Genomic DNA, 230,132 nt, shown 5'->3' with positions numbered 1-230,132 from the left:
CTTCCACATTGGGAGCGGAGATCATCCATAGATCATTTTTCCTCCATTGTTTTTGCTCTCTCGGTGGAATGGCGCTCCATGCCGCTGCTTCTGCTGCTGTGGCGATCCTACAATCTGCATCCCTTCCCTGCTCTCTCCCCCGCGAACAAACGGGAATGGTTTCTTCCGAGCCAGCCCGTCACTGTCACCGCGGCGGAGAAGGCAGCCGAAACGCGAGCGCGGAGCGGGGGGTGGAGTGGAGAAGGAAGGCTTCATCCACTGCCTGCCATTGCAGTGCGGCGGCTGCTGCTGCTCTGGAGACCCTTTCCTCCTCTGTGAGACCTCCACAAGCACGCCGCGGACACCATTGCAGTTCCGAAGGTGAATGTTTTTGTTTGTTTTTATGGGTTTCACGGTACCTTTCGGGGCGAACTGGAGCTATTCCCCTTCCTCCCACCTTCCTTCCCTCCGGGTACAACAAGCGGGCGATAACGGTCCATAGCAAGCCGAGGTAACTTAGCCACCTCGCGGCTAACTAACTGCATCCGCGCGCTAGCGACCGTTATCCCTCAGTGAAATCACCAGCAGCAGCAGCAACAACAACAACAACCCTCCCTCGGCTGTTTTTAGCTTCGAGCTTCCACGAGGGGGTCATGTTAAGACATAACCTCCCCTCATCCCTGCTGTCATCGCCCTGACTGGCTGTTAAAATAAAAGCGCGTCCAGGTACCGTTAGCGACAGGGAGCTAGCCTAGCCTTCTAGAACAAAATGTCGGCCAGTTAGGGGCTTGATTTATCCCAAGGAGGGTTGTATAAAAGAGGGGGCAAGAAAATTTATTGGGAGTCGGTGAGAGTGGGAACATGGAGTCAGTCAGCTGCTGGAAACGGGGCTTGTTTCGTGTTTCAGTGTTGAACGGAAGGTGATGCGGTTGCTCACCTTGTTCCGTTATTCAAAACCAATGTGGTTGTTTTGGTTAAGCTGACTATCTTTAATGTGGCATGACTTTCTGGGACATTTCATATCTAATGTCACGTCAGCTTCATGCGGGGTACTGTCACTGTTTGGCTTACCAAGGACAGCTCATTTCCTATATGATGGAAACATTAGCCAGCTGTTATCACCTGTGGAATGCTAACATTCCTAATCTTATTGATATGATATTTTGTCACTTTGTTACAGTTAGTCATAGTTATAATATATCATTAGTCATAACTGGTAATTGTGGCTAGAACTGCTGTCTGCAAACCCCTCAAATGAAAATATTATCATTTAAACATTTAATTTATTGTTTTGCCACACTTATTGTTATTTTATAGTTATCAAAGCTATTTAAATTATGTTAAAATTTATTGTGTGCACACTAACATTTAGTCTAATAGTTCTAGCAGATAATTTATAATGGTACAGGAGGACAAGTGTATAGCTGAGCCATAAATTATCCATGTGCCTGCTATATTTAGATGGAAAATATTTTTTATTCAACCAAGAATTTTGGTTTGTGAAATCAGGCCAGGATGTCTCAGAAGATAATGAAACCAAGTAAAAGGACTATCATTTTTGAGGAAAATTAGTTTTTATTTAGAAAGTCAAGTTGAAATGTATACATACTCCACTCAGTAATCAGCAGAATAAGAAGGATGTGATTTTGATTCACACTTCCTCTCTTCCGACTATTTTGGTGTCCTTGGTCAAGACTTCATTTGGATTTAAAATTATTTCCATTCAACCAGAAGTTTGACGGGAAATGAGACAAGCAGCTCTCAAGAGATGAAACCATTTTAAGACTGCATCAGTTTTGATCAGTTTTTGATTTAGGTTTTAATAAAGAATGGCACAAATGAAACCATATATGCACTTCCAAATGAACATCTTTACTGGCATTGGAGAAACCAAACTTTTTTTGTATTTGCTGACCAACTTTCTGAATGTTTGTACTCTTATTTTCAGGATTTATTTATGGTAATAAACTCCAGGCCTTTGAAGTTTGAAGGCCTCTTCACCATCACCTTACTCTTTAGCTCCCTTCACAGTTTAAAGCCAGAGCTCTGTCTGGGCCATCCAAATAATTATTGCCTCCTGTTTAAAGAAATATTGTTGAAGTTCATGCAACATTTTAAATTTAAAACTGCCAGGAGGTTTGAACAACTTTGAGCTCAACTGTAGCTTGATTTAGAAATTCTCCTATTTAGCTGTATATAGAAAGAGAAATTATAGATATTATAACTTTAGACTTAACAACAAAGTGAATTGGTGCACAACCAATAAATAGCAACAGTTTAGATGGTTTCTTAAATTATAGCTCCAATGCCATTGGAATTTTAATTTGTGCATTATTGCAATGCCAAAGAGCTGTTTGCATGCAGAATTTGGTTAAATAATATATTTTTAGTCTTGTATATTACCTGACTGCATGCCTGTAATTAATTTGACCAATTGAAATGTCAACTTAATGTCAACAACTGATGGAAATTTTACAGAGACTGTAGAAATTTTGGATAATCAAAGGGACAGTTTGATGAAACGGCACAAAATCCAATAAAGAAGACATGAGCACAACTTTCTTCTTCACATAATATAAACAAAAGTGGAGTAGTGTCAGATTTTTGCGGTGGTAGAATGGATGATTTCTCTTTTGTCTTTGGTAAAAGCCATTTTTCCTGCTAACTCTAGTTTGTTTTGGTTCTATCCACCCAGAATTCCCAGTGCTATAGTCCGCTTCCTGCTTTTGAAGCAAGAATAAGCCTAGTTTGTTCATTTCAGCTTTATTCCCCCCTTTGACGATACATATTTTAAATAAAATAAATGTTATTTTTTAGTATGACCGATAAAATATAGTTTTACGGTTGGATTTTAGAGCATGTTCATTTTACCACAGGGGTTCATCTGTGTCCACTTGTCCTATCATTACTTTTGCCCTTCAATGCTAATTATGAAGGCTCTCTCATGCCAACCAATATTCCAGCTACTCTTCTGTGTTGTGGTTGTTCAAATGGCTTCTGGATGCTTTACAGACATCACTGCAAAAACACAAAATTTTACCAAGTAATTTTGGTCTAGTTTCTAGACCAGGGGTGCCCAAAGTTGATCCTCGAGGGCTGGCATCTTGCATGTTTTAGTTTTCTCCCTGGTGGTAGTAACAACCTTTTCAGCATGTCGATGTTCTGTTTTGGATCCAGGTTCGTTAAACCAGAGCAAATATCTCAGTACCCTTGAAATAAGACAACTTAAAAGTAACTTCTGCAAGATATACAAGCTTGTTTTAAGTCAATGTCTTTATTTGGTTGAAAACATTCTATTTCCACTGGCAGATTATTTACAAGACCATTTTCCCATGTTATAGGTGAAATAATCTACCAATGAAACCAGCACTTTTTCATCAATATTAGGGAATTTATTTAAACAAGTTCCAATATCTTGCTAAAAAGTTACTTATGAGTTAGTTTTGTCTTATTTCAAATGTACTAAGATATTTACAGTAGAAACACAAAAAGTACTTGGTAAGATTTAGTATTTTTACAGTGGTTCTAATGGTTTACAGCAGTCCTCTGTTAGATTTGATACACAAAAAGTCAGTATATTGCACTGAATCTTGCAGGCAGTGTGATTGGTTGAAGTTTGATGATTCACCATTATCTCCTTCTCAGCATTAGCCCCCCTTCAGGGCCATGACTAAAATGTGTCATCACTAGCATCATGTTTGTAATGCTGCATGAAGCAGCAGCTGGGGATGGTTAATAGATGTGTCAAATGAAGTGAGTGGGGCACACTGCAGATGATATTTGTGGCTGTAATTAGATGTTCTAATTTCTGATTAAGATCCCTCCACCCTCAGCGCTTCAGAAATCATTCTGCTCGCAACGCTGGTTTAGGGATTAATTCAGGTAAACGTGTCACCTGAGAGGAAGAAAATGTATGGCTGCTGAAGGGCACTCAGACATGTTGGCCTGTAAATCATGTTGCCCCAAGCAGCCGTCATCCGAGTCATCGTGGTTTTTGAAGGGCAAAAGGATCTGATATTTTGCCTAGTTCAGATAAATTTGACTGACTGTAGCTTTGGAGTTGTGTGTATTTATAGAAGCTGTCTTGAATGAGTGGCTTATCCATTTGCTTGTGACAGCAGATGTCCTAATGAGATGGAAACACTGCGTTAGTGGAGTGTTGATGCATGGGGTCTAAACTTTGCTCTTTTTGTTACTTGTTTATGACGCTTGCAGCACAGCTCAACATCATAAGAATCTGTTAAGTAATAATACACGACTGATGTGCTTTTCACTTGTTGCTTGTGAACAGATTGAGTTTAGTTTTGTGAAGATCTACAAAGCTGCATTGTGTCATCATTGTCTTAGAGCAGGGGTGTCCAAAGTCGGTCCTCGAGGGCCGGCATCCTGCACGTTTTCATTCTCTCCCTGGTGGTAGTAACAATCTTTTCAGCTTGACAGTGTCCCTCTTAGGCCTTCTAACGAGCCGTCATTTGATCCAGGTGTGTTAAACCAGGGAGAGAACTAAAACATGCAGGATGCCGGCCCTCCAGGACCGACTTTGGGCACCCCTGTCTTAGAGAGAGTAGATGTAATGAATAAATTTAACATTAAACATAATGCAAGTTGAATAAACATTTTCAGCCTCCTTTTTAGCATTTGCATTTGGTAGCAGGGTAAACTGACAAAGATAATGCAGTATTTTAATTCCAGAGAGAAAGCCATATAGTTTAAATTAGTAGGTATGGGAAACAATTGTTGGTATTGATATTGGTTATCGAGTTTTAGTGTATCTTAAATTTTGTGGCGGCAGACTGTTTTATGTTGTGTATTCTATGTAGTTTATATTTCTAATTGGATACTGCTAACTAGCTGCTAAATACCTTTAGCTTTTTGCATCTATTCTGGGTTAGTGAAAATTTGCCAGTTTGTCTCCCGTATGATGCTACATTCATTCTGTGCAAAAAATCTTGGCACTAACTTTTACAAAATATGCAGTCTCCTTTTGTACATTTTGATTGTTACACAGGCCTTAAATCCAATTCATAATGGTTTTAAATTTCAGTTGGTGAAACCTGCAGAACCAATGCAAGATAAAGGCAAAAGTTTCTGTAATTAAAATGAGTAGAAAATTGTAAAAAGTGGAATAAATGGTTTGTGTGAATGGTTTGGATTTATGCCTTTTATGTGCAGAAAGTACTGGGAATCGTCCAGTAGTTGGCTAATACTACACATTTCAGTTTTCAGTGCTATTTATTGTGTGTACTTCTGTCATTAATAAATAAGTGTGCACAATTTTACTTCTGTTCATTTACTAAATTGATGCCTCATTGGCTCAATTGGGAAAACAAACCTCATATTGCAAGTAGTTTTGTCTGCTAAGCTTTTGTTGTTGTAGTTTTAAAATGGCTGCTCTCTGGGAGAAAATATTGTTAATATTTGCAATTGACAATGGTTTTGATGAAAATAAGGATTGGTATACTGTTTTTCTTTACCTTTTCTACATAATTTGCATTTTAGAAAAAGTGATTCATCTGTACTTTGGCTGCCTTTAAAGGATTACCAAGCGAAGACTTTCCCTCTATGTTTTCTGCACAGTAGATATGTGTGTGTACAAATTGCCATTCTGGCTACGGCTCCTGCAAATACAGAGGATTTGCATTTATAAATCAAGTCCATCATAAATCTTTGTGTGCATGGGGTGTGAAATTATCGGGGTTCGGGCTTTCATCAGTCACATTTCAACATGAACCACCTTTTTATAATGGAACAGAAACATCCTTTATCATTTCTGTTGTTCTTTGGCTCAGTTGTCCTCATTTCCATCACTGTGATGAAGAGGAGGAGGCGGGAAGCAGGTCGGTGCCTCAGCTTATCTCCACATTCCTGCTCTCTTGTGTGGGGCACTGATAACTTCCTCTGCGCTGCTGATTGAGTTCAGGAGCTGATTTCCTGCTTCATGCGCTCAGTTCTCACCGAGGCTCTGCTGCTCAGGATCCCCGACTCCAGAGTCTGGAAATAGACATTGGTCACTCTGAGCGCTGAAGATTAGACCTGGAATTTAATTTCTGAAAAACACAACTTGCACAGAGTTTTGTGGGCTTTATTTGCCATAGTTTGCAGTAAAATGCACTTTGGGTTTGGCTCCAAATAGCTGACAGACTGAGTAAGCAGTCGTATAATGGATATAAACCAGGGAGCTGCAGCCTCTTTAGAAGTTCGAGAGCTGAATATAAACTCCAGCGTTTAGGAACACCTGCTCTTTGTAGCTGCTCCAGGAATACTTCATCCAAAAGTTGTCTTTAAACGAAATCACAGATTCATTTCACAAAAGATAACTAGTTTTATGTGGTATGTTATGAAATTTGAAATAGTCAGTTATTTCTGTGAGCTTCCAAGTTGGACTTTGCCAAATATTATTATTTATTTATTTATTTATTTATTTATTTTTTGTAATAATTTGTAGTCGGTGTAAAAATATTCCAACTGTATATGATTGTTTTTTAATTCCTGTGCAATGGATCCCAATGTTTAACACACAGTAAATACAAGATGTTGTGTTTTCATTAATAGAATAAATGTTTATGTTTTAAAGAGCCTGTTTAGCAATTAATAATCCAGCTCAGATTTCAAACTTTCTGATTCTTTTGGATCTTTGAAATAGAGATTTGGATTGTTGAAATAATCATCAACTAATTTAGTATTAGATTAAGTATTGAGACATTAAAAAAGACAATTTGCTAAAAGTACAACAAAGTCAGAGCAGAAATTAAGCCAAAACTGTAAAAAATATCTAAACATTTTGCATTTAATATATATGCAAAAGGTTTATATATATATATATATATATATATATATATATATATATATATATATATAAACCCTATTTTTCTGTACATTTGTTCTACCCAGAACTCTTCTAGTGGCACAGTTTTAGCTTCACCTGGTTCAAACTCTTAAAAAGTGTTATAAAAATAACCTTTTGCAGTGTGATTGCTAATTGGTTAATTGAAAAAATAGTCAATAAATCAGACTTTCACTGCATTGATGTAAAGTCAAACAGAAAGGACTGAGTTTTTCACATGTTAAAACATGCAGATGTTTCCTTTGCTACAAAAGATCAAGCTATGTTGCTGCATCTTAGGCAATAAAATGTTTATTTTCTTACTTAGAGGTGAATTATTTGCATATTTCAATGCATTTCTAATAATTTATATAAAAAACTTAGGTGGTTAAATGAAATATTTACAGAATGTGCCAATTTTTTTAAACAAAAATAATCGATTAGTAAAATAACACTTAGTTGCAGCCCTGCATGCTTGCCCTCTCTCTCACTCAGAAACCATTTCATAACTACACAGTAACCCAGCTCTCTTCCTTGGTAGTATGGCTGTGGGGTATGCAAATGATGCCGTTTCAGCAGTCTTTAGGAAGAGTCTCATAAATGTCAGTATTTTATAAGGAGCGATCCGTCAATGACGGGCAGCACTTGAGGTTTAAGTGCACGAGGTTTAGCCGAGTGTGTTTCAGAATAAGCCACCCTGAGTTTTATGTGACTAACCTTCAGTTCATGTCACCCACTGCGATAAAGTGCACAATAACTGTTGCCTGTTTGAACTCTATACCATAATACCAGTATGGTGAAATCGCTCTAGATTCATCTACTTTTTCAGCAATGCCTCTGCACTGCTGAACTCTTTTATTATAACGCTCTTATCTCCTGTTTTTCAAAAGAAGCACTAGAGTTCAAGAATGATTGCATGTGAATTCTTCTGTCTGTTCAATCATGCAGGATGCTCTTACAAAGAAAACATGCAAGCATTAGTATTGTAAACCAACTCCTGTTTAAATGCAAAGGAAAACAGATAATCCAGAAGTGTTGTGCCACAACGCCCTCTAAACGCCGAATGTAAGTAAATGTCAAACGGCTGAAGCCTTGTAAGTTGTCCTTGTGACGCCAAATCCTGCTGAGCCGGACCGTAAAGAAGCTCCATCTTTCTGCGCTGCAGCTTTCTGGTGGACAAATTCAAAATGCTTTGTGCAATCCTGAAAGTCTTCTCTTACCGCTGCAACGTTGAGTGACATGTTTATAAAAATCAGCTGATGAAAAAACAGATTTTTAAAAACTCAGCCAGTGTCAGAGGTCATGCACACCAGAGCAACAAGGTTGGGCAAAGACCTGTATCGTGTGCACTGCATGTTAGTGTAACTTTTAAACAAGATCCGTTATATTTGACTTGATTTAGATCTTTGGTTACACTTTACAATAAGATGGCTCCTTAGTCTGTAGATATGTTATGAAATCAACCAAACACCTTTATATGTGGGCCTGTCGCAATAAGAAATAAATCAGTTAATTAGATGATAAATTAAAACAGGCTCATTAATTTCTATTTGCATGATTTATTGTTTTTCTCTTTCTGCCTAAAACCTGAAGACACCAAACTCAACTAGCCCTTTTTTGAAGTACAGTTTTGTGTACAGAGACTTTATAATTCATTTTATTTGTTATTTCTGTTGTTTTGTTTATTTATTTTGGACATTTAAAATGTCTTCCAGTTCCGGTGTTAAAAATGTCATTTGAGGAGTTTTGGTGTGTTTTTTTTATATATCTTAAATGGATATATTTTGTACAGTTTTATCTTAATTATTGCTCCAAATATGTTCTTTACTTTAGAAAATGGCCATTTTGAGTTTACATACTCCAGTTAGTAATTAATAAATTAGTTGGCGATTACTTCAATATTTTCAACATTCAATAAATCACGATTAGCCCCATTAATTGTTTCAGTCCAACAAAATAAACGAAGTAAATGAACATTAGGTGTAAAAATGCCCTTAGGGAACATTAAGAACAAACGGCATCAAAACAGCATTAGGTTATAAAACAAAACCTTAAATGCCTCACAGCGTTCTGCTCAATCCATCATCATCAGCAGGAACAAGGAAGCCTGTCAGAGTAATGGAAAGATGGATGGAGCTAAACCTAAGGATGAAACTGGAAGAAAACTTGCTGCAAAAGCCTTGAGACTGGTTTGATACCAGCAGGACAAAATAACGTAAATACAGCCAGAGCTACAAGAAAAGCTTCACATGAACGCTTTCGTGTTGAAAGGATTCAGCCACAGTTCAGAGTCTGGTAAGATGTTGAAGCTCTCCATCCCAAATATCTGACTAAACTATTAGTCATTCGACAAAAATTTTAATCAGCGGCCATAGAAAGTCCAGAAACGTTTAAATGATTTTTGTTTTTCCAGATGGAAATTTTTTTATGTTCAGCACAAAGTATAATTTTTTTAATGTTCAACAAGTTTTACTGAAAATCAGACCTGGATTCATCCAAATCTGCATTTCATTAATTTTATAAAACTAATAAAACCTCAATACAGCAAAAGTTGACAAATAAATAGTGAACCAAATCCTGTTCTTGTTTCTAAGAATAGACAAGAACAATTTTATTTTAAAAAAATTATTTTGTGGCCATAGTGCACTTCACACATGACCGTTTGGGCCCAGGAGACAAAAAGTTGCCAATCGCACTTTTTAGATTTCTACTTCTATAAAAACATATTTTCCTTCCTATGAGTTTATCACACAAGATCCCAACTAAATGTGTTGAAGTTTAGTGTTTAGGTGACAAACTGTGAAAGCTTTGAAAGAAAGTATAATTAACTTTTCTCACTTTGACTTTCCACATTGCTCTACAGTTTAATTGTGCTTTCCTTTTGCAAACTAAATCAGTTTTTTTTATATAACTTTAGTTGTACATCACAGATTAATGTTATGTTTCTCTTTTAACTCATTAAAACTGTTGTCTTCATCAATAACTCTGACATATCTGTCAGATTTAGCTCCAGTTTCATCCATCCAACTAGTTGATTTGTCATCTGAATCAGTTGCTGCAGTACTTTTTCAAGAGGTTGCTCTTTCTAACTAAATCTTGATGACTTGCAGTATTTTATTTTTTGTACCAACTTTTATTTCTTTTGAAAGTAAAATGACCTGTGGTAAAACACAATCTGCCAGTGATGCTAAAATAAGTTTAAAAACGTTTGACGACTCCTCCTTAGCGTTGTTCTGGTCCGTTTGCTGTGTTGTGGGGAGGGTTTCTTTATAGAACCATTTGTCCACCTTATTTACAATGAGTCAGGCATTTAAGGTCAGATTAAGTGATGGTTTCACTTTTATTTTGCTTCAGTCGGAAAGTGATTTATTTATGAATAGGGTCTGATTACTGACCATAAAGCTGTGCATTTTTTGCAAAGTGTCCTTTACAATATTTCCTTAATTCATGCATGTGTTGCAGCACAAATGAGGAAGAGGAGGAGGAGGAGGATAGTGATAACTACACATTTTGAGCCACATGGTGGATCGGTTCGGCCCGGCAGCGTGAGGGTTAAGTCCGATACAGCAGTTTACACTGCGGATGGATTTTCGCTAGTACAGAGGAGTCCCAGGCTGTAGCGGAACTGCAGATCCCTCACAGATTGTTGCCAAGCTGGAGGGGATTTTTGATCCCTTGAGCGTGGAAGAGCAGAGTTTGAGGGAGCAAAGCGTTTGCGGGAGAGATGCTGGGTAAGAACGCAGACCCGTGCGGGACGCAGGAACTGCCAGGGAGTCGCTGTTGGGCGTGTTTCATAACCTCTCACCTGTGCTCGTAAATCCATCCAGTGGCTTTTTTTTTATTTTTGTTTTTGAGCTAAGGAAAGGGAGAAGGAAGGTGGGGGTCAGTCCCTCCCAGCACTGATTGGTGCGGTCATGCGCTGATGTGCGTCTGCTGGAATCTCCTGCTGGATTTACAAAAGGAGTAGCTAGATGCTGAGGACACTTTTGTCTGTTGTTTGTAATGACCCGAACGTAAGTACCCCCTCGCCTTCCGCATGCAACGCCTTAGTATGAAGTCGAAGATGACGACTCGCCTACGTCATTGTAGCTTCCACTGTTTTTAGTGATTCACAGTGTACTTTCACGTCAGCCTGATTTCCTTGTCTTGACCTTGGTACAGACATTGCTGCGTCCTCGTGTAGAACCGCAGTACAGTGTCTTTCCATGATGTTGCATGTGCAGATTGTCACTTTTCTCTCAGGGGACCCCCCCACCGCCCCACTGTGACTAGAGGGAAGGTATGAGCCCTCATTAGCATTTGGCTACGTTCTCAGACAGAACCAGCAGAGTTTCAGCAGTTGTCAGCACTTTGCAGCACATCGATTTCACTTTCTGAAGTGATCAATCATCTTATTTTCTTTTATTGCCTCACTGCCAGCAGCCGTGCTGGAACGTAGTCCTGTTGTCATCCGTCTCTGGTCGCAGTGGAAGTTGAACAGGGTTGAGGGGAAAAGTTGTTTTGACTGAGCAATTTGTTTATTACCTCTGTAGCCATTTGCATCATGCCCGTTGCTGGTTTGCTGGTTAGCACATACATCTTGATCGTCATATGAATATTTTTCTGTAATATTAACCATGTTTTAGTATGAACATCATCTGCACTGGGACTCTAGATATTTTCTGAGCAGCTCTTGCCTCCGTTTGTCTCGTCAGAGAAATTCAACAAATGGGGCCCAGCGATACAGTGAATGTTTTTTCCTTTGCCATATTGCATCATTTGTTTCAGTCAGGCCGTTGCTATTCCATACAACGAGATCTTATTAAATGTTCTGCAGTGTTCATGCTGCAAGTTTGCCTTAAATCACTCTGTTGCTGCATCACAATGGCAGAATTAATGAGAGCTATTTTTAGCCGGTCCGTTCCCAGAGCGCTGTGAATTGAATAAGACTCAGCCGTACCTCTAAACCATACTACAGCAAAAAAGAAAAAGAATGTAATCTTTGTCAGAGCATTCAGCAGCCCACCAAATTGCCTCCCACCCCTCGGTAGATGAAATGTTATTTAGTTTTTTCCCTAAGTGAGTTGAGGGAGACTGCGCTCTGTAATTTTAATGAGACTTTTAACCGAATGCAGGATTAAAAAGCATCTTTTTTATCTGCTGTGCTGGACTGGTGCTGTGATGACAAAGCAGGGATCTTCGTGGTTGTGTGCATTAACATTCACCTGTATCAGACAAAGTCTTACAGTTGATTTGACAGTGTGAGAAGTTATGCTTTTCAGGAGAATATAATTAACCATCGTCTTGGTTTTGAGGTGCTCTTAAAGTTTCTGTCATCATAGCAGCTCCAGTAATTGGAGGGATTTTCTTATGTCTGCACTTTAACAGAGTTTATACGCTGTAAACAGACACAGGTTCAAGCCAATGTTGATTTCTCTTGAAGAAATGTAATTAGCATTCAGGATGCATGTTTATTGCTTTCCTCCCATGAGAGGTCATTAAATATGCATTTGTCTATGCATATTTATGCTAAGGACATGCTGCTGTGTGAAAACAGTTGTTTTAAAGTTTCATTATCATTTAAAGAGACACAAATATAACATTTAAGCCAGTTTTAACACATTATTCTGGTGATTAGCCCAACTAGAGTGGCTAGATTGGTTAAATCAAAGCTTTGAGCTGCTTTTGTTTATGTTTGACCTTCTTATCTCCTCACAGTGTGTCTCTATGCAGCCTGAACGTTATGCAGATCTGTGTTTCCTTTAATTTATGCACCTCTCTGATTCTGGAAGTGACTAACTTTGACTCAGTAACCCTCACTACTTCTACACCAAACAGTGTCTAAAATCAAGCCCTTAAAAATAAATCCATAATGTCAGGTTTTAAATTTTTTTTGTCAGGACTGTTTTATCTCATATTCTATGTAGTTTAGTTTTTTTTATATATAATATACCCTTCCTAGGCATCTAGCTTTTTTATATCATTGGTATGAGTAAATCTACGGCCAATTGGCAGTATGACCTTCGTTTTTGCCACTGGATGCTACGGTCATTCTGTTTGAAAAAGATGATCTATAGAAGGAGAATTAATTTTTTTTATATATTTCTTGAATTAGATTCATAATGGTCTTAAAAAGTCTTAAATTTGAGTTGGTGAAGCATGCAGAAACCATGCATGGGGTTCACTGTACTTTGGTAGAGGTGCAAAATAAATTTCTCTTGCACTACCTTTGACATAAATGCATATTGGGTAGCTGTTTTCAACTACCTGATGTATGTCAGTAATACATTTGCCAATGCTGTTGGTAAGAGCACAAGAGACACTAATTCATATGTTTGCAGCTGCTTCTCTTGCTCCAGCAAAACCGAGTTTATTCTTGGCTGCGTACAACATGACGAAGAGTTGTTTTTTTTCTTCTGGTTTTTGATGGTTTGTTTTGTCAGACGGTTCTTGGAAGATTTGAAGCCAACATCCTTTCATGTAGACAACAAAGTGTCTGCTACAAGATATGCTGATGCTGTTTGGTATGTTTGATTTATAACCCAATAAAATGGCAATGAAAGTAGGGGGAACTACCATCATGCATTGTTCAGGGCAACAGTTGGTTGCCATGGAGATTAAAATGGTAGACCAGGGATGCCCAAAGTCGGTCCTGGAGGGCCGGCATCCTGCATGTTTTAGTTCTCTCCCTCAACGTTTTCAGCTTGCCAATGTTCTTTTTAGACCTTCTAACAAGCCATCATTGGAACCAGGTGCGTTAAACCAGGGAGAGAACTAAAACATGCAGGATGCCGGCTCTCCAGGACCGACTTTGGGTTCCACTGTGGTAGACAGACATTATCTATGATGTTTTAGAAAACACTTTGTTTCCTAAGACATCTAAAAGACCGGAACCACTGTGGTAGCAGACATTATCTGTGATGTTTTAGAAAACTCCCAGCTTGTGGGTCAAGACATGTGATTCTGCTTCCCTCCCAAATGTTCTTTGGTTTCCTGCATAGAAAAGGAAGGAGTTACTTTATCAAAAAAATCCCAGATGTAATAAAATACAATTTAATGTCACTGTATGCTTATGTAATTACAATAAATTACATGTTGGTTTAATGTTTTTCTTGACTTCAATAAGTATGTAAACAAAACCATGTTATTGCATGTTGCTTGTTTTCTTTGTATCTATTCTGTTATTTTATTAAGCATCTATGCTAATTGTTTTGCCATAGGAAAAGGCTTTTTCAGCCATGATCACTATCACAATTTACTTTTTAAATTTTTGGTTTTTGTCATTTGACCCAACACAGTCCCTCTTGACCAGTTCGTTCCTCCATCCTGGAGCATGTTGTCCATCTGTGTTGTAATGCTGGCAGCTGAGAGTTCGGTGGTTGTAATCCCCCGAAGCATGACCCAACCAACATGGTGGCTGCCAGTTCTGGCTCTGGCATGTGGCATGAAGCATTTTCTTGGCTCGGGTTGTTTGTATCTAAAGGGTGCACACTGCCATTTTCACCAAAATTCACTTGCGATAGTGGACAATCTCTTCCTGATAGTTACTTGGATGGGAATCCAAGCAATGCTGCTTAAATGTTAGGTATAAAATAAAAGTGAAAAGTATTGTTTTGTCTGTATATGTGGCTGGGTTGTTTCAAGACCTCCCACGTTTGAAAGGAGCCTTCAGACATGTCCTGAAAATGTCAAGCTACTCGAGCAATGCCACATTGGTCCCCTGTGTTACCAGAGCAACAAGCTGAGCAATTACATCCCTGAACTGAAAGATGTGTGCAGGAGAAAGGTAAACACAACACAAGGGAATCTGCACAGCAGGAACAAATATGTTGCTTTTTATTATTCTTTACCTCTTGATTCGAATATAATTGGTCAGACATGGTTCACATTCTATTATAAAGTAAATAAATCACTGCATGGAGTTAAAAAAATTTTTTTGCTTTTGTTGAGTTCAGTAACAGTAAACATGAGTCAGCTTTAGATTGATTCCGCTCTAAATACAGGGTTTCCTCTGCATGTAATTGTGTCGCATGGCAAAATAAAAGCTGTCATTTTTTTAAAATTGTTTTTTAATATATGTTCTACGTTCCCCCAGAAAACTTGCTAAGCCCAGTGGTTGGGTGCTAATGCGGTGATTCATCCAGCGGCCCGCCGTGTTTTTGAGTTAAAAACTGTTTAAAGTTGACAGGAAACTTGAAAATATCACTTGATAATTATGTGTTATTGGAAGATTAATACCTGAACACCAACTTTAAAGTCTTAAAAATGCAAACATTAAAAAAAAATGTAAATAAGCGATGCTTAGCCTGGTGGGGGCACAAGTAAAGCCTGGTGGCCCGCCAGGCTTATAGTACACTGGGGGAAATCCTGATGTTAAAAATATGTAAATAGACACATTGCAATTATTAAAGCAGTTAAAAAGTTAAACAAACTCAATAATTTCCATTTACGTGATTTATCGTTTTTCTATTAGAAAAATTGGATGTTAAAAATCTTCAGTGTGTTGTTTTTGTCTCAACTATCCTTTTTTTAGGATAGTTTTGTTTAGAAAAACTTCATAATTCATTTTATTTGTTTTTTTAATGTATTTTGGATATTTAAAATGTCTTCCAGTTCCCGTGTTAAATGTTCATTAGGATTTAAAGTTTACTGACCTTTGAGAATGTGTTCTTACATTATTATGTCATTACCTTTATACTACTTGAAAATGGTCTCAAAATGGGAATATTACCATTTATTGCAACATCAATTTATCATCCAGTAAAACTGACTGAAATTGGCTTAAATGTAAAGCATATACATATATGTGTGCAAACATATACTAATCAAAATCAGAGTTTGAAATTAATTTAAATATCATAAAATGTTAACATTTACTTTATTTTTATAAACCAACGCCACCAGCTCCTGCCTGTCTGGCTACTGTGTGCTGCGCTGCTTTCAGGAGTGAAGTAAGACTTGTCCGAAGTAGAGGGAGGGAAAAAGCTGAAGAAATGGTACCTAGAGAAGTTTAGGTTAAAAGCATTTTAAGTTCAAGTCTGTGAAAGTGAATGTTGTAAAAGAATGTTGCATTTGAACACTAATGTAGTTAATAAATATAGTTTCACCTTTATGTGTCTCCCCTGTCATGCCACCACCACGGTTTTAAAAGAAATCCTAGAGGAAACCCTGAAATATGATCAGTGCATGATCTCTTTAGCTTTTGCACAATGCCAAAAAGATCCAGGTGTAAATCCCAGTGGTTTAAACCTTCCCCAAAAATCCTTGTTGGTATTCAGGAATTGTTCTTCCATGTTTCCTATTTGCTCTCCATTCTGTTTAAAAGATCAAAAGGAGTCGTCTCGTTCAAACTTTTGTTCCTCCCTCTCCCTTCGCTTTGTGTTTGTAACACCATCAGCTGCTATCCGGGTTTGCGGTTGATGCTGCCAAGCTGGCAACGTCTGGGGCCACTTTTGGCAATTTACTAAGCTGCCTGTGTTCCCAGACGCCAGCTGATGTTTGGCATTTGGCCGACAGGTCGTAACAGACGCAGAGATGATGTGTTTGTTGGTCAAACAAAAAAAAACAGCTCAGAATCACAGACCTAAACTTTCCTATTCCTACATGCACACTGCAAAAACACAAAATCTTACCAAGTATTTTTGGACTAGTTTCTACTGTAAATGTCTTAGTTTTGCCTTATTTCAAATGTACCAACTTATAAATAACCTTTCACCAAGATATAGGAGCTTGTTTTAAGTCAATGATTCCTTAATATTGATGAAAAAGTACCAGAGATTTGCACCTTTCTAGAAAGTAAACCAGAAATAAGTCAGATTTTGTGTTTTTGCAGTGTAGTCATTTCTAATTACCCTTGTAGTTATCATAGGGTTTGTTTTTAAAACATGGATAGAAACATTAAATAGGTCATTTTTCTGGTTTTATCTCCTCTGACGGGTCGATCAGCAGGACAGATTCTGTTTGTGTTTCTCTGTATGAACTCAAAGAAAAGCATAGTGCATAAAAAGAATAATCTTTTAATTTCTTTTATTCTGGACTCAAAAAGAAGCTGCTCATTGTATTGAATTGCTGCTGTCAATGTGTGCTGCATCTCAATGCCGAAAGACTGCTTTAGATGCAAAATCTGGTGGGCTGTTATATTTCATGCACAAAGCATTCGCGTTACTTGCCAATAAAATATATTTTGGGCGTCTACTGACCTTTATGTGCTTCATAAATCCTCGCAAATTGATCCCTGTGCTTGAGCTTCCTCACATTTTGTTGCACAAAGTGAAATCTTGGGTTTTTCTGTGTGGAGAATTGTTCTAAAAGTCGTAATCTAACACATGAAACTTACAGGGTTTATCAGATTAGATGTAGTGGTGCGAGCAGAAATCTGCCTTAAAGGGATAGGCCTAATAATGTTTTATATGCAGCTGTTTAATGCTTCACAGAAATGCTGTGGATGTGAAATTACATCAAAGTGTCTTTTTAGTTTTTGTGGCTTTTATTTTCAAGGCTGCTTCAGTGAATCTATATTATCTGGAAGTTTCATTTTGGTTTTTATTATAAATATTTCTTGCTATTGTGATGCATTCTAAACGCTGTACGGAAGTGAACAGCAGTTTGTTTTTTTAATAAAAACCAAACTGAGTTGCTGTTTGTCAAATTTTACATTTTAAATTAATTGTCTGTTAGATGCCAAGAAAAAGGGGGAAGTGACTCCAGCTTTTACTTTATTAAGAGGAATGCTTTGTCTCTAAGGTTTTTGTTTTTCCCAGGTCCTAAAATTATGTTTCTGCACCCAGAATTTAATGTTAAAGTTTAAGAGTGCAGTTTTAAAAGAAGAAAATACAGCTTGTGTTTGAAACGTTGCATCTGAGCCTGAAGTAGAGATAAATGTGCATGTTTGGACATGTGCTTTAGTACTGAACCAGGATGTTATTATGGTTTAATTTCAATATTTGCATGAAGATATGTTTTTTTTATTTCTGGTTAAAAACAGTTTAGTGTTCAGACTTTTTAAAAGCAGTTTACATCGGGGGTTGACCTTTTTTGTGAGCTCCATGCTTTTTGAAATTCCTTTTTGTGTTTATTTCAGGTCAGCTCTGGCTTTAATGATTGGTCAAATAGTGTCTATTTGTTTTAAAAGCTCTTAAATGTATTTTTGATGTAAGGAAAGTATTGAATTCCTATATTTTTAATCCAAACCAAAGTGATAAAAGACGCTTTTTTCCCCCCCTTGCTTCTGTGATCATGTTGACAATTAGGCTAAAACCGTTTGGCAGCTTTTAGCTCGTTGGACGTGAACTGCATCTGAACCTTTGGAACTGAAAACTTTTCTTCTGTCTTTCAGAGTGCAGCGATGGAGGAGACAGTCATTTGGGAACAGCACACAGTTACACTACACAGGGTAAGGCATTCGCTCTTTTCTCCTTCTTCCTGTTTCCTGGGTCAGAATCAGTAAGGATATTTTACAGATACTATTTAAGTAAAATATGACGTTGTAGAAATGCAGATTTATTTCTGTAACTCAATTCTCTAAGCAAGAATTGAGTTTTCTGGGGTCCTATTTGCGAAATGCCAGAAAACTTATATTTTGTAGTTTTCTTTGTATATTTAAGCATTTAATTTTTATTTTTTATATTTCCCTCCAATTCATGTAAAGCACTTTGAACTGCTTTGGTGCTGAAAATGTGCCATGTAAATAACATTACCTTACCTTAAAACTTGCATTTTAAGTGCATTAAAAGTGTAATTATTTCCTGAATGACACTTCATAACATTTAGGAAAACTCCTTCAAATAAAGCGTTTTGTGTGATTTCATCAGCGGTTGCTAATGATTCTGACTCTAACTGGATCTCATTTACATTTTAAGTGATAGGTGACACATTTGATTCCATTAAAATCACAAAAACGTCACAGTAGTTAACTCTAAAATCTAAAAACCGTGTGCGTGTTTCTGTATATTTCTTCCTTGCAGGCACCAGGGTTTGGCTTTGGGATAGCCATATCAGGAGGTCGGGATAACCCTCATTTTCAGAGTGGCGAGACCTCCATCGTCATCTCAGATGTGCTGAAAGGCGGCCCGGCAGAAGGCCTGCTGCAGTAAGATTTTGTTCTTGGATGCTGGATCAAATCTCTAATTTTAGCTCTGAGTTACTCTCCATAAATAATTAGTACATTTGAAACGCTCCAGAAAGACTCCAGTGTGCCTGTTCCTTTTTTTCTCATTTTTTCGCCTGCAGGGAAAATGACAGAGTGGTTATGGTCAATGCCGTCTCCATGGACAATGTGGAGCATGCGTACGCTGTCCAGCAGCTTCGCAAAAGTGGGAAAATTGCCAAAATTGTGAGTGTTTGTTGGCAAGCGTTGTGTTTGATAGCTAACGAATATAAAAGCAAAACTTCAGGGGAATTAACGATTGATTTCATCTGAAGTGACTGAATCTGATTTCATTTAGACAATCAGACGAAAAAGAAAGGTGCACGTTCCCATGGGCCGGCTGGGGGAGAGGGAAACCATGTCCGAACACGACGAAGAGGAGGACAGCTACGACGAAGAGATATACGAGACGCGGAGCGGGCGCAGCGGTGCTTACAGCGGCGTGGGCGGGGCCATGGGCAGGCGCAGCGGTCGGAGCAGCGGGCGGCGGGACCGCGAGCGCAGCGGCTCACGAGAGAGGAGCCTGTCGCCGCGCTCGGACCGCCGCTCGCACAACCTTCCCCCTCGCCCCGCCAAGGTCACGCTCGTCAAATCCCGCAAAAATGAAGGTGAGGCTCGCAAAGTCGGGGATAGAAACGAATAACGGGACGTCGTCGTTTTATTCGTTCCCCTGTTCCCTGTTTTGGTAGCTGAATAAATCTTCCAAATCAGCTCTGGTCAACTGCCAGAGTAAATAAAAGTTGCCAGCCTCAGCAAAATCCTAGCAAACTCAAGTAAATAAGTAAAAGAGCAATTAATCTTCTTTAATCAGTCTGTTAATCCCAGCGGGAGCAGCAGCTGTCGGCGTAGAGAGGTCGGTGGGGCTGCTGTCACGTGAACTCTCTGTGCTAACATCGTCTTTGTTGCTGTCGTTCACTCTGTAAGCAGAATATGGCCTGCGCCTGGCCAGCCACATCTTTGTCAAGGACATCTCCCCCGAGAGCCTGGCGGCCAGGGATGGCAATATCCAGGAGGGGGACGTTGTACTGAAGGTAAGCAGAATCTGACACATGATTACAACTTCATATTGTGTTTAGGTAAAACAAATCAGGTTGTTTTTTTATCTGAAGCTTAATGCAAACCCTTTTAACTGTCTTCATTTAGGTCTGTTTGCCCTTTAGAGACCATATACTTTACCTCATATTGAGTACTTTTATCATTTATTGTATGTAAATTTCACATATATGCTCCACATGATGTAAAAACTGCTAGCAGACGATGACTAGCATTGGTTTTAGCTGTCAAGTTGTCAACATAACGCCCTAAATCTTAAATGCACGCTTGACATATAAAAGAAAAAGGGATGCAATCCTAAGTTGGCAGTCGGTTGCTATAGAAATTAGTGTAACATGGCTGACACAGAGGGCGAGAACAAAGACAAATACGAGTGGTTTTGAGTTGTTCTTTAATGGTTTTTCTGTATTTTTCCAATAGCTGTGGCACACTGCAATAAATTAATAATACATACATCTCGAGGTTTTATTTTGTCAACGGTGTCGTTCTTCCAATTGTCTTTTTGCTCTCCAGCGTTGAGCGCATGTGCAAAACCTCTGGATGGAACCAGTAACATACATGTCTACACAAATAATATTACATTAAATCCTCTGACCGGTTTTCAACAAAGTTACATTAGCAGGTTGTCAAACATCTCTTAAAAAGTCTTACATTTTGTATGTACAATTAAGGCCTTAAAATTTCTTACTTTAAAAAAAAAATATTTAATTTGACCATAAATAATTAATATTTATGGTTTTAAAATTTGTCGTGTCAGGAATATTTGTTCTTGAATGGGAAGGGAGTTTTTTCTGCCTGGCAGAAGTTTGAGTCACACGCAGACATCGTCTTTGCTGTCTGACTGAAGGTGATCGATGCTATCGCTAACTAGCTGCTAGCATAGCCTTACTGGCTCGCTAGCTTTTCTGCCTCTATCATGGGTAAGTACTAATTTATCACCAGTTTGGAAAATGCTGGTTTTCACTCACTGTGTCTTGCCAACCCATATGAGGCCGTGTGAAAGAAAAAAAAACTTTTAAACTTGGCAAAAAAAACTAATAACTTCTTACAAAAAGATGTATATAAAACACACAAAACCCCATGATTTGATGGGGGTGTACTTTCTTTTCACCATGACTATCTTAATGAAAGCTGACATCTCTTTCTTTGGATTGTCTCAGATTAACGGGACAGTGACAGAGAACCTCTCCCTGATAGACGCTAAGAAACTGATTGAAAGGTCAAAGGGCAAACTAAAAATGGTTGTTCAGAGAGACGACAGGGCGACCCTTCTCAACATCCCCGACCTGGACGACAGCATTCCTTCAGCTAACGCCTCCGACAGAGATGGTGAGTGAGGGACTAAGGGTTGTTTTCATGTGAAACGATGGCAGATTAAGTCGTACCTGCTGGCTTCACTCTGCGCCCAGTGACCTCCTGACCTCTGTCTGACCAGACATTTCAGACATCCATTCTCTGGCATCCGACCATTCCAATCGATCGCATGACAGACATCGTAGCAGCCGCTCCCGCTCGCCGGACCGGCGGTCCGAACCCTCAGACCACTCCAGACATTCGCCTCAACAAATCAGCAATGGCAGGTAAAAATTTATTCTACCAGATTTTACTGCTGAGGGTATTTTCATGTATCTGCTATGGTGTTCCTATAAATTTGACTTGGATTTAATATTTAAGTAAAATGAAAAAAAAAATCTAATAAGGTCTTTTGATATTTTTGTTGATATTCTGACAATATCAGGTTCTCAGCGTTTTTCTGCAAAAACACGAAGTCTTACCAAATACCTTCAGTCTATTTTCCAGTGTAAATTTATTAGTACTCTTGAAATTTGACAAAACTAGCTTATAAGTAACTTTTCAGGACGATGTAGCAGCTTGTTTTAAGTCAATAATTCCTTAATATTGCTTAAACAATTACTAGTTCCACTGTTAGATTATTTCACTTATAACAAGACATTTTTCTCATGTTGTAAGTGAAATAATCTAACCGAGAAACTAGTGATTTTTTCATCAAAATTAAGGAATTATTGAGTTAAAACAAGCTGCTATATCGTCCTGAAAAGTTACTTGAAAGTTAATTTGGTACAATAGAGCATGAAAGCAATGCTAAGAAAATTTTTAAAATAATAATATTACAAAAAGAAACTTGTACGAGAATAAATAATCACTTAAAGCTGGCATGTCTTGCAGAAATTTAACATTTAAGTTAGTTTGGTACAACAGAGTATTAAAGCAATGCTAAGAAAATTTAAAAAATAAAATAAAATACGAGAATAAAGTCATGATATTATGAAAATAAAGTTGTAGGAGAATAAATAATGTCTTAAAGCTCCTGTATCTTGCCCAACTGTTATCTGTAAGTTAGTATTTGTCTTATTTCAACTGTATTAAGATATTTGCACTGGAAATACCTGGTAAGATTTTGTGTTTTTGCAGTGAATTTTCAGTAAAAATTGGTATCTAAATATAAAAAAAACCACATGAAATGTTTTAAAACTAGCAGTGAGGACCAAGAAAGCTTTGTTAAAGACACACTGGAGGACAAAATTCCCTCTGACACCTTAGATAAGCTGCTCTAAAAATAGAGCACTAAAAGAGTGGACAGGCAGAGCAATGACCTTCATGAATAAGATGCTGCTGCTGCTGCCGCCTCCTACTCTGGCTGTTCTTCTTTCACCGGTTCTCCGCTCGCACGTTTCCGCTCACGAGAGAATTTCACAGCCTGCAGAGCTTTGCACTCCACAATTCATTATTCAGCGTCTTCCCCCTTTCCCAGAGATTAATAGTTTAAAAAGAAATTATTTTTATCATCCGCAGTCACAGAAGTCGCGATGATGAACGGATGTCGAAGTCTGCCTCAACGCCAGCGAAGCTTGTGGAGGACATTCCTCTTCCTAAACCGAAGGATTCGTCCGCCGCAAGAGAGGAGAAGCAGCTCCCTCCCCTCCCAGGTCAGAGCTGGGCCTGTCGCAATAATCAATTAAGCAATTAATTATTCGCATGATAAATTCAAACAAACGCAATCATTTCCATTTGCATGACTTGTCGTTTTTTTTCTTTTTTCTCTCTGTTTTCTACCAAAACCTGGATGATAAAAGTCTCAGTTTGGTGTTTTGGCATCAACTAGTGCTTCTTTTAAACGACAGTTTTGTTTAGAGAGGCTTTATGTTGTTTTGTTTATTTATTTTGGATATTTTAAATGTCTTCCAGTTCCAGAGTTAAATGTTCATTAAAACGTCATTGATCTCTGACGATGTGTTCTTGCATTATTATTATGACATTATTACCATTATGTTACTTCAAAACAACAATATTATCATTTATCGTGATAACTTCTGGGACAATTTATCGCCCAGCAAAATTTGCTTAATAGTAGCCCAGAAAAACCAAATGATGTGTGAAAATGATAAAATGCAAGTCGGTCCTATTTTTCTCCCACATCCATTTTTCCTCAGTGTATTTTATCTCTGGATTATTTTTCCCCCTTTTTTAAAAAGCCCAGCCACCATAAAAAGTTAGATCCAGACGCCTGCTGAGTCTGGCTGGGTCTGCCTGAAGCCAGGTGAAAATAAACCATATGAGTTGATCGAGTCTGACGTTGCTCTGCAGCCTGCGGCGCTCTGCTGTCTTTCGCTTTGACCTCCCAGCTAAGGACGCTGTGTGCTTTGTGTGTTTGTGTATGCACAAACGCCTGACTGATACTTTGAACAGTTGGGCCTCTGTTTTTATTTTTTTATTCCATCAGTGTATTTATTCCCAGCGGTACATATACATTTTATTTATTTTGTGGATTGGTGTGCTGTCAGTGTTGTGTGGAGTAATACAGTGAATTTGTGGTTTACTTTTGTTGATATTCAGAGCCAAAGCCTGTGTATGCTCAGCCTGGACAGCCAGATGTAGACCTGCCTGTCAGTCCCTCTGATGCTCCTGTGCCAAGCGCTGCCCATGATGACAGCATTCTACGGTAAGATGAAAAATAAATTACATTGAAATATTCAGATTTCTTGGAATAAACCATTAAAAATGAACAGGGGGTGGGTTTACATCCACGCAGCATGAATTATTTTTACTCTGGCACTCTCTGTTTGTAGGTTGTAATGATTCAATTTATTTCTTATGGTAAATTAAATAAATACTGAACTGTAAGGTAATTTTATTTATGTAGCACATTTTCAGCTACAAGGCAGTTCAAAGTGCTTGTAGAAATGGCTCAAGAAAAAAGAAACACTCCAGAGCTTGTATTGCTTTGGGTCCACAAAAGGCTATCCACTCTTTTTTTCTGTCTGTATTCGGTTTTTGTTTGCATAAACAGAAATTAAGCACATAAAAAACTAGAACTGCAAGCAGTTGTGACGGATCCCCCCCCATGTCTATATTTGCATATAATTACTTGAAATTGTTCCAAATAATGAACCAGACTAGTGCAACTCCACAAGTCCTCTTCTTAACTGATCTAAAACTATTCTGATAAGTCAATTATCCAATAAGAAGAGTTTAGTTATGGGGCATTTAAATGAACATTAGTGGGTTGCATCATGTATAAATTTTAGCCTGTATGTGTAATTTTGATTCTACGTATGTAAAAAAAACAATCACCACAAATTTAAACTCATACTTTTAATTTTACAAATCATTAAATCCTTAATAGTTTAACTTAATCATTAGAAGCTGTAAATAAGTTTTAATATAGTCCCTGGATATTTTGTCTTCCTGGTAGCTGTAATGTAAAGATGTGCATTTATCAGCGTTTTCACCTCTTGGTTGTTAACAGCAGAATAACAGTGACCATTCCTGCTTCTTACAACGTGATTTAAGAATCTCTTCAGGCTCCTGTCTGTCACCTTAGAGTCATTACTTTAGCATTTATGCAGTAGTGGAAATCAGTTTCAGCTGCTGCGTTTCTCCTCAGGCCAAGCATGAAGCTGGTGAAGTTCAAGAAGGGGGAGAGTGTGGGTCTGCGTCTGGCTGGGGGGAACGACGTGGGCATCTTCGTGGCCGGAGTGCTGGAGGACAGCCCCGCTGCTAAGGAGGGCCTGGAGGAGGGCGACCAAATTCTCAGGGTGAAGCCTCTCATTTCCAACCCCTCTGTGAATTAAAACAAACTGAAACTGGTAAATTGGTTAAGTTCATGTTGGTTTGGGGGGAAACGAACGGCGGGAGGCCACAACATTTTTAGTGTTTTCCTTTTTAAGTATAATTGTCAAACCTACGTTTTTATTTTTGCCTGTTCAGATATAAACTAAACTCACAATATTTTAATGAAATAAGTAAGATTTCTGTAAATTACTGTAGATTTAAAACTTAAAGAAGGTCTTGCCAGATTTAAAAACACTGACAAACCATTTCCTACTTACTTATTATGCTCTATCACTCACTCTGTATTTTAGTGAAAATCACAGGATGTCTGTTGTCCCTTTTACTATTAAAATAAATTACATTTCAAGCAAAAACCTGGATGAATACTTTGTGTTGTAAGATGTTAAACTGCCTGTAAACTTTTTGAAAATTGCCCCCTAGCTTTGTTTTTACATGTGTTGTTGCATCAACTTCCTGGCAAATCAAATTTAAGCCGATTTTAAATCGTGATCAAGGGACGCACAAAATTGTTTCGAGGGCCGCAAATTGACCCCGGGCCGCACTTTGGCCCCCCTGCCTTGGCGGTTGGTTTTTTGTATAAACAGCCATGTTTTTAAAGGAAAACGTCCTGAAATGTTGCCTGTTCTAATTTACACTCTGGCTGTTCAGAAATTCCTCCATCATCAAGCTAGTCTCCTAGCAGGCGCCCCGTTGGGAACAAACACTAAAACAGATTCATCTTGCTGTGTCCGTCCCATTACCCCCGCACTCGTACATCTTACTGTTTGCACCTTTTCTTCTTCTCCCCAACTGTGTCCAGTAACGCCTAAACAGACTGGACTACAATAAAACTACTGTAGTTATCCAGGTGATTCTGAATACAGTGAGAACTACATGCATCTTCTGATTTAAGAGATTCTTTTCTGCACTAATTGAACCTATAAATTTGCAATTAATTGTCGATTGACGGTTTATTAGATTAAAACTAGTTCCAATAAATTAACTATAAGAAGGGACAGAGCAGACTGGGCTTATAGAGGAAGCAAAGGTCCTTCAAGGTTTGCAGCAAGTCTGTTGTTGAGAGCATCATCTGTTGGGGCAGCAGCATCAGAACCAGGGACCTAAAAAGGCTCAACAGCCTGAGAAAGAAGGCTGGTTCTGTTCTGGCTCTGGTTCTGTTCTAGGAATGACTGAATGAGCTGGTTATGCAAAGAAGGATTCTTCATAAAATCAAGAAAGTTATGGACAACCTTGACCATCCTCTTTATGAGGCTGACTTGAGAAAACAGAGTTATCTTCAGTCAGAGGTGTCTTCAGATTCGTTCTAACACAGACTGCTACAGCAGGTCTTTCCTGCAATAGCCATCGCCATCTACAATAACTCTTTGAAAAATCTGAATTAATAACAGTTACAACAACATTTAATTTCTTTTTGGGATTAGTAAAGTATTTTTGAATTTGAAGACGTAATGTCAGTGTTGAGGTTTGGCCTCCATCCAGAAGAGGGCGCTGCTGGTCATCCTTAAGCAGATCCAGTTGATACAGAAACAAAGATGGCGAGGCCTTACCAGAACAGGAAAGAGAAATGGTGCAAACAGAGTCCAGTGTTGGATTCAAAATACACTTTATCCACTTCTGTTTGGAAATATAAATGCTCGACAAACTCCTTAAGTTTCACCTTTATTAATGCCGTTCATTCAGCCGAGCTGCATGGCGTCAATTTCTACAGATTTCCCTCAAAGGAGAGGATGCGATGACAGAAAAGTCTTGGGGGATAACGCCAAAAATTTAAACCTGATTGGAAAAAAACATGACGTCAATAATAGAGGTTGGTTTTGAGGGCTGTTGTGAGTTAATGCACTTCGTGGAGCCAAGTTTCAACATTTCCTCCAGATCAACTGCAGACAGAAACTCTGCATGAACATCTCTGTTCATGGGAATTAAGTATTTCACATATTTTCATTTTCTTTTTTTCTATTCAGCAAGTTGAGTTTTCTGTTTTGTCATATTTTATCAATGTTCTAGTTTATTAATGTGCAAAAACTACAATTTTCAGTATTTAATACAGCTGATGCAAAATAGTGGACAATTCAATGTTTATTTCTTGTTTTGTTTTTTTTGTTTGTTTTTTTGGATTCAACAAATTATAAAAAATTTGCCCTTTATGATATAAAACGCAGTCGGCCCTCTTGATAGAAGAGAAAACTGTTTTTAAGAAAATGGCCGCTCATGAAGTTTGATAGGATCGATCAACTTCAGACTAACTCATTATTCGATAACTTGCATCCCTACTAAAAATAAAACTTATGGGACGATGTTTTCTTAACTTCCAGGTAAATAATGTTGATTTTGCAAACATAATCCGAGAGGAGGCGGTGCTATTCCTTCTGGATCTTCCTAAGGGAGAAGAGGTCACAATCCTGGCTCAGAAGAAAAAAGACGGTAAGCGGAGAAGAAAAATCTAAACAAATTAGAAATTATCTTGATCTGATTGGTGTGGTGTGAAAGGCTCGCTGCTCTGCGTTCACAGTTTATCGGCGGATTGTGGAGTCGGATGTCGGGGATTCTTTCTACATTCGGACGCATTTCGAGTACGAGAAGGAATCTCCGTATGGGCTAAGCTTTAACAAGGGCGAGGTTTTCCGAGTGGTGGACACGCTCTACAACGGGAAGCTGGGCTCTTGGTTAGCTATTCGCATTGGCAAGAACCATCAGGAGGTGGAGAGGGGCATCATCCCCAATAAGAACAGGTGAAAGCACTGCGCTGCCTGGTGCTTGGGTTGTTCCTGGAGCCTGTTTTACATCTTTGTCTTTCTGCCAACAGAGCGGAGCAGCTCTCCAGCGTTCAGTACACGCTTCCCAAAACGGCAGGAGGCGACCGGGCCGATTTCTGGAGGTTCAGAGGTCTCCGCAGCTCAAAGAGGAACCTGAGGAAAAGCAGGGAGGACCTTTCCTCCCAGCCGGTCCAAACAAAGTTTCCTGCTTACGAGAGAGTCGTACTGAGAGAAGGTGAGATGTAGGGGCTGGAACGATTAATCGTGATTAATCGATTATTGAAAGAACCGTGAGTGAGATATCTGAGGTTTATTAGTGTGTTTGGAAAAGCCCTGAGTTTAATTGTCCGTCCATCTTTTTGTTCATCTGTCTTTGTCTATTGATACTCTTTCATCCATCTATTTTCAGTTTTTCTATTTGAACTTTAAAAATGGGCTAAAAAGTTCTGAAAAGTCGTAAATAGCATGAAAAAGTACAGACGTTCGTAGAAACCTCGTCTCAGGTTTGTTTTAAGAATCTGACTTTTTGTTGTTGTTGTTTGGGCTTTTTGTGCAGCTGGTTTCCTCAGACCGGTGGTGATTTTTGGACCCATTGCTGACGTGGCTCGAGAAAAGCTGTCCAGAGAGGAGCCGGATCTCTTTGAACTTGCAAGTATGTTTAATATTATCGTCCAACATCTTATTGTGATGTTTATCATCATGTGTTCAGTGTTTTTTCATGGATTTCTTCACATTTTCCCTTTCAGAGAGCGAACCCAGAGATGCAGGAACAGACCAACGCAGTTCGGGAATCATTCGTCTTCACACCATTAAGCAGATCATAGACAGAGTGAGTGTGATTGTTTTTAAACTTTGCCATCGAACATACTGCCTTACTAAACCAGTTTTTATTTCAACTCCATGAAGGACAAACATGCTGTGCTGGACATCACCCCAAATGCTGTGGACAGGCTAAATTATGCCCAGTGGTACCCAATCGTAGTCTTCCTGAATCCCGATAACAAACAGGGTGTGAAGAACATGAGGACGAGACTTTGTCCAGAGTCCAGGAAGAGCGCCAGGAAGCTTTATGAGCGAGCCATTAAACTGAGGAAGAATAATCACCACCTGTTCACCAGTAAGTTGGCGCAGTTTGTTGGAAAACAGTGACTTTAAAACCCTAATTGCCTCTTTGATGCAAGAATACTACTTCTTCCTTGTGAAGTGATTTTTATCCAAACTATTTCCATCTAGCAACCATCAATTTGAACAACATGAATGACGGCTGGTACGGCGCGCTGAAGGAAACCATCCAGCAGCAGCAGAATCAGCTGGTGTGGGTGTCGGAGGGCAAGGTGAGACAAAGTCCCGCAGTGCTTCTGTCCTTCATGCTGCTGATCGCTGACGGACTTTCTGCTCCACTCAGGCGGACGGCACCACAGAGGACGACTTGGATATCCACGACGACCGTCTGTCCTACCTGTCGGCGCCAGGTAGCGAATACTCCATGTACAGCACAGACAGCCGCCACACTTCTGACTACGAGGACACGGATACGGAGGGCGGAGCGTACACCGACCAGGAGTTAGACGAGACCTTAAACGATGAAGTGGGCCTGCCCACCGAGCCTGCCATCACTCGCTCCTCGGAGCCCGTCAGGGAGGACCCGCCTGTGATACAGGACACCCCCGGCTACCCTGGATACCAGCACCCTGTGCAGCCTGACCCCGCCAGCAGAATAGACCCCGCTGGATTCAAAATGGCCGCTCCGCAGCAGGTAGGGTTGTTGAGCAGTACTGGCTGAATAAATAGTAAACGTATCACAACAGGGCAGAGCGTTAGCTTCTTCTTTTTTGTTTTATATTCTGTGTTGTTTCTGGTTTCTTCTGATATTTAGTAGAGATGCACCGATCGGAACCTTGTGTTTGATTTCTGTTCTCAGGGTTTTTGTCTGTGGACAGTTTGAGAAAGACCGATGTGGACCTCTTGTAGCACGACGTCACATGAGCAAGAGCTATGCTGGAGGGCAAAAAACTGCTCGCTAACAATGGCTAGCTTTGGTTTTAGCTGTTAAGCTGTCAATATGACGCACAATATCTTAAATGTATGTGCGATGCATAAAAGAAATTTATTGCTACTAATTGTCAACCCAACAACAGCTAGATAACAAGGTTCAGAAAAAAAGGGAAAGGGAAGTAGTTCAGTTATGCTAGCTTGACTTTGGTAATAGTAACCTGTAGATGTGATGTTTAATTTGGTGTGTTTTGGTTCAGGCGACCTAAACACCAACGCTGACAGATCATCAATAGTGCAGGTGATTAAATTAGCTAACCAGCCACTGCAATGTTAGCTTAGCTAATAGCAGTGGTAGCTAATCTGCCACTGCAGTGGCAGTGTTAGCTTAGCTAATGGCATTGGTAGCTAATCTGCCACTGCAGTGGCAGTGTTAGCTTAGCTAATGGCATTGGTAGCTAATCTGCCACTGCAGTGTTGGCTTGGCTAGTGGCAGTGTTAGCTTAGCTAATGGCATTGGTAGCTAATCTGCCACTGCAGTGGCAGTGTTAGCTTAGCTAATGGCATTGGTAGTTAATCTGCCACAGCGTTCACTTTTTAATAATCGCACAATAAACATCAAGCCTGAAAACATAAAACCATAACAGACTGAATGTTCTTTGTGTGGGAAATGTTTGAGTGTTTTTTGGTGTTGAAACCTGAAACATGCAGTGGCATTGTCGTCGGTTGCTATGGCAACAGGCCTCTGTGTAGCACAGCCAACACAGAGAGCGAGGAAAAAGTGGTTTTGAGTTGATCTTTAGCGAGTTTTCTGCATTATTTTCCCTTTGTTGTGTCTCACTGCTCTAAATTAGTAATTCCTGCATCTTCAGTTTTCATTTAATTAACGGATTTGTTCTACGGCACCTAAAAGAATCGTCTTTTTGCCCTGCAGCGTTGTGCGAAATGTCCGTATATAAACACTAACATGCAGGGGGTTCATACTAAGCTGCATGAATCCCCTGCATGTATTCAGTATAATCAGACAGTATACTGGTGCATCTCTAGGATTTTATTTTTTTAGCAGTAAACATGTTTTAAATGAGTGTAAGGAACCAGATGGTAGTGTTGGGGTGAGATGTTGTCTGTGTGCCCTTGGCGGCGCTGTGTTATAAATGTCTCTTAACGATACTTCACAGCAAGGTGAGGCTGCTCTGCCCCCGCTGCCTGCGCCGGTGGCAGCCTCCCCAGCTGCTGAGCAGCCTGTACAACTAGAGGAGCCGCCTGCTGCAGCCGCAGCTCCTCAGGCGGACTCTCTTAGCAGCCCCAGCCCTGCCCCTGAGCTAATTCAGCCCCCACCACCACCACCTCCACCACCACATGAACCCCCTGGTCCAGAACCAAAGGTATCCGCTGTTTCACCAGCCACTCGGACCGGGCCCGGCTCCCCAGCCTGCTCTTTTTAACTTGCCTGTCTTCTCACACATGCTTTCCACTCGCTATCTGCATGTCATGTCCACACTGTGTGACTCACTGAGCCCACTGTGAGCCTCTGGTTCCCAGAGGAAATGTGCGACTCGCTTGTCCACATGCACCACAGTGGGCTGGGAGACCAGAAGGACTGGTTACATCTGAGTCTCTGATCAGGGTGAAGACATCCACAACCAGCCCTAACTGTTGCCTCTTACTTCCTTTGCATGGCTCCTGATGTTTTGTTTTTGTTTATTTTTTGGGTTCCTTTCAGCTTTGACTCTCTACTGTAGACAAACAGTAGCAGCACTGACGGTGGCATTGTAGTGGGTAGATGTGTTGTCTGTTGTAGTGCTAGTAGTTTGACATTGCATAAGTTGCAAACTGAATGTTTGTTGCATGATGAAAGCTAACCTGCAGACAGTACTCTGACGTATTAATACCTCAAACTTTGCTGTAAACTTGACACATTTTCCCTGTTGAGCGGATTCTTCCAACATGTCGGCCTCCTTCCTTCACTGTCTGCAGGCTACTCTGCATCGTATGTTTGAAATGAAGCCTTTCAGAAATGTGTAAATTGTTAAGAGGTTCTCTGTAAAACACGCTCAATTGGTAAAATTCAGTTTCATTTTTCCTGAAGGGCATCTTGTCAAACAGGCATTCAGAACCGTTTTTCAAGAAAGAACAAAAAAAGCTTGTAATTTGATCAGTTGGTTCAGGATTTATTTATTTCTAACGATTCGATCAGCATTGTGAATGTTGAGCTTCTTGAGGTTTCAGTTTGTGGTACCTTGCAAAAATATTCACACACCTTCAACTTTTCCACATTTTATGTTACAGCCACAAACTTCGAGGCATTTTATTGATGTTTTGTGTTATAGAGAAACATGAAATAGTGCGATATAATTAAGCTGAAGGAAAATGATACATGGGTTTATGTTTGGGCCTTTTTATTCCTGAGGCTTTGAATGCCGTGTTTCACCTAAAACACGGGTTTTCATTCATTCTCAGATATCTGTTTGTGCCAGAATGTATGTAAAACTTCTTTAAAAAGCTGTTAAAATTGTTTAATAAATAGGTGTGTGTGCATAAGTACTTCTTCAATTTAAATAAAATATAGTGTAATTTGTTTTTCAGCCAAAACCGCTGATTTTTGTGGAGCTAATTTAGAAATATTTGTACGAATTTTTTAAATATTCACACTTATCTATGGCAGTAAATGTGACTTTTACTTGCCGTCGATCATGGTTTAAATCAATTAAGGCTAAATATGAAACACTGCCACCTGCAGGTGGGAGTTAGCAGTAACTTAAACTCAATGTTTTTGACCATTTTTGTGGAAATGTTCAGTGCATTAGCTCAAAAAAAAAAAATGTTGAAGTTTGCTGGTTTTTGTGGGAATTTCCGCGATTGCAAAAAATTGGAGGGGCAGATGAATGTAGTTTGGGAATAAATTTATAAAAACTGCTTTGATTTAAGCCTATATCTGTTTTCTTGAAGATTCTGTTCATGTGTCTCTCTAAAGTCGGATTTGACCCCTGGGCCTAAAGTTTGACACATGACACTTTTTAGATTTATATTTGTGAGCGATTCTGAAAACCATATATTCTTTTCCAACAGTTGAGTTTTGACTACAAATGGGTGCAAAACCTTGTTGATAATGTCTAAAAAACCTAATTTTGCCATTGCAGTGTTTAAATTAAATAAGAAACGCGATAAAATCAAACATGAATAAGTCTGTTCGTGTGATGAGTCAATAAAAAACAAGCCACACTGTGATCCTCCTACCACTTCCTGTTGCGTTCTTCATCTTTTCTGCCAGTAGTAACATCCGGTTGTTGATCACATGACTTGTGTGATGCGGGTTTTGTGAAATTCACAAACTATGATACGGCTGAACAACTTTTTACCAAATAAAGAAAAGTTCTTTGTTTTTTTTTCTTCTTTTTTTTGATTGGTGTGTTTCCGTTCCAATTTGTGCAATTTTACGGTCAATAGAAGCCCATCTGTTTCCACAGTTCGGTATCTTTGTCTTAATAACACATGATTGAAATAAAATACACTTGAGATTGTGGCTGCAACAGGACAAAATCTGAAGAAGTTCAAGAGTGTGAATATTTTCGCGTGGCACATTTATTAGGAATTTCTTCTGGTGTTTTAGGAGAAATAACTTTTCCTTAACTGGGTATCTTCACTAATGATATCTTACAAATAAATTTAATTATTGCCATTTCTTTACAGATGTACAAGAAAGATCTATACAACATGGAGGACCCGGTGCGGATCAACCACGGTCTGAAGCAGTCTCTGAGCTACAGTCACCAGCCGTCGTTTCAGGACAAACAGCCATACCGCGAATACGACCACCCGCCTTATGGATACGACGGAGGCGGCTACGCAGAACCAAAGCCTCACAACTCTGACTCTCACCTGCACTACGACAACCGTGTGCCTCATTACAGTGAACAGTGGCCCCCATACGACCAGCAGACCTCGTCCTCACAGCCCGCCGGGTACCAGCCGGGCCACCAGCAACCAATGGGATACAGTCCTCGCTCCCCCTACGAGGACGGGCCGGGGAGGGAGTACAGCCCGCCTCAGCCACGCTACGACGAGGCCCCGGCGGTGGGCTACGACAGCAGAGCACGGCACAGTAAACCCGCGCCCATTCGGTACGACGAGCCCCCTCCCCCACCTCCTGCTAGCTACGAAGCCCGATCTCCGTATGAGGCAGAAACCCGCAGCTTTCCCATCAACTCCCCTCGCTCGCCGGAGCCTCCAAAGCACTACTACGGTGACTCTGGTCTGAGGCCCGTCTACATGTCTGGGCTTCCAAACCGAGGTTACAAGCCGGGGATACACGAGCCGATCATGAACTCTGAGCCCGCCGCCGTCCCCCCTCCAAAACCAGACGCCCTGCCTTCACCAGGAGAGCCAGCAGTCACACCGACCTCCAAACCTCTTCCTCCTCCCCCACGGGAAGACCTGGATGAAGATCCAGCCATGAAACCGCAATCAGTGCTCAACAGAGTCAAGATGTTTGAGAATAAACGCTCAGTTTCTATGGACAGAGCTAAAGAGGGAGAGTCTTCAGTGTTCAGGGTACGTTCCTCATAAAGGCCGAAATGATTAATCGCAAATAATGACACTTTAGTGGGTGATTTTTAACTGGTTGAGGCAGCGAAATGATTCTAATTTTGCTCAGTTTCTATGGAAAGAGCTAAAGAAGGAGAGTCTTCAGTGGTCTGGGTACTTTCCTCATAAAGGCCGAAATGATTAATCGCAAAAAATGACACTTTAGTGGGTGATTTTTAACTGGTTGAGGCACCGAAAAGATTCTATAAAATAACCCTAATTTTACTCAGTTTCTATGGAAAGAGCTAAAGAAAGAGAGTCTTCAGTGGTCTGGGTACTTTCCTCATAAAGGCCGAAATGATTAATCGCAAATAATGACACTTTAGTGGGTGATTTTTAACTGGTTGAGGCAGCGAAATGATTCTAATTTTGCTCAGTTTCTATGGAAAGAGCTAAAGAAGGAGAGTCTTCAGTGGTCTGGGTACTTTCCTCATAAAGGCCGAAATGATTAATCGCAAATAATGACACTTTAGTGGGTGATTTTTAACTGGTTGAGGCAGCGAAATGATTCTAATTTTGCTCAGTTTCTATGGAAAGAGCTAAAGAAGGAGAGTCTTCAGTGCTCAGGGTACGTTCCTCATAAACGCTGAAACAATTAATCGGATTAATCGTGATTAATCGACTACTGTCTGAATAATTAATTACTAAAATAATCGTTATTTGCAGTCCTACACACACTAGTTTGTGATTCTGCTTAAGATGTTATCTATAATCCTGTAAAATCATGTTTTAATTTATTAATTTTGGGGCTGAAACAATTAATCGATTGTTGAAATAATCGGCAACTAATTTTGTAATTGAGTAATCGATTAATAGGGAATGCAGACCAAAAAAAGGCAATTTTCTGAAAGAACAACATAATCAGAGCAATAAATAGCCAAAACTATACAAAATAAATATACATTTTCATTTAAGATATAAACATCTTTGTCTGTAAATGTTTTAACCAAAACTGCTGAAGTGATTTCACCTTGTTCAGATTCACTGAATGCTTGAAAATTAAATTCATTTCTTATTTAAAAAAGAATGAAAATATTTATTTGCATCTTTTAATGTATTTATAATGTATAAACAGACAAAGATGTCTTTATATAAATTATAAAGACATTTTATTGATGTAGTGATAATTTTTCATCAGAATAATAGATTACTAAAAATAATCGCTAGTTGCAGCCCTACATGACACTTTAATGGGCCACTTTTAACTGATGTGGCAACAAAATGATCCTTAATCTATTTAAATCTTTGAATACAACCTTCAAAAAACAATATTTAATTTATCACTATTAGAGCTGAAATGATTAATCGTGATTAATCAATTATTGAAATAAATGTGAAATGAAAAATCTTCAGATTAATTGATTAATCATCACTAAGATAGTCATTAGTTGCTGCCCTAATTAATTATATTTTTAGTATTTTTTTTGTTTTGTTGGTTCCTAAAATAATTGTTCTTCTCAAACAAGCAAAGTGTAATAACTAATAAAACTTTAAAAATGTTTAATGAAATTGAGCATGTCGGTTTTATAACGCATGTTTTTGTATGCATCTGTGTAAGTTCACATGGAGGAAAACTTGCTCAACAGAGGGAGAAATCACTGAATCAGGATTTGTTTTTTGTTCTCCAGCCTGCAGATGTTCCCAAACCTGTGATCGCTCCCACCCCGGTCCTGAAAGCCAACTCCCTGAGCAACCTGGAGCAGGAGAAGTCCACCTACAGGTGAGCCGACTGGTACCTCAGGACAAAAAGAAAAAGATTTGAGGAGATATGTTGCTGCTTGTGCGCCACCTACTGGTCAAAAGTTTTACCTATTATGAGACTCCAGAATGTCGCAATGTTTGTTTTTTAATACTTGCAGCCTAAAATTACTGATTTTGCGGCAGACTTTTCAAAACGTTTAATTTTTTAAGCTTATTTTTGCCATCTAACAACAAAAGTTGGACTCTAAGAAAAATAACCAATATTTTCACGTATCTTCTTAAAATGGCATCTAATCCAAATCCAATGATATCCTAATGAGTTGTCAAAGTTAAAAAGAAGAATTAAATGTCTGTCATTCAAGTTAACATGAATTATATTTTATGTAGGATTTGTCTTTACTGTCAGCATAAAGAAATCCTGCAGAACATCTCAAAATCGTTTTTGGAAAAAAAAAAAGAAAAAGGCAAATGTTTTTTGGCGTCACACATTCTTTCATCTTGCAAGTTTGGAAAAGTTAAATTAGGAATGAGAGAGGGTGATTGGTTATAAGAGAAGGAAATTCAACTAATGTTAAGGTGATTGGTCAGATTTGTGGAAAAGTTGCGATTACTGGTGAAAATGGCGCCAGTAAAATTTGATAACTGAGTGAATTTGCATTAATTTTTTCAATCACAACGTTGCAACTTCCTGGAGGGATTGAGATAGTTTGTGTCTGAGGTTCTCAGAATCTCTGTTATTTACTCATTTACAACTAAATAGGCCTGTCACAATAAATCAATTAATCACATGATGTATAAAAACATTTGCATGATTTTTCTGTCTTTATACCAAAAACTGGATGATAAAAGTCTTGAGTTTCAGTTTCACCTTTTTTAAAGGACAGCTTTGTTTACAGAAACTTCTTTAATTTTATTTGTTGTTTAAATGTCTTGTTTAATGTTTAATGTTGTTAAATGTTCATTAGAATTTAAAGTTCATTATGCCATTATATTACATGACAATCGTCTCAAAGCAACAATATTATCGTGTATCGCGATAACTGCTGGGACAATGTATCGTCCAGCAGTATTTATCATCGTTTCCGGCCTTCAGCTGAGGCCTCCTGGTTTACCAAGTGAACTGAAGCGACACTCAGAGTTCATCTGTAAAGCTTTATATTCTTTCTTTTACACGTTTTGTCTTCAGGGCTCCGGAGCCACAAAAGCCTCATTCGAAGCCTCTGGATGATGTGGTCCGCTCCAACCACTACGACCCAGATGACGACGAGGAGTACTACAGGAAGCAGCTGTCCTACTTCGACCGGCGCAGCTTCGACAGCAAGGCAATGGGCCAACCCAGTCCGGGTATCAACCGGTTTCACGACCCGTCCAAACCCACCCAGCTGTCCTACCCTTACAACAGGTCAGCAGTGCAGCTGGTTCCCAGTGCTCTGAACTGGGTTCAAATCCTGGAAAACCCTTGAATTTTAATTAATTTAACTAAGTGCTTGGTTTCTGTAGGAAGTCCTTCATGTTCAGTTTGGTGATAAAGTTCAATCTGAGCCTTCAACCTGACAGGTTTCAACCAGTTCAAACCAGTTCAAACCTGGTTTCAACTGGTTCTACAGTTGAAACCAGAGATTTTTGTCCACCTAATAAAAAGGAAAAAATGTTTTCCCTCAGTGTCTGAAGTTAAATCAGAAGAAACTTTTCTTATTTCAGGTCAGTTACAATTACTAAAATTATTTATTTTTGTTAAATACCAGAAAATGTAAAGAGAACATTTTTTAAGAATATTTTTTTGTAACTTTGTTTCTTGTCTTTAAGCATTTAATTTGAGCAGGGAGGTAATTTACCTTTGATTGTTTCAGTGTTATCAATATTTATTATTCCTAATGACTCAGTGACTGCTTGATCATCTTATTACTTACACTTTAAACAACTGAACAGAAATTAGCAAATTGTTTTGTTAACTTAGTTTTGTTCTCAGACCAGTCAGAAACAAAACATAATTTTCTTTCATTTGCAAAATGCAGAAAACCATCAGATCATATCAATTGTAGTAATAAACTATACCATAAAATAATTAATTGAAAATGTCTTTTTTTGGTCATTTCTATTGATTTTTTTGTTATCTCCAGTCTATGGAGCTGGAATAGTTTGAAAACTTTCCTTGAATTTTACTGCAGGAAACGCTGATATGAGCCCTGCAGTCGCATTGATTGTTGTTTTATTTACTGTGTTATGTTTTAAAGAGTTGAGTCTGTGGAGAAGGTGAGCCCAGTGGAGAAACGATACGAAGCTTTGGCCCAGATCAGTCCCTCCGCTCAGTACGGACCCCCAGCTCCAGCCATCCCACCCAACACCTTGTCCAAACTCAGCCCTGCTGATGGTAAGTTGTAGAAATAATCCCTAAAAAAACCCAAATAATCACATCTCCCAGATTGTGTCTTTGCACTTTAAATCATAATTATTATGCCTCTAAAATATGTTTCTTTACATTTAAAAATCGTTAAAATGATTTCCTGCCTGAATACTTCAAACAAGGAAAATCTTTGTGTCTGATCCTCATTGAAGTGATTTAAATTTTGACCAAACCCAGTGGAAAATTGACACAACCATTCTTGAATTCTGAATCGTTAAAACGTTCCTTTAAATATGGACTAAAAACCCACCTGGTTACCTTTGAACCATTATAAATGAAACATTGACCAACATATTTTATGTGGAAAAATGTTTACTGGTTTTCTCAATCGTTGACTGTTCTTTGACTTTGTATTTTTGTGTTTTTATGACTTTGAAATGCCTTGTTGCTGAAATGTGCTGCACAAATAAATAAAATTTATTTTAAATGTATATGTATATATATATATATATATATATATATATATATATATATATATATATATATATATATGTGTATAACTTTAGCTGAATGCTGCTTTAAACATGTTAGTTCAGCAAATTATGCTTTTTGAGGCTGCATACTCCAGACTTCTAAATTATTTGACGATTATTTCAATAATGGATCAATCGGATTATTCGTTTTAGTCCTAGTTTTAAACTGAAGGTATGTAAGAAGGAAGGAAGGTATGTAAAGATTTTATCTCTTTTCTTCCTTTCCAGCCAACTCCATCCCTGAGCCACTGAGCTCCCCGAATCCTAAACCCGACCTGGCAGCTCTCAGGCCGACTAGCAGGGACGAATCCACGCCAGGCGGCTACCTGCCACCCAGAGGCCTCCCCGACAAAGTCCCCGTCAACGGCACCGACGCGCCGCCGCCGAAAACCCTGGGCGCTCCGCCTTCGACCAGCTACAACCGCTACGTCCCCAAGCCTTACACCAGCGCGGCCCGGCCCTTCGAGCGCAAGTTCGACAGCCCAAAGTTCAACCACAACCTGCTGCCGAACGACACGCAGGTGAAAACGGACCTCCTCAGCAAGCCGGGGGTGGTGAGCAACGCCTCAGTGAAACCTCAGCTGTCGCCGCAGCCCCTCGACCACGACAGCGGCCTGGACACTTTCACACGCACCATGGACAACAGGCCCAAATACCAGCACAATAACATCAACGCCATTCCCAAGGCCGTCCCTGTAAGGTGAGGCATCAGAGCGCAGTGAGCGGCAGAAAGAGACGCCGCACTCAGCGCGTCTCCATTTTTCACTTCTGATACCGACATGAGGATTAGCATCAACCGATACAATACGATACAAAAGAACGGTGCTGAATTAACTCAAAACATTTCATTTTTAAAACACAGACATAAACTAGAACATTTGCATTTCCTGTGAAAATGCAGTGAATATTTTTAGTGAAATTATAAAAATCCCTCCCAGACCGTATTAGAAATCGGTGCAGTGCATACAAAGCTAAATTCAAAGGTCACAACAGTTTACAAGCTAAAACTAGCTAAAGATTGCATATAGGTTATGTTGACATAACCCGGGCAGAGTGAAAAAATCCATGTAAAAGCTAAAACTAGGTAAAAACCTGAAGCTAGCTAAAATTTAAATCATAGCATCAAGGCTAACACCAGAATGGTGGCTACAACAAACAAGCTACATGCAGAACGTAAAAAACAACTTTAGAGCTCGACTTGTGGATCTATTGGTTTGCACTTTGTCATTTTCAGTTTTTATGATGTAAAGCACCTTGAACCGCCTTGCTGCTGAAATGTGATACACAAATAAACCTTGATGGATTGATGTTGTCCGTTTAGTAACGGAAACTCAGCTGCTTTTCCCTGGAGGTTTGCTCTGCCTCCCTCTCTGACTGATGATCCCTTACGAACTTGTCCGCCTCAGCCCCAGCGCCTTGGACGACGATGATGAGGACGAAGGGCACACAGTGGTCGCCACCGCCCGCGGCATCTTCAACAGCAACGGAGGGGTCCTGAGCTCCATCGAGACGGGCGTCAGCATCATCATCCCCCAGGGCGCCATCCCCGAGAGCGTGGAGCAGGAGATTTACTTCAAGGTGTGCCGGGACAACAGCATCCTGCCGCCCCTCGACAAGGAGAAAGGTCAGCGCTCGGATCCTCCCTGCCCCGATTATGTCAGAGAATGACTTACAGCCTCCAAGAAAATCCTTGGAAGACAAAGTGCTCCCGATAGTAATTAGAGGACCCTTTTTAAATGTCAAGTTTAGTTCTGCTACTTTGGCTAGATTTTAAATGGAAAAAAAACATAAAAGGTTGTTTAGGCCTGAGCTTCTGCTGCTATATTAAGGGACCGACTATGTGAAATTGGCATTTTGAACATTTTTGTATCTCCATTTGGGTTTCTGCTGCTTCTAAAAACAACCCAAGCTTGAATTATTTCGGTAATAAGTTGATGTGTTTTGGTGTCTAGAAAATTAGCCACTTCAAAAATCTCCTGATTGTTGAATCAGATTCAACAGGCAGGACGCCGATACCTGGCAACCCCGGCAGAGTTCCAACCCCGTTACCTAGCAACCCCGGCAGGGTTCCAGCCACGTTACCTAGCAACCCCGGCAGGGTTCCAGCCACGTTACCCCCTTACTTTTTAGGAATTATGTTCTTAAAGTAGCTAATTATATCTTGGTGAAAAGTTAAATGTAAGTTAGTTTTGTGTTTGTGTACTAAGATATTTGCATTAGACCAAAAGTACTTGGTATGATTTTGCAGTATTTACAATGGCTGCTGGAAAAGTTTTGATGTTGACTCACCATCCAGAAACCACTTGTTGGATTCTTGTTGGTTATGCAGGAGGCTCCACTTCTGCTTTTCAGAGATGCATAGTTGTATAATTGCTTTTTTGTTTGCAGCCATTTTTGCGTGCGAGTGTAAACGTTGCGTTGGGAGGCGTGGCCATCCGCAGCTTATTTGGATTTAAGCTGCGGATTTAAGCTGTGACAGGAGGCCCTGAAACATCTCAATCTGATTATCTAAGGATGATTTTGTGCAAACAATGTAAAAATCATGTTTTATATCGTCTATAGACCTTTCCTGTTCAAGGAAGCACGACAGAAGCATCCTGTTAATCGGGTCGTTTTCAAGATTGTTGGAAGGAGTAAATCAGGATGAAAATCTTTCCCTGTGAAGTACCATAAGATGATTGTTTGGACTGCAATTTTTTTAAATTTTTTTAGCTATTGGCCTGATCCATAGATGATTTAAAACTTCCTTAGTGTCGTGTTCATTTATCAAGCCGTCCAGTCAGTTGACCTTTAGTTTTGCCCCCAGACTCTTCGGTATGCTTCACTAGTTAAAGGCTAATCTGTTTCCACTGCTAAATTCCTCTCTGCTTAGTTGATGGAATTTAAATCCTGTCGTGTTTCTGTGCAGGAGAAACGCTGCTAAGTCCGCTGGTGATGTGTGGCCCTCACGGACTCAAGTTCCTGAAGCCGGTGGAGCTGCGCTTACCTCACTGTGCGTCTATGACCCCTGATGGTTGGTCTTTTGCTCTAAAATCCTCCGACTCCTCGTCGGGTATGCTGTCCTCTCTCTCTCTGTCCTTTTGGGGTCTGTGGGCTGGCTTTGATCAAACATGGAGATCCAGAAATGATAATCTGGACTCTTTAGCTTTCCTTATGCCCCTTATTTAATTTTTATAAATCTAATCTGTGTAGAAAATTCAGAAAAATTAATCTGTGAATAATAGGACTGGGCGATAAATCGATTTGAACAATTAAAATTCTTCGGTTTTTGAAGATTACATTTTTGGAAAATCTGTATTTTTGTCACAACTGGGCTTCCATAGTTCAGAGTGACATCAGAGCCGCCATCTTGATTGACTAGCTTGTTTTTTGACTTTGAATTCAGGTCGACGCTGCAACGAAATATTAAGTCCAGGCTTATTTAATTATACAGTCGTAGTAATCAGATTTAAAAAATCCTACGACAATGAAGTCAAAATAATGTGAGAATAAACTCATATTACCAGAATAAAGTTGAAATATTAGGAGAATTAAGGAGTAATTTTACAAAAAGCCCAACAAAAAAATAGCAAAAAAATTAAAATGAGGGATCTTGAACATCTTGAGAAGTTATACTTTATCGGTTTTACAGATAAAGTTATTTCATGTTTTAACATCAGCTTCGAATTATTATCAGTAGCAAATATTTAAATAATGATGCAAACAAATCTAAGTCTGTCTAAGAACCGCATAAACTGAGCTGGTCTTGATAACCCAGTAGAAAACTTTTCTCCTAATTTTAAGATGTTCTGGTAAAATTGTGTCTATATTCTGAATATATTGTCATTATTAAATAAAAATTCCCATAGCCTGGACCTAATGCAGCATCGTTTAACTCAGAGAACGGACCATAAAAAATATATTTTATGTTTGTAATTTATTTTTTTATTAAAAGCAAGTGACAGAAAAACAATTAAAATTGGATGTGGTCTGAAAAAATCTGAATTCATTTTTAAGCCGTATTGCCCAGCCCTGATGAAAACAGAAATTAATAATCTGCTGTGGGTGAATCAGCGCTTCCACGTATTCTGATCTCCTTTCTTTTTGTTTGTTTATGTCAAATATATACTTGTACATTTTTACACGCTTTATCAAATAAACATTAAAAAAGTGTTCATTAAGAAACTTAATTAAATGTAAAACAAATGTATTTATCCCAAAAGGAAATTAAAGCCGTTGTGGGTGGTGATGCTGTGGGCATAAAAGATCTCCAGTAGCAGTCAGTTTTGCAACAAACCTGAAGAAGCCTCTGACTGAAGGCTGTCATGAGATGCGAGCAGCTCGGTTTCTGGGCAGCAGAGACGATAAATTTCAAAGCAGCATGTCGAGAATGAATGAGACCACCACTGCTAATCTGCCTCGTTTGCTTTTGCCACTTCCTTCATTTCTGTCTGGCCGTTTCATTAGAGAGCGCTACGATTGATGGTTTGTACTTTTAACTCCTCTGGGATCATTTGAGCTGTTGAGATGTTAATCAGCCGCACCGTGTTGTAAAGACAATCCCCCGTTTCCGTGGTTACGGAGTCAGATGTTGTGTCAGTAGTTGGTATGAAGAAAAACAAACAAATCACAACTCAATGCTGATGCCTCTCTTCAGTACGATCGCCAAACCTTTCTTCAGTCTAATATCTTAACTGCTTGGTGGCAAAAGCAACATGTTTTTATTTGCACATTAATTGTGCACGACTTTTAAGGAAAACTTGATTATGTCACATTTAGAGAAGTTCCTCTTGACCACATAACCCACCAGCATAACTCTACTTACGTTTGAAAACTGACCTTGAAAATCCTTGAAAAGTGCTTGAATTTCACAGTGGGAAACATTTACAAACTCCTGATTTTTGGAAACTTTTTTTTGTGTTGAAAGTTTTTGGAAACTGTCTTGGCACCAGATTTGGTCCCAGATTACAATTCTCCCCCGGCCATGTTTCATAAACGTGTTGATCAGCGTCATTCGGTCCAAACTCGTGTTTTTCATCGTTCTGCTGCGGCTCTGGAGCCGAGAACATCAGCATCGGCCCGACCCGATTACAGAGGTTTCCTTTGTGACGCCTCTGACAAAAACGCTGCTTATTCTCAGATCTTTGTTCAGTCTGAGGAAATTAACAGTCGCCTCGGATTTCTCTCCGTCTGCGGCTGAGTGTTCAAAACATCTTTACATTTTTTAGTCTGCTGAAGAAATCAGATTTTAATAAACCTGTTATCTGTAAAAAGACAATCACCCACTTTAGGGCTGAAATGATTAATCGCGATTAATCGATTATTCAATTTCTGAAAGAATAACATTTAGAGCAGAAATTAACCCAAAACTGAATAAAATTATAAACATTTTGCATTTAACTTTGTAAGCATATTCTACCCAAACTCAAATGGCAGTTTTAGCTTCACCCAGTTCAAAATCTGTAAAAAAATAAATAAAATTTAAGAACCTTTTGCTTTACAGTTATTAATCAGATCAGCCCTGCACTGATTTGATACGCGTTTTTTTGTTGGTGTTTTTTACTGCACGTGTTCAAGCAGCTAAAGGAATCCTATTTTATTGCATTTTAGACATTAAAATGTTTATTTTTATCATTTGTTTATCCACATATTTTAATGTATTTCCAATATTGTGGTTCAGTAAAAATAAATCTGGAAGTTTTATCGATTACTAAAATAATCATTAGTTGCAGTCCTCAAAATTTCTGATTTTTTTCGAGCTAATTTTTTACTTTCGAAGCTCAGAAATTTGCATGTTTTTTCCAAAAATTTCCTGAGAGAATCTCAAAGCTTCTAATTTTTTCTAGTAACTTTTTGACTTTTGAAACCCAAAAAATGTCCTGTTTTTTTTTCTCTCTAAACTTTCTGAGATTACCCTAAAAATTTCATATTTTCTTCTAGCAAATTTTCAACTTTTCAAAATCAGAAACTTCCAAGTTTTTTTTTTTCTAGAAAATGTTTGAGATTAATCAAAAAATTTCTGTTTTATCTGGAAAAATCTTGACTTTTGAAACTCAGAAAATGTCCAAGTTTTTATTAGATTAATCTAAAAATTTTAGTTCTTGGTAGAAAATTTTCAACTTTAGAAATTCAGAAAAATTTTAAGTTTTTTTTTTTCTTTTTTTTCTGAAAATCTCTTAGATTAACCTCAAAGTTTCAGGTTTTTTGACTTTCCAAACTCAGAAATTTCCAATTTTTTCCTTTAATCTAAAAATTTCTGAGTTTTTCTAAACAATTTCTGAGATTTAATTTCAAAATTTCTGGGATCTTTTGGTGGTGATTTCCTACCTTTTTTTCTACACACAATCCTTGTAATATGCCGTTGTACAGTTTTGACCTAAATGTCATTTAAAGGCAAAATGATTCAAAATGCAATCAAGGATTTGTTTCGTTTTGCATCATTTATCACATATTGTTATTTTAATGATATTTCATTACATCTTAAGCCAGATTTTATTTGATTATTACCCAAAGCAGCTTTACAAACTTTAAGGTTATCAGCATGAGTTTGTTTAATTTCTGCACCTCTGACTCCGGCTGTGTTTTTCCCTGCAGGTGATCCTAAAACCTGGCAGAACAAATCTCTCCCTGGAGATCCGAACTACCTGGTGGGTGCAAACTGTGTGTCTGTGCTCATTGACCACTTCTGAAGACGGCGACAGCTGGCCTGTTAACGAATGTGCTGAACGGTCGGGTATGAACTCCTTCCTCTCACGTTGTTTACTGTGCCCCAAAACTTTAAAAAGCAGAGAAACGCTCACACAAAGCGAGTCGGAGGAGGCCGGACTTTTGTTCATTTTCCTCTTTTTTTTTGTTTCTTTTTTTTTTTTTTGGTGCTTTCAAAGCTTGCAAAAAGAAAAAGTTATTTAATCTAAGGAACTGAAGTTGGAATGCATGACCATTGCTACAGGACTGGATAATCTCATTTTGACATTTTTAGCTCAAAGGTTGCAGTGATGCGACAAAGAAGAAGAAAAAAGATTTTGTGTGCTGTAAAGACGAGAAAGAGAAAAATCACACAAACAGCTAAATTTATATGAGCAAAACTTTTGTTTTTGCGAAGGATCTCCGAGGACTTCACGAAGGAAGACGTAGAAAAATAATGAATGAAAGTATTAAGCGTTAGCATCAGATTCCCCGTTTGTTTGGAAACGGAGCGCTCTCTGATTTAATCTGCTGTTTTATTTTTCTTTCTTTTGTTTTTGTTTTTTTTGTAGGGGGAAAAAAGAAGAAAAAGTTTTACCGTAGATAAATATACTGACTTGATTTTCCAGAAACTCCTGCTGTCTAGAGATCTATGCATGTGCTACGACTCAGGTCCAGAAGCCTGCTAACGACTAAGTTCAACACATGAAATCCCATCGTTACACTGCAAGCAGTGATGCCTTATCTGCATATTAACTTTTCAGTGAAAACCTTCAAAAACATCGGATCCTTGAGTTGTAACGATTATCCGCGCGGAGGGAAAAACAAAAAAAACCAACGTGTTTCTGCATTTCTCTTGGATTTAGCACACAGAATAATTGGGGCTGACGATTTAAAAAAAAAAAGTATGCTTTCTTTTACTGCTATGCATATGAAATCTGAGGAAATACACAAAGCTAGAAGATGTTTAAAAGACGTGGCTGTACATACTGCTAGCATATGGCCTTGGTTCTCTGTAAATGACCTTTTGTACATCTTTGTTATTTTGTATAAAAGAGAAAATGGTTTGTTTAAAAAAAAAAAAGAGGAAGAAGTGGTTACATTGGTTATGTTTATATTCTGGTTATACCCCTGAGCCTTGGAACTGACATACGCAGTAATAAGTCCAACTTTTCTACCAACATATACACACAGACAGATACACTACTTAAGGCATTTTTAACTGTCAGAAAACTTTTTATTCTTATTTACAAACTAGAGAAGTGCTTGGTTTAACTGATTTTAAAAAGATGTACTTGAGGGGGGCTGCTTTGAAGAGTGGTCCCTTCCTTTATTTGTGATACTGGATGCGGTATTGTGTGCCCTGAAATGTATTTTTGTACTAATAGACGATTTATTATGGCACATCAGTACTATTTTTCTTTTGATATAACACAGCTTCAAACCAACTCTAGTTTTATTTTCCCGTGTGGCCAACATTCTTTTTATTTATTTTGATTTTTATTTCTGTTCAGTTTTGGTTCTTTTTTCTTTGCAACACATTTCTAAGTATACCACTGTATTACTAAATAAATTCATTTATAAAGTAAAGAGTTGTTTTATTCTAATGTTTTTATGCACATCTCCAGGTTGTAGTTTATTTCAGTAATTACATTTAATAAGTGAAACTTTCTTATCAAAATTGTATTAAAATAAGGAATATTACAATTACAGCTCATTTTCCTTCCACTCAACTTTTTGCTCACATTCTATAAACTTTCCCTTACTGTATCTGGGTCACATTTCTGTCTTAAAAATTCTGTTTTTAGCTCTTCTATGAAATATTCAGATTTGTTCTTTTAAGCTCATCAGCTTTAATGAGTCCATAAAAAAAGTTTCACTTTTTGAATTTAATATTTATCTAACTTACTGAGATGACGTGTGAACGCCTGCAACATTTCCAAGTTGGAAGCATTTCTTTGTTTTAAATGACATGAATAGATCAAGAAACGATTTTTCATACTGAAAAACTTCATTTTAAACTCAAGACAGATTAATTCAACCTGTAAGGTTTGCTGTAAAGTTTATTTGGTATTTAAAGGGCCAGTATTATGTAAATGTAAAATTAACCTATTTTTTAGTTTTACTGTTATTCCCTCATCAACAACATACCTGGCGAGTTGCTGTGATTCTGTCGTGCATGTTTCCATGTTGAATCGCCATGGCAACCATTCAGCTCCTTCAGACTAGCCAGCAGCAATTAGCAAACAACCCTCAAAAAAACCCTCAAAGCATCATGCAGCCACCACCGTGCTTCAAATGAAGGAAGGATTAAGAAACAGAAGAAAGGAAAGATGAATAAATGGAAGGAATGAAAGAAGGATGAATAAATGTAGGGAAGGAAGGATAAATGGAAAGAAGGATGAATTAATGAATTGTTAATTCTGATCATTTTGGTCTCATTTAACTTCAGTGAGAATAAAAGGTGTATGTAAACTTCTGGATTCATCTGTATGAAAAGTTGCTGATTAAAAAAAAAACAAGCAGGAATATTTTATATCATTTATTTAAAAACTGATTTGAAGTCAGGATGATGAATTTAGAAAACCTCTAAAGCTGCAAACGCGTTAATAGAAAAGTCTCTTCAAACCAGAAGTGGTGCATCAGTTTCTCCCTGAGATTAGTCGATCGTTACACTCCACGCATGAGAAAACGTTACGTCTTCAATTAAAACACAAAGTTCACTTCAGAGTTCAGTTTCTGTTAGAGCTTCATTTTCCCTGCAGCGATGGCGCCGTGGATCTCCTCCGTCAGAGGGACGTACGTCTTCTGGTCCGGGTCCAGGAAGTAAAGCGGGTCGCTGATGAGCGCGGGGTTGAATCCGTCCTCCACCAGCTTCACCTTCTTCATCTTGAATGTCCCCGTCATCTCCAGGGACGGCTGCCAAAACAGGACAAACTTAGCCAAACTCCGAAAGAGCAACAACTTCATCGAACGGCTGGATCTAGAAGAAGCTAAGGGGTTCCATTCATGCCAAAAATAAGTAGAAATAACTTCTATTTATTTAGACCAACAACATAGATGTTGCTATCCATCTTTCATTGATGTCTATGGTCTTGATGTTTTATGGGTATATCTATGTTTCATATGTGTCAACACAAATGGAGCCCCATAAGAAGCAACTTCTTTGCAACCTCAATGTTTTATGGTAACTTCATTTTAGTGTGAAGAGACAAAATCAAATCAGGATCTAGGAAGAAAACGTGTTAACATCCACTGAAGTTGAGCTGCCAAACTAAAGAAAAAGTTGCTTTATAAATTCAGCCGAAGTCAAATAATTTTTTTTTTATCTCAAAATGTTCCCATAATTACAAAAGAGGATTAGAGGAACTATAAAAAAAAATAAGAATTCTGACTTTAATCTCAGAATTATGACTGATATTGTAATTCTGGCATTTTTTCTTAGAATTTCACATTTAACCTCAGAATTTTTTTTCTTGGAATTTTGACTTTAATCTCTCAATTTTTTCTTAAAACCCTGAAAAAATTCAAAATTCTAAGAAAAGTCATAATTCTGAAATTAGTCAGAATTCTAAGAAAAACAATTGAGAGATTAAATTCAAATTTGACTTTTTTTTTCTTAGAATTTTTTATTTAATCTCAGTATTTTAAGAAAAATGTCAAAATTCTGAGATTAAATTAAAAATTCTAAGAAAAAATTCAAAAATTCTGAGATCAGTCAAAATTCAAGAAAAAGTCAGAAATTTTGATTTAATCTAAAGATTTTTACTTTTTTCTTAGAATTCTGACTAATCTCAGTATTGTGTGACTTTTTTCTAGAATTTTTAATTTAATCTCAGAATTTTAATAAAAATTCTGAGCTTAAATTAAGAATTCTAAGGAAAAATGCTAGAATTCCGATATCAAAGTCATAATTCTGAGAAAAAAGTCAGTTCTTATTTTTTTCTAATTGATGTAATCCTCTTTCGTAATTATGAGATTAAATTCAAAATTCTAAGAAAAAGTCACAATCCTGCTTAAGTTCCACATTTACTTTTTTTCTTAGAATTTTGAATTCTCGGAATTTTGATCTCAGAAGAGTTGAAAAACCTAAATTATGAGATTAAAGTCCTAAAGGTACAACAAAGTCATACTATTACAAGAATAAAGTGGAAATAATCCAATAAAGTAATATGACTATTCTCATAATTTTACTTTTTTTCCATTGGCCCCTAATATTCCATCATATTATTTATTGTCATAAATTTATTTTAAAAAATTGACAGTATGATTGGAAGTGTTACATTTGCCATTTTCTCCACCGTTTGTTCCACAAGGACATCAATAAATATCAGTAAATTCAAATATACCATTAGATGCAGTTGCCATGCGGCTGAGTGATGCGAGTAAAGCGGCTGACCCGCTTCAGGTTTTTCATTTTTACCTGAATCCGTAGGAATCTGGGTCTTGCGTAGGCCGGCAGGTAGGAGACGACTTGCTTGTAGACGTCTGCGGAGTCGAAGGTTTCTCCTTCTTTCAAAGTGACGGCCGCCATGCCGATCCGACCCTCGTGACCTGATGGTTAGGAACAAGCAGGGGAGAGGAAACCATTTCAAGCCAGTAGTGACCCGTTAATCTTCCTCGGTGTATGGCCTACACAAAGCATGTTCGTTACATTTTTGTTCACAGTCATTCTTAGATAGGGCCTCTAGTTACTTTAAATCTAAATAAACTGGTGCTGGACACGCCTCCCAACTCAAGCTTGTGTGAAAATGACTGCAAACTGATGTGCAACTATACAACTGTACATCTTTGAAAAGCAGAACTGGAGCCTCCTGCACAACCAAAGAATTCAACAAGTGGTTTGTGAAACAACATTCCAGCAGCCATTGTGCAGCACATATAGTGGTAAAACCAGCTGGAGCTCAGCTTTGGTTGCTAGGTAACGGGCTGGGGTTGCTAGGTAACGGCGCAGTATGACTCAAGAAAACATCAACTTATTGCCAAAAAACGGCTGGGCTGTTTTTTGAAATACTTTCACTGCAAAAAAAACAAAATCTTACCAATGATTTTGTTCTGGTTTCTTCTGAGAATATATTAATATGCTTGAAATGAGACAAAACTAACTTCAAAGTAACTTTTCAGCAAGATATAGCTGAATATTGATTTAAAAAAATGTACTAGTTACACTGGAAAATTATTTTATTAAAATGACATTTTTCACGTGTTATATGTGAAATAATCTGCCAGTAAAACTACGGTAGTACTTTTTCAAGTCTAAGATATTTTCACTACAAACTAGACCAAAATCACTTGGTAAGAAGTGTTTTTACAGTGTATGTCGTTTTTAGAAGCGGTAGAGACACAAATGGAAGTACAAAAATGTTCAACATGCAAACTTTTCATAATAAGTCCCGTTTGGCGTAGTAAAGTATTTTTATACCTTCCACTTTAACGCCATAAACATTTGCTTCTAAGATGCAGGCAGCCAAAGTGAGGATGTCTGCCACCTCTGACGTGGCGACATTTTCACCTTTCCACCTGGAACAGAAACAATAAAAAGATGATGGCAGCGTCTCCGTTCGTCTCGGATAGATAACCTGTGAGCCTCCACTCACCTGAACGTGTCGCCCACTCGGTCCTGAAAATAAATAAACTTTTCGTGGTCGAACCGAAGCAGGTCGCCGGTGTTGAAGTACAGATCGCCTTTTTTCATGACGTCATAAAGTCTCTTCTTCTCTGTCTGCTGCTTGTTGCCGGCGTAGCCGACAAACGGAGACCGCCGAGTTATTTCTCCAACCAAAAGCCCAGTTTCACCTGAGCAAAATAAAAGACGGTAATAACAAATAAATGATGCTCATTTTAACAGCTTTAACAAGTAAAACTGAAAAGTCTGGCTATGGCTGGGCAATCAATCGATTATATTGATTAATCTAATTTTTGTTTTCTTTTGAAATAATACAGAATAAAATCGTAATATTAGGAGAATGAAGTAATTTTAGTGGAACTCCAACGCAATTAAAAAAATTAATTATTACAGTTTTTTTCCCTCAATTTTTTTGTTGTTGTAATTTTTAGATGTTCCTCTGGTAAAACTGCATCTTTATTCTGCTAATATCATGACTATATTCATCTAATAAAAACCAAAATTGTTGTAGTCACATTGCCCAGCCTTTAATCTGGATTAAGACCAACAAGGGGTGAAAAAAATTAGAATAAAGTTGGAAATAGTTTTTAAGTTATAATTCTGAGATTAAAATCAGAATCATTTTGAAAACACACTACAAACCATCTTTATAGTGAAACACTTTTGTGTAACTGTTTTTTCCCCCATCCATATCGCTTTCGGTTCCCCCTCTTCCCTGCAATGGCAGTGCGCCAGCGCACCCCACACTTTGGGAACCACTGGATTAAATATTTAAAACTAGGTTTTGAGGTTAAATCTTCTGCTAAAATGTTGCTCATTTGTCCTCACATTACAACCAGAAACTGTATTCCCTTGGGATTGTAAGTGACAGTGAAAGAACTTTTTAAAAACATCCTAAGTAAAATCCAGTTTATCAAACAAACATCATGAAGACGAAGAAACACAACAGAAAGGTTGGAAATCAAACACTGTTCAGATAAAAATAAAAGTAAAAACATAAAATCTATCAGTTTAGTTAAACTTTATTCATTACTCTCTTAGAACAGATGTGTTAAAAAAAACAACACAAAAATGTGTTATTACCTTTAATGCACATTTTATGTTCATTTTAACACACAATGTGTTACAATTTACACATTATAACACACTGTATGTGTTGAATATTTCAACACATTTTTGTGTTAATCTGTGTTTGTCAGGCAGAATTTACTCTGCTGACATCAGATTGTATAATTCCTTTCAATGACAGTTTCCAGTATTTATTTTTTTCAAAAATGGTTTTCAAAAAAAATTTTTTTAGTATTTATTAACAATTTTTACTTAATCTAAAAAACGCAATTATTATTACTATATTGTGGCAGGATTTAATGGCTTTTATAAATGATGCACTACAAAAATATTTGTGTACTGCATCTATATACTTATATTTCTATATCTCATAATATAGAAATATAAGTAGGTTTGTATATTTACTCATCTTCACAACTAATATGCATGATAAATTTAGATTTTTTTATATAATTTTGTTTGCTAAAAATAAATCTGGCAATTTTTTAACATTTACAATAAATAATTAGAAATTGCTATGAAAGTTTAGCTGATAACCTCACACTGGCTGATAAGCAAGTGGCAACATCAAGGCACCATAACTGGATGGGATTCAGCCACCAAATGAAGTTTTCTGATTGGACGAAGGTTTTCTCACCTTATGGATCCAGTTGACAAGCGAGACAAAGATGGAAGCCACATATGGAATAACCACTTTGGTATGTATATATCTTGTGTTCGTTTTAATAAATTGGTATCATGTTAGCTTTATGGGAATTTTATTGAATCACAAGTTGGACAAAGTATTATGGGTTTTTTTTTGTTCCTATGACAGGGTAGTACTCTGAAATCTTATGCTGGGTTTCATGTCAAAGCTAGCTAGCATATTATTATGGCAGAGAGAGATAGTGGGTTGCCTTTAAATTGAAAATGATTCTTATTTGTGTAGTTAAAGCAAAAATGGCCTTATTCAGTCGTTTAAATGTTATTTACACTTTATGTCCCATTACACGTTGGTGCATTTTTTCGTTCCAAGTTAAAGGTTGCTGTCTCTTTAAGAAATTCTAAAAGTAACGGTTGGAGCGGTTAACGGCTGTTAGTAGCCTGTGGTTTTCTGTGATCCGGTGGATCCGAGGGGGGAAAAAGCAGGAGTAATCATTTTATTCGCATCCAGGACAGTGGTAACCACTTTCCCTGTCGTTTCTTCGGGGTTGTGACCATGTCAAGCTAATTTCGGTAATATTTAATAGTAATTTTCTGACCTCATTTAAAAATTGAGACCGACCGTTAGCAGACTTTTTAACATGTTAGCTTCAAGCTAACGTTGGTGTGCAGTGATACTGTGGAGTCTTGCGGTGCTGCAAAAAATTACCAAAAGTAACCGCAAGACTTGTATTTTTATACCGTTTTCATTCCGTCCTAATATCAGTATATTCAAGAAATATTCAAAATTATGACAGAAATTTAGTTTGCTCGGTTTTGTGGAATAAAAATAGTCTTATAGAAGGCTAGGAAATTTGACTGCTTTATTATTTAATCCCCTTTTGCTGAACCCTCCAAGTGAATGTTTAAAACTCTGAAATGCACATGTAATGGGAAATCGAATCTACAAATGTAGTCCTGTTTTTAAAATTTTCATTTTATGACTTCAAGCTTCTTTTGATACTTTGCAAGTTTTTTCTTTACAAATCTTTAAGCTGAGGCAGTAAAATATGATCTTATTTAATTGTATGAATTGCTAAGATGGAATGCTGTTCTTTTTTCTCCCAGTTAAAGTCAGAGTATAGTATCGTTCAGTTGAGATTGATGACTGACCTTGTTTCTTTTGTTCTTCCTTTGTTTTCTTTTTTTGTCACATAAGACAAATCCAATTTTTTTTTGTTTTGATTCAGAGTTGAGAAAAAGGGGCAGATACTATAAGATTATTTTCTTCTTTCTGCTACCTTTCATTTCATTTTTTTCAAATACATATGTAGTATGTTTGTAAGTGTGTATATTTGTGAAATGTATACACATGGATATGTAGGTATGTATGTATGTATGGAGGTATATATATATATATTTTTAATTTTGTATATTAAAAACTGTTAGGATGTTTTTTTTTTCCTTTTTTCTTTGTATTGAATGAAATGAATAAATTAAAAACAAAAAAACAAAAAAAAACATCTGGTTTGTTCATTTTGATGTAAAATCACAAAGAAATGGAGAATGTTTTATGATTAGTCTGAACCTCGGTCATTTTTGTTTCTTCGCATTTCAACTGTCCTAAGATATTTGGACTAGAATACGACGTATTAGGGGAAGAAGGAAATAAGGCTGAATAAATGGAAAGAAGGATGAATGAATGAATTTTGTTAATTCTGATCATTTTGGTCTCATTTAACTTCAGTGAGAATAAAAGGTGTATGTAAACTTCTGGATTCATCTGTATGAAAAGTTGCTGATTAAAAAACCAAGCGGGAATATTTTATATCATCATTTATTTAAAAACTGATTTGAAGTCAGGATGATGAATTTAAAAAACCTCTAAAGCTGCAAACGCGTTAATAGAAAAGTCTCTTCAAACCAGAAGTGGTGCGTCAGTTTCTCCCTGAGATTAGTCGATCGTTACACTCCACGCATGAGAAAACGTTACGTCTTCAATTAAAACACAAAGTTGACTTCAGAGTTCAGTTTCTGTTAGAGCTTCATTTTCCCTGCAGCGATGGCGCCGTGGATCTCCTCCGTCAGAGGGACGTACGTCTTCTGGTCCGGGTCCAGGAAGTAAAGCGGGTCGCTGATGAGCGCGGGGTTGAATCCGTCCTCCACCAGCTTCACCTTCTTCATCTTGAATGTCCCCGTCATCTCCAGGGACGGCTGCCAAAACAGGACAAACTTAGCCAAACTCCGAAAGAGCAACAACTTCATCGAACGGCTGGATCTAGAAGAAGCTGAAGGGTTCCATTCATGCCAAAAATAAGTAGAAGTAACTTCATTTTAGTGTGAAGAGACAGAATCAAATCAGGATCTAGGGAGGAAAAAGTGTTAACGTCCACTGAAGTTGAGCTGCCAAACTAAAGAAGAAGTCACTTATTTGTAAATAAACCAGTATAAATTCAGCCGAGGTCAAATAATTATTTTTTGATCTCAAAATGTTCCCGTAATTACGAAAGAGGATTAGAGGAACTAGAAAAACATAAGAACTCTGACTTTATTCTCAGATTTATGACTTTAATATCAGAATTCTAGCATTTTTTTTCTTAGAATTTTTATTTTCTTTCTTAGAATTTTCAATCTGATTTTTTTCCTTAAAATTCTGAGTTTAAGTTAAAAATTCTAAGAAAAAGTCATAATTCTGAGATCAGTCAGAATTCTAAAAAGTAAAAATCTTTAGATTAAATTCAAACTTCTGACTTTTTTTCTTAGAATTTTCAATTTAATCTCAGAATTTTGACATTTTTCTTAAAATTCTGAGATTAAATTAAAAATTCTAAGAAAAAAGTCACAATTGTGAGACTAGTCAAAGTTCTAAGAAAAAAGTCAAATTCCTGCTTGAATTCAAAATTGACTTCGTTTCTGAATTTTTAAAAATGTATTCTCAGAATTTTGAACTCAAAAATAAAAAAATAAACTTATGAGAAGTCATAAAAGTACAACAAAGTCATAATATTACAAGAAAAAAGTGGAAATAATGCAATAAAGTAATATGACTATTCTCATAATTTTACTTTTTTTCCCACTGCCCCTAATATTCCATCATATTATTTATTTTAAAAAATTGACAGTATGATTGGAAGTGTTACATTTGCCATTTTCTCCACTATTTGTTCCACAAGGATATCAATAAATATCAGTAAATTCAAATATACCATTAGATGCAGTTGCCATGCGGCTGAGTGATACGAGTAAAGCGGCTGACCCGCTTCAGGTTTTTCATTTTTACCTGAACCCGTAGGAACCTGGGTCTTGCGTAGGCCGGCAGGTAGGAGACGACTTGCTTGTAGACGTCTGCAGAGTCGAAGGTTTCTCCTTCTTTCAAAGTGACGGCCGCCATGCCGATCCGACCCTCGTGACCTGATGGTTAGGAACAAGCAGGGGAGAGGAAATCATCTTTAACACATTCACGTGAAATGGTGGCAAACTGATGGTGCAACTAGCACATCTTTGAAAAGCAGAAGTGGAACCTCCTGCACAACCAAACAAGAATCCAGCAAGTGGTTTCTGGGTAGTGAATCAACAACAAAACTTTTCCAGCAGCCGTTGTACAGTGCATATAGCTTTGGTTGCTAGGTAATGGGCTGGGGTTGCTAAGTAATGGCGCAGTATGACTCAAGAACCAGGAGGTTTCAGAAAACATCAACTTCTTGCCGAACAATCGCTGGGCTGTTTTTTGAAACACTTTCACTGCAAAAGACCCAAAAGCTTACCAATGATTTTGTTCTGGTTTCTTCTGAGAATATATTAATATGCTTGAAATGAGACAAAACTAACTTCAAAGTAACTTTTCAGCAAGATATAGCTGAATATTGATTTAAAAAAATGTACTAGTTACACTGGAAAATTATTTTATTAAAATGACATTTTTCACGTGTTATATGTGAAATAATCTGCCAGTAAAACTACGGTAGTACTTTTTCAAGTCTAAGATATTTTCACTACAAACTAGACAAAAATCACTTGGTAAGAAGTGTTTTTACAGTGTATGTCGTTTTTAGAAGCGGTAGAGACAGAAATGGAAGTACAAAAATGTTCAACATGCAAACTTTTCATAATAAGTCCCGTTTGGCGTAGTAAAGTATTTTTATACCTTCCACTTTAACGCCATAAACATTTGCTTCTAAGATGCAGGCAGCCAAAGTGAGGATGTCTGCCACCTCTGACGTGGCGACATTTTCACCTTTCCACCTGGAACAGAAACAATAAAAAGATGATGGCAGCGTCTCCGTTCGTCTCGGATGGATAACCTGTGAGCCTCCACTCACCTGAACGTGTCGCCCACTCGGTCCTGAAAATAAATAAACTTTTCGTGGTCGAACCGAAGCAGGTCGCCGGTGTTGAAGTACAGATCGCCTTTTTTCATGACGTCATAAAGTCTCTTCTTCTCTGTCTGCTGCTTGTTGCCGGCGTAGCCGACAAACGGAGACCGCCGAGTTATTTCTCCAACCAAAAGCCCAGTTTCACCTGAGCAAAATAAAAGACGGTAATAACAAATAAATGGTGCTCATTTTAACAGCTTTAACAAGTAAAACTGAAAAGTCTGGCTATGGCTGGGCAATCAATCGATTATATTGATTAATCTAATTTTTGTTTTCTTTTGAAATAATACAGAATAAAATTGTAATATTAGGAGAATGAAGAAGTAATTTTAGTGGAACTCCAACAGAATTAAAAAAATTAATTATTACGGTTTTTTTCCCTCTATTTTTTTTTGTTGTAATTTTTAGATGTTCCTCTGGTAAAATTGCATCTTTATTCTGCTAATATCATGACTATATCCATCTAATAAAAACCAAAATTGTTGTAGCCTAAACCTAATTCTCAACTCAAGAAATATTTTCTGTCATTTTTAATTTCTTTTTCAGAAAAGAAAGCAAGAAAAAAAATTACTAAAATTCTCAATCAGCTGAAATAAATTGGAGATTTTATTTTTAAGTCACATTGCCCAGCCTTTAATCTGGATTAAGACCAACAAGGGGTGAAAAAAATTAGATTAAAGTTGGAAATAGTTTTTAAGTTATAATTCTGAGATTAAAATCTGAATTATTTTGAAAACACACTACAAACCATCTTTATAGTGAAACACTTTTGTGTAACTGTTTTTTCCCCCATCCATATCGCTTTCGGTTCCCCCTTCCCCCTGCAATGGCAGGCGCACCCCACACTTTGGGAACCACTGGATTAAATATTTAAAACTAGGTTTAGAGATTAAATCTTCTGCTAAAATGTTGCTCATTTGTCCTCATATTACAACCAGAAACTGTGTTAATCTGTGTTTGTCAGGCACAATTTACTCTGCTGACATCAGATTGTATAATTCCTTTCAATGACAGTTTCCAGTATTTATTTTTTTCAAAAATGGTTTTTAAAATTTTTTTTTTTTAGTATTTATTAACAATTTTTACTTAATCTAAAAAACGCAATTATTACTATATTGTGGCAGGATTTAATGGCTTTTATAAATGATGCACTACAAAAATATTTGTGTACTGCATCTATATACTTATATTTCTATATCTCATAATATAGAAATACAAGTAGGTTTGTATATTTACTCATCTTCACAACTAATATGCATGATAAATTTTGATTTTTTTTATATAATTTTGTTTGCTAAAAACAAAATCTGGCAATTCTTTAACATTTACAATAAATAATTAGAAATTGCTATGAAAGTTTAGTGCTGTAAGCAAGTGGCAACATCAAGGCACCATAACTGGATGGGATTCAGCCACCAAATGAAGTTTTCTGATTGGACGAAGGTTTTCTCGCCTTATGGAGATGGAAACCACATATGGAATAACCACTTTGGTATGTATATATCTTGTGTTCGTTTTAATAAATTGATATCATGTTAGCTTTATGGGAAATTTACTGAATCACAAGTTGGACAAAATATTATGGGATTTTTTTTGTTCCTGTGACAGGGTAGTACTCTGAAATCTTATGCTGGGTTTCATGTCAAAGCTAGCTAGCACATTATTATGGCAGAGAGAGATAGTGGGTTGCCTTTAAATTGAAAATGATTCTTATTTGTGTAGTTAAAGCAAAAATGGCCTTATTCAGTCGTTTAAATGTTATTTACACTTTATATCCCATTACACGTTGGTGCATTTTTTCGTTCCAAGTTAAAGGTTGCTGTCTCTTTAAGAAATTCTAAAAGTAACGGTTGGAGCGGTTAACGGCTGTTAGTAGCCTGTGGTTTTCTGTGATCCGGTGGATCCGAGGGGGGAAAAAGCAGGAGTAATCATTTTATTCGCATCCAGAACAGTGGTAACCACTTTCCCTGTCGTTTCTTCGGGGTTGTGACCATGTCAAGCTAAATTTGGTAATATTTAATAGTAATTTTCTGACCTCATTTAAAAATTGAGACCGACCGTTAGCGGACTTTTTAACATGTTAGCTTCAAGCTAACGTTGGTGTGCAGTGATACTGTGGAGTCTTGCGGTGCTGCAAAAAAATACCAAAAGTAACCGCAAGACTTGTATTTTTATACTATTTTCATTCCGTCCTAATATCAGTATATTCAAGAAATATTCAAAATTATGACAGAAATTTAGTTTGCTCGGTTTTGTGGAATAAAAATAGTCTTATAGAAGGCTAGGAAATTTGACTGCTTTATTGTTATTCTTATTTAATCCCCTTTTGTTGAACCCTCCAAGTGAATGTTTAAAACTCTGAAATGCACATGTAATGGGAAATCGAATCTACAAATGTAGTCCTGTTTTTAAAAAAATAATTTTATGACTTCAAGCTTCTTTTGATACTTTGCAAGTTTTTTCTTTACAAATCTTTAAGCTGAGGCAGTAAAATGTGATCTTATTTCATTGTATGGATTGCTAAGATGGAATGCTGTTCTTTTTTCTCCCAGTTATCCTCATAATGCAGACAGACTGAATGAATATTAATGGTTTCTGGACATGTCGAATCTGGTAGGTTTGCTTCTTTCCCCCCTGTAGCATTATGACTGACACTACGATGATCTACTTCTAGTTTTCTAAAAAATCTTTTGCTTTCCTTTGTTATAGCTGGACTGAGTTTGGAAGCCTAAGAGGTGAACAGGTTGACTTATTTCTTCGTACAAGGGAAGCTGACATCATACCAAAACTCAAAGACATGGACAAAGGTATTTATGTGGAACCAGAGATTTGTGAACTTTGTAAATAAAATCTTAAAAAATATCTAATTTAATTCAGGTCCTAATATTAAATCAGGAGAAAAGTTTACATAGCCACTTTTTGTTGATATTTACCAAAGAATTGCAGTGAAATCTTTAAGAGTTAGTGGTTGTAATGTGAAGTATAGTGGAAAGCTTTAGGTCAGCGTATGGAAATCCAGCTGCTCACCACTCACCGGTTTCTGCTTTGATGCACAGACCCTCCGCGTTTCTGACCGGCTCCTCCTTCTCGATGTCAAACTTGATCAAAGTGTAAAGAAAGAAAATCTGGGAGGAAAGAGCAAACGTCTCATCAACGTCTTGAGAGTGAAACAGAAACTCTTCATATCCTCTGATCATCTCTGATCTTTGTTTAATGCGTGAAGCCGATGCTGATGGGAGCAGCTTCACGTTTGATGACGGATCAAAACACAGAACATTAAAGCATTAAAGTGAAATTCAGGAAACCTTGACGACTGTAGCGCTCCAATTGGACATCCCAGTTTCTTCAAATCAAATTAAATTAGCATCAAATGTTTGATCAAGCAGGAATAAAACCTGTGACATGTAAAATTTGGTTCTTTAGTAAAATATTTCAAGGTAAAATAGAAAAAGCTGCATTCATACTGTTTTCTTACACCTTTAACATCTTCTCATTTCCTGAACCAGAAACCTCCATGGCTTTAAGGTGAATAAAAAACTAAATGGTTTTGAAAATGTTTTAACATGACAAAATGTCATTAAATATAAAGATTATGAATAATTTCCTAATTATTCACAATTCCAATTCATAAAATTATGAATTTTATGAATTGGAAAATAAGATAAATTAGAACAAATCTTTTCAAAATTCACTTAAAAAAATGCACCTCATTTTAACACATTTTTCAATTATCCATTTTCTATACTTGAAATGACTTTAGAGGGAGCGCCTCTTACCTGGTGCAGAAAGTTAATGCGTCCCACCGCTCCGATCTTGGACGTGTAATTGATAAAGCCGATGTTTCCCTCAGTGGCAGCGTACAACTCTCTGACCTTAATGTCGCCGAATCGATTCAGGAACTCGCTCCACACGTCGCTTCGGACTCCGTTCCCGATGGCGATTCGAACTTTGTGGTTCTTCTCGTTTTCTTTCTGCAAAAAAAAAAAAAACTGATTGAAACTGCAGACGTACAGAAAACGATGTGGAAGGAAAACCGCACGTGGATTTCTCACCTTTGGCATGTTGCAGAGGTAACGCATCGTCTCGCCAATGTACTGGATAGCCGTCACGTTGTACTTCCTGCAGTCGTCCCAGAACTGAGAGGCTGAAAACTTCCTCCTCAGAACGAGAGTGAGACCTGGAAATAACAGCGAATCACATGACTCATCTGAATGCATTTTATGTGACGCATTGGGGCGCCACGCTGGAACGGGCGCCAAACGAGCGCCTCTGTTTAAAAAATTAACAGCAGGTTAATTAATTTTGCACGCAATAGTGAAAATAATGGAGATATTCATTTTTGAAAGTCATATTTTCACCATGTCATTTCTGCAATAATAATATCAGAGTTCTGTGAAATCCAGTTTTATTTTGATATTCCACTTCCGCTTATTGGCAAGCCAGTTTGCACATAGTGACTAGACAAATGTTTAACTAGCAACCTAAATATATAGTTAGAAAGCTAGCTTGGTTGTTAAATAACTTGTTAAATATTTGACAAGCAAAATATGAGCTGAAAACTTTAGTTTGAAAACTAAATATTTACCTTTTAGTCTATTTCTCAAACTAAATGTTTAGTTTGAGAAATAAGTAGCTCAGACCTAAACAATTTAGCCTGTTAAAATATTTAACAAGCAAGCTAAATATTTAGCTCGTCATTAATAAGGAAGAGAAATATCTAAATTAAAACTGGATTTTGCAGAATCAGTTCAAATATATATACACACGTATATATAGCTACATATTTAGCTGGTAAATTAAATATTTAGTTTGGAGCTCTGACATTTATAAATGTAGGAATAACATGATGAAAATATAACTTTAAAAAATTAGCACCTACATTATTTTCTTTGTGTCAGGCTGAATAAACCAAATTATTGCTGTTTTTTTTTTTTTTTTTACAAACAGCACCCAATAGCCAATAATTATTCTGCCAATGTTGGAATAATTATTCCTACTCTATATTTCCTGTATTTGGCAGCCGTTTGTGTATTGAAAATCTCCAGCTGATGCCTAAAATATGTCAGAAAGCAGTTAGCTGACCCTTCGCTCACCTCTCTCGATGCCTCCGGTCATCCCGATGAGGAAGCCGGCGCTGTGGTACAGAGGCAGGTTGATGTAGAAAATGTCGTCTGCTGTGGTTCCACCCGATGCCTGGACGAAGGACGCGGCCCACACCCTCTCATGGGTGATAACAGCTGCTTTAGGCAAACCTTTACCAGCCAGAGGAAAACATCAAAATATCCCCTCAGACCATGAAGCTACAGCTTGATGCTTACAGATGCAGAATAACGCCGGGGTTCAATTTCTCTGATCAGGTTTAATTATCTGTAAAGTCAGTGTTTTATTCCATGCTCACTGCTTTCACGTTTCCAGGTATGCAGCTGCTTTCATTCACGCACCGACGCAATACCTGCTCATTGAAACAAGCAGGTGAAGCGAGCGGCCGGCTGGTGAACATAACGGAGAATTTAGCAGCTAAAGAGCGAAAGGTTTCCATCTGAACAGAAAGTGATGTAGTCAGGGGAGAAAAAGAGGCCCAGCAGTTCCTCACGGACTGGTATGATGGCGTTGACAAGGAAGAGTAAGTTTCCGCCAAAAGTCCAAAATTTGCTTGAAGAAAATTTGAAATTTTTAGATTAATCTAAAGAATTCTCTAGAAAAAAAACAGGAAAATATCTGAGTTCTAATGTTTTTTTATTTACTCAGAAATTTGTGATCAATCTCAAAAATTTTCTAGAAAAAAAAAAAAAAAAGGAAATTTCTGAGCTCTAAAAATCCAAAATTTGCTTGAAGAAACTCGGAAAAATTTTAGATTAATCCCAGAAATATTATCGGAAAAAAAAGAAGAAATTTCTGAGTTTGAAAAGTTGAAAATTTACTTGGAAATTTTTTTTAAAAATTTGAGATTAATTGCAAACATTTTCTGGAAAAAACATGGAAATTTCTAAAAGTCAAAAATGTTCACAAATTTTGACTTTTGAAAATTTCTGAGTTTTATAGAACATTTTGGAGATTAATCTCAAATTTTTAGAGGTTTTTTTTGTAGCAAATTTTCAACTTTTCAAATTCAATGTGTCCCTGTTTCTTCTAGAAAATATCTGAGATTAATCTCAAAGTTTCACATTTTTATGGCGGAAATGTACTGTCTTTTGGATTATATTTCTATCTGCGCTGGCCCACCTTCAACTGCTCGGTTTAAATTGTATAAATTTGCGGGTAACCATAGCAACCAGCGAGCATTTAACAGCCAACCGAATTCTTTCTGTTGTCAAGTTGCGCGCGCATCCCCTGTGTTTACAAACAGAGAATGTAATATGGCGGCGGGCGTACCGGTGGTGCCGGACGTGTAGATGTAGAGCGCAGTGCTGCGGATGTGGATGTTGGCCCGCAGCTCCGGAGGCAGCGGCCGGTCGGAGGCTTCGGCGATCTTGTCAGACAAAGCGGTGATGCCTTCAACGCTGCAGCGATCCGACAGGAGGAACACCTGGATGCCCTGATCCCTGAGCGCCGGCAGAATTTCCTCCACCGCATCCAGCAGCTCTGCAGACACAGACCGGATTCAGACTGACCCACCGAGCCAGAGGGCAGAGCTGGAGCCGAGTTACCAGAACCCACTGAGGGATAGGAGCGCTACGTCAACAGATTTTTAACCAAAATAAAAGTAAAAAGAAGAAATTACTCAATAGCAAAATGAATAATTTGGTAAAAACGCTACTGATCAAAATATTAATTGGAAACAGAACAAAATATAAAATTATGTGGAAATTTGGGGAATTTTGAAAGACCAAAATGAAAACATTCATATAAATGATATTAATTTCAAAATCAGGTAAAATAAAAAATTTTCCAAATCAGATTCTTTCAATATAAAACGTATAAATAAAACTGCAGGTGTGTGTTTGTGTGTGGTGATTTTTTTTGGTTAAAACAAACTTGTTCTTCATTCAGTGAATTTACTTACAGTGGGTAGATTTTTGGGATTAATCTTCACAATTGAGATTAAAAGTTGAAAATTTTCAACCTTTGAAACGCAGAAATTTCCTTGTTTCTTCACACACAAAAATGGGATTAATGTCTAAATTCCTGAGTTTTCTCAAACAAATCTTTGTCTTTTGGAGTATGGAAATGTCCATGAGTTTCACAGTATATTTCTGAGACTAAAAAAAATTTATCTTTTTTTTTTTTTTGCAAGCAAATGTTTTACTTTTGGAACTGAGAAATGCATGTATTTTCCAAAAGGTTACTCAAGTAGCTGAGTAGATGTAAGTAGTTATTCCCAACTCTGAGGTTCTGGAAGTTCAGCTGAAATGGGTGAATTTCCGATGAAGAACATGAAACTGAGTCGGCCATGACAGCTCACAGGAGAACAGATAAAAATACTCAGAATCAAAAACCACAAAGCTGGTAAGATTTGTTTTGGCTTGCGAGGGAGCGTTTCATCTTTGCAACAGAAATGATGTGGTTAACAAACCTGTTCTCTTTAATATTTTGAGAAACTTTCTTATCTCCAATGCAGACGCATTTAATCACATCCCCTAAATGTAAATTTTAATGCAGTTGTTGATTGAAAAACTACATTTTAAAACTACATTTTTTTTTTTTTTACCAGAAAACCTTTTAGTGGTACAAATCTGAATAAAGGCCATATTAGAGAATTGCGGCAGCATGTTGGAGTAGTTCTATGTTATGATTTGTTTATTTTATTTGAAGACATTTTTCATAATTTTGTCAGGGGTTTTTGTAGTTTTTTGGTTTGGATTTTTGCTCCTACTTTTTACTTTCAGAGAGTTGCTTTGATTTGTAACCATGGAAACAAGCAGCTGATTAGCTCAAAACCTCAAATAAAACCTGAACTATGACCCCAAATCTGAGTGGAGCTGAAAAGGAGGCTTCATGGATTGATCTCTTCCGACATGTGATCTGTCTGCTTCCTGACCATAAATAGATATTTTCATGAGGTGGATTAGCAGTGCTTACTAACAACTGATGCTTTCATCAGGACATTTAGCTGTGGAAAATTATATTTGCTGTTATCCTGTCATGACAGTGATCAGATTATTATACAACCATCTTCAGTCAGATTTGTTGCAAGTCTGACTGCTACTGGAGATCCTTCCTCCCCACAGCATCACAATCTGCAATGACTCTTTGAAGATACTTTTATGAGTAACAAGAGTTCATTTCCTTTTTGCATAAAGTATTTTTTAAATTGAATTGGTTCATAGCAGAAGCTAACATCTGTAAGCTAACATGTGTTGACAGCTTGCTAACAGACAATTACGCTAACATGTGGTTAACATTTGGAACAGCTAACAATGATTAAGAACGTGCTAACTGCTAACATCTGTAAGTTAATGTTGCATGACTTTACTTGAACAGTTTCTCTCTTTCTGGCTGCTGACGGGATTTTTTTCTAGAATTAAACTGGAGGTAATTTTCATAGAGTACCAGGTGAGGCCAGCAGATATGAAGCAAATATCTTTGGGACTTTAAATCTCATCTTTACTGAAAGCATTAAACAACCCCTTAATTTATACAGGTTGTCTCAAACTTCACTGCAAAATATTTCTGGAAATGAAATCTCGTAATTCCAGTCGGCCCGGATCCACTTCACCATCTGCCTGGGGGAGTTTCATTTAGAAACACTAACTTTTTCTTTCACGTCAAACCAGCAGATCAAGATTTTTTTTTTAATTATTATTTTTTCCCTCCTTGGGACATTTGTTGTGAATTAGTGCTATCTATATAAAACTTAATTGAACTGAACCCATATGAAATGAAAATAAAAATGCAGCAGCTTTTCCAAAAGGAAAAGTTTTGACTAGCAGAAAATTATTAAATTCTCCAATTATACATGCTGAAGAATATTTCCAACTTATATGGTTTCTTCTAAACTTAAAGGCACATGCTGCATCCAGAAAACCCAAACTATCAGATGACAGTTTTTGATTCTGCGAGTTTCTAGTTTTCATTGCTTTAAATGAGCAATAAAATTTAAGGAAATATTGGCCAAATCCAGACCTTGCTCTGATCGATTGATATTTAATTGTACTGTTGCCAAATTTATCTGAAATCCGTTTTCTGACTTATACCAGTAAATATCAGATGTGTGATGTTATTAAAAACATGCACATAAAAAAATAAAACAAGACTAACTTTTTCTCGTAAATAAACAAATGACTGATATGCCTTTTGTGATGTCAGCAATGACACTTGCAGGTGGAAGCTCTTTGGGGGACAGAAGATCTTATTTAAACTAAATTATTTATAACATAAAACATAAAAACTGGCACTAATACATTCTAAATGTGATATATATGTATATATATATATATAGATATAGGGAATGAAAGTTTGGCTTGCAGCTTTAATGTTTTAAACCCAAATCACGCTCATATTTAACCAAGATGCTAAATAAACGCTTGTTTTCAAAAGGCACAATGTGTTCCGTGCTACAATAATGCGCCTCAAGTAAATGCGTTAAATGAAACTACTAGAGTTGTTGCGCAACTTGAAAACTTGAACTACCAGTGTCTAATTTTAGGACTTTGGTCGTTGAGTAAATGAGATAGTAATTTATGGGTGCCGCTCTGTTTTAGGGTTTTATCGTCTAACCTGGAGCGGTAATGAGAACTTTGGCCCCGCAGCAGGAGAAGCAGTGCAGCAGAGACTTGGACCTGATGTTGAAGTTCAGCAGAGCCGCCGGGCAGCCCAGCTTGGCCAAACCGAGCCAGGTCCACACGAAGCTGGGCTCATTAGGCAGAAACAGGGCCACGGCGTCGCCCTCCTTCAGCCGGGCTTCAGCCTGCACAGCCCGGGCCACCTTGTTGCTCTGCAGGTCCATCTCTCCGTAGCTGAATGCGCGCCCCTCGAAGTGGATGAAGATCTTGTTGGGTTGCCTCTTCACCGCGTCCAAGAAGCAGTCCAGGATGCTGTAGAAAGGTTTGGACTTTCTGTACTTGATGAGCCTGATGCCCAGCTTGAGGCTCCGCAGCATGTAGGCGCAGTCATCGCTGAAGTACGGGCAGAAAGTCCGGATGTATGCGAAGGCCAGGATGGCCAGGCCGGCCGCAGCGGTGAGCCACACGGACATGATGGAGGAGCCGCAGGACGGGCTGGCAGAGCGGCTGGGAAATGTTCAAACTGTGGAAAACTGAAATCCGACGAAGTTTATGTGTTTGATTGAGGGCGGCGCTCAGCTGGGTTCTGTCCCACTGATCCCTCCTTCAGGCCGGGGGAGGATCCAGTTGCCAGATCGGCTGGATTTCCTCTCTACTTGTTGCAAAACTGAACTACCAGAGGCGGGCAGAAATTGTCCACAAGTAGGAGAACTTCTTTAAGATTAGTCTGAATCCGGGCCATTTCTGGTTCTTATTACACTAGAACAGTGGTTCTAAACCTTTTTTGAGGTACCGAACCCACCAGTTTCATATGCGCATTCACTGAACCCTTCTGTAGTGATAAATAAAATATGATTTTTTCCCCCCAAATTCAATACATTAGTTGGGTCACCCCATGATCACTAAGTCTTCTTAAAAGGTAGAGTCTCTGAGAGCAGTTCTTCAAAATATAGTCAGTGTTTTCAGCAAACTTGAGCTGACTGTCCAGGAACGACCCAAGGTATTTAAAATTTGCCACGGTTTCAACAGGTTGGCAATCGAGAGAAAGTCTTGTTTATGTTTAAATGACATAAACAAGACTTTAAGGTCTTGTTTATGTCATTTAATTAGCTCTACATTCTTAAGAGAATGAAAAATTAATAATAAATAATGAAGACTTTGCGGTATTCTGATTTAGTGATGTAATTATATTAGTTGTGTTATCACCCCCACGGCACTAGAGGCAGCAGGAACCCCGAAAAGATGCGACAGAGGAGCAGATTTAGAAGTACACCGAAAGCTGCAGAATTCGGTAAAAATGGTGAGTTTTGCTGAAGTAATTAAAGACACAAGTTCAAATCCATGCTGAGAGTGGAGCTACTTCAACCAGTGCTCCTCCGCAGCTCTGATTGGCTCAGCAATGTCACGTGATCCTCTGCAGCAAGTGACAAAGCGGGGCGTCATCACGACTACACAAGTGTGTCTTTACCTCCGCGGCAGAGGCTCCGCCGAACCCATGAGAGCGACTCATCGAACCCCTGGGGTTCGGTCGAACCCAGGTTAAGAACTACTGCACTAGAATATGAGGGCCACTGTAGACACAAAAAGAGAAAAACAAATCTCTGCCAAAAATCCGCATCTCAAATTTTCTAGAAAAATCCGGGAAATACCCGAGTTTCAAATTTGCTTGAAAAAAAAAAAGTTTAATCTCAGAAATGTTCTAGAAAGATCTTGGAAATTTCTGAATTTTTGAACCTGCTTGCTTTCAGGTGAACTAAAAATCTTGAAAGAAAACAGAACCTCCCCTTCTTTATTTTAATTTAATTTTTCACTACACATTTGCTATGTATGTAAGAAAATAAATAAGTTATTTAGTGAATATATAGTTAATATTTTAACTAATTGTAAAGTTAGGTAGTGGTTCTTTCATGTTTTTTCAGATGGTGAAGCTGCTGCGCCTAAAAATGTTAAATTAATTCAATTAAACATGCAGTGCTACATTTTAGAGTGCACTGATCGCTGCAACAAGTGCAAGTGTGAGGCTGGGAAACTCAAAGTTGCGCCACTAAAACAACATTTAGAGCTAAAAACTCCCCAATAATCTACCAAAACGACGCAAAAACCTCTGGACTGCGCACCACGCCCACCCTGCGCAGCGTGGTGGGCGTGAGCTCGGTCCGCACAGCAGCTGATTTACAGGGAGGGTCAAAATGTTCCGAAAGCTTCTTTTGTTCTCCGAACCAGAACCAGTCCTGCTGAAAACACAATCACAGCCTGTTTAGATTTACAGAAATTTATCCTGCATCCAGCAAAGCCGGAAGAAAAAAACAACCAAACATTTTCTGAATGGCTGGTTCTGAATGCACGTCACGATGGTTTCTATTTTCATTTATTACGACTTTATATGACAGAACAACAAAACAGAGCATGTATATGAAATGGAAGAAAAAACAAACATGTTTAAAAAACTGAAAAGTTTAGTTAACTAGAAGTGGAATTTCAAAATATTTTACCCAAATAAAAGTAAAAAGACTCAAAAGAGCAAAAATAGTATTTTGTAATAATTCTACGTTACTGATGACGTCATTAGATGGAGAAACATAATTTTCTGTGCAAATGCTGATATAAAGACTAAATTAAAGAAAAATCATAAAAATAAATTACATAATTAATAAGTTCAAGCATTTAAAAAAACTTTTCCTTTTCAAGTTTTAGGAACCGTGAAAAACTTGACACAAATCAGTCCAAATCTCTAAGGAAATCTCTAACAAAATATTTTTGTTTTAGTGTGTAAAGTCTAAAACAAAGTAATGATTTAAAGTGTATGAGTGTTATAATAAAGATAAAAATAAAAAAATACGTAAGCAAAACTTCCCTAAGAAGCAAAAATAACAAGTGTAGAAAATCTGCTTAAGGCGGATAAAAGAAAACTTTTCTTTTCTTACATCGACTTGGACTACAATGTCCAGAATGCAATGCGGCAGAAAAAACTCCATTTGTACATTTAAACGTTTTCAAATCTGAAAAACTGCAACGACTGAAAGATTCCTCTTCACTTTTAATATTTAATGGAAAACATGAAATAAAAAGCAAGAAAACTATGAAGTGTGTGGATGTTGTTCTTTTAAATATAAATTAAAAAATTTTCCTCTCCAGTAGTAACGAAAGATCAAACATGTTTGGTGTTGAGAATCTGATTCATGCTGAACCTAAAACTTTTTCTGCTTCATCTTCACTGTAAGACATTTTAAATTAAAACTTTTTTTTCACAATATTACAGCACATAAAATCAGCCGAATCACCAGAAAATGGACTCAAATAAAGAAAACCTGCTCAGTTTTCCATTCTTTTAAATGTTCTGTCTCTTTAAGAGTCTGAAAAAGTCCGGTGTGCTCCAACAGATCAGCTGGTAAAAGAAATTAATCAACAGAGGTTACAATCAGTCAGAGTCCATGCGCGACGGGGCTGACAACAGCAGGGTTCACTGAAGTGAAAGTTAAAGAGATAAAATCACGTCTACAGTTTGTTTTAACTGGAAATGGGGTTTTTTTACGTCGCTAATTAATCCTCTGATAAATTGTTTAAGTCAAAACTTTGACTTGACCAGTCGGAGGTGGACTTTCCGGTGACATATTGTCCTGATGCTACCGTTAAAGCAGCAGTATTTATTTCTTTATTTAAAACAGGTTTTTAAAAACAAAGAAAACAAGCAACCAGTGGGACATGAGATGTGAATACGAAATACTATGTGAAACAAAATAATTAGCTTTCTGTTTGAAAAGGAAGAGGTGAAAACATTTATGTAACTATTACTTACAAATATAAATGATTTTTTTTTACATATTAGTTGAAACTGTTAGTATGTGGTGACAGTTTGGTATGAGACAGATAATCTATGAACAAATACAGCTCAGTCAGAAACAACCAATCAGAACCAGGAGGCGGGTCTTAGCGCTGTCAATCACCTCATCCTTTTTCTCTGCTGAGCTACAGTTCAACACAATGCAGACAGCCATGAATGCTAATGCTAGTTAGCATGCCCACCAAAGACAGCAGATAAACATTAAATAGTTTTACTACATGTACAGGAGCTTGATTGACAGCGCTAAGGCCTTCCTCCTGGCTCTCACTGGTTGATTTCGACACAGAACGGTGCGTAGCAATAGGAGGATGTAGAGGAGCTCAACCTTTTACCTCTCATATTATCACACTATCACGATATAGTAAGTTTAAAATATATATTAAGATTTTTGGGGGGAAATGTTATAGTTGATTTAAGCTCAGGTTTAGTAATACATAGTCCTCATGTAACATCACATCCAGGAACTTTGTAGCTGACAGCCATCTTGGTAGGTATCCCTATCTAACTGTCGTGAGAGTTGCTATGACAATAAACAAACCACATTCTCCGTCTCGAACAGGTCGATCCTGACAGCAGTGATTTTGTTGATTTATCCTTTTTGCTGGTCAAGAGTGTCAACATACTTTGTTTTTGTTGATCTCGAAGCCATCGGGCCAAAATTGATCCTAAAACGTGATCAATCTGTGCCACAAAAAAGAAAAAAACGGAAGATTTTGTAACGGGGGCGATGCATTTTCACAGAACTGTGTGTACTAAACCACAGCCTTTTTCTTTACCATTTAGATAAGGATGAAGATAAGTGGCTTCAGTGGGTCTAAACTCCAGAACAAACCCGTTTCTCATTTCCCTTTTCCAGCAGAGTCGACAGCCGACGCGCTCGTGATCTGGTTCAGCCAGAAATATGTGCCAAAGTTTATGACCGGGACGCTGTCTTTAGCTGACCCGCGTTGAGTCAATACCACTGGAAAACTGAGGCAAGCTCCAATGAGGACAGAGGTCAAAGGATCAGGCCCTGACGATTCTGTCTGGTTCATGTCCAGCAGGTGAGAGGTACAGTTTGTTTCCCAATGTTAGAAAGATTTACAGCATTTATGAAAACTACAAAAAAACAACTGGAAATCGAAATAACCAGCAAAACATCTGCAATTCTCTTCCCCAAGTTACACATCTTTTCCCCCCTCATACACAGTAAAAAATGCTGGGTTATTTTCATAACCCAATTTCTGGGTTGAAGCTGTTGGGTCATAGGTTGGGTTAGTTTGACCAAATATTGGGTCAAAATTCATAACTCATGAGTTGGGTCAGAAATTTATCGGAAGTCTACATCTTGCACACTTCTGTTGGGCCAGGAGTTGGGTGGGTAGATTTACCCAAACGGTTGGGTTAAAGATGAAACTTGGAAGAAGCCACGCCCCTCTTCACAAGCCTCCATTTTCAACATGACTGTGAACGTTGCATATCGGACTTCTCCTCTACTTTGAAATAAGACATGGTAAGTAAAAAGAAGATAAAGTTTCAACGTTAATAGAATTTTATACATAAATTGAATTTATTTCAAACATGTTTGATATTTATTTTTATGGTTATTTGAAATGTTTATTATGGCAGGTTGCTCTGACAAAGAGCTTCGGTGTTGCTACAACACGGATGTTGGGGAAAAATAGATGAAGGGGAAGGGCACAATTTGTCAAGTAAATTAAATTCAGTTTTTAATATAACCTCAATCATATTTGTTCGTAACTTAACATAGTCAAATTTTTAAAAATCGATTTAGTTTTAAAAGAAAAGGTAGTTGACGGTTTGTCCCCTGATTTTTGCAATATGCGCGCGCATCCTCAGCGGGCTGAGGCTACGTGTTCGAACACCAGCAGTAATGGCGGAGGAGAGCGAGCAGAGCTTTAATAATGTGGGTATATTATGCTTTTTGAAAATAAAATAACTTTTGCAAAGTTATTAGGCGATAAATTAGTTGTGTAAACCTGAATTATGCGCTCGGTTTATTAACATATAGTTTAATTACAAACATGCTCGGACGTGTTCGGACTTATCGCTCCCCTCCAGCCGCCGGCTCGTCTCGCCCGCTCCGTCAGTTGACCGGGCGGAGCGGCTCGTTAAGCCGAAAGAGAACGACCGTCTCCCGGCACATTGCTTTCAAACTCCCGCTGGTTTTCGGCAACGAATTAAAAGCAAAACTAATACAATATCTAATGTTAATGTTTGCTCATTTTATTATTATTGTTACTATTAATTACAAATACATTTATTTAAAGTTGGTGCTGAAAGTTATTCAGCACTAAGTTTGTGTTAAGTTTTACTTCTAAATTAAATTATATGTGTCATTTTATTTTATTAAGTGCTATATTTATTTTTAGGAACATAAAATTACTCTGAACATTTGAAATTGCTGGCTAATTACAAGTTATTTGCAGCTATAAGATTTCAGTCATTCTTAAAGTTTGATTTGTGATTTTGTCTTTTCTGATAGATTTTGTAATTTTACATCCAGGATCTTCAGGAGAATTAAGCGAAACCCAAACTCCTCGTTCTCAACGAAGACCTTCTGCATGACCAAGAACATGAGTCTGCTCCCTCAAGGTATTGAAGCTCAGAAGAAATGTTCTCTAAAATGTTTTCATGCTTTCTAGTTACTGCAACATTTTAACACTAACTTATGTTTGATACAGAAGGTGATGTAGTCCTGCAGCTGCTGCCAGTACCCCTTCCTGCTCCACCTTACTAATTTGGGAGAAGTTTCAGATCCATCAACCTGGAAATTCAGATGTTTTCATTGATATCCAGCCTGTAAGTCAACCTTCATCTCTGAATAATGCTCAGATCGTTTAAATAAGTGCATCACATTCAATAGTGAGGTTTTGTGTTAAACTAGAATCAGTCAGAAATTAGTTTTTGAGAATGTATCCCTTTACCTTTAAATTCACTAAAGGCCTGTTTTTGTGCTTCTCTCTCTTGTTCTCAACGAAGATCTTTTGTATGGCCAAGAAGAGAAAGGAGCGGCCATCTTCTCAACAACATGAATTTTCTCCCTTAAGGTATTGAAGCTGAAGATATGTTTATAAACTGTTAACATTTAACATTTTAACACAAGCTTATGTTTGCCATGCAGACAAGATGATGTAGCCCTGCAGCTGCTCCCAGTTCTCCTCCCTGTTCCACCTTACACATTTGGGAGAAGAGTTTCAGATCCATCAACCTGGAAGTTCAGAAGGTTTCATTGATATCCAGCCTGTAAGTCAACATTCATCTCTGAATTATGCTCAAATTGTTTGCTGTTTATATAAGTTCATCACTAATGGCCTGTTATTTTCTGTCTTCTCTCTGCATCAGGTTGGGACAAACCTGGTGGTGCATCTACAAAATGTGACAACATGGAACCCATATGTCCTCATGCAGGGAGACAGGCAAAATGCTAAAGTGTCGTTAAAAATGCTCCTTGTTTAATGGCTGAAAGGTTTACTTGTAGTTTGCTTTAAAACAGACTTTTTTTCATTAAATGTTTTCTAATGTGGAGTAACAGATACTTCTGGAGTTGTAGCCAAATGAATTGAAGTGATTTAACTACTTATGTTTTGTAACTTTTGTAAATGAAATCTGCTGGCTCTATATATGTATCATGTGGAAATAAAAGAAGCTTTAAATTCATATGTCTTTTAATCCTTTTTTTATATAGTGAAATTTAAAATAATTTTTTTTAACCCAACTATAGTGGTATAATAACCCTTGTGTTGGGTTATGAATTTCAACCCAATTTTGGGTCAATTTAACCAATTTAAACAAGTCAATTTAACCCAACGTTTGGTTAGTTGCCATGACCCAATGTGCTGGGTCAAACCCTCAACCCAACCCAGTTGGGTTAAAACAACCCAGCGTTGGGTCGGTCCATATTTGACCCAGCGCTGGGTTACGTATTGGGTTATTTTTAACCCAGCAGTTTTTACTGTGTACGTTTGACTGTTATAGCAGAATTTTAACATCGATTTTATCAATCTTATCATAATCTTTACTATAATCCCAGCACTTTGATATTCATTTTATTAATCTCTTTTCTCAGTTTTGAGTTTAATAGAGGAATTTTCATTTATTTTTTAAAATCAGAATCCAGACTTTAATGCCACAATTTTTACATTAATCATACAATTCTGTCTTTAATCTAAATAATTTTACATTAATCTCAAAATTCTTACTTTAATCCCAGAATTTATAGATTTATTCTTTGAATTCTGACTTTTTTTTAATCATAATTTTGACTTTAATCCCAGATTTGTTTCATTAGGCTCACTGTTCTGTATTAAATCCCATCATTTTTACATTAATCTTTAAATTGTCTTTCTTCTCAGAATTCTGGTTTTAATGCCAGAATTTTTAAGTTAATGTCCAATTTCAATCTTTTGTCTCATAATTCTGACATTTCTCCAAATTTTGACATTAATCTCAGAATTTTGACATTAATCTTGGAATTTCGTCTCAAAATTTGTAAATTCAGACTTTTTAGAAAAAAAATCTGAGTTTGATCTCAGAATTTTGAATTTTCTTAGTTTCAAAATTGACTTTTCAATTCCTCAGAATTCAGAGATTAAAAGCAGATGTTTTTTCTTCTGTTGCCCTAACCCTGTAGGAGTCCTTATATTCTGGATTCTGAACTATATGAATATTTATTTAAAACCGTTTTATCAGGAGCTACAAAAGGAAGAAAGAAAACCCAGATCAGTAACCGAGGATCCCGGTGCGGCTCGGCTCGTTGTTGGTAATTCATTTAATCTTCCTGTTTGTTATCGGAGCAGAAACGTTTCACGCTGACCTATTTGTCAGCGAGTCTCCAAGTTATTCTTTTCACGCAAAACCAAGTAAAACAAATTTAGGTCCTATAGAAAGAAACATTTTCAGTCTGAAATAAGTCAAGATTTATTAAAATGACAAATATAAATACAGAAACAATTATAATGCATGCAGAGCTCATCTTGTAAATCTAAAACATTTTACAAATATGAACATAAAAACACGTTTCAAACAAAGAAGCAGAGATTGAATATCTGGGTTTTTATACTGTTTACGCCCTTTAGTGAGAGCTAGCTGCCATTTTGTGTCTTTCAGACATTTCTCTGTGGATGGAGTTAAAAATATATTCAAAAATACTGTTTTTAAAAATAAAAATTCAACTTTTATCCATTTAAAAAACAAGATTTTATTTGAAATGACCCAACTGTAGCATTAAAAATAAGGAGTGTAATACGTTTCCTGAGCTTTTCTGTGTTTTAATCTGGTTTTTGGTGAGCAACAGTGTGATTATTTCATTAAAGGTAAACAAAAAAGGCACATGCTAAAGCTAAGGTGACATTTTAAATTAACATGCACTGCTACAAACTGCACTGTGGAACCGTAGTTCTGCTGCAGATGCTTCTTATTGTGACCAAAAACGGAGGATCAATGCAGAAATCGCAGCAGCTTAGCGAATGCAAAGCTAAAATCAGTGGCAAATGAGATTAGCTTTGCACAGTCATGCGAAACAGAATGAAACATGGAGGCTGACTGGCCTCCAGCAACTCCACCGGTCAATAATTAACTAGTTTTATCTGCTTCATCCAGCACAAAACTTCCCTTACTTTTGGCTCAGTGCAGATCCTCACGTGTGATAAAGTAAACCGAGTCATAAATGTGCAGTGGAGGCTCTTTCTGCCTATTTCATCTATGAAATGGGTAAAATAAGGATTATTTTTTTTATGCACAGCGCTGGTCAAAGCTTTAAATAAACTCATTATGAACATGAATGTTGTACAGATTTGGCTTTGTTGTGAATCATTATTTTTCAGGGTTTGACTCCAATGTAAAGATACAACCTCACTAATATATAGACCTTCTTTATTATTCTGCTGACTTTATGAAAACAGAACCAGAAGTTTTCAGTTTTAAAAGCTTCATGTCAAATTCTCCAAACTTATTTATTGCTATTGAAGTTGAAGTTATATAAAAACCTTCACCAGAACATCTGGTTTGTTCATTTTGATGTAAAACCACAAAGAAAGAGGGAATGTTTTATAATTAGTCTGAACATTGGTCATTTCTGGTTCTTCATATTTCAAATGTCCTAAGATATTTGGACTAGAATACGGCATATTAGGGTGACTGCAAACAGAAAAAACAGGAAGAGTACATGTCCACCAGAAATCCTCTAACCTCAGAAGGTTTCTACAAAAATCTTGGAAATTCCTGAGTTTCAAAAGTCAAAGTTTGCCAGTAAAATCTCAGGAATTTTGAAATTAATCTCAATATTTCCAGAACAGTTGAAATTTCTGAGTTTAAAATTTGCTAGAAAAAAAACTAATTTTTTTTAGATTGAAATCAGAAATTTTCTAAACTAAATCTCAGAAATTTGAAAAGTCTAGAAAAAAAAACAGATTTTTAGATTGATCTCAATATTTCTAGAAAAATCTTGGAAATGTCCAAGTCTGAAAAGTTGAATATTTGCTAGAAAAAAAAAACTTTTCAAACTATAGAGAATTTCTCAGATTAATCTCAAAATTTCAAAATAAAATAAATAATAAAATAAAAATAAATTCCGGTAAATTTTCAACTTTTGGAGCTCAGAAATGTCCTTGTTCTTTCTAGAAAATTTCTGATTGAGTTTTCTTTCCATCTCCAGTAGCCCTAATACGTCGTAGAAACTAGACGGTGATGACAGGATTTTGTGTTTTTGCGGTGTAATGAAGAATGTTGCCACTGTTTTAAATGTAAACATAACACTGAAACAAAGGCACATTTTATTGGGCTACATGTCTTTACCTTCTCCCTCCTCTGTTATTTCTGCAGGTAGAAGGGGCTGTCGAAGCCGCTGTCCTGCAGACGCTGCCTCAGCTCAGAGAACGGCGGCCTGGAGAAAACGTCGCCGTCTGAGCCGGGGATCGGCTCTCTGGCCAGACTCTTCTTTGCTTTCTTGTTGTTTTCAGTCTGAAGTGATTGCTTGGGGATTTCCTTGTACACCGTCAGGTCCGAATCGTCCGGAGTGGCGACCCCTAGTGCTCTGATGTCAGCATCCGAAGCTGAATTAGCAGAAAAAAGCCTGAGCGGGTCGCCTTCGCGCCGCGGTCTGGCTGCGTTTGGGCCGCTGTCCGAGTCGGTCAGGCTCCAGTCGGTCTGCTTCTCCTCTCTGACTGGAGCCTCCTGGACGAGGAACGGCCGGCTCTGCCGCGCCAACTCTGCCTTGCTGGAGTCGCCTCTTTGCAGAAACCACTCGGCGCTTTTCCCCCTCGCAGACAAAACGGCGAAACCCACGTGGGATTGGGAGGGTTTGTGAGGGAAAGAGTTTGAATCGAAGGTTTGTGGCTTCGTCACGGAGCCGTCCTCGGAGTGAAAGGTTTGAGTTAAAGGTTTGGTCCTAAATGCTGCGGTTGATTTGGGGCCTGAATCAGCAGAAACCTTTTCCCTTTGGGGTTGCTGCTCTGGTCTCGCATCAGGAAGTTCATTTAGCGTCGTCAGGTTGCTACGGAAACCTGAACTTCTAGTTGGAACGCCAACAATGGTGCCGGAAGATTCCCCCGTCGAACAACCTGCCGATGCAAAACAGACTGAGATGATACAAAATCATTCTCAGATAATGAGATTTTAGTTCTGAGCTCCTGTGAGAATGAAATCTTTTAGGGCCTCTGTCACTTTAAATCCAAATAGGCTGCTTCTGGCTACGCCCCCCAAGGCAACGTTTACATTCGCCTGTGAAAATGGCTGCAAAAAGATGCACAATTAAACAACTGTACATCTTTGAAAAGCAGAAGCAGAGCCTCCCGCACAACCAATAAGAATGCAGCAAGAGGTTTCTGGATGGTAAGTCAACAACAAAACACTTGTCTCTTCCTGCAGCAATTATACAGCGGTAAAACCAGCTGACAAAATGTGCTGGAGCTCCGCTGGGGTTGCTAAGTGACAGGTGGAGTGCCGCTCGAGTTGCTAGGCAACGGCGCAGTCCCCATGGAATTTGACTCAACAATCAGGAGGTTTTTGAAACGGCCAAAAAACATAAATGTATTGCCAAAAACTCAGTTTTTTTTTTTTTTTTTTACTCTTTGGAAGTTTTCAGAAGCAGTTGAGACCCAAGTAGAAATCTAAAAACTGGTAAAATGTAAATTTTGTTTCCTCATCTAGGACTTACTTGGTGGAGAGTAATTCTTTCCAGAGTTACTTTTTACCGGGGTCTCCAGCACTTTAGCCATGGCTGCCAGCTTGCTTGCAGCACTCATTATTTTCTTCTCAGCACTGCAGAAGACAGGAAGATCAATACAATTAGCCGGAGGAGCAATACTGCAGCAAGCGAACAAGTTCGGGACAATTAAAGCCTCTTGCCCCGTGGCTTTCCCCCCGTCCTCCAGTAACTCCTGCAGACAGGTCAGATAATAGCGGCGCATCTTCCTGGCCGTGTCCTGCCTCTCTCTCTGCACCTCGCTGCGGATCATCTCTGCCGCGCGCTCTCGACTCTCCTGCAGGTAGCGCAGCATGTCCCCTGGCAGAAACACACAGTCGGATTTGTTTGTTGCTGCTGCTGCTGCGAACTCAGGGGAAGTTTCTGTGCGTCCAACTCAACACCGACCTCTGATCTTTTCCACGGTGACGAGGTATTGCTGCTTCATCTCTTCCAGGCCCTGCTGAAGGTTTTGTTGGTGATCCGAACTTCTGAGAAGAAAAAATTAACTTAAAAAAGAAAAAGTTTCCCACAGTTATACTGATCTGACCCAATTAAAAAGCCTGGAGACTTTCAGATGTTTAAAGTTGTGTGGAATTACTTTTACTATTTTAATTTTATTATTATTTAGGCCTTTTATATTTCTTGCTGCATTTTGTAGTGATTTTTTGAGACAAACTAACACACATAGGATGTAACAATAAAAAATATAAAAATGTTTCTACTAGGATCATCCTGCAGATTCTCTGTCCTCGCTACAGGAAATCATCCCCACAGTATGATGCTGCCATGTTTCAAGAAGGTTTGAAGGTGTCCAATGTAAATGTCATAATATTTTATGTTATTGTGATAAGAATACAACTGATGATGAAAAATTATTTATTGCTTTTTTTAAGGTAACTGCATAGCACCACAAGCATAAATGTTCTTGAAAAACATCTATATTGGAAAAAAAGCTTCTTCAGGACACAAAATATTTGATTTTTATTATTAAACTGCACATAGAGACTTTAATTATATTTTAAAATGTACTGATATTTATTTAGTAATTTTTTTAAACATTCACTGAAATTTATCATGACGATAAATCAAAAATCTTAACATAAGAAATTTTTCACGATAAATGATCCGATACGCCTCGTTAGTTCTGACCAGAGATCTTTGTCCACATCTATTAGTTTGTTATTACGTCTCTTCCAGAAAGGAAGTCTGAGTTGTGTGGATCTACGTTGCTCCTTTTGGCTACGGCTCTGATTGACGTTATTTTAGGAGGCGGCCATGTTTCACTGTTTATACGGCTTTAAAATTCAGCTTTAAATGTCTGCATAATTCAATCCCACTCCTGGTCTTTGTGATTCTGTTAGTTCAAAACTCAAAATACTTCAAATAAACAAATATATTCACACTTAACAGTTGATCTGAACACTTGAAGAAGGCTCGACAAATACTGCTTAGGCTTTCTAGTAAGAGTTTTCCAGTCTGTTTTGATAAAACGAACTCAAATTAACATATTCTTCGGTATTTACAGGGAAAACATAAATTTTTACTAGATAAAATAATTTATAATGAATATTCTGGATGGATGGATGTGAACAACAAACCCTGAAGATTCATTAGCTCTCTTCACTTCCTCCAGCTGCTGCAGATGTTCCTCTTTCAGCTTCTGAATGCTGCTTTCATGCTCATCTATATTTTAGGGAAAAATAAATACACAACAGAGGTGCAGAGTCAGTGTGAGTTCAGGATTTTATGACAGAAGTTTAAATCACTTAAATGCACCTCGAAGCTGCTGCACTGCTGTTTTGTGCTCACGGATGCGATGCTGAAGTTGACGACAGGCTTTCTCTAAATGCCTGTGGAGCTCCTGATTCTTCTTCTGCAGCTTTCCCAAACTCTCAGTGCATCCCTTCCTGCAGCCAGGCTGCTCCTTCCTCCGAGCAAGAGAGCCTGGAGACAACAGGCAGTCATGATAGAAATTAAAAAGTGTAAAATAACGCAATATTTTACATCCAAGTGCAATGCACACCTTGAATTTCGTTGATTTGTCTTGTGTGTTTCTCGTGCGTCTCTTTTAGGATGCAGCTCAGCTTTTCTTCACTCATCTGTAAAAGTAAAATACAGACATTATTAAAAGTAAATAAATTCAGTTTGTTGCAACTACAGACACTTCGGAGCAATAATCAAAGATAAGCTGGCTTTTCATAAGATCTGAAAAAAGGGCAGCAGAGACTCAGGGACTTTCTAAGGAAGTTAAATATTTTTAGTGTAGATAGAAGCCTCTTTTATTGGTCTTTATCAAAGTTGTTTTAAACTTTTTCTGTTTGCCTGGTCTGGAAATGTAAGAGTTCAGAATAAAAACAGCCCATAAATAAAATTAATTTTTCAAATAAAAAAATAAACATTTTATTTCCTAAAATGGAAAAACAGCATTCTTTTCATGTGCACGTGATCATTTGTAGCAAAGGTTGCTTGTGGAGCTAAAAACAAACACTATTCTGTTTTTTTTTTTACTTCTTGTAATTGGACGGTAAAAAGTGCTTAATAAGAGGTTTTTCTTTTCTTTAAAAAATTTGAACCAGGTGAAGGTAAACTATGCCACCTGAGGAGGTTTGATGAGGACATATTTACAAACAAAGGTTTTTCATCCTTAATGCAGAATGTTTATAGTTTTGTACAGTTTTGAGTGAATTTCTGCTCTGGGTTGTTTTTTCAGGAATTGTTTTTAGTCTCTGTTAATTAATCAATTACTAAATTAGTTGACAATTATTGTCATCAACGATTAATCACGATTAATCGTTTCATCCCTAGTGCTTTTGTGTACAACAAAGGAACTGAACAAACATCAGACAAATTGTAACAAATGAACAAAAACCTACTTTCTTCCACTCCTTCTTGGCCTCTGTTAGTGCTCTGTTCATCATGTCTCTGCACGATGTTTCAATGATGTTTGTGATGGTACTTTCTGACGGGGATCCACCGGTTCTCCTGCCATCCTCAGCCTCCTGATGCTCCGTCTCAGCAGGCCTGAGAAGCCGTGCAGAGGCCTGGGCCAGTGCCGTCTGAAGCTCTGACACAAACTTCTCCTTCTCCTGCCGCCTTTCAGCCAGCTCCTTCTCTTCACACTGGCTCCTCCACTCCTCTTCTCGTGTCCTCAGAGTCTGCTGAAGTTTGGCCTCCAGCTGCAGCAGCAGCTCCTTCCTCTGGAGGTCAGCGTCTTCTCTGGCTTCCTGCACAGCCTGCTCCAGGTTTTTGCGCTGGTCCTGCAGCTTGGTTTGGTAGGTTTGCTCGTTGCGGGCCTGGATGATGGAGATCTCCTGCTGTTTGTCTCTGAACCATGCGGCTCGGGCTGCAGCCAGCTCCGCTTTCAGCAGGGCGGCTTGCTCTCTGCTAGCTTGCTCCAGCTGGCTCTTGAGAGCTGCCAGCTCCTCCTGAAGGTGCCCCGCGTTTTGCTGCTCCACTTGGTTTTTCCGCCACTCTTCCTCTGCTTCCTGCAAGGCCTGGGATACCTGAAAATTTATTAAAAAATTAAATATTAAAAATATGGAAAGAGGAGGATAAACTGCACTGACAGTAATTATAAAAATAACTAGGGCTGAAGCGATTAATTTGATTAATCGTGATTAACTTAGCAATCGATTAACCGTTAACTGGAGTATACAAACTCAAAAAAGGACATTTGCTGACATATAGAACCAGGTGGTTTTCTTTGCATAACTCGCTTATATTTACCAAGGCTGAAACACTTAATTGGATTAATCGATTACTGAAAGAATTGTCAACCAACTTAGTAATCGATTAATCATTAACTAACTGGAGTGTACAGACTCAAAAAACAAAGGCCATTTGCCGGAAGAAAAACTCAGTCTGAGCAGTAATTAAGAAAAACATTTTGCAATAAAAATAGAAAAAAAACAACAACTTTATAAATATGTTCTACCCAAGAACTCCTAAGATAGCAAAGATTTAGCTTCCCCTAGTTCAAATTCAGTGAAAAAATTTCATTCTTAATTTTGTTAAAACAAATTAAGAATGAGCGATTCTTAATTAGCAGTTAATTAATCAACCTGATATTGATTAATATCAGGTTTAGCAAAAGATCAACCTGATATTGTATTGATGTTAAACAGAAAAGCCTGAGCAAAGTATTTGTTTTTGCTACAACTGATCAAGCATTCACTAAAATGTTTATCTTGTAATTTAAAAAAAGGAATTAAATTGTTTATTTGCATATTTTAATGTATTTTTAATATTGTATAAAACAAGCTCAAGTGATCTGATGACAAATCCAAAATCTGCCAAATTTTTTAAAATCAGATTAATTGATTAATCATCATAATAACTTATTAGTTGCAGCCCTAAAATTAACAAGTTTCTCCTACTTTTTCCTTTGTTATTTCTTCCTGCAGCTCTTCCCATTTGTCCTTTTCTCTTTGCAGTAAAGTTTGGTATTCTGGTAACGAAGACAGATCCTCGATCCAGCGGCTGTAGGCTCGGGTTACAGCCCCTTCAACCTGAAACACAAATCTGTGCTTAGTCTACCACTAAGCTTTACCATTTAAATAACAAACAAGGTTAACAGTTTACAGGATTAATGTTGATAACAACCTACAAATGAATCCCAGCTTGTGTGAGGTAAAGCTTATTCGCTGTGTACTAGCTTAAAAAACTCACCTGCTTGGCCATGTCGTTCAGGTGTTTCTCTTCCAACTCTCTCTGGATTAGTTTCCTGGCTTCCGCCACAGCTTTGCGTTGCACTTTGTCAGCTTCCAGTTGCAGCTGCTGCTTCTGGGCAGCGAGCCTGGAGTCCAGCTCCTCAGCAGAAATTGCCCGACCGCTGGCTTCGAGCTCGTCTGTTTGGCAGCTCACCTCAGCAGCGTTTCTCTCTTTCTTAGCCTCCTCCAGCTGCTGAAGCCACGTCTTCTCTCTCTGCACCCCAACAGAACGAAACATACTGAATTCAGTCAGAATATGTAGGTGAGCTTCTTATATTTAATAGGGCTGCAACTAACGATTATTTTTGCAATCAATTACTTTTGACGATTAATCAATTAATCGGGTAGCAAAACTGGCAGATTTTTCATGGGAAGACTTAAAAAATATTAGAAATATATTAAAATATGCAAATAAATAATTCAATTACTTTATTAGACAAGAAAATAAACATTTTATTGCCTAAAATCCAATGACATAACATTCCTTTAGTTTAGGCTTAGTTATTTGTAGCTAATGATGCACCTACAGCTAAAAAATACCAGGTTTCCCCCAGTGCTTAGCCACCAAGCTAAGCATTGCTTATTTATTTAAGTCTTAATCTTCAATCTTTCAATAACACATAATTATGAATTTATGTACTCCAGATAGCGAAAGTCGATTACTAAATTAGTTGACAATTATTTCAATAAACGATTAATCATGATTAATCGTTTCAGACCTTTTGAAGTTCCTTCTTCCATTTGGCTTCAGTGGAAGCAACATGGCAGCTCACTTCCTGCTGGATTTCAGCCTCTTTCTCTTTGGTCCAGTCTCCTTTAAGCTTCAGCATGGCGGCCTGATGCTGAGCCTCCAGTTCACCCCTCAGCTTCTCCAGCGCTTCACTACTCTCTTCTTCCTGTTTCTTCTGCAGAGTTTCCTCCAGGAAACACTTCTCTTTGCACACAGAGATGTAACATTCCTGCACGGCCAACATCTTATCGCTGACCTCTGACAGCTGGTTTCTGTGGAGGAAGTTAAAACAGGTGCGTTAAGCGACGTGTAAAGGAGAACAGATTTCGGTTTTAGGGACAGAGACTTACTGCAGCTGCTGAATCTGCTCCTGGTGCTGTGCAGTCAGCTGCTCCACCTCCGCGTTGTGTTCTAGCAGGAGTTCTGTTCTGACCCGGTTCACTACATCATCTCTGTACTGCTGATTTATCCGCTCAGTCCTAAAAAAACATGCAAATGATTTATAAATATCAGGACTGAAACTAATAATTGTTTCAGTAATCGATTATTCTTACGATTAATTGATTAATCAGATAGAAATAATGATTCAATTATTATTTTAAATAATAAATATATTTTATTACCTGAAATGCAACAGCATAACATTCCTTTAGTGCATGCTTGATCATTTTTTGGATTAACTGATCAATAACTGGAGTAGTAGTTTTGGGTAGAATATATTTACAAACAAATGTTTCTTTTTCATCTTAAATGCAAAATGTTCATAGTTTGCAGTTTTAGCTTAATTCCTGCTCTGACTCTGTTCTTTCAGCAAATTGCCTTAGTAAATGATTAATCGATTACTAAATTAGTTTATGATTATTTTAATAATTGATTAATCACGATTAATCGTTTCAGCAGATGAATAAATAAACCCATCTTGCCATGGGTCTTACCTCTGAGCAGCTTCTTGCTTTTCTTGGTCCAGTTCTTGGATCATCTCTCTCATTTTGGTGCACAGCTCAGAGTTGGCAGATTTCAGCTTTTCCTCGTTCTGTTTCAGCTCTTTATTCTTCTTTTCGAGCATCTACAAGTTGACAAGAAAACAGACTTAACATTTTGTCTTAAATAAACCAAAGAAGGTAAAGAAAATGGACAAAACTCAACCTCCACTTGTTCCAGCAGGTGTGCCTCTTCCTGCGATCTCAGCTCTTTCTGAGAGCCTTCAGTCGTGTCCAGGTGTTTCCTCTGGCTGGTCTCTCTGGCCTGAGGAGGAAAAATCATTTATTTCAGAACAAGAATAACTTCAGTTAGTGTGCTGGAGTCTTGTTGCAGTGTAAAACTGTTCATTTAAAATGTTTTAAGTTTTTCATGAGATAAACCAGGAATCAGGAACCGTTTCAATCCCAAAAGGCCTTTTTGCTACAAATTAACTTTTGTCTAGTCGCAAATAATAATTACAATTAACTCATTGATTTCCATTTGCCTGATTGATCATTTTTCTCTTTTCTCTCTTTCTATCAAAAACTTGATTTCAAAAGTTTGCAGTCTGGTCTCTTTAGATTTGCTCTGATCTCATCCAGCCATTTTATGAAGACCAATTTTGTTCAAATGTACAGACTCAGAGAGACTAGATACAAACATTGTAAAAAAAACCAAATAATAGGATAAAACAACTGCTTCCATTCCACTTCACTGTTATGCACGACTCTGTTGGTCTATCATGTAAAATCTCTTTGAAATACACTGACTGAGGTCAATACAGGATCACAAGCTGGTAAATGTAAGTTAATCTTTAAAAGCGTCCACCAGGGGGAGCCCTTACTGCAGAGCAGAGCTTGGCCTCCTCCAGCTGGGCCTCCAGCTCCCCGACTCGCCCCTGAGCGAGCCGCAGCTCCTCCTGCAGCTGGTTGATCTTCTGCCTCTTCCCCTTTAAACACCCCAGGCAGCGCTGCATTTCCACACGCAGCAGCCTCAACACTTCCTCCTTGGGCAGCTTGGAGTCGGACAGGTGATTCATGGTGGTGCTGAAGAGTCAAAGGGAGAACTGTAAGTTTCATGAGTACCAGCGGAAGAGATCTGATGTTACGTCTGCAGGTTCGTTCACTTTTCAACAGTAAAATTTAAGAATTCTTCAAGGTAAGTTTTCAAACTGTTCCAGCACCACACTTAGAGATAAAAACAACATAATTTAACTAAAAAATAGACCGTTTGAATTCACTGTGACATCATTTTTTACTCTTATTAATAAAGTCTTGTGATAGTATTCACCATTCGACAAGGTAAATTAAAATATAACAAAGTTTAATGTTTTTTAAATGTTTCTTAAACACATGTGACAAAACACTAATTTAATAAAAACAGTTCCCCGATTTTAATAACTGTTTTATGTATAAAATATAAGCCAACCTAATGCTGGCCGATATTGATAATTATTTATTAAGTTTTTGTTTTAAATGAATTACTGAATTACTGCCAAACTGGTGGTGTGACTTTTCCTGTTTTGTCCACAGTTTTCACTCCACACTGTTGTTTATTATTTTTAAGCAGTTTTGAGGACCAGTGAAGGAACCTTAAACTGCTGCTGTGGCAGTTACTAGGTAACCAAAGAATGACCGAGTTGCTAGGTAACCAAAGAATGAGAGAGTCAGTTGATTCCACCAAAATGGGCAGCTAAAGGATTTCCTCTGCCTACATTTCCCACAATGCTGTGTGGTTCTCTATATATTGAATATTCTGTCTACTGATATTGATCGCGTATCCATTGTGATATATATTGTTATTAATTTATCTTCCAGCCCTAAGCCAAGCCTTTACTTCAATTACACAGATCAATAAATATTCAATACATTGAAACAAACAAAGCTAAATGACCTTCATGCTCAAATTAAATACACAAAAAGTTGCTATATATATATATATATATATATATATATATATATATATATATATATATATATATATATATATATATATATATTTATATATATATATATATATATATATATTATATATATATATATATATATATATATATATATATATATATATATATATATATATATTAGGGCTGTTGTAAACGAATATTTTAGTAATCGAGTAATCTATCGATTATTCTTACGATTAATCGAGTAATCGGATAAAAAAAATTATAAAATGAAATATTGGTAAATCTGGCATAATACCGGTGTTACTATCAGATATCAATATCAGTCCAATTTTTCATATTTGAGCATCCCTAACAGTTGCTTTTTTGTAGTTTAGAAAACTAACCTGTAACAATAATAGCTCACTTTCTAAGTTAACCAGAAGAAAAGTTATAGAAAAATCTGAAATTATACTGAATTTAATAACAAAGAGGCAGGCTCACAAATATGCTTATAAAAAATGTCTACAATCCAGCTTTTAGTTTATGTATTCATCTTCAGTGAGTTTAATAGATTAATTAAACTCACCTTGCCACCTAACCTGTCACGCTTTGGGTTTGAAAATACGGGAAATGCCGCCTGGAGTGGGAGGAGAGGGCGAATGAACGAACATGGGGTGGAGGGGAGGAAATAGACCAGCGGACTGACGAACCGTTATACCGGGGGACGAACACGGGGGGAAGCAATACGGGATATTTACTACACCTTCACTGGTCACACTCAGAAACTCATCTACCAGCCATGTACGATGCGCTCCGCCACCCGTTTCTTCAGACCGGGATATGAAATTTATTGTGCGGTTCGTCGGTAAAGCTACATTTACACGGTAAGCATCAGCTACTCAGCCGCCCGCCCTGTTCAGTCTATCCGCTCACCTCAGCGCTCTTCCCGCCGTTCGTTTCAACCAGCAGCCCCGGAGGAGAAATGCTGCCGTACTCCAGGCATTCCCCAGTCATGTTAAGGATGCTTATTGGTTCCCCAAAAACGATAAAAAGTCGGGCATTATCATCAATCAATAAAATCCCCACGGGCCAATCTTGAAGATTGGACTTTATGCCGCTGAGACTTAGCTTTTGTCAACAACTCAGAGGCGGAAGTGAGAGCTCCGCGCAATGCAAATGAAGCCCCGGCCGGAACACGGTGCGCTAACTAATAAAACATAAATTAACGAAGCTTCGAGGCAGGTAAATTTTCCTCGAGGAATTTTAGTAATCGAGGTACTCGAATCATTCGAGGAATCGTTTCAGCCCTAATATATATATATATATATATATATATATATATATATATATATATATATATATATATATATATATATATATATATATATATAACAAATTTTTTGATAGGTTTTCTGGCATTTAGTAAATACAAATCATTTTGGAATTCTAACTAATCTAAAACAAGTGAAGTTTAGTTTCATTTAACTTCAGATAGTCATAAAAAATCTCTTTTTTTGTTAAAAAAAAAAATACCAGGTTTCAACTGTAAATTATGTTTTCCTAATTTTGCTTTTCATCTAATGTTTATTACAAAACTGCAGTTTGAATATCAAGCACTTTACTTGAAATTCAAGTAATTCTAACGGGTTTCAGGAAACCCTGTGTTAACCTCTGAGGCAGCGTAAAATCCCAGTGATCGCAGCCTACCTGTGAACTGTTCCGTTCTTCCTTTCGGGTTTCTTTAATCCCAGATCCATGCAGGATTCAGACAGCTGGTTCTCCCAGTCGTTACTGAGGTCAAACGCTATAACGCCGTGTTTCAGGGCAGACTCATACAGCGTAATCTGCTCCTTCAGTTCAGCCATGTCCTCCTTTCAGGTGAACAAAAACAGGTTTAGGTTGACAGGTTTGCACAGCCCTGTCTCTGGAGAACATTTAACAGTAATTTAGTAGTAAGAAAATAAAGTAAATGGAAAGCAAACCTGTAAAACTTTGTTTATGTTTTCGCTCAGTGTCTTGGCTGACTGAGCTTGTTGTAGTTTGATCTGCATTTGACTCATTTCCTGAACAGAATCTGAAGAAAAACAAGCAAAATTACTGAACAACTAAAACAAAAGAGTAACTAACCACATCAGGTTCAGCAAATGCCTGATATTTAATACATACAGCACTGTGACAAAGTATTTACTCATTTTTAATGGTTCAGGGAACAACATTGATGTTTCCAGTAACTAGCAATAAGTCAAGTTGGTGTGTATAAATTTCTTTTTTTGCAGAATTAACTTCACTTGGCTGCAACTAATGATTATTTCTGACGACTAATCAATTAGTTCCATTAAAAATTTACACATTCTACAGATTTTCCATTTAATCATCTGGTTCTTTCAGCAAATTACCTTTTTTGGAGTCTTTATAATCTAGTTAACGATTACACTGCAAAAACACAAAATCTTACCAAGAATTGTTGGTCTAGTCTCAGTAAACTTGAAATAAGACAAACTAAGTTAAAAGTAACGTTTCAACAAGATAAAGGAGTTTGTTTTAAGTAAATATGTCCTTAATATTGATCAAAGTGTTGTTTTATTGGCAGATTATTTAGTTTATAACATTTTTCCCATGTTTACAGGTTAATTTATCTGCCTATAGAACTAGTCTGAATCCTCGAAGTTAGTCTCATTTCCAGTGTAGTTATATTTTGCGTTTTTGCAGTGTATTTCAACTTTGATTCTGAATTTCTCTGGATCAGAGCGTGATGTGTTGGTCTAAGAGGTCTTCTAGCCTACTTCATGCTGTCAGACGGGTTTTGTTGAAGTCAGGCAGTAATTGGGCCTGGATGTGGCGACTGACACTGAACTCAGTTTTCATAAGAAATAAAAATAAAAAATCACAGCAAAATCACAATTTAACAAGGAAAGTGGGGCAATGACTTTTTCTTAATGAGTAAAATCATAATTTGATAACCTCATTTTGTATTTACACGTTATCTATGTCTGATATCAAAAGGTATTTGACGATCCAAGACATTTTCTGCAAAATGTCTCAGAAGAAAACGAAGGAAATCTGTGAGGGTGTAAATACTTTTCCCAGCACATATCTGGACTCGTTACTGACTCGTCTGCAGCAGCTTGGCACATTGTTGCTGACTCTCTTCGAGGCGCTGGCTCAGAGAATTGACGATTCTGGCTCTCTCCAGCTGCTCTTCTTCTCTCTGGCGCTCCAGCTGCTGAACTTGCTGCTGCAACTTCTGACTAACATCAACCTAGAAGCAGGAAAGCAAACAAGAGCAACACAAAAACCACACTTATGATGTTTCTGCACAAACCGTTGATGAATAAATTGTTCCAAATAAAATTACTGACCTGGTCGTTCAAAGCCTGGGAGGTGGAGTCGAGTTTCTGCTGCACAGCCAGCAGCGCCGCGTCGTGCTGCTCCTTCATGACAGCGAGGTCTCTGTCGTGCTGCTGCCGCGCTCTGGACAGCGTGTCAGAGCGGCAAAGCTCCAGCATCTGCTGCTTCATGCTGTCCACTGCAGCGTCAGCAACCTTCAGCTTCTTCATGTTCTGCAACACGAAACGCTTCGGCTTTAAGCACAACACCTGATTTATTCTCCAAATGATTTCAATGACAGAATATTTAAAGCAAAGGAAGGAAGAACATCAGCTTAAATTACTTAATGTGCATTATTTCTGCATATCGAAGGTATTGTTTTCAACTGCAGTTTACAAATGCTACATAAAGCAATTTTAAATGACAACATTATCAGTTTTATGACAGCATATTAGGGCCACTGCAGGCAGAAAAAAGGAGTTAATTTCTGCAACAACAAAAAAAGCTCAGAAATTTTCTTGAAATCTCATTGGGGTTTTTTTTTTTTTTTTTTAGATTTTTTCAGAAAATCTCAAAAATTAATCTCAGAAAGTTCTGAGATTAACTTCAGACATTTTTAAATTTTGAATTTTTTCAAGCAGATTTTCAATTTTGAACCTCAGAATTTTTTTAAAGAAAATTTCTGAAATTTCAGAGTTTTTTTGGCAAAAATGTACTCCTTTTTTCTATCTACAATGATCCTAATACATTGTTGTACAGTTTAATGATTGTTGATGGAAGATTAGCAAATAAACTAAGCAATAAGCAGTCGGGATGAAGAGGTGAAGCAGCGTCGTTGAAACGTTTACCTCCTGGTCTTTCTCTTTCAGGATCTGGACCTGCTGCTCCAGAGCCTTCAGTTTGTTTTGCATCTGAGTTTCTCCTTTCTTCGCTTCTTCAATCAATCGACTCGACTCCCTGAAACTTACCGCCAGGCCATCTTTTTCATCTGTTAAAAATAACAGCAGGCTCTCATGTATGTGGTTATTTTCATAGTGTGCAGACAAACGGAGTGAAACTAACCTTTGACGATTGCAAACTGATGCTCGATGTATCTCATATTTCGGCGTGAATCCTCCAGTTTCCGCTCCAGGTCTTCGATTTGCCTCTGCTGAGCTTTGTTTAACACCTGCAGCTGCGCGACCTGCTCCTTGTCTGCAGTTTCTGAAACGCCACAGACATTTGAATCCCCAAATTATTCACAGTTTTAATAAAAGCAGTATTTTTAAAATACTCCGGATTGTAAGGCATCTGTCGTTTTTTTTTAAATAAAATTAAAGGGTCTTAAGGTCGCCTTATAGTCCAGAAAATACGGTAGGCTATTAGTTTGTAAGGCTTTTCAATCCTCAGCATTTCACCAACATTAAAACTTCAAAAAGAAAAAAACAAGACAATAAAACCAGCAGTTCTTTAATGCAGCATCAAAACACAAATCACTGAAACTTACGTTGGGTCGAATCAAGAAATTCCCTCTGCAGCTGTTCAAATTGATCTTTTTGCTGAGCACTATGAGGGTTTAACAGTTTTGGCTGGTGGGCTGGATGCTGAGGGTTAAAATTGACCTTGAACTGATTGTTGCCATGGTCACTTGGTCCAGCGGTTAACTTCTGAGGATCAACACAAAGAAAAACTGTTTATTAACGCACATGGAACTAAAAACAAAAACTTCAGGATTTCTCCAGACAAAGGTGGATAACTCACTTGGAAATGGTTTCTGGTGTTGTTGTCGCCTTGGCACTGCGGACTCCTGTAGCCTCCGTCGCCGTTATAATCCAGATTGCTTCTGGTGCCGTCAAGGAACAACCGTGGGTCACACTCTGCAGAATAATCCCCGGTCTCTGCATATTCATCCGAGTCCATGTTTGTTCGATTTTCCTGAGCAAAGTGACGACCCTGGTCCCAGCCGGGAGGCAGACTGTGAGGCAGGTGTCCGTTAGCATGTCCGTCCTCGTACGCATACCCATCAGGCGAGCCGTGATTGTAGTCGACTTCATAGGCCTTCAGAGAAACAGTAACAGTGTTACTGATCTGTTTTTCTTTTATTTACTTTGAATATTGGACAGAAATGATCTAATTAGGGCTGCAACCAACAATTATTTTAGTCATGGATTAATCAGATAGCAAAACTGGCAGATTTTTAATTTGTTCACTTATGTATTTTTCATACAGTATTACAAATACAAGAAAAGAAGCAAATAAATAATTTAGTTCCTTTTTTTATACAACAAAATGAACATTTATTGCCTAAAATGCAATAACAGATTTGCTTCAGCGAACGTTTGATCATTTGTAGCACAGGATGAATCTGCAGCTAAAACAAATACTTCTAACATCAACATGTGAAAAGCTCAGCTCTTTCTTGACTTGACATGATTGACATAATTTGGTAGCAAAAGGTACTTAATAGCAGATTTTTATTTATAGAATTTGAATCAGGTGAAGCTAAAACTGCGACCTGAGGAGATTTGGGTAGAACACATCTATAAATATCTCCATATTAAATGCAAAATGTTTGTTAACAAGTAATCAATTACTGATTTGACGATTATTTGAATAATTGATTCATCGCGATTAATCGTTTCGGTCGTAGATTTAATACAAACACAAAGTAAGACAACCTGTGTGTGAGAGGTTGGATGCGAATGATCAGACCAATCCTGGTTCCACTTCGTCTGAGGGCTGAGAGAAAACAAAATCACTTTCAACCACTTCTTAAAGTCTCCAGACTGGACTGATGGGTGAACAGAAACACGCGCTACCTGCTGCCGGTGTTTTTATTGCTGTAGGTAGAGCACTCCAGCTCAGGGGAGGAGGAGTCTCTGCTGTCTTCCAGCATGTCATCTGGTAAGTCGGTGAGCAGCTTGTGCAGCTGCAGAGACACGACACATGGAGATTAGTCAGCAAGGTTGCTCAGCAACAAAGTTATAAACTAACAGTGTAAAGAAATAACACAGAGAGCCGATCAATGACGACGTGAGAAGCAGCAAGGCGAGGCGGCACTTTGTTTGTTTTCTCATAAGTGACAGAAGGTATTTTCTGATCTTCCTAAATGTTTTATGAAGATTCTGAAACTAAACTAAAAAAATTTATTTGTTTTGAAATGATAGTCGTTCAACTAACTAACCAGAAGTTTTCAAATGTGTACATTTTTACTTGAATCAGTAATAAAATGCCTTGTTTATACATTTTTGCACCTTTAAAAAAAGCTGAGAAAGTTTTGTGTTAGTAAACAGGCTTTCAGAAACGAGCAGAACCTGCTGGACTTACTTCCCACAAAGATTCCTGAATATTCCTCAGATCCTCGACTGTGTCCACGACCGACGGACCCATATCACCACAATTACACATCTATAAAAAATCCTCCGCTTCCATCTATACCACCAACATATCCCAATACATCTGCGGAGATGACCTCCTGTGTGAAACATTCAAAGTGCGCCCGGCATGTCATCGGCTTCCTGTGACATCACTGCGTTTCGCTCCCAAAGACCTCCATTGTTCAGAAAAAAAACATATAGCAGGGTTAACTGGAGCAGAAACATTCCAGTTACTGGCAGCAAACGAGTTCCCCTTGACCAGTTGTGTGTAATAAGTAGGTTACTACGAATTGATAAAATAAAATGAACTCGGAGGGAAGAAGTTAGTTTTAAATCTAATCAGCAAGCAGCTCAGCAACATTTCTTCCCTCCTAACTCGAGCTCAAATGGGGTCAAGAGTGGAAACGAATCGACTCAGAGGAAGGAGAAAGTAGGGAGGCTGCAGGGCAGAGCGAGTTTCAGCGGGACACACCTGGAAGGAGGCCTCTCCACCGAGCCAATAATAGCTCAGACACATGGACTAACAGATTGTGGGTGTGAACAGCTAAGTGGAGGTGGGCCTGTCAGAGGGTGGCTGTGATTTGTGACATTCAAACAATGAACACTTTACTGCGTCTACAAACAGCAGAGAACAACCTGGTAGATTTATCATTTACAATCACAATCCAACAGCAGTGGACAGCTCTCCCTGTTAGGCCGGTAGCAATAAATCAATTAATTAATCGCATGATAAATAAAGATGAGCTCAATCATTTCTATTTGCATGATTTATCATTTTTCTCTCTTACCAAAAACTGGAGGACAAAAGCCTGTGGTCTGGTGTTTTGGCCTAAACTTTCCCTCAAACTTTTTTGAAGGAACATTTTGACTACATAGGTAATTCATTTTTTAATCTGATGTTGTTTCTATGATTTATTTTGTATATTTAAAATGTTTTCCAGTTCCAGTGTTAAATATTACTTATATTAGATTTTATTACTTGAAAATGGTCTCAAAACAGCAGTATTATTGTTTATTGCAATAACTTCTGGGACAATTTATTGTCCAGCAAAATTTCTTATCATGACAGGCCAACTTTCACTTTCTCTAATTGTTCTTTGCACAATTTTATCTAATTTTTTATCTCAATACACTTCAGTTTTATGTACCAGGACAGCCTTCTCACACTGCCAAAATCAAAGGTGTTGATGATACCAGTGTGTTTGACTGGATGACAGCAGACCCAATGATGCAGATTAACTGAAAACCATCATAAAAGCAACCCAGACTTCCTTAACACCTCAGCAGAGCCACATGGTGACTGGACCGGCTGCACAGATGCAGTAATTCATGTAAAAGAAGCTTCAACAACATGTGGAGTACATTTACTGTAAAGCACATAGAAATACTTTATAGTAGGCTGACCTTTGTGTTTGAAAAACATTGAAGTATATTTACAGTGGACAGACAGACAGATGGCTCCAAAAGCTTCGTACATTAGTTTGACGCCATTTTTTTTATGATCCCATAGATTTCCAGGCTATTTTACTTTCACCCACCTTTTCACCTCTAGTAATGTTTTTTTTTTTCTATGCGACTGAGAGTAGCCAATCCAAAACATTAATTTTGTTATTCTTCAACTCCTTTCTATCTTGGCTGTATGCTTTTGATCAATGCCAATTTGTAAGACCGATTTGTTGCCAAGCTTGAGTTACTGACTGATATCTTGAATACCGCTTCAGCATCGTCTTTTCCATACAACACCATCTGTTTTAGAAAGTCTACCAGTCTCTCTTGCCCAAAGCAACGATGTTGCCAACTCCGTACTTCAAGCAGGAACGGTGCTATAAACCTTTATAGTTTCCACCCAATTTCTCCGGATGTAATGGTAGCCATTATGACCAAATAAAAAGTGATCCGACTCAGTTGCAGAATCCAATATTTTTATTTCTAATAACAGCAGTATTTTTCTGTTATAGTAGTATATTATTATTATTATTATTATTATTATTGCTATTATTGTTAATCTTGTTTTTAACATGTTAAAAACTTTTTTGATATGAACTTTTATACTGATGCTGCTAACTGACCTAAACCTGGAAATGTATAGTCATTTAATGTCATTAAGACGGAATTAAAAAAAAAAAAACAATTAGATGCAGTTATCGTATGTATTTAAATTTGTAGATCCAAATAAATAGCCATGGTAGAAAGAGCCGAATATTAAGCTGAGGAAAATAGGTCCTTTAACACTGTGACATGCTATGTTTTGCACCTCTTGTTCTCTGGCGTAGTCCTCCTGGTCGTATTCATCTTCCTCATGTTGAGTCTGAAGGGCAGCGCTGTCAAAATCAATGGACATGTTGCACTGCCTGCTTGGAAAGAAGAGTAAACAGTCTGGTCAGCTCGGTACGCTGCAGCAGTGTAGTCAGGCGTTAACTTAAAAGATAAGTAAAATGTATGTTAAATTGAATTTTTGTTGTCACAAGCAGATATGTATATTAATAACTTACCAAGTGGAAGGGGTAAAAAACTTGGAAGTTCCTTTTAGTAGCTCATCCAAGATGTTGTAGAGTGCTGAGTGTTGAGCATGCTGCTGTTTACATTATAAAGCAGCGATTTAAAAAAAACTTAGTTGCTTTTTTACATTAACAAAAGCATAAAACCTTTTCACATAGAACGGTATCTGTAGACGGCGATTATTTTTGCTAGTGCAGAGTTTAACAAAACTTTCCGAGCAGTTCTCCGGGGAGTAAACTCTAAAATCAGAAGCTAACAGAAGTTAGCCAGCTAACTAGCTTGTTGAACATACGCGTGACGTCGACTCCCCCTCTTTGAAAACTCGCGCGCATTAGCAGCGCCAAACCCTCGCGGATGTAAACAGGAAAAAAGAAAAATGCTGCCCAAAAACTTTATGCAGTTTCATGAGGAAGCATAAATACTGTTATTTCACTGGTTTAGTCATTAAAATTCCGTCCACTTAGTCGAACAGACACGCCAGAAATGTTTTTGTTCTCTTTCTAATTCCGGGAATAGTCTAGGTTAGCAACGTCTCCATAGTAACAGCTTTACTGGAATTATGGGTAGGGTAGTTCTTGGTATGTTGTACTGATAGTTGGCTCCATACACGCTCCGAGAGCGAATAGTTTTATTTTATCATTCCATGTTTTTTTAGATAACAGATATTTTCTTTTCTTATGATCAGTAGTAAGTAACAAACTCAAATAAATCATAAAACTAAAAATATTTGGCCTAAAATAATCTTGAATTATAGTCTTTATTGGGCTCGCCAAAGTTATAACCTGTATACTAGGAATACTTACTCATTATTCTTTCAGAAATTACTTCAGACTGGAGGTTATTAATAAAATAATGCTGAAATGTCCAGTTTGAAGTCGCTTCGCTTTCTACGGTGGCCAGTGTAGGTCATTTCTCTTTCCATTTCCGCGTCTTGGCTCTGCAGCTGTTCCTGAGTCAGCTCCCTAATCACACAGCAGCTAAATGGAATGAGTAAATGTGGCTTCAGCATATCGGAGGTCAGCGGTTTCATATCCGGGATTTCTGTGGGACAGTCAGCTGACAGCAGTCAGGCTGCTGTGTGAGTGAGAACTTCGACAAGAAACTGATTATAAACCAAGTAATCTCTGATCAAGTAAACATGGCATCTAATCCACCCAAACTGAAGATTGAGATAACTTCCAATGAAAGGTGAGAAGCAATGAATGGGACCGATTGTCCGGTGTTGAAATGAGCAATGCATGCTTACCAATTTTTTTTTATTTTCTTCATGCACAGGCTGAAAAACTTGAAGGATCATTTTGAAGCAAAGTTTGGAGAATCTCCTCTCTTCTATGCATGTGCACCTGGAAGGGTAAATCTAATAGGTAATTTAATAACTTAAAAGGTCATTTAAGACTTTGACCACCTTAAAGTTTTACTACATGTCAATTTTGTTCCCTTTTTTATATTCAGATTGTTCTGTGTCACTAAATGAGGTTGTCTAAACCCATTAAACCACATTTAACATGTTAAACTGCTGAGGTTTTTCTATACATTATGAAAGTACTAATACGGTACTCCCAGTATTTTTTTATTTGTTGTACATTTAATTTGTTCATTTGATTTTTATTTAACATAACATGTAATGGTACATAACTATGAAGTGGAAAGTCAAATATATGAGTGAATTTTATTTTACTTTTTACGAAATAAAAATATAAATGTATGACATGTAATAAATACTTTCTAGAACAATTTTTCAATGAAACATTGGATTTATAATTAAATTGAATGAGACAAAGTTGGACTCTGTTTACTAAGTCGATTAAATTGGTTACAATTGTCGAAGCAGTTTTAGTCTGACACAAAAGTAAAAAGTTAAAACCTTAAAGACATTTAACCTAAATACTTTGGATAACTAATCAGAGATTTTAGATAGGGGTATTTCTAGTATTATAGAACTCGAGTAGCTAAAATATGGAACCAGAAGTTCCAAAACAATTGAATTATTTCAGATTAATTGTAAGTTATTGTTTTTCACCAGGCGAACACATTGACTACTGTGGATACTCAGTCCTGCCGATGGCCATCGAGCAGAACATCCTGGCCGCCGTGTCTGTGAACAACTCCGGAACGATCCAGCTGGCAAACACAAATCCTCAGTACCAGTAAGACGGCAACAATTTTATTTTATATTTTTGCAACTTTAATTAAGGGTTTTCAAAAATATCGGTGTTGCTTTATGTTTTTTAAAGGCTTTTTGTTTATTTGCAGGGATTTTAAAGTGTCCTGCTCAGAGGACATCGTCATAGACAGAGAAAATCCACAGTGGTATTATTATTTTCTCTGTGGAGTCAAAGGTATCCAGGTAAAACTGTGGCTATAATAAATACGATTTAAAGCAAAAACAGTTGAATAAAAAAGGCATACATCTTCTTTTTTCAATGGCTGACGTTAAACTTCTCTTGTTTTAGGTCAGTTAGAATTAGCAAAATTATTTCTATTTGCTAAATGACAAAATAATGAGAGAAATAATTTGTAAGATTCATCACTAAAACCAGAATTTTATATACAGAATGCTTGTTATTTCTTTTATGCAATGATCAATGATGCTTTCATGGCTTTGAAAACTTCTGGTTAAATGGAGGCGCACTTCTAGATCTATTTTTACCCTATTTTATATAATTTATATTTGCTAAATAGAAATAAGTTTGATTATTCTAACTGACCTGAAACAAAGAAAGTTTGATCGGCTTTAACTTCAGACAGTGAGAAGAAAATTTATTCTGTAAACTTTCTTTTTTAACTGTATTGTGTAGTTATTAAATGTAATGTTCTTTCACTATCCTACAGTATTTTATCTTGATCTGATTTTATTTTCTCCAGGAGAAGTTTGGGATCAGTCGTCTAGCTGGAATGTCTTGTGTTGTTGATGGAACCATTCCTCCCAGTTCTGGTCTGTCCAGTTCAAGTGCCTTAGTTTGCTGTTCTGGCCTCTTAACGATGGAGGCGAACCAGAAATCTCTTTCTAAGGTAAAAACAAAACAAAACAAAAAAATACTTGCTTTAGTTTGAAAATGTTCTCAAAACAACAATATTATCATTTATCGTCGCATTAACTGGGATAATTTATCATTTTCCAGTGCTTTGTGTTGTTCCTGCCAACAAATTCCCAATAAAATATATTAAATTTGTAGTTTAATGCAAAAAAAATAAATAAAAAATCAGAAATCAAAATTTCAAAAGCTATGAATGCTGGGGCAAAGAAGTTCTTAAGTGGGGGGCAAAAACCCAAGAAAATTATCCATCAAATTAAGACAATCCCTTTGTGCGCTTGCCTTTCCATTCCTCAATGTAAGGAAGTATTTTGTGGAGCGTTTATGAGTGTTTATTGCTTCTTTACTCTGTTTTAGTCCTCTGTAATCTCCCCTAAAGGTGGATCTGGCTGAGATATGCACCAAAAGTGAGCGCTACATCGGGACAGAGGGAGGAGGCATGGACCAGTCCATTTCATTCCTGGCAGAGAAAGGAACTGTATGAAGCTGTTTTTTTCCCCACCACTGCGATGTTTCTACATTCAGATGGTTAATGTTTATTGAAATGACAGAATTTCAACCACTTATCAGGCGAAGCTGATAGAGTTCCAGCCTCTGAGGGCCACCGATGTCCAGCTCCCAGACGGGGCCGTGTTCGTGATCTCCAACTGCTGTGTTGAGATGAACAAAGCTGCTTCTTCTCACTACAACATCCGGGTGGTGGAATGTCGGATTGCAACAAAGGTGCATCTGAAGCTGAAACAAGCTGAAAAAAGCATTGCGACTTATTCTTTCATCCTGAATTTGTAATCTTACAGTATTTTAGGCATTTCCCTGCTTCAGCACACATGGTTTCAGTTGATGTCTGGTCAACAGGCTGAATACTCTGAATGGGGTGTGTGGAAGCAGGGAAAAATCTAAAATATGCATTTTAGATTGGGAAACACTGATCTAATATAGTAACAACCTACCAGGGATGCAAGTTATCGATTACTGAGTTAATCTGAAGTTGATTGCTCTCATCTATCGATTAGCTACTTTAAAAGTGGCTACTCTTGTATCAACTGGACCGACTAACTTTCCATAACATGAAGAACTACATTTTTCAAAAAGAAGCACATTATTATATGTTAACTTTCTGTGTTAGCTTTGCTAAATGCTAACACAAAAGTGTTTTTCTCACATTATTGCACTTAGAAAGCCCTCAAAATAAACCGCGCTTATATTCCTTACGTCATTTGCCATTATTTTTGCAATTTTTCTGAGCTATCGGTTCATAGCAAATCATTAACTATTGGTCGAAAAGCTGACGCTGTTCCGTCATGCAGCTCGACTGAATGACCGCTATTCTTAAGTTGACAACTAAAGAAGCTTGGCAGGTGTTTATATTTCAAAACAGAACTGCTTAAAGCGCAGTTAGCGTTCAACAGCAGACTGTTTTCGACCGTTTCCCTTTCCAGTTACGGCATGGTCGCCGCCATCTTTAATTCTGTAGCAAGGGATCCGCTTAAGGATGACCAGCGGCGCCCTCTGCTGGATGGCGGCTAAACTGCAACGCTGAAAGAATGTCTAGCGGACATTATTAGTTAATCGAATGAAAAAAAAAAAATCTAATAAATAATTAATAGTTATTTGATTGCTTGCTTACATCCCTAGTTTACACAACTTCATGGTATGTTAAATGTTTGGCGCAGATGTTGGCGAAGGCTCGAGGTCTGGATCCAAGCAGGTTGATGAAGCTTTCTCAGGTTCAGACGGAGCTGAAGGCCTCCCTGGAGGAGATGCTGGCCCTGGTGGACGAGGTGCTGCATCCCGAGCCGTACAGTTGTGAGGAGATATGTAAAGTTCTGGGCATCTCCACCGAGCAGATGTGCACAGAGCTGCTGAGCGCTAACACTCAGCATGGTGGGTAACTGAACACATCTGCACAATCTGGAGTAAAGTCACCCGATTTAGTCAAACATCTTTGGTATAATTGAAGCAACCAGTATCCAGTAATGTTGCTCACAAATCAGCCATTTAGGGCTGCAGTTAGTGATTATTTTAGTAATCAATTATTTTGTCAATTAATCAAAATGTCTGATTCTGAAGATTTTTCATTGAGAAAATGTGATTAAAATCGGAAATTGAATTCATTATGATATTGCCCACCCCTATTTTCAATATTAAACAACAATTAAGTTGGGTCACACTTAAAATGACGCAATATCACAGTTTGTTCTGTATATTAAAAAAATTGGAAAATTATATTTAACCCCACAAAACTGTGGATTTTTCTAAATCAGACCATTAAAATGATTAATTTTAAGTTGTTTTTTTTTTCTATTTGTTTCTCAGTAACAAACTTCAAGCTTCACCAGCGAGCCAAGCATGTGTACGGTGAAGCTGAACGCGTGATGAGGTTTAAAAGCATTTGCGACGCTGGAGCTGCAGGATCCATAGCGCTGCTGGGAGAGCTGATGAACCAGAGCCATGCGAGCTGCAGAGACCAGTACGAGTGCAGCTGCCCAGAACTGGACCGGCTGGTGGACATCTGTCTGTGAGTACAGCAAGACAAACCAACACAAAAAGAGATTTTTAAATAAATAAACTGGAATAAAATAAAAATTCATGAATTTGGTAGCTGAAAAATATTTGATTCTATTATAATGTCTATAGATGATTCTAGTAAATGAAGTTCAATTTTTAGGGGTTGTTTTGGATCATAAAACGAAAACTCTGAATCTATTGGACTTCTAAATAAATATATAGAATAATCATATGCTTTTGATTTTTCATATCTGATTTATTGCATAGAGATTTGGGGCAACACATATGGATTATTAAAAAAGATTCTGTCTTAAATTTCAAAAGTTTGACATTAATTTTCTGACATCAAAAGTCAGAATTCTCTGGTTAAAATCAGAATTTTGAGGGAAAAATGCCAGAATTCCCTTCTTTTAGTTTTCTGTCCCTATTGTAGGACACAGCATTAAAAAACTTTGTCCTTAGTGTCATTTAGGAGTTTGAAGACTTCCTAAAAATAATCTGTAAACTAAGCAACAAATAAACTCCTTCAGCTGAACTCATGTACCTCTAGTGCCACCTTGTGGTCAAACTTTGAAACTGTGTGTAATCAATATCAGTTTTTCTTTTTGACTTCATGAACAAAAAAGGCAAACTTTATTGTAATTTACTGAGTTACTGTATACCTAGTTCCTTTTACAAAAATCGTAAGTGTGCATTTTTATTTTTACTGCCCTGTGTTTTACAGCTAGCATGATCAATTTGCCATCACTCACACACACACACACACACACACACACACACACAGGTCCAGCTATTGATTTCAGCTTTTACCACTGCAAGCGACTGACTCAGTAAAACCTCTTTCAGTTCAATAAAACAGTATCTCTCTCACATTGATTTTTCATAAAGATTAATGGCGCTGAAAGCTTCGCCGTAGTACCAACTCTTCGTTGTTTCTTCTGGTTGCAGGAAGTCGGGAGCCGTCGGCTCCAGGTTGACCGGAGCGGGCTGGGGAGGCTGTGCCGTTTCCATGGTTACCAGCGAGAAGGCGGCGTCTTTCCTCCGAGCCGTCAGAGATGCTTACTACACGCCGGACCCGCGCAGAGCGGCCATGGAGAAACAAAGTCTGTTTGTGACGAAGCCGGCGGGCGGAGCTGCAGTCCTACTGGAGGAGTGAATTATACAACCGATGTTTACTTGTTTATTTTGCAAACAAATCAACTACAACAAATGCAAACTGTAATTTTTATTTTACATTCAGGAGGTGGAAATTAGGATGCTAATTTTTTTTTTTTTGCTTTTCTACAGATAAGGGCCAAATATACACTTTTGTGATATTTTCTAAAAATTAATCTGGGAGATGATGTCAGATGATTTTGTACCCAAAAATAAAATCAAGCTGTAAAATAAACTCTGTATTTGTAGTGTATAAAATACTGATGCACTTTATTAAGGGATAAGTAATGTATAAACAACTTTAATTAAAAGGCAAAAGAATAAAAACACACAGTTCAATTCGCTAAACCTAAAATAAAATGAATGGAAACTGTAATTTAAAAAAAAACAACTGGAAATTATGGTGCTAATTTCTTTTTTCTTTTCTACAAATGGTTACATATGGGCAAAATATCCATCTGTAAGTGTGATATGTATTTTTTTTAATTATTTTTTAAATTAATCTGGGAGATGATGTCAAATGATTTTCCACCCAAAAATAAAACCAAACTCAGAAAATGTTTTGCATTTGTAGTGTATACATTTCTGCTGCACTTTAAGAATAAATAAAGTAGAAAAAAGTTTAATCAAAAGGAAAATCATAACCTGGCAATATTATTTTTTTAAGACAAGTTTCAATTTGTGAAAACCTCTATATGGGTTTTGCCTTCTGGGCTGTTTAATTCACTAAACTAATCAAAACTATTTTTTAATATTGAGGGGCTGGGAATTATGGTGTTAATTTCTTTTTTACTCTTCCACATATGGTAAAACAGGAACAAAGAACTAAAAGAACAAATAAGGAACAAACCAAGGATGGATTTTAAAAAATGAAGAAAGAAGGTAGGACACAAGGAAGCAACAATACGTCATACTATTTTTCTCTATTATTTATTTTTTTTAATTCTTGTCCAGATCTGGAAAATACTAAACTCAAATTCCAGATTGTGCAGGGACCCAGAAATTCCCCCAGACTTTCTGGTTTCACCAAACCCTTGACACGATTCACAGTACTAAAAAATGAGGTATGCTTTGTAACCATTTGAGCTTCAATTTACCCAAATAATAAAAAAAACTCAGTTTGTGCTTGGTTTGTCAGATCCATGCAAATATAAAGTATGTCACTGCAGTATTCAAACCTTTTGGATTTTTTTTTTTTACATTTTCTTACATTACAACAACAAACTTAAATGTATTTCATGTGAACGAGAAACATAAGAAAATATTGTGGCCACTTTTAATTTGATCCAGAAATTACATAATTAGTTAACAGAGTTAACTAATGTGTAATTAATAGAGGTATATGTTGTAAGAGCAAGGACTCCAAAACTTAAAAGATAAAAAGAGCCATTGTATCGTTTATCATTTATCGTGATAATTTTTTTCATGATGAGAATTCTGATTTATTGTCATCACCATAAATTCCAGGTAATGTTTAAAATCTCTCAAAACTGTCAGGATTGTTATTTTCACTGTTTTCTCCACTGTTTGTTCAATTATAATACCAGTAAATATCAATACATTTAAATATATAATTAAATGCAGTTACTGTGTGTAGTTTAGAGATACAAATCACACTCCTTTATGTGATTCATGTCCTCCATCCATCCGTCCATCCATCCATCTTCTTTACACCCTTGTCCCTCAGTGGGGTCAGGAGGTGCTGGTGCCTCTCCAGCTAACGTTCCGGGTGAGAGGCGGTCATCCTGGACAGGTCGCCAGTCTGTCGCAGGGCAACACAGAAACACACAACCATGCAAACACACACTCACACCTAGGGGCAATTTGGAGAGGCCAATGTTTTTGGACTGTGGGAGGAAACCGGAGTACCCGGAGAAAACCCACACATGCACAGGGAGAACATGCAAACTCCATGCAGAAAGACCCGGGCTGGGAATCGAACCCAGAACCTTCTTGCTGCAAGGCAACAGCTCTTGATTGATGTCCTAAAGAAGCATATTAAAAAACTGATATTGTTTTTTAAGAGCATTATTTGCATTTGTGGCGCTATAATTTCTCTGCCATGGTCAGGTCATTGTGCTACAGTTAGATAAGAAATAACTAAGAAAGAGTTTTTATGATCACTTTTATCATTATTGGAATAGTACCACATAATATTGTGATGTAACTTTAAGTCCATATTGCCCAGCCCAGCCAGAGTGACGGTTGGTGGTTACCATGGCAACCGGTAACTGACAGTTTGGCACCCTTTTTTTTTTCTGTTGACGTTCTGTAACTGCGGTATTTATTAGGTTCAGCTCTGCTTTTTTCTCTGCAAGTATTCAATTTTAACACATATTTTAGACTAATTTAGTCACATACAGGGTTTAATGTACAATTTTGCCATATTTTGTATGTTTTTTGACTGTCATTACCATAAGTAATGTGCATTTTGACTGTGTTTAATTCTATTACTGTTATCTGCTGTCAGCTCCTCACTGAGAACCATTAGTTTGTTAAGGGTAATTTATTTTATTTTATCTATAGGCTCAGAAGCTGCTGGACTGAGATTAACCACCAACTTTATTTTCTCTTTTGTTAGAGTAAATACGGTGAACCTGAGTGTGTTTGTTGTGAAGTCAACCTGCTGGACCTGAGGCAAAGAAAGAAGGATTACGTATGTAAGCAATAACCGGCGCTGTTGAGTGTATATCTCACACTTAGTTGCTAAATGTGGTCCACTATGACGCTCCTGCTCTTCATGTACGGAACACCAAGAAGGCCAAAAAATGTCATAACTTTTTCACTCCAAACAGCTATAATCAAAACCTAAACCGTATAGAAATGAACCCTACTGCCAGACAAATCGCTTTCATCCAATCAACAAGTCAAAATACTCCAGAAATTACAAAACAAACTTACAGGATTTTGGAAAAACACAAGCGTACATAATACACTTGAATTTTGTAGTCTAACAGTATGTAGTTAAGCACACAAAAATGCATCCTTTATGAATTTCATGTAACATTTCTACAGTTTTTGATCTACTATGTGATCCCTTTCTACTCAACTCAACTTCAGGAAAACCTTTAGAAAAACAATGTAATATCTTAAATGAAAGCATGCTCGTATGTTAGAACTGTCTATTGGATTGATGCTCTCAGTCCACTTCAATTATTTTGCAAGGAACAACAGTCAAAAATTTCAATCTCAAGGCTGGTAGTAATATGCTCCAAAAGACTTGGACCTGTGATTGCAACAAAAGGTTATAATCTATGGTGTTGACTGTATAGAAATACATGCCAAACTGTTCCAGACTTTTATTTGTAAAACGTTTTAATAATGACGCATATAAATTTCCTTCCACCTTGGCTTTTGGCCAACAATATAAAATCCTACTAAAATTAAAGTTTGTACTTGTAACATAACAAAAATATGAGAAGTTGAAATGGGTGCTAATACTCTGGTTAGGCACTTGAATCCTTTCGTGTTACTTCAGCCTGTCTGCTTTATGGCTCTCTGCTGGTTCTGCTGAGACTTCGTTCTTCCTCTTCAGTATATTTTCTATCCAGCTGGAGCTCTGTGCTATTCTTTCCAGGGAGTGAGTGGAGGATAGTGTGCTCACTCTCATGTTTTTGCCTGAGGTGATCAGCTCTCCATAGCCTTGCTGGTGGGAGAAGGCGTAGGCAGAGCGGCGGGAACTGGTCCGGCGGACTCGCCTCAGGTTCTGTTCCTGAGGCCTTTGTTTCTTTCTGGACTGCTGCAAATGACGAACCTGTGAAGACAAACCAGCGATCTCTTAATTCCCCTAAGATGGTCAGATTTTACAGCATATTCTATACTGACTGTGTAGAAACCCTCACTGTTCCTGCACCTTGTCTGTTAGAGTTGGGAAGAGGTCGACTCTCAGGAAGCTCACGACTAAGCCAGGCAAAATGCACACCACAGTGGTGAGCAGGATGACCAACCACACGCTCTTCTCCGAGAGACAGTTACGAGCCGTGCCTGTGGAAAAACAGCAATATGAAATTCCTTCTGCTTCGTTTCCACCAGTCTTTTGTTTTTAATCGTATTGAGCCAAACTCACCAATAAATGGGAAATTACTCGGAAAGATGCCAAACAGGCCGTCACTTTGCATTGCAAACAGAATGGCAAAATACACGATCAGGCTGCCCCACATGAACAGATGATTGACTGCGGTCCAGTAGTGTGTATCCAGTCCAATCTAATAACAAAGACATCACACATTTAAGAGGTTAGGATAGATCTATGAGCGATACAAAACATTTTTTCTTAAATAGTGAGATTTTAGCCTGCTCAGTTGGCCTATTTTGAGCTGCTTTAGGGCCTCTTGTCACTTTAAATCCAAATAAGTTGCTTCTGGCCAACTCAACAGTTACACTCACACATGAAAATGGCTGCCAACAGATTCAGTTCAATATAATTTGAAAATACTTTATTGATCCCAAAGGGAAAATTCTTCAAAGAAGTTATGGTAGATGGTAAGTCCAACTTTTCCAGCAGCAGGACTGCCAAACAGGATGGACCGGAGCTCTGTTTGGGACGCTGCTAGGTGACGGGCGGAACTCCACTGGGGTTGCTAGATAACGGGCTGGGGTTGCTAGGTCCTGATATGTGAAGTTACATTTGGAAGGCTTTTGAAACGGCTTATTTTTCAGACACCAAAAAACATTAAATTATTGCTCAAAAACAGCTGGGTGTTTTTTCTAATTGGGCCATTTGTAGAAGGAGTAGAAATCCAAATGGAAATATAAAAATGTGCAAAATCCCCTTTAATGTACAGTGATGGTTATTATTATAACACTAACAGAGACTCACCTGAACACTCACAACAATGACTAATGTCGTTGCTATGGTGACAGCAAACGCCTGCTGGTCGGAGAAGTCGGAGCCGTCGTCCTTCAGCATGACGGAGAACGCTCCGTAGGGAATAAAGAAAAGCAGGAAGGATGTCACCATGCCTTGCAGCGTGCAGAGGAAGAACTGCCGTTTGTTGAAGAGCAGGTTCTGTTGGCCCGGTTTGTAAAGGCTCGGGTAGCGAAGGCTGTTCTGGTCGTTGACGTCCTGGCAGAAATAAGTTGGTAATTAGATAAGTTAAGCAGTTCCTGATTACTACAGTCTAATACCTACAGGGTTAGCAAGACAAATGGTTAGTTGGAGATAACACATAGTGAGTAAATTAGTATTAGTTGTAGCATATGGGTTCAGATTAGTTACATTTATTGTGGTGAGGTTATATATTTTAAATATCAAGGAGGTTTGTTATTTAAAACAGTAAAACAGGGCAGCATAACCCAATATTCACCTGGATGGCCTGACAGTGTCTTGAAAAGACAAAAGTTTTAGAAGAATTAGGAAGTTGACAAACTGTGGACATAATTTTTTTTAATTCAAAAAGGCGCAGCTTAAGCCAGGGGTGTCCAAACTTTTTGGCATGAAGGCCAAAAATGTCAAACTGCAAGTACTCTAGGAACCAGAACATTTCAATACCTTTCCTTTTCATTAAAAATGCAGAAAAAAAATCTCCTTTTTATTTTTACCAGCGAAATTAACAATGTTTTAATTAAATTAGCAGTTTGTATTTTCTAAACAAACTAAACAAAAGGAGTTCTACAAGTTTGCCAAATAAAAAAAGAAAACATTTCTCAAGTTGATTATATTTTCAGCAACAAGAACCGTTGTCCAACAGTGACCCCCGGCCCACATTTGGACATCCCTGCCTTAAGATATACAGCACCTTCAACTTGTATGGAAACCACTGTAAAATGTATTTATCTTCCATTACAGTAGGATACTATCATATGGAAGTTTATGTTTATTATTTATTCCATGTTTTCTAAAAATACCTGATCAAAAAGTCCCATTGCCAGAACTGGTAGCGATGTATAAACAATATTGAAGAGGGTTATGAACCACTGGTCATACACAGTCTGAGGGAAAAAGGAGATTAAATAAATTTTTTTAAATAAAACTGGTCATATATTTTGATGTAAACGGCAGTTTTCTCACCTGTGCTGAGAAACCACAGAAGAAGCCGTACCAGAAGTGGACCAGTGTGAAGGCAAAGTTCTTGTAGAAGAAGTAGGCCAGGAAGTTACACATTCGGAAGTAGGACCAGCGCCCGTGCACCAGCAGCAGCCTCTGCAGGTACCGAAACTGAGCGAAGGAGTAATCTGAGGCCAGAACAGCTTGCATCCCCTCCTGTCCGCTGATGCCCACGCCGATGTGGGCGGCTGACGCAGCACAAGGAAAAGCATAATGTGGGTCATAACGTGGAATATCACACATATTAAAGGCAATATTTAGGATTAAAAAGCTCACTCCTACAACTGGGGACACACAATGTAGGACTGCTTTTAATAAAACCGTTGGAACACATAATGAGATTATAACATGTTCAAGTCATAAAATGTTTGCACATTTTCACTAATTATTAATAAAAGCAAAGACGTTGTTTTATTAATTGTCTGTTGGTTTGTAGTTTGATTGGTTTGCCTGGTTTTAGTGAAATATGAATAATGAATTATCAGACACTGCAAAAACATAAAATCTTACCAAGTAATTTTGGTCTAATTTTAGTACAAATATCATAGTGCACTTGAAATAAGACAAAATTACTGTAACTTAATAGTAACTTTTTTTAGCAAGATTTAGGAGCTTGTTTTAAATCAACAACTCCTTAATACTGATGAAAAAATACTAGTTCCACTGGCAGATTATTTCACTTAAAATATGGGAAAATGTTTTTTAAGAATTCTGACTTTTGATCTCCAAAGCTTAAAATCAAAACAGTCAAAATTCAGAGATTAAAGTAAAAAAAACCTGAGATTAAAGTCAGATTCTTAATAATCCTCTCCTGTATTTTTCAGAAAACAAAGCGAGAAGGTCAAAACAAAAGTTTTAATTTTGGACCATCGGCACCGGCCTTTACTCACTTTTGATCATGCTGACGTCGTTGGCGCCGTCCCCCACGGCCAGCGTGACGGCCATCTTGTGCCTCTTCACCAGCTCCACCACCTGAGCTTTCTGCATCGGCGTGACCCGACAGCAGATGACCGTTTTACACAAACAGGCCAGATCCAGCAGCGTGTGCTCCAGCTGGGGCTCCAGCGCGTGAGCCTGCGGGCCGAACACATACATCACCTGATTAACACACCGTCCCACGGCGGCGCTGAAGAAACGGCCCTGCTGAGGCAGCAGTGGTAAAAAGTTTCCCATCCGGCTGCAGGCGGTGAGGAAATGGATGTTAATGAAAACCCGTAACGAAGCCGATGGCCGTCAGCAGGCCAGCAGCTTTCTGCTAATTAGACTTTATTTAGTCGGCAGCAGGAGAAGAGAGATGCAACATTCAGCAGAAAGACAACCAGAGTAAGTAAGAGTAGCACCACTTGAACAAGTTTTTACTCGAGTAAAAAGAATTTGGTAAAAAGTCAACTCAAGTCCTCAGTAACTGATAAAATTATCAATCATTTAATATTTAAAATGACATCATCAGACAGACCAAAGTATAAAGTTAAGTGGAAATTTTATTTTAAGGATGAAAATGACAATAATTCATATAAGTAACAAAAAAATAACAAAATCAGGCAAAAGAAAATTTATAAAACTTTAACAAAAACGGCAGGTGTGTGTCTGTGTTTGGTGAATGTTGGGTTAAAACATGTTTGTTTTTCATTCAGTGGGTAGAAAATACAGAAATGTTACTCTAGTAAGAGTAGAGATACTTCGTAATAAAATTACTTGAGCAGAAGTAAAAATACTCCAAAAAGTAAATTTCTTCAAAAAAGTTATTCAAGTAAATGTAATTGAGTAAATGTAACTAGTTACTACCCATCTAAGGTGTTTATGGTTAATGGTGTAACACCTGCTGTGCCCAAAACAAAATGAAAAAAAAAAAAAAAAGCCAAACTGATTACGTCTCACCAGACTGTGACCACTGATGACCAAGGCATACTCGGAAATAATCGTTTCTTCAAACACTGAATCTTCTGCCAACATGTCGTCTTTCTCGACGTCTCCTGTGCTGCTCATCCGGCTCAGGCCGAGGATGTTGTCCTTAGCGTTCCTAAGGAGAGAGGACAGACCTACTATGCTTGCTTCAACATGGTAGGCCTATAAAAAACAGGTTTATTACATTACAAAATCACTCTAACACAATGACATTTTAGTTTTGAGCTCCTTTTAAAATGAGCTCTTTTTAGGGCCTCTTGTCTCTTCAAGTCTAAATAAGCTGCTGCTGCCCAGCCGCCCGACTCAACGTTTACACTTGCCCGTGAAAATGGCTGCAAACAGATGCGCAATTATACAACTGTCTATCTTTGAAAAGCATTAATAGCACCTCCTGCACAGCCAACAAGAGAGTGCAACAAGTGGTTTCTGGATGGTAAGTCAACAAGAAAACACTTGACTTTTCCAGTAGCCATTGTACAGAGGTAGAAACAGCTGGGCAAACGTGTTGGAGTTCCACTTGGGTTGCTGGGACTGCTAGGTAACAATGCAGTTCCTGCAGATTTGTGATGTTAGATTCTGGATGCTTTTGAACCGGCTCGTTCTCCAGACATCAGAAAACATTAACTTATTGCTAGAAAAAAGGAAAAAACGTACAATAATTTAATAAGTAACAAAAAATAACAAAATCAGGCCAAAGAAAATTTTTCCAAATCAGTTTCTTTCAGTAAAAAACTTATAAAACTTTAACAGGAACTCTGCAGTTGTATATCTGTGTCTGGTGAATTTTTGGCTAAAACATGTTTGTTTTTCCTTCACTGGGTAGAAAATCCTGAATTTTTTTTCCAAGAGTAGTGACATTTCACAATCTCTTTTATTACTCAAGTAATTTTATTATAACAATAGTAATCTTATTTCAGCCCGTTAGTGCGACAGGCTGAAAACCGTTGCGTTAACGCGGTGCGTTTACCTGAGCTGCTGCTGCACCTCCAGCTGCGTGAGCCCAGAGATGACAAACACCTCATTCATGTCGTCCCGCAGCATGTTGCAGGAGTAACCGATGCTCATCGCCGTCTCTAGAACAACACAGTTCACAGATCTGAAACTCCCCACAGCATGTTAGCAGTTACTCATCATCCAGATTTCTTCACTTGTTAGCTACCTAGCTTGTCCCCTGTTAGGACCCAGATCTTGATGTCGGCTAGATTCAGACAGGCGATTGTCTCCGGAACTCCTTCTTGAAGTTTGTCCTCTATCGCTGTGGCTCCAAGAAGCTTGAACCAAGTCAGAAGTCAGTCTGCAGCTGTTAGGTAAGATTCAGCGCTTCAACAGTGCAAACAAAAAGGACGCCAGTTTTACCTTCATGCCTTGCTCGACTTCCTCGTAGAGAGCAGCCAGCTGCTCTTCACGATTCTCAATCACAGTGCTCACGTAGTGAAGCTTCTTCTGCCACATCTGATAATATTCTTCACTGAGGTCTTTGTAGGCAAGAGCTAGAGTTCGAAGCCCTTCTCCTGCAAATTCCTGTGAGGAAATTAACACAATCAACAGCTCTGGAGAAAGTTTAAAAAGTCAGTCAGCTAATCAAGCAGAACACTTGAGTTTTTAAAAAGCAATCAAAGCTGCAGCACTGCTCTTTTGTGTTCTTTAGTCAAAATGGTAATACAATCTGGACAGGTGTAAATTAAGAAAAATGTTTAAAAAAAACCCCACATAGATCCAGTTTAGTTCAGCTGCTGCAGGAGAACTCAAAGTACACAGATGCATCTTGTCACTTAAATCTGTTGAGTCAGACTATAATCCATAATCTATAACCCTTTGGATGCTTCTTTTTCAGGTTTATAAATATTTTTTTTGCATGTTAAAATGATGGTACGTCATCCTGGCTAAAATAATGAGTCAGATCAAATAAATAAACACATAAATTAAAATAAAACACTCATGTGAAAATGGCAAGAAACAGATGCACAATTATTCAACTGTACATCTTTGAAAAGCAGAAGTGGAGCCTCCTGCACAACCAACAAGAATGCAGCAAGTGGTTTCTGAATGGTAAGTCAACAACAAAACAACACCTGTCGTTTCCAGCAGTAAATTCCGCTGACCAAACATGCTGGAGTTCAGCTTGGGTTGCTAAATAACAGGTGGAATTCTGCTGGGGTTGCTAGGTAACAAGCTGGGCTAAGCTGGGGTTTCTAGGTGCTGACATTCTGAGGGTTTTTGAAATGGCTCATCTTCCAGACACCAAAAAATATTAAATTATTGCCTAAAAAACATCTGAGTGTTTTTTAAGCGCTACTGCTGGTTTTAGAAGCAGCAGAGACCCAAACGGAAGCATAAAAACATACAAAATGTGAATTTTGCATGATAGTTCTCCTTGAATCGCTGAAGTAAAACTCACACTGAGGTGTTCTGAGGTAGCGTACATGAGGTCTTCGCTGGACGGATCCAGGCGGTCAAAGATGATCGTGTCGGCTCCTTTGCAGTACAGTTTAATCTGACCTTGGGGATTCCTCACTGGATCAGAAAACAAACCAAGCAACAAAAAAAAGGGCTTTAAAAATCACATAAGCTAGGACAACAAATAAGTAGATCAGGAATGTCAAATTCATTTTCATTTTAGGCCGTCTCACGGTCGTGAACGTTCTTAAAGGGCCGCTTGTGCCAGAATTTATTGATAAAACCCATTAAACTGCATGTTTATGTTGTAAACAAGTATGTCTTCAGCATTGAACGTCTAAAACTGTGAATGTGTTTCATTGTATACAAAAACTTAAAAAGTTTTAAGTTTTAAATCTTAAAACTGATTTAAAACTTAAATCAGTTTTAAGATTATATCAGATATTTTTAGTTTTTTTATGGTATGAATGTTATGGTTGTAAGAGTGTGTTTCTTTTTGTGTGTACATACAGCTCTTATTGTGAAACTAGGGTTTTATTTCCGTTAAATCTCACTGTTCATCAGTAAAGCCTCATCCTTCATTCGGGGGAATCTGTTGATTTTTCATGATCGCAAAAAGCTTGAGAAACTGGTGCAATTTGGCAGATAAAACCTGCTTTAATTTGATCGATACAATAATATTTAAGCACACAACTGTTAAGTTAAAGGTAAGTTATTTATGCGTCTCTCTGGAGTCCAAAGGGTCAATTTGGCCTGGGTCTTGAGTTTAACACATGTGAAGTAGACAAAAAGTCACAGGTAATAAAAGACAAAGCGAGCAATTTTCTTTCAGTCTGCTAAAAAGAAAAGTGGAGTCATGTTGACTACTAGTGCTATTATACGTAAAGACCTAACCAATGACACTCATTCTCTTGCGCACGTTGTTGAAGTCCAGTATGGCCAGCAGCTCGTAGGTAGCCGCTCTTCCCATCTCACAAAGCGTGATGGTTTCTGGAGTTCGAGCCCGGAAGATAAACCCAAAGTTTCGTGCTGCGGTTACCAACGCTCCCTCATCCGGTGACTGGGCCTGGTACACCAGATTCCCTTCATTTAAACAGAAATAGTGATCAGAGGAAAATGTCCTGGACGATATAACTGTGACAGGTGTGTGTAGCTTTACCTTCACTCTTCTCCTCTGGCATGACGGTGTGGCACAGAGCCAGCAGTCTGAAGAAGTCCTGCACTGCAGATTCCTGCTGCTTGACGGCTTCAACCAGGCTGCAGTCGTAAAACTTGAAGGCTTTGTCGCAGAGCGGGTTGAAGGAAAAGTCTACGCACGCCGTTTTCTGAGGATACAGACGGTTATCGTCAACTTATTTCAGGAATAAAAATGACATTTGTTAGAGAAGCAATGGGATAAACTAAACTGAGACGGGTTACTAAGTGTTTTCACCTGGTTGCCTGGCAGACTTGGTTCAATTTGGGGCCAAAATTGCAGCATTTGTTACATTTTCAGCTGCTGCAGTTTGCTTTCACACTGCACCATGTGAAACCAACCAAACTGTTTGAAAAACCTGTTCCCTTCCTCGCCTGTGGGGGCGCTGCACCAAGAACCACTAAAGGAAACAACATGAAAACTTCTGAAGAAGAGATGAGCGCAACTTCCTTCTTCCCAAAATGTAAACAAAAATGGAGTAGCGTCAGATTTTTGCGGTTTTAGGATTTCTCTTTTGTCTTTGGCCAAAGACGACGAGCCGTTTCTCCTGCTAGCTCTTGACTTGAGCGTTGTTTTGGTTGTATTTACCCAGAATGCCCTGCCCTATAGTCCACTTCCTGCTTTTGGAGCCATCTTCAGTCGCCTTGCATCCACATATGTATTCGAAAGCCGTATAATTGGCAAATTAAGCAATATTTTAACTGAAATATATTTTTGTTGCCTAATTACTGAATAAATAGAGATATGAGCTCAACAACAAAAATATATCAGAGCAGAGAAAAATATATTGATAAACATCCAAATATAACTTACAGTCTCAAGTAAAGCCTGAAAAGCTGCTGCCACAATTTAGTGAAATATTTGATTTCTGGACGTTAAATCACTTCCTTAACTTTATGCACAGCAGAAAATCATAATTTTATTACTCTGCACATCAAGAAGAGTTTTTTTTTTTATTTGGAAGCATCAGATGACACTTTGGTTTGTGAAAACAGTGATTCTGAACGGTGTGGGTGTCTTGATAAGAAGAGTGGATTTGTCACCAGTGCCCACTCATCAGGTGGGTAAGTTAGACTGCAGTTATTTGTAGACCGTAGTTTTTAGCTGTTAAGGCATTTTATGACCAAACAGAGCTTCAGTTATGGTCTGAAATCTACATGACTTAATGTAGATTAAACTACATGAGCTAAATTTAGCATATAGATTTAAAATACAAACAAATACCGCCTCAGAAGTTGTTGTCCTTTTTGTTGGTACAGTATCTGTTGCAGCTTTTGTATTTTATCGACCCTTCTGAGCCACCATACCAGACACCTATGGCACAAAACTGTCAGTTTTATGATGAACTTCGTCTTTCAGCATGACATTGAATCAAAGCGGCTTAAAAAATCTCAACAAAAGAAGTCTAAAGTCAGAATAAGGTTGTGCAAAGGAAATGTTCTCACAGTATCACAGATTTGGACCAAAAATAGATGGGAAAAAATGTTCAAGTCAAGATGTGTCATGATGAGAAACTACAATCAAAGAAGATTTGGCTGTAATAAACTACTAAGTTAACGGGACACTTCTGCAGTCAAATCGTTTATGTATTTTCTATTTTCTCCCCGTAGAAGATTTCTTTAGTGAATGATTTGTTTTTTTCAGTTGAGTTGTACTGAAGATCTGAAATTATTTTTTAATAAAACAGGCTTTTTAACAGGACTGTACCATTTTTTCATAAGCAATTATGAAAGAACATAACTTTAAAATAAATAGTAAATAAACATAAAGGAGTTAAGTCTAACATACCTCTGTAATTTCCACCTTCTGGTTGAATTCATCGTAGACATCACCTTGAGAAAAAATGAAAAAATTCAAACATTTAGCATATTGACAAAACTTAATAACTCCAAATAAGCCTGAAAAGGTTCTTGATTGTCTGTTGAATGAACATTACAGTGGTTTAATTTCACACAATCAGATTTTTATTTACAAAATAAATAACAGGAGATGGAAAATATTTTTCCATCGACATTAACTAAATTATATCTCACTTAATTAGTTGCACTAATCTTCCTGCAATCAATGAATAAGAAAGTCAAACGGCTCATAAATAAAAAAAAACCCACACAAGTGCTTTTATTGTTGCATTTTTTAAAACAGGAATATTTGCAGGCCTGTCACAGTAACAAATTTTGCTGGATAGTAAATAGTCCCAGAAGTTATTGCGATAAATGATAATATTGTTTTGAGACAATTTTCAAGTGATATAATGGAACGGAATAAAAATTACAAAAACACATTCTCAAAAGTTAATAAAATTTAAATTCTAATAGACATTTAGTATTAGAAGACATTTTAAATAACCAAAATAAATAAACAACAAATAAAATGAACTATTAAGTCTCTGTAAATAAAACTGTCCTTTAAAAAAACAGCTAGTTGAGACCAAAACACCAAACTGAAAACTTATCATCCAGTTTTTGGAAGAAAGAGAGAAAAGAGAAAAACGATAAACCATCCAAATGGAAATTATTGAGTTTGATTTAATTCATCATTGACCGATATATTGTGACAGGCATAATGTTTATAACTGTAAGATCCTCTGTGTGGTTCGAATGCAGAACCAAGTATTTAAGTGAAATAATCTGCCAGAGGAACATGACATTTTCCCATATTATAAGTTAAAATGTCTTGTTCCACTGGGTGATTATTTCACTTATAACTAATCTTTTTTCATCAATATTAATTATTGACTTAAAAAAAACTCATATTTCTTGCTGAAAAGTTACTTTCAAGTTCGTTTTGTTTTATTTCAAGCGAACTAAGATATTAACTCTAGAAACTAGACTAAAAATACTTGGTGTAATTTTGTGTTTTTGCAATGTTTAAAAATATTAACGTCTATTTTTAATGATATGGCCACTTGTTTTTATTTGTTAGTGAGATTAAAGAGCCTCACTCCTACCGTACGTCTGCCCATTAATGGAGCACTTGCTGAACACCATGATGTTCTGCGTCAGCGTGCCGGTCTTGTCAGAAAAGATGAACTCGACCTGTCCGAGCTCCTCGTTCAGGGTGGTGGTGCGAGCCTCGGCCGGCGTGTCGCTCGCGTTGTGGTACATCTTCTGGTCCCAGTTAATGAAGAAACTGTGACCGAGCCGCAGGACCTCCACACTGAAGGAACGAGTGAGAAAAAACATGTGGTGTTCTGCAAACTGTCATAAGTGAGCTGATAAATTATAGCATCTAGAAGGAAAACAGGTTGTTTGCTTTTACCTGACATACAGGGAGATGGGGACAACAGTGTTGAGGATGATGATGTAGGACCAGAAGGTGAGGAAGCCAGAAAAAACGGCGCTGCTCTGAAACTCGTCCCATGGTAGAAACAGCTCAAACTTTCTGCCCACACAAGTCTCCCAAATGGTGTTTCCTATGGCCAAAATCACTCCCATGCAGATGAGGAAGGCAAAAATCTGAAAAGAGAAACAGTATTGACCGTTTGACGTCACGCTCTCCAGAACTCCGTCCACCGCGCTCCGTCAAAGAATGTCAAAAACAGGCAGCAGATACCCTAATGTCACTTTTATTCAGTTGATTTCACTTTAAAAATGGTTCCGCTGCATAAACAGAAGGATAGAAACCAAACTTATTTCATAACTTGTAATGAGGAAAGATACAGCGGTGATGGATATCAGCCATTAATCATAACGACTGTCAGCCGTTGGTGTAACCACAGATTTACAGCAACATTTTTTACAAGGAAAGAAGATTAACTATCATTTACTTTATAATAAAACATTTATCTGACTCTCAAAAAATAAAGCGACAAAACAAAAATGTTTTATACAAAGAAAAGCAACTTTTCACCCATAAAACCAGTGTGTTCATAAGTTTGTCGATGCTGGTCCGTTTGAATTTAGTCCGCCCACAGTTCTGCATCAGCTTGGTTTGCAGCCCTGATAAAAGCAGAAATAAAAAGCTGATAAACAACAAATATTGAGACAAAGCTCAGCGATACGGAGGCTGAAATCATTAAATATTGATTAATAATACCAGCAAATATGACCATGCCGAAGCACCACTCAGTGTTTCTGAGAACACAGCCGCGCAGGAGCATTTTTTCATTGTCCAGAGAGTATTTATTGTCTCTCCAGTGCAGCGTTCCTGTAAATTTATCCAGCTTGTTGTTCGGCGGTTCACAAATGACTTCTCCTGAGGAGAAACAACAAAACAAAAGGAAATGATCTCGCAAAAACATTAAGATACAGGCCAAGTCTCGTGTTCTGGTCGGGGAAGTATCATATTCTACCCGTCTTTCCCTCCGTCCTCCTGTATTAAAATTGTCCTGTAAACTTCACGTATCATAATATATATATATATATATATATAGCATTTCTGTGCCTCAACATTTCCGTATAAAAATGGTAAAATTATGGCAGGCACAGAATTTTATTGTATATATGTATTAATATGGTAAATGTAACTCATCAAAACGGCGAATGTAACTAGTTACATTTACTTGAGTAACTTTTTGGGACAAAAATTACTTTTAGGAATACGGATTTTATCGTATTTAGTAAAATTATGACAACTACAGAATTTTACTACATATAGATATATAATTCTGTGTGTGCATTGTACTGCATATATCGGTAAAATCTGTATTTTACCGTATTAATGCTAATATGGGAGAATAGATTTCCTGTGTTAAAATGTGAGGGAGGCTGGACTGCTGTGACGGCTTTCAGTGGGAAGCGTAAAATTTCCCTCATTTTTAACCCAAAACAAGTGACAGGTGTGCATTAACAGGGCAAACACTCTGCAGCATCTCACCATCAAAGTCCATCAGTTTTGAAATGTCTCCCAAATCTGAGGTCACACTCAAGGCCTGGCGGACTTTCAGATTTGTTTCCCTGTTGGAGGGAAAACGACAATCTGTAAGTTTCGCTTCACAAACACAAACGTCGGTCCAGCTCAGTTTGGATTTTCTGATCATATTTAGTAAAACTGGTGCAGCTCTCACCCGTCCAGCTCTGCTGTCTCGATGTAGCAAAGGCCATAAGGCTCACTGCTGCACAGGAGGAGGATGTCGGCCTGCAGGGATACCCAGATAAGTCACATCTACTTGAGTAACGTTTTAGAAAGAATTCACCTTTAGGCGTGTTTTTGCTGTGCTTTTTACTTTTACTTGAGAAATTTTATTGTGAAGTATTTTTCCTCTTGAGTAAAATTTCTGGATTTTTTCACCCACTGAAAGAAACAGATATGGGGGGAAAATGGCCTGATTTTATTGTTTGCTACTTACATGAATTATTGTCATTTTTGTCATTAAATACCAAGAAATTTCAGTAAATGTAGCTAGTTAAAACTTTATATTTTGAACTGTCTAATGTAATTTTAAATACTAAATGGTTGATAATTTGGTTAGTTACTCACCACTGGAGTCACATTTTTACCAAAATACATTTTTACTCTTGGATGGATATTTTTTACTTTTACTTGAGTAGAAATATGTTGAAGTAGTGATACTTTTACTTAAGTACATTTTTTAGGTACTTCACCCAATATAAACATGTTGCAACATTTTTATGAAAATTACATTTTTACTGGAACTTTGGCAGCAAAGAATTATTTTTAATAAACCTGCACTGATCATTTCACTCAGTGGATTCTTAGTTATTTTAATAATTTTTACATGTTTTTAAATTAGTCGTACCACCTTTTATACGTTTATTTAGTTTGTATTTAATTATTCCTGTTCACTTCATACAAAATAACCAATTTTAAAACAAACTGTGGCATTTAAAAGTGAAAAAACTCAGAACTAAATTGATTAAATTCAGCAGTTTTACAGACAAATGCTTCTGAATATATAAAATTAATCTTATTTAAACAAAACAAAAAGCTAAATAAAACATATTACATTGATTCTTTATATTAGGGATAATAACGGGTTTCCAAAAAATAAACGTAATTATTTCTAGTCGTATGTATGCAAATATGATAAATAATGTTTTGTAAATGTAATTGGAAAACCAATTGGAAGTAATCGAATGTTTGTGCATTTAACTCACAGCAACAAACTGATTATTCTCCAGTTTGATGATGTCTCCCACTCGAACGTTCATCCATTTCTCCTTCTGTAAACTTAAACAAATAAAATCCACAATCAGTGGGTTTGTTTGTTTGGGGATTTTATTGAAAATTGCTGACAGGATCAGCCAGAAGTACCTTCCTCTGATGAGAACCTGAGACTGGCGGTTGTTGACTTGCCGATCGCTCTTGTGTCGAAACTGAAATTTGAAAAAGAAGATGATTTATTTATTTTTTAAAATAAAAGCAATTGTTTTGAGGTTGATGAATAATGAGTGAGGAGGGGAATCGTAATCCTACGTAGTCGTCGGTGGCATCTTTGACAGCTGTGATCACCAGCACCAAAACCAAAGGCACGATGGTCGTGAACCAGGACAGAGACGAGACTTCTGGGATTAACTATAGAGAAAATCTGTTTTAAGAGTTTCAACCAATCTCAAGTTTAGTTTATAAACTAAACACATTTCAGCAACAAGGCAGTTCAAAGTGCTTTACATCACAAAAACAGTTCAGTCATCCAATATGAAACAAGCATTAAACTTTACATTTCATCAAATATCATCACTCAAATCATCAATTCACATCAAATATGTTGATAAATGTTCAACTCACTACTAATCAAAAGAACTCTAAACAGGTGGGATTTTAGTTTAAATGAACTCAGTGTTTCGGCTGTGTTGCAGTTTTCTGGAAGTTTGTTCCAGATTTGTAGAGCATAGAAGCTGAATGCTGCTTCTTTGGTTCTGGTTCAGGGGATGCAGAGCAGAACCAGAACCAGAACCAGAAGAACTGAGACGTCTGGAAGGTTGATATTGTGGTGCTAAGCCGTTCAGTGATTTATAAAGTAACAGCAGTATTTTAAGTCTGTTGTTAGTTTAGAGGTTTAGAGGCTTTTAATTTAATGCTGTATTTTACATGTTATTCTTTTAGAGACAAATGATAAGAAACTTCACTGATTTTTAAAATACAAGACCTAGAGATCCAGGGTAAGGACTAGAACTGGGTGATGTTCTCTATCTTCCTGGTTTTAGTCAGAACTCCAGCAGCAGCATCTGGATCAGACTGATTGTTTTAGGCAGACCTGTGACGAAATCAATGCGACTAAAGATAAAGACATGAATGAGTTTCTCTAGATCTCGATGACACATTAGTCCTCTAACCCTGGAAATGTTCTCCAGGTATTAGAAGGCCGACTTTGTAACCATCTTTATGTGGCTCTGAAGGTTCAGGTCTGAATCCATCGCCACACCCAGATTTTGGATCATTAGTTTCCAGCTGTAATAATTAAAACTGTGTGCCAGCTTGTTCCTCTTTACGTCCAAAGATTATAACCTAAGTTTTGGCAGATTAACACATTGATCATCTGTTCTGTGATTGGATGGCTTCAGAGTCACCTGGTGACATCATAATGTAGATCTGTGTATCATCTGCGTAGTTACGGTAGCTAATCTTCTTTCTTGTTATAACCTGAGCTATCATGTAGATATTAAATAGGAGGGGATCCAGAGTTGAGCCTTGTGGTACCCCACTAACGAGCAGAAGGTCTGCCTTACCTGGAGGATCAGCAGCACAACAAAGTAAGCATTCGCCACCCTCTGGAACTGCTCAAACAAGTTGATGGGCAAGAAGGTGAAGACGTTGTATTTTGAAGTTTTAATGTGATTGTTCTGCAACAAAATAACATAAACAATACAGATTAAATCTTCAGCTGTGGGTAAAGACAAAAGCAAAGACTGAAGCAACTGTAAGGTTTCACTTACAGCGTACGAGAACTTCTCATTGTATTCTCGTGCATTGGCTTTTACGTGGCGTTCCTTCTCTGCAGTCACAAAACGCATAGTTTGATTCAAAACACTAGTATTTTCAGGGCTTAAACGATTAATCACGATTAATCAGTTATTGAAATAATTGCAAACTAATTTAGTAACATATTCAGTTACAGAGTCAGAGCAGAAATTAAGCCAAAACTGTATAAAATATGTATACATTTTGTATTTAAGATAAAAGAAAACACTTATCTGGAAATATGTTCTTCCTAAAACTCTAAAATAGTTTTAGCTCAAATTCACCAAAGAAAATTTTTGTTATTGCATTTTAGGTAATAAAACATTTATTTTCTCATTTAAAAAAGGAATTTATTTATTTATTTACTTAAATCTTTTAATGTATTTCTAACATTTTATAAAAATATGCTTCCCTGGTTCAATGAAAAATCTTTAAAATGTGCCAATTTTTATCTGATTAATCAATTAATAACCAGATTAATCGATTTGAAGTGTTATTCTTTTAGAGACAAATGATACAACCTGAAGTACAAAACCTAGGGGCACAAGTTTAATATTTTTACACACTGTCAGAAATTACACAGAGAACCAAGTATTTACAGTGAACATATTTAGAGTCTGTCACAATAACACATTTTGTTGGACAATAAATAGTCCCTGAATTATTGTGATTAATGATAATATTGTTGTTTTGGATGATTTTTGACAAAAACCACAAAATCTTACCAAGTATTTTTGGTCTAGTTTCCAGTGCAAATATCTTAATTAACTTGAAATCAGACCAAACTAACTTACAAGTAACTTTTCAGCAAGAAATAAAAGCTTGTTTTAAATAAATATCAGTAAACTTTAATGTCTCATCTATTTCACATTGGAAATGTAAGATATGCTTGATATCCAAAATAAATAAACAAAACAAATGTAAACAAGGTTACCCTTCAAATAAATGGGCTAATTGAGACCAAACCACCAAACTAAAGACTTTTGTCATCCAATCTTTAGTAGAAAGAGAGATGAGAGAAAAACAATCTGGCAAATGGAAATAATTGAGCTTGTTTTAATTTATCATCTGATTAATTGATTAATTGCTTATTGAAAAGTATATTAATGTCCAAGATGAATTTATGGAACCTTCTGGCCCAAATTACCAAACTTTTTAACAAAGTTCAACATATGCTTTAAGAATAAAACATTATTCAGCAGCTCAGTTTCCATGGAGGAATCAGAAAAATGTGTTTGTCCAGCAGCTTATTAATTATTTTAATATTCCAGTCCTTCAAAACTTAAGTCGCACCTCCAGCTCTTGAACCATCTCACATAAAGCAATGGAGCATTTTTAGATGTAATTTTATCCTTTATAATAGGAGCAGCTATGAACAGCAGTGGTTTTGCTCCATACTGATTTATTATTTAATATCTTGCATATTGTTGTAACTGATGATGATTAAGAAATCTGGAGATGAACTTTCATAAAGAGAAATTACTCCCTAGAGAGACTTTAATGGGAAAACTGGGTTAGATTCACAGCAGATATGACAAATATTAGTCATTTTTAACCCTTTTATTTAACAAATTTACCACAATAAACCCTCTAACTGAGAGGAAAATCAATTAATTTTAATCTGGTGCATGACCAACAAATATGAAGCTCAAAATATTCTGGTTATCATGTCGTCAAATAAAAACTGGCCATTGATTGAAGGAACTCATATTGGGAGAAAATAGTAAAAATAACATTTCCAATAACACTCACAGTTTTGTTTCACGTCATTAATTGGAATTTATCAAGACTAACGAATTTTTTTGTTTGATCATCTGAGACATGAAAACCAAACCAGAAAAGAGATGTAATGTCTATGGATCTATTACACTTTGTTTTATCTTAGAAGTTTTTATGAAGCTTGCCTCACTAACAGTTTTCACTGGAAATGACGCCTCAATGACTTGGCCTACATCAGTAATCTGGCAGCACAAAGGTGAGAAAATACCTGTGGCATCTTGAGCTTGTCTCTACCTGCCCATCTTACCCCACTAACTCTGTAAAAAGTTAACTATTCATTCCCCTCTAGGTTCATTTAAGTGGCATTATCATGCTGCATCTTATTTAATTACGTCTAAACGGTAAACAAACCCAGTCAGAAACAAAGAAACAATTATCGAACATTATCTAACATTTCACACAAGATAAACCTGCTGTGTCCAGACGAGGTTAAACTGTTGCTCAATTATGTATAACATACCTGCAGCAAGCTGCAACAAGACAGATGATCTCACACATCGACTGAGATCAGCTATCAGTTACTACAATGATGAATTATTAACAAACCTGCTTCGCTTGTTCACTCCTATACATTTATATGCATTCAGTTTATGTTAATTCAGGTTTGTTTGTAATTTTTGTCTCTTCTTTTCCACAGAAACTCCCTTGATGCCTGCAAGTCTGAGCAGGTCACAGTGAAATGATGCAATAAATGCTTCTGGAAACATTTTTGACTTTATTTCTTCAAAGTTCCTTCCTAAAACTAGAAGAATTAAAAGATAAGTCTTAAAAGAATAATTTTAATTGTCCCAGAGGAATCAAAGTGGATAGTTTCTGGTCCTGTTGTAAAATATTCCACATTTACAGTCTTCAGTCAGAGGCTTCTTTAGATTTACTGGAAGACTGACTGCTACTGGTGATCTGGTTAATATGAGTTATATTATAACTCAGAAATTATTTAATTTCTGTTTGGGATAAATAAAGTGTTTTTAACTGATTTGAGTTATTCTTTTGTGGAAATTCTGGGCAAACATACCATGAAAAAAATATTATAGTGAAAATTTCTTTGAAAATCTTGAATTATTGCTGTCTCAATAAATTTCCTTTAATGATATAAAAAAACTGACATTATTGGAAATAATATTTTTACTATTTGTTAAACAAATATAGGTAAATTTGAAAATGTGATTAGATACAGGTTTTGTGTGTCATGATCTGTGGGTTTTGGTCAGGTGAGGGAAGACGCAGGCACGCCAGGATAAAGTGAAGATGATGATTTGATGACAATAATCCACGGAACAGAACAACGGGGAGCACAATGAACACACGATGGCACAGAGAAACACACGATGAGGATCCGACAAGAACAGGTGGGACTAAATACACTGGGAGGGTAATCAAAGAAATGAGACACAGCTGGGAACAATCAACAAGGAAGACAGACTCACAGGGGAACAGACTAAAACAGAAAAACTTCAAAATAACTACACAGATCACAACATTGTGTGCAGATATAAATCAATTTTTTTTAAGTAAGTGGCATCCTGGAGAAGTCAATTTATAATGGTGAACATTTTTCAAGAGGTGCTATGCTTGCTGTGTCTTACGGTTACCTAAAAAAATACGTAATAAGTAGTTTTTCATCATGATTTTTATCATTGTCACCATAGAACCATAAAATATCATGACAAAATTCTATCGCCCACTCCTATAACTAGCCTTTACATATATTTTTTACATTTTTCAAGTTAAAAATTTTTAGCCAAATAACAGCAAACAATTTCTACGTATCAGGAATATTTCTGTCAGAATACAGAATAAACACAAGCAAATGTGTCTTACCAACAACATATGTATTTCTCCTCCAGAATGGCATTTTTTCCTGGGACGCTCCCAGACTTTCCCTGGAGGAAACATAACAAAAATTTAAAGTTTAACAATTAACAGCATACAAAACAAACACTGTTTTAGTTGCAAACTCTAAAAACATGAGCAGCAGTGGTGAGGAAATCCCCAGGTGATTAGAACAGAGTGGGCTCCCTGCAAAAACATTTCATCTTACCAAGTCCAAAAATAAGACAAAACTAACTTACAAGCAACTTTTCAGAATGACATATGAGAGTGTTTTAAGTAAATAATTCCTTATTATTGATTTTAAAAAATTCTAGTTCCATTTGTGGATACCTTCACTTATATGTTACACACATGGCACACTGAAGTACCACTCTGCATCTCAAATATAAAATATTTTGTTTGCTACTTCTGTAAGGTTAAAATCAATAGCCATAATAACACCAGTGTGATGTAAGTTGATTACAAATTATGCTAATAATAGTAGTGATGTTATACACAAACAGCAGATTAGGAACGATAAAACGTCTGGTGTTGACATGTTGGTACGGGGCCATAAGTGAAAATCTGCTTAGGGCCCCAAAAAGGTTTGGACCGGCCCTGACGTTTACTTTAAATGGAAATGACTAGATCTTCTGTTATTATTGGCGTTAAAATTACAAAATATATTTTTGTTTAAACGCTAAAGTGACTGTTTATATTACATTTTCTGTCTTAGCTGTTAGCGAGAGGAAGCAAGTACTGATTGATGAGTATTTTATCGTGTTCTGGGTAAGTTTCAGTAAAGGCATGGGAATCGCTTCACAGACCTTGTTGATACATGTCAGTTTTTACAAAATGGGTCCAGGAACAGCCGGTGAAAGCTCAGTCTCTCCGGTCTTACCTTGTACAACTTTGTGACAGGCGCAGTCTTGTGTTGTCTCCATGAATCCTGGCAATCTGTAGCGACCATTTGTTTATTCCAAGCGACGCATTCCGCTCATTTTCCTCACAGTAAATTAGGCGCCGCTCGAACCATGATGTTCCCCAGCAGAACCAGAACCAGAACCGGCTCTACTGGACTCATGTGAAGATGCTGCAGAGCCGAGGTGAGTAATAGGCAGCAGAAGCGGAGAGGAAAGGTGTGGGCTGCTGGGGGGAGAGGGAGAAAAAAATGGTGCAGGCAGAAAATCCGTCCCGCTCCTCTGAGACTCATAATCTGAGGACAAACAAGAGAGGAGTCAGCAGAGGCAGGAGCTTTATCAAGACAATAAACAGATTATCTCTGATTCTAACAATGCACTGCGAATTAATTACTCTTAATGTCTTTTTTTTTTGTACTTTAAAAACATAAATAAAAAAAAATAAAAAAAAAAACGTCTGGTCTTATTTAATGTTACATCTAAATTATTTAAATAAACGTGTTTATTAAATATCTGGAGGTGAAATTAAGTAATTATGTTAATCTTTACTTTGTTGTCTTTCTTTATTCCCAACAGTAGGTTTGACTTGCATGATTCTAGCGCCCTCTCGTGGTATGTAGGTAAAATACGACTTATTAATTGCTCCAGTGGTTTCCAAACTTTTTGCACCGAGGGTCAAAATCAGCTTAAAGTACGTAGCCCGCTATTTTATTTTATTTTGTTGTGTTGTGTGTGTATTTTATGTACAACAGATGTCAATTTAAAATTGCATATTTATACAAAGAACCTCAGTGAAAACGTGTTTATACATTTTTTTTCTGGTGCAAAAAACTGATTGAAAATCGATCTATTGTTCATATTTGTTTTTGTAGGGTTGGGATAGTGCACATGGAAATAACCTTTATTAGCTATTCAGACTACAAACACAAAAAGACACGATCTAGACTGTCAGATGATTTTATTACCCCATGAAAAATAACTCAAAAATAGTCCTTTTTTCTCTCCCTTTTTTCTTTTCTTCTTCCTGTAAAACTTAATTCACCAATGAGATATTGACGTGGTGAAACCAAAACCTTATAAGATAGCGGAAAGACTTTCAGTATTCATTTATGTCGCATAAACTAATCAATATATTATTGCGAGGGAATGCAATACTTTTGCCAGTTAAAAATAAAAATCCATGTCGGTGGAATCAACTCACTCTCTTACATTTTGGTTACCTAGCAACCCACTCATTCTTTGGTTAGCTAGCAACTACCTGTTGAATAACTTGCGCAGCAGCAGTTTAAGATTTCGCTTCCATGTCTCATATAGCTCCTTAAAAAATACAGTGTGAAGTGAAAACTAGATAAAACAGGAACTAATATCTGAAATACACCAGATTGGCTTTATTTCAGATATTTAAAACAAAAAACGAATCAATAATTGTCGATTTTGACCAATATGAAATGCTTGTATGTCATGATATTTTGTCAGCCTTATGTAAAACAAAATTTCAAATATTGTTTTAGGGAGTCCTAATTTTGTTATTTTTTTAAGCTAAGCTAGGTTATCTATTTTTCATAGCTAGCATAGTGGCATCATACACATATGATGTGTATTGATGTTTCTGATGATGTCACTCAGCAAAATGTACTGTTTGTTACTGGTTTCTGAAACTGACTTTTTATTTTTGTGCTTTTATGACGTAAAGCACTTTGAACTGCCTTGTTGCTGAACTGTTCTCTACAAATAAACTGATTGATTGTCTTTTGTCTTGATGTTCAGCTAACTGTATGCTAGCATAAATAGCCATAAACATATCATGCTGCAAGTCCAAACTGATTGTTTGAGACGCTCAGCTAGCCACGCCCTTCCAGAGGCTTTCTATGGGTGCCAATTAGAAGGAAAACTGTAAAAATCTTTGAAAACCAAGTTTCATTTTACACCTCAAAATTAGGTGTTGTTTTTTGTTAATCTGTCGCAAATAAACCAGTAAATAAGGAAGCTTTACTATAATAAAATGTGGAAAATCTTGAGGCTTTGTGTGTCTTGCTTTGTGTGCAGTAGCAACAGATTGGTGTTCCTGTGCTGTGAAATAAATAAACAGGTGTCCAGAGGGCAAAGCAAAGCCTGCAGGGAATATACAAGTACCAGATGCTGTTATTAGAGAGATATCACTGCTCTAAAGCTTGTTTATTCATTCAGAGTTAATGGAACAGAAGGCCATATATTTGTAGAGTCCAGAGTGTTAAATCAACCAAGTTGAGTAAAGATGGAAACTGAGGGAAATCGGCTACCACTTCTGTATGGCCAAAAGGCAAATAGACACTGCAGCTCTATTTGTATATAAGTAACAGAATGGAGGCTGTTTCTATGAATGAAAAAGGGACCAGTAAAACCAGTATGAGGAGTGGAGACAAGCTGAGTCATGGTGATGAAGAGATTTTGTGTTGTGGTTATGTGTTCCAGCAGACGTCTCAGATTGTGACCTTTCAGTTGCTACAAATGCTTCAGTACAGTGGCTCTCAAACTGTTTATAGCCATTACAACCTCTGCAAACATTTTGTTGTCCAAGTACGGCCAACATAGCACACATTTCCACTGCTGAACTGAACTGTACAGCAGTACAGTCTGTTTTGTCCTGAGAAACAAAAGAACATAGTTTAATTTTTTCATTTCTACTAAAAGAATTCTAATTTATCAATCTACAAACAGGAAAAAAATAAAGATAATAATCCCTAAAGCCAGGAATTCAAAGTCCATATTTACAAAGGTTTGTTTGCACTTCTTTCAGCTTGTATTTCATAAAGTCACTCTGCTAGTGAACGAGTTAAAGCTAGCTTACCTAAAATAATGGATTGAGTTTATGTTTTTTGGGTTAAAAGCAATGCAAATGAATCGTTAAATTATTTAAATCACCGTATAGCCAAGCTTATTTATTGATTGCAACAGCTTTAATTCAAAATAAGGACACAATTTATTTCTGTTAATTTAAATAAATATGAGCATTGAATGTATATGAATATTACAGTTATGAAAATTAGTTTCTATGAAAATTTGAAAAACTAAAAATACTTTTGGTTATCCCTGTCACATTTTTTCCTTCCACTTAACTTTCCATTCCATTTTGATTCAGCTCTCTGAACAACCAGGTTATTACCATGCTTGGAAAGGAGATAAAGAGCTGTCAGCTGGATAACTGTTAAACTACGTTTTGTTTTTCATCCATCCATTTTCTTTACACCCTTGTCCCTTAGTGGGGTCAGGAGGGTTGCTGGTGCCTCTCTCCAGCTAACGTTCCGGGCGTAGACGGGGACAGGTCTCCAGTCTGTCGCAGGGCAACACAGAGACAGACAGGACAAACAACCATGCACACACTCACACCTAGGGACAATTTGGAGAGACCAATTAACCTGACAGTCCTGGACTGTGGGAGGAAACCAGAGTACTCAGAGAAAACCCACGCATGCACAAAATGCAAACTCCATGCAGAAAGAAACACCTGGGCTGGGAATCGAACCCAGAACCTTCTTGCTGCAAGGCAACAGCTCTACCAACTGTGCAGCCACTGCTACTGTGCAGCCACGCTTTGTTTTTTTTAAATCAAATTTACTTTTAGGAGTATTTTTACTATGCTGTATTTTTTGCTTTTACTTGAGTAAAATATGCTCAAGTAGTGTTACTCTTACTAGAGTACATTTTTGGGTACTCTGTTTGTAAGCCACATTCATCAAAATTAACAGAGTTAAATGTTTCGCATTTTGAATTGTCCTAATTGAAATCCTGTTGTGGCCTCTGAATTCAGAATAATTTTGCAGAAACAGATAACTTGTCTGTTTCCATTTATAGTGAGTATAGTTAGAAAAGCTCTGCTGCATTTCAGTGCTTGTTCCCCTTACACTCGTAGAAAAAAACCAAACAAAAAAACAGCGATAAATATGGGTTTGTACTGTACACACTGTACTAATGTTCCGGGTGCATAACCACATGTCTATGGATGGGCACCGTCTACGTGCTGACACCGACCCGAACCCGCCCACTTAGAAATGCCCTCAGGACAGTTTCAAAGTTACGTAGCACAAAATAACTGTCACGTTTCCAGGTACAGACGTTTTTATCCGCACCACTAGTAACGGAAATGATGTGCCTTACATTTTCCATATCGTTACGAAGGTCAAATGTGTTTCACCGTTTATAAAATTTAAGCTAATTGTGTAACATTTTACTTTTTCAAGTGCTGCTTTATGATTAGTCAAACGTCCAGAGAGGCGGGATAAATGTCCTGGGGGCGCATTCTGATTGGATGCTGGCTCTGTCCGTTGGGCGAGGGGCGGGATCTGCCAGACTCATACCACGTCGGACTCTGCGGTGTAGAGCTATTCCGCTGTTTTTCCACCTAGGAGTAAACAGGAAGAATTTAATCGTCCATTCAAGTTTTTTTTCTTCTTTTTTGCCAGAATTGGCGGCAAAAACAAGCGGTTAACAATTCCTGCTCTTCAAGGTAAGTGTCGGGCCTTTTTTCTACAACCGAACATAATGTCCATCGGTGTGTTTATGTGCAGGAATGATTGTTATGTTTACAGTTGGCTATTCAAAATGCACCAAGATTGAGGTCAGTCCGGACCTGCTCTCTCCTACTGTACCCTGATAAAGCCAATGTTTACTTTTGCTGCTTGTCTGGCGCTGCTGTACAATAATTTTTGCGTTTACTCGGTATTAAATTTAAGTTAAATAGGGAAATCAATTTGAATTGCTAGGTTCACCTTATAGCTAAAAAAATAACCCTCTGCTGTTGCATATTGTGAGTTTTGGACATTCTCTATGCTTTTGCAAAGGTTGCTGTGGTTCACCCGTATGTTACAATGTCTGTGGTTTTTTAAAGCCACAATCAAACCTTTGGGCTTATAGCTGTTATATGACTCTGCAGCAGAACAAGCATGTGTTTAATCTCCAAAAAAAAACAATGTAAAGAAGTTACCTAATTCTCTGTTTCTGCCACTAAAAAAAAAAAAAAAGTTGCCACCTCAACACTGTCAAATCCTCCATGCAGCAGCAGCAAAACAGGAAGTGCAGATTGTTGCAAGATTTAATGAGTCAGCAACAATTTTGGTGAAATTGTTGCTGAGCAGAAACGATTTGTCCCCAGAGGACCAGGATCAGAATGGCTTCTTCGCTGCGTCGTTTGAAGCTGTGCCACTCCACGGGTGTCGCTATCTCTCATCTCCACACCAGCAGCCGGGCGTCTGCTAAGCAGCACTACAAGATGCTGATCCTCGGAGGAGGAAGTGGGGGCATTTGCATGAGTGCACGGATGAAGAGAATGCTCGGAGCCGACAATGTGGCTGTCGTGGAGCCATCCGAGGCAAGGATATGAGAGTAATTGCATGCACTGGGGTGCACCGATAAAACCAGCCGATTTCCTTAATTTTGGGGTATCATTGATCAGCCCATACTTGCATGTGAACCCGATCTGACCTACCTTGGCAATTTGGATTTGCATGATTTGTTGTTTTTCTCCTTTCTACCAAAAACTTAAAGTCTTCAATCAAGTTATTTGGTCTGAAATAGGCCTGTCAGGATAGCAAATTTTGCTGGACGATAAATTGTCCCACAAGTTATTGCAATATACGATATTATTGTTGTTTTGAGACCATTTTCAAGTAATATAATGATAATAGCATGATATTGCAAGATTGCATTCTCAGGTATTAATAAACTTTGAATTCTAGTGAACATGAAACACTGGAACTGGAAGAGATTTTAAATATCCAAAACAAATAAATAAAACAACAGAAACGACAAACAAAATGAATTATAGAGTTTCTATCAACAAAATTGTCCTTCAAAAAGAGGGCAAGTTGAGCACAATGCACCAGACTGGAGATTTTTGTCATCCAGTTTTTGGTAGAAAAAGAGAAAAACAATAAGTTATGCAAATGGAAATTATTGAGTGTGTTTGATTAATTAAGCACAATTGATTTATTGCTTATTTTGACAGGCCTTGTCTCAACTAGCCCAACATTTCAGACAAAAAAATCAGTGCTTAAAATCGGAATCCGCAAGTCAGGATTTTTTTCAGACATTGGTAATCAGTGATCGGCCAACAAATTGCAATCGGGGCACCCCAATAATAACTGTACTGCAAAAACACAAACTCTTAGCAATTATTTTTACTCTAGTTTATAAAGCAAATGTCTTAGTTTTGTGCTTTTTTCAGGTGTACTAATTAAAAGTAACTTTTCAGACTTATTTGAAGTCAATAATTCCTTAATATTGATGAAAAGGTTCTAGTTCAGTTGGCAGATTATTTCACTTAATGCATTGGAAAAATGTCTTTTATAAGTGAAAACCTGCCAGTAGAACGTGTACTTTCATTAATATGAAAACAAACACTGATTTCTAGTTGAAAAGTTACTCATGAGTAAGTTTTGTCTTATTTCCAGAGTACTAAGATATTTACACTAGAAACTAGACCTAAATTCTTGGTAACATTTTGTGTTTTTGCAGCGTGGAAAGTTTCCAAATCATCTTTCAGACTTGTTATCTAACTTTTTTTTGCTTCTCTCAGGTGCATTACTATCAGCCGATATGGACGCTCGTTGGGGCTGGAGCTAAAACAGCCGCCTCATCGGCTCGTCCCACTGCCAGTGTTATGCCGTCGGGTGTGAAGTGGGTGAAATCCAAGGTTCAGGAAATACATCCAGACAAAAACACTGTCCTTGTAGATGATGGGACTGAGGTAATTTAATTCTTCTAGACTGACCTGAAAGATTAGTGGTATAAAACATGAGTTTGAAGTGATTCTTTTCTCCTCTACAGATCTCCTATGAATATTTGATAGTGGCTCTTGGCTTACAGCTCCATTATGAAAAGGTAGTAATGCTTTCTGCACCTATTTGTTTCTCCTTTTACATTTTGCGTAAATGTAATTACATAAAGTGCTGGTCATTTCATCGCTTCACCAGTTTCAGCTGGTGCTGTTGTGGTGTTTTCATGCCTGACTTTTCCTGATATGAACAGGCAGCAGGAAGTTGTATTTCGTTTTATGGTTTGATCAGAGGTCATAATCTTATGCACTTCATAATATGTAACCAGCCCAAACCAGGTTTATAACCACATTCGGTGGCAAAGGGAAATTACATGTAGTTCAGTCAATTAAGTGAGAGATTTGAGCAGTCTTATAAAAGTATTTATTTATTTATCAAAATATCTAACTCCTTAAAGAAAAATCAGGAAATCATAAAAAAAAGTTTATTTATTACACCAATTCATCTGACATTTATTTATTGTATCTTAATTAATTGACTTACACTAATAAAGAATTGTCAGAAAATTAAATAATTTTTATTTAAAAAACAGGACATTTAAGACAGAAATGTTTCATTACAGTCTTGACAATCTCTGGCCTCCAGCATGGATTTTAACCAGTCAATAGAAAAGCTGGCTGTTCAGAGTGCTGTATTCCAGTATATTAATGGAAAGTTGAGTGGAAGGAAAAAGTGTGATATCTGCTTCCTTAACAAATGCAGTAAAATGATCCCCAAACATGTACTGAGTGATTATACTACACAGTATGTATATGTTTTTTTTTTTACTAGGCTGATATTTCTTTATTGAAAACTCATTTTTATTGGTTTTATGTAAATATTCTAATATTCAAAAATACTGAATTTGGGGTTTTCTTTAACCAGAAGTCATAATGATAAACATTACCAGAAATATCGGTGTGTGTAATTAATCTATGTAAAATAGGAGATTCACTTTTGAACAAAATTAACTTTTCAATGAGTGTTTTGAAGTGGGGATTCGTGTGGGTCTGAAATGGTTTGTTTATAGGTACAAAATGGAGGTATTAAATGCAAGAGTACAATATGATGGTACAAATTGCAAAGAGGTAATTTATATTCTTTTAAATGTAGATTAAAGGCTTACCAGAGGCGTTTGAGCATCCAAAGATTGGGTCAAACTACTCTATCGAAACTGTGGAGAAAACCTGGAAGGCTCTGCAGAACTTCAAAGAGGGCAACGCTGTGTTCACCTTCCCAAACACGCCTGTGAAATGCGCCGGAGCGCCACAGAAGATCATGTACTTATCGGATGCTTACCTGAGAAAGGTGCTTAGTCTTTTGGATCAAAAGATAACGTATTTAAGAGTTTAAATGTGGTGTTCTGAATTTCACAAGGACATTTTATATATTTATGTATTTAAGACAGGAAAAAGGGCAAAGGCCAATGTGATATACAACACATCACTTCCTGTGCTCTTTGGGATCAAGAAATACGCCGACACGTTGTGGGACATCGTTAAAAGCCGCGACCTACAAGTAAACCTCCGACAAAATCTGATCGAAGTGCGGCCAGACAAACAGGAAGCTGTGTTTGAAAACCTTGACAAACCAGGAGAGACCAAAGTGTGTGAGGTAACTGCCTTTATATTTTCCATTGTCCATTGTTTCCATATTCTCCTTTAAAGGTGACCTGTTGTGCAAAATTCACCTTTTTGCATATTTTCATACTTTCATTTCAGTCTCTGCTGCTTCTAAAAATAGTCTAAGCACTAAAAAAAATACATCCAGTTATTTTGACATTAAGTTAATGTTTTGTGGTGTCTGTAAAATCAGCCATTTCAAAAACATTCGGAATGTAACAAATCACCAGCCCGTTACCTAGCAACCCGAGCTGAGCCCAGCCCGTCACCTAGCAACCGAAGCTCAGGGACAGAAGCCCTAAACAGCTCATTCTGAAAGGGAAGCAAAAGAAGCAAAACTCTCATTTTGTTAAAAAAATGTATTGATTTTGTTTTGTATAACCCATAGACCTATCCTAACCTGTTGAAGGAAACATAATAGGTCACCTTTAAATAAAGTTCTTTTAAACTTATCTTGATAATTTGATGTTAAACTCCTCTGTTTTCTGAATTAGTATGAAATGCTTCACGTTACTCCGCCAATGGGACCCAGCCTGGTTGTTAAAGGCAGTCCGCTCGCTGATGAGAACGGCTGGCTGGATTTAAACAAAGAAACGCTCCAACACAACAAATATCCAAATGTTTTTGGGATTGGAGACTGCACCAACCTCCCTACTGCCAAAACCGGAGCCGCCGTCGGTAAGTGATTATTAGTTTAAACTCTCCAGGAAACTGCTGTAATCCAATTAATAACTGTATTATTTGTGAACAATTTGTTTATTTTGTACTTAAGATGCTTTATCTTTAAAATCTGTATTGTTTACACAACAACATAAAGACATATACCAAGCCTACGAAAGTTTAAAAATACAGGGACTTTTTTGCATTTAGCCATCCTTATCTCTGGAAATAATTATCTTACATTTTATACAAAAAAATCAGGTGAACCCTGATTGTCAGGTTAGGTCAGATTTTCTGTCACAGTTGTAATCTAGTTGATATAAAGATTTTAATATCAAGGCAGTGTGACGCAGTAAAGTGAATCTCTTTATCTCTCTTTACACATTCATTGTAAACATGATGTGGTTTTTCCAGAAGGGATTCTTTTTATTGCAAACTGACATCTCCTTTTGAACAGAAAATTCATTAAAAACTGACATTTTTATTGTCAAACCTCTTGTGAAACATCTTAATGAATGTTTAGGACAGAATAATTAACGCTTGTATGAAGAAATGCAATAAGCATTTAAGGATTCAATCCTTTATGTAAGCATGAAGCCCTTTAATTGGATTTGAGTAATTTATCCTATCTCTCTTACGGACTCCATCAGGTATAATAAACGTCTTATACTGGAAGCCAAGCTTAACATTGAGTTTGTTTGTTTGTTTTGACTAAATATAGAATGGTGTTTGACTTGAAAAATCTTAAAGGGTTTCTAAAAACAGCTCAGGTGCTTAAAGAAACATCCAGCTATTTTTTTTCTAGCAATGAATTAGATGTGACCGTTTCAAAAATGGTCACATTTGACGGCCAATATGTCGTTACCTAGCAACCCTAGCAGAGTTCTACCTGTCACCTAGCAACCCCAGCGGAACTCCAGTAGGCTTGGTCAGCTAGTTTTACCGCTATATGCACTGTACAATGGCTGCTGTTGACTTACCATCCAGAAACCACTTGCTGCATTCTTGTTGGTTGTGTTGGAGGCTCTACTTCTGCTTTTCAAAGATGTATCCGTTTTCAACCATTTTCACTTTCGGTTAATTTATCTGCCAATGCAACAAGTAGCAAAAAAGCTAAAAAGTTAGTTGTATTTCAAGTTTGCTGAGATATTTGCGTTAGAAACTAGACCAAAAATACTTGGTAAGATTTTGTGTTTTTGCAGTGTAAGAATGATTAAAAAATAAAATGTTAAAATTATGTTTTGTATAACCCATAGACAAAGAAGCATAATAGGTCACCTTTAAGACTGACAATACTGACCAGTCTTTAAGTAGGCATTAAAAATAGCATCCACGGTTTGGATGGATTTATCAGGTCTCGTATAGATCCAACAAATATCTGTCTGTTTTTCAGATGCCAGATCTATGGCACAGACAAAGAAAAGCTCTGTATTGTGCAAGAGTTGTTACACATGAGGAAATGAAACAAAAAGGCTGCAGTCACATGACCAACATGCAGTGTGGACTTTGGTTATCTGCTGTGATCCTTGAATTTTAGAACAGAGAGAAATGGCTTAATGTCTTTATCTCCTCTGCCAGATATTTTTCTTTGAGCTTAGCAGTCTTCACTCTTGACGTCACAAATGCATTCACGTCTTACTGGCAGTAAATTCTCCTTTTAATGATGTTTTTACATGTTTTCTGGACCAGACATTTTCGTTACAGTACATCCAGGCTGCCTGAATTAAGTATGGAATGTCTCAAGGACGCTTGTGCAAGTGTGAAAACGGCATATCCTGAACCCAATCCAGTTTAGATTTTAGCTGAGTCATTGTTACACTGAAAGGAGAATCCTGTTGCATCACAATGGAAAGAGTTACCTAAAGGCAGAAGCAGAAAGTCTGGGAGGGGTTTTTGTTTTATTTTGGTCCCTCGATGGCTGTGAGGTCCAACATTTACGGAAAGCAGTGAATGACAAAAGTATTCCTGCCTGCTAAATTTTTCCTCATTTTGTAACGTTACAACCTTAAACTTTATTGGGTTTTTATAGTGAATAAGAGTGCAGAATTTGTGGAAATAAAAATTTTAAAAGTGTGGCAAGTATGTTTAAACCGACCCACGTTCAGTCTTTTGGAGTACCGTCCGCTGTTACCAGCGGATGTCTTCACCTGCACAACTATTGTAAATAAACTTTTACCCAATCTTTTAAGCTCAGCCAGAATGGATGGAGATTTTGCTACAGTTCATGTGGGCAGGACTTTGACTGGGCCATCCTAACAAATGAATATGCTTTGATCTTATAATATCATACTGCATGAACACATTTTCAAAAACAAATGAACTTTTAAATTCTTTTGAATATTTAATTCTGAACCTGGAAGATCTTTTAAATATCCAAAATAAACAACAGAAGGTCTCTGTAAACAAAATTATCCTTCAAAAAAGAGCTAGTTGAGACCAAAACACCAAACTGAAGACTTCTGCCATCCAGTTTTGGTAGAAACAGAAACGATAAATCATGCAAAATGAAAATTATTGAGTTCATTTTAATTTATCATGCGATTAATTGATTTATTGCGACAGGTCCAACTAATAGTTGTCCTGTTTAAATATTCTTCCACCTGAGCTGTGGAGCTCTGCAGCTCCTCTCGAGTTACAACAGGTCTCTTGGGTTTCTCTTTGAGAAATTAAACACAAGGTCGGCACTAGAGAGTTTCCACATCTAATATTTGGTTCTATTTGGGCCCAAAATGGCAACATTTGTTTCATTTTCAGCTGGTGCGGTTTGCTTTCTCACTGTTCTGTACCAAATGATCCAAACTGTTTGAAAAACCTGTTCACCTCCTCACCTGTGGTGGCGGTGCAACAAGAACTACGGAAGGAATCGGGACAAAAACCTCAGAAGAAAACATGAGCCCAACCTTTTCTCTTCACAAAATGCAAACAAAACTGGAGTAGTGTCAGATTTTAGCGGCTGTGGTAAAAAACCACGACTGATTTCTCCCACCAGCGCTAGTCACTCGTGTTTGTTTTGGCTGTATTTACCCAGAATCCCCTGCGTTGTAGTCCACTTCCTGCTTTCGGAGCGGATTCTGGTCTGCTGTATGCATTCGAACCGTGCCAGATTTCACTTCACCAGACCAAAGTTCGATTCCTCATTTGTACCTTAGATTTACAAAACCAACCAAATACATGATGGTAATTTATGTAATTGTCTGATTTGGGACTCAAATAGCTACAATCTGCGACAAGGACAACAGTAATTAGGTTATAATTCATGTTTTATTTTTGATAATTAAGATAATAGAGATTAGCGAGTCATAATATTGTCACCATGTGACTGCAAAGCTAATAAAACATAATTCATGTCTTATTTTTGATAATTAAGATAATAGAGATTAGTGAGTCATAATATTGTCGCCATGTGACTGCAAAGCTAATAAAACTTTCCGCTCCAGGAACTAAAGTAGCAAAGTGCAATGTGACGAGGGCAGGTAAAAACAGGGATGTGCATAATGAAAGTCATCTTCAAACTACATTTAATCACAAGTCGAGCTTTAAGGAGCGTTCAGTGTTTAACTGCGTCTATTTCTGCCAAGTCTTCCTGCTGCTAGGAAATGACATGCAGCGTTTAGGTTTTCCAGTAATTATCAGGGAGTTTATGACAGTTCAGATCGTAGATCTTTGTCCTTTATCTTTATAGGGTGAATTAAATGCTCTTGCAAAAAACGGAAGATTCTCGCATTTCTTAAAACAGACATAAAAATAACATCAATTAAAATCAGCTTCTCAAACTGAGTCAAAAGCAAAATAAGTAAAAAGTGGGATTGAGTTTGTCTCTGTTTCCCGGCTTGCTTATTCAGTCAGATGTGCTTGTATGGTTTCATGTTACATATTTCAGTTATGTAGGTCACTGTACTATAGGAAACACTCAACAAGAAAAATTACATAACAGTTTAGGTTTTCTTTTTAAATAATTTCTTTTATCAACTTCATATGCAGCATAATTATGCATCCACTTCAAAATAAAATATGTTTCCTTATATAATTACCCTGTAATTTAACCTCAGCTTTAACATTAACGTTGTGGCATGTGTGTTAGCTTTAGCATTAGCGTTTCCTGCCGTGTTCCTCATTTAGAGCAGCGACTGGGTCAAACATTTTAACAACTGCTGGCACTTGGTGATAAATTTAGTTGGAGCTGCAGAGGTTGGAGAGCGAGCTAGCTGGCGGTTTTCCAAGCTTGTATTTTTAGATTTTGTATATTTATTTAATTATTTCACAATGATTCTGCATCATGTTTACACAGCCAGTCAGATAAAAGTGACATTGAATCAGTTCAAATGTGAAACTCTTGTTTTTTTTATCCTCTGAAGCTTAATTACCCCGAGCCCATAATCTCCTCTGGACTGTTGGCGTATATTTATATCCTGGAGTAGAGATTGGTGGTGCTCAGGTGGAAAAAAAAATTAGGATTTTCCATTCAGTTTTCAGGTATTTATTAAGAAATAGTCTTATTTTTCATTACAAGGAAGTGAATAGATTCCACTTAAGCAACAAAAATTTATATTTTCTACTCAATGATCATACTCTCAATAAGACTCTCTTAGAAAAACAGTGTCTTTAGTCAGAGGCTTATTCAAAATCGCAGCAATACAGACTGCTACAGATCTGTCCTACCTACCCATCACTATCTACAATAACTCTTAAAAAAATTTAATTGAGTTACAGCAACATTTAATTTCCTTATGAGATCTATGAAGTATTTTTGAATTTGAAATGAAAAGCATCTCTAACTCATGCCACCTCCACTACCGTGCTTTACGTTGTTAATCAGATTCTTTTCCTGAAATGCTTTTAAGCCTAACATATATTATCTACTCTGGTGTGTAAATAAGCTTAGATGCATCTAACTGAGGAATATTTCTTCATTTCTGGTCGTTGTCTGTTTTCTCTTCAGTAAGACTTTTAAGGCGGAGGTATACATTTTCATATCAGGAGCAGAAAGAGTCTGGTTTGGGTCCTGAGCTGACAATTTAGGGCTTCTGGAGACTTCTTTTAGCATCTTGCAGACTGTTCTCAAGATAAAGTCAGTTGGACAGACAGATATCTTGCTAGTTTTCTTCAATTATGGACGTATTATTATTCAGTCAGAGGGGAGAAGGAGTTTAAATGTTGAAGTTTTTATCAGGTTTTAACCTTCAAAATGTTGAGTATTGATGTTTTTAATTGCACCGACTATGATGGGTGGGAGTTTTCCTGTTTTAAATGGGAATAAATGTCTATTTTATTGCTCATCAGAATGTTTATTACATCTTACTTGGTATTGGTTTTCATTTTAATTTCATTTACTTCCATTTAATTTTTTCAGCTTTGTTAAAATTTGCATTATTGTCAAGTATCAAAATGTAATGTATAAAACTAAGGCTGCAACTAAAATTATCTTTTTTGAGTCTGTGTAGTCCAATCAAAGATATTCCATTACTACTTTAGTTTATTATTTTAATAATCGATGTCTCAGCTCTACATAAAACATACCAGCTGGTGTAAAGTTATTTTTTTCATATTGGTGAATTAATCCATCGATATCAACCAGGCAGAAATGTTGCTGCTTCTACAGAAATCTAATAAAACTGAAAAATGGAGCGCAACAACTATACATTTGGTATAATTTTGTAATTTGTTAACTTCCTTTTGTACGGTGAGCCTTGGGTTAAATGTTTGCCTCCCCAGGATTTAAACTCATTTATCTGAAGAGGCAACACTGCCCCCTGCAGGAGCATCTCCAGAATGGCACACAAAACAGTAAAATTAAACCACAGTATTTCACCGCAGCTACAGCTACTATTGTGAAAATCTGTTGGCACAGTGAAATCTGCAAAATCTGCCAGTTATCACACAAGTAAATCATCATAATAATCTGCAATAATATTTCTATGATGCACAAATATTTGGCTAATATATTTAAAGTTTTCTGAGCTCACACTGTAATATTCAGCCTGTTATATGTGATCACTGCAGTGACAGATTATTGTACTGAAACAAACAGAGGAGCGACAGGAAATGACCATTTATCATCACAGTATTTACCAATAGTATCAGATGCAACCCTAGAAAATATGATGTTGCGAAATATCCACTCACATCTTCCACATTTAGTCTATTGTAATTCAGTTCATAAATACTTAATTTACATAAAAGAAAAAATAAATGGTGTCGTAAATTATACTATACAACCATCTTCAAAAAGTCTCTTTGGGCGGGAACGATCTCCAGTAGCAGTCAGTCTTGCAACGCATCTAAAGAGGCCTCTGACTGAAGACTGTTGCTGTATTAGAGTTTAGAGTTTAATATAATGGCATCCTGAATTTCCATGCAGGAGAGATTATATTTCACAGTAAACATGTTAGGCCTGTCACAATAAATCAGTTAATGGCATGATCAATTAAAACGAGCTTAATAATTACCATTTGCATGATTCATTGTTTTTCTTTTTTCTCTTTTTCTACCAAAAACTGGATGACAAAAGTCTTTGGTTTGCTTTGTTCTCTACTAATGCTTTATTTGAAGGATTATTTTAGTTAGAGAGATTTTATAATTCATTTTATTTGTTTTTTTCTGTTTGTTTGTTTATTTAGTTTGGCTATTTAAAATGTCTTCCAGTTCCAGATGTGATTTTGCTGCTCCCATTTAAACCTTTATCTGGCTGCATGGTTGGAAAGTGGAGCAGAGTTTGAGTCCGTAATATGATCTTTGCTCATTATGTCTGGTGGAAAATGTGGTTTGAGCTTCCTCGTTCTCTCTGAATCAATTGATGTTGGGCTGAAGTCAGTGTTGTGGTACTCGAAGTTGGTCTTGGTCTTAAGACCATTTTTTGCTGGTCTCGGTCTCGTCTCGGACTCGACCGCATTTGGTCTCGGTCTTGTCTCGGTCTCGGGCTCTGAGGACTCGGCATTTTATTTCAAGACCAGTCAAGACCGCAACTGTGAAAATATCATTAAACGTACAGCATACTGTCCAGTTTATTTGTTAACATCTTTCTTTTCAGTGGATGCAAAACGCACCGATTAAAATCCAACCAATAACGTGTTTCTGTTACTCCCCTCTCCCCTCTCGCATGTTTGTCTAATCGTCAGTAATATAATAGCGCTGCATAAATAGTAAGAAATCCGATGGCCACAGCTAACTCAACATCGCTTCGCTTTCACAGACGGTGGGAACAACGTCTAACTTTTTTCGTCACTTAGAAAAGTAGCTCAAAGAAGGTAAGCTCCGTTAACGTGATGTTAGCAAAGCTAGCTGTACAGAGACACATAAGCATTGTGATGAAAAATGTTATCACTCTCTGTGTTGAATTATTGTGCGGAGGTGTTGACTGACTTGTCGCATATATGGGACAACGCTATGTCCAGAAGTCTGCAATATAGTGAGGTGACATTCAGAAACAGCTGATTCTTCTCCACGGCTCTTTACTTATTAGATAGGACTGGAGTGTCACTCACTGAGAGCCGTTGTTCTATCAGATAGCCATACGCTGTCAGGATAGCATACATGCATTAAGCATTAAGAAATCCGACCGTCAGAGGAGTTGTCAGTTCACCATACGCAGCAAGTTATGACGAAAATAAGTCATTAAATTGTTTTCAATGATAACTATATAGATGTACATGTGTTGTCATGGTTTCAAAGTGTATTTAAAGCAGGGTCTGGCTGCTGCTGGAGTCAGCTACAACACACGCCCGTGTAAAACTCACTTAACCGCTAAGTCAGGATGCCATACAACTGTTAATAAAGTGTATGACGATCTACGTCATGATTCTATGTTGTTGATTAAATGAAATGTTATGGTAATGACATGTCTGACAGATATAGCCGGTGTTCTATCAGCCATACGCTGTCAGAATAGCATACATGCAGTGAGTACCATGCCAGCGCATGCGCATTAAGTCCGACCGTCAGTGTAGTTGTCAGTATACGCAACAAGTTATGACGAAAATAAGTCATTAAATTGTTAATAATATGACATAATATGATAACTAGATAGATATACATGCGTTGTCGTGGTTTCAAAGTGTATTTAAAGCAGGTCTGGCTGCAGCTGGATGCCATACAACTGTTAATAACTGTTAATAATGATCTACGTCACGATTCTATGTTGCTGATTAAATAAAATCATATGGTAATGACAGCGTATGCATGTCTGAGCTAAGGTATGACTATCTGACAACGTATGCTGATCTGACAGAACACCGTGAGTTTGTGCTAAGCGTATGACGATCTGACCTGACAGAACACCCGTTCTTTGTTCTTGTAATGCTCTGTGTACACACTGCATCATTATTTTATTTTATTATGTACGTTAATATTTAAATTAACAAATAACTAAAACACAAGAACCAAAGAGCACGCAGAGCATGCACATTGCTCTTTGATTGTTTTTGTTCAGAGTGGCAGCTGTAATGTCTGCCATGGTGTCAGACTGCCTGGCTTCATGTAGCAGGAGAGAGAGTGGAAACAGTCACGATGAGCGCCTTCTGTTTGGTTACTTCTTGCTTGTTGCTCCTTGGTCAGTGTTCATAGTTGAGCGTTATTTACCATCAGGGCATTTCCTCAATTGCTATGTTTAATGGTGCAACAGTGGTGGTTTCTTACATGAGCAATATGGGCAAATGCCCAGGGCGTTATGTTTTTTGGGATGGCACGAGACCATCACACATTTTAGCACAGAAATGGAATATTTAATATTGGTAAAATGTATTAAGTATTTATTATCTAGGTGTTTTTATGGGAATATGGATCTTTCAGATTATTCTGAGAAGCAATTTTGATCATATTTTACATTCTATTGTGTCATGTAGCGCGGGCCGCTGGTCTTGGTCTTGACTCGGTCTCGACTTCCCTCGGTCTTGGTCTTGACTCGGTCTCGACTCCCTTCGGTCTTGGTCTTGACTTGGTCTCGGACCCTAAAAGTCTTGGTCTTGTCTCGGTCTCGATACACTCTGGTCTTGGTCTTGTCTTGGTCTCGATACACTCTGGTCTTGGTCTTGTCTTGGTCTCGGGTTAGGTGGTCTTGAACACAACACTGGCTGAAGTACATCAGGAAAAACGTTATGGTTGGTGAATACCAGGATATATAATCCTCTCAGTTTGATGAAAACATCATTAGGTTGTCAGGTGATTAAACTTTAAGTAGTGGCAACATTTTAACAGAAACCTGCTTCAAAAAAGTGTCACTGTCTCTTTAAGGTGTAATTGTCTACATTCATCCATCGGCGCGAGGATTAGCAGGATGTGTTTGTTTTGGTCAGAGCATGCTGGGACAGGCTGCAGCTCCTGAATGTGAAGGATGTTTCAGGACGGCGAAAGTCTCTGGATTTTTAACTCATTCCTGTAAAACAAGTTAAATCTTTCTTTGTTTTTCTTTTTTTTAGCTGCACAGTCTGCGATCCTGAACAGAACCATCGGCAAATTACTGAAAAATCAGAAGCCAGATAAGAAGGTAAGCGATTCTAATCGGCTCTTATGAGTTTTAGTTTTTGCTATAAAGGGATCTACAATTAGTTTGAGGAATATTTGTTTTATTTTGCCTTTTTTTTATTGCAGCCAACAGCAACATAATGTGGCATTGTCTAAATTTACATCAACATTATATTTTACTCTGTAGAAAACGGATCCACTAGCGGAAAAAATGGCGACTTCAGTGGGTGAAAGATATAAAACATAACGAAAGATATAAAATTTTTGAAGTAACTGAGTTTTTACATATCACAAACAGCATTTTTTAGTAATTTTAGCTAAATTACAACATGTTTAAGCAAATATGTTCACCTAATTATGTGTAACTTTAAAGAAATCTGCTGGATTTGTACTGAAAATATCTGCTTTTTGTTCATCTGAGGTTGGATTCACTCCTTTATCAGCTCTAAGAACTGAATTTCATCTGCAAAATAACTATTTAGGCCTGTCAAAATAAGCAATAAATCAGTTAATCACATGATAAATTAAAATAAAAAGTCTTCAATCTAGTGCATTGGTCTGAAGTAGGGATTTTTTTTTATGGACATTTTTTATTAGAGACTTTGTAATTAATTTTATTTGATGTTTCTGTTTTTTTTTTATAGATATTTAAAGTATCTTCTATTTCCAGTGATAAATTGTCATTAAAATTAAAAATGTGTTGATCTTTGAGAATGTGTTCTTGCATTATTACACCATTACCGTTATACTCTCAAAAGAACAATGTTATCATTTATCTCAATAACATCTGGGACAATTTATCGTATCAAAATTTTCAATCGTGACAGACCCAAGTGTATTAAAATTTTGAATTTGCCCATTTTGTTTGGGTTCAAACAGAAGTTGTCTTGTTCTTTGCAGTACGATGGCTACACTTCCTGTCCGCTGGTGACGAGCTACAACACAGTGGTCCTGGCAGAGTTCGACTACAACGGGCAGCCGCTGGAAACGTTCCCAATCAACCAGGCCAAGGAGCGGAGATTAATGTACTACATGAAAGCCGATGTGATGCCTCACCTGTACTGGCACGGGCTTCTCCGGTATGCATACGATCAATAATCACCGATAGAGGGATTATCAGTCAGGCTGCACCCAGTGTACTGCACATGTCACCTGCAGAAAAACAGCAGGAAGATATTATTATAATGATTTAGTCTATTTATAATTAGGCTAATGAAATCAGTTTTGATGGCTTAGTTTATTCTGATGCAGCTGCTTGTTCATTTTTCATGTCGTCACCTTAATAAAATGGGATGATTAGGTCATTATTTTAGGAAGGCGATGACGTGATGCATCGTTTTCACAAGAGATTTTCAAATGTGAAATTCTGGAAAAAATTTTTACTAGAACGGTGCAAAAATCCTTGCAGTCAAAATGACTGCCAATTGTGACCAAAACAGGGAGAAATGATCGTGTTCCATTTGAATGCTAAATATGAAGTCAATTTTTTATAGAAAATTAATAGTTTTAGGAAAATCCTATTGCAGCTTTCTTGCTCGCTATGGACGGTTTGTCTTGTTTAGACACTGAACAAAATTGCTTTAACATTCCTAGTAAGTAATGTCTGACCACTGAAGCTTGGGTCATTTCTTTATCCACTCACCTGCATATAACGGCTCATTAAGACGTATCCTATTCACTAATGTCAATTTGGTAGCAAGATTCCTTTTTCACGCTGTTGTAAATAGTTGTAGTTCCCCAACAACAAGCTAGCTAATGTTAAAACAGGAAGACAAGGGCAGGTAACCATGGCAACCGGTGACAGTTTATAGGCAGGCTGTCTCTTTCTGCAGTCAGGTTGCCATGGCTACAAACAAATAATCCCTCTATTAAATGCTTAATTGTAACACCCTCTTTTTGTTATTGTCTTGGCTGCTACCAAATCTTTTCATTTCTGTTTTCAGGGGGCTGTGGGGCGGACCCGGACCATACAGGAAGCTCCTCCATCTTGGAATGAAGTAAAACAAAGAAACTACTGAATGAATACAGTTCATTATTTCATAACCCCTGTCAGGAGACGGATACATGTTTATCTGTGACATCATAGCAAACTAATTCATCTCAACTGGCTTAAAAAAGGGGGCAGTTTTGTGTTAGCAACAAAAATAAATAACTTTAATGAGAGCCACTTCTTTAGCTTCATTTGATGAGGTAAAGGAAAAGTGAAACTGCTTTGCTGAGACGTTGGTTCAAAGCTGACAAGCACAAGGATGAGCATGATTCTGTTTCTGGAACAATCACATTATATGATACATCATAGAAACGCCTTTAACTCCACAGCTTTAATGTCGATGGTAGTATTTAAAAGCTTTGTATAAATGTTTTGATCCAAGTTGCTAGTGAAAAGTGTTGTCCTGGTAGCTGATAGTTGTTTTAACTTGATCAAATTGCGTTTATTTTGTCTCACTTTAGCAAAAAACCGAGGCGTGCAATTCATCAATTGGAGTTCACCTTAAAAATGCTGCACTATAAACATGAGAACTACCATAAGTGCTTTCTCACACATTTTATGTGTCAGTTTTGGACGTTTTCTTACATTTTAGATTTTTATTCTAAATACCATTGTAACCACTCAAACAGAAATGATTTAAATTAGCAAAAATGTATTGCTCCTAAATCAATAAAACGACAATAAGGTTTCAAATCCATGGAACTTTTTTTGTGTTTTATTAAAACAAAAATAAATCTTTTGTATGGTGTTAAACATGTGTTTACTCTGCAGTATGTTTATCAAAATATACCAGCTGTAACTTTTACTGTGTAAAATGTGTTGCTATCTGAGAGTGAAAATGTTTGTTTTTTTCTTTGTGACAGATGTAATATGAAAAAAGGATCCAAGATTTCTCATTTTCACTTAGGTTTTTTTAATGTGTTAAACACATTTTTTTAACTTAAAAAAATTTAATAGAAAAATATTTATTTGGGTTTATGTGTTGACTTGTAGAACAATGGTGTGATTTGACTCTAGAATTATTTTTTTTAAAGGGTATTTTATTATGTATATTCCAGGCATATAGTGCCATTTTATAGCATAATCAAGTAACTGCTACCTTCAGCTGTTATACAAATGCTGCACATATCAAATATGACTTAAAACAAATTTAACTTCATAATTTATCACCTTGAAATTGGGCCTCTGTCTCTTTAAGAAACTCCAGCTCTTTCTGAAACTCCGCCTTCAGGATGTCGTTACAACATGGCTTCTCTATTTATCCTTGGAAACATTTTTACCAGCATTGCACTGATAAGTAGCTCAAATAATGAGCTCAGTAGATACTCAGTTTCACCAGGCATTTGCTAATTGCTGCTGGCTAGTCTGAAGGAGCTGAGAGGGTAACGCCTAGTGGAGCGCTGCTCTGTGGCGCGGAGCCTCGACTTGGAAAATGGAGCTGTGTGGAAAAAGCTGCAATCGGTGAGATGGTCGTTACCATGGGAGATTTAAGGATTTCTCAAACATGCATGAAAGAATCAAAGCATCACTCCAGGTATGTTTTTGATTTAATTAATAGCATTATATGACACTTCTAAGAAAGTCATGTTCATAAAATCAGAAAAAAGTACATTTCTGAGTTTCAAAACTTTGCTAGAATTTTTTATTTTAATTTTTTTTATTCTCTGAAATTTTCTACAAAAACATTGACATTTCTAAGTTTCAAAAGTCAAAACATTTTACTTGTAAATATTGAGTTTTTTCTAACAAATTTAAAAATTTTCAAACTTAACCTAAGTTTTTTTTGAGGAAATAAACTCTTCCTTTTTTCTATCTACAATGGTCCTAATAGAAACATGTTTAAGAAAAAGAAAAAAACAAAACATATACATTTCTTGTTGAAAATGCATGTGTAAGAAAAAGGAAAAACAAAAATGTGGATTTCTGCTTTTATTTTTAATTATGTTAGTTTTGGTCCTCCATACCATATTAATACACCGTAGTACTTTTGACAACAAAGAGCTGGAAAGTGTGGATATCTAAATGTGATTATTATATGATAACGTGGCTTGCCATACCCGCCTCGTCGGCTCCTCTCTCCGCCTGTGTCGCATTCCCCTGCGCTCCGCCAGCGTTCTGTTTGTGATGAGGCGGGAAATGGCGTCCAAAGACACGGCTGTTCTGTGACTTAGCCACTGAGAGACGGACGTAGCTGGCGGCAACAACCACGGCTCGACATCTAACGGTGGCCGCCACGATTGCGGCCGAGACTGACAACGCTGTGGGAGGTTTTAACGAGCTTCCGAAAACAGCGGTAGGAAACAGATGCCGTGTAAACAACAAATATTTGCCACTGTGAAAGTCCAACTGCTGCTAGCTAGCGGCTAACGTTAGTCAGCGAAGGGGGCGTAGTCTAATGTCTGAACATAGTTATGGAGCGAACAAAACGAGTTGTTGGTTTGGGTTGTGATGCACATTAAATGATAGATCAAGGATTCATATTTAAAATAATTTATAAAACTGATTATTGTTGTAGATAGTGCGGGATGTAACATTACGGCACTGCTTGTTCTGCCTTTGGCGTTTTGTTAGCCTCTAAGCTAACCATAGCTTGTTAGTCACTGAACCCACTGACAGCATTTGTTTTATCTGCATTAAAAGCGATAGTTGACGCCGATAAATGTCAGTTGTGTTCACATCCACGTAACATTGTGTGACCGGTTATTAAAAACCTGCGTCAGCCTCCTGCTGGGTGTTACAGACTCCGGTTCGGGTGCTACACGGCAGCACTTGGCTAACGCTGTTTGTGTCCGATGTTACATAACGACAGACAGCGGTGCTGTTTGCTGTCAGATACTATTCAGCAACAAAGCGCGAAACTAAACCTAAAAACAACAAATTAACTGGACTTGAACAAAGCAGCTAGAGACCGTTTTCATGTTAATCACGTACCGATCAGTCAACCTTAACTTGTCTTTAATTAGCTACAGATTTAGCATTTGATTGGCTGAGTCAAAATGTTGCCAATGACTTTTTATATTTTGGGTTTTCTTAATCGTAAATTGATGCAGATTTATGTAAAGACATGACCAGTTGTATTAAATTTCTCGATCTAATTTAAAATGTTATTACTTTTCACAAGTTTATTCAATTAATTTCAGTTTATGCTGGAGATATGGGTACAGGTGTTTTCAGCTTCAACCTAAAAGTAGATTTGTGTTCGTTCTGAGTTGATTTAGAAAAGGGAACTGAAAATTTACAAATAAAATCACCTGATGACACATTTTTGTTTAGAAAATCCTAAATATAAATACTACGTGCAGCTTTCACCTGCATTTCTTTCTCCTAATGTAACAATACTGGCCACATTGAACAGTTTATGTACATTCATTGTATTTAATAGGACATCCAATGTACAATTATTTGCAAAGGAATTCATACCACTACATTTTTATTTTCCTTCGTCATGTTTTGTCTCATTAAAAGGATACGTTAAGGTGTTTTTTAAATTTTATTTTATTTATCAATTGTTTGGTAGGAAGCAAATGGGAAACAGTTGTATCCTTACCATTTTGTACATGAAAATGGAAAATGTTGAAAATTAGCCCAAGTTCAGTCAAGTTGCGTAATCAGAACATTTGATTCAAACCTGTGGCCACTGATTTTTACCTGGTTTAGGGCTGCACTTTGACTAGACCTTTATCAAAACCGTGTATCCTTTTCCTTCCACTTCACTGTTATGGGTTGGATTTGCATAAAATACCAAATTCATTTAAGGCTGCAACTATAAAGTCATAAAATGTGTCAGGTATGGGACTACGTTGCCAAGTAGTGGTTTACCAACTTGTTGCATTGGGTATTAAGTGGTGAAACTATATTTTTCATTAATTGTATACATAAAATGCTGGTTAAAAGGATAAAAAGTTAAGTAATGACAATTTTTCTACATGCAGTGACTTTTCACTATATGTAAAATAAAGCAAAAACAATTTGGATGCTGAACTCCTAGACAAATGTGACTGAAAATAGTATTTTTCTGTGGTCGTTTCTGCTCTTGTCAGGTTTTTCCATGTGACGTCGGAGCATGATGAGGCTGAGAGTGCGAAAAGCTCCTCAGCACCCCAGCAAAGGCCACAGAACGCTCCCATACCAGGCCAAACGAAAACACAGTGAAGTGGAGCCGTCGTCCCCAGTGAGCGGCCGAGGCAAAATGCAGAAAAATGAATCTGGGCTCCTCTCCACCATAAAGAAATTTATCCGTGGGAACGCTGTCAAGGTAAGAGCAGATTTACTGCTCTAGTTTTGTTTTTATCACAAAAAGATCCTCCGTCTCTCTGGGGAAAATATTGTTATTCCTGTCACGATAATTTTACTGAACAATAAATTGTTCCAGAAGTTATTGCAATAAATGATAATATTGTTGTTTTAAGAACATTTTCAAGTGGTTCAGTGATAAAGAAACTTTAAATCCTAATGAACATTTAACGCTGGAACTGGATCTAGAATAAACAAAACGACACAAAATGAATCATGAAGTCTATTTTCCCTTCAAATAAAGCACTAGTTGAGATAAAAGCACCAATCTGAAGACTTTTTTTCATTCAGTTTTTGTAGAATGAGAGAAAAGAGAAAAATGATAAATCATGGAAATGTAAATTGAGCTAGATTCAATTTATCATGCGAATAATTTATTTATTGCTTATTATGACAGGCCTAAAACTCATTCTCGTTGGTCAAATAAAGTAAAGCGATTATGTATTAATAGTATTTTTCTTATTTCAAAGATGTAACTGGAAACAAATTGATTCTGGTTGGAGGAAACAGAACATGTGAAAAAAAGTATTTATTTTTTGTTTTAAATGCAGAAGGGTTTCCAGTTGTTAATCTGACATTATTTTTAATAAATACGTGTTTCTAATAATAGGAACAACCTGCTTTTCACTGATGACTCATAGGGAAGTAATTTCCTGTTTATAGACAAATTAAATCCTGGCAACAAAAAGCAAATTTTGCTGCTGAAACGACATGAGTTCTGTTTTATGATATTTAAACTCATGTTTTTTAGGAAAAAATCCTTGTTATAAATACTATTGTGTTAAATAGTAACACAACATTATTTTTTGTATAAAATCACATCAACATGGAGGAACTGTGAGTCTCAAGTTCATAACTAATTTTAAATACATTGACTGCAGTTATAAAGTGGGAAAGGAGGTTTAGCTAATAAGTTTCACATCAATCAGATAATTATAAAAAGTTTCCAAGATCTTTAGTCTTGAATTGTTAATAGTTCTGTCGATTTTCTGGTTCCCCTCATTTCATTTTTTCTAACAAAAACAGGTACAGACACCAACGGGCTAAATTTGGTGATTTTTGTTTATTTGTTTGTGTTTTTAGGTGGAGCAGGAAATCCCAGCCAAGAGGAGTCGCATTGATTGTAATTCAGACAATGACCTCATTACTTCGACACCCCAAGGTCTGTCCAACAAATCCGCATCAAGAGTTTGCAGAAAAACTCAAAGTAAAGGTACAGCAGGGACTTCTTGGGTTTCACATTTTATATCTTTCTGTTTATAAGGTTTAACATGTTTAAGTTTTCTTTTTAAAAAGGGACTTTAGTTTATGTTACTAAAGTTTTGGATTTATTGCTGCTTTCCACTGGGAAAAAATGAAGTTTCTGAATCTAATTCTGCAGACCTGAGTTAGCAAAGTTAGACCTCTGATTTACAGTTTATAGTTTATTTTGAATTGTTTGCACAAATAAAAAAATGTTTGTGGAGCTTTTAACTTTTAGATGGAAAAGGAGCACATTTGATATTTTACTGTGTTTAAACCTTCAACATGCTTTGCTACAAATGATCAAGACCTAAAACACAACATTATGTTGTGTTTTAGGCAATAAAATGTTTTCCTTAGTTTAAAAAAATTATTTGCATCTTTTAATGTATTTCTAACATATCAAAAGGGCTTAAATGAAAAATTGACAATGTGGCAATTTTCTTATCCAATTAATCATTAAAATCACCAATTAATCGTTAGAATAATTCATCAGAATTATTTATCGGTCATTATACTCATAGATTGTTAGGATCATAGATTAATCGTTACACCCATTAGTTGTTAGAATAATCGGTCATTAGAATCATTGATTAATTGTCAGAACAATCGACTAATCATCGGAATAATCAGTTGATCAAGTCATCAGTTCATCGTTATACTCATTGATAATTAGAATCATTGTTTGATCGATAGAATAATCGATTAATCATTATACCCATTTATCGTTAAAATAATCGGTCGTTGGAATCCTCGATTAATTGTTGGAACAATCGATTAATTGTTAGAATAATCGATTAATTAACCGTTTCTGTCTTATTATCAGACACAATGACCTGCAACAGTAAACCCATCAAACCAAACGGTAAACTGGAGGCGCCCATCGACTCACCCAGCAGCCCGCCGCGTACAACCCTCCTGGGAACCATCTTCTCTCCAGTTTTCAACTTCTTCTCACCAGCAACTAAAACTGGTAGGTAGTGAGCCACTTGGTCCTGAGAATGCCAGGCTGTTTCTCACATTTCTCCGTTTGTGTCGCCTTCAGCCACTCCGGGCTCGGACTCGCCGGGCCAGGCGGTGGAGGCGGAGGAAATCATCAAACAGCTGGACATTGAGCCGGCGGAGGAAATGCCCAGCAGCACCGTAACGTCCAGGGAAGAAATCACTCCGTGTCACACGGTCCAAATGCTGCCGCAGAGGCTTCAGATCAACTCGGACACGACCATCGAAGAAGGAGAAATCGTCACCGAAACTGACATACCCCCGCTAACAGGTAACCGAGCTCAGAGCCGATCCAGACGAAACAAATCCAGAGAAAAACCTGAGAAATGGCTCAGCGGTTGGTACCGGCTTAAACAGGAAATGGATTTATTGTCATGAAACAGGGCTGGTATGGCTGCTTGACATCCTTCAAAATGGATTTCAATTCAAAAAGAAGTCCTTAATATTAAAGTTGTAGTTTGGTAATAAAATATGACCTAATATTTGATTTAAAGCCTTAATTTGGGAAATTATTTATAGGTGAAGCCAGATATTTTGATACAACTGTTATTTTCTGTCTAAAGTTAAAGCAGATTAAACTTTTCCTGTTTTAGGTTTGGTAAGGTTTTTACATAAAATTATGGACAACCCTCTTTAGTGTCTTCAGTCAGAGGCTTCTTCAAATTCGCTGTAACACAGAATGCTACAGGAAATCTTTCCTGTCAACAGCCATTATCATCTACAATAGCTTGAACTAATGAGTTACAACATTTAATTTCATTCTGGGGATCAAAAAAGTATTTATTTCCATTTGCTAAATAACTCAAAACTTACCAGGAACTTTTTTTTTTTTAGATTTTTTTCGTAAATTGTGTTTAAACTTTTAATTTGAGCTTGAAGATCAATTATATTATAATTTGCTTAGATTGTTTCAGTTTATTTAATAATTATTATTCCTAATGGCTCAATGACTTATTAATGTAATTAAAATAAATGTTGGCTTATATTTTATACGTCAAAAAACATTATTGAAATAGTTTTTTCTTTTTTAAATAAATTAGTTTTGCTCTCAGACCAGTCAGTTGTGACATTTCAAAACATAAAATTTAGCAGTTTCATATCACAAAACAGTATTAATGAAATATCATATAATAATGAATTAACACAATCTTTTTGAATTCATTTGTATTATTTTTATCTCCAAAGTGTGGTGCTGGAAAAGTTTCAACTTTGCTGTTTTTATGACATATATATTTTTTTTAATTGCTAAAACTCCATCTTTTCTGGTTTTGTAAAGAAAACATGATAGAGTCGTATATCCTCTTACTGCGTAGTTTTTCTTCTTTTGTTTTCATGTTTCTCAGCTCCTGGCTGCATGCCAGATGGCAGCTACCCCCACTCTTTACCTTCAGCACCTGCAGAAACCTCGTATGAGGAGGACTGGGAAGTCTTCGACCCGTAAGCCGATCACTTTTTTTATGTTACTTATAAAAATATATTTTTAATAAAGTAGTAAAGACATTTAAAAAGACTAATTTGAATTTGCTCCACTTTCTGATTTTTGTAGATACTTGGATGAGGTTTATGGTCAAAGTTTCCGATACGATTTTTGTTGTAATGGAAATGTCTAAACACTAGATGGCAGCAAAAAGCCGTGCGTTTATCTCCCAGCTGATGTTTTGGGTTTTAAAGGCCAGTAAAAACGAGTCTTTATGATTTTTGTTTGGTAATTAGATTTTTCTAATAGGATAATTCTAATTGTAAGGATGACTGTGAATCTTTGAAAAGAGATTCTGTTTACAGGACAGAACTGTCTTATGGCGTTCCACCACTTTAACCAAAACTCACCAGACACAGACATGCATTAAAACCTGCAGTTTTAAAGTTTCATAAGTTTTAATTTGGAAGAAACTAATTTAAAATTTTTCTTTTCGATTTTATTTCTTTATTAATATGAATTATTGTCATTTTGATCCCTAAAATACCAAAATTTCCACTTTATATTTAATCCGTCTGATGTCATTTTTAAATATTAAATGATTGATAATCTGATCAGTAACTCAGTAGTTGATTAGACTTTTTACCAAATACGTTTTACTCTTATTTGAGTAATTTCTTGGATGGATATTTTTTACTTGAGTGAAGTTTGTGGGTTCTGACTTTCACCCAGGTCTGTTTTGTTTTTCATCCTTTAGGTACTTCTTCATCAAGCATGTGCCTCCGCTGACAGAAGAGCAGTTAACACGTAAACCAGCGTTACCTTTAAAAACACGCAGCACACCTGAGTTCTCTCTCGTCTTGGATCTGGTAGGTAGTAAAAGGTTTATTAAGTAGTTAACGAACTTTAGAAATAAATGTTTATTTTGTCGTTTTGCTGCCAGGATGAAACTTTAGTCCACTGCAGTTTGAATGAACTAGAAGATGCAGCTCTGACATTCCCTGTGCTCTTTCAAGACGTTATATACCAGGTAGCTTTGAAAATTAATCAAATCTCTTATTTTTATTGCTGATTTAATTCACCTTTTGTTCGCTCTTTTCTTCTGAAGGTCTACGTCCGATTGAGGCCATTTTTCCGAGAGTTTCTTGAGCGCATGTCTCAGTTGTACGAGGTGAGATTAATTGCCGCTGCTGAATAATCACACAGGTTTTGTTTGTAGAAATATGTGATGAAATGTTTGTGTCGCTGTTCAAATTTCAGATTATTCTCTTCACTGCTTCAAAAAAGGTCTATGCAGATAAGTTGCTCAACATCCTGGATCCAAAAAAACAGTTAGTAAGGTAAGAATTTCACTTTAAATTTCATCACGGTGCTTAGAAAACTTAAACATTTGGATTTCAATTAGGTGTTTTCTCTTTTGTCTTACATTTTTATTTTAGTTCTCAGATAGTGACATTGACATTTCTCATAATATAGACTCAGATTTGTAGGTACAACTTAAGTAAATCAAAGAAAAATAAATGTTTCACACCAACATGAACATTTCACCTAGTCTTTTTTATTTCTTTCTCTTTCCAGGTTTTGTTTCTGAGAGCAAAAATGAAGCAAATAAAAAGCTTAAGCCGGAAAGTTGAACTATAATATATGTGACTACAGATCAGCAATGCAATAGATTGAGTTAATAAAGTACAAACTAAGTCAGGTGGCATTTACCTGAATGTTTTATTCGTTTCACACAAATACTCTTAATTATTTCCAGCATATATTGGTTGATATATTTTGTCCATTTATTCCAGTGTTTGAAAAATGTTTAAGTTGAGTGAACGATACTTTTTCCATTTTTGTAAATATCTAATAACTAGGTGTTTTCAAGGTTTGGAAAGTGTTTGATGTCCAAACTCCAGTTTTTCTCATAAAGTTAAATCTATCGTTTAATTAAAAGCCTAAATTTGGAAAAAATACATTTATAAAACCACCAGATACTAAAGATAATAAAAACACACCTACATTTTTTTTCTCATCTTCTGAAGTTTAATCAGACTCAACCTTTCTTGTTTTTGGTTAGAATCATTAAAATTTTATTTTCTAAATGCCAGAAAACTTGGAGAGAATTTTTGGACTAATATTAGAGTTTGTACACGTTTCCTACAATAAGTTTTCAAGCTTTTCCACATAAAAATAATATGAATAAACTACAAATGTTTTATTTTTAGTAAAACAGAAAACATAAAATTTTGCTACTTTTTAGTTTACGTTGTCTTGCTGTTGAATGCAGAATAATAGTTTAAAATAGTAATGAAATAGTTTATTTGTATTTTATCTGAAGCTTGAATTTCTCTGTGGGAAACATGTAAAAACTCTAATATTATTCATTATATTTGTATTTGAAACATTTTTATTTTTATTTACTGATTGTTTGAACATTTTATTTCTCCAACTGAGTTACTGGATGCGTCGTTTAATTTCCATTTTCTGTCTTTTTCCCCAGACATCGACTGTTTCGAGAGCACTGTGTTTGTGTTCAAGGAAATTACATTAAAGACCTGAACATCCTGGGACGGGATCTGGCAAAGACGGTAATAATCGACAACTCACCCCAAGCCTTTGCTTATCAGGTAAAAATATGTTTTTACCATAAGTTTTTTTATTTCTTTCCTGTCTTTGCTTGATTTAAACATGGAATCTGTTTTTTGCAGCTTTCTAATGGAATCCCAATCGAGAGCTGGTTCGTGGATAGAAATGATAACGAACTTCTGAAGCTCGTTCCTTTCCTTGAGAAACTGGTGGAGCTGGTATGTGTTTTAGATTACAACATATGAAGAGTTGGACATAAACCATCTGGTTAGAAATGTTGATCTTTAAGCATCGGGGTCCAATATTCTGGTTCTGAAAAAGGGGAATTTACTAAGAACTACATGAACTCAGTTTGTTCTGATCGCTCCATCAAAGCTTTTTTCTCATTAAAACAATGTTTTTTCTCATAATTTAAGATGTTTTTATGGAAAAATATTTTATTCTGCTAATAACGGATGTAAAAGGTGGGTCTACTTTAACCTCCCTAGTTCATTGTATGAGAATAAATACTATCAGTCCTCGTATTACCGGAATAAAGGAGTAATTTTATGCAAAAATAAAAAATACAATGACTGTTGAGCATCTTGTGAAGTTATATGTTGGTATAAGATAATACTATCAGGACAGACTCATAAAAGTAACTTTTTTTCTTGTAATTCAAGATGTTTTTTTCTGGAAAAATTATCTTTATTCTGCTAATAATAGAACTATATTCTTGTAATTAGACAAAATCTGGACCAGATTGTTTGTAATTTATTTTTTCAGAATAGAAAAATGTTTTTATCAGACGTGGGTCTACTTTAACCCCCAAAAATCTTTCTCCAAAATTACTTATTTCAGGCTTCAGTAACTCATGTTTTGTACCTTTTTGTCTGGATTTTAAATAGTTTCATTTTAAAACTTGCCTTAAGTCTCTTGTAGAAGCTGTAAGACTTTTTTTTTAATTGTTTGCCTCTGACAGAACGAGGACGTCAGGCCGCACATCCGAGAACGATTTCGTTTGCACGACCTCCTCCCTCCAGACTGAGGAACCTTCATCGACGCGTAACTTCAGCATCGTTTGTGGGAAAGGCTCAACAGAAGGATATAATCAGTGGTTTTCTCTTTACATTACTGTTGCTTTTTAAAAACAAACAAAAAAAAAAGTTACAAAAAAAAAATGAAAAACTCTGTTTGATTCAAAGAGTCCAGGATGTTCATATAAAGTTGAACAAACGACCTTCTGGAGGGCGGTTTGCCTCCAACTAAACCATTTTGGATTGACAAAAGTGAATGTTGCGTGATGTTGGTTCATACGGACCCTAAACGGCCGGTCAAACCTGTATATTATTCATTATCGTTACCTGTAAATATATGTACATAACTGTTTTATTTTGTTCTTTGAGGTTTTTAAGTCATTTTATTTTCACTCTGGATTTTTAGTATGTTTGTTTTTTTTTTTTTGATCGGTTGCTTTTATAAAAACCCACAAAATGTCATGTTTTCTTTGAAATTGTTAAGCAGCAGATGCTTCTTTTCTCCTGTTGTATGCCTGCAGTATTCCTGTAATGCTTTACTCCATTACATGCAGTCGTCTGTAAGAAGGTGCAGTTTTAAAAAAAAATATATCTTTGGCAGAAAAATATTTTAAAGTTAAGACGTATAAGCTAGAATAAGGTCTCAAATGAATACAAAGCCATAATGGCCAAACAATAATTTTAAAGATTTGTATTTGAGAATCCATTTCTGATTTCGACACTTTGATCGTCCTCTTCGATGAGGGGTGAGGTTCAGGCATCTTGCACTTTGACATCCAGCCCTTTGTAAGTTCATATATTAAAAATCTTGTCACTTTTGTACACAGGTGTGCGTCACCTAAATTTGTTATTTGGGGTAAAGAAAAGAGAAAATTGTAGCACCAGCAAATTGCCAACATATTTGCTTTCAAATCTTGTTTTCCAAAACGTCTTGTATGTCGGATCTCTGATGTAAGAGTTACGAGTTTTATTGACTATTGAATGATCACTCCTGGTGTATTCAGTGTTACTTAATGGTTTTCTTGAAAATAAATACATTTTTATACGACTCAAAGCCTAACTGATTATTTATGTAATGTAACTAAACATATTTAACAGTAGAAATTATTTTACTGTGACCATATGTCCCAGCGTTCAGTGTCACAAATATTTTTGAAAAACATTCCCATTTGAAATGGGGTTCTTCGTGATGTGATTTTTTATCACTGCATTTAATCATCATTTTACTGATATTTATTGATCTCATGAAAAATAGTGGAGAAATTAGTAAAAGTAAAATTTTCTCACTGTCAGTAGCTGTGTTTCCATTTAACATATAATTGCAACATTTGACATTTTGAAAATAAATTTCTTTAAATGCACCAATTTCAAAAATAAAATTCGTTTTTCGGCTAAAAGGTTTTGGCGCTAGGATGAGGTGGTTTTTATGGCCGTATCTTAATTGGTTCATTTGGTAGAACGGCGATGGAAACTCTACGTCATGAGTCACATGATCAACAACTGGCGCAAACCACGAAGAAGACGACGACAGGAGGTAGTTGGACGATGGTGACGCAGCATGTTTTTAAAGACTTACACGTGAACTAACAAATTCACTCGCGCGACTTATTTAATTTTATTTAATTATTTAATTTAATTTTTTATATTAAAAATATTGAAAACGTTTTTTTTTTGTATATTTGTGATGGAAATCCTATTTAGTTTTTTTCATTCATTGAAATTTATTAACACAAATTTTAATTTATTTGAAATTTGTCAAATTAATTTATCAATTAATCTGACAAATTAAATAAAAATTCGGATATTTTTTTATGATAAATGATAAGATAAATGCCCTCCACTAATAACTACTACAAGTATCTCTTTTCTTTCTAACTGGAGCTAAATCAAACCAAATGTCTAGTTTTAGGTCAGTTAAAATTAAAATTATTGATTAAATATAAATGAGATAAATTTGTCAGATTTATTTATTTATTATTAATGTCTTGAAAATCAGAAGTTTAAATAATTTCTTCAGTGTTTGGTAACATTGCCTTGAAACGGTACTTTTGTTAAATGTTTTAAATTTCCTTACAAATGTAACAATAATCATTACGGCACTTTGAGTACACCACAGACACCATGTTCTTTTCCCTATGTGTAAACTTTAATCTGGCTTCTTTAACGTTTCTTTTTGGAGAATACGTTTCTTTTTTCTTGCTGAGTGGCCTTTTAGACTGTCAGTGCAAGAAACAATTCACTGTGGTTGACTACGGAAGACCATAAGTGCCTCAAATCACCATTTCAACCAAATGTCTGGTTATAAAGTCACACAAAAAAACATGGGTTTATGAATTAGGATGCTGTATGGCAAAAATCCCTTCAATCATATGTAAAAAGTGGTGCTCAATGATTTGAAAAGACGCCTTAATTTTCACCGTTCAGAAGACAATTTAAAGTAACTTTACGGCATCCTAAGACATACACCAACTGATATAAATTTGTTATAAAAGTATTACTGATTGCACTTTAAAAATTAGGTAATTTTATGTTATTAAAGGTAAAGTTTAAACAGTAATGATTTATTGGTTAATGTCAAGTTGTCATAACAAAGACATTTTGAATAATGTCAACTTTGTATTAAAAGTGTCATAATTTACCGAATGACGCTTTATGACAAGTCATAAATATTCATGAAGGCTTATTCATGTTCATTACAGGTGTTATTCAACCCCCTTCAAATAAAGTTTGCGACTTTATCCAGATGTGATGCAAAGTAGAGATATGAAATATCATATTTTGTGGTATTGTTGTGGTAATAATAAAAGTGATGATTAAACCATTCATGTTATAAAACAATGAAACTTATTTTACAGGGTAATAAAACATAGGGAACATTTATTTTCTTTTTTAAACGTTCATTTGCGTCAATTTTACAAAATGTCCTTATTCAAAATAAACAAAGCAGGTGAAACTACAGTTTTTGCAGGTTATCAAACAGAAACAGAAAATATGGACCAGAGAAAAATAACTACTGTAGATACCAAAAAATAATTTCTGGTTCTTTACAGCACCTGAAAACAAAATTAAATGAAACTAAATAAAAAATGTTTAATTGTTCTTCTGGATATTAACTTTGAATTGTGTTTTTATTAAAGCAAAACTTTTAGAAAAGTTTATTTATAGAAAACTATTCATTCACAAGTTAATTCAGAGATTTCCAGAAAACTAAAGGTGCAAGGTTAAAGAAAATTACATTAAAAGAACATTTAAATATAAAAGGACATAAATATATATATATGTAAAACAAAAAAGTGACTGAAAATTTAAATTAAAATGAACAGATAATATATGGATACAATTATTATTTTTTTGTTTAGTAGTTTTCTCTTTTCGTGATTTAAATCAATCAAATTCAATTGTTATTCTCAGCATAAACAGTTTAGAGAATAGATACATAGTCAGTGCTTTTCTTTTGCTTCATAAGTTTAAATATCTAGTTAAGATATTTTTTATCTACTCATTAATTTTCAGTGCATTTCCTGAAGAATACGGCTAAATAAGTGAAGCTGTTTGATAATAAAATTATATTTCAAACATGAAAGAAGCAAAGTGTTGTAGTAGAAAGCTGATTGGTTACTGAAGAAAATACCAAAATAATACAAAGGAAGTTTTTTCAATGAGAATCTAATAAGGAAATGGAGAAACTTCCAGCCGCGGACCGTCGTTCATTGTTGCGTTGCCAGTTTTTATTCGCCACATTACGAGATGTCTTGATCAGATAACCTGTTGTTGTCTTGATCCTTTTGTTCTTTTGAGAAATGGGTCATTACCTGATCGTAAGTGTGCGGTGAATTGCCCCCTTCGGAGGTCATGTGACTCCAAATACAAAGGGGGCCAGTCTTTACACCTTCGCCACACTTATCTTTGTTTTGAAGTACGAATTGTTTCTAAACAAAAACCTTGCTGTTGATAGTGTGAAGATAAGATGAGGGGTTTAATCATCCCCTATTGGCTGCCAGAGGAGGTTGTGGCTTATAAATCACCACACAGGGGCGTGACTAGACTTTTCTTCCTATGGGGGCCTGGCAGCAAAACCTGCAGGAGGTTGGCACAAATAAAAATTTTATCTAAAAGTGCTGTAGTATTAGATCACAATAAAAACATACAGTTCTGGAAAAAACTAAGAGCCCACTGCACTGAACCTTGATGAAAACCTCCTTGTTATTCCAACAGATGTTGGTTTCTGAACTCTTCCTGAGTTAAAATATTGGTACTGCTGTTTCTAAATGAATATTAACTTGTTTTCTTTGCATTATTTGAGCTCTGAAAGCACTGCATCTTTTTTGTTATTTTGGCCATTTCTCATTTTCTGCAAATAAATATAAAATTTTGCTTGGAATTTTGGAGACATTGTCAGTAGTTCACAGAATTAAAAAAAAGATCATTTTACTCAAACATAGACCTATAAACAGTAAAATCAGAGAATTGATCATTTTAAGTGATAATTTTTTCAAGAGCTGTATATTCAAAAAATATTGTTACTTAAACTTGTGTTAACACAGAAATTATAACTTCTTATTTCCTGTTCAACTCTTTAAAAGTCACTGCAGATGAGTTAGAATGGTTAAAAACTAGTTGAAGTTTTAAATGCTACACAGTCGCTAATGTTTGACCGCAACGTGTGTAATGCACCAGTTCGATGCAATGAAGCTTACCGGAAATTGCTTGTGCAGTAAAGAATCATCCTCAACTGCAAACAGAGTAAAGCTACGATCCAAACAAGATGGCTGTTGATGTTAAATGAATCTTAAGAAACGTGGTCAACACAGACTGAACGGCTTCACTCACTTCCTTCGTTGCCATTGCTAAGACAACAGGCAGACTACAGTCGATGTCATCACAAAATTTCTTTTGTTCGCTGATAGGCAGGAAAAAATCCTGCTAGAGGAATCCAAGTAGATGGGAGAAAGCCCAGACTGTCTATGACGTCAGATTTTAATCAAGTGGAACTGCAGAGGAAATGAGAGATTTCTACAAGTTTCTATGGTAACAATTTTTTGAAGGGTGCATTAGACTGACATGACATATCATAAACATAACACCCGAACATAAATATGAAGGAGTCTTCATGAATGTTTATGACTGCTGTCATAAAGTGTCATTCAGTAAATAACATTTTTAAAGCAAAGTTGCATAAAAAGTCCTTTAACTGTGCCAACTTTGCATTATTTGACTAATAATACAAAGTTGCAAATAATGCAACCTATGCAAGTTGCAAATAATGCCACTTTGCTTTTGAAGCAAAAGTTGCTTCAAAAACTTTGTTTGAAACAAACTTTGAAACTTGCTTCAAAGTTTTAATGTAACTTTGAAGCAAAATTGCATTAAAAGTCCTTTAAGAGTGTCAATTTTGCATGTGATAAATAATGACAGTTTTGAAGCAAAGTTGCATTAAAAGGGTCAACTTTGCATAAAAAGTCTAATTATTTTCCAAATGACACTTCATGACTAACATTATAAACATTCATGAAGACTCTTTCATTTTCATGAAAGGTATGTCAGGTTAATGACGGTGTCATGAACCCCTCTTCAAATTAAGCATTACCAACTTCTGCTCCTGGAACTAGCTAATCAGTGTCTGCGTTGCAGAAACGCCCTCTTTACGTCTACCCATCGCCTCGCCTTGCTGCTGTGATCGTCAAGATTATAAAAGCACAAACTCTTCCTCCACTCATGATCACACCAGTATGACCCTAAGCATGTGGACGCTCCTCCTTCTGTGTGTCCTGTTGGGGGTGTTGGGGTCAGAGGGCGCCCAGCCCGCGGACGGCCAGCAGCTCCAGACCCTGAACTGCCCGCCCTGTGAGCGGATCCACTGCTCCTCCAGGCGGGTGCTGAGGCTCCAGTGCAAAGGCGGCGTGACAACGGGCGTCTGCGGCTGCTGCCCCGTGTGCGCCCGGACGGAGGGGGAGAGCTGTGGCGGGAACTGGGACTACCTGGGGAAGTGTGATGAGGGGCTGGTGTGTGTTTCTCAGGAGGCTGCGGCTGACAAACCAAACGCAGAAACTAAAGGCATCTGTAAGGCAGGTGAGCTCAACATGGAAACTCTTTAATATTTAATCAAAAATATATATATAAAAAACAGGTTCAACTGTATTGATTTAGCATTATTCTAGTTCGCAATAAATCATTTAATCGCATAATAAATTAAAACAAGCTCAAAACTTTCAACTTGCATCATTTATTGTTTCTACCAAAATCTGGATGGTAAAAGTCTCCAGTCTGGTGTTTTGGTTTCAACTGGGTCGTTTTTTCAGGGACAACTTTGTTTACAGAGACCTTATAAATAGTTTTATTTGTTGTGTCTGCTGTTTGGTTTATTTATTTTGGATATTTAAAGTATTTTCCAGTTTCAGTGTTAAATGTTTAAGAATTTAAAGTTTATTGATCTCTGAGAATGTGTTCTTGCATTATGATGCCGTTACCTTTATTTTACTTGAAAATTGTCTCAAAACAACAATATTACATTATTGTTTATGACAATAACTTCTGGGACAATTTATCATCCAGCAAAATTTGTTATTTTGAAATTTTGCTTTACATGCATTTGAGCAGAGCTGAGCGGACCAATCCAAAATATCAATAATATCGATATCAAGTCAGTATCAGTATCAGATCAATACTAATGTGATAGATCAATACTTTAGTCTCAGATTCTTTCTTGAAATTTTGTTTTATTTTTTCATCATAGCTCCTCAACTTTTCCTGAAAAAAAATTGTTGCAATGATAATTTTTTGCATTTCATTTACAAATAATTTACACAAATCATGTAAATATGTGATTAAAGTGTTTAGTAGAAACTTTGTCTAAATTCTGTGCTGTTTCATAAAAATAATAATTGAAAGAAAAAACCACCACAACATATAAATATCATAAGTTTGATTAATAATAAGTATTGGTAGTGACCCAGTATTTACTTGATATTGGATCAGTACCAAAATATGCACACTTCTACTTCTGCTGCCCCCCAATGAAAACACAAGAGTTTATCTTAGATGGAAATGGATAGAAACAGAAACATGGCGCCATTCTGCTGCACACTCTGATGCATTTGATCTCTGTTAGGGTTTGCAATGGGAACGGAGCCAATATGGTAAACCGCGTTTAAGAGCTGTGAGACTGTTAGCGCAGCCAACGGTTCCTTTGATCCAAAAGGTTTCCGCTTACATAATTGTCCCTCTTATCTGTCCATGATGAAAAGAAGTGTCACCGCCACTGATACGGCCTGATGTCAGGCATCCTGCGAGAGGCGCTTTTCATGTTTGGCTGTACAGAACCCAACAGATTATTAATATTTTATTTTTTTCAGTGATTGAAACCCTCAACCCAGAGAGCTGCAGCCCAGATTGCACCAAGGAGTTCTGTCAGGCCAATCCTTCTGCAATCTGCTCCGCCAGGTGACCACACAAAAATCCACATTAACTTCTTATTTATCGTCAGGTTTCTGGTTTAAAACCATTTTCCTAATTCCTGTTTCTGCAGGTTTGCATCTCTGGACAAGAAAGAATGTCAGGGCTCCTGCCAGCACACTACCTGCTCAAGCTGCATCGTGCTGAAGCGTCCGTCCTGTCCCCAAAGCTGCGCCGCGTCCGATTCCGCCTGCCTGCACCGCTTCGGCAGGTGTGTGCACAATCACCTGAGAGCTCATCCCGCCTGCAGCAGTGACGTACAGGTGAGTCAATACCAGAACAGCAGCAGCAACCAGGGTTGCACCGATAAATCAGCACCGATTTTCTGAAGTTTGGGAAATCAGTGATCAGAAGATACTTAAATGTGAAGCCAATCTTATCTACACTGCAAAAACACAAAACCTTACCAAGTAATTTTGGTGTAGTTTCTAGAGGAAATATCTTAGTACAATCTAAATAAGAGATAAACTAACTTCGAGTACCTTTTCAGTAAGATATAGAGGCTTGTTTAAAGTAAATCATTTTAACCTTATTTCCTTATTATTGATGAAAATACACTAGTTTCAGTGGCAGATAAATTAACTCATAACATTGTAATAATTTGTAACAATGTCTTGTTATAGTGAAATAATCTGCCAATGGAACAAGTGTATTTTTATCAATAATAAGGAATTATTTAAACAAGCCTCTACATCAGTGGTCCCCAAACTACGGCCCACGGGCCGGATACAGCCCGCCTCCACATTTGGTCCGGCCCTCTGAACAATACTAAAGAGCATTCAGATTTTTTTTTCATATACCATATTTTCCGGACTACAAGCAGGAGGATCTTTAGCAGGAAGTGAATCATTGGAAGTCAAAATTGCCCATTAAAACGGAATTAGGTTTTAATAGGGAATTGAAATTTGAGAATGTTGTTGATCAGTTAAATAGTATTGAGGGGAAAAAGATTTTTCGTTTTTTTTTTTTTTTTAAATAATACTGGGATCATTATGAGAATTTGAGGTATAGATATTAGGATCCAGTAGATGGCAGTAGTGCAACAATAATGGATGCAAGCTGCTGTTGAAATCTAAAGAAGAAGAAGAAGAAGAAGAAGAAGAAGAAGAAGAAGAAGCGCCCATTTTCATTTAGCACATGCTAGTAGTAGAGACACGAAGGATCAGCACTTCTACTGTTACAGTTACCGTTCGGAAACTACCGTAATCAGTTCAGTTAAATCTAAACTTGGCAACTTTTTCTTTTTCAACCGTAATAAATGTGATATTCAATTGACCTGTTATGACTCAAATTTTGGGTGTCCGCCCCCCTCTGTTGCTGCATCGCTGTGGAAAACCTGGAGCGGCAGAGATATCTGCGGTTTATGTGTATGGTTTTTTTTTTTTAAAAAACTTTGGGGTTGTGGCTTATAGTCAGGTGCGGCTTATAGTTTGGAAAATATGGACTATAATCCTTCCTAGATTTATTCTGTGAAGAACCCAGAGAATGTTATTTGGTTATTACTTATTTCATTAATAGTATTATTATTTATTTACTGACTTTTGTTCTGTGAAGAACCCTGAGAGGGTTCTTTGATTGTGCTTTCTGGAAAACAATACATTTTTACATTTAGGCACTCCTGCAATCGTCACACTTTTTCTGTTACAAACTGACTCCGGCCCCCCAGCAGAGAAGGGAAAAGTTATGTGGCCCTCACAGGAAAAAGTTTGGGGACCCCTGCTCTACATCTTACTGAAAAGTTACTCGAAGTTAGTTTTTCTCTTATTTAAATTGTACTAAGATATTTCCTCCAGAAACTAGACCAAAATTACTTAGTAAGATTTTGTGTTTTTGCAGTGTAGATAAGATCTACATTGCAGTTAACCATAGTCACCCAACTGTTATCAACTGAGCAACTTTCTTGCAATACTTAGTAACATTTAGCACATTTAGCCTGTGAAGTTTTTGGTAGAAAAACAATAAATCATGCAAATAGAAATGATTCCGCTTGTTTTAATTTATCATGTGATTAATTGATAAATTGCTTATTGCGACAGGCCTAACTGGTCATCAGTGATCTTCCAGAAAACTGCAATTGGTGCACCCCAAGCAACAACATAAACCTGTATTTAATTATTGTTTTATTAAAACATGCCTGTTGTGCTTTATTCTCTATAGAACAACACCGAGGGGAATTTAGTGTGTTTGGTGCCAGACTGTTTACACCCAAACCCACGGCTGTAAACCCACAAAACACGAGGATTTGATGGAAACCACAGGATAATGTAGCAAAATGGGAAAAAATGGCAGCTATTTTCCTAATGTCGGTAGCTTGAAAATACTTTATGCGATCTTATTTTATGATGTAAGCTGTAAATATGTAATCTGGCAGTTTGTAAAATAAACTTTGTGTAAATTTCTTCTAAATAAACATCCAAGAGATACTCAACTGTCTGGTTTAATTGGTCATCCTGGATTTACAGTACTCAGAGTTTGACTTCCTGTTTACCCTTTGTGTTGCATGTTGAAAATGTACTGTGCAGTTCAATAAACTTCACTGACTTTAAGAGAGGTTTGTGGAATCAACTAACGCACTCATTCTATGGTTACCTAGCAACTCACTCATTCTATGGTTACCTAGCAACAACCTGTTGAGAAACTGGCCCAGCTGTGCCTCATAACTGCTTAAAAATAAACAGCCAGGTGTGAAAACTGTGGATAAAATAGGAAAATCTGTCACCAGTTTAGCAGTATTTCAGATATTTATAACAAAAAAAATCAATATTGATATTGACTGATATGAAATGCTTTTATAAATTGTGGTATGTTCTTCAGCCCTATGTACTATGTTAATGGAGTCTAATTATCTAAGGCTGGATTTTGTTTTTAAATTAAAAAAAGCATAACTTACACTTTAAGTTGTGCAAAGTTTGTGCATACCAATACTAGGCCTGTCACAATAAACAATAAAACAATTAATCGGATGATCAATTTAAAGAAACTCAGCAATTTTCATTTGCTTGATTTATAGTTTTTCTCATTTCTCTCTCTTCTTTACCAAAAACTGAATGATAAAAGTCTTCAGTCTGGTGCTTTGGTCTCAACTGTCCCTTTTTGGACAGATAAGTTTGCTTACAGAGACTTCATGATTCATTTTATTCATTGTGGGTATTTCAAATGTCTTACAGTCCAGTGTTTAAATATTCATTAGAATTTAAAGTTTATTGATCTTTGAGAATGCTGTTATTACTATTATGTCACTTGAAAATGATCTTAAAACAACAATATTATCGTTTATTGCAATAATTTCATGGACAAATTATCATCTAGCAAAATATGTGATTGTGACAGGCCTAAATAATACAACCAGCTTATTGCAGAATATTGATTTTGTTTGCTGAATTGTAAAGGATAAGATGCATAAGGACTTTTTATTAATATCAAAAACTTGCCTTTTAAACATCTTAAAGTCACATGGTTATAACAATGACAGGGTTTTCTAAGGCTTTCACAGTCAGATAATGGAACAATATGAATAAAGACATTTTGTGTAATTATGACAAAATAGAAATACTACCCAGTTACACGATTCTTTCTGGATCCTCTATCCACTATAAGTAATTTTACTGAGTGGTAAATGAGCATGTTTCAACCAAAAATTCACAAGACACACCTGCAGTTTTTTTAAAAGCTTCATAAGTTTTATATTGAAGGAACCAGATTTGGACAAATGATTCTTTTGTTAGTTTGTAATTTTCTTATTGATATGAGTTTTTTTTTTCATTTTGGTTTTTAAAATACAACATTTTCTACATAACTTTATATTTTGGTCTGTCTGATATGTAACTTTCAAACAATATCAGTTATTCAATACTTGAGTAGCCCTTTTACCAAATACTTTTTTTACTCTTATTTGAACAATTTTTTACTTTTACTTGAGTAAAAATATGTTATAGTACTCTCACTTGGGTACAATTTTTGATGACTCTACCCCTGCTAACCATAATAATCAGATATATTGTGTCGCAAACAAGCAGAAGAGAGACATCTACACCCTTGCTTCTGCTTCCTTTGTTTCCAAAGACAAGTGAACCTTGAATAAATGGAGAATTAAAACTTAGAGTCAAACAATAACAATGTTATGCAGGTTTAGAAACAAACTAAAGTAAATCGATTGATCTAGCGTTTCCCATTTTGTTTTAGACAGTTATAGTTAAGATCAAAAGCAAGTCCCCTCTACCATGGCTGCCCCCTCACAGGTTGTAGTTATTGAATAACAGATGGTTTATGAGGCAGCAATAATGAGGAAAGGGACTGAAGTGTGGACCAACAATGGGTATTTGTTCTCTGGCCTTCAAAAGTGAGCAGCTTCTGCAGGAGAGAGGAAGTTTTATCTGAAGGATTTCGCAATAAGGAATTAGCTTTAAAGCCAAAACAAAGGGCTGAATTTGCTTTCATCTTCATTTAACTGGGCACACACTTTCATCTGTTGATTTCATATTATCATCCAGTATTTAGTAGGGATTTAAAAAAATAAAGCCAGGAAATGAGAAATAAGTCAACAAAACAGTTTTTTAACACAGATTTATCTTACTATTGTTTGCAGAAATCAGCTTTTTTTTCTTTATCTAGCTGATTAGCTTCTGTTAATGCGTATCATTTTATCAGCTATTAGGGCGAAGAGACCTGCCATCAAAGTGGGCCGCCTCCGATATCAATCCCACTTATCAGTCTCACTTTTTTTTACTGACACAAAACACCTGATAGCGCACCACAGTCTATGTGCCAGCTGTAATTAATGAGTGACCCATGTTAGCATTTGAACGCAACACAAAACCAGACAATACAGGGTTTCACCGACTCAAACTTAAGACTTTTTAAGACCTTCATAAATCATTATGAATGAAATATAAGATTTTTATCGCAACAAATGTACAATATATGTACATATATTTATATATTTTAAATTTACACTTACCCATGAAAGATGTAAAATAATTCAGCTAGCTAACTAGCTAGCAAGGACATATTAGCGGGTGTCGCAGCCGTCTTCGATCGCAACGAAGATGTGCGCGTGACAGAAAAGTCCCGCGAGAAAAAAAAAGAAATCAATTACGTCACCCTCCTTTTTTAACAAAAGTAAAGAATAAAAGCCGACTCTGGCCATTATTTTAGAAAGACAACGGTATGCGAGATTTACGACGCAGTATAGCTACACTGATGAAAAATAAAAAGCAAAAATTACCAGAATAAAATTCAAAAATTATGAGAAAGTGATACTATTATGAGAATAAAGTTGTACGATAATAAAGTCAAAATAATACAAAAACATATTCATAATAATTGGAAAAAAGTCACGCGGAGGATAGTCATATTCTATATAACTATTTAGAGAAGTAATTATCGATTATTTCGAGAATAAAATCAAAATGATAGGAGAACAAAAAGAGTCATGTAGAAAGTCATAATTTTAGAAAAAATAGAATTGCAAGAATAAAGTCATATTATGATTATTCTCATAATACGATTTTATTGACATTCTCATATGACTTTATTTTTGTACTACTTTATTCTTGCAATACTCTGACTTTATTCTCATAATTGTATATATTTTTTATTTTCTTAGCATGACAACAAATTGTAAGACCTCTGAATAATGTATTTAAATAAATTTTTAAAAAATAATTTAAGACATTTTAAGGCTATAATTTTATATAACATTTTAAGGATACGGTGATACCGTGTAATAAAAAACTACCAACTATGTCCTTACTCAGACTTCAGAATAATTTTGCAATATTTAAATGTCTTTCTGTTCTATATAAATGTCCTTTCTTGCAGCAATTTGGCAAATGTAGAAGCAACACCATTCAAACTTAGTCTATGCAATGTTTTTATTGAAGATAAATGCAAATGTCCAGTTTTTAAGTTTCAAAATAGAATCTTTAAATTCTTCATTAAACCACAGAAATTACAGTTAAAACATTGCAGACCTTTATTAAAATACAGAGCAGCCTCAACAGGATTAATACAGAACAGGGTGCTATAACTGCAATTTAAAAGATCCTGGATAACAGTAAACAAGAGCATTTTTACAGTAGAGGAGTAGAGTTAAAAGGTGCATAAAACATAATCATAGCTCAGGTCTGCATCTCGGGATCTGATCAGAAAAGGCACTGCAGATAATAAGCAGCTGAGGCGTCCCTAATGCTGTCCGGTCACCTGAATAGTCTGTTCCAGAAAGATACGAACGAGGTGGAGTTAAAGGCACCGATGAAAATGAGGAGCAGGAGATAGAGACTCATCATGATGGCAAAATGGTGTCTGAGGAGCCACGACCTGCTGCGGGAATGCCTGACAAAAAACAAACAAGAAACAGCGGTGAATGACGTCTTACTCTACTCATTTTGATTATTTCAGATGAGTTAAAGTAGATTTCTGCACATCTTACTGGAAATGAGATCTGAACCTCTTACCTGGCCAGGTGTTTCCCCTGAGAATACACAAGCAGATACTTGACTCGTAGAAGCTGATTGTTGGTGACTATAAAGTATTTCTGCGGAACGTCGCCCCCTTCGCTGTTCTTGGCTCGTGAGCGCTGCCTGTCGATGGCATCAGAATCTGAAATGGCAAACAAATAGCAAGCAACCATTAGCAAAGTTACTGCTGCTTGAAGTGCACCGATTGCAGTTTTTTGGCCGATCTCCGATCACAGATCTTCAAAAATCCTGACCTGCTGATTCCGAGTTTTTGCAATGCCAATTTTTTTGTCTGAAATGCCACTAATTATAGAAAAAACAGTCGCAGAGTTTGCAAAAGTGGGGTAACTGTTGTTAATTGCAAATGTGCAGACATGACTTGCTGGGCTGGTCTGTTGGTCAAACCTCTCAGAGGAAACCAAAAGAGGACAGTGGTTGATATTTAGACCTTTGCTGAGGTAGATAAGATCAGGGGAGAAGATAAACATCACATCTAAGTATCAGCTGATCATCAATCTCACAAAATGAAGGAAATCAGCACAGATAAATCGGCTGGCCGATAAATCGGTGTACCCCTAGTTACTGCGATAAACGATAATATTGCTGTTTTGAGAAAATTTTCAAGTGCAGCTGAAAAACTGCACTCTGGATGACCAATGATCTTTGAGAACACATTCTTAAAGATCAATAAACTTTCATTTGTAATGAACATTTAACACCGGAACTGGAAGACATTTTAAATATCCAAAATAAATAAACAAAAGAAATGAAGCAACAAATGAAGTCTCTGTACACAAAACTGTCCTTCAAAAAAATGCTAAGTCGAGTCTAATGCATATTGTCATCCAGTTTTTGGTAGAGAAAAGAGAAAAGCAACAAATCATGCAAAAGAAAATTATCAAGCATGTTTTAATTTATCACACTATCAATTGATGTATTGTTTGCTGCGACAGGCTGAGCTAGCAGTAAGTCAAGCAGCAGCTTTTCATGATTTAACCCAGAGGTTCCCAAACTGTGGGGCGCGCCCCCTAGGGAGGGCGCCGTGCCATTGCAGGGGGGGCGTGGGAAGCCGTCTGGATGAAAAAAAAACAAAAACAAAACATGAACGCTGTATGCGCTGGGTTTTTACCTTAGAATGGCCAACTCTCTGTTATTCCTCTGTCAATTTGATACAGTAGGGGCTTCCACACTTCCCATATCTGTGTCCTCTGTCACTTTGATCAGTATTTAAAGCTGTTAATCCGTTAACATGTGGTAACCTGTTTTTCCGAGCCGCCTTTAAACGCAACATGAGCGCTACGACGCTCGCGCTGGGTTTACACCTGTGCTGCAGCGAAGGAGACCTGCTGCTGCTGTGCGGAGCTACGTAGGTTTGTGTTAGAATCACGGCAGCAAACCAGCAAAATGCAAAGAACTTTTAACAGTTTGTCCCCCAAACTAACCGACTGAGTTGAGTAAAGCTGTTGGATGCAGGTAATGCTAGCTAAAAGATGACCAGCTAATATCAATACAGCACTTTAAGCTTAACAAGTAGCCTGTAGCTACCGATGTTGTCGTCTATGTTCAGCTACGTACATTCATTTTGCCCCCAAAAAAGTGGATTCTCCCCGCACCCTCTCTCACACAGCCATTTGTAATCCATAGGGGGGGGCCAGAAAATGTTTGGAAACCACTGATTTAATCCATGTGATGTTTTGGGAGTCACAAAGCTAGACGCACCTTTTTTCTTCACTTGGCATTTAACGTCTGGATGATCTATGATTTCACACAAGGCAACACAGCTGAGCTGAGGACCCAGGATGCTCTCACGCCAGCCGCTGCTGTGGGGACTGTAGAGGACGGCCATGCTGAGGTCGCTGGTGAGGTACGTCCCCTCTCCAAACACAGAGTTCTGCACGCATCACATCAGGTTGCACATCAGGAATAAATTGTTTCAAAAGAGAAATGGGTGGGACTGTAGTAATCTATCGATTATTCTGATGATTGAGTAAATTTTCCCCTTCTTGTTGCTACTTCAGCTTGTAAAATAAATATATGAGAAAATTAACTTATAATGAGCAATTCAGTCCTTTCTTTTAATAAAATATAAGACAATTAAAAAACACCACTTTTGAAGTATGATTTTTTTAAAGTGTTGAGAAATAAAACGTTCCACTTTAACTTTTGAAAATTAAAAAGTGAGCTTAAATTGAAACATTAAACACCGACTTTTATGTAAAATTCCCTTTAATTCTAGTTTATGATGGCGTATAAAGGCCTTTAGTAAAGAGGAGTAAATTTCCAGAAAAAATATTAGAAATTTTTAGATTAAGCTCAAAAATCTGAAAACTTTCTGTGTTTGAAAAGTTGAAAGTTTGCTAGAAAAAAAAGCTAATCATCAAAAATGTGATGATTGACCATTTTCAGCTTGAAAAGTTGAAAATTTGCCAGAAATAAAAAAGAATTTAGATAAAGTTCAGAAATTTCAGAGTAAAAAATTCAGAAATTTCCCAGATTTTTCTAGCTAATTTCTGAGATTTCCTAGCAAATTTACAACTCTTCAAACTCTAAAATTTCCTTGTTCTAAGCAGAAAATTTCTGAAATTTTTTGACAGAAATTTACTCCATTACTACTTTTTTTCTATTCATCGACAACTCATTTGTGGAAAAAAAAATCCTCCTGCTGTCATGCTAAATAGCAAATCAAAATTTAACAAAATTTAAAAAACTGTAATCTTTTGACGAATTGTTGCATTCCTAGACGCGTGTAGTATTTTTTATTTTTAAAGATCAGACCTTGTTGAGGTGACAGTGCAGCCCGTTGTGAATGATTGAATGAAAGTTCTCCAAGCGGCTCCCGTGGAATGCGTAGAAAACTTCTCGTCCTTCTCTCATCTTCTCAAACCGAGTGTTAAAGTGATCAGGGTACTCCAGCTCAAACAGGAAGTCTGGTACCGGTACAGAAACCCCCTCGTTTTCTGTCAGCTTGCAGAGTTTGGCGTGCTACAGATCAAATATGACACAGGATGAATACAAGTGGGAAAATAGAATATGATGCGTGTTTATGTGTAATTACAGCCCTGTACCTCATCTTTTTGCAGCGTCTTCACAGCGAAGCTCTTTGAGGAAAGAATCCAGTGTACGAGGGCCAGATGGTGATCTCCTTCTCTGGGCCTTAACCGCACCAAATCTCTCACACCAGGCAGAGAGTTCACATCTGCCAACTGAAAAACAAAACAAACATTCTTTAGCATATTAACACAAAAGCTCAAAATGTGGCCGTGGCAGCTAGAGTGGCACTTCCGGTATCACCTGCCGCGGCTGCTGGTGGACCTGCCGCGGCTGCCGGTGGACCAGCTGCAGCTCAGTAGAGGCAGCTTCCAGCTTTGGTGACACGGCTTCTGTGTCAGATTGAATACTGAATATGAATAACATGATTTCGAACAAATAAAAATAAAAATAGAATGCATATACATACAAAAGCTGTGGCATCTGACACCAAATCAGTGGCAGCTGTATGTATATGTATATATTCTGGGGGTCTTTATATTTATTTGTTTGAAATAAAATTATTCATATTCTATATGCAACATGACAGAAGCCGTGGCATGTCACTGAAGCTGGAAGCTGCCACTACTAAGCTGTGGCAGGTGACACCAGAAGTGCCACTATTTTTTCTTCACTAAATAAAATTACTAAAATGAGTAGTTTAGTGTTATTTTATTAGCATATCACTATGCTGCATACTATAACATAATGTTTATTAAGATAGGGGTGCAGATGTTAGTGCAATAAACCGTTGTACATTTTACCCAGCTGGTACATAGTTGTTTCAATGAGCAAAAACAAAACAGTTTCTTTAAAGTTGTTTGGTATTCATGTGCAAGGAGACTGACAGACCAAAATAGCAACATTAGTAGCACATTACTGCCACCAAGTGTTTGCATAAAGTACCATCATCTCTATAATGTGTGTAGGTATTCCTAATGTAAATAAACTGAAATTGCAGCCTTTAAAATTAGATCCCATTAATTAATGAATTAAAAATTTTATGAATTTATTTATGGCAGTATTAACTTTTTCTGTTTTCCTGGTAGTAACTAGTTACATTTACTCAATTACATTTACTTGATTAACTTTTTGGAAATAATTTACCTAGTATTTTTACTACACTGTACTTTTAACTCTTACTTGAGTACAATTTTTGGGTACTCTGCTCACCTCTGACTAAAGATTAAATAATTTTTTTAAAGATGAACGTTAACATTTAGGACAAACCAGCAACTACATGAGCGTTTCATTGTTTGTAAAGCTCTTACCAGGCCCTCAAAGTCCTTAATGTCACCACTTATGTAGCGAGGAGGGAAGGGTCTGAGCAAAGAGTCCCTCTTGTAGCTCTGTGCAGCAGCCACAAACAGGCTGCAGCGTAGGTCCGCTGCTACGGGGTCTCTGTGCAGACAGGAGCTCACCAGCTCTCTGACAGCCTCAGGTGGCAGAGGTGGCTGCATTCCCAGCACTGAACAAAGAAACACAGGTGATACGATTCAAACAGGTTTACGCCAAAACAAATGTTCTGTTTTAATGCACTTTATGTTCAATTTTAGGACCCAAATTTAAATTCAGCGTTGTATATAGTCAAAAGTATCAAAGTTAAATTAATTAGGCCTGATTTGTTAATAACTTCTTCCCTGCTTTTCCTTTAAGAATTTAAAAGGAAAGTTGTTTCTGCAGGGGTTACTAAACTTTACAATACACCTAGTTCACTTGATAACCCTTATTGAGGTCTAAATTAACTTGTATTCTCAACTTCAAGATCAAATTTGACATAGCAATGAAAACGGAAGCCCACTTATTAAACCATAACATTTAAATTCCGCATTTTTTTGTTTTTGTTTTGTGACTGTGAGCCTTTAAACTACAGGCTAGTTGCTGTAGGGAAGCTAGCTGGCTACGACATAAATATCTTCCACAGCGTATCGATATCTATGACAAATATGAAACATCTAATTCCTGTGTGTTAATTGAAATGTTTAACAATGATTCACTGTGTGGTTAAAAGGCGATATTTCTCATTAATAACTGATCTTACCTGGCTTAAGTCTTCCTCAACTCATAGCACTACAGAACAGGAAAAGCTAACACAATGTTAGCTTGATTTCTGCTGTGTTCAAGTGCAGTACGACCTTTGTGTGTCAGAATTTCACGTTATGAATGAGAGGGAAAATACAACCACAAAATAAAAATAAGTCTTTGTAAAGAAGCTAACTTGTGTATAAAACCGAGTTATCTATTCATTACTAAACCCGAATATAGAGATACATAGTAAAATTGGCCGAACATTTTAGGTTTTTCAACCCTTTCCATGACACCAAAGCAGCTGACAGTGGCAGATACGAAGATACTCGAAAGCAGCACATATGATACACTAATAAAACATATTTCCTTTTACCTGATTTGGTAATATCGGTTTTTTTCCCCCTTAACCTTGAAAAATATATTTGTTGTGGCTTCTTACTTGCTATTCAAAAACCTCAAAATTAATAATTTGCATAATATGATGACCTCTGACGAAGAACCAAATTTTTATTTTAATATTTGTCAGGCATTTTATTTTACTAGATAATAATATTATTCTCTGTCAATTTACTTTATCATTTTAAGAACTTACAACTAAAAGTTTTGCACAATAACTTGGTGGCAAATATATCAGTGTGATAAAATGTTGATGGGTCCTTGCTGGGAACATTTCACTCTATATTTATGTCATAAATTAGAAGTGTGATAGATTAGAAGTGCTCTTTAGCATTTACAGTTTAGGAGTCATTTTATATTGATATTTACATTCATATAACGTCATCATTTAGAATCCCAAATTAACCAGACTTATAGACGTTTTGATCTTATACTCCTTTTTCCACTTGTATCTACAAATTTGAAAACTTCAAAATTATTTTCCTTTTATATTTGTTTGGAAGCAGCCTGTTCTGGCTTTTTCAGGTTTGAATAGATTTGATGTCGATACCGTATTTGTTATATGCTGTTTATTAACAGCATATAACAAATATGGCCTACCCTAATAAATAAATACATAAATAATAACAAGAACAACAACAACAACAACAACAACAACAACAACAACAACAACAACAACAACAACAACAATAATAATAATAATAATAATAATAATAATAATAATAATAATAATTTTATTTTAAAAAAAGTAGCTTCCGGATTAGTAGCCAATCAGAGCAGATTCTTGTTTTCGACATTATGGATGAAATCTAAAAGGGGCGGGGCTTGGGCGAACATTCTTGCTTTCTGATTGGTCATGTGGGCCCTCATCGGGGTAGAACGCAGGGAACGGAGGCTGGAGAGGGGGGGGGTTGTTTGTTAAAAAAAGAAAAAGACCGCTCGTCACGTGACCACCCCTGACTCCCAGCCTCATCATTTGAGGAATAACGGCCTCCATATATCCTATATATGTTTTTCTAAACAGCAAATTCCTCCTTTCAGCAGCGCGTATTATCGGAGGGAGGAAAAAGAATCATAGGATGCAATTTAAAGGAAAAGGAGGATTATAGCATTATTCTTGGATTGTAAACGGGAGGTAAGGCGTTTTAAATCAATGCATTTTCATTCATTAGACACCTAGCTTCCAGGGAGGGCGGAAGGAAAAACAGTTTGATGAGATGAAGCGGATTGTGGCTGCTGAGTGAAAACCCTGGAGATGTGTAGGCAGTTTACTGCTGGAGCTGCGCTTCGTCTGGATGATGAGGATGAAGAAGAAGAAACAGCATCAGTAGCATCACCGAGGCACCGTGACTCACAGGCTGAAGGACGCTCCTGTATCCGCTGTGATCACGATGCACCGCGTCCTGCTGCTGCATCACCGCCACCCGCTGAAATATTTGACATTTTACATCATTATGGCAAAAAAAGAAAAGAAAAAGAATATATATCACCATCAATCAGGACGTTTTGTGACGGATTACGCTGTTAATCTATCGGGGATAAATGTGTCCTTCATACTTGAATCACATGCACAGTCAACGATGGTTACTAACAGTAAAATGATGCAAGAGGGGTTTATTATAACCATTTATATAAAGCTTATCAGTCATCTGTGATAAATACAGTGTAATAATGTAATATAGTGGATTCTATACGTACCTATTCTGGTTTTTGTGCATTTAAAGCATAAACAAGGCCATACTGTGCCTTACATTCAGTTAAACGTAGCTGTAATGTCCACAAAATGTATCTCTGTTTCTGCAGTTTTGGTCAAAAATTGTACCCAAGTAAGAGTAGTACTACTTCAACAACACATTTTTACTCAACTAAAAGTACAAAGTAGCCATTCAAGAAGTTACTCTAAGAGTAAAAAAGTATTTGGTAAAAAGTCTACTCATGTGCTGAGTAGCTGATCAAATTATCAGTCATTTAATATTTAAAATGATATAAATACATAATCAGACAGACCAAACATATAAAGTTAAGTGGAAATGTTGGTATTTTAAGGATCAAAGTGACAATAATTCATATAAGTAATAAAAATAACAAAATCTGATTTGGAAAATTTTTCCAGATCACTTTCTTTCAATATAAAACTTATGAAACTTTAAGAAAAACTGCAGGTGTGTGTCTGTGCCTGGTGAATTTTTGGATAAAACGTTTGTTTTTCATTCAGGGTAGAAAACCCAAAAATTCAACTCAAGTAAGAGAAGAAATACTTCATAATAAAATTATTTAAGTAAAAATAAAAAGTACAGCGTAGTAAAAATACTCTTAAAAGTATTTTTTTTTCCCAAAATGTTACTCATGTAAATGTAATTGAATAAATATAACTAGTTAATACCCAACTCTGTATTTCTGCATATTCAGACAGAAATAAAGCTAAATGTTGGATGGATGCGTTCAGTCAGTTTAGTACTGACTGAACGCAGTACTAAATTATTGCAATAATTAAAATTGCAATAATTAAAATTGCAATTTTAATTATTGCAATTTTAATCATTGCAATAATTAAAATTTTGATGGGCAGGAAAGAAGCTGTGGCCTCTGTAGTCTTGGTGATGTTAATGCAGCTCTTCTTCTACAGTTTTAGTTCTGACGGCCGCTCAGATTGAAGTTTCTGCATCTGATTTGAAAGTGGAGGAAAACATTGAACAGTGATCATGGCTGGTAAGCTTTACCACTTTTGATTCATTCAGATACACAAAGTGTTTCCCATTTATTAAAAGAAATAAATGGGATTAATTCATTCATTAGTGATTCATTCTTACTTTTCCTGTGTTTGCCAGAAAACAACTTCCCTCCCTTGCCAAGATTCATCCCCCTCAAGCCATGTTTTTACCAGGACTTCAATGAAATCCCAGAACAACGGCGTTCCATGTGCAAGAGGCTCTACTACCTCTGGATCTGTGAGTGAACCTGCATGGGAAGAATAGTAAATATTTTGCTCTCCACATTGTTTATAAAAGCATCAGTTTGCCTGCCTTCAGGTCATTCACAAAGATAAACTGTATTATGGTTATTTGCTTGTGCCATGTCATATTGTTTACCAAAAATTACATTGATATATAAAAAAAGTAACAACTTAAATGATTAAATAGGCTGAGTGACACATTTTCTGTTCCTTTATTATTTTGACTAAAAAGATAAAATAAGAAATTGGAGGAATTTATTAAAATGACAATTGGAAAAAGATTTGTTGTTTGGTTTTAAAGGGGACCTTTTATGAAAAATTCACATTTTGCATGTTTTTTTTTTGTACTTCCATTTGTGTTTCTACTGCTTATAAAAACAGTCCGAGTGCTGTAAAAAATGAGCTGTTTCAAAAACGTTCTGAATATAACTTCACAAATCAGCAGGCACTGCCCGTTACCTAGCAACGCCAGCCAAGCCCTGCCCGTTACCTAGCAACCTCAGTTGAGTTCCAACATGTTTGGACAGCTCCAAAAATGTGTTACTTAAGATTGAAAAGAGAAAGAATGATTTATGTTTTTACACATTAGAATAAAATAAAGTCTGGACTTTATCAGGTTCTAAAATCCGACAAATCTGACCTCAGTTGTCCAAAATTCACAATATGGTCCTACCTGACAAAGGTCAAGGAAAAATGGAAGTGAAACATACTGTACTGAGATTGTTGAGACATTCTGAGCCAACCCCCTTATCACAACAATGTCTCCTTGTGTGCATGACCCAATTTCACCAAGGCTGTTAGACAATTGGCCCACATTTGACTCTGGTGTGCTTTGGTATTCAGAAGACTTCCTGGTCAAGCTTTACGAGGAGTATATTTGTAAATCCTGCTGCCATATTCCCTTCAAACATTCTGGCAAACTGTGCTTTTCCTAATTAAATGGCCATTAACTTTAACATTTAAAATGCTCACTGAAGTCTGGAGATTTTAAGACACTCTTGGCTCTTAAATTAAGGTAAATTTACAGCTACATCCACACCAGCGAAAACTAGCAGTTCCAGTTAGCTCAAGCTTTTCCACACCTATTTAACATAAACTCGGAGCAGAGACAGAATGATCCGGAGGGCGGTAAAGGAATCCACAGTGATTAAATCCTGCTGCACGATGAACCAGCTGACGGGTTTTGCTGCTCTGTGTCTCTGGGATGCTGACAGTGAACTCTGCCACGCTAGCCGTTAACCTGATTGGCTGCCTGGCCTGGATGTGTGGAGGTGGAGGAGCTACCAACTTTGGCATGGCCTTCCTGTGGCTCATACTCTTCACCCCATGTTCCTACGTGTGCTGGTTCAGGCCCATCTACAAGGCATTTAAGTAAGCACGCCTCTCTTTCAGCACACGTTTTAAATAGTTTCTGCTGAATCATTTATTCTGTCAATCATTGTCTCTCTGCAGGACCGACAGCTCTTTCAACTTCATGGCTTTCTTTTTCGTCTTCATGGCTCAGGTGGTGATAAGTATCATCCAGAGTGTTGGCATCCCAGGTTGGGGGGTCTGGTAAGAGCTTTCAGTGTGAAAAAGTAGTCACTTCAGTACAGATTTCTTCTATTTCCACTTATTTTCTTCTTGTCTCACTTAAATGTTTCAGGTCTTGAAATCTAAGGCAAAAAAACAGTTTTGAAAATATTTAATTTCTTAATAAATATAAAATTTTGGATGTTTTTATAATTCCAACTGCTTCTATAAACAGCACAAGCGCTTAAAAATACCCACAATGCCATTTTCTGGCAGTAAATTTATGTTTTTTGGTGTCTGGGAAATGAGTCGATTATGAAGTCACATTTCATGGGTACTTGTGAAATGTGACCAAATTTCACAGTAACAGCAGATGACCAAATCTGCTGGAGCTCTTTTAGGGTTGCTAGGTAACGGGCTGGGCTCTGCTGGGGTTGCTAGGTAGCACTTTTGGAAGGTTTTTGAAACAGCTCATTTTCCAGACACTTAACTGATTACCAAAAAACAGCTAGGTGGTTTTATAAGGACTTGGACTGTTTTTAGAAGCAGCAGAAATCCAAAGGAAGTATAAAAACCTGCAAAATGTAAATTGTACTTAATTTGTCCCCTTTAAATGTTGAATTTTTTTGGTAAGTGATCTTTCTCAGGTTCTTTTGGGTGTGATGAACAGAGTCGTTAAACTGAGTCATTAGATGAAAGAGCTGTTTGTCATGTATGCCATTATTTTACAGTTCTGTCATGTGTGACTCAGGATCTGATTGTGGTTCTCCTCAGCGGCTGGCTGGCCACCATCACCTTCTTTAGCACCAACATCGGCTCAGCTGTGGTGATGCTGATTCCCACCATCATGTTCACTGCCGTGGCTGTGCTCTCGTTCGTCGCCCTTACTAAGGTGATCATTACGCTTTTCTTTGGGCGAATCAGGAGTTGGGCTTTGCCTTTCAGTCGCGTCCTTTAAATTTGGTTTATTGCATATTATTTGTACACAGTTTGTTTTGTTTTCAACAAGAGGTTCAATTTCAGTTTGAGTAGTGATTAATTTATCTTTTATTCTTTTACCAGTATGGTTTTTATTCCTTTTTTCTGAGTCTCTTTCTGTAAAAGATTAGATTTTCTTTTTTAATCTGGTATATTTATTGTAGTTTTGGCTTAATTAATGCTGTAATTATATATATTTTTTATTTTTTTATGAAAATTGCCTGGTTTTGAATCTATGCTCTAGTAGTTAACAATATAATCAATTATTAAATCAGTTAACAATTTTTTCAATCATCGATTAATCAAGATTAATCCGATTAATCAATTTAGCCCTATTTAAAAGCAAAACGTGTATATATTTTTGTACAGTTATGTTTTAATTACTGCTTTGAATATGTTATATTTTCAGAAAATGTTCTTGTTTAGAGTCTATACTCCAGTTAACAGTTGTTAAATTAGTTACCAGTTTTTTTCAGTCATCAATTTTCAGCCGTACTTAGTATAATAGTAATTTATATTTTGTATAATTTTGGCTTAATTACTGCTCTGAGGGTGTTTTTTTTCCAGCAAATTGCCTTTTTTGTGTCTGCAAACTCCACTTAACGATTAATCGATTACCAAGTTACTTAATGAGTTTTCCAACAATTGATTAATCACGATTAATCTGAATAATCATTTCAGCTCTAGTTTAGGCAGTGATTAATTCTCATGCTCTACTTTTTCCAGGTCCACAACTTCTACCGTGGCAGCGGTGGGAGTCTGGGTAAAGCCCAGGAGGAGTGGGCCACGGGGGCCTGGAAGAACCCACACGTCCAGCAGGCCGCCCAGCAGGCGGCCATGGGAGCTGCACAGGGAGCCATGCAGCAGAACCAGTACTCAGCGGCTCCCACCTACAACTACGACGACCCAATGTAGGACAGACGGGCCGGCCGGAGGAGCGGAGAGGGAGAGCTAAAAAGGGAACAATTATGAACACAACTAAGAATTAGGTGCCCTTCATTTTAACGCAGGACAGGATCATTTTTAGGTAGAAAAATGTAGGGAAAAAGGAGTCAGAAATGTACTTTTAAGCAAATTTAAAAGTTTTAGAAAGTTCACTCTTAGATCAACAAATTGCTGTTATTGTTTTGCTGCTCAGCATGTGTGTTGATTTCCTCCAGTCTGATATGGCTTTAAGAAATCCCCTGAGGCGTTTATTTTATTCATTCAGGTCCCATCATGTGTTGCAGCACTCAAACTCGTAAATTGACATTTCCTGCTTGATTTTGAATCGACTTTGTTTTGCTACAAGGAGTAGCAGCTAGTTTCTCAGCTAATACTCATTGGCTAGCATAGAAATATCAAGAGAACTTGTTAGAAAAATCTCTAATTTGAGGACTAGTTTTGGAGAAGTGTAAACATTCATTAGCAGCTTCCTAGCTAGCTAGCTGCTAGCATTTGTATGATATAATGGCTCCCTGTTTAATAGCTTCTTAGCTTGCTACTAGCCATTATACAACTAGCTAGCTAGCTATATAAGCTGGCTAGTTAGCTTATACAGCTAGTAAGCTGTATAAGCTAACTCGCAGTATAAAAATATATCTGACTCTGTTTGAATGCAACAAAGGTGTTACAATCAGCCCAAATTCTGTTTATTGCATCTTAAAACAGGATTTTATGGGTAAATTTTTCCTAAGTTTTCTAGGAGTCAAAGTCATTATTCTATCTTCTCCTTTTGCCGTTATGCTAGGCTCATCTGCTAGCGATAGCATCAATGCTACAGCTGAAGCTGCAGTTTAATCATGAGGGTTTTTTTTTTTTGTCAAATATTATGAAATGTTCAGTGTGTGACAGATTCGGACAAGTATGTTGTCATTTCTGGTAAAGATGTGTTAAAAACCTTGTTATAAATGCATCTGTCATTGCAGCAGAATAATTCCACAAGAGAAAAATCAAACAATAGTTGTTGGGCACAAGGCAAAAAAAACAGGTTCTGTCAAGACGACGTAGACAGAAATGATTCAACAATTTTGGGTGCGTTCACACTGTAGCCTGAAGTGACCCAATTCTGATTTTTTTTTGACGTAATGCGACCTGTATCCAATCTTTTCATGGCAGTGTAAACAGCACAGGTCAGATTCTTTTTCGAATGTGACCCATATCTGACACGTATCCAAATCAAATGCTACCTAACGTTCGGGTCACATTCATCCGAACTGAACGTCACTGTTTCTCAACAAATCTCCCTATTCTGCGCCCTGATACGCGCAAGCGGGAAGACAAACAACCATGACAGACTATATGAGGATTAAGTTGTCAATATGCTGCTCCGGTCGGACAACAACTTCAAATGTGTAAGCTAAGCTCCACCGTTAGCCTCCATGTTCACTCCCGCAAACACTGAGCACTTCTTCTTTTTTTTATGGCGGTTGACAGAACACTGAGAACGCTGACGCTATTGCGCCCTCTACTGCGCATGCGGGACACTTTCAGGTCGTTTGCCCGTTTACACTGCAGAACGTATACAGGTCGCATTTACTGGCAGTGTGAACGGGCCGGCAAAAAAATCGGAATTGCCAAAAAATTGGAATTGAGTCACTTCAGGCTGCAGTGTGAACGCACCCTTTGAGAGAAACTTTTCAGGTTTTACTAAACTAATTTACATGAAAATGTCAAAATTAGTACAGAAATATAATGATAACCTAAATAACATTTTTTAGACAGTTTATAAGTTTAAAAAAAGTTGATTTGGAGTTATCTACACCAGCTGTTTTTTCATTGACCATATGATTGCACAAATTGGAAGTAAGGAAATAAATATGCATAATGGAAAGAAGGCAATCTCGAAAAAACTTATGTTTTTCAATAAAAGGTTGAAAGGATGAAATTTTGCAACATACGAGACAAGTCATGTGATCAACAACCGCATGTTACTTCTAGCAGAAACGATGAAGAAGACGACAGGAAGTGGAAGGAGAACAATGGCACAGCATGTTTTTAAACCATTTATCACATAAACAAACTGACTCACTTTTGATTTTAATTGCATTTCTTATTTAATGGAAACACAGCAGCTGCAAAATTTTGATTTTTTTACATGAGCAAAAGATGAACAAAGTTTGGGGCACATTTGTAATGGAAACACGGCTTCTTTAAGTCTAATGTAAACAAATCGAATGGTTCCAGTTAAAGTATAAAAGCAGTGGGTCTTTAATACACACATTTATTTGTTAACATTATTTTCTTTTCCACACTGAACAGTAATCACGTTGAAAGTTGGATTTCTAACATATTGAAAACCGGATTTATTTTAAGGCCTTCTTCACATCTTTACCAGTGTTGCCAATTAATTTATCCTCTTCTGCTTAATCAAGTTTATTGTTCTGGGACCTGTTTTGTTAAGATTACTTGATGTTTTCTACATTCTCAGGTAAGGTGCGATAGCCGTTTTTAAGCCTGTAAAACATCAAGCTTTTTGGATTTATTTTTTTGTTTTCTTTTATTACCCCAGCTTACCCATATTGGAGTGATTGGTTATAAATGTTGAGCAGGCTGATTTTGGTTCAGTGTTTAGTGTTTTTATTGGATAAACATTCCAGATCAATGTTGTACAGGGGAAGAATGAAGGAAAACCAAAACTACAGTTAAAAAAAGACACAAAAATGGTAAATTATGGTAATATTTGTTGTAGGTGCTCAGAGTGATGGATGTTTCCCTCCCCTCTTTGGCATATTCTTCCATTAACCCCCTACATGTGGATGCTTGTGAACTTCAGGCCTTACATTAGTGTGTCATCCTGTGGCTGTTGGTGTTATTCCATGAATTAATGTAAAATAAGATAGAATATTAAATTGAAAGTCAATTATTTCCACGTAAGACTAAAGACAAGGTGTGAGATTTGGTGACTTTTCCAGCCAGAAAATTTCAGACTAATGTAATTTTTTTTTGTTTTTGAGAACTTCCTCAGCATTTAGTAGACGGTTATTACGGTAAAATAAAGTATTTCGCTTGACAAAGCTGTGAAGATGTGTAACTAAATGGTCATTATTTCAAAAGTCTGTGGGTCGTCTTGTCCCGTCGTGATGATGTGGTTTTCAATAATCTCTGTCTTTACTTTTCTTGTTTTGGTTTTGTATCCACCGCTGTTTTTCCTGTGTATTTTGGGTAACATGAGGTCGAGACTGAAGCACATGCTCATTGAGTCCCTTCCATGGCTGTGGTGAAATGTTGCTCAAACTATAATTATTTGAAAGTTGTTTTTTCATTTAAACCTGCAGTATGTAACTTTTATAAAAAATTACAAAAAAAGCAACACATATTTGTTGAAACTGTATAGTATGTGTGGAAAAAGTTGATCTTTGTATTCTCCTAGTGCTAACTAGAAACAACCAATCAGAGTTAGGAGGCGGGTCTTAGCGCTGTCAATAATCCTATCGCTAGTTAGCATAGCCACTGCAGATGGCGGATAAACGGTTTCCCTGTATGAGTTGTTTCTCCACCGTTGGGACTTTAAAGAGCCAGTACACAAGCTTGATTCACAGCGCTAAGCCCCGCTTCCTTGCCCTGATTGGTCATTTTTGTGCGTTTCATCGGATAGTAATTGGATTTGTTCGAAGAGGTGGAGGAGTTTGATTTTTCACAGGTTATCTGAAAAATACTGTCAAGACATGGTGGGATTTTTAACAAGTATGTAAAAATAATGATATATATATATTTAAATAAAAGTTAAATACTGCAGCTTTAATTAAATGTTTGTGCTGGATTTCCTGTAGACATTCACGTTAAAGTAAGTTGAAATTACAGTGAAGCAATACTTCCTTATATAGTCAACAGAATCTAGTCAGGTTCAGCACAAACTGGCTTCTTTTTAATTACCTGGCTTTATTACAGAGTATTATGAAACAAAAAACAGGCTTGATGATTGATTTTATTACTTTTTTTCACCAGCAGAGGCACATAAAGTAGTTATTACTGTAAAGGACACTACACATCTGCTTTTTCTCCTCCTGTACAGTAAATGTAAAACATTGCACAGACATATGTAGTTCCTGGGATTAGGTGTGAATTTATTGTTTCCCAGTAGCTGCTGGTTCTCGGACAGATGTCACTCTGCATTTCGTGTCACAGTATCAAAGCCTCTGGAAGCCATTTTCCATGTTTCCCACCGTTCCTGTACTGTATGTTGTATGAAATGTATTATCATATATTCTATCATAGGTAGTCCTGAATATATAATGAGGTAAATATTTGCCACATTCAGTAGGAACATGCTGTATTTAGATGAAATAAATGTTTGAGGAGGCTGTGTCTCCATAAGTGACGTAAATGAGGAATAACATTTTTGTGTATTACTTTTGTATTATTTGGTCTTTCCCTGATAGAAATTAAATTGTTCTTGTTGCAGCCTGTTTTGTTATTTTTCACTTATTAGAGCTGATTTTAATTTTCTTAAAAAAACTAACTATATTTCTTGTTCTGGATAAAAATGGCCAAAAATAATGAAAATATTTGAAATTCATTTGAATATAAAAATTATTCTTTTTGTATTTTTATGCACTCTTGTTTTAAAAATCCAGCTTCTACAGTCCTACAGAGATTTGCCTCCGAACCTTAATGACAGATTTAAATTAGTTTTAAATAATAAAAATTCAATCGAAAACTAATTTTTTTACTAAAAGGGATTTTTTTTTTTTGCCTAAATAATTTTTTGGCAAAAATAATTAATTAAAAAAGTGGTGATTTTGGGGGCGGGGGAAAAATCCATACAATGACTTTTAGGACAATGTATTTCATGAAAAATGTGAAAAATCATTTAAACATATAGTTTAAAAAATCTCAACTTATAGTTTTTTACTTTTGATATTATTTCACGTCTATTTACTTTTATACATTTTAACCTTGAGATGAGTAATAAGGTTGTCAGAAATGTTGAAATATATAATCTAAGGCAGCTTTTAAAATTTTTGACTAATATCTGAGGCTCATAATTTTTGCTAATTAGTTTTGTCTTGTGCATTTAAAACAGTTATAGTTCTGTGGAAAAAAGTATTTACGCCTCATTTTGCTACATTTTAAATGATCAAACAAATGCAGACAGAATCGAACTAAACTTAACTTTTTTCATCCAGGCTTAAAAAATTACTTAAAATCTGAAAATGCATTGATGCTTATTTATCTGGATATATGCATATATTTTGTTTATTAAATGCAGATCTAGTTCATCAAGACTCAAATTTTAAAAACAGAAAACATCAAATATTTTAAAATTCTTTATTCATAAACTTGATGCAAGTTTACAAATTGCTGTACATGGTCAAAATATCTTCAAATGGAAACTGAAAAATGAACAGAAAGTGGGGCGAGCCAAAAGCAAGATTCAATCGTCTCTGTTGGTGATTCAAACGAATTCAAAATTCAACGATAATCGAGAGAAAATGGATGTTTCCGACACAGTCCAGGTCGGGAAGCGTGGAGACGTGATCACTTCCTGTCCGTCAGCCTCCTTTAACATCTCCTGTGATCAGCGTTTCAGCTTTTTTTAGGAGGCATTCTCCCAGACGAATGAAGATTTTGCAGCTAAAGTTGTTGGTAAAAATGCCAAAAAGATCCACGGCGTGAATATCCTGGTGAGAAACTCTCCCCCAAACAAATGCAACAACAGAATATAGAGCGAGATTTTTTATTTTTTTTGTCTCTCTGACCTGAAAATATGAACCTCGCGTGTTCCTATAGCGGTTCTCCAAGACCAGCGATGCAAACGACCTGGAAACATTTGATTGCACACCAAAACTGGGAGTAGACAAAGCAAATATTACAGTGGATATCGAAGAAGAGGTACGTCATGCTACAGAAACCCCCACACTCCTTCCATCAGCATCTTCAACTGAATTAAAGACGAAAAATTTTCTAAAATATTTAGTTTCTTTTTTGTTCAGCCAGAAAACCAGATAACTCAACACAAATATGCACGAACGTTCGCGTAAGAGTCGCTGATTACCTGAGTTGCCTTTAAGACTTACTTTTGCAGACAGTGTTGGCAAATAAACTGCAAAAGAACCATCAGATTGAGTTCAGTGTGTTACAGGAGGGCAAAATGTTTGAATTTCATCAGGATTTCTAGATTTACGTCAGATTACCAACCCCTCTCTAACTGTAACATAAAAACACATTTATGTAACATTCTGGAGACAAAAAGGAAACAGAAAAGCTGAAACTAACTGACAAGGTGTGGCTATTAAACAGGAAACCAAGATGTTTTAATAGAGAAAGCGATAAAAGGATCAGAAGAAACTGGCAATAAATGGTTCAATTTGTTTTTCATTTCTGAAGACGTTTAGTGCATTTGAAGTAAGTTCAGTTTGAGTTTTTATGGTTTAATCTGGGCACAGTCTGGTAGACTGTATAAAAGTCAACAGGCTCAAACAGCAATAAGAGCTAAAATAAGTTTAAGTAGAGGATAATTCAAGGATTCTGTGATTAAATGTCAGATTTAAGCATTTAATGCCCACTTTCTGCTTTTACCAACAACAAATAAGTCAAAAGCCACCAGGACATGTGAATAAAATGGTTTGTTTGATCTAATATAGCTTATTTGGTTATTTAGGGAGGGACTTTCTGTTTCTTTTTACTCTTCTAACTGCAGAAGAGTGAAAAGAAAGAGATTAAAATGTTTTGGTTGACTTTAAACTGAATTAAGAGTGGACTCATTTAATAGCCACACTTTGTTGGGGAAAACCCCCAAAACAAAACAACAAAAACCTTCAGTTTTCTTCACAGAGCCAATTCCAGCTCAAAGAAAAATATGCAAATGAAAACAACATGCTGCCAATTCTGAGCTGGAAAAATGAAACGTCCAGCAGCTCTTGGAGGGGCGAGAACAGAAACAAGGCAAAACGTAAAATATCTTCTCATCACATGTAATCTTCCTATTCGGCTGATCTTCGTTCAGAAACACTGAAGCTTTTTTTATTCTACACTTCATACATTTTGAAAAGAGGGGCAGTTCTTCTCGGTTGTAAGATACGCTCCCAACATCTTTTATTGTCTAGGATGTTCAAATAACAAAAAAAAAGTTTTCAAACAATGTCTAAAAACAATATATGCATTTTATGTACCTGTTAATTTCCAAAAGAAAAGAAAAACAAAAGAATTAAATCAAATCACAGTTAATTTAAAAACTGGTGCAATGAGGTGCCACTTCAAGAGCTTCGGTTTTGATCTTTTTTTAAAAAAAGGAAAAACGTCATTTAGACAAGAGGGAAACTGACTGTGGGGCTCCACATCGTCAAAGCAGCTAAAGAAAAAGTATTTCCTCACATCTAAAGGAAGAAAAATCTTTTTTTTCCTCCCCAAAACAAAAGGGAACATTTAGAAAACGGGACGAGCGTTGTCGTCACCTTCTCCTCCTCGCTGAAGCTCCGAGGGGAGGAGAGAGGAGAGCCAAACCAGAGTTTAGTTTTTCCAGGAGAATACTTATCAAATGAGGCAGCGAGATGGTTTCTGTGAGAAAGATGATATATTCCCAGTAAGTCAGAGAGGGAAAATATTCTGAATAAAACAAGATGACCCAAAGATGACGTGTTCCCAGTGCATAGTGGCGGCAGCTCCTTATCCGTCCTCTTTAGGTGGCGTGTACCAGCCTGGAACAACAACAACGAAAAGACTAGATTGGTGGTGGATGTTTATAAAAACTAATCAAGACTGTAATTATTTTAAACATACCGTTCTTTTCATGAATCTGCACCAGGGATTTGTACGACTGTTGTGCTCTGGCAAGATTGTACTGGTTCTAAAACACAAATGACAAAAATTAAAAATCCTAAATATTCATCCTGCTTTTGCCACATGACTGCAAACTGTTATTTTTCTGTGGTAGACAAACTACAATTAATGCATCATCGTGAATTAGGAGGAAAATCAAACCACCTTGTTTTAGGCTTAGTCCAAACATAATAATAATCAATTTAATTTATAACACACTTTTCATTAATAAAAATCTCAAAGTGCTACACGGTGCAGCTAAAAACAAATAAAATCAACAATTGAAAAAAGACAGTCATTTAAAAGTGGAGTAGGCTTGTCTAAAAGGAAAAGTTTTCAAGCCGGTTTTAAAATCGGACAGTAATTGCAGGGCTCTCAAATAGTCCAGGAGAGAAATCCATAGACGAGGAGCAGCCACAGCAAACATAACCAGACATCTGGGAAAACTAATATATTTGCATGCGTTTTGGCTTTTCATCCATATGAAAACTCTTTTTTTAATTAAGTCATCAAAACGATTAATGATAAAAAAAAAAACTACAGCAGGACAATAAATCAGTAACAATATATTTTGCGGTAGAGACGTGATCAGTATCAATAGATAATACATCTGATCAAATATTCAATAATTTCACAGAGATCCGATCCAGAACCGCACGGCATTCTGGGGGATGTAGGATTTAGAGGAAAGATTTCAGCTGCTCAACCTTTCATGGTGAGGTAAGCCAAGTTGGTGGAATCAACTCAGTCACTCTTTGGTTACCTAGCAACTCACTCACTCTTTGGTTACCTAGCAACTCATTCACTCTTTAGTTACCTAGCAACTCACTCACTCTTTGGTTACCTAGCAACTCACTCACTCTTTGGTTACCTAGCAACAACCAGCTCAGTAATTTGCGCAGCAGCAGTTTCAGTTGCTTAAAAAGAAAACGTAGTGGAGAAAAACTGAGGATAAAACCAGAAAGGTCACACCACCAGCTTGGCAGCATTTCAGATATTAAAAAAACAAAACAAAAAAAAAACTAATCAATAATTATCAATATGAACCAATATGAAACACTTATGTTGTGATATGTTTTCCAGCCATATTGTCCATCTCTAATAAAAACTCCAAACAAAAATTAAGATTTTAGAAAACTCCATAACTGCTTCAACATGATTCCCAACAGACGTTGTGTTGCGATTTATTAATTTCATATTTTAATATGCTGTTTAAAATAGTTCAACTAATCTCTCTGTCCACACCTGTGACCCTTCTGTCGCCATGTTTGACTCCTAACTGGAAGTTGGTGTTCTGGAGCAATCTGATTGGCTGACGTAGGTTTCAGCTACACTGCCCCCTATGGGTTTGGCATGTTTAAAACAACCCTCAGTGGCAGATTTCGGTGGGTTCATGTGGATGGAAACCTTTCTAAAACCGATCCTGTGTAAGCTTTTTTTTTTTTTTTTCTTTAACAATGTGGGTAAGATATTTGTTTTTACAAAGCCCAGGCTATGTTTGAATGAGGTTTTGAATGTTTGGCTGCTGCTGGAGAACAAACCAACCACATTTCCTCGCTCCGCTAATTTCTTCTACTACTCTCCAACCTGCATTATTTGCTGTTATTTGAACTCTTAGCTTTTCAATTTCCTCTCCATAGAAGCTACATCTGGTCTGGCGTTCTGTTGGGCTCTGGCTTTCTTTAAGAGACAACTAGACATTGTTTGATAACTAGGTTTAATGTGAATATATGTAATATAAATAAACTGAATTAAATCCACACATTTTGGATGTTGACTGTTTAAAAATGAACAACTTGAAAGTCCAAAGCTTTGTTTTTAGGGCACTGACTCATGATGACACCGTACCTTATTGGCTCCAAACTGCACTCTGGCTTTGCCTTTAACCAGAGTTGCATTTATCTGCATAATAACAGATTCTATTGAATAGGCACTGCTCCAGCCCTGAAAACACACACACATAACTAAATGAATACAGCTCTCCAACCACCAGAGATGAAACTTATAAACACTGTAAGAGACTTGTGAACATACCTGTTTTGTGAGAAGTTCCATGCACAACGCTCCTCCTCCTAGAACATAGCTGAAAACAAACATCATTCATGTTTTAATTAATAAATACTTTGTAAAGATATGAACAGCATAACTACAACAGTAAACGTACCCTCCAGAAAGCACAGGAGAGACAACCCGTACAAAAGGAGGGTCAAAAGGAAAATTATCCTGTCAGGCAGCAGAGAAAAAGGTCAGTTTTGAGAAATAATTTCCACCCTTCTCCCACTAAGAAAATACAAATGTTTCCTCCCAACTCACTTTATAAGAGAAATTGAGCAGAATGAAGTCCACTCCTTCCTTTTCTTTTAAAACCTGCAAGTCGCTATGCAATGGACTATCTGGATCTACCCTGAACAGAAACACAAGTCAGATCCAGCAGATTAGAGAAGCGTATCAGAGGCAGATCAGCTTCAAAAAACAAGCCAAAGGTAGAACTTACTTCCTTAACTTGACATGCCATTCATAAAGGCTGTCATTGACTAGTTCGACTGAATAAATACCTGAGAAATTAGCAGGAAAAAAGTTAATGCACCTTCTTCAAAGCGTTAGAATAAAAGTTACAGTGAGTGAATGATGGGCGTGTTTACCGGTCTTGTAACTCTGCGACCTGTAGATCTCCCTGAGTTCCTTCATTAAGCGATCCGAGGCTTGAACTGAACCAGAAACGGCACCCTGCAATTTAATTAAGTAGCTAATTAAAGGGTTTCAACACAGACAGGTATGCAGTTCTTAGATATTAACTCCAGAAAGGAGATTACCATGTCTGAGTACAATGAGAGTTATTATTGGAGGTGAGAAGAGTACTCAGAAACTATACTCAAATAAGAGTAGAACCACTTCAACATGTTTTTACTTAAGTACAAGAAATTACTCAAGGTAGAGTAAAACAGTGGTAACAAGGCGACTTAAGTACAGGGTAACTTCATTTAATACTTAAAAATTACATCATCAGACTGATCAAAGTATAAAGCTTTTAGAGACCAAAATTAAAAGAATTCATATAAATTACACAATTACAAATGGGGCTGGACAATAAATCAATAACATCTATTGAGATAGACATATGATCAATATCAATAGATAATACCTTTTATAAAATATTCTGTATTTTCACAGAACTCTGTTTCAGATAAACAGGGTTGGTGGCATTAACCAGCTCACTCACTATTTGGTTACCTAGCAACTCACTCATTCTGTGGTTGCCTAGCAACAACCTGCTGAGTAACTGCCACAGCAGCAGTTTAACGTTTTTTGGCACTGTGCTTCATAACTGCTGAAAAATAAACAACCGTGTGGAGTGAAAACTGTGGGTAAAATTGGAAAATCCCACACCTATATAGTAAAGTATAGTATAGTACAGGTAGTAATTCTTATATTTTAAAATAATAATAATAAAAAAAACCTCATCAATAATTATTGCTATTGACTGGTATGTAACGCTTGTATCATGATCATTTTTTCAGCCATATTGTCCAGCCCTACAAAATCAGGCGAAAGAGAAAATTCTTTCATTTTAAAACTGTAACAGGAATTGCAGTTGTTTGTCTGGTAAAGTTTTGGTTAAAACTTAATTATTCTCCACATTAAGTAGAGAATCCAGAAATTTTGCTCAAATAAGAGTAGCGATAATTCATAATAAAATTACTCAAGTACAGCGTACATTTTGTTTTCCAAAAGTTATTCAGGTAAATGTAACAGAGAACAACATTTAGCCAGTTACTGGTTTATTTATGATAAAGTAACAATAACAGACGAGGAACTTACATTCAAGTGATCTTGTCTCTGATTTTTACGTATTTTTTCCAAGATGGCCAGGTTTTCTTTCTCTATCCCGTCGTCTTCTGACTTTTTGCCCTCTGGGGGTTCCTCTTCTTTCATGTCGTAATGGTCCAGGTCTTGGTCCAGATCTATGTCCTGCTGCGAGGGATTAATGCATTGAAACAAAGTTAGAAAATTAAATTAACTAGGTAAGACAGCGTCTCACAATGCAAATTTGATCAGAAGTGTTTCTAGGAACCTCTCCCATTTCCTCCTCCTCTTCCTCTTCAGATGTCACCTCATCTGTTGGCCCATGCTGTTGTAGAGTAAAATAATGCGCGTTAACGAACTGAATTTCTGATTTTGACAAACACGGCTCTCGTTTTCTGAGCCCACCTTGCGCTCTTGTGTAATCGGGCAAGCAGGTAGAGGCTGGTCCAGCATTTCCACATCTGGATGTTGTGGCAGATTGTAAAGCCGACAGAGATCACAAATAAGCCGCTTCAGTTGCTGAAGAAGCTGGAAAGTACAAAAAGATAACAGGGTGTTAATACAAGGAAAATAATTGAAATTTTATTTCTACAGCACCAATTCACAACAAAGGTTGTCTTAAGGGACTTTATAAATAACCAGTGTTTAAAATGGGATGATACATAGGAACATTTGTTAATAAAAACATTTCAAGATGCTATTAAAGGGGCAGTATTGTGGCCCACAGTGTCATTTTATGGCAAAATAAAGTAATTATGTTAACTTCAGTTGTTATAAAAATGATGTATATCAAATATGACTTAAAAGAAAATTTACTTTGTAATTTAATAAATGATAATTGGGCCTGTCTCTTTAAGAAGACAGGCCCAATTATCTACTGTGGGGCTCCACTTCGCCAAAGCAGCTACAGAAAAAGTATTTCCTCACATCTAAAGGAAGAAAAATCTTTTTTTTCCTCCCCAAAACAAAAGGGAACATTTAGAAAACGGGACGAGCGTTGTCGTCACCTTCTCCTCCTCACTGAAGCTCCAAGAGGAGGAGAGAGGGGAACCAAACCAGAGTTTAGTTTGTCCAGGAGAATACTTATCAAATGAGGCAGCGAGATGGTTTCTGTGAGAAATGTTGTTTCTGAAACTCCACCTTCAGGAAGTCATTACATTGCTCCTCTACTAACCCTTTAACAATGTTTTCACCAGCATTTCACTGAGAAGTAGCTCTTGTAATGATCTCAGCAGGTGCGCAGTTCAACCAGGTGTTTGCCAATTGCTGCTGGCTAGTCTGAAGGAGCTGAGTGGGGAGTCAGGGGGGAGGAGTTCCTCTCTAATGTGGAAACTCTGACGCTTAGAAACTGCAGCTCTGAGGAGAAGCTGCACCTCGAAGGCAGGGCTAGGTCCATCCAGGCATTTTGCACAGCTAATTGGTTGCCATGGAGATCAAAGGATTTCTCAAACGTGCATGAAAGAATCAAGGCATCACTCCAGGTATGTTTTTGATGAGGGAATACCATTATAACATGATATAAAGCTCAAAAAAGTTAATTTTACATAATACCACCCCTCTAAGCGGTGATCTTAGTATCTTAACACAGAAAAAACACCAAACTGCAGATGAAAATGTGAGATTAATTTTGCCTTCGATAGGAGGCGACGTACCAACGTGCTGCCTTTCCTAACATCCTCCAGGCGCTCCAATACTTCAGCCAGGCTGGGATCATCAGAGTCAACAAACCATATCGGGGGCGTTAAGGGGTATGATTCCTGTAAGAGAGGCAATAAGGGACAAATTTAGTGGCTGTTGTAAATTCATTGATGCGAATTTTACAATTTTGGCCATTTCGTTCCTGAGTTTTCAGGTATGAAAAAATCATCTGCTATTGGGAATCTTAAGAGTTTATTCTTGCTCTGTTACACTAAACATTGCTGGACGATAAATTGTCCCTGAAGTTATTATTTTAATGTTGTGGTTTTAAGATCATTTTAAAGCAACATAATGGAACTGGGACCACAATGCAAAAGCACATTCTCATCAATAAATTTTAAATTCTAATGAACATTTAGCACTGGAAGTTCTGGAATACATTTTAAATATACAAAATAAATAAACTAAACAACAAATAAAATGAATTATGAAGTCTCTGTAAACAAAGTGTCCTTCTAAAAAAGGGCTAGTGGAGACCAAAACACCAAACTGGAAAGTTTTATCATACAGTTTAATGCATTTCTAAGATTGTATAAAAAGCCTAAATATGCAGTTTGTGTCATTTTTAAATCAAATTAGACATCATAATAATGGATAGGTTAATAAATTACTAATAATAATAAGAATGTATTTTACTTTTAGGCGCCTTTCTTGACACTCAAAAACAGCATACCAAATAAAGTCAATTAATAGACACAACAGTAAAATAACAAAATAAACCTAAAGAAAGGGCAGAAAGCATCAGATAGAAAAAGAAGATAGCAGCAGATTACTAAAATAATTAGTTGCATTCTTAAAAATGTAACTAATAATCACTGAAAAACAAAACCTACAAGCATGATTTCTCTAAGTTTTAATAAATCACGTTCCATAATCTGTCCCATTTCTTTGCCCAAATCAGAGTCATAATCAACGGAAACAAAGCATATCATGTCTTCTCTCTTAATTTTGTCAGAATTATAACTTCAGGGGTCTTTTTGTTCTTTTTCACACTTTAGAATGAGAAAATTAGACTTTTGACTACAAATGAAAACCCAGTAATGGTTTAGAACTAGTTGTTGCCCAGTTGAGTCTCTGCACAGCATAGCAGGACATTATGGTAGGCTATTATTGGGTTATTTATGCCAATGCCAGGGGATTTTTCAGACTGTTTCGTTATAGTCTTAAATCACAATTATTAACTTTGAACGTGGATATCATACAGATATAAAATAGTGTATAAACTGTTCTTTTTTGTTTTGTTATTGGATTTTCTTTAAGGGTTAAGTGTCCAGTTTAAATTTTATTGTGTGCTTTTCAGAGACAAAAATTGTGGTTTGAAGTAAAGATGGTGACATTTACATAAAACTAGTCAAGGTTTATTTCAAACCAAATGCTCCAGCCCACATAGCCGCCCACTGAACGCGATGATTCGGCCTCAGTGTGATGTAGAGAAACAACACCTCCAGCATGAATGACAAGAGGCTCCGAAGCTGCAATTAGATCTGTAGTTTCAGCAAACTTCTGTTTACGCTGGGCGAGAAAAAGCTTCAGGCTGAATGTGAAGACGTCACTGAAACAACGCTACATCAGTTACGAACAATGTCGATTTATACGTCTAATCCAGATTAAATATAGAGATAAAAACTGAGAGCTACAAGAGTTAAAAATAGACTCTGATCTGAAATATATATTTTAATAAAGCTTAAAAGTTCTGTTATTTTTGAACAAAACACCAGAATGATGTGGAGAAACAACAACATCATTCTGGTGTCTTTGAGGTCTTTGAGGTTTTATTTGTTCAACAGCGTTTCATCTTGAGTCAGCCTGAATGCTTTGTGTCAGGAAACTGACCCACCGACGCGTTCTTAAAAAGATGACATGGTTTGAGGAGAACTGAAAACTCAAATGTTTCAAAGAGCTGATGAAATTAAACTGCGTGAATTCACATTGTAACACAGTGGTGACCAAATTTGTACTAAAACTAGCAAATCAAAACTACTGGCTGGTCACAAAATTCACAAAATTTAAACTTTTTCTTTTACATTTTCAATAATAACTTTTTTAGAATATCATAATGATATCAATCTGAATATCATTATAGATCCACAACATAAAAAGGGCATCAGATTGTTGTCTTGTTAAAAGTAAAAACAAAGAATGTTTTTCCTATTTTTCAAATGGAGGTTTTGCCCAGCTGACTATGCCTGTAATTGAGATTTTCTGCATTGATTATGAACATGGGTATAAATATCTTGGGGTTTTGGGGGGTTGACATTGAGGAGCTGGGATGGGTTTGTTCTCTAGCTTTATTTTAATTTAATTTTCTTTTTCCTTTAGTTGATAAAACAGGAAAAAAAGCGCTCAAACTGGTGCACTGTAATTTTTTTTTATTTATTTCTTATGCATCATTTCATCAGTATTGTTAAGTGTATTTGTATATGTATAACTATAACTGTATATTGCAATTAATTTTTTTTCTGATTGGCTCAAATATTTTTTATAAAAAGAAAAACTGACAATTCATAAATGTTTTGTTGCCATTCTTAACTTGCAGTCAGGACTTTAAAAAAATAATTTAAAGGCCCACAAATGGCCCACAGCCCACACTTTGGACACCCCTGTTGCAGTACAATGACTAAATCACCTTAAATTGAATACTTCAGCCTGTTAAAGTTTTACAGCTTATATTTCAGACAAGGCCTGTTAAATGATCAAATTACAGATGAAGATAATTAATGCTGCACTTGGCTAAGCTTAGGGCATAATAAATTTAGATTTGAACACAAAAGACGTCTGCAAAATCTGCAAGTTCAGAGCTTGATTTTAAAGTTAGTTTTCAGTCTTGAGTACAACTTACCATCATCTACTTAGTCTCACATCAAACATGAATTCAGCCCACAGTTTTCACAATTTCGCACACGTTTGTTCTACATGTCTGTGGTTTAAAGCGCTGTCGATGATCAACGGAAAAGGAAAACATGAGACTGAAATAGGTCAAAACATGCCTCCTGTAACAAAAACGATTAAATTCAGTGAAAATGGCAGCAAACTTTTAATAATTTGGGGGTTTGTCTTCATATTTTTGGTGACAATTTAATTTCCTGTAATTAGAGAAATAATAACAGCCTTCAGTGAGTCAGCCCCTTTTTTGCAAACCCCCATGCATTAAGTATTCTTGCAGATTTGTCAGGCTGTAAATATGATGACAGTGTTATCAAAACTCACACAGTTATTACACATAATATTACAGTTACATTTATGTTTTGTTACCATCCCGTACATTTACTACATAAAGCAGAAGAAAGGAAACATCTTAAACATTTTGCTGCTTGTCTGGGATCAAATCATGTCAGTAGTTCGACTTAAAAGGCAGATTGGTTGTATTTTTCTGGCTCAGAGTTAAAATAATGTGGCCAGAATGGTGCCAAAGCACTTCTGACTGCATAACTGGAACCGATCTGAAGAAAGATCAGATCACTGACGGTTTTACAGCCTGAGAATCTCAAATGATTGAGAAAAATCAGAGGATTTCAACACAAACAGCCTTGAACAACATTAGGTTTACACAATGCAGAGTAAAGCTATTATCGTAATATCTCTCTGTGCAGAATCAACACCGCTGAGAACTGCTTGGGCAGCGATCTCACTGTTAGGAAGCAACAAACAACTTAATCAGAAAAAGATTGAAATCAGCTAATTTAAACTAAAACAAAACCCACTATCAGTACCAACCAAAAACACCCAGAATGGCTAATGTGTAATAGCGTTTATGTGTTTTATTCTAATGCTTTTATATGATTTGTTCAGTCCTTTTGGTCAGTTTTAATGTTGTAAAAGTGCTTATAAATAAAGTTGTCTTTATTTATATCAGGTAATTTTAAATACAGACTCAAACTCTGTACGTGAACACTAATAAATTTAGTGATGCTAAATCTTAGAGCATTAGGAAACATTTCAAAGTGTCATTAAGATGTTTTGTTAGTCATTAAGAAGTATTTCCTCATCTATAAACATTCCTCAATAAAACGAATGTTTTGAATGGACTTGAGACCCTAAATTGTGTTAATGAATGTTATGTCAAAAATCCATGTGGGCTTTTTCTTATTCTGTATTTATTTTTGTACGGCTAAATTGATTAGGTTTTAATTTTTACATTCTAAGTCAATGTCAAAATTAAATAAAGTTATAAAGCTGGTACACAAAATGTGCTACACAAACAAATTTGCCAAATATAGTTTTATGCATCCAATTGTCCTAATTAAAAAAACAACAATTTAATGTAATATATATATATATATATATATATATATATATATATATATATATATATATATATATATATATGTGTGTGTGTGTGTGTGTGTGTCCCCAACACATCCAATTGTTAACAAATATAGTAAGAAACTGTAATAGTTATGCAATTGTGAAAACATTTACCTCTCGGAGCTCCCAGCTAAACCTGGTCTAACACAAACAAAAGCTCCACCTTTTCCTTTCAATAGCCTCGCTATTTAACGAGCCCACTGTGCACCAGAAACATAAAATTGAGATGCATCAACTACCTGTGATCTCAAAACAAGACTGTGTTCCCCCCAAAAACCCAGTGAAAGCTGAACTGCGTGTGCGTATTTGTGCAGAGAAACAAGGATGTGGTCAGGATGTCGGAGAGCTTCTTCATCTGTGCTACCTGAAGCATACAAAAACAACTGCTGTGACAACGGGGGCATCCAGTTCTTACACCTGTCATCTACACTTAAGGGATTTTAAGCGCTTTTAGTTTGAAAGTGACTAAAAACCATAATAATATAGAGGGGAAAATGGGATATGATAACTGGTGACGTGCTAGGAGACACGTTCTTTGTGTCCTCAAATAAATACAACCAGAAAATAATTCATTAAACGTGTCTGGCATCTAATCGTTTCCGTAAAATGTTAAGGTGTTGAAGTAACATAGCCGTGCCAAAACGTTGGCTAATGGGATCAGTCTATTTACTGGAAAGGTAGAAAACAACATTCCATTAAACCGCTTCTGGACGTTGCGTCTGGTTACGACGTATTCGTTAAAAATGTTTTCTTAATTCTTCTTACAAGGTGAGAGGCTTCTATAACAAAATCAACTCGTTTATTAATCAAACTAAATCAATTTATATTAAAATAAAGTTGGAACGTGTTGTGTTTGAGGTGGTAACGCAGTTATTTTGGCTAACAGGCAAGCTAGCGTTACTTTCAGTTAATATGCTAGCAAAAAAAAGCTACCGCAGCGTCGTTACTACCAAACGTTTTGGTAGCATTCTCTGCATTTTAAAAGTGAAGTCAACTATTTCACGGTATTATCTTCTTCTTACAACGCGTTGAATATTTTAATTACATATCGTCAAATGTAAAAAATAAAAAAAGAAACAAAAGCGAACATTAAACTCGCAGTTGCGTTTGTAAACACGGTTGGTTCGGAGGAGTGATTCGGTTTCAGATGATAGTCAGGTCGCTAGCCTGGCCTCAAACTCACCGTGATGTTGCAGTGGATGATCAGCAGCTTCTCTCTTGTTACGTTGAATTGGCAGCTTAGTTCGTCGGGTTTCCAGTCTATTATTCGAAACCGCTCGTGATTTGGGTCAAAAATCGACTCCAGAAACTTCAGCTCGGCCTTCAGCCCCGAAACCGACATCTTCTGTTCATCTCAAAGCACCAGGCCGCTGGCGGAGGGGAAGTCAGGGCGGAATGCGACCGCGCAGTGGAGTCGGTTCTTCGGATCTCGCATATTAGCGTGAGAACAACAACAAAGAGCCGGAGACTGAGCTGAAAACCATTAATAAGTTGCGCATTTTTCCACATACTTTACGCATTATTTTAGCAAAGATAATTTTGGGTAATTTCAAATATACATATATAATTTGTCTGTTCTAGGAGTTGTATTTATTCAGCTTAGCAAAAAATAATAGTAATAATAAAACATTAAGTAGGGAAATGCAATAAACAGAACATTGAAGTTCTATTTATTGTTTTAATACAATATAGACATATTATGTTTATGTATATGTTCATTTACATGTAACAGTCATGTTTTTACATGACTGTTAGGCAGGGCCGGATTTACAAAGATGCCGGCCCCTGGGCTGGAATCATATTTGGTGCCCAATCTATGGGCCCCAAAACTAACATAATTAGTTTTGGGGCTATATATATATATACAACACCTGCTGTCAGTCAAGACATCACTAAAATAGGATATGCTTGACAAAGTGAAGTATAGCATAAGATCATCAAAAGCTAGACATTACGCCAAGATCCAAAGAAATTCAGAAACATGAGAAAGAAAGTAATTGAGGTTTGGGACTCCAGTGTATCACAATGAGAGCTATTATTCACAAATTGTGAAGACATGGAACAGTGGTGAACCTTCCCAGGAGTGGCGAACCAACCAAAATTATCCCAATAGCGAAGCAGAATCATCCAAGAGGTCACAAAAGACTCCACAACAACATCCAAAGAACTGCAGGCCTCACTTGCCTCAGCTAAGGTCAGAGTTTATGCCTCCATCATAAGGAGAAGAGTGGATAAAATGGCCTGCATGGCAGACAAAACCATTGCTGAGCAAAAAGAACATTAAGGTTCATTTCAATTTTTCCACAACACATCTTTATGATTCTCAAGACTTCTGGAAAACATTTTGCGGACTGACAAGACAAACACTGAAGTCTTTGGAAAGTGTATGTCCTGTTGCATTTGTATTAAAGTAATACCACATTTCAGAAAAATAACATCATACCAACAGTAAAACTTGATTTTGCTTATCAAGTTTTACTGCTGATAAGCTGTTCATAAGAATTTATGATTCCATGAATTCTGCTTTCAATCTAAAAATCCTGAAGGAAAACGTCTGGCCATCTGTTCATGACGTCAAGTTGATTAATCCAAAACACACCGGCAAGTCCACCTCTGAACAAAATGAAGATTTTGGAGTGGCCTAGTCAAAGTCCTGACCCAGGTAACTTTTATATGTTGTGGCATGACCATAAAAAGGTCTTTCTTGTTCAAAAATGCAATGATGAATGGGCCAAAATTCCTCCATACTTCTGTAAAAACAAAACAAAACAAACAAAAATCTTTTAAGTTATTGCAAATTATTAAATTTGTTACAGCTAAGGGTGGCCCAACCATTTAGTGGACAATCACTTTTTCACACAGATCATGTAGTTACCTTCATTTAAAAATTACATTTTGTGTTTACTTGTGTTGTCTTTGACTGACATTTAAACTGGTTTGATGTTCTGAAACACTGAAGTGTGACAAACATGCAAAAAATGAGGAAATCAGGAAGGGGGCAAACACTTTTTCACACCTCTGTTGCTATTCTTAGTTAACTGTAGAGCTCAGAACACAAAAAGTACTATTATGTACGATATAGTTCACCTAAAAAAAAAACTAAATATATATAAAAAATAAAGATGAAACCAGCATTGATACTTATTTAGAGGGAACCTGGAGAATAATTTCCTTATTTTTTCCCAGCATAACTCAAAATGCGGTATAATCTAGATCATTTATGTAAATTAACATTTTAAAAGCATATTCAATAACCTTGTTTAACTGAAAGTACTTTAACAACACAATGCTTAACGTTTTAATCAGATCAGTTCAGTTTAACCGGAAGCTGCTCTAACTTGACACTAGATGGCGCCACAGATTAATCTGTTCCGTGTTCTGTGTGAAACAAAACATGAACCACTATGACAGTTCAATGACCAATGTACACATTTCATAACACAACTATCACAGCGTATGTGACGTTTGACTACAAGACACACAAACAGAGCAGACAAGGAGGAGAGCAAAGTGTTTTCTCTTCAGTTGCTGTTCATAAAGATAAAAACCAGCTTCAGGTAAGAATATTAAATATTATAAAATAAAAAACTAAGTAAAGTTACCATGAAACATGCGTCGGTTTAGTGCACACATCTTATGCAAGAGTTAAAGTCCAATGCATCATACAACACGTTCATGGAAACAACTGTTTGTGTGCCTTCAAATAGGATTATTTTAACTATATCATATTTGTAACTTGTTCTTATGTTGAAAGTTAGAGCAGTTATTATTCTCACTTTCCAATATTTAAATATGAGTTAAGTTACAGTAGGGTTGAACAGCAAAAATGTCAGTAAACACCCAAAACCTTATTTATATCCCTGGAATGTAAATAAAAAAAATACATTACAACCGCAAACTAAAATGATTTTTACTGGGGTTTTATTTGATTAGAACAACACAAAGTATATATACTTAATATACTTGTTAACTGGAAAAACATTTCACTTTTCTTCTTTACCATTATTTTCTACTTTCTTGTGTCCTATCACATGACATATAATAGAAAGACACCGTTGTGTTGTTGTAATGTAATAAAATGTGGAAGGTTTCAAGCAGAAGTGGGCAGACTATCCGAAAATTATACACAAGTAAAAGTAGCATTTCTTCAACATATTTTTACTCAAGTCAAAATAAAAAGTAGTTGTCCAAGAAATTACTCAAGTACAGTAAAAAAAATAATTGGTAAATTGGCTACTCAAATACTGAGTAAATGATCAAAATATTATTCATTTAATATTTAAAAATAACTTAAGCAGACAAACCAAAATCAAAAGTTATGTGGATGTTTTTGGTATTTTAAGGACTAAAACATTTAATATAAATAACATACAAATATTTTTTCAGTATGAAACTTATGAAACTCTTAACAAAAACTGTAGGTGTGCGTCTGTGTCGGAGAGGAAAGGCTTTAGCTGCTTAAACTCTCACTACCAGCTAAGCAAGATGAGTGGCACCAACTAATTCACTCACTCTTTGGTTACCTAGCAACTCGCTCACTCTTTGGTTATCTAGCAACTCACTCACTCTTTGGTTACCTAGCAACTCACTCACTTTTACCTAGCAACAATCTGCTGAGTAACTTGTGGAGAAGTTGTAAGGTTTCCACACTGTGCCTTAAACTGCTCAAAAATAATTGTGGATAAAAGAAGAAATGTCATTTCACCAGTTTGGCAGAATTTCAGATATTTAAAACAAAAAAACTGAATCAATATATCAATAACGTCTAAAATGAAATACTTATATTGTGATACATTATTCAGCCTTGTTATCCAGCTCTACAAGTGATACAGGTCACAGTTGCTGATATTTTTTAAAGGATAATTTCTACCAAGGTGTATAGAAAAGAGAGGATATGTCCCTTCACTGACTTTATTTTCTCTATTTTTGAAGGTATTCTGCGATCAGCATGAAGATGTCTCATTCCTCTTTCCTCACCCTTATGTTGCTCTTAGTGCAACTATCAGTTGCATCAGGGGGCAAAATTCTGGTGTTCCCATTGGACGGAAGCCACTGGGTAAACATGAAAGTGATCATAGAGGAACTGCATGCCAGGGGCCACGAGATCACGGTGCTTCGGCCCTCTGACAGCTGGTACATCAAGGAAAAGTCCCCCCTATACACCTCTGTCACTCTTCCCTGCCGTGGAGGATTTGAGGAAAACTTTGACGTGTACTTATCTCGACAGCTGGAGATTCGGCTTCAAATAAAACCCGAATCATTTTGGTCCAACATCTGGACTCACATGCAAATGGAGTGGGTGCTACTAGAGCAGTTCTCCCAGTTTCATAAGAAAGTGGGGGATGTAATTACACACATGTTTGAGAATGAGAATCTGATGCAGTCTTTGGACGCTGCCAAATATGACTTGGTCCTGACAGACCCTGGCATCGGTGGAGGTGCAATGTTGGCGCGCAAACTACAACTTCCTCTGGTGTTTAATGTCCGATGGACCATCCAGGGTGAAGCCCACTTCCTCATTGCTCCTTCTCCTCTCTCATACATTCCCTTTACTGCAACTGAGCTCACAGATAAAATGACTTTCCCTCAGAGATTAAAGAATGTCTTGAGTTACTTTTTAGGGAAGTTCACTCTATCGTACATCTCAGAACCTGCCTACAAACCAATCGTCCAGCGGTTCTTTGGCCCTGATGTGGATTACTCAACGTTTTTCCTCGATGCCGATATCTGGCTCATGAGAAATGACTTTGTGTTTGAATTCCCGCGTCCAACAGTGCCCAATGTCGTCTACATGGGAGGGTTTCAGTGTAAGCCTTCTAAGTCCCTCCCTGCTGATCTGGAGGAGTTTGTCCAAAGCTCTGGAGATCACGGGATTGTTGTAATGACTCTAGGGACTTTGGTGAGCAACCTGCCTCAGGATATCTCTGAAGAGATTGCTGCAGCATTTGCTCAATTGCCTCAGAAGGTTATTTGGAGGTATGTAGGACAAAAACCAAACAACCTGGGCAACAACACATTGCTAGTGAAGTGGCTGCCTCAAAACGACCTCTTAGGTCATCCTAAAACTCGAGTATTCATCACCCATGGAGGCACCAATGGCGTCCAGGAGGCGATTTACCACGGCGTTCCGGTGATTGGACTTCCTTTATTCTTTGACCAGCCTGATAATCTATCCAGGGTCAAGGCAAAAGGAGCAGCTGTCATCGTAGAAATCGCCATGCTCGACAGGCATAGCTTCAAAGACACTCTGATGACAGTAATTTACAACTCCACCTATGGAGATAACATGCAGACTCTCTCTAAGCTGCACAGAGATCAGCCGGTGAAACCTCTGGATCAGGCTGTGTTTTGGATCGAGTACGTCATCAGACACAATGGGGCCCGTCATCTGCAGACACACGCCCATAAAATGTCCTGGTTTGTTTACAACTCTGTTGACGTCTTCACTGCCTTGTTAGCAGCTGTTCTGCTTGTAACGATCATCTGGGTTTCAGTTGTTAGGTTGTTGTGGAAGAAAATTTTCACTGGGAGAAAAATTAAACATCACTAATGTAAAAATAAAAATGATTCTCAAGTAACATTTTTACTAATTTGTGATTTTTTTTGCATTAAAACCCTGTTGCAGTATTTTGTATGCACTCCATACCTACTAGATCATAGTGACGCAGCTTCACTGAACCCCCAGCATAAACATCTTAATTGAATTTTAGATATATATTTTTTATATCTTCACATGGCAGAAAGATTACATTTATTCAGGACACAAAACTTGTTTCAATGACACTGTTTATGTAATATTTTTTTAAAGGTGGCAATATTGTGACATTTTGATTATGTACAGGTTTTTCATCATGAAAACCTGTACTTTCATTTTAAATGCTGTTGTAATACCAATTAACGCCGTAAGATGGCAGTAGTGGCTAGTGAAGGAGATATTGGATTCCAAACCTTAAGCTGAAGAAGATAAGGAGCGGACTCTCTCTTATCCTTTGTACTGACATAAACTGTGCAAATGTAAATATCGGAGCATCACAACATCGCAGCGAAATCACTACTAATATTGCAATTTCGGTTTTGACAGAAACAGACTGGTGAGTCTCGGATATTGATTCCGTTTTTAAAAGTTACTATATCGGCTGGAAGTTACTGTTAACTGCCGCCAACATAAATGTTAGCCACCGTTGCATGACGTTGGAACAATCTGTTTTAAAAGCACTCTGATTCTACTGAGGTGACTTCCCTTTCAGATTTTTCCCCCCCATCTTAATGCTAATTTTTCAAACGCAACTTATTACTATGAAATATTTTTAACTACAACCCCTGGCAAAAAGTATGGAATCACCAGTGTTGGATGAGCAGTCATTCAGACATTTCATGCTGTAAAACAAACTCGGATCAAAAACATGACACAATATTAAGGTCATTCCAAAGTGCAACTTGTTGGCTTTCAGGAACACTCAAAGAAATGAAGAGAAAACATTGTGGAAGTCAGTGAATGATACTTTTATTGACCAAACACAGGGAAATAAATATGGAATCACTCAATTCTGAGGAAAAAAGTATGGAATCATGAAAAACACATAAACAAAAGACCATTCAAAATACATCACTAGTATTTAGTTGCACCATCTTTGGCTTTTATAACAGCTTTTAGTCTCTGAGGCATGGACTTGATGAGGGACAAACAGTATTTGGTGCCTACTCTCTTTGATAGCAGTTGCCAGATCAGCTTTGCAGGTTGGAGCCTTCTTGTGGAACATTTTTTTCAATCTCCACCACAGGTTTTCTATTGGGTTGAGATCTGGACTATTTGCAGGCCATGACATCGACTGAATGTGTCTTTCTTCAAGGAATGCCTTCACTGTTTTTGCCCTATGGCACGATGCATTGTCATCTTGGAAAATCATTTCATCATCTCCAAACATCTGTTCAATTGAAGGGATGAGAAAACTGTCCAAAATGTCAATGTAAACTTGTGCATTGATAGAAGAATTAACCACAGTCATCTCCCCAGTGCCTTTGCCTGACATGCAGCCCCATATCATCAAGGACTGTGGAAATTTGGTTGTTTCCTTCAGGCAGGCCTCTTCATAAATCTCACTGGAACGGCACCAAACAAAAGTTCCAGCATCATCACCTTGTCCAATGCAGATTCTTGACTCATCACTGAAGACAACTTTCATCCAGTCATCCACAGTCCATGATTGCCTCTCCTTAGCCCATTGGAGTCTCGTTCTTTTATGGTTAGGTGTCAATGCTGGTTTTCATTTAGCTTTCCTGTATTGAAATCCCACCTCCTTTAGGCGATTTCTTACGGTTCGGTCACATACATTGACTCCAGCTTCCTCCCATTTATGCTTCATCTGTTTAGTTGTACTTTTTTGGTTTTCAAGACAAATGACCTTTAGTTGTTTGTCTTGACGCTTTAATGTCTTTCTTGGTCTACCAGTACGCTTGGCTTTAACAACCATTCCATGCTGTTTGTGTTTGGACCATATCTTGGATACAGCTGACTGTGAACAGCCCACATCTTTAGCAACCATGCGTGAAGGGTTACCTTCTTCAAGAAGTTTCACAATCCTCTCTTTTGTTTCAAGGGACATTTCTCTTGTTGGAGTCATGGTTCTCGCCACTCCACTTCGTCCAGCAGCCCTCCAAGGTGTCATGACTGCAGGTGTTTTGAACTGCACACTAACGGGCACATCTAATCTGGGGCAGGTGTCCATTTAGGGAAAGGAAATAGACTGGGTGTGTCCTTTTTTCTACCTCCAATTTGAGTGATTCCATACTTTTTTCCTCAGAATTGAGTGATTCCATATTTATTTCCCTGTGTTTGGTCAATAAAAGTATCATTCACTGACTTCCACAATGTTTTCTCTTCATTTCTTTGAGTGTTCCTGAAAGCCAACAAGTTGCACTTTGGAATGACCTTAATATTGTATCATGTTTTTGATCCAAGTTTGTTTTACAGCATGAAATGTCTGAATGACTGCTCATCCAAGACTGGTGATTCCATACTTTTTGCCAGGGGTTGTACATGTCCAAGAAACAAATGGAAGCTATTTACCATAAAAGTGTGTCAGAAAATATAAAGTGTGTGTGGTCACTCTTTAACCTTCATGTTATTTATCAGAGGAGAGACTGGAGGAGAAGTTAGCCAACTAGCCTACTCAATGTTTTTGCTTTACTTACTTTAGCTTATTAAGACTGAAATTATTCTTGAATTAAAAAAGACATAAACACAACAAGCAGGCTATTGAAAAGACTAATTGTTGCAACACTGATAAATCCCAGCTTGACACAGGAAGAAACTGTACTTTCACTTGCATGTCAAGACATGCAAGTGAAAGTCAATGTTTCTCTGCAAAGAAACATTGACTTTCACTTGCATGTCTTGACATGCAAGTGAAAGTACAGTTTCTTCCTGTGTCAAGCTGGGAAAAGTCAATGTTTCTCTGCAAAGAAACATTGATCCCCTGTTAAACTTGGATCAACTAATGAGAGGTGAACAGAAAAAAACAGACTGTTGCTAAAATGTAAATTATCTGTTAAGTGGAATTTATTTGTTTTTATTGAGTGAGGTTTGTTTCACTACAAACCCTCAAAGTTGTTCAGGTTTTGTGATGCCGCTTGATCTCTAATGTTCTCTAATAAACCTTTGATGCCTTCACTGAACACAAATAGGTAGACCCTTTTTTAATTAAGAAAGAGCAATTTGTTGCAATTAATTTTATTTAGAAAAGTCAGAGTGAAGATTATCTAAAGCTGGTGTCCTGTTACATGAAAAATGAAAATAAAAGTTCAATATGAAGCCACACCCAAAGCATCAAGCTAGACACACGGAAAAGAGTCACTGTTAAAGGGCAACGACAGCTTTGACTTGAATATGATGATTTAAAAATTATACAGAATATAATGTGTTTAAGAAACAAAAAAGTGACATTTAGAATGTATAATACAATGAATTATGTAAACAGGAAATATCCTTCAAGAAAACAAACCATTTAACATAACATCTTGAAAGTAGAGAAATTGTTTTGTTATAACTAGAAGTAAATTTAGTATATCTTTCAAATGTTTTATTATTTTTTACTTTTTTTACTTAAATAATTGTTTGCATCCAACTAGAACATGTTTTAACGTTACTCTAGATTTTCTGCATTTTGTCTGACTGTTCAAATTGGTATTCCTTTTCCCCCCCCAGATGTCCTTGTTTTCTTTTCTGAATTTCTGTCATCCGCTGTTCTGCACCTGTAGATGGATGTCTTGAGCGTTATTTGCATCGTCTGTTCCTTCTTGATGTTTGCAGCAGAAGGACTTACAGAACAAATAGATCTTAAAAACTGCAGTGAGAATAACTGCAACCCAGAGTCCAATGACCTTTTTAAAAAACACATAAAGAAAATGGACATAAAAATAATGTAAATGTTTAACAGCTGTTTATCTGTTGATGAATGTAAAACAAGTAGAAACACGCTGCATACCTGAGACGTGGCGTACCACTCCAGAGTCTGGATCTCCTCTCCATGAGACAAATTAGCTGGTTTACACCATTTCAGAGGGGAAGCAGTCTCACTAGTTTGATAGTGTCCTGACCAGTTGGTCCAAAAACAGGCGTAATAACGTCCATCCATGAACAATATTACACACCAGGTTACAGCAGGAACTAGACCATGAAGGACAGTTTCTAGAAATGATTTACATGGACGTTCAGTACTAAGCATGAGCAGAAAGACAATTAAAGCTGGAGCAGAGAAAAATGATAAAGCAGAGACGGCATTCAGTTTCGACTGACAGGGACAAACAAACTCCAACTCTACAATTTTCTCAAAGCAGAGAAGGATCAGTGCAAAGCCAATGTTTGATGCCAGAGGATTCTTCTCAAGTTGTCCCTTCACTGCTGAGAGCCATTGTTTTACTGCTGCTATGTTCATCTCTGCAGAAAGAACAATTCAAATAAAAGCAACGTTAACTTTTAGTTTATTTTATTTCTCAAAATATGAACATCTCCACCTGTTTAATGATCTAACTTCACTATGAGATAATTTATGCTTCTAATGAAGCAAAACATAACCAGCAAGTTTAGTTATGACATATTATATCTGCTCTTAAAAACAACATGGCTCATGGTAGAATTAAAAACATCAACTATACCAGCACTAACAACTCTCTTTTAATCAAACCAAATACAACACCAACTTCATACTGTTACCTGGTTGTCAAAGTTAAAACTAGACCATTTAGTTTTTCATAAAATTAAGCTTGCATTGTAGAAATAAATTGTTTTTACTGTCAGCACAAAAACCTGTGACAAGATCTGAAGTTAAAAATCTCCTTCTTGGTGGCGTGGCTCGGTTTATTCGCTCTGATTGTACCTAAACTGTTTTGTTTCATTTTCATTTTTCAGTCACAAAACAGTCAGTCACAAAACATATTTGCATTCCTAGATTACCTTTCAGGTAATGAAAGGTAATCTAGGAACCTAGATTACCTTTTCAGGTAATCTAGGTTCCTAGATTACCTTTTCAGGTAATCTAGGTAAATGTTTGTGAAAAATGCAATGTGCTCTCAAAGAAGGCATGTTGTTAAGTGAATGAAAAACAGACATGGAGGTGGTGAGAAAGTGTGACTAATAAAACAAGACTAATTCTTTATAAGTATCAGTATTTATAGAGAACTATAAACCTTAGTGGAGACCAATTTTTAATGATTTTGTTAGTTTCTTTCCTACTTTTGTTCACTGCTGGGCTTTCAGCCAAGGGTGAAATTTGTACTCTGATGTTTTCGCTTTCTTCTTTCACTTTGTATGTGTAAATAATCCAGTTGTATCAAATTACTAATCATTGCATTTTGGTTAATGTATTTTTGAACATTAACCAAATCAAGTTGTACTGCATATTTTTGAACACATTATTTTTTGGGGGATTTGATATGTTTGAGTCATTAGATTCTTACAAAGCATAACAAAAATTATGTCCACTGATCAAACCAGTGGGAAGACGTGAACAGGTTCATCCCCCCGCGCCTCCCTCCGTTGTCAAATCAGGTCAGGTTAGTGGTCAACCATACATTTAGAAATGTTCCATCAAAATGTAGTTAAACTGTGCAGATGTTAGAGAAAGAGACATAATGTCATTTATAAATGTTTTTTTTTACGATAAAATGAGTCTGTATCAGTAAGCGTGGTTCTCGTGGATTAATTTGCCCTTATCAGTGTCTGACAGGCAGAACTTGCAGTATACACTTTTTAGATGACAAAAACATAATGTTGAAGATGTGAAGATTGTAATATACAATTTTAAACCTAATTCTGTAAATAAACACTAACAATGTCATGGTTAGTTTTAAAAACAGTAGGTGATGGAACAAACTGTTTTTGTCTTACTATTGAGGTGTTTTTACCTTTCAGATGATTTTGTATTATGATTTCCTGTACGGCATTCTTAATGATACATTTTCAAATGCAAGCTATTTTTTTAATTATAAGAGTAAGAAACAAATGGAAGCCATTTACCTGAAAAGTGTGTCAGAAAATATAAAGATAAGAATCCCTTAAGTGTCTCCTTTATATTGTCATCAGTCCTGAACCTGCATGTTATTTATCAGAGGAGAGACTGAAGGAGGAGCTGTCAGACTAGCCAATCAACTGCTGTTTCTTTACTTTACCTTATTGAGACAAGACATGAAATGATGCTTAGATCTAAAAACAAAATAACACATGAACACATGAAAAATCATCTTTATTGAGAGGTTAGCTTGGTGTGAAATATGTGAAATTTAGAGCCAAACTAACAGCTATAGCTGTGACTTCGCCTTGCTGCCCCGGCCACGCCTTCTAGTAAAAACTATTTGTGCTTTGAAGCAAGTTCAGGGAAATGAAGAAAAGATCAAAGTACATCACCTTTTATATTCACCAGTCCTCTTACAAAGATGGGAGGACAAAGAGTGTATCCCACCAGTTTCAGTTTACTTCACCACTCTGGTATTTGCTCCTGCAGACTGTGACCGTGGATGGTTCAAACCCAGTTCAGAAATACCCTTTATTATGCGTTTCCAGCGAGCTGCCTCCAACATGAACACAGCAATCAATTTTAGCTTTATAACTAAAATTGATTGCTTGATTGAAATAAAACAAAGTTTGAGCATAGTCTTACCATGAGATTGGTCAAGCTGCTCTCACCTCTGCAGAGCCATATAACAGCAGGAGAGAGATCCTTGATCCTGGAGACTGCATTCAGACCATACCAGATAGTTTGGTAGACCCTGTTCGATTGGGGACTAATATTGCAACATTTGTTACATTTTCAGAACTGTAGTTTGCATTCACACTGCACTGTGTTAAACGACTAAAACTAACTGAAAAACCTGTTCCCCGCATCGCCTGTGGGGGCGCTGCACCAAGAACTGCTGAAGGAATCGACACAAAACCTCTGAAGAAGTCCAGCGCAATTTCCTTCTTCACAAAAAGTAAACAAAAAACGGAGCAGTGTCTGATTTTGGCGTTTGTAGGATTTCTTCATTGATATACATTACAGGTTTGGACATCGCCTGTTAGCCGCTAACGCTAGCGATGCTCCTACAGGCGTTACTTCGCGGTGAGTCTGTACACTAAACCAGGCTGTTCCAATGCGGGATGAGCAGGAATCTGTCACAAAATTATCGCAGCGCCTTTATTTCCTACCCGATTTCTATAAACATGGCTTAAATTAAAGCTGAGAAAATTGCTGATGTTTGTAAGTATTCTCCCTTGATATAAATCTGTAAACAGTTTGGTTTCTGTCAAGATTCAAGAGAGGACTAAGCAAATTGCTCTTTTATATTGGTGAATAATAACATAATTGCTGCTGTTAATTTTATAAAATATAACAAACCATGACTCATATACTTTATATATGGGACATATGAATATGTCATCCTATTAGATGATTAAATATTTAAACAAACGAGACAATTAGTCCCGTTTTTGTCATTTATTAAAGGTTTAAAAATTACGGCAGCTGCAGAGCACCATAGCAATGGGGATTTAGCTGATAAACAGTATGTTAGAATTATGTTTGTTATTCTTACATTTGTAATTTTATGTTACTAGTTATTTTTCTATTTAGAGGCTTAGTGTTCAAATTTGTTGAAACTGTGGAGACACAATCATTCTTACATTAACCTCAAGCATGTTTTTACAGATGGTGACTTAGATCTTCCTGGGATACTCCTGAGCTGTAAACCTATCTGTGTGCTAATTAAGTTTCTGTGTCCCCCTGTTGTGTTTCTGAACTTGCATTCTACTGTCAAGATAAGATGTGGGTTTCACCCCCTCCATTCATTTTCACACCCTTCTTGCTAATAAAAGAGACAAACAAACTGAAGGTTTTCAGAACACATGGTGAGTGGCTTGGAGAAGCAGTTCACTGTGTCTTCTCCTTCTGCAGAAGTTTGGTTGAAAACTCATATACGTTGTCTTTGGTTCTTACTTTTTTATGTAGTTTTGAGAAAATACCTATCAATTGGTGCCGTGACCCGGATTCTCGACGTATCCATTCGCTGACAGACGAAGAACGACGCGCTGAAACCGTGCACGGCCAGAGTCAACAGGACCTGGAAACAAAGTCCCGGGAAGTGAATTCTTCGCCAGGCCAGCATCCTACGTCCGACTTTGTCTGCCAATGACGGATTGACGAGATCCGACCAGACAAAATGAACCAACAGAAACGTGAGTGGAAAAGCGCTATTCGAGTTTGAGTCCCAAAATTGGGTTTGAGTCCCAGGGAAGGAGAGGTATTTTAGAGCCCCTCTCTGGATGATGATATCTCTTTACAGAGATCCTCGCGTAGGCAGGGAAAGGAAGGAGAGGTATTTTAGAGCCCCTCTCTGGATAAGGTGCCCCATAAGGGAAGATCCTTGCTTTGGCAGGGAATTCTGTGTGTGTGTATGTGTGAATGGTGCTTGATTTTTCCTTGAGAGTAAAACTTTCTGTCCTCGGAATTAGAATCCTAGGTGAAGAACCGGACCAGAATTAGTCTGGCCTAGAAGACTGTTCTTCAGGGGACATTAAGCGCTCACTTAGAGCACTCTCTTTGAAGAGAAAACACAAAATATCAAGCCATTGTAAGCTAAATTGCAGAGTACTGAAATAATGGGAAATAAGTGTTGTTGTAATTCCTCACTTGCTGAGGATCCCGAAAGGGATGAAAAATACATGCTGTCCAGATTTCCTGGTAGCATGACATACATGTCAAAATGGGAAAAGAAATATAAGATAGATGGAAAATTAAAAATTGAACAATGGCAAACTTTAGTGGCAATATTAGAGAGCAAAGTGGTGGGAAGAAAGGGAAGGAAGAGAGAAAGAAAAGAGAAAGAGCTGAAATGTGCTCAGCAGTGGTTAGAAGCAACTTTAGAAAGAAAAGAACAAATTCGGAAAAACAAACAAAAAAGGAGTAAATGTGAGGAAGTCACTACTTTGTTTGTAAGACCAGAAGATAATGAGCCTGTAGTTAGTGTAGTTCAAACACCTTCCCCAGACATGCAGGCCCCACCACCCTCAGCTCCTCCAACTCTCACTCCAGCACGAGCCCCACCTGCCAAGCTGACCACAGACCCAGTGTCAGTTTTCACACCTACTAACATCTACCCTCCCCTTCTAGTCTCCCCACCACCATTATATGAAGAAGAGGGTGCAGGTCCAAGTGACCAGGGACATTCATATGATCTGAGAAAGTACAGAACTCCTAGAGTTATGTACAGCCCTGATTCTGAAGGGACAGAACAATATCCAATGATCCAGGTCCCAAACCCTAATCCTAGAGATGCCCAGTCGCCACACATTTATGTTTTCAGGCCCTGGACCTTGGAAGAGGCCAGGAAGGCGGTGGAAGGAATAACACCTGTAGCAGAAGACCCCGATAAGTGGATAGAAGACATGACTGGATTAATCCATTCATATAGACTAAATGGGGTAGAAGCAGGAGAAGCAGCCATGTCCTCATTAGGGAAAGATTGGGCAAAAGTGAGGGGAAATTATACAGGGAAAGCAATTTAAAATAATATTTTAGCTCCAATTCCATACCCTCCAGGAGCTAACCCTGCTCTCTCTGATAATTTTAAAGCACAATGGGACCCATTATGTGAGAGTTAGAACAACTTTCCGCAAAAGGGCAAATTACAGTCATCTGTCAGGAATTAAACAAAAAATCGGAGAAGAGGTAGATGATTTTTGGTTTAGATTTGAAAAAGAGTTCAAAGTTCATAGTGGGATCACTTTTGTCACAACCACACATTGTGATAAAACGGTGTACGATTCTGAATCCAGCCACATTGCTTCCACTGCCAGAAGATGGAACGCCACATAACTGCCTAGAAGCTACAGAGCACTTGCAGCTTCCTAGGCCAGACCTACAAGACACTCCTTTAGCAACTGGAGAAGTCTGGTTTGTTGAAGGGTCATGTTCAAGGGACCCTACAGGAAAAAAATCAGACAGGTTATTCTGTTGTTGCTTTGCCGAACGAAATAATAGAAGCAGAAAAACTTTCCAGCACTCATTCTGCGCAAGCAGCAGAATTGATTGCTTTGACTAGAGCAGGGGTGGCCAAGTCCAGTTCTCGAGAGCCACCATCCTGCAACTTTCAGATGCATCCCTGCTTCAACACACCTGAATCAAATGAATGGCTCGTTATTAGGCCTCTGTAGAGCTGATCCCGATCTTTTGGAGTAAGGATACTTCTAAAACTTGCAGGATGGTAGCTCTTGAGGACTGGACTTGGCCACTCCTGGACTAGAGCATGTGAACTGGCTGAGGACATGCAGCTGACAAAAATGCCCTAGGTTACCTGGAGCAACCAGACGAAGCACAAAATCTAACAACAGCATGGTCAACGGCCTTTGTTATAAAGGCCTGTTCATCCTGGTTTTAGAAAGGGATGGGTAGCAGTACTTTCTACCCTGAGGGTATAAACAGTAAAGGGTGGATGTGTATGAACAGTAAGAAAACTATTTGTTACTAGATGTGTTTTTATAGATGTGTTCTAAGTTTTTCAAAGTCGTGCTGAGCAGCAGATTTTACTGGCAGTTGTTTCTAATTTATGCAGTCTAGTCTTTTGTGCTTCTGTTATGCCACCAAACCAGAACATAATCCAAAAAGCTAAAACACTTCCAAAAGAACTGTAAATCCCAATAACATTAAATATGGTTGTAAGGTTAGAAAATGTGAAACAGGTCAAGGGTTATAAATACTTCTGCAAGGCAGTATAAATTATGTTAAGAAATCAATTAAATCAGTAAACCAAGAAGATGGACAGGCTAATGAATGACTGTAATGAAAAAGAAAGTACACCATGTTAAGTCTACTTTATTTGTTTCACATTTAAGAAACAAGGCCATTCAAAGTGCTTTACCTCAGGAAACATCACAGAGTCACCAATTATGAAATGAGTAATAAACATCACATTTTGTCAAATGTCACTAAAATCATCATCACACATCAAATATGTTGATCAATGTTCAATTTACTACTAATCAAAGAAACTCTAGTCTAGATTTAAAGTAACTCAGTGTTTTGACTGTTTTGTGGTTTTCTGAAAGTTTGTTGTGGTGCATAGAAGCTGAATGCTGTTTCTCCATATTTGGTTCTGGGGATGCAGAGCCACTGCAAAAACACCAAATCTTAGTTTTGGTCTAGTTTCTAATGCAAATATCTTGAAATAAGAAATAAGACAAAACTACATTTAAAAGTAATTTATCAGCAAGATATAGAGGCTTGTTTTTAGTAAATAATTCCTTAATATTGATGAAAAAGCACTAGTTAATCTGGCAGATTAATTTACAAGGGAAAATTGTCTTGTTATAAGCAAATTTATCAGCCAACTAGCAAACCCAGATCATCATACAGTCATCACCATGTTTGACTATTCCTATTATGTTTTTTCTTGAAATTCTTTGTTAGTTTTGAGCCACATTAAGCAATAGTCATGATCTTTTAGCCATCTTCATGTTGTTAAAATCCATTTAGGTGATTTATTAATTCTGTGAGTCTGGTAATAGAAGGACCTGGGTATAGTCAGAAAATTTGAATGCAACAATGGGTCATTTTTAGAGAAGTGCCAATCGATCGATCATAATCGGCCGATTTCCGTGAAAAGGTATGATCACCAAAACCGATCACATTTATCTCACTTCGCAGCCTCTGTGTGCAGCTTCTCTCCTCTTTTCCTTCACACTGCGCAAGCGCGCAGCAACAAAGCTAAAGAAATAACCCGAAAATAATTCAAGTCTTCGAGCTGGCGGTGTAAGACACTGGGATCTGCTCTTGCTCTCAGACCGCCGTTATGCGCTGCTGGTAGTAATATTTCACAGACGTAGCGCCGCTCAACCTCCACCAGAGTGAGCTCTCACACCGAACCTCTGCTTAAAACTTCAATATATACAGAAAAGATTTTAGATATGTATTAAAGTAGGTCTGTTATGACTAAATTAAAAACCTGATCAGGGCATCCCTAGTAATTTTAGTTAATTTGTGATTTAATAAAAGATTAAAATGGTCTGGTTTGATGAATGAATCATAATTTACTCCAGATTTTATGATATGGAGTAATTAAATGTGATTACAAAAGGACGAACTGGAGAAAATCCATAACGGAGTAGACACTTGTCACTCTTAAAGCCTGGGACTGGAGCTCCACCTGCTGGTCAAAATGAGAACAGTCTCTCCTCCAGTGTGTCGATTTTTTTTTATTTCTCCAATTGACGCCTCCATCCGAGTTTAAGACTCTAAAATGTCTTGTTGTGCAATTCCAGACTCTTCTCGAAATTTACGGAGCTCTATTAGCATTAATATTTCACTCACGGTATCGTTCTGAGCTAAGCTAGCATAGCGTCAGTTGCTTTTGTGACATTTTTGTATCATCGCTTTAACCCACTGTCAGTTCACTTCTTGTAGTCTTATGTGACGAAGTTATTTATATTCTAACAGTAGGCAAATTAAGAGTTATCTCGGAGCCCAGTCTGCAAGCTTAGAGGCTGGAGAGACTCCACTGGAAATGACAATAAAATTAGCTCTAGTTAGCTCTGGATGGAAATCAAAAGTAGTAAGGAAGAAAATATGCTTTCAGCCCGCTTCTGCGCAGATTTAAAAAAAATCTGTAATAAACGGGATCATCTCTTTTCCTTCTGAATCTTCTTTTATCACATACACTCCTGGTGTACTTTGGGGCTGCACAGTGGCGCAGTTGGTAGAGCTGTTGCCTTGCAGCAAGAAGGATCTGGGTTCAATTCCCAGTCTTTCTGCATGGAGTTTGGCCTCTCCAAATTGACCCCAGGTGTGAGTGTGTGTGCTGTGAGTGTGTGTGCTCTTGTGTTGCCTTGTGACAGACTGGCAACCTGTCCAGTGTGTACCCTGCCTCTCACCCGGAACGTTAGCTGGAGATAGGCACCAGCACCTCCCGACCCCACCAAGGGACAAGGGTGTACAGAAATGGATGGATGGACTTGGACTTGAACTTTGAACATTAACTTAGCAAGTTTAGGCTGCAACCGTTACCTGTGTCTGTTATTGCACAATAGCCAGCCCCACCTAAACCCGTGCAATTCTCATCGACTGACTATTGACTATTGACCAGCTCTCCAGTTAAAGGGTCGGGAAAGTTTCTAGTTCCTAGGGTTTTTACTCCATGGATAGTCTAGAAAACATTGTGTTTAAGCTGGTGGCGGGAGGACTCGTCTAGTCTCTGACTGCCTACAAAAGTTATCACCCTTTTCAATTATTAAGACAATTAACCCAGTAGCTCTCACGGTTACCTAGTCCCAATAATCACTTTTGTTAACGGCAGCTCTCTCCCTTGTAACAATGAGCACTTGTTGCAGACTAGATAAATTTTAGTGGCTCGGCTCGAACCCCAGGGTGATTATTTACTCATCGCCAAAGATACCTATGGAGCCTCCATTTTCCTAGAACCATGTACATAGACTTTACAATGATCAGAAGCAACAGTAGTAATTCCGGACTCAGAATTAATTTCATTGTCCACAATCATCAACAAAATTTTATGTATATTTTTATTAGTAGCTTTAGCAGGGTTAAGTGACAGCAACTTATTTCAAAACAATTTACCAGTTACAATTAACAATTTTTAGATATCAGATTACAACCACATTACCTATCCCTTCCTTATCCTATCACTAGATTTTCTAAGAGGCTTTGGGGAGCAGTCGGACTCATACCCAGTAGATGTAATGTCCCTTTACAACAGAAATTTTGGCGTTCTTGGTCAGGATCCTGTCTTGTTGAGACAAAAATCCCCTTAATATGGAACAAAGCAGTCCTTTATTTTTTAGACTCTTAGATCCCAATCAATCAGTGACCTTTGTCCATTCACCAAGTCCATTGCAGCAGAGTTGGGGTCTTTAGGGCAGAGAGCAGGGCAACGGTCGAATCAGGAAACCCGAATCTGTGGGTACACGGGTCTTGTCCCTTACAGGTGGTGCGGAGTCTTTAGCCGGTTCTTGGATTCCAGGGCGTCGTCATCTGCTGTTGGTCCTTCTGCATTATGTTAGCTCCTCTCTGGCACCAGGAACAAAGAACCCTTTGCTTCCTCTTCTTAGAGTTTATATATCTTTTGCTTACATGTGTGTGTATGTGGATGGTATAAGTGACAACTCAACCGTCCACATGGGTGGTTCCTACTTGACCTCTTAGCCTTTGGAAAACACCTAACATTTACCCACTTTCACTTCTCCTTTTTGTCCGCTCCTCCGCGAACATCTATTTACACTTCTTCTTTTTAATGGTTTTACTCTGCTTCTCAGCAGTCAGTCTGTCTCACCCAAAAAGCATATTTTATTTTATCCTAATACTCTAATCTGATTTATATTTCCAAAAATTAACATTTGATTACTAAAAATCATTCCACTGAAATATAAACACCGCATGATTACTTAGACCCATAACATGTGTCACACAAAATCAAAGTACCGTATTTTCCGCACTATAAGACGCACCTAAAAACCTTCAATTTCCTCAAAAGCCGACAGTGCGCCTTATAATCCGGTGCGCCTTATATATGGACCAATATTGAGCCACAACAGGTCCAGCAACGGACTTTACCACAGGGGCCGCGTTTCATTGGCTAATGCCCATTTTAGGTCACAGTGCAGCTACCACGTGCGTGACCGTCTCACAAACACAAGCTACAGTAGTAAACATATGCTAATGTACATTCAAAACCATGAATGCCGACTTACCCAGCCTTGCAAGAACAACAGGCATCAGTGATCTTGTCCACAGCTATATTTATGCTGAGGGTGTGAGGATCTGCTGTTTTCCTCATCTATCGGTAGCTTTTAGCTGTGACGCGCACAATGTTGGAGGCATCCAGTGGCTCAAACACCTTGATGTCGTCCAAAAAAGATGACATGAACTTGTTGGTTCCCCTGTCCATTGTCGTGGCTGATATGTTGTGAAAATCCGGCAGAAATGCTACGCTAATTAACTCAGATCGAAATGAAAGACGTCATGTTTACACAGACATGCAGTAGGCTGCTTACGTAGTTGGTCCACTACGGTAAGCAGCCGCCTACTTCTTTTTCCCCCGTAGAAGAAGTGGTGCGCGGTGCATGCTGGGATAGTTGTCAGAACACTGGTTTGTTAATAAAGTTTGATAATACATTTAAAGGGGGGGAGGGGCAGGGGAAGAGAGACAGAGACTGCAGCGGCAGCGTGTCGGTTGGTCTGTGTTACCCAGAAAGCAGTTGGGCATAATATCGCAACACCAACACCGTGAGTGAAACAACGACTGGGCCAGCCTACTATATAAAGTACTCGGGGACCATTTCTTTATTAATGTGGATGTGTAATAATAGAGTATGAAGCGTCTATTCTATGCGCCTTATAATGCGGTGCGCCTAATGTATGAAAAAAGTCCTAAAATAGGCCATTCATTGAAGGTGCGCCTTATAATCCGGTGCGCCTTATAGTGCGGAAAATACGGTACCTGAAATTTATGTCAGACGAAATCAGATCACGTCAAATAAAACGGCATATGTGATTAAGACTTTCTATAATAACTACCTTTATTTCTAATTAACACTACTCTTACAATGAATCATTCTTTCAATCAAGAGAAATCAAAAATACAAGATTATTCATTCCTCTCAGGCTCTTGTTATCTGTGCTGCTTTCCCCAAACCTTTCACCTGCCACCTCCAACACAACATCAGTGATCTTTAATTACAACTAAACCATCTCAAGCTCAAATGTCAAAATCACATTTATAACCTTTTAGTTTCTCTGATTTAGCATTCATTTATAATATTATAACCATTACTTATTAGTTACTCTTATTATGATCATAATGTGAGTTATTACAGACACTTCTGAAAAGAAACCAAGAATAATCCATTATTCTAATTATTTGATATCAAGTTACCAGTTACAGTTACTTGTTTCACTTGAAGGTAAGTGTAAGAGTAAGTGTAATTAAACCAATACCAATCATTGGTTAAACCAATATTAATTATTGATTCAATTATGAGCTATTATTATTTAAGTATTTTACTCTGGGTTTTATCCAATTACTCAAAAAGTTTAGATTTCATTCTAAACTTTTTGAGTAATTGGATACTCAGTGAAGTTCAAAAACTGCATTTTTTTTCTACCATTAACTGTTTCCTGAAGGAATCAGACTGATTATTATTTTTTATTTATAAAAATAGTTTAGACTATTCCTTGCTTTGAAACAAGGAATAGTCTAAACTATTTTTATACTTTTGCAGGCTGGAAGCTTACTTCCTCTTTCTTCAGGAAACCTGCCCTTCCTGTTTCATGGAACTTTCTATCTGACTATGAATTTTTTATGATCAGATAGAAAAAAGAAGAATTAAAACAAAGTATGCAGGACACAATAACAACACACACAACCAGATCAGTTTTATTGCAGTCTGACTCTACTGTTGGGTCTTGATGACACCTGTGTGATTAATTTCAAAGATAACTTTATTTATTGTCACTATTAAACTAAAATCTCCAGCATGGGGAAGTGGGATGATCTGAACTTTTCCTGACACCTGCTGGTAGGCTAATCGTTAGCCATCATTAGAATGCCGGTTGAAGAGTTTTGCAGTTTTACTTTTCTTTTCCCCTTTATTTTAGATCAGGAAAGAACATATTTTCTCCGCTGGGGAGAATGCAGGACATTCTTCATTTTATTTTCCTGTGTTCTTGTTGAACGCTTTTATTTCTATGTAATGTGGTTTAAAAACTGGATTATGGAATAAACACAATCTATTTTCTTGAACCAATATTTCATAAATATCTGCTGTTCTTTTTTGTGTTTTGCCCATTAATGAACTGCAGCAAGATGCTTTTGTTTTATACGCAGCAAACAAAATTGTTTTTTCCTCACAGTTCACAGCTATGATGGTGGTTGGGTCCTTCCTCTGGTGCCGTCTTCCTGTGTTGCTGTCTGTGGCCAACGTTGCATGTGAGTGTGATGCATTTGAGGTGGCTGCTAAGATCCCTAGCACATGTGTAAACATACTTTCGTTTTCTGAATAATTTATTTTTCTAATTCTTGACACACTATTAAATTGACTGAATATGAAGAATCTGGTTATTTTGAGTTTTCACATCTAACATGTCAAATATTTTAGTCAAAAATGTCTAAGATGACATTTTAAAGTAACCAACAAATTGAACAGTCATGTTTAAATAATGCTAATTTAATTAGAAGATTAAATACATTTTACATTGTGGGGTGCAAAGAAGAGAGACAAAAAAACATCTGAAAACGATGCAGATCTGGAAAAACTATGAATAAAATATACATTACAGGATGTCTAAAAATAATGGCATAACAGGTAAAAAGAACTGAGATTGAAAATAGTATTTTTATATCAATACATCTGAGTAATATATCTACAAAACATAATTAGAATTTTGAGTTGCACAATAAGAAATAATCAATTATAGTCATATCATGAAATGGACACAAACATATTTACACAAAAAACCTTTTTCAAATTTAGCACATAGTAAAAATATCCTAAAAGTTTCTCCTGCAGGGAATTTAATATGTTCTTAACCAAACATGGCCTATCTTCAATAATTAAATGTATACACACATTTTCATAATTTCTTTTAAGATTTTTTGGCTCAATCTAATTATTTCCTAACCCTTGTGTTTGCAAATGGGGTTCAGCATTTGTTTCAGGTACCTCACCCCTCGCAGACATCTCCTGATTTTGAAGCCTCTGCATTCTCTTCACTTTCTTGAGTCATTTCATTTTCTGGTGGGGATGAACACCGGGAGCCAATAAAACAGACCAGATAAAACACGGTCAACCCAAGTGCTGTGTAGAATCCAGCGTGCTAAAAAACAGTCATAAACAAAAACAATGATATATACGTTACCAGCACACAAAAATATTCTTCATCTAAATTGTTAGTTTATCCAAATCTCAGGAAAATATAATGATTTCTTACCTCTGAGTAAAAATACCACAGCTGAGTTTTGGTCAGTGAGTCTGGCTCCAGAGATGAGTTTGATGGTTTACACCATTTCTGAGGAGCGGCGTTCTCAATCTGTTCATACTTTCCTGGCCAGTCGGTCTTTATACAGACGTAATAACGACCATCAACTAACACTAATATCACCCATGTTATGGGTGGAACAAACATGATAATTAAGATTTCCCAGAATGATTTACATTTACGTTTACGTTTACGTGGACATTTACATTTACATGGACATATAGATTTACATTTACATTTACATTTATATGTACATTTACATGCACATTTACATGCACATTTACATGGAGATTCACATGTACATTTACATGGAGATTTACATGTACATGTACATGTACATTTACATGTCCATACCTCAAGTGAATAACTAACGCCAAACATGAGTAAAAAGACTATAATTGTTGGAACAATGAAAACTACTAAACCATATTTAAGGTTGTGACTAGAGTGACAAGGGCATGAAAACTCCACTTCCACCAGCTTCTCCAGTATCAACTGGATAAGTCCAAAACCTACACTAGCTACCAGTGGACTTTTTTTTAACAATTCCGTCACCGTAGACAGCCAGTTCTTTTTCGGACCCATAGTTAACGATGTAACTGAAGAAAAACAAAGAGGGAAAAATCAAAATGAGGAAAATCTATAATTATTGTATTAGCATGTACAGTATATGGAAATAATTCAAAATTAGTTTTTTTTTAATGCCTTCGGTATTTTCTCCTCCATGTCTGTTTTTTAGTAATCTATATAATGTGTTTCCACTGGTGAATGGAGTAAATCGTTTTTTCAGTACTATTCAAATTTACTGCATGACTGTATTTTCAACCTGCTCCATAATTAATGTCACCATGGCTCTCTAGCTAGTAATTTATTATTTCTAAAACTTGACCAATTTAGAGATGAAAATCACAGGGATTAGTGCTTCTATGAGGTATAATTTTTAAGATAACAAAAATATAATATTTATGATGGTAATTCTTAATTTTAAACCTAATTCTGTAAATAAACTCTAGCGATGTCATGATCAGTTATAATTATTTAAAAACAGCGGGTGTTGGAACAACCTGTTTGCAAATCAGTCTGACTAATGAGATGTTTTTACCTTTCAGACAAACTTTGCATTATGAGCTCATATACAGCATGCTACATTTTCAATCTCAAGCTATTATTATGATTGTTTTTGTAATCTATAAAAGTAATAAATAAATGGAAGCTATTTACCTGAAAAGTGAGTCAGAAAATATAAAGAACAAGAATCCCTTAAGTCTCTCCTTTATGCTGTGTCATCAGTCTTGAACCTTCGTGTTATTTATCAGAGGAGAGACTGAAGGAGGAGCTGTCCAACCAGCCAATCAACTGCTTTTTCTTTACATACTTTACCTTATTGAGACAAGACATGAAATGATGCTTGAATAAAAAAAACACATGAACCCAACAAGCAGCTCTGTGTGAAAAAAAAAAAAAACACTTGCAGATACATCTCTGGTAACCACACAGGATGAAGGTGTATGTGCTTTTACTTGTCTTGTTTCTCTGCAAAGTAACTACAGTTGCGCTTCCAATAAAAATACAGTGGTGTGAAAAAGTGTTTGCCCCCTTCCTGGTTTCCTGTTTTTTTGCATGTTTGTCACACTTGAGTGTTTCAGAACATCAAACCAATTTAAACAATAGTCAAGGACAACACAAGTAAACACAAAATGCAATTTGTAAATGAAGGTGTTTATTATTAAAGGAGAAAAAAAATCCAAACCATCATGGCCCTGTGTGAAAAAGTGATTGCCCCCTAAACGTAATAACTGGTCGGGCCACCTTTAGCAGCAACAACTGCAACCAAGCATTTGCAATAACTTGCAATGAGTCTTTTACAGCGTTCTGGAGGAATGTTGGCCAACTCATCTTTGCAGAATTGTTTTAATTCAGTTACATTAGAGGGTTTTCGAGCAGCAGCAACGGCCTTTTTAAGGTCATACCACAACATCTCAATAGGATTCAGGTCAGGACTTTGACTAGGCCACTCCAAAGTCTTCATTTTGTTTTTCTTCAGCCATTCAGTGGTGGACTTGCTGGTGTGTTTAGGATCATTGTCCTGCTGCAGAACCCAAGTTCGTTTCAGCTTGAGTTCATGAACAGATGGTCGGACATTCTCCTTCAGGATCTTTTGGTAGAGAGCAGAATTCATAGTTCCATCTATCACAGCAAGTCTTCCAGGTCTTGACGCAGCAAAACAGCCCCAGACCATCACACTACCACCACCACATTTTACTGTTGGTATAATGTTCTTTTTCTTAAATGCAGTGTTCCTTTTATGCCAGATGTAATGGGACACACACCTTCCAAAGAGTTCCACTTTTGTCTCATCAGTCCACAGAATGTTTTCCCAAAAGTCTTGGGGATCATCAAGATGTGTTTTGGAAAAATTGAGACGAGCTTTAATGTTCTTTTTGCTCAGCAGTGGTTTTCTTCTTGGAACTCTGCCATGCAGGCCATTTTTGCCCAGTCTTTTTTTGATGGTGGAGGCATGAACGCTGACCTTAACTGAGGCAAGTGAGGCCTGCAGTTCTTTGGACATTGTTGTGGGGTCTTTTGTGACCTCTTGGATGAGTCGTCGCTGCGTTCTTGGGGTAATTTGGGGGGGCCAGCCACTCCTGGGAAGGTTCACCACTGTTCCATGTCTTCGCCATTTGTGGATAATGGCTCTCACTGTGGTTCGCTGGATTCCCAAAGCTTTGGAAATGGCTTTATAACCCTTTCCAGACTGATAAATCTTAATTACTGTCTTTGTTCCTGAATTTCTTTGGATCTCGGTATGATGTGTAGCTTTTAAGGATCTTTTGGTGGACTTTACTGTGTCAGGCAGCTCCTATTTTAGTGATGTCTTGATTGAAAACAGGTGTGGCAATAATCAGGCCTGGGTGTGGCTAGATAAATTGAACTCAGGCATTAAAAACCACAGTTATAGTATATTTTAACAAGGGAGGCAATCACTTTTTCACACAGGGCCATGATGGTTTAGATTTTTTTCTCCTTTAATAATAAACACCTTCATTTACAAATTGCATTTTGTGTTTACTTGTGTTGTCCTTGACTATTGTTTAATTTGGTTTGAT

General features: G+C 37.0%; 12 protein-coding genes, 3 long non-coding RNA genes and 2 pseudogenes across 31 annotated transcripts; 9 read left to right on the top strand and 8 right to left on the bottom strand.

Annotated features, from left to right (window-relative positions):
* Positions 1-218: 218 nt before the first annotated feature.
* tjp1b (tight junction protein 1b) lies at positions 219-47,233 on the top strand. 8 transcript variants are annotated; one of them, XM_088006203.1, is made up of 28 exons: positions 219-360; positions 18,117-18,173; positions 18,745-18,869; positions 19,010-19,112; positions 19,225-19,534; positions 19,854-19,957; positions 21,140-21,308; positions 21,415-21,559; positions 22,794-22,927; positions 23,835-23,940; positions 24,886-25,036; positions 27,386-27,494; positions 27,583-27,802; positions 27,877-28,061; positions 28,383-28,478; positions 28,573-28,655; positions 28,733-28,943; positions 29,060-29,160; positions 29,232-29,582; positions 30,997-31,203; positions 33,509-34,369; positions 36,031-36,122; positions 37,290-37,505; positions 38,338-38,474; positions 39,209-39,680; positions 40,387-40,604; positions 41,889-42,032; positions 45,554-47,233. In XM_088006203.1, exons 2-28 carry the CDS (start codon positions 18,126-18,128, stop codon positions 45,646-45,648), a joined length of 5,193 nt encoding a protein of 1,730 aa, XP_087862329.1. In that variant the 5' UTR covers positions 219-360; positions 18,117-18,125; the 3' UTR covers positions 45,649-47,233. The 8 variants fall into 8 exon arrangements, with proteins under 8 accessions (XP_087862329.1, XP_087862331.1, XP_087862330.1 ...); XM_088006205.1 differs by having other exon boundaries at positions 19,851-19,957; positions 41,889-41,972; XM_088006204.1 differs by having other exon boundaries at positions 19,851-19,957; positions 41,889-41,993.
* A 939-nt stretch (positions 47,234-48,172) lies between these two features.
* LOC148158644 (long-chain fatty acid transport protein 2-like) lies at positions 48,173-51,453 on the bottom strand. Its single transcript, XM_088006209.1, has 4 exons — positions 51,241-51,453; positions 51,066-51,163; positions 50,067-50,197; positions 48,173-48,562 (listed from the first exon to the last, which is right to left on the bottom strand). Exons 1-4 carry the CDS (start codon positions 51,336-51,338, stop codon positions 48,386-48,388), a joined length of 504 nt encoding a protein of 167 aa, XP_087862335.1. The 5' UTR covers positions 51,339-51,453; the 3' UTR covers positions 48,173-48,385.
* A 3,326-nt stretch (positions 51,454-54,779) lies between these two features.
* LOC106911632 (long-chain fatty acid transport protein 2-like) lies at positions 54,780-67,542 on the bottom strand. The gene is made up of 10 exons (XM_088006202.1): positions 66,989-67,542; positions 63,704-63,913; positions 62,425-62,583; positions 61,384-61,508; positions 61,108-61,302; positions 60,366-60,456; positions 57,278-57,476; positions 57,103-57,200; positions 56,239-56,369; positions 54,780-55,172 (listed from the first exon to the last, which is right to left on the bottom strand). Exons 1-10 carry the CDS (start codon positions 67,464-67,466, stop codon positions 54,996-54,998), a joined length of 1,863 nt encoding a protein of 620 aa, XP_087862328.1. The 5' UTR covers positions 67,467-67,542; the 3' UTR covers positions 54,780-54,995.
* Positions 67,543-72,023: 4,481 nt separating this feature from the next.
* Positions 72,024-74,494, top strand: LOC148158643 (uncharacterized). 4 transcript variants are annotated; one of them, XR_015763021.1, is made up of 6 exons: positions 72,024-72,326; positions 73,341-73,429; positions 73,519-73,636; positions 73,817-73,884; positions 73,959-74,080; positions 74,180-74,494. It is a non-coding gene; the product is annotated as an uncharacterized LOC148158643 (long non-coding RNA). The 4 variants fall into 4 exon arrangements; XR_015763019.1 differs by having other exon boundaries at positions 73,320-73,429; XR_015763022.1 differs by lacking the exon at positions 72,024-72,326 and adding an exon at positions 72,677-72,740.
* A 1,235-nt stretch (positions 74,495-75,729) lies between these two features.
* On the bottom strand, positions 75,730-97,324 carry cep152 (centrosomal protein 152). 3 transcript variants are annotated; one of them, XM_088006200.1, is made up of 26 exons: positions 96,244-97,324; positions 93,432-93,541; positions 93,291-93,351; positions 92,374-92,670; positions 92,120-92,279; positions 91,696-91,836; positions 91,482-91,621; positions 90,666-90,866; positions 90,418-90,565; positions 89,289-89,380; positions 89,014-89,177; positions 86,263-86,464; positions 85,605-85,703; positions 85,394-85,524; positions 84,809-84,937; positions 84,448-84,730; positions 83,688-83,942; positions 83,396-83,527; positions 81,893-82,522; positions 81,043-81,118; positions 80,796-80,963; positions 80,618-80,702; positions 79,425-79,507; positions 79,181-79,337; positions 78,990-79,093; positions 75,730-78,393 (listed from the first exon to the last, which is right to left on the bottom strand). In XM_088006200.1, the coding sequence occupies exons 1-26, from the start codon at positions 96,328-96,330 to the stop codon at positions 77,645-77,647; spliced, it is 4,884 nt and encodes a 1,627-aa protein (XP_087862326.1). In that variant the 5' UTR covers positions 96,331-97,324; the 3' UTR covers positions 75,730-77,644. The 3 variants fall into 3 exon arrangements, with proteins under 3 accessions (XP_087862326.1, XP_087862323.1, XP_087862324.1); XM_088006197.1 differs by having other exon boundaries at positions 78,990-79,337; XM_088006198.1 differs by having other exon boundaries at positions 78,990-79,337; positions 79,425-79,504.
* Positions 97,325-97,438: 114 nt separating this feature from the next.
* galk2 (galactokinase 2) lies at positions 97,439-103,746 on the top strand. The gene is made up of 10 exons (XM_015011441.2): positions 97,439-97,676; positions 97,764-97,852; positions 98,512-98,635; positions 98,742-98,835; positions 99,354-99,500; positions 99,903-100,001; positions 100,094-100,246; positions 101,197-101,407; positions 101,840-102,041; positions 102,980-103,746. The coding sequence occupies exons 1-10, from the start codon at positions 97,627-97,629 to the stop codon at positions 103,185-103,187; spliced, it is 1,377 nt and encodes a 458-aa protein (XP_014866927.1). The 5' UTR covers positions 97,439-97,626; the 3' UTR covers positions 103,188-103,746.
* A 354-nt stretch (positions 103,747-104,100) lies between these two features.
* On the bottom strand, positions 104,101-127,428 carry atp8b4 (ATPase phospholipid transporting 8B4). 2 transcript variants are annotated; one of them, XM_015011433.2, is made up of 28 exons: positions 127,082-127,424; positions 126,190-126,251; positions 122,565-122,623; positions 122,358-122,471; positions 121,105-121,203; positions 120,943-121,004; positions 120,786-120,858; positions 119,735-119,805; positions 119,545-119,624; positions 118,765-118,923; positions 118,579-118,667; positions 117,988-118,184; positions 117,677-117,885; positions 116,518-116,561; positions 114,694-114,859; positions 114,429-114,617; positions 113,536-113,651; positions 112,494-112,658; positions 112,297-112,408; positions 112,105-112,210; positions 111,111-111,252; positions 110,123-110,306; positions 109,197-109,420; positions 109,034-109,117; positions 108,006-108,251; positions 107,253-107,391; positions 107,040-107,170; positions 104,101-106,940 (listed from the first exon to the last, which is right to left on the bottom strand). In XM_015011433.2, exons 2-28 carry the CDS (start codon positions 126,221-126,223, stop codon positions 106,656-106,658), a joined length of 3,579 nt encoding a protein of 1,192 aa, XP_014866919.2. In that variant the 5' UTR covers positions 126,224-126,251; positions 127,082-127,424; the 3' UTR covers positions 104,101-106,655. The 2 variants fall into 2 exon arrangements, with proteins under 2 accessions (XP_014866919.2, XP_087862327.1); XM_088006201.1 differs by lacking the exon at positions 104,101-106,940 and adding an exon at positions 108,493-108,511 and having other exon boundaries at positions 127,082-127,428.
* A 3,998-nt stretch (positions 127,429-131,426) lies between these two features.
* sqor (sulfide quinone oxidoreductase) lies at positions 131,427-148,313 on the top strand. Its single transcript, XM_015011438.2, has 10 exons — positions 131,427-131,583; positions 132,231-132,444; positions 133,651-133,821; positions 133,902-133,955; positions 135,002-135,196; positions 135,293-135,502; positions 136,005-136,188; positions 145,581-145,648; positions 146,527-146,705; positions 147,570-148,313. The coding sequence occupies exons 2-10, from the start codon at positions 132,244-132,246 to the stop codon at positions 147,625-147,627; spliced, it is 1,320 nt and encodes a 439-aa protein (XP_014866924.2). The 5' UTR covers positions 131,427-131,583; positions 132,231-132,243; the 3' UTR covers positions 147,628-148,313.
* Positions 148,314-149,671: 1,358 nt separating this feature from the next.
* ctdspl2a (CTD (carboxy-terminal domain, RNA polymerase II, polypeptide A) small phosphatase like 2a) lies at positions 149,672-159,311 on the top strand. Its single transcript, XM_015011439.2, has 13 exons — positions 149,672-149,909; positions 151,657-151,871; positions 152,993-153,122; positions 153,978-154,124; positions 154,197-154,424; positions 155,497-155,590; positions 156,328-156,439; positions 156,514-156,600; positions 156,679-156,741; positions 156,831-156,910; positions 158,059-158,185; positions 158,267-158,362; positions 159,106-159,311. Exons 2-13 carry the CDS (start codon positions 151,680-151,682, stop codon positions 159,169-159,171), a joined length of 1,422 nt encoding a protein of 473 aa, XP_014866925.1. The 5' UTR covers positions 149,672-149,909; positions 151,657-151,679; the 3' UTR covers positions 159,172-159,311.
* Positions 159,312-164,417: 5,106 nt separating this feature from the next.
* LOC106932642 (uncharacterized) lies at positions 164,418-169,040 on the top strand. The gene is made up of 4 exons (XM_015011442.2): positions 164,418-165,229; positions 166,513-166,600; positions 166,686-166,875; positions 168,770-169,040. The coding sequence occupies exons 1-4, from the start codon at positions 164,890-164,892 to the stop codon at positions 168,833-168,835; spliced, it is 684 nt and encodes a 227-aa protein (XP_014866928.2). The 5' UTR covers positions 164,418-164,889; the 3' UTR covers positions 168,836-169,040.
* Positions 169,041-172,467: 3,427 nt separating this feature from the next.
* On the bottom strand, positions 172,468-178,280 carry parp16 (poly (ADP-ribose) polymerase family, member 16). The gene is made up of 7 exons (XM_015011450.2): positions 178,139-178,280; positions 177,369-177,565; positions 176,136-176,273; positions 175,846-176,052; positions 174,790-174,961; positions 173,068-173,212; positions 172,468-172,945 (listed from the first exon to the last, which is right to left on the bottom strand). The coding sequence occupies exons 2-7, from the start codon at positions 177,555-177,557 to the stop codon at positions 172,810-172,812; spliced, it is 987 nt and encodes a 328-aa protein (XP_014866936.2). The 5' UTR covers positions 177,558-177,565; positions 178,139-178,280; the 3' UTR covers positions 172,468-172,809.
* Positions 178,281-181,223: 2,943 nt separating this feature from the next.
* Positions 181,224-189,346, top strand: scamp5a (secretory carrier membrane protein 5a). The gene is made up of 6 exons (XM_088006719.1): positions 181,224-181,230; positions 181,290-181,469; positions 182,689-182,845; positions 182,927-183,028; positions 183,761-183,878; positions 184,691-189,346. Exons 1-6 carry the CDS (start codon positions 181,224-181,226, stop codon positions 184,877-184,879), a joined length of 753 nt encoding a protein of 250 aa, XP_087862845.1. The 3' UTR covers positions 184,880-189,346.
* Positions 189,347-190,199: 853 nt separating this feature from the next.
* Positions 190,200-203,938, bottom strand: LOC106932647 (ubiquitin-conjugating enzyme E2 Q2-like). 3 transcript variants are annotated; one of them, XR_015763018.1, is made up of 14 exons: positions 203,694-203,937; positions 198,160-198,264; positions 196,913-197,035; positions 196,776-196,832; positions 196,523-196,675; positions 195,346-195,430; positions 195,198-195,258; positions 195,017-195,107; positions 194,868-194,926; positions 194,738-194,786; positions 194,552-194,647; positions 192,665-192,731; positions 190,645-192,582; positions 190,200-190,519 (listed from the first exon to the last, which is right to left on the bottom strand). XR_015763018.1 is itself a non-coding variant. In XM_015011448.2 (13 exons), exons 1-13 carry the CDS (start codon positions 203,850-203,852, stop codon positions 192,551-192,553), a joined length of 1,134 nt encoding a protein of 377 aa, XP_014866934.1. In that variant the 5' UTR covers positions 203,853-203,938; the 3' UTR covers positions 190,200-192,550. The 3 variants fall into 3 exon arrangements, 2 of the variants coding, with proteins under 2 accessions (XP_014866934.1, XP_014866933.1); XM_015011448.2 differs by having other exon boundaries at positions 190,200-192,582; positions 196,523-196,672; positions 203,694-203,938; XM_015011447.2 differs by having other exon boundaries at positions 190,200-192,582.
* A 40-nt stretch (positions 203,939-203,978) lies between these two features.
* On the top strand, positions 203,979-209,088 carry LOC106932645 (UDP-glucuronosyltransferase 2C1 pseudogene; annotated as a pseudogene). Its single transcript, XR_015763017.1, has 2 exons — positions 203,979-206,067; positions 207,443-209,088. The product of XR_015763017.1 is annotated as a UDP-glucuronosyltransferase 2C1 pseudogene (transcript).
* Positions 209,089-212,051: 2,963 nt separating this feature from the next.
* Positions 212,052-215,068, bottom strand: LOC148158642 (uncharacterized). The gene is made up of 3 exons (XR_015763143.1): positions 215,025-215,068; positions 212,995-213,446; positions 212,052-212,890 (listed from the first exon to the last, which is right to left on the bottom strand). It is a non-coding gene; the product is annotated as an uncharacterized LOC148158642 (long non-coding RNA).
* A 2,510-nt stretch (positions 215,069-217,578) lies between these two features.
* Positions 217,579-218,856, top strand: LOC148158641 (uncharacterized; annotated as a pseudogene).
* A 7,342-nt stretch (positions 218,857-226,198) lies between these two features.
* LOC106910015 (uncharacterized) lies at positions 226,199-228,347 on the bottom strand. The gene is made up of 3 exons (XR_015763016.1): positions 228,247-228,347; positions 226,978-227,624; positions 226,199-226,863 (listed from the first exon to the last, which is right to left on the bottom strand). It is a non-coding gene; the product is annotated as an uncharacterized LOC106910015 (long non-coding RNA).
* Positions 228,348-230,132: the final 1,785 nt, after the last annotated feature.

Source organism: Poecilia mexicana, unplaced genomic scaffold (assembly GCF_051168715.1).
Source record: "Poecilia mexicana isolate PSO_F unplaced genomic scaffold, ASM5116871v1 scaffold_6, whole genome shotgun sequence".
Classification (NCBI taxonomy): domain Eukaryota; kingdom Metazoa; phylum Chordata; class Actinopteri; order Cyprinodontiformes; family Poeciliidae; genus Poecilia; species Poecilia mexicana.
This window is presented reverse-complemented; position numbering and strand designations above follow the sequence as displayed.

Coding starts and splice junctions, on each gene's coding strand:
- sqor (XM_015011438.2), top strand. CDS start 132,244: ATGGCTTCTTCGCTGCGTCGTTTGAAGCTGTGCCACTCCACGGGTGTC. Junction 133,822..133,901: donor TTGTAGATGATGGGACTGAG/GTAATTTAATTC, acceptor TCTCCTCTACAG/ATCTCCTATGAATATTTGAT. Junction 135,503..136,004: donor GAGAGACCAAAGTGTGTGAG/GTAACTGCCTTT, acceptor TTTCTGAATTAG/TATGAAATGCTTCACGTTAC.
- parp16 (XM_015011450.2), bottom strand. CDS start 177,557: ATGCAGCCACCTCTGCCACCTGAGGCTGTCAGAGAGCTGGTGAGCTCC. Junction 174,962..175,845: donor TGCACTGTCACCTCAACAAG/GTCTGATCTTTA, acceptor TGATGCGTGCAG/AACTCTGTGTTTGGAGAGGG. Junction 172,946..173,067: donor CAGGGGAAACACCTGGCCAG/GTAAGAGGTTCA, acceptor GTTTTTTGTCAG/GCATTCCCGCAGCAGGTCGT.
- galk2 (XM_015011441.2), top strand. CDS start 97,627: ATGGCATCTAATCCACCCAAACTGAAGATTGAGATAACTTCCAATGAA. Junction 98,636..98,741: donor AACACAAATCCTCAGTACCA/GTAAGACGGCAA, acceptor GTTTATTTGCAG/GGATTTTAAAGTGTCCTGCT. Junction 102,042..102,979: donor CGGCTGGTGGACATCTGTCT/GTGAGTACAGCA, acceptor TTCTGGTTGCAG/GAAGTCGGGAGCCGTCGGCT.
- scamp5a (XM_088006719.1), top strand. Junction 181,470..182,688: donor GCTCTACTACCTCTGGATCT/GTGAGTGAACCT, acceptor GGATGCTGACAG/TGAACTCTGCCACGCTAGCC. Junction 183,879..184,690: donor CGTTCGTCGCCCTTACTAAG/GTGATCATTACG, acceptor TACTTTTTCCAG/GTCCACAACTTCTACCGTGG.
- ctdspl2a (XM_015011439.2), top strand. CDS start 151,680: ATGATGAGGCTGAGAGTGCGAAAAGCTCCTCAGCACCCCAGCAAAGGC. Junction 154,125..154,196: donor CTCACCAGCAACTAAAACTG/GTAGGTAGTGAG, acceptor TGTCGCCTTCAG/CCACTCCGGGCTCGGACTCG. Junction 156,742..156,830: donor GCATGTCTCAGTTGTACGAG/GTGAGATTAATT, acceptor TTCAAATTTCAG/ATTATTCTCTTCACTGCTTC.
- LOC106932647 (XM_015011447.2), bottom strand. CDS start 203,852: ATGTCGGTTTCGGGGCTGAAGGCCGAGCTGAAGTTTCTGGAGTCGATT. Junction 196,833..196,912: donor CGATTACACAAGAGCGCAAG/GTGGGCTCAGAA, acceptor ACTCTACAACAG/CATGGGCCAACAGATGAGGT. Junction 195,259..195,345: donor GTCGCAGAGTTACAAGACCG/GTAAACACGCCC, acceptor CTAATTTCTCAG/GTATTTATTCAGTCGAACTA.
- cep152 (XM_088006197.1), bottom strand. CDS start 96,330: ATGTCCATTGATTTTGACAGCGCTGCCCTTCAGACTCAACATGAGGAA. Junction 90,867..91,481: donor TGAAAGAGAAAGACCAGGAG/GTAAACGTTTCA, acceptor TTCGTGTTGCAG/AACATGAAGAAGCTGAAGGT. Junction 80,964..81,042: donor ACAAATCAACGAAATTCAAG/GTGTGCATTGCA, acceptor TGTTGTCTCCAG/GCTCTCTTGCTCGGAGGAAG.
- LOC106932642 (XM_015011442.2), top strand. CDS start 164,890: ATGACCCTAAGCATGTGGACGCTCCTCCTTCTGTGTGTCCTGTTGGGG. Junction 165,230..166,512: donor TAAAGGCATCTGTAAGGCAG/GTGAGCTCAACA, acceptor TATTTTTTTCAG/TGATTGAAACCCTCAACCCA. Junction 166,876..168,769: donor CCTGCAGCAGTGACGTACAG/GTGAGTCAATAC, acceptor TATTCTCTATAG/AACAACACCGAGGGGAATTT.
- LOC148158644 (XM_088006209.1), bottom strand. CDS start 51,338: ATGAAAAAAGGCGATCTGTACTTCAACACCGGCGACCTGCTTCGGTTC. Junction 50,198..51,065: donor TTATGGCGTTAAAGTGGAAG/GTATAAAAATAC, acceptor CCTAACCATCAG/GTCACGAGGGTCGGATCGGC. Junction 48,563..50,066: donor CCAGATTCCTACGGATTCAG/GTAAAAATGAAA, acceptor CTGTTTTGGCAG/CCGTCCCTGGAGATGACGGG.
- atp8b4 (XM_015011433.2), bottom strand. CDS start 126,223: ATGCCATTCTGGAGGAGAAATACATATGTTGTTG. Junction 118,185..118,578: donor TGAACACACTGGTTTTATGG/GTGAAAAGTTGC, acceptor TTCTCTTTTCAG/ATTTTTGCCTTCCTCATCTG. Junction 112,211..112,296: donor CCTAACAGGGGACAAGCTAG/GTAGCTAACAAG, acceptor GTGTTGTTCTAG/AGACGGCGATGAGCATCGGT.
- LOC106911632 (XM_088006202.1), bottom strand. CDS start 67,466: ATGTCCGTGTGGCTCACCGCTGCGGCCGGCCTGGCCATCCTGGCCTTC. Junction 63,914..66,988: donor AGTTCTCATTACCGCTCCAG/GTTAGACGATAA, acceptor CTGTGTCTGCAG/AGCTGCTGGATGCGGTGGAG. Junction 60,457..61,107: donor GCATTAACTTTCTGCACCAG/GTAAGAGGCGCT, acceptor CTTTCCTCCCAG/ATTTTCTTTCTTTACACTTT.
- tjp1b (XM_014989638.2), top strand. CDS start 18,126: ATGGAGGAGACAGTCATTTGGGAACAGCACACAGTTACACTACACAGG. Junction 21,309..21,414: donor TAACGCCTCCGACAGAGATG/GTGAGTGAGGGA, acceptor CTGTCTGACCAG/ACATTTCAGACATCCATTCT. Junction 29,161..29,231: donor TGTGGGTGTCGGAGGGCAAG/GTGAGACAAAGT, acceptor TGCTCCACTCAG/GCGGACGGCACCACAGAGGA.